At 38.3% G+C, this 288,358-nt stretch overlaps 1 long non-coding RNA gene across 1 annotated transcript; it reads right to left on the reverse strand.

The window, feature by feature from the left end:
• Positions 1-19,748: 19,748 nt before the first annotated feature.
• Positions 19,749-191,298, reverse strand: LOC112911447 (uncharacterized). The gene is made up of 4 exons (XR_011996213.1): positions 191,162-191,298; positions 51,704-51,863; positions 20,768-20,827; positions 19,749-20,660 (listed from the first exon to the last, which is right to left on the reverse strand). It is a non-coding gene; the product is annotated as an uncharacterized lncRNA (long non-coding RNA).
• Between the last annotated feature and the right edge of the window lie 97,060 nt (positions 191,299-288,358).

Consider the following 288,358-nt stretch of genomic DNA (forward strand, 5'->3'; position numbering starts at 1 on the left):
CATTCCATTGGGGAGCAGAGTTAAAACATGAAATTTGGGGGAACACAAACATTCAGACCATAGTAACACCAAAAAGGTTCCTAGGAATAAATTTAAACAGGGAGGCAAAATACTTAAAACTTAAAATAATAAAATGATGCTGAAAAAATTAAAGAAGACACAAACAAATGGAAAGATACCCCATCGTTGTGGATTGGAAGACTTCCAGTGTTAAGATACCAATACTTTCTAGAGCAATCTACAGATTCAATGCAATTCCTACCAAAACTCCAATGACTTTTTTTCAGATATAAGAAAATCCATGGATGAAACTAGAGAGTATAATGTTAGGTAAAATAAGTTAGCCAGAGAAAGGCAAATACAATATGATTTCACTCATATATAGAATTTAAGAAACAAAAATTATTGTAGGGGGAAAAAAAGAGAGGGTAAAACCAAGAAACAGACTCTGAATGACAGAGAACACACTGATGGCTACCAGAAGTGATGGTGGGTGGGTGGCGTGGGTGAAATAGGTGATGAGGATTAAGGAATGCGCTTGTTGTGACGCGCACCTGATATTGCATGGAAGTGTTGAATCACTAAATTGTACATCTGAAACTAACATTACAATGTATGTTAACTAACTGGAATTTATTATTTTTTTTGTTTTTGTTTTTTTTTAATTAATTTTTATTGGTGTTCAATTTACCAACATACAGAAAAACACCCAGTGCTCATCCCGTCAAGTGTCCACCTCAGTGCCCGTCACCCATTCCCCTCCAACACCCGCCCTCCTCCCCTTCCACCAACCCTAGTTTGTTTCCCTGAGTTAGGAGTCTTTATGTTCTGTCTCCCTTTCTGATATTTCCCAACTTTTCTTTTCCCTTCCTTTATATTCCCTTTCACTATTATTTATATTCCCCAAATGAATGAGAACATACACTGTTTGTCCTTCTCCGATTGACTTATTTCACTCAGCATAATACCCTCCAGTTCCATCCACGTTGAAGCAAATCGTGGGTATTTGTCGTTTCTAATTGCTGAGTAATATTCCATTGTATACATAGACCACATCTTCTTTATCCATCATCTTTCGATGGACACCGAGGCTCCTTCCACAGTTTGGCTATTGTGGCCATTGCTGATAGAAACATCGGGGTGCAGGTGTCCCGACGTTTCATTGCATCTGAATTTTTGGGGTAAATCCCCAACAGTGCAATTGCTTTGTCGTAGGGCAGGTCTATTTTTAACTCTTTGAGGAACCTCCACACAGTTTTCCAGAGTGGCTGCACCAGTTCACATTCCCACCAACAGTGTAAGAGGGTTCCCTTTTCTCCGCATCCTCTCCAACATTTGTGGTTTCCTGCCTTGTTAATTTTCCCCATTCTCACTGGTGTGAGGTGGTATCTCATTGTGGTTTTGATTTGTATTTCCCTGATGGCAAGTGACGCAGAGCATTTTCTCATGTGCATGTTGGCCATGTCCATGTCTTCCTCTGTGATTTCTCTTCATGTCTTTTGCCCATTTCATGATTGGATTGTTTGTTTCTTTGGTGTTGAGTTTAATAAGTTCTTTATAGATTTTGGAAACTAGCCCTTTATCTGATATGTCATTTGCAAATATCTTTTCCCATTCTGTAGGTTGTCTTTAGGTTTTGTTGACTGTATCCTTTGCTGTGCAAAAGCTTCTTATCTTGATGAAGTCCCAATAGCTCATTTTTGCTTTTCTTTCTTTTGCCTTTGTGGATGTATCTTGCAAGAAGTTACTGTGGCCGAGTTCAAAAAGGGTGTTGCCTGTGTTCTCTTCTATGATTTGGATGGACTCTTGTCTCACATTTAGATCTCTCATCCATTTTGAGTTTATCTTTGTGTATGGTGAAAGAGAGTGGTCCAGTTTCATTCTTCTGCATGTGGATGTCCAATTTTCCCAACACCATTTATTGAAGAGACTGTCTTTCTTCCAATGGATAGTCTTTCCTCCTTTATCGAATATTAGATGACCATACATTTCAGGGTCCACTTCTGGGTTCTCTATTCTGTTCCATTGATCTATGTGTCTGTTTTTGTGCCAGTACCACACTGTCTTGATGACCACAGCTTTGTAGTACAACCTGAAATCTGGCATTGTGATGCCCCCAGCTATGGTTTTCTTTTTTAAAATTCCCCTGGCTATTCGGGGTCTTTTCTGATTCCACACAAATCTTAAAATAATTTGTTCTAACTCTCTGAAGAAAGTCCATGGTATTTTGATAGGGATTGCATTAAACGTATAAATTGCCCTGGGTAACATTGACATTTTTACAATATTAATTCTGCCAATCCATGAGCATGGAATATTTTTCCATCTCTTTGTGTCTTCCTCAATTTCTTTCAGAAGTGTTCTATAGTTTTTAGTGTATAGATCTTTTACCTCTTTGGTTAGGTTTATTCCTAGGTATCTTATGCTTTTGGGTGCAGTTGTAAATGGGATTGACTCCTTAATTTCTCTTTCTTCAGTCTCATTGTTAGTGTATAGAAATGCCATTGATTTCTGGGCATTGATTTTGTATCCTGCCACACTACCAAATTGCTGTATGAGTTCTAGCAATCTTGGGGTGGAGGCTTTTGGGTTTTCTATGTAGAGTATCATGTCATCGGCGAAGAGGGAGAGTTTGACTTCTTCTTTGCCAATTTGAATGCCTTTAATGTCTTTTTGTTGTCTGATTGCTGAGGCGAGGACTTCCAGAACTATGTTGAACAGCAGTGGTGAGAGTGGACATCCCTGTCTTGTTCCTGATCTTAGGGGAAAGGCTCCCAGTGCTTCCCCATTGAGGATGATATTTGCTGTGGGCTTTTCGTAAATGGCTTTTAAGATGTCAAGGAAAGTTCCCTCTATCCCAACACTCTGAAGGGTTTTGATCAGGAATGGATGCTGTATTTTGTCAAATGCTTTCTCTGCATCTAATGAGAGTATCATATGGTTCTTGGTTTTTCTCTTGCTGATATGATGAATCACATTAATGGTTTTACGAGTGTTGAACCAGCCTTGTGTCCCGGGGATAAATCCTACTTGGTCATGGTGAATGATTTTCTTAATGTGTTGTTGGATCCTATTGGCTAGTATCTTGTTGAGAATTTTTGCATCCATGTTCATCAGGGATATTGGTCTGTAATTCTCCTTTTTGGTGGGGTCTTTGGTTTCAGAATTAAGGTGATGCTGGCCTCATAGAACGAATTTGGAAGTACTCCATCTCTTTCTATCTTTCCAAACAGCTTTAGTAGACTAGGTATGATTTCTTCTTTAAACGTTTGATAGAATTCCCCTGGGAAGCCATCTGGCCCTGGACTCTTGTGTCTTGGGAGGTTTTTGATGACTGCTTCAATTTCCTCCTTGGTTATTGGCCTGTTCAGGTTTTCTATTTCTTCCTGCTCCAGTTTTGGTAGTTTGTGGCTTTCCAGGAATGCGTCCATTTCTTCTAGATTTCCTAATTTATTGGCGTACAGCTGTTCATAATATGTTTTTAAAATCGTTTGTATTTCCTTGGTGTTGGTAGTGATCTCTCCTTTCTCATTCATGATTTTTTTAATTTGAGTCTTCTCTCTCTTCTTTTTAATAAGGTTGGCTAATGGTTTATTTATCTTATTAATTCTTTCAAAGAACCAACTCCTGGTTCTGTTGATCTGTTCCACAGTTCTTTTGGTCTCGATATCATTTAGTTCTGCTCGAATTTTAATTAACTGTCTTCTTCTGCTGGGGGTGGGGTCTATTTGTTGCTTTTTCTCTAGTTCCTTTATGTGTAAGGTGAGCTTTTGAATTTGAGTTCTTTCCAGTTTTTGAGTGGATGCTTGTATTGCGATGTATTTCCCCCTCAGGACTGCTTTTGCTGCATCCCAAAGATTTTGAACGGTTGTATCTTCATTCTCATTAGTTTCCATGAATCTTTTTAATTCTTCCTTAATTTCCTGGGTGACCTTTTCATCTTTTAGCAGGATGGTCCTTAACCTCCACATGTTTGTGGTCCTTCCAAACTTCTTGTTGTGATTAAGTTCTAATTTCAAGGCATTATGGTCTGAGAATATACAGGGGACTATCCCGATCTTTTGGTATCGGTTCAGACCCGATTTGTGACCCAGTATGTGGTCTATTCTGGAGAAAGTTCCATGTGCACTTGAGAAGAATGTGTATTCAGTTGAGTTTGGATGTAAAGTTCTGTAGATATCTGTGAAATCCATCTGGTCTAGTGTATCATTTAAAGCTCTCGTTTCTTTGGATATGTTGTGCTTAGAAGACCTATCTAGTATAGAGAGAGCTAGATTGAAGTCACCAAGTATAAGTGTATTATTATCAAAGTATTTCTTCAGTTTGGTTATTAATTGGTTTAAATATTTGGCAGCTCCCACATTCGGGGCATATATATTGAGGATTGTTAAGTCCTCTTGTTGGATAGATCCTTTGAGTATGAGATAGTGTCCCTCTTCATCTCTCACTATAGTCTTCGGGGTAAATTTTAATTTATCTGATATAAGGATGGCAACCCCTGCTTTCTTTTGAGGACCATTTGAATGGTAAATGGTTCTCCAACCTTTTATTTTCAGGTTGTAGGTGTCCTTCTGTCTAAAATGAGTCTCTTGTAGACAGCAAATAGATGGGTCCTGCTTTTTTATCCAGTCTGAAACCCTGCGCCTTTTGATGGGGTCATTAAGCCGGTTCACATTCAGAGTTACTATTGATAGATATGAGTTTAGTGTCATCATATCTATTCAGTCCTTGTTTTTGTGGATTGTTCCACTGAACTTCTTCTTCAAGGGGAATTTTAAGAGTCCCTCTTAAAATTTCTTGCAGAGCTGGTTTGGAGGTCACATATTCTTTCAGTTCCTGCCTGTCTTGGAAGCTCTTTATCTCTCCTTCCATTTTGAATGAAAGCCTTGCTGGATAAAGTATTCTTGGTTGCATGTTCTTTTCATTTAGGACCCTGAATATATCCTGCCAGCCCTTTCTGGCCTGCCAGGTCTCTGTGGAGAGGTCTGCTGTTACCCTAATATTCCTCCCCATAAAAGTCAGGGACTTTTTTTCTCTTGCTGCTTTAAGGATCTTCTCCTTATCTTTGGAATTTGCAAGCTTCACTATTAAATGTCGAGGTGTTCAACGGTTTTTATTGATTTTAGGGGGGGATCTCTCTATTTCCTAGATCTGAATGCCTGTTTCCCTTCCCAGATTCGGAAAGTTTTCAGCTAGGATTTGTTCAAATACATATTCTGGCCCTCTGTCCCTTTCGGCGCCCTCGGGAACCCCAATTAAACGTAGGTTTTTCTTCCTCAGGCTGTCATTTATTTCCCTTAATCTATCCTCATGGTCTTTTAATTGCCTGTCTCTTTTTTCCTCAGTTTCCCTCTTTGCCATCAACTTGTCTTCTATGTCACTCACTCGTTCTTCCACCTCGTTAAGCCTCGTCGTTAGGACTTCTAGCTTGGATTGCATCTCATTTAATTGATTTTTAATTTCTGCCTGATTGGATCTAAATTCTGCAGTCATGAAGTCTCTTGAGTCCTTTATGGTTTTTTCTAGAGCCACCAGTAGCTGTATAATAGTGCTTCTGAATTGGCTTTCTGACATTGAATTGTAATCCAGATTTTGTAACTCTGTGGGAGAGAGGGCTGTTTCTGATTCTTTTTTTTTTGAGGTGAGGTTTTCCTTCTAGTCATTTTGCTCAGTGCAGAGTGGCCAAAAACAAGTTGTGTTGGGAAAAGGAGAAAAAGAGAGAGAAGGAAAGAAAAGAGAAAAAGAAAAAAGAGAAAGAAGAAAAAAAGGGGGGAAAGAGAAGAAAAAGAGAAAGAAAAAGAAAGAAAGGAGAAAAAAAAGGGGGTGGGGTGGGGGAAGCAATCAGAAATCAAAAAGAAAGAAAGAAAAAAAAACACAAAAAAAATCCAAAAAACACGTGGGAGTATCTTCTGATTCTGTATACTTTAAATCCCTTGACTTCCCCTGGAACTTCTCCTTCTAGCTGGTCTTCTGGGGGAGGGGCCTGCTGTGCTGATTTTCAGGTGTTAGCACTTGGGGGAGCTGCTCTGCCCCTGCCTGGTGCAGGGCTCAGTGGGGGCTGTTCACCCCGTGAGGCCCCTGGAGGAACAACCGCAGTGGTGGCGGCAGCTCTGGAGCCCTGGAGTCAGCTCCCGCAGTAACTCCGGGGCTCTCCGTCTGCAGGGCCTGGAGGCTCCCGGGCGGGGCCGCTGATCTGCTCAGCTCCAGGCAGGAGCGTCCTTGCTGTCCTGGGCCCTCCCGGCCTCTGCCTGTCCCGGGGGGAGGCCGGATCCTGGGCTGTGTCCCGGCGCCCTGTGCTCCGGGGCCTGCGCTGTTGGATTCGCGCTCCCGCCCCGCAGCCCCCTCCGCGGAGCCGCCGCCCGAGCCCCTCCGAGCTGCTCCGGGTCCCGCCGAGCGCTGCAGCCCTTAGGGAGCTCGGCGCATCTCCGGGGCGCAGTTCCTCTGTTACTGTCCCAGGGAGCCCGAGGGCATCCCCGCCTTTCTGGGGATCCTGCTCCAATTCCCCGGGAGGCCTTTCCCCCGGGAAGGTCGGTGCAGCTCCTGCTCCTCCGGGACGGGGCTCTCCTGTCCTGGGGACACTCGCCCCGGCCTCAGCCCGGCTCCTCGCGGGGCCCCTCCCCCTTGGAGGCCTTTTGTTCCTTTATTTCTTTTTCCCCGTCTTCCTACCTTGATAGAGGCGCGAACTCTTCTCACTGTAGCGTTCCAGCTGGTCTCTCTTTAAATCTCAGGCCGAATTCGTAGATTTTCAGGATGACTGGATGGTTTTCTAGGTAATTTGTTGAGGACAGGTGACTTGGGGACCCTGCTCTTCCGCCATCTTGCCCCTCCCCCCACTAACTGGAATTTAAATAAAAACTTTTTAAAAATTTATATGGAATTTCAAGGGACCCCAAATGGCCAAAAGGATCTTGAAAAAGAAGAATAACATTGGAGGATGCACACTTCGTATTTCAAAACTTCAGTACAAAGTTAAAATACTAGCAAAAAGTGTGGTACTGGATTAAAAACAGACATATAGACCAACAGTATAGAATAGAGATCCCAGAAATGAATACATATGTGGTGAAGTGATTTTTGACAAGAGTGCCAAGATCATACAATGGAGAAAAGACAGTATTTTTAACAAATAGTGTTGGGAAAACTGGATACCTGCAGACAAAAAATGAAGTTGGACTTTAACTTGGTTTATATACAAAAAATTAACTCAAAATGGATTAATGACATAATGTAAGAGCTAAAAGAAAACATAGGGGAATAGCTTCATGGTATTGAATTTAGCAATAACCTCTTGAATATAACACTGAAAGCCCAGGCAACAAAATGAAAAATAGATTAATATCCTATGTAGAAAGAATTCTTACAACTCAATAACATCAATGATAAGCAACCTAATCTAAAAATGGGGAATGGATTTAAATAGGTATTTCTTCAAAGAAGATATATAGATGGCCAATAAGTGTATAAAAAGATGCTCAACATCACTAATCATCATGGAAATGCAAATCAAAAACACAATGAGATACTATTTCACACCCAGTAGGATGGTTATATAAAAACAAAAGAAACAGAAAATAACAAGTGTTGGTAAGAATATGGTGAAACTGGAACCCTCGTGTTACTGGTGGGAATATAAAATGGTGCAGACACTTTGGAAAACAATTTGCCAGTTCTTCAAAAAATTAAACATGCAGCTACCATATGACCCAATAATTCCACTTCTGGATAAGTTTAACTGAGAGAAATGAAAACATACATCCACACAAAAACTTTTATGCAGATATCCATAGTAATATTACTCAGAACAGTCATAAAATGGGAAAAAAACACAAGTGTGCATCAAGTAATGAATAGATCAAAAATGTATCATATTTATACAATATTATTTGATGATTAAAAAACGATTAGTTGACAAATGCTATGCCATAAATGAACTTTAAAAACATGCTATGTGAAAGAAACTAGACACAAAAGGCCACACATTGTATTATTCTAGTTATATATCATGTCCTGAATAAGCAAATCCACGGAGACAGAAAAAGTAGATTACATTTGCCAGAAGCTAGAGGGAGTGGGGAATGGGGTTTGACTACTAATAGAGAGATTCTTTCTTCTTTTAAGATTTTATTTATTTGAGAAAGAGAGAGGGAGCTAGCACACAAGCAGGAGGGAGGAGCAGAGGGAGGAGAAGCAGTCTCCCCACTGAGCAGGGACCCAATGTGGGGCCCCATCTCAGGACTCTGGGATCATGACCTGAGCCAAAGGCAGATGCTTAACTGACTGAGCCACCTGGGCACCCCCAGACTACTAATAAGTAGTTTCTTTTTGTGGTGATGAAGATGTTCTCAAATTAGTGGTGATGCTTGTACAATGTGGTAAATGTGAGAAAAATCACTTTAAAACTGTATACTGCATGAGTGCATTATATGCTGTGTCAATGACATCTTCACTTTAAAAATGTATAGAACTTAATAAAACCCAAATTAGATAAAGTTGGCTCAATTCAAAGGACATTTACATGCCAGCTATACTGGTGTTTGAGCTTTCTCAACCACACTCCCCAAAAGGTAAGAGTCATCAATTTAAAACAAACAAATAATAAGAAAATAAAAAAAAATAAATATAAAAAATAAAAAAAATTTTTTTTAAAAGGTAAGACTCAAGACTGTTGCTGATAACTGGGAGGGCCACCAGCAGGTGAAAGCCTGTACACAAAACAGGAAAGTACCTCACCCCATTGATAGTGGACAGGCTAGAATTTTCACCTAGGACTTACATTCATTGGAAGTAGGATGGTCCCAGACCAGTAAACCCAGAAATCTGTATTCACCTTCCCATTTTTGTTGGCTTTGATGGCAGCTTGGTGAGGGGATGGAGATAAAGAACCAAATCAAGAGAACAGTAATATATTCGTAAATAGTATTCTAGAAAGCTGAAACTTCTAATTCATGTATTCTTACATAGTTCTTGTCCAAGTGGACCCCACTTTAGTCCCACTGGATATGAGAGTAGAGCTCAGAAACTTACATTTTTAATAAATACCTCTGGTGATTTTTATTCAAACTTAGGATTGACCACCACTGAGTCTTTTTTCTACTAACTTTATATTTTGACAAATGCCAAGTCTATGAAAAGTTGAAAAATATATATAGCACAATGAATGCCCAAATACAGTATATATTTTAGATTAGATTCACTAATTGTTAACACTTTGCTAATTTTTTTCTATCTATTCTCTCTCTTAATCAGTTTGAGACTCAATTACACTTCAAATATGTCATCTTAAAACAAAGACATCTTTCCTTATAACCATAATTTAATTGTTACACCTGGGATATTTAACATTGATACACATATATCATCAGATATACAATCCATAGTTCTGTTTCTTCAGTTGTCCCAGCAATGTCCTTTAGAGCTTTCTGGGGTTTTGTATCCAGAATCCAGTAAAGTATCACACATTCCAATTAGTTGTCACATCCCTTTGTTCCCCTTCAATTTAGAGTAGTTCTCATCTTTTTTTGTCTTTCATGAACCTGACATCTTTGAAGAGTATAGGATAATCATTTTGAAGAATGTCCTTCAACTTGGATTTGCTTTATTGCTTCCTGATGACTAGACCTAGGTTAAACAGTTTTGTTAAGATAATGTGTATGTGTTTGTCCATTATTGGTAATGTTAGGTTTCATCATTTAGTGTGCTGTCCTCTAGATTTCTCTACTGTAAGGGTTTTTCTTTTGTAATTAAATAATCTGAGGGTGATACTTTAAAACTAACCACTTTTTCTTATAGATAAGTATTTTTAACCAGCTTGTTGTCTACTACAATTAACTCAACAATCATAGATCTCTGTGTAATTTCTAGTTATAATAGAAATCATTAAACTTGGAGTTTAATTGTAATATTTCCTTTGTATTTTGAACTCAAAGTCTAATATAGACATCGTTTCTTAATATGATTGCTTCCACATAATCAGAATTTGAGATATCAACACTTTTATCTCCTAAATAATTTCAGGTTTCCAAAAATTAGTGTTTGGCAGGAAATGTTTTCTACCCCACAGTTCTCTAAATCACCTTAATTTATTAAGTGTGATAAATGATGGGCTGGCTAATCTTTGTATTCTTAGTCCTTTTATAACTAGAAAGGCTGTTTTCTTCTGCTTCATAAATCCTATAGATGTTGAATAATTTTATAGGATGACTGATTTTTTTTTTTTTAGCAAATGAAAAGATAACACATTAAGCTATCTTTTAAGCATTGCTGAAATCAATTGTTGCTGTGGAATGCACTCTTACATTTTTTAAATACATTAAGGAGCATAATGTGACAAAAGGCAATATTTAGCATTGACTTTGAATATACCTTGTCTCATCCCTTTTTCGTATACGTAGATATTTGACTATTTAATCTTACATGTTATGATAAGATTATCTATTTGTCTATAATGGGTATTTTTGTCATTAAAAAAACATCCTATAAGTTTCTCACTTATTTTATTCAACCCTATGTCACTTGTCAATACCAGGTACCCCGAGAAATCTCAATTCTTAATGAAATTCTATTATTTAAGGAGTATTGGGATTTGTTTTCCTCCAAGAAGTATTAGCTTAGAAAATGCCTAAGTCTCTCTGAGGTCCTTGCCATTTGGTTGAGTTTCTTTCACCATGTTGATCTACTTAGTAAATGACTGGCTGGCAGTTGGGACACATTAACTGTCATTACCAGCCTTTGCCAAGCAGGAGTCCTGGGCCATTGCACTTGGCTGTGTCAGAGCCCAAGGAGCGTGCTGTTTCAAGGAGCCATCACTTGGTGGTGATTAGCACCATCCATTGGTCCCACGTCCATGGCTACCAGCTACATCAAAGTCCATTAGCATTTTGCTGCCCCATTTAAGTGGTAGTTGCTGATGAAGTTCAATATAACCACTATTTATTAATCACTACCTATAGCAAAGCACAATGTTAAGCATCGTTGGAGGTAATAAAGTGCAATCCCTTTCTTCAAGCAAATTACAAACCAGTAAGGAAACAGGATGATTTTTTAAAATAGCACTATTACATCTCAGAGTCTCAGAAATGCCAGAAAGGAAAAAAGAAAGGGCACAAAAGGCTATGAAAATTTGAAGAAAGGATGAGAAAATTATCCACTAAATTGAGAGGTAGGAGCTATCCCTTTAGGTGTTCTGAGAATATGGGATTTTCTAAGGACACAAGATGATAGGAAGCCTTCCGCTCTGAATTGCTGAGAGAATCATGACTTTTAAGCAGCAGAAAACACACCACAGTGGGGAGTTAGCCCCTCACCATATCAGGCATGTTATTTTTGTGGCTTTCCAAATCAAAATCATAAGATTTGGAGACAAACATTCATTCATTTCACTATTCAATACTTTTTATTAAATGGCAGCTGTAACTCAGAGCGTGCCCTAGGACCAGGTATTGTAACAGCTAAGAAGACCATCTAGTTGGGTGGTGCAGACAAAGCAACAATTTCACTGCAGTTGTCTGTGTGTGCAGGTGAGATGTGAGTTCAGAAGAGGAATACCTCACCCACTCTGGAGGTTTTGAGGAGAGAATCCCAGAAAGAGACATATCCAGACTTAAACCTAAAGCAGCAGTATTCCAGCCCAGAAAACAATAAACCCTTTCTGTCCCAAACACTGTACTCCTGTGTCACAAGACCATCCAACTGCAGATGTCTACCTTGAAAGAAAACTGTTTACCCTCTAGTAGGCACAATAACATAATCTTCACTTCGTATTATAATATTATTGATCCACAAGAATACAACATGCTGCTCAATTTAGAAGGCATTTATTTAGTACCATTTAGAGATATCAAATGCTCGTGCATATCAACCTTGGTTAAATACAGTACACTAGTGATGGCCAGCTGGTCAAACTATTATGGATTTTATTTTAAATAAAGAGAGAATGAAATTACTTATGATCATCACGATTTGTAGGGCATTTGTTTAGGAATGAATTATGGACTATTGGTAAGAGAAAAAGATCAGAGAGGTCTGAGCACTTAATAAATACTGCAGTAGTGATCTGATTTTCAGTCTGATTTAAGAACTGTAAAGACGGTCTGGGCTTTGCACGAGATGCAGCGGAAGCTCATTTTGGATGATCAGTGAAGTGAGGGAGGTTGAACATTCTCAGTGCAGCAGTTAAGTGATCTCGGCAGTACCAGAGAGAACCAAAGAGATTTGTTCTAGTTCAAGAAGTGAATGTTTGGAACTCCTTCTGTGGCACTCAGGGGGACATTTTTCTTCTTTGCTAATGTGAACTAAAAAAATAAATTCATCACATTTGCTGAGGTTTCTACACAAGATATAATTGAAAGGGGCCAGGCAAAATTTCATAAGGGCATCTGTGATGCTTGGTGTTTGAGAGCTCCTGTGTATCCGTATGAATTGCTCCCTTGCCCAACCCCATATGTGAAGTGGGGAGCACGATCAAATCTTTGTCCTGTTTCTCTGAGATCTTACTCTGTCATCAGCTCTTCACTCTCTCTTGTGTATCTTCAATCTCTTCCACTCCAGTGAAGCTTTCTCAACATTTAGACATTCTCACATCTTTGAAAAATTTTAAGTGTAATGGGGTATCTCCCAGCCATGCTTCTCCTGGCTTCTCCTTTTTGCTCTTCTTCTTTCATAGACACAATTTTTGACAAATAATCTAAACTGCCTTACCTTGTATCGGTCCCCAGTCTGGCTTCTGGTCCCACATTCTGTTCCATATGCTCAGAGACAGTGGTCACCAATGGCTAAAACTGATGGGCCCTTCTTGATGTTTGTCATTGACCTCTTTCTGGCATCTGACTTGTGACCACTCTTTTCTTCATAAATATCCTTCTTTAGCTTCTGAAATGTCTTCCCCATCTCAAGTTCTTTCTGAGATCACTATTTCCCTCATCTAATGTCCCTTAAATATTGCTGCCATTAATCTTCTATCAGTTTTTTTTCACAGCCTCAAATAACTTCTTTCCCCTGGGGAATCCCAAATCTATGTTATCAGCATAGGATCATCTCTTGAGTATCATGTTTCTAATGCCATCTACCTGTGCACCAGTTCCACCTGAATGTCACATAAGCACTTCAAAACCTATATGGATGAAACCGAAACTATCATCTTTCATTCCTGATTCTCTCTACTGCTTAAAATTGATCAGCTTGCCTTTGGGGACTATTTTTTGTCTATCATTAACCTTTCTGCAGGCATTTTTTTAAAAACTTACCTATTCTACTTACTAAACTATAAGTCCTATAGGGAAAAGAGCTCTACCTTATTTGTTTTTGAATCCTCAGCAATGAGTAGTGCCATATTATTTCAGAACTATAAAATGAATGAGTGAAGTGAAGTAAGGCCCACTGCATAGCTCTATTTTTTTTGCACTGAAAAGAAGCATATCAGATCAGAGTCCCAACACATGGTTGGAGGTGCTTTTTGGCATAACTGCTCAGTGAAGTATCTCTTTTATTTTTCCTGGCAGCTCTCGAAACACTGCCATGTGCCACAGTGTTCTCTTTCCCAAGCAGGTACAGAATGCAGTCCCAGGAGAACATATAAGGAAAGAAAATTGCCCATAAGAGTACAGCTATGAGGAATGAGTACATTTACAAAGGAAACGCAGAGCCATGCTCCAGGGAGAAGTACTAGGTCTTTCTTCTATTTTGATATTTAACATTCAGCAGACTGAAAGTATTCAGTCTGTAGTAATGGAAAACAGCCTTGAAAAATGTGAGAAGATTTTATCATTAAACCTTACAAATCATAAAAATCTCAAAGGAAATAAATTTAGTTGGAGAGGTAAAATTGCTATAGGGTAACATCAGGACTTTCAGCCTTCAAAAGTATATATGTGTCAGTATCCAAGGACCCCTTGGAGTTTCTAGCCCACATTAAAATAAAAAATTATGCAGAAGATTCTATGAAAACATAGAGGAGGGGCACCTCACTTGGTCTAAAGGAGTCAAGAGAGTTCTACATGAGGAAGTAAAACCTAAGAAGAGCTTTAAAAATTAACTTTCCAACTGGATATTTAAGCAGAAGGAAGCACTTGCACAAAGGCACAGTGGGGTAAGTCTGACATCTCACTTGGGGAACTATGCCAAGTTTGGCAAGACTGAAATGGGAGTGAGTGTATGGGAGGTGAGGATGGCTGTGGACATGTAGCAAGGAACAAAGCACGAACCTCTTGTCTACTGTGTTTGTAGTTTTGACAATCATGGTAGATGGGGAGCCATGGAAGTATTTTAAGTAGATAAGTGGCATAACCAGTTTTATATTTTAGAAAAATTCTGAAGCCAACATATTGGCTCCAGTGATGAATTTGAGGAATATGCCTAGAGACAGTATGACAAGCAGGAAGACCACTGCAATAACCAGATGAGAAACCACATTAGAAAAAGTCAAAGGAACTGATTCAATAATAATGCAGGAAGTTGAATTCTAGAACCTAGTGCATTGTGGAAAAAAAGAAGGGGTTTCAGATAACTTCCAGGGATCTAGTTTCATTCAGTCATTCAAAATATATATTGAGTACTATGTCCCGGGCTCTGTCTATACATAATAAACAAAACATAGCATTTCAGCTGAGATCTCAATGACAAAAAGTGCTAGCTGAGTAGAGCGGGCTAGGGGAATACTCTTTGAAGATGGACTAGCATGTGCAAAAGCCCAAAGGTAAGAAAGTATATCTTATTTATTGAGGAAGCTGCAAGAAAGACTGGGTGACATCATACTTTAAGAGAGGGACTATAGGATGATAAGGAGGCTTATTGGTGATAAGCCTAATTTCACACATGTTGAGATGGAGATGTCCATGGGACATCCAAATGGAAAGACTGGGTCCTGGAGCCATCCTCATTGTCTGGGCTGGATAGAGAAACAAATCTTAAAGATAATGCAGTAGATAAAGCTGTGAGGGTGGTAAGATTTCCCAGGTACAGGGCAGAGAATGAGAAGAGAGAGTACAAAGGATACAGTCCCAGGCAACACAACCATATTTAAGGGAGAGATGGAGGGAAAATGTCAAATGACACAGAATCAGGAGAAGAAAGAGGGGTCAAGGGAAATCTAGAAATCAAGAGGGTTTTCAGGAAAGGGGATTCGACAGTCCTAGATGCAGCGGAGTGCTCTAGTAAAATAATGACAGAAAACCACCTATTGGACTTAGTGTTTATGAGATCATCAGTAACCTTTGTCAAGAGCACTTTCAGTGGAGTGGGAGCCATACAAGCCGGTTAGGAGTGGCTGATAGGTGAGCAATTGAAATGGTGAGCATAGATTACACTTTCAAGTAGCTTGATTGTGAAGAACCAGAGAGATGGTAGCAACAAGATCACTGTATGGAATTGGGGGAACAAAATCGGTCAAATTTTTGTACTGAAGGGAGAGGCATAAACACTTTTATCAGCTGAGGGGACCAAGCCAAGAGAGACGGAAGGTAAAGAGATGCACAATGACTCAGAGGAGACAAGGAGAGGTGAGATATATGTTATGTGGAGGATTCAGCTTGAATTTCAACATAGCTGGTCCTCCAGAGTTGGAAAGGAGAGGCAAAGGGTGGATGAAAGAAGCAGATAAAAAGGTAGATGGAATCCTAAAGAGTTGAGGGAATAGTTTGATCATAAGGTCATTTTCTCAGGGAGGGAGGGGATGGGATGTGGAGGCAAAGGAGTGTCCTTATCCCTTTCCCCTCTCACCTTTCTAACTCCAACCATCACCAGACTGGGTACCTTTGTTTGGTCAAGATTCCAAATGAGTCACTTAGTAATCTGGGAATGGTCAAATGTTAGCTTGCCTGGAACACTGCAAGTAAACATAAAAGAATCCCTGAGGCTTCCAGAAGCTTAGTTTTTTGTTTTTGATAGGTAACATTTAATCCAAATAGAGAAATAAATATTTACATGGAAAAGGACAATGGGATTTTTTTTCTTCACTAGGTATTATAAATATTTGTATTTCATGCATGGTAATTATATCCCAAAACTATAGAAGTGATCACAATTACGTGCAAAACATCAAGGATTTGAGAGTATGATAATTGGTCTCCTCCAGAATGAAACAATGGTACAATTTTAATTTAAGTTATTATGGGTTTAAATGTGTAATAATTAATGGATAGTCTGTCAAGCACTCAATAAAATACCTTATAACTTGTATGAATCATAATACACGCTATTTTTTAATCTACTTTAAGTAATGATCTGAGGACAAATTGTTCAAAGAATTGGGTTTTACTTTTCATGTTTGTTTTCAAGGTGCCCGCATTTGTTGCCCCCAAATGAGCAATCTTTTGGTTGATCTCCAACTGCCTGGAAATTCAAATGGTTCTTCTGAAGACTTGACACTGCCTCTAGTATCACTTAATATTTTTATGAGCATCTTAACTACAAAACTGAGAGAATTAAGCAGTGAATGACACCAGGATGACCAGACTGCTGACATCCCAGAAGAACAGATAAAAATTACAAGTGACCGAGACCAATTACAGAAACGATCTACCCAAATCACAGAGAAGTTCAAGAGAAACTTCAATTAAAGTTATACACTCTAACCTGCTTTATTGCACCTCCTCTTTGTGAAGGAGAATGATAATCATCACTTTTAGGACTTATTGCCCATGTATTTATTTGTGGATGTTGCTCACAGTCAGAGTGGATAATAGCACACTACTGTGGAAAGCATGATCAAATATTCTGGTCAAAAATTTGAAGGGCACTCATTTATAGCAAAGCAAATAAGTAGGAAGATGGTTAAAATAGGATTAAATTTAGGGTGACTGGGTGGCTCAGTTGGTCAAGCAGCTGACTCTTGATTTCAACTCAGGTTACGATCTCAGGAATTGAGCCTTGCGATGGGCTCCATGCTCAGTGAGGAGTGGGCTTGAGAATTCTGTCTCCTTCTTCCTCTGCCCTTGTTCCCCAGCATGCTCTCCCTCTCTCCCTCTCTCTCAAATAAAAATAAATAAATAGATAAACAAACAAACAAATAAATAATACATCTTTAAAAAATAGGATTAAATTCAGCAAAGAGTGATAGAAAAATACTAGTAGCTCAAACAAAATAGTTTATTTCTCATTCAAATAGAATCTCGAAGTGAGTTGCCTGGTACTGGAATGGCAACTCTGTGATGATCAGAAACCCAGACTCCTCATGTCCTGCTGCTCCACCATCTTCAACACATACTTACCATTCCAGATGTCCACTCAACTTACACCACCAAGTCTGCATTCCAGCCAAAGAAAGAGAAAGGAACAGAATCACATGCCCTTCCTTTTACATTTTTTTGATGTGCTTGATTGATTAAATATATGTAACAAAATTTACCATTCTAACCATTTTATGTATACAGTTCAGTGGCATTAAGTATATTCACATTGTTCTGTAACCATCACCACCATCCATTAACATAACTTTTTCGTGTTCCCAAACGTTTCTACCCATTCCTTAGCCAATGACTCTCCACTCTCCCTTCTCCCCTCAGCCCTTGGTAACCCCTATTCTACATTCTGTCTCTATTCATTGGACTACTTTAGGTAACTCGTCTAAGTGGAGTCACACAATATCTGTCCTTTGGTGACTGGCTTCTTTTACTTGGCATAATGTTTTCAAGGTTCATCCATGTTGTAGAATGTGTTAGAATTTCCTTCTCCTTTAAAGCTGAATAATATTCCATTTTTATGTACATGTCACAATTTGTTTATCCATTCATTTATCAAAGAACAGTTGGGTTACTTCAATCTTTTGTCTACTATGAGTAATGCTGCTATAAACATGTGTAAAAAAATATGTGTTTGAGTCCTTGTTTTCAATTTCTTGGGCAATATATAATTATTACATATATCGTTATGTATGTTATATGTTATAGTATTATATATATTTGAGAATATGCATATTATTATATAGTATCTAGAAGTGGAATTGGAATTGTTAGGTCATATGATAATTCTATATCTAATTTTTTGAGAAATTGGCACATTGTTTTTCATGGTGGCTGTACCATTTTACATTCCCATCAGTGATGCACAAGATTTCCGATATTTTCACATCTTTGCTAACACTTGTTATTTTCTGTTTTCTTTATTTTTTAATAATAGCCATTCTAATACGTATGTTCTGGTATGTTATTCTGGTCTTAAATTGCATTTCCCTAATGATCAGTGATGTTAAACATCTTTTCATGTGCTTATTGGCCATTTATGTATCTCCTTTGGATAGATGTTTATTTTAGTCTTTTGCCTAGTTTTTTAAATTAGGTTCTTTATTTTCTGTTGTCATTAGTTGTTGGAAGTTCTTTATATATTCTGGATATTAATCAGTCTTTTAAAAATTTCTTAAAAGATTTTATTTATTTGAGATAAAAAGAGAGTGAAAGAGAGAGTATGAGCAGTGGGGGCAGAGGGAGAGGGAGAAGCAGGCTCCCCACTGAGCAGGGAGCCTGATGCGGGGCTTGATCCCAGGACCCTAGGATCATGACCTGGGTTGAAGGCAGACACTTAACTGACTGCACCATCCAGGTTCCCCAATCATTCTCTTTTTTAAAATGTTACTTTCTGGAAATCATGTAAGATATTTCTGTTTATATTTCTAGGGCTATAACTAGCATTAAGTAAGGCTGGTAAATGTAGCTATTTCAGGAGGCCATGTACCTAGCTAAAAATCAGGGGTTTTATCATTCTGGAAGAAGACAAGAACAGATGTGGTGAGTGAGTAGTCTCTGCTGAAAAATTTACATTCAGGGTTTCCTTTTAACTAGGGGCTTTGTCTACAGAACTATTTGATAAATAAGGGAATATTAGTGTCTTCCTTACAACCAATGTCTTAGACTGATTACCTATAACTTTGGGATTATCATGTTTTCCTTCTGAATTTTGCCCTCTGTTTATCTTAAAATATATTATATTCTTAATATATATTATATATTATATTATTATATACTATGTTGTTATATATTATGTACCAAATTATTATATTATATACTATATTATTATAATTGTATTATATATTTATGTTTTATATATTGTATATACATACAAAAACACATCCTATACCATATGTTATATATGAATGTCTATATTTTTTACATTATTCTTTTTATATTTTAAAACATTGTATAAATAGACAAATAAGGTCATCTAGTATAGGTCTCTTCTGCATTAATAACCTATTTATTATTCCTCTCAAGTTAATATATAGCTGATATTACTCTAAGCTTTAATTGAATTTTCTTTAATTCTATCTGAATCCCTAAATGTCCAGAACTTTTTAAAAGATTGCATTGAGGTGTAATTGACATATAACATGCCAGTTTCAGGTATACAACATTTGATATTTTTATAATTGCAAAATCATCCCCACAGTAAATGTTGCTAACATCTGTCATGATACATAGTAACAAAACTCTTTTTTCTTGTGATGAGGACTTTTAAGATTTAATCTTTTAGCAAATGTCATATATGCAATATAGAACTTTTTCCCATTGTGTCAGAGTCCCAAAGAATTTAGACATGCAGTGTCCAAACTTTTTGCAAAAGTATTTTTTCTCATGAGCTATTGCCTCCCTACCTTGCAATGACAAGGTATTCATGCAGCTTGGCCATTTGAGTAAAGAAGTAGCATGTTTACAAATAATACCACAAGATGCATATTTTGAACCATGAGTACTGGATCAGCATTCAGGAGACTGAAAAAAAAAGCTTAAGAATTTATCAATAGTAATAACCATTATTATTATTGATAAAGATTTTTCAAAATTTAATGTATTTACTATCTTTAACCCATCAATGAAGGAGTAATGCTAAGGGATCAGGGATGCCACTGACAAGGAACCTATGTTTACTCTACTCTGGCATGTTCAAGATATTTTTGAAAGGCCAGGTCTCTCCTGGGAAAGAGCTCAGCCCAAAGGAATAAGTTTGGTCTAGGGCAGTGTGGGTTTGTCTCCAAAGTAAATAGTGATTTTTTTTTAAGGTTTTATTTGCCCATTCATGAAAGACACAGAGAGAGAGATAGAGACACAGGCAGAGGGAGAAGCAGGCTCGCAACAGGGACCCCCATGCGGAACTTGATCCCAGGACCCCAGGATCACAAAGGCAGATGCTCAACCACTGAGCCACCCAGGTGCCCCAGAAAGAGTGATTCTTATGAGAACTTCCTGTTTTATCCTGGACTAATGTCTGAACTCTGGGATGATAAAGTACTACTAAGAAAATAAAAATAAAAAATAAAAATCTAAAGAGCCATTCACTAAAATAAGATGTTGGGTTAGAATGGCCTGACTGCCTACCTCTATCAGATCATGACCAGAGCCTTCTATTTGGGGTGACAGTTGGAACCAACTGAGGCAAAAAAAGGGACCCAGGGCCAGAGCAGTAGGTAGGACCATCCCACATGTGTGGCAGAGAAATCTCAGGAAGGGAGGAAAATGTTGAGCATTACATACAAGTTGAGGGCTAGCTCATCAGGGATCTTATGACACCAAAAATGCCCAAAAGGAGAAGGGGAAACAAATGAGGCTTGGGTCCTAGAATGATAGGTGTGGGGTCCAGAGATGCACCCTGATATTAGTCTCACTGTGGCGCACAGGCATCTCAAGCAGTATGGCCAAGGAGTCAGTGGCTCACAAGCAGGTGATCCCTCGGAAAGGGAGCTGGGGGAGAAGAGAGAAGAGAAATGAGTCACTTGCATTTGAATAAAGATCCTTTAAAGATGAAGATATTAATCCTATTTATTTTCAAAATTCAAATGGTGTTTTACCATGTGAAAACAGGACTTCGCTGGAGGATTTCACTCCTTTCGCAAATCTGAGCTGTCTGGCTAGAAAAGAACATGTGAACCATGTTTCATTTTACTGACCACAGGTTTAAGTCATTTATCAACGACAACAACAACAAAATATCTTGTAAAAAAAATTAAACTAGCAGAAACATATAAGCTGTCTTAAAATAGAAAACCTGGTGGCAGAAGTACCCTCAATTTCTTTGGCACAATGAACTAGACGCAGCATCTGTACAGTCTGTTCATACACTCTTTTCATAGATGGCTTGTGAAACCAACACTCAGACTCACATGAGAGCCTCAGGGGAAGCCAGATTTCACACCTCCAGCCTTCAAAGTTCTAACATAAGGCAGAAAATCTGATGTCATGTCATCTGTAAGAGACTTCGTGTAGAGAGAAGAGATGCCGGTCCCGGAATGTCCAATGCCTGCCAACAGGCTCTGCCTGGTGACATGTGTGTTCGTGAAAGAAAGAATGCCCAGTCATGAAGGTGTTCAGCCCTTTCAACAATGTATCTAAAGATAATGATAAAGAGGAAGGACAATCCCCCTGGCTCCATAACTAAACAAAGAACTTGCCTCCCCAGAGATTCATCCTACTTCGTAAACACTGTAAGGAGGCCACACTGTCTCGAGGAAGAGGACAATGAGAGTAGAGTCCCTGACACCATTATGCCGCCATATGTCAGGCACAGGGGGCCATAAAACTGAATGAGAGCAGTGTAAACCAGTGAGCAGAATCCCCTCCCGCCACTCCCATCCCCGATTTATGACCAACCTACTCTTCATTTTCAGCCAGTGAGGGCACTCACGTTCTTAATAAAATGCTTTGAAATCCTGACATAGGAAACACAAAATGTTATCGTTGTGAAAATCCATAAAGTTCTCAGTGCTTCACTAGAGATGTCAGCTAAACCACAGAAGAGAAAAAGTAACAGATTCCCCACCTTATTCGAAAATAAGCACATAAAAATATCTGGCCTCAGAAAAATGGCCTCTTTTGTAAACAGGTTTTCTGATCATAACATAGACCTCACCTGTAGTTACCTAAATGCAGCATGTTTCCCTCTGAGCGAATGCCTGAGCTCAGACAAGGTCAAGCACACTCCATCTCAGGAGGCATTAGCTCGTGACTCCTTTTTAACAGCAACACTTTGGAAGTGACTGATGTGCACACCCGGAGGTTCTTAATGGACCAGTTGCAATCACCACAATAGATGGCGTTTAAGGAGCTGTCTTTCATAGTTGCTGTGCAAATCATTTCTGTAAATGTGTGGGTTTATTGATTTGAATAAACCATCCCTTGATGTAAAGAAGGTAAGATCTGTGTTAGTCATCGAATATTTCAATACCAATAAAGCCACACTTTAGAAAATGTGTTCCCTTTCAGACCTATTACTTCTTGTTTTGTTTCTTTGGTTGGTTGGTTGGTTGGTTTTGTTTTAGCACTAAGTCCTTAAAACCTCTAACTATACATTAATACCATTTAGATAAAAGGTCTCAACATTTATTTGTTTTCATCTTCATAGCCTCCACTACAACACTTGGTATAGGGACACCTGGGTGGTTCAGTTGGTTAAGCATCCGACTCTTGATTTCAGCTCAGGTCATGACCTCAGAGTCATGAAATCCAGCCCTGCGTGGGGTTCTGAGCTGAGTGTAGAGCCTGCTTAAGACTCTCTCTCAAACAACAACAACAGCAACAACAACAAAAAACCAACCAAACAAACAAACAAAAGAAACCTCTCTCTCTCCCCCATCCTCTCTCTCAAATACAAAAACAAACAACAATGCTTGGTATATACCGGTGTGTTATATGAGGATTTATTGTGCTCCTGCATCCAACAGTTCATTATATATTCACTAACTAACCTGTTAGTAATGGAAATTAAGAAGAATGAATAGAAACAATCTGTGTCAGTTTAAAAGCTCATTTCAAGCTGAAGTGAAATAGTGCAGTTTCCACTATGGTATGATAATCACAGGAAAATATTAAAGGGGGTTACTGGGTAGATTATCTTTGCTTTTTATTCCTTTACAGTGTCTTCACATACAATAGTCAATAAATAATTTCTGGATGGATTTTGTCACACACACACTCAGTCAAAATATAAATTCCAAATTCAAGGAAATTCTTTTCTGTGAAAGACTGTGTATGTGGGGAAAACTCTTCATGTACCTCTGCCTTTTCAAGGGAAATCAGAGGCATTCAGTATGAAAGAAATGCCTTCTCATTTTACCTTTTTCACCCCCTCTCCTAATTATTGTAGCCTTTTTTTTTAATGGCTGCTCCTCTTCTTCTTTTCTTTGATTGCTCATCAGCAAAACTACCCATTTAATTAGGCATTTATATATATGTAATTTTTAAAAGATATTATGTATTCATCCTAGGTGGCACTTCATGGGGTGGTCCTAGGTGGCTGGGCAGGAAAAGATCAGTGTTTAAAACTTGGGCAGTAATAGTAATAGGCTATTAAGCAATTCTGCATAATTATCATAGTGTTTATTACCTATTTGTTATTTTTACTTTACTATAATTTCATACAAATAATCTCTGAGATGTGCCAGTGCCAGAATAACCTTATTACTAGGCATATAGTCCTCATATGGGAATGTTGTCACTTTGAATCTAAATTTTATTCAGAAGCTTCTATGAAGTATGTGGTGAATTTTCTGATTACGTAAAGGCACATGATGAATCAGAAGTTTAAGGTTCTCAGAAAAAAGAAGTTTAAGGTTCTCTGAATATAATATGAAAGGAGTTAACTTAGTGACAAATGGTTTCCTATAGTGAAGAGGGGTTGAGACCATTGCTTATGAATTTTAGCTGCTAGTTAACCAACTAATTAATCAAAAAAGGAAAAGTATGACTACTTGCTCTCTATAGTCGGTTTAATGAGAAGTTCCGAATAACTTAAGTGTTACAAATGACATAATAAAACTGAATTGATTTATTTGTTTTTAAACATAATATGTCTTTACCTGATGTACCAAATTTCATTTCTGTTTACATTTTTGGTCTAGGAATAGTCATTATACTTTATATTAAGTCTGTAAATTGAGTACCAAGTTATAGCATTATAAGTGTAACTTACTGGGCAGCCCCGGTGGCTCAGCAGTTTAGTGCCACCTTCAGCCCAAGGCCTGATCCCGGAGACCCGAGATCGAGTCCCACGTCAGGCTCCCTGCATGGAGCCTGCTTCTCCCTCTGCCTCTGTCTCTGCCCCCCTCTCTCTCTCTCTCTCTCTCTCTCTGTGTCTGTCATGAATAAATAAATAAAATAAAATAAACAAGTGTAACTTATTTAGGTAACAGACAAGAAAAAAAAAACCAGAAATCAGTTTTTATTATTTTTAAAAATCACCTAACAGCAAAAATTAAAATAATCATACACAGATATAAACACCTAGCTTGTAAATGCTGTTCCTCGAATTGTTTTAAATTCATGTGCAATTTCTAACTTCTTCATAAATCAGAAAGAACATATGCAAATATATCCAGTTTGGCATTTGCGAGAGAAAATCCCTTAGATGCAGAATTTCACTGGCTGCTCAGATAGGAAAGTCATTTTGGTTTTGCTTAAAAATTAACACATCCTCTCGCTGACATTTAAGACCAGTAATTGGCTGCAAAGTGCTCAGTGCTTTTAGATGAACTGTGGTATATATCTACCAAATCTATCTATATATAGATATTTATCTATAAATATACATATCTATCTATATATAGATATATCCATATATCTATATATAGTTAATATACATATATGTGTCTATATAAATATATATATTTATATTTATATACACACAGAGAAAGAGAGAGAGAAGGTAGTTCTTTACTACATCATCCTGTTGCTGCATACCTCATGCTACCTTGTTATTATATTGTGTGTCATAATATACTATTGTAAATGACTGCCTTTTTTCTCTCTTAAAAACTTTCTAAGATGGTAAAATTTGAACCAAACATCTCCAACTCCTAATAAAGCTAGTCACTGGAGAGCAAAAGGAGTGAAGACCCATGGAAGATTTCTCACACAGGTTTCACTATCTTTTCATTTTTGTAGATCATTATATCAAATGTTTATAGCAGCTATATGATATAGCCAGCCAAATTTTAGTTACAAATTATAAATATGAAAAGAATAAAAAGGAAAGAGAAAGACTGAGAGGAAAACACAGAATCCTAAAATATATACACTACTATGCAATATTTTTATTAACAATTAAATTCAGATTGTGGAACAGTTAGGGCAAACATCCAGATTATAAAAGAAGCAAGAAGCAGGTAGTAATTGGGGAACATAGCATGTTGTATTTTTTCTCTTATCTTCAAATTTTAACTCTATTATTCATCTCCCAAACACTTAGAAAGGATATCAGGCGTTGGTATGCGACGTGTTGGCATACAATGAGCAACTGCAATCCATCATCAGAACTTCGTGCTTCTATCCCAGAAACATGCTCCAGCTAAAGAATATTCAGCTTTAGTTTTAATGTAGTCATATATCAAGTATTTACTGAGTACCCACTATGTGTCAGTTTCTTAAATGTTCCACCTTCATATTACACTTACTGTGTTCCTTCTTACCCAAACACATGTAACAGTGCTACCCGGAATCTGTAACTACGAGAAACAGGTAATAGTGGTCAGTATTGGAAATTATTCCATTAACTCTCAGAGAGAGCTGACTACTTGTCAGAGTTGTAAGGATTTTTACTGGATACAAAAAAAAAAAAAAAAGAAGAAGAAGAATGACATAGCAATATTTGATTGCCTTGTTTGTAATTCTCTCTGAGTCAGAAAAATTATTTGTACTGAAAATATCTTTCAGTCTATATTAATATTTGGATTCAAGAATCTAAGGAAAATCATATGTTTGCTTACTTATTATTTATGTATATGAAAGGCTATTTTGAAACACTTCTGTTTAATGCATTGTGTTGACTACACATTTAGAAATAAACACAAAATCTGATTATTTGTAATGCCTATTTTTCAATTAAGAATGTTTTAAAAATTTGTAATTCAATGAGAGCTGAACTTAAGGACCATATTTTTAAATATATTTAGTGGAGCTATGATAATCCTTTTCCTCTACACTACTGCCTTTTAAATGGCAATCCTAATTGTAACAGCTTTTACTTTTCAACGAGGAAGTAAATTAATGAGAACCTCTCACTTTTTTCTGACCAGAGTATAATAGTTGAAGGAGTACTCTGGAGAACATAAAAATTACTGGGCTTATTCAAATTACAGTATTAGCTTTTAAAATATTAAATATTAATATTTAAATTATAAAACAAGATAGTTAATCTCTAGCCTTTTACCCTGGACAAAGCTATGTAGATGTTTTCAAAGAATTTAGAGCTCTCAAAGAATACTATTGCCCATAGTTCTGAAAGCATGGCACAAGAAAACCATATAGGTCGTTCACTCACTTTACTTATGCTTTGAATATTAAAAATCTACCTAAACAATAGAGAAACATGTCACACTATTTTTAGCCAAAGAACACAATCACCCATTCAGCAAATAAAACAAGAAATTGTATAACTGCTGTTTGAAGTATGAATTATTATAATTTTGGGAAGGCATTATGGCAATATGTACCAATGGTCCTAAAATATTTATATCCATTTTTAACTTGTACTTGCATTGCTATAAAACAATTTGAAATTTTCTAAAATCTTAATACATTAATATTAGGATTTTAATAATAGAATACCCTACTACTCATCAGAAACATGAAATTAAGGTCATGGTTGAGTAAACTATATTATGTGCATAGAGATAATATTACTAAGTCATTATAAGCATGTTTTGAAATTTTCTTTAAAATTTTATTAATGTTTAAAATTCATATAAAAATTCATAGAGCTTGGGGCACCTAGGTGGGGCTTAGTTGATTGAGTGTCTGCCTTCAGGTTGGGGCATGATCCTCAGGGTCCTGGGATCAAGCCCCATGTCAGGCTCTCAGCTCAGCGGGGAACCTGCTTCTCCCTCCCCTTCTCCCTCTGTGTTTTTTCTCTCTCTCTCTCAAATAAATAAAATCTTTAAAATAAATTCATATCCTGGATGAACTTTTACAAAATAAACACATATATCCATGCTCTTTAAATTAAAGAGAAAATTACTCTCACTCCAATGTGTAAAAAGTTTAAAAACCTAGGTTCTATTTGTCCTCAGAGCAACAGCATCAACATCACATGGGAATTTGCTAGATCCTGTAATTTGAAAATATTTAGATTCCCTCCTAGACCTACCCAACTAAAAGGCTCAGAGATAATAAAGCCCAGTAATCTGTGTTTTATCAAAGCCTGTAGGTGATTCTGAGGCACACTAAAATTTAAGAACTACTAATCTAGGGAATTTACTTTTTTTTTTTTTTTTTTGCATTTTACTTTAGAATGAGAAATGTGCTTATATGTATTACTTTAATGATGTAAAAATGGGCATAAAAATAATGTAAATATATATGACAACTGATGGTAGTGGCTATTGCTGGAGAGTAAAATAGGTGATTTTTATTTTTTTCTATATATGTTTTTGAATCATCCAGATTTCCTGAAAAGATTGTAAAACTTTGGGTATATTATTAAGCACATTTTGGTTTATTTTATTTTATTTTTAAAAGATTTATTTATTTTAGAGAGAGAGAACACATGTAGGGTAGGAGCAGAGTGAGAGAAAGTTAGTCAAGAGCAGACTCTGCACTGATGTGGAGCCCAGTGGGGCCCCATGTGGGGCTCCGCCTCAGGACCTCAGGATCATGACTTGAACCAAAACCAAGAGTCTGACACTTCACTGACTGTGCTACCCAGGCACTCCACATTTTATTTTTTTTAAAGTATGTTATCATCAGCTAAAACAGAGCGGCTTCTTATGATGGCACTGAACAGTTAAGTTGCCTGAACTATCATTTTAATTTCCATTCTGCATAGCAACATCTACGTGTGGAGTACAAAACCCTACCCCACTATTCTTTAAATATTTGGAAGAATAAAGGTAGACCATTACCCACTGAACACACTGATGGCTGCACAGATGGAAATAAATACAGCCTTGCATGAACATAGGAGGTAATCTTGAAATTGGAAGGCAAGTTAAATCCTCAAAGATTTCAAATTTACTAAGCCTTTTTATTTTAGGGAACATGACCTTTTCTAAAAGAAGCTTTTTAATTCCATCTCTCCCTAAAAGGCTAAAATAAATAGTTCTTTAACATAGCAAAATGGATCTTCCACGAGGAGAGATTAAAAGAGCAATTCAAGAGCTGCAAAACATGGAACCTAACTCTGATGATAATGAAGGAGTTATAGCAGCTGCTGCCAGTGCCCAGCCCAGATCCATCAGTCCTTATCCCTTCAGAAAGAAGGATTTCTACACACCAGTATTTGGGTTTTCCATGCCTGATGGCTTTTCCAATAGGTTGCTCTGTTCTGAGGCTCACGGATCAGCAGTACCAAGGAATTAACATTCTGAGGAGCAGTCCTCAACCAGTGACCAATGGTGTGAGAATATAAATACCTCAACTTCCTTGGCCCTTGAGTGGGGTAATTTTGAAGCACACATCTCAACAATTCTCAGAGATTTCCTGTGGGATTAAGCATGTCTCACACTATGTTAACATGGATACCTCATGGGCTGCTTCCCTCTCTGTTTCACTTTTCCTGTTTCCTTGCTGGTGTTTCTTGTACTTTCCAAATAAAAGACTTGATCTTGAGCCCTTGTCTCAATGTCTACTTCTTGGGCAATTCATACAAGTAAATGTGTTAATCTGCTTAATAAAGTAGAAGATGGAGTAGGTATTACTTATAATACATTTACTAAAATGCATTTTATTTTTTTATTTTTTTAATTTTTATTTACTTATGATAGTCACACAGAGAGAGAGAGTGAGAGGCAGAGACACAGGCTGAGAGAGAAGCAGTCTCCATGCACCGGGAGCCCGACGTGGGATTCGATCCCGGGTCTCCAGGATCACGCCCTGGGCCAAAGGCAGGCACCAAACAGCTGCGCCACCCAGGGATCCCTAAAATGCATTTTATAAGCCTTAGGGATTTACATCCATTGCCAAGATTGTAATTATCAACCTAAAGAAACCTTACTAACTAGCTCTTGCTTCTAGAAAATTTGAGCCTCCGTTTTCCTATGAAGATTTAAGCCATTATTAGTATTTGGGGGGATAGTAAAAATTATTTAACAATAGATATGACACAATTGCTTTAATAGTGATTGTAATAGAAGACATTATTATAGAAGTAGACTAACTCCTATTTGCCATACATTGATCATTTGGTGGCAGGTCTTAGGAGAGAGTCTGGAGCAATGGAGGGGTATTTGAGAGTCTCAGGCAAATGGATATTTAACAACCAGTTTAGGAAAATTCCAATATTTTAATAATCAGTAAAGCCCTATTAACATATTCAAAGAAAGATCTTGAATACCATATGTATGTCTTCTTTTTGTAATACAAACAATCTAGTTTCCAATGGGATGAACATAGTTAGCATATAAAATAACTGCCAAGAGGCACTCTTTCCTTGGGAATCAAATTTTCAAGGAAAACAAACATGAAGAATATGGATAATTTAAAAATATAACATAGAAATGCTTTCAATCCAGCAAAATGACTATCAACAAAGAATAAGTCCTCCTGGTGGTGTGAGTGCCACTCCTCAACATAAATGAATATAACATGCCTATTGAAATACAAAAGCCTTCTGATTGAAATGCCTCCTTATTTATACTCTGCTATAAACACACAAGGAATTCACCCTGTGTTGAGTACTGAATAAAAAGGTGAACAAAAATACCCAGTTGCTAAAAAGGTATTGTAATCTCCAAGTACCAGGAGGGAATTCAGAGGCTGGTAGTTGGTTAAGGCTGAAATATAACGTGAGTGGCCACTGTTGTCAAAATAATTTCCTACAAACTTGGGCAATTAACTAAAGCGTAAAAGATGACACTGCATGAAAAATATTGTTCCTACCACAGTTGTACAGAAAAGAAGAAAGAGGAAAAAAGAAAAAGGAAACTAGCAAGCAAACTCTGGCTTGAAAGATTCAGAATTTATAGTTTTCAACAATATTTTATGAGCCTCAAGAATACCTTCTTTATCTAGAGAGAGAAAGAAAAATCAAATTGAAATGAACTCTTCCTGAACTCAAGCAAACAAATAATGAAGCAAATGATTTCTGTATTAGATCTCAACACAGCTATTTAAAGTAAAATATTTCTGCATCTGACAGAAGTATCATTTCTAAACAAGAGGTTCTTGTCCCAGTCTCTGACCATACACCCTGAGAGTTTTCTGTTTTGACTAAACACATGGTACTATATAATAATCACAGCAGAGCACAATTAGCAACTTATCTTTTAGGCTTTAACTATAAACCATTCATTTAAACAATTTTTCCCCATTCAACCTCAGATATACAGTATTAGATGAATTATATCTCTGTGCTGTGACGCTGACATCATTGATCCATACATGCCTTGCTTTTATTAGTTACCCAATTCATGTTTTTTGAATAATATAACAAGCACCTATTAATTAACCACCTCAAAACAAAAGTTGCCATACTGAGCATAACTAACACCTAATTACATGGTTCCTCCATCAGCACATCTTTCTTGGCTCTACTATGCAAGATAGTCATCATCCAAAACTCTGTGTTCATAATTTCCTGGTTTTCCTTTAAAAATCATTTGTTGTGTCTGCATTTGTTAGTTTATTTTAGTTCTTTTTGAGGTTACTAAAAGGATAGCGTGCTACATATAATCTTTTAGGACTAATTTTTTACTATATTATATTGCTATGATTTTCTATGTTGTTGCTTGTTACTATAATCCATTCACTTTGATACTGTTGATAATATTCTGTTGTGTGAATATGCAGTTTATTTATCCATTCTTTCATTAATGGACATCTGAGTTGTTTTCCATTTTTACTATTAGAAATGGTACTGAGGGGATGCCTGGGTGGCTCAGAGGTTGAGCATCTGGCTTCATTTCAGGGTATGATCCCGGTATCCCAGGATCAAGTCCCATATTGGGCTCCTTGTATGGAGCCTGCTTCTCCATCTACCTATGTCTCTGCTTCTCTCTCTGTGTCTCTCATGAATAAATAAATAAAATCTTAAAAAAAAAAGAAATGGTACTGAGGATATTTTTGCACGTTTCCTTTGCAAAATGCAGAATTCTCTCTTCAATGGAGATTTCTCCTAACATGGAATTTGCTGAGACATGGTAAAATGAGTGTTCAACTTCAGAAGGTAATGCCCAAATTACATTCCCACCAACAATGTATAAGAAATCCCATGGAACTCTAGCCTCCTTGAAAAGTATCATTATGTGGAAATACTGACTACTTTGGTTTCTTAGTATGAAATACAAAATATGTGAGAATAAAATAGCCATACTAGTGAGATAGAAAAGTTTGCATTTAAGATAAGCCACATTAATTTATGGATCACAAAATCATAATGTAAATATAATTATAATGTCTAAATTTTTTAGATTGTTCTCTGTCCATTTCATTTCATTAGCCAAATAACTTATGAATATAAACTACATAAACTGTAAATTATCATACAAATGAAATAAACATTTAAAAAAACAAGATTTGTAAAAGTTCTCTATTTAGCAAGAGAAAATAGAGGAAAATATTAAGTGTGCAAGAAGAAATTCATAGTTTTAAAAGTACAAAAGAGTAGAAGTTTTCAGAGCCTAATTAGGAGGGTGAATGGTCTATGGCTCATAATTCACCAGGTAGCCTTCCCTAACTTGTTAGTAATGCTTTTGTAAAGAGAAAGAGTTTTTAAAAATACAAATAAAAATTACTGCTAAAAACATATCATTGCCTTGTCATATTACATATAAATTGAGGCTCGCTTCAGGCTGTACTGAGTGGCCACTCATGCTATCACTGCCTGAGGATGTGTAAGGAAGGCATCCTGGCCCTCCCCACAGTCTGCTGCCTTTCAGAATACGTGGAAGCCACCATCCCACAGCCCTTCCCCTTGCCATTACCAATGGAACTTCTCTTACTGAATCTTGTCAGAAAGTACGACTTTTGGAAAACCACCAAGGTAAGAAGTAGGAAGTCAATGACAGCATTATACATTCTGAACATAAAGAACTCTAGGTGATTTCTGTTGACATTGCTGAATGGTCAACCCACTTTTTCCTACATTTAGTGATCCCAAATATCAAAGACGTACTGATGAGGAAGGGGAAGATGCTATTTTTGACTTAGCAGGGCCACAGAAGATAAAGGCTATCTGGATCACAGAAATGATGTTGCCATGGATTATCTTCTCAGCTGTAGGTTTAAGAAGAGAATTGGACAGAGATTCAAGTAGACAAGGAAAATACAGACATTCAGTCTGTCAACAAATGGTGATTCTGGAGAGATGGCTCCTGATTAGAAAATGAAATGAAAGAAAAAGAAAAGAAAAGAAAAACATTAATAAGGCTTGAGGGGGAAATGTCACTGAACAAGGAAAGTTAAATCACCTTGTCTCTGAAATGCTCAGAAAAACTATGAAAAGTATTACAGATAATAAAACATTAGATATTTTTTGGCAGTCTCAATTGAATTCATGAATCACAAAATGAAAAAACAAACTGATGAAAAGCAAAACAAGAAAAACAGAATGGCATGCAAAGGGAGAGAGGTGAGATTGTGAAAGACTGCAGTTAATATTAAACATCAGATTAAAGATGCATTGGAGGGGCACCGGGGTGGCTCAGTGGTTAGGTGTCTGCCTTTGGCTCAGGTTGCGATCTGGGGTCCAGGGAGCCTGCTTCTCCCTCTGCCTATGTCTCTGCCTCTCTTTCTGTGTGTCTATCATGAATAAATAAATAAAAATTTTAAAAAAATAAAGACGCGTTAGAGGATTTAAAATGTGTCTTAATGATTGATGATGAGGCCCCCTAGAGCACAAGGGACCTACTACAAGGAAGATATTATAGTACATGGTAGTGAATGAAAAATAAGGACATAGAGAAATTAAATAATAAATAATTCCATCAATAAACTTGATAGTTTTAAAATTAAAAGTCTTAAGCTATTTCATAAAAATTAAGGAGTTATAGGTGGGAATAGTGGCAGATAGAAGATCCCAGTGAGTGAAAGAGTTTTCAAATACTAGTAGAAAAATTTGTCATTGACTGAAAGAAAAGAAAGGCAATCATTAATGAAACAGGAATGTAATAAAGAACTTCCTAATTTACGAGAGGAAAAATGAAATAAACTGAAATGTAATCAAAGTGACAAGAACAAAGAACGTTAAAAAGAGGGAAAATTAAGGGCAAATAGGAAAGTAAATAGAAGAATATTACAGCAAGAATCTTGGCCATTACATTAAATGTGAACTGACTGAATTCACTTCTGAAAGGACAGGTCCTCCAGATAGGTCAGAATCAAAGCACAGCTATATGCTATTTACCTGGAACTACTTAAAATGAAGTAATAAAGGAAGGTTGAGTATAAAAATGGATTAAAACATGGCAAGCAAATACAAACGAAAAGAGAAAACAGAGCAGGCATGGTTAATACCACACCAGGTGATGCTTTAGATTAAAGGCATAATATAGGATAAAGAGGAACACTGTAAGGATACAAAGTCATATATGAAGGAAATATCACAGACCTTAGTGCATGCATACCATGTATCATCACACCTAAATATATAAAGTGAGTACTATCAGAAATGCAAGGTAGACTTTATGCAATTGCAGTGTAGTATAATGCAAGGTTAAATGTTATAATTAGTCAAATGTCATAAATAAAAATTTTTGATTTAGTCAAATGTTATATATAAAATATTGTACACTGAATTAGATATGTAATATAAATAAAAAAAATAAGGACCTAGAAGAATTCATTAATATAATCAGGGAACATAGAACTTTACATCTAACAGAAAATGTATAGTTTTTGGTTGTTCATGGAACATTTACAGAACAATCCGTACTCTGGTCAGAGAGAAAATCATAACAATTGCTCAAAAGTTGATATTTCATAGGTCTCTATGTCTGATCATAGTCCAGTGAAATTAGAAATATATAAGAAAGTTGATCTGGAAAAATCCAGAAGTATATACTATTATTCATATATCATATATTTATTAAGTTTAATATAAGAAAATAGGTGGTATTTCAATTATGTAAAAAAGAATTATTTAGTAAATGGCACAATTGGCCATCTACCTAAAAGAAAATAAAACTGGAAAAAAAAATAAAAAAAGAAAATAAAACTGGAAGTCACATAGATGTAATTTCCAGATAAATGTGTTAATGCAAAACATAAAATAATAAAATTTGTACAAGAAAGTTTGAAGAGATTCTTACTTAGTTGTAAAATACAGAAAATTATAAAAGACAACATAGATACAGAGCAAAATATCAAAAGCCAAGTCAATAAATGATGTATTTTGAAAAAAATTGGTAAAGCAAATAGTCATAGGACTAATATTTAAATTTACAGAAGCATTACATCTCATGTTGACAAGGAAATAAACCAATGGAATATTGTAAACAATTCACAAACAAGCAGTCTTGATGGCCAAAAATATAGAGAAGCTCAGTCACAAATAGGAAAATACAAACTAAAAGGATTAGATATCTTTTTATAGCCAACCGAGTGGCAAAACTTAAAAGACTGAGAACATGTAAGTGAGAATGTGAGAAAATAATGTAGTGGGAATATGAAGTGCTTGCACTTTCTGGAAATCAATCTAGCAGCATTTCTTAAAATTAATAATTGGCATACTTTCTGACCAGCAGTCTCATTCTTGATAATGAATCTCCTGGAAAGAAAATCCTAAAGAATATGAAGCTATTCAAAAGAGAATTGTTAAATAATGCTGGCTTATCTGTAGGGAATAATATACAGCTATTAAAAAGAATGAAGTTAAGGTATAGTAATTCATCTTTGAGAAATTTCCAGGAAGTATTTTTTAAGCAAAAAAAAAAAAAAATACAGAAAAGTGTGCAATATACCTTTTTTTTTTTTTTAAAAGAAAATGAACAACAACAATGGAAACCCTGTACATGGAGGAAAGTACGAAAGGATGCATTCCAGGTGTTAAGATGTGTTATTGGATGGAGGCAGGGGCTGATGGATTAAATGCTTGAACCTTCCTTCTTTCATAGCTGGTGAACATAACAAAATAATGGATCAGTGATCCGGTTCAGTCACATTTTTTTTGACTGTCAAAATGTAGGTAATACACCTGCATACATTTAAAACAGACTACTCAAAACCAGTCACAGAGTTTCATTTATAAAACAGAGTATTTCATCCTCATGAGAAGACATTTCTTAAAAGACATAAGGATTTACTTTCAAAAGTCCTAGCACACCCTCTATTGGTCTGGAAAATTAAGTGGGGCAGGGAGTTTTTTGTTCTAGAGACTAAAAGTCCTGCAATTCTTTATTGTTTACTCTTTTTTTTTCCTCCCTCTGCCTCCTTGTCCTTTACTCTCCCTCAGGATGAAATTAATGGTCAGCTGCACCTGTCCATCTCACCCACTTGGTTAATTTAGAATTAAAATTCACTGATTCAGCAACACTGTGACTCCTGCAGTTCTAAAATGATAGCAATAATTCCAATTAAAAATCGAACTATTCCTGGATGTATTATCTAACCCATAAACCCCTTTTAGAAAGATAATTAATGCTTCTTCTTGTCTCTGAGTTTTCAGTATCTGTGTTAATAATAGCTTTGGTTTTAATCATTTATTCCTATTAAAGAGCAAAAATAGGCAGAAGGAAGAAAAAAATTTTGTTATTTGTATCTCTACAGTGAAATTGCTTGGAAAACTATCAAAGTTCCTTTAGACTATTTAGATTAGGGACAGTAGGTTTTCTGGGAAATGAATGTGAATCAACAGATAAAGTTGGGAAATTCACTATGAATGTTTTTTTTTACATTAGTCCAGTGAATTGAGGATATGTATTTGTAGATATGCCTGCAAATCCTTATGTATTTGTAAGAATATGAAAATGCATATGCTTCAAGTATACAAATCTCCAGAATGAGAACAAACTGACATTTTTTAGTAGCTCACAGCAGTACTAGGATCCCTTGAGTGAACATACCACTCAACAGAGTAGATCTTTATTTACAAGTATAGTCAGACAATAAATAGTATCTCAAGCTTCTTACAAAGGAAACAGGCTCCTCATGCTTCAAATATATTTACACCTAAGAATTAGGCTGTCCTTATTCGGGAAAGATTCTCGGTTCCCTTCTTGAAGGTAATTATTTTTATCCAGACTGAAACCAATTAATCAACAAGCTAGTTTTCTCTTTTCATATTTACTAATAAATCTTTGTCTATTTTCATATTGTTAATGATTTGCGTTATTTAGGATTATTTCTATCTCTTGTAAGAAACTATGGTTAGAGTTTATTTTCTTATTGTATTAATTCTTTGTCTTTTATTATGGAATTTTAAGCTATTTATTCTTATAATGCCTGATATGCCTAATCTTAACTCTGAAATTTTGTTTCTTGATTAAAGTTTTATTATTCCTTCATGTTTTCTTTATATTTTATCTTTTGTTACGTGGACTGTAGTTTCTGTTTGTTTTTAGAGATTTGCATTATTATCTACGGATTTTGAAATGAGGATACTCTTGGTTTTTAGAACTTCTGTGGGACACTTTAAGTTCCTTAGAAGTATGCATTTCTTGTTGTAGTTGTTCTCAAGTCAAGTATGAAACATTCTTTTGATACTGCCAATATAAACCTAGGTATTTAGGAAATATTTATATTCCTTTATAATAGTCTCTTATTTCTTTTATTATTATAATCTGGAATTTTTAGCATTTACAAGGACTACTTTTGGTATTCAACCTAATTTTACTTCTAACTGATTTAAGTGTCATTTCAAAATTATTCCTTCTAGGACTCTGAATTTTTACTTTGATCTTCTATCATTTGGCTACAGTGTGTTTTAGAGTAATTTTCCTGGAAAATTTCCTGAAAGAATGTCTGCCTTTTGTCTCTATCCCTAAAACTTCTGGGTATCGATTTCTTGTGGCACAATCCTTCTCTCCTAGCCCTGTGGCTCTAGAGTTCTACTTTCCCTTGATATCTCAAACTGCAGGGAAATATATAACTGATCTGGTTTTTGTTCCCTTGTAGGAACTTTTCTAGATGTTTTTACTACAAGATTTGATTTTCCTCATAACTGAAAAGGAAAAATCATACTGTGTGTTGAATGAAGCATGATTCTCTTTTTCCATTCTTTCCAGCTATAATATGAGCATTTCTGCATGTATATTTTAGGTCTCTTTTATTTAGAAATATTTTTCTTTCATTATATCTATTATTATTTCTTTTTTTCTTATTTCTCCTATTTCCAGTGGTTTTAAACATTCCAAAAGAATACAAAATAAACACAAATAGACAAATAGGGGGATATTCAGTTTAATCACAGAAGTTCATTTAGAATAATTTAATGCACAAATCCTGTTGTCAATATTAATATCTGTTTCATCCTCAGAACTGGTAGCCTAACTGCCACAGTATTAATATGTTCACTGTCTACATTCTTTCTGTCTAGACTCCAGGTTTGAGCTCAACCCTTTACTGGCTATTAACTAGCTTATATGGATGGTTTCTCCCTGGAAGCCCATGAATGCTCTCTGTATCTGGTGTCCTGGCTTTGGTCAGATCTATAAACAACTACTCTTTCTTTGTTTTGGACTTTAACTCCAGGTTAAGGATAGACCTTAACTCTAGCTCCAATATATCTTCATTATTTTGTCATATTCTTCAACTCTTTCTTATAAAATTAGTGTCCCCCAAACTCACGTCCATAGAAGAAAGGATCATACACAAAATATCTAGATAATTTAGAAGATCACTAATTCGTTATAAACTATGAAAAAAATGAGTAAACACAGAAAATACAGACATAAGACTGCCATAGGTCATGTTTCTTTAGTCTGATTGAATGCCAGGTTGTAAACTGTAAGTATACTGATATTTTTATAGGTGAAAGGTCGAAAAAAATACATAAAACCTTTCCAACTTTGTCAACCTTTCTTGTAATCATGAAGTGATAAAAGTTGAAGCTATATTGACAATCATATCTCTTTCTTCAGACACCAAAAGAGTACCTGCAAACTTTGGAACTGGATGAAGTACACCTTGCTCAATATCCTACCCTTAATCTACACACAATTCCATCAAAGCTCCAGGAGCTGTGGTGAGATACCAAGTAATACCATGTATTCATTGCTCTAGCGCCCCATTTCAACCATGCTATACGTGAAAACTTCAACCATGCTATACCTGAAAACAACAGTCAGCCTATTCTAGGGATTTTGTTTCCCCAAATACTCACCTTCACCTCCAAGTTGCTAATTTTGTAAACTCCTCAGGGATGGGCACTTTGTCTTCAGTATCTTCAATATAGCATTTGTTCAATAATAAGCAAATCATGAAAAAAGAAAAAGAAAGGGAAGGGAAGGGAAGGGAAGGAAAGGAAAGGAGAAAGAAGAATGGAAAAGGGAAAAGGAAAAGGAAAAGGAAAAGGAAAAGGAAAAGGAAAAGGAAAAGGAAAAGGAGGGGAGAGGAGGAAGAAAAGAAGAAATAGATGTTGGTCCAGATTCATATCCATCTTTATCCTATACCCATATTCACTATATCAAAAGTGAAATCCTTGGGTGAATTAAAGTTGAAACTATAGTGCAAAGTTCTTCTCACAAACATGTCTATAGCAGGTGCATACTCTCTTTTTGTAACTTTGCTTGGTTCCCTGGAGAAATTTCTCTCAAGAAACATACCTCTCTCAGATATATGAATAGACCTGGTGCCTCTTTCCTGAGCCAAGTAGAGGAGGCCCTGATGATTCTGGTTGCTGTCATCGCCCTCAAGACAATTGCTGTTCTATTTTAACCTCAGTCCTTCCAAGCACTTTGGAATCGGAGATAACCACAGAGTTCCCTGATGTATTGAAGACTGCCCAAATTCTTTCCCTTTTGTTCTTACTCCTTGGCTGACTGAGAACACTGTATCCAGCCTGTCTCCCTGTTTCCCCCATGAGATTTGAGATGACTTGTCGAAGAAAAACAACAGTGAAGAGAATAATTAATGATCCTTTGATGCCTGCCAGCTCTGAAGAGGTACTTACCTGTGGGCTTTCAAATGTTCCATAATTACTTGACAGTACCAACTGCTTGCTCATCTTGCCAAGTTTCCACATTTCCTTCAGATTACTATTGATGGTGTAAATACCTGCTAGGTTCCCACTGCACGATAGTTCAATCTATTCAGGTAATTCTTCTCCATTAAAATGATCATAATACATGCACAGTATGCTTCAGAAATATGTAATTATGGTGGTATTTCAAATACTTTCTCTGAGAGGTTTGAGATAACCATAGACATCCTATGAGATGCTTTTCTTTCTTCCACTTCAACACATAAAGAAATTTAGAAGACTTCTCTCTTGAACAGACTTCAGCTTTTCTTTCAAATAAATTCAGAACTCTTTCATCTCATTTTGCTAAAGGCTGGGTCACTGAGGAGGAAATAAGTTAGTCAGTGTTCTACTAAACTTGGCTACTACTTTCTGAAAGATGAATAATACAAAAATACATAAGAAAATAAATGGGGGCTCCACGGGGCTAAGTATGAATAGGCATAAAATATGTATGTCAAGGCCTTCTTGATTTCTTAGGAGTCCTTGATATGCCCTATGCTTCGCTCTAGACCTAACTAATAAGCACAGGTTAACACCAACAAAACGAGAGGTAAAGTATAGGATGGGGAGGCAGATCAAAAGAATAGAATTTCTAATCTCAAGTAATTACTATTTATTTGGGCAACGTAAAAGGCCATTCAGAGAAAATCACTATGAAATTTTGTTTCATTTTATTTGAAAAAAAGATTTCTTCCATAAACCTAATCATTTTCTCAGCTTTCCTATCAAAAGACAGAGCAAAAAGTTTGTATAAGAAAAAGGCATATTTTCCAAGATTAGTTGAAGCCAGGGAAAGTGGTGCAGTAGAAAATGCACTAACATGGACTTCAATAAACCACTTCAAATTTGGCTGTGGGTCACAGACAAGGTCCTGGTTAAGTCACAAGTGTTCTAGGAAGTTGGACTAGATAAACAAGAGGTGTATGAGCCTTGCTGGAGCCATGGGCTCTCCAAGAGTCTGAAAAAAGTTATAGGTCATTTCCCTCTACCCCATCAAAGCCACACAGACCTGCAATTAAACTTTCTATATTCAAGGATCACTGGCCCCTTGGATCTCTGAGTGTTCCATGAGCACCTACCCTCAGTAAGCATAAGGTCATTCCAGATCTCAAAGTTATTTTACATTTTTTAACATCTTGAGTCATTTTATTTTTTTAAGAATTTTATTTATTTATTCATGAGGGACAGAGAGAGAGAGAGAGAGAGAGGCAGAGACACAGGCAGAGGGAGAAGCAGGCTCCATGCAGGGAGCCTGATGTGGGACTCGAACCCGGGACTCCAGGATCATGCCCTGGGCTGAAGGCAGCACTAAAGCACTGAGCCACCTGGGCTGCCCATCTTAAGTCATTTTAAAGTCTAACAAGGAAAGTTACCTCTACATTATGTTTGCTTGCTGAATGGGTCAGTTGTTTCCCTCTGCTCTTGGATGCAGAATAAGCAGAAATATTATGCTTATAGATGCAGAATAAGATGACATCCCCAGCCCTAAATAGTATTATTGCAAAGTTTGCTACCTTCAAAAAAAAAGGCTGATTGTAATGAGTATAGTTCAATGCAGCACTTCCCCTCTCTGGGAAATGTGCTTTACAAAGCAAGTCCTTTGGAAGTGACACTAGATCACAATATGTATGAAGACAGTACTGCCCATCAGAAGACACTACCTATAGGTCTACAGCTATGTCAAATAAGCTGGACTGGGAGAATGATGATGGCCAACAGCCCTTACAAATCACCAAACCTTAGCACCTGCTAATAATTGGCACTTACTTCTTGTTGGAAAAATCTATGACCAGGGTGGGTGTTAAAAGATGCATCTGCCTTCCATCCCCTCTGACTTCCAAACGATATTATTATTTATAAGTAGATTAATGAAGTGATAGAATTCAGTTTCCTCTGACCCCAGAAGTGTCCAAGTTTCTAACCGTCTGAAACTGATATTTTTCTTTTTCCAAATGCTTCTGTTCATCGATAATTCATTTTTGCCCTTCTGAGACACTGATGAAATTCTAAGTTGCATGCAAATTCTGTATATATACTTGGAAAATGTGCATTTCTTGAGAGCAGAAACTAGATTCCAAATGACAAATAGTTTCCTCTCTATGTCAACTTCTATTGATTGGATTGAGTGAGGTTGCCCAGAGCACAGAGTTAGGAGGATTAAAACAGTTCCAAGGATGGAATTTTGTAATCAAGTAATACCTGTCCAAGTGCAGAAGGTCTTTTAAGGAGCCTAAAATGCACCAGCCTTTTTTCAGAACCTTTGGCAGAGCCACTGCTCACCCATAGTACATGAGCATTACAGAAAGCAATAGTAGTTGAGCAAATGGATGATGGATAATGCAAGGAAGGTAAAACAACATACCTAATATCTCCATTAAAATCTCTATTTCTTGGGATCCCTGGGTGGCGCAGCGGTTTGGCGCCTGCCTTTGGCCCAGGGCGCGATCCTGGAGACCTGGGATTGAATCCCACATCAGGCTCCCGGTGCATGGAGCCTGCTTCTCCCTCCGCCTGTGTCTCTGCCTCTCTCTCTCTCTGTGACTATCATAAATAAATAAAAAATTTAAAAAAAATTTAAAAAAAATCTCTATTTCTTTGCCCAATTACATTTAAGAAAATGCATAATATTTTGTCTATTATTTTTAAATATATTATCTATGAATTTCAATATACCTAGAACATTTGTAGAATACACAAAAAACACTTAGTGATTATTGCTTGGGAGTGAGGACACAACCTCACCACTCCACAGTTGGTGGAAGTCTTTTGTTAGGAACATAATTTCTGTAGGAGGGGCCTCACCACCTACATACTGCTTTAATAGAATATGGATTCTGAGAGAGTTAACGCTGATATCAAATGTAATCCCTAGACTTTGACCTCCTTGGCAAGAGGGGTATTTTGACATTTTAGGACCCTACCCACTTTCCAAACTAAAATACTTAGTGTAAGTTTGTTGAATGAATGAATGAGTGAATCAAGCAATCAATTAACCAATCAATGAAAATACCTTAGACATGGTTCCTAAATTATAACTATGGGCCACCTCAATCCAAATTTCTTTCTTGCTTCATGGCAATCAGGTAGACCAGAATTCATATTTTGTCTCTAGGCTTTGGGACAAATTCCTAAATTTTTTGAGTTTCAATCTCTCTATAGTGAAATAGGGATGAACTCCCTTTTGCACAGTTGTTGAGATTGCATTCCTCAGAGCACCTCCCTAGCTCAGAGCCTGGTGAAATGCAGGTACCACTATTGTTAATTTTTTATAAGTGCCATTTGATTCTTTCAAGGCTTCCTTTTTTCCCTCTCTTTATTTAAATGATGTGATAGGAATTTAACAACAATGAAATTCTGCTAAATGTTATTATTCAGCTCCTGCTGGGTGATAAACTGTCCCAGACTTGGATTGTACTCCCTTTGAGCACTTACAGAAGTGGATGACAATAATTTAAAAGACAACACAGCTGAGCTGATTAATCATTTAGTGCCCTACACTGAATCACATGTTTCCTTGGCTTCCCTAAGGTGCTTGTATATTTCCTAATACCCTTCGTGTGACACTTAATAATACAACACCATGTTTGCCCTTCAATAGGAAATCTCATTTAATTATCACATTTTGAGAGGGACAAAAATAAGAAAGTGAGGTTTTGGGAGTGAATGCCGTCCTCATATATATAAAGATCTAGTTTCCTATAATCCCTTATTATTTTGAACACAACATAAATCCTAAGTGACTTTTAGTTCCCATTTCTTTTTTACTTTAAAATATCACCCACATCATATTTTCTGGAATGACAGTCTTTTTCTGTCTTTACATGTTAACTGTTTTTTTTTTCTAAGTTTATCAAATTTTTAAAAGAAATACTGAGAAAAATGGCAACATTTGGTCTAATCATACCCATGTTGAACCAAATATTGCATGCCTTCTTAAGTTGTTTTTAAAGCCTAATAGTCTGAAGTCTAGACAGACATTTCAGTGATTAAGTAAACCATTCAATCAATTCCGTTTAAATAAATTAGATATGACTAACCCATTCTGATATCCCTAACTCAGCTTACTCCTTGTCCAAACATGGTAGGCACTAATAAATATTTATTGATTTGAGTTGTTCTTTGAAGTAAAGTGTACTTAGGCTGAAACTAGAGCAAGTGATTTTGATAATGCATGTGAATCGCCTAATAGCTCCTATTAAATCCTTTTCCAATTCATGTGCACCTTTCTCTGATTAGTGAGTTTCATTTATTCCTGTTATATTATTGAGCTTGGATTTAGATGCAGATTGGCAAATTGCTTTCCCAATATCTATGATCTATTTTGTGTTAATAACTACTCATTGGACTTTAAGTCATTTCCCTTTTGCCGTTGTTCTAAGCACCTTTCCACAGTGAACCAGTTTAACATATTATTTATAAATGACTTTAGAAAAAAAAAAACCCACACAAAGAAGAAATACTATGGATGCCAATGAGTGAATGCTTCATACCGGCAGGTGTGATTCATTAATAAGTGAGTTCACTTTGAAAGGGAGATCATTAATGTTTTCACTCCTATGAGACAATAACTCTGTAAGAATTAGATTTGATCAAATAATGATTAGATGAGTTGTAGGAGGATTCAGATTAACTGTGAAATTATTACTTCTGGGAATCTGATTTAGCACTTTTTAATTTTTAAATATGAGAGTCTGATATCTAGGAGATCAATAAGTCTAAGGAAAGAATAAGATTAAGATAACACCCAGTGTGTTCTTCTGTTAGCAAGGAAGAAGGTTTTTTATACACAACCATAATTATACAATTACTCGTTTATCAAAATAGCCACATGTTGGATTATTTCTCTTGACCCTTTATATTTGGAATTCAGTAAAGCCACCATGAAAGCACCAAGAGGGATATATTTCCATTACATAATCAACATTTAGTCATTGTAAACAAAACAAATTGTAAAAGGTTTTTTCTGTGTGACATAAATATAGAATTGCTATCCAAAAACTGAAGTTAGAGTTGGTTTTACAAAATTCAGTTCCAAAGGTAGAAAAATGTATAGTTGATGTACATGAAACTCAGATTAATTTTCTTACTTTCTCTTTCTGAAGAATTACAAAGAATAGCACATGTATCCTTATAGTATTCTCTGATAACTTTATGATCACATATAAACAATCAATATATCACTGAGACCCAGAATCCTATAATGCTCCTATAGCACTGCACTTAGATGCTGGCAACTGGAGCATTGCCCAGGGCCCCACATTTAAGGACCCCTCAGTACCTGGGGTCATCCAAGGCCAGCAGTGCCACCCAGGTGGGGTGCCCCAAGCCTGGACAAGGACCCACATTGTCCTCAGTCCTGATTTCTAGGATGCTCTCTGAGTGCTCTCCAAGAGCACCTCCATGCTTACCTCCATATATGCGCTGACCAGATGACCTATGATGTTCATGTCTATGGAGTCATCCTTTTGGCAGGCCCAGATTTCAGGGGACGCCAGAGCAAGCAACCAGATCACTCTGGTTCTCTGGCATTGTATTTTTTCACAGGATCATGAGATTGGCCCTCAGAACGGTGCTGACATGCTGATTTGAGGGAATCTAAACCATTTCAGACTTAAGATAAGACTTGAGCTATGGATATAGGCTCATGTGTGACTCTGGCCATCCATATTTGGAATTCAGCATTGCCTCTGGTCTTCCACACCTGGGGATATAATGTAGTGCCAGGCATTCCTGGATGCTCCCTGCTCCCAGGGCAGGCCCCACCCCATTCACAGCCTCCACACCAAGCTTCAGGCTCTCCTGTGGATAGATGCACTATTTCCTCCCAGGGCTCTTGAGGCTATTGTTCCACATACCAATATACATTGCCAATCTATGTACTCTCTTGTCTCTGATCCATGTGGTTGTTGCACTTCTCTACAGACTGTCCTAAGTGGTGCTAGCGAAGGGATGGACATTTCTTGCACAAATATAGGAGTCCTTCTTTTCTATCCATTATTTTATATCTTCAGCAATAAATCACTACACCTCATCAATGCCCATAATACACACATTTAATACTGCATGTTTTAGGTGGAACTCTCAATAGGCAGGGGCCTGGCCAAAAAAAAAAAAAAACTGTGCCCAAGGCCTCACATGCCCTAGCAGTGGCCAGTGGCCATGAGGTCCTAAATTTGGAAAAGATTTTTATCTATATCTTTATGCAATGCAAAAACTGTTAGCCAGTGTTTGTCAAGTCTCATCAGTGTCAAGTACACTGAGAGGAAACTTATCATAATCTCATAAATCAAGTAGTTATATTTGGGGTCAGTGTCTTAGTCAGCTGGGTCTGCTTTGACAAAATACCATAGACTGGGTGGCTTAAACAACAGACATTCATTTCTCACAGTTCTAGGGGCTGGGAAATCTGAGATCACGGTGCCAGCATGGTGGGGTTCTGGTGAGAACTCTCTTCCTGCCTTGCAGATGGCTTTTTTCTGTATCCTCACATGATTAGGGGAAGGGGACAGGGACAAAGAGATGGCATGCATGGGAGCAATCTCTCTGGTCTCTTCTTATAAGAACCCTGATCCTGTGATAAGGGCCTTATTTTTATCACCTCATCTAAACTTAATTAGTTCCCAAAGGCTCCATCTCTAATTACCATCATGTCAGGAATTAGGGCTTCAGCTTATAAATGTGGGGAGAGGGTTTAGAATTAAGTCCATAAAAGTTGGTTTTCAGTTATGAGAACTTTGTTCCTAACATTAAACCAGAACCTATCTTTGCATCACATCCTTATGTTGGGGAAGAACAATCTTCCTCTAGCCTCTTAATAGAAGTTTCCAAGGGCTTGCAAATTAAACGAACAAAGAGATCAGGCACATGATTTTTATCAGTACTTTGGTGCACAGGAGTTCACAGAAAAAAGTTGAAACTCAAAGAAGCAGTTGAACTTGGGGGGCATAAGGATCCTGTTAACAAAGGAAAGGGAGTTTGGACTTTAAGGGATGATAAACTGTGGAGAAATGACCAGGAAATAGTAGGGAGCTAACAAAGAGAAGGGTGTTCCAGTAAGGTCTCTTAATGCAAACTCAGCTGGCTATTGGCTTCTATGCTAAGAGTCTCTCTTTCCCTTCTGGTATGGGTGAGGGTATGGAGTATCTTCCTCAAAGGGAGTTTTGTGTCCTGCTTTTAAGCAGATAAGGGTAGAGAACTCTTCCTACATTTGTTGATTTTCATTTGCCTTCAGGTCAAAATAATCCTCATGCCAAAGTATCATATTTTAAGGTGGCTTATTCTGGTCCCCTTCACCTACCACGGTGGCCCCAGCTCTCACCGCAGGCACAGCTCAGGCTCACAGCTACCTGAGGCTTTTTTAAAAAGTTAGATGACTAGATTCATGCCTCAGGGATTTGGTTTGATTTGGTCTGAGTGGAACCAGAGGCAGATCTGTTTAGAAAGTTCTACTGGTGATCCTAACGTGCAGCGAAGCTCCAGCAATTCTGCATAAGAAGATCACAGTAGATGTATAGTAGATCATCTGAGGAACTTTAAAAAACACATCAATGCTGAGGACCTACCAAAAACTAATTAAATAGGAATTTCAAGAGATGAGGCCCCCAGATTGGTCATTGGGAATTTTATAAAATCTCAGACATCTCTCATCTGCAGTGAATGTTGAGAACTACCATTCTAGAGCAGTTTCAGCTGGTGCTTTTACCTCTATGTGGTAAAAACGCACAATCTCTTTCATCCGAATTGACGGATTCCTTTAAAACGGTAGACACAAACCTAATCAAAAATCCCATTAAATGCCAACATTTGTTACACTTGACCTATGAAATGTCATAGTTCTTGTATTGTTCAACCATAAATTCCAATGGATCTTAATTGTGTTGGTTCACTATTTGAGTGGACCTGCCCACAATCCCCTGAAAAGCAGAGTCTTCTTAATTTCATTGTCTCATGTATCCCTACACAGACCCCATAGGGGTCCAGAGATGCCTTCAGAACTGTGCCACAGGGAGATTTAGGATTATGCCAGGCAAGTTTCTGCAGCCCCTTCCCTGCCTGCCTTTACAAAGCAGGACCAGAACTGTAAAATCACCCTCCAGGAGTTGGGAGGCATACTGGCCTGGCTGCTAAGTGGAAAATGGGAGCTGGCCGACTTAGAAGAAACACAACCAAATCTCAGGCTGGTGTTTATCCAATCGATAAATGCCAAGGCTCTTGAATAACTGTTGTTTAAATTCATTTCTCAGTGGCAGAACAAAAGGAGCGTAATGAAAGCAACGCCGCTGTTAGAGGATCATTAGAGACAGTAAGGAGAGAGCAGGCTTTAAGATCATCACTCTCAGGGAGACAACATCCAGACCATCTTTTGGTTCACAATAATATAAGTAGGCAGTGCAGTGGGTAGGCAGGGCCATCTGTTTGTCTCTAGAAAGATTACGTAGAGGAGGACAATCAATAGCTTCATGGCAGAAAATCTCCCTGGTTTGTGCAACCCTTATTGCTGATTCTTTTGTCACTGATTTGGGTTTTGGTAATAGGAATCTTATCCAGTGCCTTTCAGTGTTAGTATTTTAGGAGCAGTTAAGCCAAGCAGAAAGGCCACAGATCAAGCCTATTGTCTGTTGGCAAAGGCTCCATTGAACCCTAATGAGCAAAGGAATCTAGCAAACAAAGAATCCTTAGTGCTTTGCTCAAATGAATCCTCTACCAGAGGCCAAGGGAGTCATTTTGATGATCTGAAAAGGCAGTGATTAGAAGGTGCATCTATTATGAACCAGAAAGAAAAAGAAAGGAAGAAGGAGCAGAAGGGAATAAGAATGAAAAAAAAATGTAAAAAAGAGTAAAGGATGAAACTTCTCCACCTGCACTGTTTACTCAAGAGTCTATTGGCAAAAATTTGAAAGATAGCCTAGAAACGTACTGTGGAGTGGCCCACAGTGTCCTCGTCTGCACGAATGCAGATTTGCTATTCATCTTCTCTAAGGAAGAGATGAGCGAGTGAGCATCCGTTTTCAACTAGACTTCACAGCACTCTTGACAAGTGAGAGAAGGAAGGGAATGTTCGACTTTGTCGTACAAATGGTTATCTTTTGATGCCTGTAACTTCTAGAAATCAAATGATCTTTTCTCTAAAATTGGAAGCATTCTCCCCCTCCACACACACACCTTTTTTTGTTTGTTTGAATTTGTAATCTCTGTTTTGGCTTTTCCCTTATTTCCTCCTCCAACCCCAGGGACCACGACTGGGACTGTTTGATGACATGTGTGCTTTCACTTTTGGAGTCAGGCTGCAGATAAAAACTGGGTGTTGTGATATTCCAAAATGATGAAGTAAAAGGCACTTAATCACTGAAATTCACTGAAGCCAATGTATGCATAATTCACTTCAACCTGGAGAAATGGAAGCTGACCATCATCGCCAGGAGATATTTGTCCATCCAGACACAGGTAACAAAACAAACACAAACCAGCAAAATAAACAACTACAGAAATAATCATCCACACCATCTACAGAGTGCTTACCATATGCCAGGAAAAAGACAAGCTTATTTAATATCTGCAGATATCCTGAAGGATAAAGCTATTTTTATCATTTTACAAGTGACAAAACTGAAGCTAAGAGAACTGAGGTGTTTGCTAAAAGTCACACAGCTACCAAGCCCAGAGATACCCTGGATAAGGCTTGCTGGTGGTAAGCTCCACTCCTGTAGCGTCTTCTCTCTTTGCTGCCAGGGTTTTTGCTTGATCACTCTCTTCTCCTTCCTACAGAGATGGCCTCCCAAACCTGTCCCTTCTGAAAGGCTGAGAAAAGGTCTGCCTATTGCTCCCAGGTTATGAAAAACTGAGGACTTCACTTAGACTAAAAAAAAAAAAAAAGAAATCTTATTCAGTTGAAATGTCTGGTTCCTTCTCATCTGATCCATTTATTTATTTTTATTTTTTGAGACTGTATTAATTTATTCATTAGAGATACAGAGAGAGAGGCAGAGACATAAGTAGAGGGAGAAGCAGGCTCCCTGCGGGAGCCCCATGAGGGACTCCTGGATCCCAGGACTCCTGGACCATGTCCTGAGCTGAAGGCAGATGCTCAACCACTGAGCCACCCAGGCATCCCTCATCTTATCCATTTAAAATAACTTCCTATAAAGATCTATGGAAAGAAAATGGCAATGAGTTAAAATGGCATGGTCATCTTAGAGCTAGCTTCACCATTCTTCTCAAGAGTTCTACGAAAGCCATGGCAAACTCACTTCTGCTTCAAGATCTGACCACATTGGTACAGCCTGGAAGAAGGACCACACTCAGAAATGTGAATCTCATGTAGCCTTCCTCAGGAAAATCATACATTAAGCAAACTTAAATGTCTGATCAGATGTTAGCAAGCAAGGAGTTTCACATTGCTGGACCTGTGACATAGGCAAAATCTTTGGTTCCTCTTTGATTTTACTCACTACTAGGGTTGCCAGATTAAGCAAACAGAAATACAGAATAGACAGTTGAATCTGAATTTTGGAAAAACGATGAACTATTTTCTATTATAGATAAGCTTAGATTTCAGATAAATAATACATAATTTTTAGTATGAATGCTTTTAATCTGTGTTGCCTGTGCAATATTTGGGGCATTCTTTAACTAAAAATTTTTTTTATTAATTTTTTTTATTTACTTATGATAGTCACACAGACAGAGAGAGAGGCAGAGACACAGGCAGAGGGAGAAGCAGGCTCCATGCACCGGGAGCCCGACGTGGGATTCGATCCCGGGTCTCCAGGATCGCGCCCTGGGCCAAAGGCAGGCGCCAAACCGCTGCGCCACCCAGGGATCCCTCTTTGACTAAAAAATTATATTAAGAAATTATATATTGTTTCTCTCAAATTTAAATTGAACTGGACATCCTATATTTTACCTGGCAGCTATAGGGCTCAGTATGATTATGGAACTGTTGGGCAGGCAGGGAGGACATTTGGGAAGTGACACGGGTACAGGTGCATCCTGCCCTGTGGTTACACCAGAGCTGCAATTATAACTCTGATGGGGTAGAAAATGACCTGGCTCAGCCCCAGAAAGCTCATTTGCATTGTGGCTTTGACCTCCCTTGCAAGGGATGGCTGCCATGACAATTCTGGTAAGGACTATACAGGGCTAAAAATCTCCCCTTCCTGTTCTGTAGAAGACCCTCAGATGACTGGAGGCAACCTCAGCCAAAGACTACCTTAGCTATGTCCCCAAACTCATACAAGCATAGAAGAAAAACAAACCTAACAACCCCTACCTCCTAATCCCTGATGCAGTTGCTTTCCCTGGCCTGCCCATTCTCCCACCTTGAGAGCATATTCCCACTTTAATAAAACCAGGCTGTGTGACTCACTGTACTTCTGTCCTTGAATTCTTTCTCATGATGCCCACTAGAACCTTCCAGTAACAGAATCTGGAATGAGCTACTTGTGTAAATAGACTTTTATTTGCCTTTAAACTAAAAAATAAAATTAAAACACACAGTACTAGGTACATATTTTTTTCTACAATCTATTCTGAATGCCATGTGAGAACACTGGAAGGCCTATCAACTGGTTTTGCATTTTCTTTGTAATTATATTGTGATTTCTTTGTCATTTGATAGGAATTTCATTGTATAAATTTTGGGAGAATATTCTTTAGATACATATTCATTCATTCTCTCAACACACATTTATTGAGTCCTAACAACATGCAAGGCCTTTAAGTGGTAGGATACGGACTCCAGCATGAATATGAGCCAAGGATTACCTTTAAGAAACCTATTGTTCAACCAAAAAATAAAATACAAAACCAAAATCATACTATAGGCAGTATTTAAAACAAAAACAAAAACACTTCTATCCAAAGAATGTAAGTGCCTAAGAATTCAGGGAGGAATGCATCACTTTTGCCTGAAGTTAGAGGCAGAGGCTGGTTGGCACAAATGGGCCTCCTACCCATGTTGAAAAAGGAGACAAGTTGCCATCAGAAACCAGTTCTTACAATCTGGCCACTTTAGCACTTACTCACTTTTGCTGCCTAATATTTCACATGAATGGCAAATTGGTACATTAATATTTTGAATATAAAATTATTTTTAAGATACAGAATGGCCAGGGCCTTCAGTGACCATTTAGTGGTCCTTCCTTGTTTTGCCTGGGTGGTTTGATTTTTAATGTCAAAGTAGTTAGCCTTAAGTACACATTAGTCAGCTTCATCATGTTCCATCATTTTGCCACAATCAACGAAAACTGTTTTTATAGTTGGGCCTTAACTCTATACCATTGTTTCTGCCTCACCTAGGAAAGCCTACTTATTTTCTCAAGACCTGTTTCTTGTTTTGTTGGTTTTTTATCCATGGAATGGAAAATATATATCTTATGTCTCCTATCTTCCTACCAGGACTAATAATGAATGCAGTGTCTGAAAGATGCTTCACTGACCCTGGGGATTCTCAAATACTGAGGGCCCAGCCCAGTCCAGCTGCTACGCATTCCTCAGACTAGTGTTAGTTATGAGGGGCTGTGGGCCAGACATTTTGACTCAAATGAAAGTGCCTTTCCCAATGCACAAAACTGCTGTTGTCTGCACTTTTGCTATGGGTCTTGAAGCTTTGGCTCCTCTTGCTTATTGGGTTTACAGTGTGTGAACCAGGGCTGCAGAGAGAAATTGCTGCTGTTCTCATTACCGTGTGTGTGGATTTGGGCTCCAGCTGAAGTCTTTGGTTCGTTGATTTCTGTACCAGAATCCATTTCCTTCTGCCCTCTTCAATTATTGCCACTTCTTTTTGTTTACACAGCTCTGAGAGACTCCAAAATATAGGTCATTAATTCTCTCGACATCCTTCCCTGATAGGAGAAAAAAAAGATTATTCCATGAATATCAAGAATAGACAGGCAATGTTCAAACATCTCTGTATTTATCCTTCATTTTAGCCAATCCCATCAATGCTTTAATACAAAACAAATCCCTGGACACTAAGAGCAGAGCTAACGGGCAGACTTTCACAGAAGAGAATTCAGAGAGGTCAACAGCTATTTACTTCAAAATATCATTTTCCTACCAAGGTCGAGCCATCTCAGGGGTCAATGGACTTTTACCGGGAAGCCTCTAGGGGACAATTTCAGTTATTCTGTTTTCCTCCATGTGACATTTTTCCTTATGGTCCATCAGGAATGAGTCATGGTCACATTTCACTATGAACTCAATTTCAACAAACATTTTTTTTTTTGCTTTGGTGTTATTACAGTTAAATTTTAAGTATTGTGCACAAAGCTACTGTCAGTATTTGCCTTCCAATTAACTGATAAAGCCCCTTGGAATTTCACTGTAACACATGAGAGACATTGGAGGGAAAACCTTGTTTGGAAGGCAAGTTTCACACGGTTGCTCAGTGACAGTTGGGATTACCTTGTGTTCCAACACAATTCCAACCGAGAAATCTTTGTCATGTTTAATTGACAGTTTAGTGTTATAATTATGTATTAAGCATATTTACTCCAGCCGAGCATTAAGGTAAGTAAATACTTAGCTTTGTCCCTTGTAAGAGTTAGGAAAAAAACATGCTAAATATCCCCTTATCTACTTACAGATAGGTTGTCTGCCTGTCTTCTGGGAAAGGCATCTAAAGTGTTATGTATGGGATCAATGTCACAGCACTGTGGCTTGCCACTTGGGATCCACCAAAGCAGGTCCTTTCTCTGCTTAAGAAACAGAGCCTGATCTTGATCCTAATGACATGGGTTTAGGATTACCTAATATGTTTAAATGCTCCTCTCCTGGTCTTCCATCTTCTGCATAATCCTATCCAATTCTTATCTCCTAAGGGTGCCACTCTTGCTTACAATGAGACAGAGTGTCTGTCTTACTGGAGATGTTTGCCTGAGAATTGTGAATTCTTCCTTGTAAAAGTTTGGGTTCTTTTTTTTTCTTTTTCCGACATTTATACTGTTAGAGAAAAAGAGAAGACAGAAAAGGATGACTGTGTGATTTTTCTCCCATTGTCTATCATCTCTCTATTTTTAAAACTACACCTTTTCTCCTGGGAAAAGGGAAAGTGCCTTCTTTGCATGGCTAAGTGTGGCTATGTAGAGGTCAGCCTTGAGTAGGAAGTTATAGCTTTTATAAAGTAGATGAGAGTCCCTGCAGTGCGCCAGTTTTTAATATTGCTTTTTTTCCTCTATCAAGATAAAAAAAAAGTTTCTTTATATTTGTGAGTGAATAGGGTTGCATTCTTATTCATGGGCTCCCATCTCAAAAACCTTTCAACTATCAGCACTGGGGTAGATTTTCATCTTTTGCTGTTGCTATATGGACAAAGTAAATAAAATGAGATAATGATGCTTAAGAACTGTGTAACGTTAAAAATCATTATGGTGCAATTATTATTACTGTTATCATCACCAAAGGAAAAAAAACACCCCATTAAGATGATGAGATTTTTAGTGCCTGAAAACACCACCAATGGGAAAGTCTAAGCTTTTCAAGAAGGAAATAAATGTAGAGATTGAGAGATTTGTAAAAGACACTCTAAATTCCCGTCTCCTTCCCTTCATTGTCTGCTTCTCCACACACAAACATTTGCACCAGTCACTAATGCTTACCATAATCCCAGGATTTGCTCTGCTGAAGCTCATCAAAATGCAAATACTATTGAGAAGGGTGACACTTTGCAGAAACCACCATCTATCAACTCAAATTAGTTTACAATATCTGGCTAGAAGAACTGTGAGTAAATGAGGCAGAGGGACTGACCTAATTGACTAGATACTCGGGAGAAAGGATGATGGGGGATCTGCAACCTAAGACACTGGGCAGTGATTCAGATACTACTGTGGGGGCATCTGGAGTCATAGCTAAATTCTGAGCCCAGAGTGAATAGTGAAAGGGACCAGAGGCAGGGTCAGGAGAAGAGCACCATGGGAAGTGAGTGAGTGAGTAAGTTATAAGGGACACTCACCGAAGCTTCCTTAGGACACTCTGGCCATGTCTCTCAGTTTCCAAGGATAGGCATGAACAGGCCAGTGGCAAAATGTGGGGCCATTTCTCTCACATTTATGAGACCACCTCGATGAATCAGCTAAGGTAAATCTTTATTTCTGCAAAAGTGCACTGTTAGGAAAATATTACTGTATATCATCTGGTGATCTAACTGTTAGATCTGGGAATTAATCAGTGAGAAACAATCACCTCTGAATGTCTTTGCTGCTGACTAAATAAATGTAAGATAAAATTAGTACAAATGGGTAACAAGAAATGATTTCCATATTTTACTGACAAGTAATGTTAGGAATCATTATCCTAATGGCTTATGAACTTTCTGTATTATCAAATGACATTCTGGAGTAATATTATGATCAGGAAAAGAATTTTTCATCCCTGCATGACATAAGCAAAGAGGTTCTGTACTGTTTTAAGCATACACACATACACACACACATGCATGCTCGTACACACACACACACACACACACACACACACACACATAAAGCTGAGAACAATTTCACTATCCCTCTGCCCAGAGAATCGCTGTTTTCTTTATTAGAACAAAGAGAAATGTAAGCTTACCAATGGACTACATATTCAGAAGACCCTGAAAAGCCACAGTCATCACTATAAAGTTTTTTCTTAGTAAGTTCCATTAAGGTGAGATATTTGCCTTTATGACTTAAAGAACTGTCTGTAAAAGATACTCTGAACGATGGCAGGGTAGGAGCCTGAAGACAAAAAGAGTGAAATGATACATTCCTCATCCAGGATAACCATCCTGCTAATAACAGGGCATAATTCAGTGCTGTAGATGGTAAGGTTATCAAATGGTAGAGTCTTTCCAAAGGAAGGGTGCAGCACTAAGGCAGAAAGTGGAACTGAGGAAAGTCAGAATAAATGTGACCCTCTGCCCTCCATCATCAGGATAACTTCTGAATATGTATCTCTGAGAGAGACCTAGAGTTTATAAGTGGGGCCTTCAGCTCCTCTAAAGTCTAAGTGGAGAGAACTGAGCCAGAACCCTCTCATTTGGGGCCAGAAGTAAGCTCAGGATGGTGGTGGATCAAAATGAGTATTTTGGAGAGAGATTGGCCGGATGAAAGAGAGAGCAACACCAACCCGAATGATTTTCAGGGAGGAGGTGTCTCAGTGGGTTAAGCATCCAACTCTTGATTTCAGCTCAGGTCACAATCTCAATGTCCTGAGATAGAGCCCATATGGGGCTCTGTGCTCAGTGCAGACTCTGCTTGAGATCTTCTCTCTCCTCCTTCTGCCCACCCCCAAATAAATAAATAAATAAAATCTTTTTACAAAGTGTTTCTTCCCCTAAATCCTGAGCCTGGGTAGGGGTGGCCTTGGCAGTAGGGGACGCTTGAGTGGGGTGGAGTGTCAACAAACATGATAATGTGGAAGCCCATGCCCCAAGGTCCCAGTGATAGAAAATAGACAGAGGAAATAAATAGGTAAGGATGTGACCCCCAATCTAATAAGAGAACCAAAATATTTTTGTTTTAGTGGAAGCACATAATGCATTGCTGAATCTTAGCAAATAGGAACTTAAAGTTTCAATAAAGAAATAGAAAACAAAGTAAGTCATTGACATAAAGGAATAGAATTATTTAGTTGATAAGCTCAATACATATAATATCCATCAAATAGAAATTATATGTTTTTATATATATCAAAGAAATATTTGTGAAAAAAAATGATCACATCCTGGTCTACAATGGAAACTTTAGCCAACATTTCATAACTGAGATATATTTTTTTCCTGGAACATAGGATCTGATTTTTTTAAAAAAAGTTAGGAAGTTAATCATTTTTAAGTGACTCAATGCATAGGAACTCCTGAAAATTAGTAAACAGTCTTGCAATTTACACTTAGAATAAAGAAGGCTCTACAAATGAGAAAGGGCTTTCCATAAGCATGTTTAAGTGGGCCCTTTCTCTTCACCTGCCTGTGAAAGCCATAGATCAGTGGGTAGTATCCTGTGGGGCCTGAAAGGCTCAAAAGGTGAACACATCTTCCAAGGGAACAGCCCTTGGGCCAATTATCTCAGGGCACAAAACCAGAAAAGCCCAGTACATTTGAGTCTGCAGGTACTCTGCATTTTTTATGGCATCAGGAATGTATGGAGATGCTTGTTTCCATTCTTAATTTTTATGTGTTCTTCCTTTGAATTGGTATCGGCTTTTTTTTTTTTAATATATGGAACATTGCCATGCTTTAATGGTACTTTGAGGAGCCAAGATATTTGAAGCCAGACTACAGACAAAGCACTGAAAGGGAGAATGGTCCTAACTCTATGAGATCTCCTTGACTATGAAGATGAGAGAAAGCCACTTGCTTATGAGTCAAGGAGCATGACACCACAGCCACACCTCCCCCCCCCCCCCCGCCTCCCCGCCGGAAGTTTACTTCCTGGGCCCCAAATCTTGGATGTTTCATCACGGGCCTAACAGTCTGTGCTCTTGTCTAAAGCTAGACAAGAACCTTCATGGAAAATCCTTTTCCTCAGTTCTTCACTTCTTCGCTTACTTTGAGTTTCTGAGGTGGCCACTGGCTCTTCTCAGGATTTCCTTGTTCCAGCCATCATTTCAAACATTGTTTCCATGGTCCCTTGCTTGCCAAGCCCATTTCTTGTTTTTTCCAATGTACCAAAGTATATATGGCCACTGTAGAGATGATTCTCCATTGTCTCTATGAAGTGTTCCAATACAGTCACTTGCCTCCTAGCACAGATTTCCAAGGGAAGCACTGTCCGCCCTATATGTATCACCTGAGTGGCTAAGATTGCAAGCTGGCAGAAGCCAGAGCAGCTGGACACCAGAAGGAGCTTCCCTCTACAATATGTTAAGAACAAGTCTGGATTAATAGAACTATTTCAAAAGCAATTTTTTCCCTCATTCTTATGGGGCTCCATGTTAAGGAATAAGGTACATTCCCCTGAGAGATGCAGAGTCCTAAAAAAACTTACTGGCATTATATTGATGGTTACCAAATGTTCACATCACTGTAGCCTAGAGATTCATAGCCTTAGATGCAATTCATTAAAAACTCAAGTCAGTTTGCATATGTCAGCAAAGAAAAATATTTCATTGATATGTTCTTAGTGTCTTCTTATTTGGTCAAATCTTATTTGGCACCATGATGGTGTAGCTGTATGTTATCCAAGATATAGTGTCTATGGTTAGCTCTGATAGAGCCAAAACTGGAAGAAAAATGAGTGACTTTCCACATGAAAATTTTTGAGGATTATTTGCATTAGTTAAGGCTGGATTTGTTAAACTGCTGGAACAAACCAAAATGCATAAATGTTCAAACCCAGTAAAAACTCATTTCTTGTTTACACAAAGCCCAAACTGGGGATTCCTAATTAGTGGGCACCTCTATTCCAGGTGATGATCCCCAGAGATGGGCGTCACCTTTCAAATTGTGGCTTCCAAGGCTGGAGAAACGATGGAAAATGACCCCTTTTCCAGCCAACCAGAAGAAGCAAAAGCATTGAGCATCTCTTGATGGAGGTAGCTGGGCGCTTGCCTGGTAGGGTGGCACCTGTTAACTATGTTTCTATTTCATTTACTACAAGTCAGTCACATGGCAACATGTGGGAACCAGAGAAATGCAACTAAGGTACATAGAGCTCAGGAAAGAAAGCAAGAAATGGGTTTAGCAAATATCCAGTGGTGGCAAATATCCCACTCTGGCTTTCCAAATTCATTTTGGCTACCACTTTCTTGAGAACTAAAACTATTTGTAAAAATCAGTGCAACCCACCACTAACTTGAAATGTATTCTGGAGGCAACACGGTCGCACTTAAATTGCCCCTAAGGTTGTACTTTATATTGAAGTATGTATTCTGAATCTTTTTCATGTATCTTTTTTTAAAGATTTATTTATTTATTTATTCATTATATATATATATAGAGAGAGAGAGAGAGAGAGAGACAGAGACAGAGACAGAGAGACAGAGAGACAGAGAGGCAGAGACACAGGCAGAGGGAGAAGCAGGCTCCATGCAGGGAGCCCCACATGGGACTGCATCCCAGGTCTCTAGGATCACACCCAGGGCTGAAGGCAGCGCTAAACCGCTGAGCCACCGGGGCTGCCCATCATGTATCCTTCTTAATTAGGTATCCTTCTCATAAGGTTTTGTCTCTCCTCTTTCTGCCCCAGGATGTGATTTTATTCTGGGCTGCGCCATCCTTCTCCCAAAGTGCACTCACTCTAAAGTTTACCCACGTGAGCTAGCTGGGACACAGGATAAGCTCCCTGCAATGTCTCCCTTAGCTAAGGGCTTTCTCTCACCAAATGCTCCACATCCTCCACTCGCCAAACCAAAATTGCTGCTTGCCCTTTCAGGAACCCAGGAGAAGGTGACGGATCAGATAGCTCCCCCGTTATCCTTGCGCGATCCAGATGCTGACACCAAAACCCTATCAGAGCATCAGCACAAACCGGGGATGCAGTGAGAGCCAGCCTGGCTGCCACTAGGCACCGCTTGATGTTCGTGGGGACTGACACGGAGAGAAATCCCCCTGTGGCAGCGCGGCAGAAATTTCACATCCACCCTGAAATCACTTGCGGAGCTATTTGCACGCTGCCACAAAAGTTTCCATCAGCAGAAAGGACGGCTGGAGTGTGGGTATGAAGATGCCACTTTAAGCTGTGTTTGCTAAGACCTACAAAAGGGGAGGCTCGCAAGTCCTCCCGGCAGTTCCCCTAAGGATCTTAATGAGGCACGTTGTTTGCAAAGAAGAAAGCTAATCCAAGAAGCGGAGCTTAGATGCCCAGGTGATTGGACGGGGCTTAGAAAAATTTAGATAGTTTGCGTGTGGAATGATGTTTCCGGGGTTGCAGTGTGATGTGCACCCAGACATTCCAGGGGTAGCTACAGCCCTGTGCATGGCCTTGGCAGTCTCTGTCACTGTCTGCCAGGTGAAGCCCGGGCACCCTGCCCCAGTCCCCTAGCTGGGCAGCCCCCAGCAAGTCAGCCGCGGAACCCTGCCACCAAGGAAAGGTGTGAAACTTCACAAGCCAGATCTCTCTGCTGTCCCCTTCCATTGGTTTACTTGTGATCATTCTGCATTCTAAGCCTCTCCTTGGACTCCAGCTCGCCTTGACCTGTTGGCACAGCCCACTGCTTCATTTCCTCATCCCCAAGCCCATCATCACATGTACCAATTTTTCAGTCCAATCTTCTGTTTCTGTTTCTTGCATAAAACCCAAACAACTATCCTACAGCCTGAGTAAAACTATGACGAGTAACTTTTGTTACTCGGTATTTCATAATTTAAATAGCTCCCTGTGTCTTTTCTCTCTAATTTCAACTCAGGGTATACTGGTCTTCCATCTTCTTTATTTTTCCTTAAGACTTAACCTGCCCTCTCACTTAGGAGGTAGCTAACTAACCTGGCAAAAAATATTTGCAAAAATGTGTTCATTTGGGTTATATGTAAATGTGCCCTATTCCCTAAGGAGTGAGTCTGCATAAAATAGAGATGTTTTGAGTAAAGTACTTTAACAAAGCAAGTAGGTCTAGGGTGGGAACACCTGGCATCTGATAGATTTGTAGGGGAGATGTTTGGGGAAAGATAAAATTTCTATTGTCTTTTAACACAATAAAGTGACTCTCCTCTACTTACATCTAGAGCCATCATTGTCTCATAATGTGTATATTTATAGTTTGTTTCAAATAAACTGAGAATATCTATTTTTTATTAAATGTACAGAGTATAAAAGTCTAGAGAGACAATATTTAATTTACTCTCTGCATGATTAAGAAATGCATGTGCACTCCTATGTGTCATGTTCTCAATTCATTTGGCTTACTCCATGGATATCAGTAGATTAAAATAGATGAATATTAACTAAATGATGAAGAAAAAATCTGAGTGTAGAGATGAAATTAGCAAAAACTATATCAGCATACATAAGCCATTAAAAAATAAGAGGTGAACTGTCTATAGGAATTGATAGAAGAGTCAGTAGAAAAATTCAAGGCAAGAACAGGCAGTATAGAATAGTTCTTTTTTTTCCCAGAACAGTCCTAAGTATACAAAGGCTGTATAAAATGCTAGCTAACAACAGTGGGATCCATTTATAACAGGGATGTAGGCCAATTTGCTGTAAACTCCAATAATCAAAATGCCTTCACGCTGGCGTACAATGAAAATTGATATGCATAATAATGACTATAAGTCACTGAAAGATCCCGGATGCCTCTGAATCACTAAAAATTTGATTGTGTTCAGTATAATTTTAGGGATAAGTGCATTTATTTCTGAATAAAGAGACTTAAAAAATATTTCCTTTCACAAGGAGCCATTTCACTAAGAATCGTAAAATTTTAGAGCTAGAAATTGTCCTGTTGCAGTACCAAAGTTGAGTTGTTAATTCAGTAGAAAACACTAAACCAGAGAGCAAAAGGTTGTCAAGAAGTTTGGGAAGTTTGAGGCTGACACCGCAGAGGTAGGGGTCAAGTGGACTGGAGCCTAGGGGAGGCATACCCAGCCTGTAACTCAGAACAACATGATTTGCCAAATTCCAGATAGGGCAAAGCCATCTAGTTAAACCCATGTGGTATGGATTGACAAAAATCCATGGATAAACCATCACAGTGTGGGGATTAAAAATAAGAAGGTATTCAGTAGTCTGATGTAATATCCTAAATATATTTTTTAGAATCTACAAAGGGTGTTAGTGGTCTGGTTGTCAAAATCAGCCATGTCACATCTGCCCTCCCCCTCTCCCCATTTTACCAATGGGGAAAACTAAAGCTTTTTTTTACTAAAAGTAAAATGAATCATCCAAGGCCCACAGCAGTTGGAAGGAGCAGAGCTATGACTTACATTCACATTCTTTGTTTGCTGTGCAATATTCTCTTTTATCTGAAAAGCAATCTCTAAAGGCAGAGGAGCCTGAGTGCTCAAACCATTCAGTGATTCACTTATTTTCCTTCCTGTACATGCAAGTAATCTGACAGTCTGGGGAGGAAACTCAAGTCAATCTAAAACTCTGCTGCCTCCTCCTTTTTTTTTTTTTTAATTCACTCTATAACACAAGATGTCTCAGACTGGATGGTTTATTATCCTTGGATTAATCTCCCTTCTGAAAGGAAAAGGGGAAAGTGTTCCTCATGGGATCCTAAATAACATCAACCCACTCACCCCTCCACTCCCCTGGCTCACTCAGGCAGAGCTAGTCCTAGTTCGTTATCCCTAAATTAATTTGAAAAACAAACAGGCATAGCTGAGTTTGTCATCCTCAATTCATTCTTAAAACTGTTATTTAGGATCTATTATGTAATGGAGTAAAAGATAAATAAGACATCATCTTGACCTCAAGGAGCTTAAAATTTGCAGATTATTCCTCCTTCAGATGAATCCAAGTAATGAAATTGTTCTAAATTACGTTTGTAAATAATCAACCTTTAAATCAGCCATACAACAATAGAAAAGTGGTTTGCTGTACTGCAGGGCATGTGGAGATGATACAGTCTTTCCGGCTTTGAATGTTTTTTCCAATTTCAGATAAGCCTTATTTTTTCTTCAAAGCAAAACAGTCGATTTCCTTGATATATTTGTACTAACTCAACGTTTTACTAAATATCTCATGCATATATTTAACCATACCTTATGTCTTACATTATACAACATAGATGGTGTGTTAAAGCAAAGTGTTTTTGAACTCTTAGCTCTTTGTTAATTATGAGAAAATAATCCTGTGGTTTAAAATGGTTAGTGCAAATATAATTGAGCTTGACTCTCCTTGAGAATGTCACTGTTTACCTGGTCTCAAGGTCATGATCTTCTCCCTGGCAACAGAGTCAGCTCAGCTATCTTTCCCCCTTCTTAGCTAGCCACCACCACCTGGGATTTCTCCTTGTGTTCTCTATTTTTTTATTCTCTAGTTCATAATTATAAATATGGAGATTGAAAACAACTGTCTCTTCATTTGCATTTTTTCCTTAAGTGTAACCATGATTTCACCATGCCCTTTTTTCTCTATCCAACAATTACTGTTTATTAGAAAGTGATGTGTGTATGCATCCTTGACTTTTCCTAACCTCAAAGTCATTGGAGAGATTTTTAAAAATTGTGTTTAACTTTTGGAATAATACATTCACAAGTATAAATCAACAAGTGCAAAATGGCCTAAAGTGAAGAGTCCTTCTCCCATTCTAGCTGTTCACATCCTCCTACTTCTCATTTGCTCTAGGGGTAGCTATTGTTCATCCACAGAATCATTTTGCATTAGGTGAGAAGATACAATGACATAGTCACATCCTTTCCCCTGACCCTGCCATCTTTACTCTGATTTTATCATGTAAATCACCCTGTTCTGCAACTTGTTTTTGTTGGGTTCTTTTTTTTTGGAGATATATATATATATATATACACACACACACACACACACACATTTTTAAGTACATATTGATAGGTTGTTTCTCATGTTTTTCTCTTTTTCTCAAATTCAAGTGTTTTGTGCAGGGGAATTGGAATAACTAAACATCCCATGCCTGCTCACAACTATAGACAAAATAAGCTCTAGTCCTCCAGCTTCATAAAGCATAGTTCATGTATTCTTAAACACAGTACTCAGTGCTCAAGGGTCAGGGAACTTACAAATACACATACACTTGAGATCAATGCACTGATGTTTTGTAGCTAATTTAGGTATGTAAAATATCAATGACTGACTCTTCACTCATCCACCAATGACAGGGAGATCCAACTTATCACTAAAACAGAATAATTGGATTGTCCCGCCATTTGACTGTTGCTTCTAAAGTGTGGACAAAATCAGTAGTATAATTGCCTTATAAAGTCCTAAACTCATAGACACCTTAAGAGTTGCTACTTGTTGATAGCTGATGAGTGTACCTGACATTGTACTGACGTCTTTGGAATGATTATCTCATTTAAAACCTCAAAAACATAAAATTAACATTTGGCTCTTACAGTCAACAAAAGTGAGGCCAAAGAGCATAACTAATGGATCAGAGTCCACAAAATTAACTGATACAACTAGTATTTGCATCTAGAGCCCTAATGCTTGATGTCCATGTTATATTGTCATGGTCTCCTTCACTATACTAACCAACTTTCTCTATTAACTTTCAATCCAGAGTCGCACCTACTACATTTTCTGAGCCCGGTGGGCCAAAGGCTACATTCTGCTTCACTGTTTACCAGTTATGTCACCTTGGAAAGGCTCTGAACCCCACACTAGGATAATGAAACGCCTCATTGACCTGATGCCTCAGAGGTTGTGTCCATTTTCTGTGGTGTTGCGCAGTATACTATTGTAAGCATCAAATGAGAGGATACACACAAAATTAGGGAAGCTCTGGGCACAAATAAATGCCAAATAACTGAGACTTTAGCAACAGTAGGAACAGCAGTCATATTTGACCTCCTAAAGGAACCATAGGAAGACCAGAATTTCAGGATATATATAAGACTGAATGTTCCTGAAATCCTTAGTGTGATGGCCTTAACTTTGGAGACATGGTGGGGGAGAGGGGGCATGAAAATACCAGAAGCTAGTATGGTCTCCTAAGAGCTAGTTTGGCTTGCAAGATATTAAATGTAAACAGCTATTGATTCATGGTAAGCATGGTATGCTCTGCAAAATGAAACAAAAAACCTGATGACAAAGTAGCTAAAACATTTCTACCCCAAATTCGACTCAACCCAGTTTTCCTTCTGGGAAAGAAGTAGAAACTGGAGGTTTTTTTAGATACTGAAAGTTCAATCTCAGTCCTTATCTCTGACCTGTGAGAGGTAATAGCACCTAAGGAGAAAGTCCTTTTAACACAAGGCTTGAGGCTTTCAAAATGATTGTTTAACAGCTTATTGAGATATGATTCATATATCATACAGTCTACCCATTTAAAGTGTACAATTTGATGATTTATAGTATATCCACAGAGTAGTGCAACCATCACCAGATCAACTTTCAAAGATTTTCATCATCCCATAAAGAAGCTCTGTACAAGTTAGCAGTCCCTCTCCAAGCTCCCCTTCTCTCCCCAGTCTCAGGCAATCCCCAATTTGTTTTCTGTCCCTACAGATTTGCTGACTTTGGACATTCCATATAAACGGAATCACCTATAATCTTTTATGAATTGTTTTCCTTTAGCATGTTTTTAAGATGCATTCACGTTGTAGCATGTATCAATACTTCACTTTTTACTACCAAATAATATTCCATTGTATACATAGGTCACTTTTTATCCATTCACAGTTGATAGATATTTAGGTTGCTTCCCCTTTTTGGCATTATAAATGATGCTATGAACATTCATGTACAAGTTTTTATGTGGATGTGCTTTCATTTTTCTTGGATACGTATCTAGGAGTGGAATTGCTGGGCCATATGGTAACTATGATTAACCTTTTGAAGACCTCCCACACTGTTTTCCAAAGTGGCTGCATCATCTTACATTCCTGTAACTTGAGCCACTTTTAAAACCTAATATCTCATGTTTGCTCTTTAAAAAACATATTAGTGGCTTTGCTTCAATCTGTCATTTCACATCTGTTAGAGGGACTGGCCAAGAAGTCAAGTTAAGCAATAAGTCTACTAAGAGAAAACCTACATTAGCACACACTAAATCACTGAAACACTTTAACATCTTGTCACTTTTTCTGTTGACAAGCCAGTCACAATTGTTGTCTAACCCCTCAGTTATAATCCATTCTTTCCTCCCTGAACCTTATCCAACAGAGTTCTTGGCGTGAAGAAACAATTCATGGAATCTGTGCATTAGTTCCCCCAGTGCTAGTCTTTGTATCAGCCTAACTGCTTTCCCGCTGCTTTTACAAATGTAACCGCTGGATTCACAGTTATAGTTTGACAAGAAAATGAACAGATGGTGCCAGACAACAAAATGAAACAAAAAAATAAAATTTTTGTGAAATCGTGTCTGACTATGCTATTTATCATCCAAGAAAAGAAAAAGTAAACAAAAGCAAAATTTAATCATAAGTATAGCTGTACATGTACCCTGTGCTTATAATTCAGAAAGCCCATAAAACTGTATCACCTAATGGCTAGGAAGATATGCTTGCTATCAATATGGCAATAAGGCAATACCGCTTATTTTTACCATGGATCACAATTTAAATATATAATTGAATATTTCCTTCCTACAATTCATGTTAGCAAGCTATAGACCTGTTTTACTATTTCTGGAATTACTCCCCTGGTGTTATCTTCAGAACTCACTCAGTACATTTAAAGCAATTCCACAAATATTTATTGGGTGCCAACCACCTGCAAGGCACTGTGCAAAGCATTCTTTTGAAAGAATTTTTAGAAGCTATCATTCTTTTCAATGTGCTCACTGGAGGCAAATATTTCTCCATGGATGGTGGATTTTATTTGGGGAATTGGTCAAAAGTTATTCCAAGTCAATTCTGATGGATGAGATGGGTAAGATCCATCAAGCACAATGACATTCTTAATGGTCAAAATTATGTGTGACTATAAATTTATGAGGCTGATTCTCTGGTGTGGTTCATTAACCAGATCTGAAGAAAATTGCAGAAGAGGAGTTCTAGTAATACTCAGGATAGTGAGGACAATGGTGAGGTGTGGGGGGCCAAAGTAACAATTTTGATGGATAGCCCTTGGGATGTATTAGTCCTGGCATGTTTTTAAAGCACACTCAGTGCTTATGGTCACACACTATATAGTGCCAAAAAATACTGGATCCAGTGAAAATTTAGCCATATCCATAGCCAGGATAATATCGTTTTCTAGTGCCTGTGCTTTCATCCTTGACAAAGCCAGAAGATCACTGATAGCACACATGACTTGTTTTTGCCACAGCCAGAAAGAAGCTAGGGCTTGAGTGTTACTTGTTCTTACAAAGGAACAGACCTAGAGAAAAATATTCTGACAGATGGGCCTTTTCAGTGCTCAGCTTTTAAACTTTCTTCAGGTGGCACTACTTGTAGAAGTGGTCACAGAAAGGGATTGTGGCTCTTATTTGTTACAAAACAGAATGACCTTAATAGAGCTTTAAAGGAATAAATCACAGTCGAGTGCTACATATTGACCATTTACAGCATTCTGCATCTTACTCAACTTCTTTGGACTACACTCAATCTGAAACCTTCTATTTTATAAACTAGCCCAAGAATTGTACAGAAGATGAATTAGTTCCTTAGGGCTTCAGTAACAAATTACCACAAATTGGGTGGCGAGAAAGAGGAACTTATGGTAGTAAAGTTCTGGAGGTCCAAAATCAAGATGTCAACAGGGTCAGTTCCTACTGGAGCCAAAGGAAGAGTCAGTCCTAGGTTTCTTTCCCAGTTTCTAGTGTTGCTGGAGATCCTTAGCACTCTTTGGCTTATAGATGCCTCATTCCAATCTCTACCTCCACCTGCACATGGTTTTCTTTCTGCTGCATCTGTGTTCAAATTTCCCTCTTATAAAAACACCTGTCACTGCTTTAAGGCCAGTATAGGCTTGGCTAAAATAAAAATTTACTGATCCTTATCTGCTACTCCATTAAGGTAGAGACTCTGACTACTAATTTCTTTGTCTGCTTCAACTTCTAGTAGAGGGACTTACACAGAATAGACATTTAATAATTATTACGTAATAGACAACTAGCAGTGAGATCTAAAAATGTTTTAAGCTCCATCATGGGAAAATGTGTTATTATAAGTTATCTTTTCATCTCTGAGTATTGAGAATAAAGGTGATAAAGGAGAGGTCACAGTTGCTCACAGAATTGACATCAACTCTAGAGAATGAGGAACTACATCTGGGATGCCTCACTTATTTCCCAGACTCGGATGCCATTAAAGGTCTTTAGATGCTTTGTTTCATCCTTCTGTGATAGCTGTGCTGGGGTGATGACATTTCATCTTGAATGTCTAGAGGCTTGTTAGCAGAGACCCTGTCACCGCCAGGGATCACAGCATTTTTGTGCTCAGTCCTTAGGGCACTGATCTTGGCTGTACAGCTGGACTCAGCAGTAGACACCACATGGTCTAACATGACAAGCAGCTGGATCTCCAGCCAACAGGCAGAGAGTTATTTCCTGAAATGAATGGCAGTTTGCAAAGCAGAGCAGGGGGTGGCTTTTTCCCCCCTATTCCACTAAAATCAGCTCAACTCTAGCAATCACTGGGACCCAAAGAGAACAAAAGCGAAAAAGGTAGCTTATTTTTGTGGCATACAGCTACTGTGTCTGTTTAGAGCAGGTGAAAATGAGCAGCCCAATCTGCCTAATTTATCTCTGCAAAATTGACCTGAGGTGGGATTGATTATAAAAGCAGAGAAAGAGAGGTAGGAAAGGTTAAACACCCATGTACACGACACAACTTTTTGCAAAGTATTTTTTGTACATGCTCTCTAGAAGCAAAATTATCAATTTAGCATAACTCTTTTAACCAACCATCTGTCTTTGTTACAGAATAATCCCTCTGTCCTCGAAAGCTGTAAATCAGAAGTGAGCAACAGAATGACTGCAAGCTTTCAACCAATGTTTGCTCTGAGACTTGAAACCATCAAAGAAATGGCAACTTCATTTCTAGTTGAAGTAAAAGTGTGCGTGCATCTCAATTTGAGTGGTGCTACTGGTAGTTATAGGGACATCACCTTTATTTCCGAAGAAAGTAAATCCACTAATAAGATTTTTTTGTTAAGTCAGTGACTTGCGGCACTTTAAGCCACAGTGGTGGGGAGAATTGGGGGGAGAGGAGCGCTGATGTATAGCATGCTTTAACTTTATGTCTGAGTGAATCTTTTCAAAAAATTGTTTTTCAAAAAGTATTTCAACTTTCATTTTCCTCACTACTAGTGAGAGTTGAATGAGCAAACATGTTGAGAGCATTATTTAAGTAAAATATTGTATATTGTAGAGTTCATTTATACAAAGCCATTCAAATTTGATGAACTGGGTCAAGAAGACAAGCAAATAGCACTTGAAATGTTTGCTTTATTGTTACAGACATACAGAAATTACTCATAGTCCTGAATCTTATGAGGCCTCTGATATTTTTTTTTAAAGATTTGAAATAGAGCTCACGAGTAAGCATGAGCAGGAGGGCAGAGAGGCAGAGGAAGAGGGAGAAGCAGACTCCCTGCTGAGCAGGAAGCCCAATACCTGCTCCAATCCCAGGACCCCAAGATCATGACCAAGCCAAAGGCAAATGCTTAGCTGACTGAACCACCCAGGTGCCCTGAGGTCTCTGATATTTAAAATGTCAAACAATACATGAAGCAAAGTAATTGTAATTCTAACCAAGATGGGGCAACCTGTGTGAACAACAGAATATTGGATTTGGATAAGTCTGTTTAATTATTGAAGGGTAGAGAGAAGCAGCAAATAGCAGAGATCTACCAGTAATAAAAAGTTGACCTAGTATCATTGAACTAGGTCTGGCCAGAGACTTCATGCTTTCATCAACTGAAGAAGAGGGACTCAAGCCATAATTACATTTTTACAGATTTTTAAACATAGTCTATTAAAAAAAAAAAGATTTTACTTATTCATGAGAGACATCAGACTCATTGAGAGACACAGAGAGAGAGGCAGAGACATAAGCTGAGGGAGAAGCAGGCTCCCCATGGGGAGCTCGATGTGGGACTTGATCTCAGGACCCCGGGATCACAATTTAAGTCAAAGGCAGATGATCAACCACTGAGCCACCCAGGTACCCTAAACATAGTCTATTTTAAGGTAAATTTAGAAAATAGAAGAACACTCACTGGTAACTAGTTTATTGAAACTGTTCCAAGGGGAAGTGTACAGACAAGGACCACACATTTTAGAAAGTGCAAAGAACATGAGTGTGTTGTATAATTAAAAACAAAAAACCCTCAGATTAAGTCAAAAGTCCAGATCATCGAAAAGACAACAAAACTGTTTAAAAGAAGATAAACTTTGGTAAATCTATTAAAAAAAAAGAAAAATATATTAATAGTATATAGGTAATATAAATAGGAATCTCTCTCTATATATAAAAGACAAATTAATGTAAAATATGCATATATCAATTTGAAATTCTAGGAAAAATGTCACTGCCTCCCAAAGTACATAATTGACCCAAGAATAGTTCATAAGCCTATAAATAATCTTTTAAAAATGATAGTCAAAGGCAGACAAGATGTACTTTTTTATAAAATTTATTCAATTAGATATTCTTAATTTTTTTAAAAAAGATTTTAAGTACTCTCTACACCCAATGTGAAGTTCCAATTTTCAACCCTGAGATTGACTCCCATGCTCCAATGACTAAGCTAGCCAGGTGCCCCAAAGGAAGATTCAGTCCTAAGAATGAGTCCAAATGATTTTGTGGGTAAGATCTTTAAAACCAATGAGAAAAAGATAGTTGTGATATGGAGAAGAGAAAAAGAGGAGAAACCTCCCAACTCATTTTAAAACCTAGCAGTATCTTGATCCTAAAATAAACAATTCAGGGATGCCTCGGTGGCTCAGTGGTTGAGCATCTGCCTTCTGCTCAGGGCATGATCCCAGTGTCCTGGGATCCAGTCCCACATCAGGCTCCCCATAGGGATCCTGCTTCTCCCCCTCTGCCTACGTTTCTGCCTCTCTGTGTCTTTCATGAATAAATAAAATAAAATATTTTCTTAAAAATTCAGAAGCATGTGAAGGGTAAATAAACACAGATACAAAACACACCCCCACACACAGTCGAATAACTTCCAAGTAGAATATAGAAATATATATAAAGAATAACATAAGAGTGAAAAAACATTTTCAACATTAAGGCATGCAAATATGTAAATCAACATATAAAATTATGTATACTAAAAAATGTTAATTACTAAAGGCATGCAAAAAAGGATTCTATAAAGTTCATTACTCATTCTTTTTTTTTAAACAATTTTTATTTATTTATGATAGTCACACAGAGAGAGAGAGAGAGAGGCAGAGAGAGAAGCAGGCTCCATGCACCAGGAACCCGACGTGGGATTCGATCCCGGGTCTCCAGGATCGCGCCCTGGGCCAAAGGCAGGCGCTAAACCGCTGCGCCACCCAGGGATCCCCCTCATTCTTAATAGAATTTTAGAAAATTAGGAATAGAAGAAAACTTCCCTAACCTGAAAGACTAGTTGCCAAAAACAAAATGCATGATTTTTAATAAAATATTAGAAATCTTATCATTGTCAAGCACAAGATATTTTGGTTGTTATCACTACTATTCATACGTGTTAGAGGAGAGCCTTGCCAAAGCAATGATAGAAATAAGTGTGGGATAAAGAGAGATAAAACTAATACTAATTGAGATTCTAAGAGTTTCTACCTAAATATATAATTGAAAATCACACACGACCAACAGAGAAAATAAAGCTCACCTAAAGTGCAGTAATAACCAATTAGAAAATGCAATCAGAAGGAAAAGAAAATCTCATTTAGAGTGCAATAAAATCATAAAACATCTAGGAATTAACTTAATAAATGGCAACTTACTTGGTGACTATTTAAAAAGTTTACTATAAAACAAAATGACAAATAGGGTCTGTGGAGTCAATATTTCCATTTTTCCCTAAGAGGTGGTACAAATTTATATCCCCCTCCCTCCTCTAGTAGTACATAGGAAGGCTGACTTTTTCTCTGGCATTTACTATTGCCTTAATGGTTTTAATTGGCATTTCCTTGATGACTAATGAAGTCGAATTTCTAACTTTTGTATTTAGGCCTATACTTCATCTGGAACTGACTTTTCTACATAGAATGAGCTAGAATTCAATATTTTCTACTAAACATATACCATATCGGCCCAGAAACATTAAAAAAATTCTACTGTAATGTCACCCTGCCTGAAAATTGGTTTACCATATATGTGTGAGTCTATTTCTGGACTTTATGTTCTACTGGTCCACTTGTTTATCCTTGAGCCAATTTTACACTCTTTTGTGATAACCCTATAGTAAGGCTTGAGATTTAATAGTGTAAGTCTTCCAACTGTATTCAAGACTGTCCTTACTCCTTGAGGACCTTTTAATTTTTATATGCACTTAAAATGGATTGTCCATTAAAAAAAAAGCCTCTGGAATCTTGAGATTACATTTAATGACAAATTGTAAGAAATTGTTATCTTCAATATATTGAGTCTTTTAATATATTAAGGTCTTATTTCTCTAAAGTTTTAAAGTTTTGCTGATTTATTCCTAGGTACTTAATATTTTTGATGCTATTATAAATATGTTTTTCTATTTTTAATTTTTTGTTGCTTTGTATGGTAATACTGGCCTTGTGTCTAAGGGTTTTACTAAATTCACTTATTAATTCTAATGGTATATACAATATTTTGAATTTTCTGCATAAACAATTATGGGTTTTAAGTCTTTTTCTCTCCAATTGTTATCTTTTATTTTCTTGCCCAAATGCACTAGCAATGCTGAACTGAAGTGATTGGCAATCTCTGCTTTGTTCACAACTTAAGGGGCAAACTTTCCATACTTCATTATTTAAATTTGAGGGTAGCTATAGGATTTTTATCATATTAGAGAAGTTCTCTTCCATTCCTTAACTGATTTTCTAAGTTTCAGTCATAAATATTAGATTTTATTAGACACCTGTTATGATGTTTATTTACTCAGCAATGCACTATAGTGATGATTTTTCAAATATTAAGCCCAATTTGTGTTTCTGGATTTAACCCAAGTTGGTGATCATTTTTAAAAATCATTAGATTCAGTGGTTTTCCTAATATTTTAAAGTTTTTATATCTATGTTCATAAGAAAAACTGCCATGTAATTTTTGCTAGTATCAGTTATGCTAACTTCACAAAGTAAGTTGGGAGTGTATCTCTTTTCTATTCTCAGGATGATTTATGTAGTTTATTTTTATTGTTTAATTCTTTGGAAAGAATAACTGCTTATATCCTTGGAACCCAAAGATTTTCATTATGGAAAAGTTTTAAATTATGGATCCTATTTTTTTAAAAAAAAAATGGTATAGGACAACTAAGATTTTCTATTTCTTTTTGTTTTGGTTTTATGGAATTGTAATTTTCAGCACATTTTTCTAATTCATCTAGTTTTCAAATTTATGGGTCAGATGTTTATATTTATCACAGTGTTCTAGCTAAGCTATGATTAATTTTTATCTGACAAAAATATGACAAAAGTGGATAAGATCTTACTTAGACTTGGTAAGTTAGTACAGCCTAATGACCCAAGTCCAACAAATGTTTCTGCCTTAAGTATGCCTGCTGCCTTCATGTATCACCAACAAAACAATGAATCAATGTGATACCACCATCAGAACAAACAAGAATGAATAAGTCAGTCAGATACAAATATTTATAGCATATATGGGCACAGCTTCTTTGGTTAATACTTCCTTATTTATCCTGCTTTTATATATTTTGGTGCAATAGGATTCTATTCTTTCATTAAAGTACTATACCCTTCCCAGCATAACAAGAATTCTTATAAGTTTCAATCCTACACAGTGAATTCAGAGCCTAGTGTCTGCAGATTAAGCTGTTGAATTGGTGAAAGATTCCTATTCGGTATCAATAGAACTGAATTTAAGGAGACAAAATCAATTCACAAGCAATTCTGAGTTTTGATAAGTATCCAAGTGTTCAGCTCTTGAAAGGAATTGTACTCGTATGCATGCCTAAAATCTTTAACCAGGATGAAAATAGTTATATTCAATAACTCATTTTTTCTGCAGTAACTGTAAATTTAAAAGGTGATCTAGACAGTTTGGTTTATATTTTACATTGGTCTAAAATTATTTCTCAATGCCCTTTCTCCTAATTTTAGCACTATATATTCATCAAAGCCAAAGTTAGTTTTAAGTTGACTGTTTGGGATAACAATTAGAGATCTTTTTCAGAGATATACCTTATTTGAAAATGGAAGGAAAAAAATACAAAAGCATCCTTAAAACCAATTCTTATATAGGCGTAAATGGAAATGGCTCTTTTTAAAATTGAAGTCCTGTATGGTAGCCTTATTTTTTCATCAAATTAACATATCTTTTTTTTCAAATTAACATATCTTGATGTGAATTATATCTCAATAAAGCTGTTAGAAAACAAATGTTTTGGCATTTGAATGTGTAATATGTCCTAGAAAGAAAAAGTTTTCATGACTAAAAAATATGGGAATATTTCTAATTCAAATATACTGCCTGTGTTTTTATCTTTCATTTAAGGGGTAAGATTCTAGCCATTTTGTTCACTTTTTTCTAGTTCCTGAAGCGGTTATAAATATGTAGTTACCTCCCAAATTGCAATAACAAATAGAATTACCAAGAAATCATGACACTGAAAAGCAAGCTTCTCATTCTATTATGGATCATGAGCCAGAGTGCATAAAATAGCCTTAGCCATGGATCATGGAGCCAGAGTGCATAAAATAGCCTCTGGCCTCCACATTGCTTTTCAAAATCATTTCACCTCTGCCCTCCTTGGGAGGTTCAGGGCAGGGGTGGAGGTGGGGGCTTCCTCTGAGGAACAAGTTTCATAACTACATCACCTTCTGCCTTTAGTCATTGTCATCAGAGGCCCTTCCAATTATAGGTCAATAATCTCATCCCCCTTAAATTCATCAAGGATTTGGGGACCCATCTCATCCCATTCCTGTATCTTGGAGTTATTTTCTATTTTCTCAGTCAATGCAAATAATTTCACATTACTATGAGAATTTAAAATCTTATAATATTTGCATCATCTTTTAAAGGTGCTAAACTTTATTCACATCCATCTAATCTGACTTTCCTAATAATAGCCTCTTTCCTCCCACCATCCCCTGCCTTTTTTTTTTTTTTAAAAAAAAGAAGGAATCAGCTGGGAGAAAACTTTTTTCCATGGTTCCACAGCTTGGGCACTGACCTAGCTGCATATGGACCTAGATCTGGCTGAGTTCAGGAGCTTTATCTGTTTCATATACTATGAATTGTTAGCATTAAAATTCTTCAAAAATGATGCTACAGAACTGAGTAACAACTTACTTATAGGTCTCCTTGGTCCTGACATTTGATTTGATTTCTCCTGTCATGGTTTTCTCACTCTATTTGCTTTTGCGAATGAGAGAGGGTCATCTATCCATGTTTAAAATGGTGTACCTTTGAGCATTTTCAGATATAGTGTGCTATCACAGGTTCACAGATAAAGGGCAGCCATTTAGTGCAGATAAACCTTGGACTGTCCATTTATTATGCAAATATTTATTAAGTATTTACAATGTATGTCTACAGAATCTTGAAGCTATACTATGACTAAAACATAACCTTTGCCTTAGAGAAATTTATTTTGAAGTGTATAGACTGCATTCTCTTTAAGACATAAAAATGTCAAAACGTCAAGTCCTTTAATCATACATCTATAGTATCTCTTTCAACACCCAGCCCATAAAGTAGACATTTGTTATTACATTAATGAATTAATGCAGTTCTAAAGTATGGTCCAGGAGCCCAATGGGGTCCCTGAGTCCCTTTCTAGGGGTAAAACTTTTAGTACTAAAACATTTTTTTTTGCCTGTGTTCTTCTTAGAGATGTTCAACAGAGTATTCCAAAAATTACATGATCTATCATGTCATTGCTGATAACTAATGAAATGTGTATTTATGCATGCATGCATTTTTAAAAAGGCTCTTGCACGTCTAACACTGTAAATGTTGATACATAATATAAACAAAAGTTTTTCAGGGTCCTGAAGATATTTGAAAATGCAAAGATTATTGAGACCAAAAAGTATAGCAGTTGCTGACTGAATTAATAAAGATCTTTCAAATCCAAGAAATGTGTTTGCCATTTCAGGATGAGAAAGAGGTGATAGAGCAACAGAATGTTTATCTTTTTTAAATTAATATATATATTTTGAAATATGCTGTATTAGTTCCAGGTATATAACATGTGTTCTGTATATATTGCAAAATGATCACTATAATCCATCACCACACATACCTACCTAACTTTTTTTCCTTGTGGTGAGAACGTTTAAGATCTACTCTCCCAAAAACTTTCAAACGGACAATTAGAAAGTGTGTACCTTCTAACTGCAATCAGTTAAAAGTCTCTTACACTGTGGGCTCAAATGTTTAACTATACCTCATTTCCCTCATCCCAATTCTTCTTTTATCAGGATAAAGTGTTTTGAATAGGTGGTTCTGCTTCTGATGTGATCCATATGGTATTAGTACTTTGTGATATATTGTGACACCAATAAATATGAATTACTCTTGCACTTCTGTCCTCTACTCTAGTGTTTTAGGTTAATAAAATTATTTCTAGGCAGAGTGGCAAAATGTTTGGGTTTCAAATAGCTCTCACCTAACAGTATTCTGATTAGAAAGCTAAAATTAAATAAAGCTCAGCCAGCATTTTCAGGGCCTATAGGAAGGCTTTCAAACAATATGATTTTGCTTAGCATATTTCAAATCAAAGAGACCCATCAAACTGAATACATTTGAAAAACACCAAGAGGTGTTTGTCAAATGCATCCGTGCAGTACCTTGATAAAATCACTGTCAGTTTTTCCATCTACATAGTTTTTCTTGGTTATTTGCAGGTAAAAAATAAATAAATAAATTCCTCTTGGACATAGGTGACTCTTTGTTGTCCAGTGGCAACAGACTGTAGTTGTAGGTTCATCCTCCAATAGGGGTTCTGCTTTCATTCAAATTTGTTTTTCCCAAATATTACTATATTCTAATTTTTAAGATAAAGATACACCTGGAGATCTCAAGTTTTCATTTGGTTTGTGTATCTTCAAAATGAGTTTTGTCTCATTCAAGAAGTTTTAAAAAATTCTAAAGAAGTATTATACACCTTTTGGTCAATTCTTAAATTTTGATCCTATTCTAGGAAATAGAATTTTCAGGTTTTCAGAAATTTGAAACTTTACATATTATGAATTACATGAGGTAGGAAGGGTTTTTAATGTGATTGAATATATGAAAATTAAGCAGATAAATTGATAGAGATTTCTGATACCCATTCAGCAAACAAGTTGTAAGGTTTGTCAGGTTTATGATGAAGTGACTGAGAAAATATTTTCTGAAATTCTATACGAATAAAAAAGAATATGTGTTAGTAAGTCCTCAGGAGGAAATACACAAATACGTGACACATCTTTAAAATATTCTTGCATTCAAAACTGAACTAACTCTTGCTCAGGAGGTGAAGATGAAGCAAATAAGAAAAACCTTCCAAACAAACAAACAAAAAAAGGATGAAGGTTAACTTATACATTCTGGAGGCTGGTTTTGCACCAAAAATTATCTATCATATCAGGGCTGATTAAGAACAGGTCTCGTATCAGAGCGATCCCTTGGGTCCCACTCTGGGGTAAACCTGAACTTGCCAAAGATCACTACCAAGCATGTTCACAAAAATATGTTTGTCAAAAAATGTAGCCTTTGAGAATCTTTGTTTTTAAAAAAAGCATTTCACATTCAGATGAGCTTGGGAACTACTGGACACTGGGAGTTAGTAAGAATGCTGTATATTAGTCTATCAAGGACTCTGAAAATACTTCCAGTGAAGAATTATGATTTTATGAAACCCTGCATGTCTCTAAATTTATACTCCCACAGAGCCCTCTTCCATGTAATTTCTATGAAAGATTCCTGGAATTCATGTTCTGTGGAACACATTTTTAAAAATATTGACCTAAGATAAGACACAGCCTCTTGGGCCTACTCCCAACTGGGAAGGATGCAGGTGACTCCCCAAGGTAATACTCAATGCAGCTCTGGGAGTGCCCTTCATCTCATTCTATTCCTCCTTCCTCTGCCTGCCTTGCCGAGGCCCCACAGCAAATACCCATATAATTCCCTTGATCTCAATAATGTCACTATAGCCATTTCTGCCTTGAGTTTTTTGTACAATTGTTACATTTTATATGAAAGTAATATGTGTAGTAACTCACTACTTAGGTGAAACTAGTAAGAAACCATATCATTTTAAACCTAGAAAGAACCTAACTCATAAACTAGGAAAGTTAAACCCAGCAGCTTTGTCACTTGCCCAAAGTCATACAACCAATTAAACATTTAATGGGGAAGAAGAATTTAATAGAAAGTTCTCGCCAGCAGTGGGCTGTATCTGGATCAGATTATGCTACACTAAAGTAGAAAGCCAATTCCAACCCTGACTGGTCTTGGTTCCAAAATGGGCAAGAAAAAAATGTCAACTATGGCAGAAAACAAAGATCATGTGCAACAGACAAAAAGCCCATAACCCAAGCTGCCCTGCTGTGTATCATCTTGTGGATGTAGTAGCAAAGAATATCATTGAAGTCTTTAGGCCAACATTACAACATATGAGGGTTGACACTGGCATTACTCAAATGCCAAGTGAATTGCTTGCCATGGGCATTCTGGTACTGCCTCAAGTTTTCTTATGTGACTGACAGAAAAGGAATTGCCTGTGAATTCATTAATTCATTTCCTTGTGACCTCAGGGTGAAGAGTTTCCACATCTGCTGGTTGTTATACTAGATGCTCAGTTTTAATGTGTATTCCCCACTTAGAATTTTATCAGTTGCTTTCTATCAAAAATGTCATCACGTCCTTCTTTTGTTAAGAACTAATTTTGTTAAGAACTAATTTTAAAACACTCCATTTATTTCAGTGTCATAAAAATCAAAGTTTAACTAAACTGAAATGAAGATAGGCCTTATCTCCAACATTTCCCTCCGTTAGATGTTCTAGCACTTTTACATTTATATCATTATGACTAACAATAAAATTCCATAAACACTTCTTTCTCATTTGGCTCCCTTTGGCTACTTACCATTTGCTCATTCCAGATGATGATCATTATCGTGATCATTATTATCATCTTCAACAAATAAGCATTGAGAGCCCGCGGGGTGCATGCCACTAGAGGAAGACTGTTTCATTACAACATGGAAATCACATGGTGTAACAGATGAAGCCCAGAGTGGGATTTTGAAAAACACAAGCTTTGTTTATGGTCCTGCCCATGATGTGTTGCCTGGAATTGCTCCAAACATGTAATTTCTTGAGGCCCTCGTTTCTACTTCTCTGAAATGTAAATAATGCTCATGTCTGCCTCTCATCTATCCCTATGATTTTATGGGAAATCACACAACAAAGTATAAAGCTTTAGAAAGAGACAGTCACTATATCATGAAAAGATAGTGTAGGATTATCTTTTTTGCTCTAATCCTCAACTACTATTCACATTTTAACAGCCTTTCTTTCATTTCCACTCCAGGCCACAAGATCTAGGTCTTTCAATGCCAATATTATAAATAAATAAATAAATAAATAAATAAATAAATAAATAAATAAATAAATAAAAAGTGGAAAGTCCAGCCAAACAGCTGGGGCTTAGGGCACGTGTGTTGAAACATTACTCTTCTGAAAGCCTTGTTTTCCTCTTGAAATGACTGGCTGGTTGACTAAACTAAGTTCACTGCTTGTTTTGGCAACATAAAGCCTTAAAAATGGTTGAGAATAATACAACCATATAGATGGGATCATTTTCCTTTTTCAAAAAAAAAAAAAAACCCCAAAATAAAAAACTGTGGTTGTTTAATACGTCTTATGAGGTGCCTAAATAAACTTAATCAATCCAATATCTTTTAAATATTCAATCAGTTAAAGTGTTGAAGTGTTGATTGAATCATTTATATTATAACTTGTTTTATTCCCTTTCCAGCAGTCTCTGTCCATCCCTTCCAGATTCTTTGGGATTACCTCTCATTCTTTCCCCTTCTTTAAGGAGCGCTTTCCTAAAAATCAAACCTTTAACGCCCTCCCCAGGTACTTCTTACCTCCTGGCCTACCTCAGGATTAGCCATGGGCAAGGACCAAACAAGCTGAAGGAAGGAGAGGGCCTGCCCCACAACTACTCCCCCTCATCTCCCCTAAATGTCTAAGGGTAATTCTGGTCCCTGTAATTCTCAAACTTCTGCCACACTGCTTCATCCTCTATCATCACCCCATTTTACTGGGCATCTCAGAGCCTATTTTGCCTTGATTCTCTCACAAAATGTTTAGGATAGACATACACAAGGTATGCTGTCACATACACCCTTATTTCAGCCCACTGCACAGAGCCCTACTGTGAACACAACTGCCTAGGCTCCATGTTTGTTGCCTTTTGACTCTAGATGTAAAAGGAAACGCTTTGCAGCCTTTGTCTCACTTAAATTCCTGAGTATCTGATGCTCGGCCTGGACCACTCCTTCCTTGAAATTTTCTCCCAATTGCCCCTTTTTGCACAACTTTTCCCCCTCTGACCAATCGTTTTCCACATCCCGTTTCTCTCTTCCTCTCCTCTCTCTTCTCTATTGGTGTTCCCTAAATAGAGTCACTTTGTAACTTACCCTATAATCTCACCCTGTGAGTAGTTACTCAAGATCTCTATGTTCTGTCACTTCTTGGAAGCCCCAGACTTATGTAAGCAGGTGCCTTGTCACTATCAACCATTTATATGTCTGGGAGGAGGGAAAGTCACTGAAGAGACATTTTCCCTACTGCAGGAAGGATAACCAGAGTGTTGCTCTTAGTTATATGAATGAAGGACAAGCAGCACTGTTTGCCCTGGGGGGTGTAACAGCCCCTTTTGGGAAAGTTTTAGTTCTATTTGTGCAGTTTAACAAACTTCTGCCCATTTTAATGTGTGTGCTTAAAGGATGGGTTGGTCCATTTGCAAAAGTATCACAGGGGTTTTCTAGCAGAAAGAAGGCTAAGGCCTCCAATACATTCCCTGCAATGCTGCAAATGGGAAAGTGAGCTGGGCTGGCCCAGGTCAAGATTCTGTGTCAAAAGGAAGAAACAAGGGGGCAGGCAAGATGTCTGAGGAATAGGGTCCCCAAGTCACCTGTCCCCACCAACTTACTTAGATAACTTTCAAATCATCCTGAAAATCTATGAATTTGACCTGAGATTTAAAGAGAGGACAGCTGGAACACTACAGAGAGAAGAGTTTGAGCTTCTAACAAGTACAACTCGTTTTTAACCACTCTGCACTGAGCAAAATGACTAGTATGAAGAACTCACCAAAAAAGAAAGAATCAGAAACAGTACTCTCTGCCACAGAGTTACAGAATTTGGATTACAATTCGATATCAGAAAGCCAACTCAGAAGCACAATTATAAAGCTACTGGTGGCTCTGGAAAAAAGTATAAAGGATTCAAGAGACTTCATGACTGCAGAATTTAGATCTAATCAGGCCAAAATTAATTAATTATGCAATCCAAACTGGAGGTCCTAATGACGAGATTTAATGAGGTAGAAGAAAGAGTGAGTAACATAGAAGACAAGTTGATGGCAAGGAAGGAAGCTGAGGAAAAAAGAAAAACAATTAAAAGACCATGAGGAAAGGTGAAAGGAAATAAATGACAGCCTCAGAAGGAAAAAAAAAATCTACATTTAATTGAGGTTGAGAGGGCGCCGAGAGGGACAGAGGACTAGAAAGCATATTTGAACAAATCATAGCTAAGAACTTCCCTAATTTGGGGAGGGAAACAGGCATTCAGATCCAGGAGATAGAGAGGCCCCCCCCCCAAATCAATAAAAACTGTTCAATACCTCAACATTTAATAGTGAAACTTGCAAATTCCAAAGATAAAGAGAAAATCTTTAAAGCATCAAGAGACAAGAGATCTCTAACTTATATGGGGAGAACTATTAGATTAACAGCAGACCTCTCCACAGAGATGTGGGAAGCCAGAAAGGGTTGGCAGGATATATTCAGGGTCCTAAATGAGAAGAACATGCAGCCAAGAATACTTTATCCAGCAAGGCTCTCATTCAGAATAGAAGGAGAGACAAAGAGCTTCCAGGATAGGCAGAAACTGAAAGAATATGTGACCACCAAACCAGCTCTGCAAGAAATATTAAGGGGAACTCTGTAAAAGAAAGAGGATGACCAAAGAAATAATCCACAAAAACAGGAACTGAATAGGTATTATGATGACACTAAATTCATATCTTTCAATAGTAACTCTGAACGTGAATGGGCTTAATGATCCCATCAAAAGACACAGGGTTTCAGACTGGATAAAAAAGCAAGACCCATCTATTTGCTGTCTACAAGAGACTCATTTGAGACCTAAGGACACCTACAGCCTGAAAATGAAAGGTTGGAGAACCATTTACCATTCAAATGGTCCTCAAAAGGAAGCAGGGGTAGCAATCCTCATATCAGATAAAGTTTATCCCAAAGACTGTAGTAAGAGATGAAGAGGGACACTACATCATACTTAAAGGATCTATCCAACAAGAGGACCTAACAATCATAAATGTTTATGCCCCTAATGTGGGAGTTGCCAAGTATATCAATCAATTAATAACCAAAGTAAAGACATACTTAGATAATAATACACGAATACTGGGAGACTTCAACACAGTGCTTTCTGCAAATGACAGATCTTCTAAGCATAACATCTCCAAAGAAAGAAGAGCTTTAAGTGATACACTGGACCAGATGGATTTCACAGATATTTACAGAACTTTACATCCAAATGCAACTAAATACATAGTCTTCTCAAGTGTACACAGAACTTTCTCCAAAATAGACCACATACTGGGTCACAAATCAGGTCTCAACTGATACCAAAAGATTGGGATTGTACCCTGCATATTTTCAGACCATAATGCTTTGAAACTTGAACTCAATCATAAGAAGAAATTTGGAAGAAACTCAAACACATGGAAGTTAAAGAGCATCCCACCAAAAGATGAAAGGGTCAACCCGGAAATTAGAGAAGAATTAAAAAGATTCATGGAAACTAATGAGAATGAAGATACAGCCATTCAAAATATTTGGGATACAGCAAAAGCAGTCCTAAGAGGGAAATACATTGCAATACAAGCATCCCTCAAAAAATTGGAGAAAACTCAAATACACAAGCTAACCTTGCACCTAAAGGAACTGGAGAAAGAATAGCAAATAAAACCTACACCCAGCAGAAGAAGAGAGTTAATAAATATTTGAGCAGAACTCAATGAAACAAAGATCAGAAGAACTGTAGAACAGATCAACAAAACCAGGAGTTGCTTCTTTGAAAGAATTAATAAGATAGATAAACCATTAGCCAGTCTTATTAAAAAAAAAACAAAAAAGACTAATTAATAAAAAAAAACAAATGAAAAAGGAGAAATCATCACCAATACCAAGGAAATACAAACAATTTTAAAAACATATGAGCAGCTCTAAGCCAATAAATTAGGCAATCTAGAAGAAATGGACACATTTCTGGAAAACCACAAACTACCAAAACTGGAACAAGAAGAATTAGAAAACCTGAATAGGCCAATAACCAGGGAGGAAATTGAAGCCATCATCAAAAACCTCCCACGACACAAAAGTCCAGGGCCAGATGGCTTCCCAGGGGAATTCTATCAAACGTTTAGAGAAGAAACAATACATATTATACCAAAGCTGTTCTGAAAGATAGAAAAGGATGGAAAACTTCCAAACTTGATTTATGAGGTCAGCATCACTTTAATTCCAAAACCAGACAAAGACCCTACCAAAAAAGAAAATTATAGAATAATATCCCTGATGAACACAGATGCAAAGATTCTCAACAAGATACTAGCCAGTAGGATCCAACAGTACATTAAGAAGATTATTCACCATGACCAAGTAGGATTTATCCCCGGGATGCAATACTGGCTCAACACTCATAAAGCAATCAACATGATAGATCATATCAACAAGAGAAAAAACAAGAACCATATAATCCTCTCCATAGATGCAGAGAAAGCATTTGACAAAATACAGCATCCATTCCTGATCAAAACTCTTCAGAGTGTAGGTATAGAGGGAATATTCCTCAACATCTTAAAAGCCATCTACGAAAAGCCCACAGCAAATATCATTCTCATTGGGGAAATACTGGGAGCCTTTCCCTAAGATCAGGAACACGAAAGGGATGTCCACTATCACTACTGCTATTCAAGATAGTACTAGAAATCCTAGCCTCAGCAACAGGCAACAAAAAGAAATAAAAGGCATTCAAATTGGCAAAGAAGAAGTCAAACTCTCCCTCTTTGCAGATGACATGATACTGTACATAGAAAACCCAAAGACTCCACCCCAAGACTGCTAGAACTCATACAGCAATTTGGCAGTGTTGCAGGATACAAAATCAATGCCTAGAAGTCAGTGGCATTTCTATACACTAACAATGAGACTGAATAAAGAGAAATTAAGGAGTCAATCCTTTTAAAGTTGCACCCAAAAGCATAAGATACCTAGGAATAAACCTAACCAAAGAGGTAAAGGATCTATACCCTAAAAACTACAGAACACTTCTGAAAGAAATGGAGGAAGACACAAAGAGATGGAAAAATATTCCATGCTCATGGATTAGAGGAATTAATATTGTGAAAATGTCTATGCTACCGAGGGCAATGTACACATTTAATGTAATCCCTATCAAAATACCATAGACTTTCTTCAGAGAGTTGGAACAAGTCATCTTAAGATTTGTGTGGATTAAGAAAAGACCCCAAATAGCCAGAGGAATATTGAAAAAGAAAACCGGAGTTGGGGGCATCACAACGCCAGATTTCAAGTTGTACTACAAAGCTGTGGTCATCAAGACAGTGTGGTACTGGCACAAAAACAGACACATAAGCAATGGAACAGAATAGAGAATCCAGAAATGGGCCTTCAACTTTATGGTAAACTAATATTCGATAAAGCAGGAAAGACTATCCACTGGAAAAAAGACAGTCTTTTCAATAAATGGTTTTGGGAAAATTGGACAGCCACATGCAGAAGACTGAAACTAGACCATTTTCTTACACCAGACACAAAGATAAACTCAAAGTGGATGACAGATCTAAATGTGAGACAAAAATCCATCAAAATCCTACAGGAGAAGACAAGCAACACCCTTTTTGAACTTGGCCACAGCAACATCTTGCAGGATACATCCATGAAGGCAAGGAAAACAAAAGCAAAAATGAACTATTGGGACTTCATCAAGATAAAAGGCTTCTGCACAGCAAAAGAAACACTCAACAAAACTAAAATACAACCTACAGAATGGGAGAAAATATTTGCAAATGACATATCAGATAAAGGGCTAGTATCCAAGATTTATAAGGAACTTATTAAACTCAACAGCAAAGAAACAAACAATCTAATCATGAAATGGGCAAAAGACATGAACAGAAATTTCACCAAAGAAGACATAGACATGGCCAACAAGCACATGAGAAAATGTTCCGAATCACTGGCCATCAGGGAAATACATATCAAAACCACAATGAGATACCACCTCACACCAGTGAGAATGGGGAATATTAACAAGACATTAAATGACAAATGTTAGAGACGATGTGGAGAAAGGGGAACCCTCTTGCACTGTTGGTGGGAATGTGAACTGGTGCAGCCACTCTGGAAAACTGTGTGGAGGTTCCTCAAAGAGTTCAAAATAGATCTGCCCTATGGCCCAGCAATTGTACTGCTGGGGATTTACCCCAAACATACAGATGCCGTGAAATGGCAGGATACCTGCACCCCAATGTTTATAGCAGCAATGTCCACAATAGCCACACTGTGGAAGGAACCTCGGTGTCCATCGAAGAAGCTGTTGTCTATGTATACAATGGAATATTACTCAGCCATTAGAAATGACAAATACCCAACCTTTGCTTTGATGTCGATGGAACTGGAGGGTATTAAGCTGAGTGAACTAAGTCAATCGGAGAAGAACAAACATTATATGGTCTCATTCATTTGGGGAATATAAAAGACAGTGAAAGGGAATAAAATAAAGGGGAAAAGAGAGAAAATGAGTGGGAAATATCAGTGAGGGAGACAGAACATGAGAGACCCCACACTCTGGGAAAGGAACAAGGGGTAGTGGAAGGGGAGGTGGGCGCGGGCATGGGGTGACTGGGTGACAGGCACTGAGGGGAATACTGGACGAGATGAACACTGGGTATTATGCTATATGTTGGCAAATTGAACTCCAATAAAAAATACACAAAAATTAAAATAAAATATACAATGTAAGCAGGTCATAAAAAAAGAAAGAAACACTTCTGGAATAACACTTCTATTGGTGTGTATCTTAATTCAGGCATCTACAACAAATATCACAGGCTGAATAGCTTGAGAACATGCACTTAATTTTTCACAGTTCTGGAGGTTGGAAATCCAAGATCAGGATGTTAGCAGACCCAGTGGCTGTTGAACTTCCTGGCTTTCAGATAGCTACCTTCTCCTTGTACCCTCACATGGCAGAAAGCAAAAAAAAGTTCCCATGTCTCCTTTTTTTATAAGGGCATTAATCCAATCATGAGTGCACTACCCTCATGACCTACTCTAACCCAAATTACTTCCCAAAGGCCCCATATCCAAATACTATCATAGTGGGGGTGAGGATTTCAATATATGAATTTGCATGGGGCAGGGGTGAACACCAACAGTCCATAACAGGTTAGAAGAATACATAAGCAATGAACCCGCTTCTGCCCTGAATCATCACTGAAGATAATGTAGATGATGATCTAGTTTCCAGAACTTAGGCCAACCCAGCATTCCTAGGCAGGGAGAAAGGTGAAAGGAGGGAAGGGGATCAGAATGCATCCTCAAGGAGGGGACTACAGGAACAGTGGGAACATGCTATATCTATCACCATAAGGGCTCCGGCCTGTCATGAACTACTGTTGACTGAGTATCTTCTGGAAGAGGTCATCCCCCTTTAAGGAATCCATAGCATGGGGTCAGGAGTTGCTCTAGCACCTGCAAGTCATTGTAAAGAGGGGAACCTAGGAGTAGGTTACTCCGTCACAGCTCTTCAGAGCTAAAACTCAACCCATGGGTACACACTTTCCCATTCTAAGCCGCATGTCCTCACCATCACAGAACATCTTCACTGGATAAAGACCTATTTCAGCACAGACAATGCCCCACTCCTCAGACAGTGCTCTTTGCAGGAATTAGGAGAAGGATGTTAAGAAGAGACTTATCTTCCCATCTACCCATACTTAAGTTAAATTTGGACACCAGTAACTAAGAACACAGGTATTACTAGACATTAGGGAGGGAAAGGAGAAGCTTAAAGATAAATTTCACTTCCTGCTAATGAATGTGTGAGTTCTAGCATTACTACTCTGAAGCTATAATTACAACCTGCACAGTACAACCAGACTGTCCAGATGCATTTTGGGCCCATGATACCTATACGCTGAGGTCACCTAGATGACTGAGAGGTAGCACTTGTAACTGAAACTCAAAACATCCCTAATGGAATTCCTCTTTCCTCCCAAATATCTTCTCCCTCCAAGTATCAATAGATCAGATACTCAGGTGCAACCTGGAAATATCATTAGCTCCTCCTTTTATCCTTACCCCCATTTAAGTTTTGCCATCAGTCCCCTTCTCCCTTTAAACTGAGGGAACCTAGACCTCCTATGTCATTCTTATGTGTCTTATGTGTCTTATGTGTCGTCCCTGTCTTCACAATTAAACCCAGATAATTGAGTATGACAATATCCCTTCCATCCTGGTCCTTCCCTAACTCTTCTGATATCCTTCATCTCTACTCTTCTCCTCCTGTAAATAGGGAGAGATTTGTCTTCGACACAGGGTTTTATATCTCTGAGTCACTGTTCACATCGTTCCCCAAGGCTTGGAATGCTCTTATTTCACTTCTCCAAAGACTAATCCCTACTCGTTCTTGGAAGGCCAATTTACCTCCTTCCTCCAGCAGGAAGACTTTCTATTACTCCTTCCCCTCTAAGGATAGGTGAGGTTGCCTCTCAGACCTCCCATCATGCCCAAAACACTTAACTTACAACAGAATAACAGTTTGATTATCATCTCTCACTTGACCTCAGTTTGCTAAAGACAGGACTCAGTTTGCTAAAGACATTCTATTGTCTCTGCATTTCCAGCCCTAAGTGGTACCTAACTGCTATTTGTTGAATGAACAAATAAATGAATGAATGGGAAAAGAGAAGGCTGAGGAAATCCATGCATTGCCAGTCTGGTCCTAATCTATTATTAACAAACCTCAAAAGGCTTGTACAATTGAGGGATGAGAGGAGCTCTGAGTCTGTGCACAGTTCTGCTTAGAGCAGGAGAGGAAAGATTCAATTGGAAATAATCAATGAAAACCACAACTTTGTTGTTCAATCCAAGTATAACACCCAGGCTACATCAGTGTGATTTGCCTAGGAGATCCAGAAAAGATTAGGTAAAGAGGAGAAACGATACAGGTACCAGGTACTTTTTCAGTTGCTAAGTACTAATTCCCATCCATTGGCTAAAAATTGCAAAGCTCATTAAGGCAACTTGGTTGAAGACAGTCAAAAAGCAAAAGGCACTGATAGATTAAATAAAGAGGAAACATCGAGATTGTATTACATCCATATTTTCTATGGCTCAGCTCCATTGGAAGTCTTCTACTTACTAGGCCAGACAGAATAAATAATAATTCATTAATCATAATCCTACATGAGACCTCATTTAGGGGCCACATATTTTCATTTATACATTAACAGTAATAGCAAGTATTTCACTATACACCTTTTCTTTTACTTTGACAATATTTATGATCCTATGTTTCTTATTTTCCATTTATCCTCACAGTTTTAGCCAAATATTTAGTATTTGAATTCTGAAAAAAGAGCCTACTAGATTTTAATGTATTGTAAAAACAATATTAATTATCATTCAAAGTCACTTCATGCCATCTACTCATTTTCATTCCTCCTTGCATTCTCAGTCCTTCTAAATTGCGTAAACACATACTTTTCATCATTTATTTTTTGTTCTGTGAGATACTCTATTGATTTTTATCAACATTGAAGCTCAAAGACAAGTTAAGGGCAGCTGCCAAGGTTGGAAATATTTTTCTTAATGAATTCAGGGGATCTTGAAACTCAAGGTCACTTCTTGAGATAATCTAAATATTTCTAGGATTTTAAACTACAAAGGAAAACAAAACAAAACAAAACAACAACTCACCTGTAAGTTGGGTTGGGATGGTTCATCCTAAGTCCATCTACAATTCATTCTTGGCTCTGCACAGGTCTGCTTGGGCCCTACTTATAGAATTTTTATCAAGAGATCAGTGGTGTTTTTCCATTCACATACCTCAGGGACATCTAAGCTTCAAGAACTGACCCACATGATGGGACTGGAATAAATGTTTTAAGTTTGCAGACAATTGTAATATGTGGGAAGCATTTAGTTCTGTGTACTATGTCTCAGAATCCAAGCTATTATAAATCCCAAAAAGAGTTCCTCCACAGATTTAATCACAAGCATAGTAAAAGAACACAACCTGCCCTTCAAGTGTAACATAACTATATCTTAAGGAAATGAAAGGGGACTTTAGTACTAATAGAGGTGATAGGACACCAAAAGCACCCACCTATGCATTCATTTTGTAAACATTTAATGAACACCTCTATAGACTACGCTGTTTATTTAGGACTTGGAAATGAAAAATTGCCAAGACATGTTTCCTGACACAAAGAATATAAAATTTCATAAAGGAGAATAAATGAAGTTGAATAAGTATAAGAGCAGGATAAAACAATCAGATCAAAAAGCAAAACGGTGAAAATCACTGTATTAGGCGTATCAAAGGTTTCCCAAAGAAAACTCTGCGCCAGGCCCCAAAGTGGTTTGCAGGCATTGACCCATTTAGTCCTTATAGTTCTGCATGAGGGAAATTACTGTTATCATCCTGTTTTATACATGAGGAAACTGAACCTCAGAGAGTGAAAGAACTAAAAGCAAGGTCACAAAGCTAGTGAACAGGGAGCCAATGTTCAAACCAAGGCAATCTGATGTAACACTGTCCTAGTAATGGCGATGCAACAATGCTTCTTGATGTTTATAACTGACAAAGGATTCTGATTTAAAATAAGCTAGGAACTTCTACAATCCAGCAAGAGGCAGGCACCCCAAATGGAAAAACAGGTGAACTGTATGACCAACAATTTCTCATCAGTTTAACTTGGGATAGCAAAAGAACATTCAAAGAGATATTCAATTCAATCTGATAGCATTGAATACAATTGAGACCACATATATCCAACTAGATCATTCTATTTCTTTTTTTTAAGATTTTATTTATTTATTCATGAGAGACAGAGAGAGAGAGAGAGAGGCAGAGACATAGGCAGAGGGAGAACCAGGCTCCCTGTGGGGAGCCTCATGTGGGGCTCTATCCCAGGACCCTGGGATCATGACCTGGGCCAAAGGCAGACGCTCAACTACTGAGCCACCCACATGCCCCAATCATCCTGTTTCTATGAAAATAATTACACATGGCCTGCAGACACATGTAAATATATAAGTAAAAGTGTGGAGAAGAGTTCAAAGAACATATTAAATGCACAGAATATTTAGATAGTTAGGACAGTCTTAAGTGATAAGTTCTCATTCTTAAATATGATACTATGACAGCTAGCACTTATTAGTACTTAGTACTTTCCAGGCATTTCCAAGGACTATTAACTCACGAAAATGAGTTAGGCACTATTGTTACCCTAATTCTACAAATGAAAAAAAACTGAGTCATAGAAGGACAAATAGGTTTCTCCCAATCATACAAATTTTAAATCTTGAATATGGGATTTTAATCTAGCACTAACTATATAATCAAAGTTCTTAATATATTATTAGTGATTATATTATATTGTATCCCCCAAACCAGTGACATGTTAGGAGTCAGGAAGAAAGAATACTCAGAAGTGAAAATGAGACATTTCAGAATCCAGATCTCCAGATCCTGGAGACCCAGGATCGAATCCCACGTCGGGCTCCCGGTGCACGGAGCCTGCTTCTCCCTCTGCCTATGTCTCTGCCCCCCTCTCTCTCTCTGTGTGTGTGACTATCATAAATAAATTAAAAAAAAAAAAAAGGACAGTCCAAGGCTTAAGTAGACACTGTATATCCACAGACACTTGAAAAATCACCATGACAAAGATAGTGATAGTTCTGTCTTTGATAGTTCTTCTGCTTCTACTGACCTCTTCTGTAGAATAAGTTAAATTCAACTCTGAAACAAAGGATTTGAGTTTGAGTTTCTACCCTATGCCACTAACTGTTAAATACTTCTATGTATGTTATCACATTTAATGTTAAACTTTGGAGGTAGGTATTATGAGCCTCATTTTAGAAATGAAAACTAAAACACAGGGAGGCTAAGTACCCTCCCACTGTCATAAACTGTGGAACTGTGACACAAAGTCTTCTAATTTCAATACCAATGGTCTTTTCATTGCATCATCTCTAAAATGGGTCAAATGGTCCTCCCACCTCATGAACTATTTAGATCAGTGTTCCTATCTCTAGCTAGTAATGTATCAATTAATCTCTTCAGTCTAATTATAATATATGAGTAAGAGGCATCAGTGATCACATAAAGAATTGCATTCTAAACCTTATAATTTTTACTCTTAGTTTTTCCACACAAAGTATCTTGATCAACATTTATTGGTGCCTAGTTAAGGTTGGAAGAGTTTCCAATTTATACATGGAATCTTTCATTCTTTTAAAATATTAAATTTATTTTTACAATAACTGACTTTTCATTTATTCTTGTTTCTACTCCCCAACTGGTCTAAGTGGGCTTTTAAACACAGTGGCACATACTCCAATACTTCACCCTTCATTTCTGGTTCCTTCCTTTCTACCAGAAACTGTCTTCCAAATCTGAACAAATATAGACTTTCTTTCTCTCTTTCTCCAGCATTACTCTAACTTGACATACAGAGTGAGTATTTTTTATTATACATGAAGGAAAGAGGAAAATAGATGGCTGAAACTATTTCTCCATATTTATCAAAGCCCACTAGAGTTTTTGCCAGCTGTGTGAGTACAACACAATTAAAAAGGGATTTTGAAATTAGACAAACCTGAGCGTGAATCTCAGACCTGCCATTTATAATCCATGTGACATTGGGCAGATAATTCTCCAAGTTTGGTTTTTACAACTTTAAAATAATGTAAATGATACCTTCCTTTGTAGGTAATTTTAAGGATTCTGAAAATATATACATCTGAAAACTGGCTGAACAGCTCCTCCAAAATAACAAGACACACACAGAAATGGGGAGGAGAGGCATAGATGTAATATTACCAGAAACCCCATCTCCAGGACAGTGAGCCATAATCAAGAAGGATCTCACATAGCAAGAGGTTCCTGAGAAATAGGGACTGGTGTTCTTACAATAGGAACCATAACCCTTGGCACTTGCACGAGAGAAACAAGACCCTTACAACATCTAGCTTTGGAAAAACAACGAGGCTTATGTCCAAGAGATCCAAAGGGCTGTAGGTATTGGAGATCCCACTCTTAATGTACCTGCAAGCTAACTTAACTCAGGACTCAGTACAAAAGCAGTAGTTTGAAAAGTGCCTGGACTATTTGTAAAGGAGATCCATTTGCTAATCTTAAAGAATCTGCTAGAGGTTCAGGAACCTATTGGGACTCTCTAGATAGAGCTAGTGGTGCCATTTCTGCACTCCAAAATTAACCTTGCTACCACTGGCACAACACACAATTCCTGTACTCTCCAGCTGCTCTGCTAGAGCCAGCAGGTTCCCAGTTACACAATAACACCTTATATCTGTCACAATGGCTATCATCAAAAAGCCAAGAAATAACAGGGATTGGTGAGGGTGTGGAGAAAAAGGGAACCCTTGTGCATTGTTAGTGGGAATATAATGTGAATATAAATTGATACAACTGCTATGAAAAACAGTATGGAGGTTCCTCAAAAAAATTAAAAATAGAACTACTGTATGGTCCAGGTGTATACCCAGTTTTCTAGGTATTTGTCTGAAGAAAATGAATACACTGATTCAAAAAGACATGTATCACTATGTTCATTTTTTTATTAAAAGATTTTATTTTTTTATTCATGAGAGACACAGAGAGAAGCAAAGACACAGGCAGAGGAAGAAGCAGGCTCCATGCAGGAAGCCCGATGTGGGACTTGATCCCGAGACCCCAAGATCATGCCCTGGGCCAAAGGCAGATGCTCAACCACTGAGCCACCCAGGCGTCCCATGCTATGTTAATTGAAACATTATTTACAATGGCTAAGATATGGAAGCGATCTAAATGTCCATTGATCGATGAATGGATAGAGAGGTGGAGTATGTATATGCACACACATACATATAATGGAATTTTAGCTATTAGAAGAATGAAATCTTGCCATTTGCAAAAACAAAGATGGGCCTAGAGAGTATTAGACTAAGTCAGAAAGACAAATACCAGAGGTCTTCACTTACACACCAAATCTAAAAAAGCAAAACAAAACAAAACAAAAAATAAAAAATGAACAGAGCAGAAACAGATTCCTACAGAGAGCCAGAGGTAACCAGAGGAGAGGTGAAGTTAAGAGACACAATCTTCCAGTTATAAAATAAGACGTGAGAATGTTATGTACACCATAAAGAATACAGTTAATTTTTTAACAACTCTGTTGACAGATGGTAGACTGTGACTATTTCATAATATACTGAATCATTATGTTGTACACCTGAAAAAAATGTTGTAGGTCAAGTATACTTCAGGAAAATTTTTAAATGGATCAAAAAAGTTTTTTGTAAGAATGCTTACTACTATGGAAAGATGACTAATTGCTATCCAACATCCTTCTCCCCTTTAAAAAAAAATAAATTGGCTAATGTTGCCCAGGTAGAAAACTAAGCTTTGCATCTCAGTGCATCTAGTATGTTCCAGACATTAAGCTGTAAGCTGGAGTCATGCCTTTCTGATGCTTAGTATCTGGATATCTGGATGTAATGCCTAGAGGTTCAGCAGCCATCCTGAAATATGAAGTAACCTTGAGTGACACAGCATAAAGGTGGAAAAATACCAGGTCCTTGATTATTTCTTAGAGGCACAGACTAGTTATCCCTGGGATGTCTACTTCTAAAATGCTTCTACACAGAAGAAAAATTTCTATCTTGTTTAAGTTACCATTTTTGAAAGGAGTAGTCATGGACACCTGGATGGCTCAGCGGTTGAGCCTCTGCCTTTGGCCCAGGATGTGATAGAGTCCCACGTCAGGCTCCCTGCAAGGAGCCTGCTTCTCCCTCTGCCTATGTCTCTGCGTCTCTCTGTGTCTCTCATTAATAAATAAATGAAATCTTAAAAAAAAAAAAAGAAAAGGGTAGTCACTCTAGGACACTCTATTGCAAGTAAGTGAATACAATTTCTAAATAATACAACTGTTCTTAGAATATACAGACTTATTTTTTAAATCCTTATCACTTAAAAATAATTAAGTAGAATTAGCACTAACACTCTCATGTGAAAATCTCTTACAAGCTCTTATCCTCTCATGGCTTGCTAGCAAGCTGCATAATGCCCCTCTAAAAGATATTCATGTCCTAATCTCTGGAACCCATAAATATTATTTCATGGGTGGGGAGGAGTCTGTGCTTAGCATATCTTAACAGCTTGAGAATTTCATAAGGTATGTAATTTTTTTTAAATTTTTATTTATTTATGATAGTCACAGAATGAGAGAGAGAGAGAGAGGCAGAGACATAGGCAGAGGGAGAAGCAGGCTCCATGCACTGGGAGCCCGACGTGGGATTCAATCCCGGGTCTCCAGGATCATGCCCTGGGCCAAAGGCAGGCGCTAAACCACTGTGCCACCCAGGGATCCCAGATATGTAAAGATCTTGAGATGGGTAGGTAGCTTTATTCTTGATTATCTGGGTGGGCCCTGAATATTCACAAATGTCTTTATAAAAGGAGAGGCAGAGTGAGACCTGACATACAAAGAGGAAATGGCAATGTGATTACATAGGCAGAGACCACAGTGACGTGGCCCCAAGCCACAGAATGCTGGCAGCCACAGAAGCTGGTAGAGGCAAGGCAGCACTCTCTACTTTAGCCTCTGTAGGGAAAATAGCCCTGGCAACAACTTGATTTCAGCTCAGTGATATGGATTTCAGGCTTGGATTCTAGAACTGGGAAGAAAATAAATTTGCCATTTTAAGTCACCAAAAACAAAAACAAAACACACACAGGTGATATGCTCTTTGATATTGGTCTTGATAAGAGTTTTTTGGATCAAACTCTAAAAGCAAAGGCAACAAGAGCAAAAAAATAAAAGGTAACTTCTACGTCAAACTGAAGAGCTCCTGCACAGCAAAAGAAATCAACAATAAAATTAAAAAGCAACCTACTGAATGGGAAAAGATATTTACAAACCATATACCTAATGAGGGGCTACTATCCAAAATATATAAACATTTCATACAACTCAGTAGCAAAAAGAAAAAATCCAAATAAAATGGGCAGAAGTTCTGAAAACATCCGAAGATGACATCCAGATGGCCAATAGACACATGAAAAGATGCTCAGCATCACTCATCACCAGAAAAATGCAAATCAAAACCACCACAAGATACCACCTTACACCTGTTAGGATGTCTAGAATCAATCAATCAATAAATAAATAAATAAAAACAAGTGATGGTGAGAATGTGGGGAAAAGGGAACCCTCGTATATTGTTGTGGGAATGTAAATTGGTGCAGCCACTATGGGAAATAGTATGGATGTTCCTCAAAAAAAAAAAAAAAAAAAAAAGGAAAATAAAGCTACCATATGATCCAGCAATTCCACTTCTGGGTATTTACCCAAAGAAAATTAAAACACTAATTTGAAAAGATATCTACACCCCTATGTTGACTACAGCATTTGTAACAGCCAAGATGTGGAAACAATCTGTGTTCATCGATGGAAGAGTGAATAAAGATGTAGTGTATACATAAAGGGATACTACTAGCCACAAAAAAATCTCACCATTGGCAATATATATATATACACACACCCCTATATATATGCCTAACATAGTTGGCTAGCACATAAATCCTCGATGAATGACCATCATAACCATGGCTGACATTGGACAAGTTACTGTGACCCTTTCTTATAACAAGTCCAGCGAGTTAAGAACTGTGCCAAGCCTCAAACATATTTTTAATAAACAAGCATTTTTATTTATGTACTTATTTTTGAGAGTGTACAAGCACATGTGCAAGTGGGGATAGGAGGGTGGGGAAGGAAGGAAGACAATCTCAAGCAAGCTCCATGCCCAGGGTCTTGATCTCGAGACCCTGAGAGATCATGCCTTGAGCTGAAATCAAGGGTTGAACGCTTAACAGACTGAGCTACCCAGGCACCTCTGGAACATAATCTTTTAAATTTGCCAATGCTCCGTTCCCTTTGGTGTCTTCCCAGTCTTTCCTGCTTGCTTCTAGCATTTCAAGTCTGTCTTTTTCTGTTTTCTATTGTGTAAAATACACAAGTATTTTTATTCCATCGATGAGCAGGGGTTTTTTTTGTTTGTTTGTTTGTTTGTTTGTTTTTGTTTTTGTTTTTTGGTAGTGTCCACAACATCTATTGACCTATTTGGAATCTGAACTATATTCCAATAACCGCAGAGCTTGCTTACTTGCACTGTCACATAGGAACATGCACATGGTATTTGGAGGTTAAAAAAATTTCTTAGGGGTTTATTTTTAGCTCATTGCCTCACAACCTTGGGTTCTTCATGCTTTACGTAATTAGTTTATCATAAGAATGGTAATGCTGAAAAAAATTTCTTTTGAGCAAAGCAGCAGCTGAAAAATTGTTGCGAGAAGTTGCAGCAGTAATAAGACTATTGCTGAGCATGGATTTATTAGAAAGTAAAATAAACATCATGCTGCATGCAGACTTCATCTTCATTAAACATTCATACTGGAAATGCTTACCTTGTCTACAGCCAAGATGTTATCCTTTGCAGAAGGGGGAAAAATGGAATCTCTAAGCCAATGTACTGCAAGCGTTCCAGGACTTTGGGAAAGCAGTGTTATGTAAAATCTTCAAATATGTTAGTGTAAGCAGTTTGGCCTTCAAATGATTTCTACCACCTTGGGGCAGGGCATGATGGTGAGGAAGGGATCTCAGAAGAGAATGGATGGACTTGCATTCTACCCTGCAGAGAAATGTAAATAAAATTCAAGAGGCCTTTACGCCACTGCCATCATGGTATGTGAGTCACTTGGCTTAATATGTTAAGAGGATTAGCACTAAAGCTGCGTGAACTTTGAAATAGCCCAATGAAGCTTATGTGCTTTCCAGTTTAAATTGGTCCTCAGCAAGACCTCTCTGATCATCAGGAATTTGGCAGCCTGGGTTTCTATCACATTCTCCAAAGCAAGGTCGAGCCCCCTGGGTGTCAACACTGTAGCCTCCCTTTTTATTTGAGGTAGAGATGGAGAGAGGGCTAGAAGGGGAAGGGGCAGGGATCACCAAGGAGGTCACGGTGAAAGCCAAGATCCAAATTACTGCTTCATGCTTTCCCAAAGATCACACAGTTTAACCAAATTAAATTAAAAAAACTACCACCCAGCTGTTGAATCTTGCTTATGGCTTAAAGGGTCAAAAGGAAAGCCCTTTCTGTACCCATTTAAGCTAGAGGGGGCTTCAGGGAGCAATGCATGAATCTTCCTTACAGAAATAAAGGCATCGTACCATGTTGTTCATGTGGAAAACACATTTGGTTGGAGGCGGGGTGGTGGTGGCGGGGGCAGGAGGACTCGCAGTAAAATGGCTCTTTCCTTAATAAAATCCCTAAAATGTCTACTTTTATACAGCAACTTAGCAAGCATGCAGCTGATCAACTAACTACAGAAGCATGCTGCAGATTCTTCACATTGCAAATGGATTACTACACATGACCAATAATGCTGAATGCCCACATATAAAGGCACATGCATGTGTCTCGGCATTCAGTGTGCCTATGTGTATTTGCATAGCTGTGGGAGCAGCCTAAAACACACACTCCCAGCAAACATAGGCTAAAAAAGAAAAAACCCTCCTTTAAGGCATGCCACCTCCAGATAAATTTCATGGGGCCTTTTGCTGAGGATGCCAATGGTTTTGGAATGAGTTTAAATGAAATGCATCATTCAGGAAGCAGCTGGGGAACCTGTTCCGTGGCTCTCCAGGGTGTCCTTTGAAGCTCCTGCTTCTGCTTCAAGGATATCAAATGACAGGAACACTTCTTTGTCTCCAGAAGTGGTAAAAAAAAAAAAAAAAAAAAAAAAATGGGAGGACTGTTTAGACACTTGAGCCAGTGCTGTGTCACCATCACAAAAGGCAGTAGCTGAGAATAGCAGTCAGTCCAGCAAAAGGAATTTTAAAGAAATCAGTACAGCTTGCCTTTTGAGAAGGCTTCTAGAGTCAGAGGTGGTTGCTTTCCACAAAGTGAATATGATCTAGATCGTGTTCAGGTGCAAAGTAAGAGAGGAATAAAAAGGCAAATGTTACTTGATAGCTTTGTAGTATTAATATGGAGACAGCAAGGCTCTGTGTTTATATTTCCTTCTGACTTTTGCCACAGCAATGGACTTGTGTAATAACTCTGTCATGTTCTCTTTCTCTCATACTGTGTCCACTGGTACTAAGTGAATTCATGAAGAAACCCGGAGCTGCTTTGACAAAATAGAAAATTAGTTATAGAAGCAATGAATTTTTTAGCAGAAAATATATTGTATTTTTAACAAGCCATGACTTCTCAGCTGAATGTGACATAATGCAGGATCAGTTGTATGGGCTCAAATGCTTGCACTCATCACAGATGTATTTTCATTTATAATTATGTCATGCAAAGAGCATTGCTAAGGTCCCATTCCAGACAGACTGGAACACCCACCACGCCATACAACATAACTGTAATTGTTAACACCTTTGGGGACTTTCCTGCAAAGCTTTAAAAAAAAAAACTGACAAAGAGATCAAATGTGTATAATATTGCTTAAGGGTTACTGGAACTCTCTGCAAACTCCTTAAAATGGAATTCTAAAAAAAAGAAAAATAAAACAAAATTGTCAATTTATATAGCTATTAAAATTTGTTTTCCACATTTTGCTAGATTTTAGTTAGAACTTAAGAGCTTAAGAAAGTAGGCTGACTGAACAGGCAATTTTGAGTTTTTGGCATAGGGTACAATACCAAATCTGTCTTTTGATATTAACTCTCACTCTATGTTGCTTACGACCTGACTTAAAATGCTTAAAAGATCCAAGACGGCTGTCTTCTCTTTTACTTCAGCTTATAGCCTTGGCTTAGGTCCAACATTCTTGTTCAAGGTTAGGAGGAAAGAGAGTTTCATGAAACCATTAACTCTGAAAGAGTACATATATAAATAGACAATAGCCGGACCATATGTAAAAATGGAACTTTCCCTAACTAGCCAAAGCTATTTAAGAGAGTTTCTTCTTGAGAAGAACAAAGATGCAGGTATCATCAACCCCTCATTTTGAGATATACTACAAAGCTATGATAAAAAAACAGTATGGTACTGGCAAAAAATAGACACAGATCAATAGAATAGAATAAAGAGCCCGGAAATAAATCCACATTTACACAGCCAATCTATGACAAAGGAGGCAAGAATATCCAATGGGGAAAAGATAATCTCTTCAATAAAGGGTGCTAGGAAAACTGGACAGCTACATGCAAAAGAATGAAACTGGAGCACTGTCTTACACCGTACACACAAATAAGCTCCAAATGGATTGCTGGCCTAACTGTAAGACTTGAAACCATAAAATATAGGCAGTAATATTTCAGACTCAGGCCTTAGCAACATTTTTCTGGATATAGCTCCTCAGGCAAGGGAAACTAAAGCAAAAAGAAACTACTGTTATTACATCAAACTAAACAACTTTTGCATAGTGAAGGAGACCATCAACAAAACTAAAAGGCAACCTATGGAATGAAGAAGACACTTGTAAATGATATTTCCAATAACAAGTTAATATCCAAAGTATATACAGAGCTCCTATAACAGCAGAGAAAAAATAATGCGATTTTAAACATGAGCAGATGACCCAAATAGACTTTCCAAAGATCTACAGATGGCCAATAGACACATGAAAAGATGTTCAACATCACTAATCATCAGGGAAATACAAATCAAAACCATAAAGAGATACCATTCTCATATCTATAGGAATGGCTAATATAAAAAGACAAAACAAAAACAAAAACAAAAAACAAAAACAAGTGTTGGCAAGGATATAAAGAAAAGGGAAGCCTCTTACACTGTTAGTGCAGCCACTGTGGCAGAGTATGGAAGTTTCTCAAATATTTAAAAATGGAAATACCATATAACCCAGTATTCCATTTTGTATCCACCCAAAGAAAATGAAAACGCTGATTCAAAAAGATATATGCACCGTATGTTTATCACAGCATTATTTACAATACAAATTTTTATTTTTATAGAAGCAACCTAAATGCCAACTGATAGATGAATGGATAGAGGATATGTGGGGTGTGTGTGTGTGTGTGTGTGTGTGTGTATGTGTGTGTGTGTGTAGAACAGAATATTAGCTACAAAAAAAGAACAAAATCTTGCAATTCTTGTCAACATGGCTGGACCTGGAGGGTATCCTATTAAACAAAAGAAGTCAGAGAAAGGCAAAAACCATTATGACTGCATTTTTATGTGAAATCGAAATAAAACAAAACAAAATAGAATCTAATGCAGAGAACTGCCAGTTACCAGAAAGATGCAGGGGGGATGGGAGGAGGGCAGAGAGATAAACTTCCAGTTATAAAATGTCAGAAAGACAACAAATACAGTACAGGGAATAGAGTCAATACTGTAATAATGTTGTAGGATGACAGTAAATGCATTTATCATGAGCATTGCATAATATATACAATTGTCGATCCACCATGTCATATGCCTGAAACTAATACAACATCATATGTCAACCATACTTCAATTAAGAGAATATAAAAATAGAACTCTGACCCATGACCAGCAATCTATCCAGGAAATATCCTTCTTATTTATGATCATCAGCTCAGGAAACCGTCTATGTAGATCAGACTTGTCGGAAGTTAGACTGCTATTTCTAGGAATAGCTCCGGGTGACTAACTTTTGTATCCATCACCCCCAAATGGCCAGGACTTGATGAATCCCTGGCCACTCCTAACCACACATAGGATACCTACTCTTAGCCTGTCAACAGAACATTTTTCTTTGCAATTTCTTGATTTTAGAGAATAGCCATACTGTTATGGTTTGTACATTTGAGAAAGAGAAAATCCTATGTTTAGGATCCAAACAATGAATCTGCATCCAGTCAGGAAAAGAGAAACAACTCCATGCATTTATAATAGACGAACCTTGAGGAAAGACCTTGGTTATAGAGGAGTTGGCCTTGAAGGTGAAAAGAGGGGTAGTAGAAGAGTCAAAGACATAGTGTTTGTTAATCCAGGGTCAAGAAGGCACCACCTTCCTGAACTGGATCCAAGGAGTCTACACAGACTGGTACTTTGATGAAACAACATCACTCCTAGGTAGAAAAATGAGAGCTGTGCTCCTATTTTGCTAAAGTCGCCAGCAACAATTCTAGAGTCCATGTCCACTGGTAACCACCTTGGCCATGGCTATCCCTACCAGAGGCATTCCAATATAGGTTTTCCTCTTCCCACTTTACAATCTCCCACCAGGACCTTTCACTGGGAGGGCATACCAAGAGGACAGGTGGCAACGGTGGCTTGGGAGATGGAGTCTGCCATCTTCCAACGCTAGGGTAAAGAGAAAAGCAAGTGTGGAGCTGACAAAATGGAACTGTCGATACTGTCCAGCACAGATAAACAGGTTTGGACCTAGGCTGGATCATAAATCTAAATCAGAAGAATATTCTAACTAATTAAACCTGCTCTTTAAAAAACAAAGACAAAACAAACAAAAAAAGCCACTACTCATATTAGATTGTCATGATCCTGAATGTTCCTATGAGGAAATGAATGACAGAAAGCTAGGCCCCATCCTCTCCACTTCTAATGCTGGGGGATGGGAGGGCAAGGAGAGACCATGTTAAAGGAGGAACTTTGCCAGAGTTCTGAGCCCTGATTAGAGCTGACAGTTACAGTTGGGAGCCATACTCCTCTCATGCATATGAAGCTCTGACCCCCCCACCCTGTTTTTGACCCACCCTAGATCTGGAAAGAGAATCTCTATAGCTCTCTACAAGAGCTCTCCACAGCACATCCATGGGAAGATGCATTCCTCCAGAGAATCAGGGCCAGAATTTGTAGAATTAGATTCTGGGGCCATCAGCAGAAGATAATGGGAATGAAAAAAACGGATCTCTTTTTGGATTCCATTTATTTCATTCAGCCAGTTTTTCCTGGGTGCTGACCACTCATGCAGGCACTACTTCAAGAACAGGGAGTACAGGTGACAAGAAATCCCCACCCTCATGGAGAGTATACATTCTAGGAGGGAAAAGGGAGCCGACAGTATAATCAAAAGGTGGTATTCTAAAAGAGCAGGAAGGGGCAGAGAGCACAGCAGCAGACTCTGCCATTTAAGGTCAGTGGATGGGAAGAGCTTTATTGGAGAGATAGTAGTTCAGCAAACTCGTCAAGAAAGTGAGCTAGGAAGTCATGTGAACACCAAGGGAAGATCTACCTGGCCAAGTGCAAATTCAAAACGCCCAGGGGCAAAATATGGTTAGGGTGTTTAGCAAACAGTTTCTTCGTGTGGCCAGAAGAGAGAAGTAGCAGTGAAGTCAGAAAGAATGAAGGTCACATCACAGGCATCCCTGAAGGCCATTTTAATGCATAGCTCTTCCTCATGAGCTGGGAAGGTACTGGAGGATTTAGCACAGGAGGAGGACAGGATCACCAGGGAAGCTTATAGAAGCAGGTGGAGGGGGCGGAAGTCTGGGGATGCAGTTGGTGACTGTAGAGACAGGGAGGCCAGTTCAGGTGCCCTTGCGGTATTCCAGATGAGAGATGCCCTGAAGTGGTGGTAGTAGAGGTGTTGCTAAGTAGCTTGTTCACATAAATAGAAATAGGAAATTACACAAGTGAGCCAGAATTATATCTGCAACACTCCACTGAAAAACCTATTATAAATATATCCTCTTGTGATGCTAGGTTAGCAGTATCATCTTTAGACCTACATATTATACCAAAATTCACTTTATATTTGCAGTCTCTATGCCCCAACTGCTTCATTTTGGCTGAAAATGTGTTACTCTTAGATAATAATAAGACAAATAACTAAATGCATTTCACATAGCACACCTATCCTTTTACTTGCTTATGGTGCACTTTCCAAATGAGGACCCTTTTTAACAGAAAATGACTTTGTGAATACTTACATTCAGGTGTATTTTTAGCACCCACAGATGAAAATACATAATGACAAAAAGGTACTATAAAATCAGTAATGCTTGAAAATGCCATATTTTATAAGTACAACAGCATCTCCATTCAACTGAAAAGTAATTGCAGGTGTATGCACCAAATCAAATACTTATAATTCACTGACCACATGTGGGGTGCATAGAGTCTCAAAGACCCTTCGTCATTGTCATGGAAATAGCCTCTGTAGAAAGTGAAATCCAAGTCAGGCAGCTTTGTAATACATCAAATTCAATCAGAAAGTCATTTGAATATGAAGATCAGTTGTTACAGGAGACAGATAGGAAAAGCAAGAATTTAGAAATCCCGAACTGATTAACAAAAGCTAGGCACCATGGTTTACATGGGTGGAGGCTGTAGAATTTTTCTCGAAAAGCACAGAATGAGCTCTCCTCATACCTAAGGTGGTGGGCGAAGGTGATCCATCCCTTTGGGAAGTTGTGGGTTCTGTGGTGTAATGATTATGAAAGGAAGCTCACCTTACATGCTACCAGTTCCAGGTCACAAGTGGAACCAAAATCTTTGGTCAATTAGCAACCTTCTGCAGCTAAAGAGGTAATTTAAAACTTGGCAGGCAAAAATCACAATGGTTTCCTCAGAGGATAAATTCTTTACAGAGAAATTAACTAAATCATACCTCCTGGCACTCATACTTTTCATGTTAGATTTAGAAATAACCTATATATGGAAGTATTTCAGGTATGGAGAACACATAAGAGGATTTGACATAGTAAGTTGTTCTAATGCAGACGTCTTGGGATGTTGATGGAAAATCTACGGGATTTATTTAGACTTGTAAGTTAACCTGAAATCTTTTAAATTTACATAGAATACTGAAACATTTAAAGTGCCTCTCAAAACCTTGCCAAGCACAAGAATCACCTGGAGAGTTTGCTAAAACACAGCTGGGGGGCCAATCCCTAGTTTTTTATTCAGTAGATCTAGAGTGGAACTGAGAATTTACATTTCCAATTCACATTCTCAGGGGATACTGATGCTGGCCCAGGGACCACACCTTGAGGAACACTGATTTATAGATCCGAAGATTCACCTGATTCATAAGGTAAGTCTATTAGACACAAAAATGACTTAAGAACTTTGGAAAGCTTGTTAAATCAGATTACTTTAAAAAGGAAAGATTGCATTTATAAATGCAGCTTAAGATATTTAAAGGAGGTTAATGATCGGAGTTTGTAAGTGATACCAAACATTAGTAGACTGAAAAATGTACCAGTGTTATATACAGAATGTTAAGATTTGTAAGTTTAAGGAAAAATTTGGGTTTTGGATGACCAACTTTATTAAGCTGAATATTACATGCAAAACCAAAGTCCCCTCTGAATAATCTTGGTACACAAAACTCACTAGACCTAAAAACTCAGCGATGACAGTTGTTACTCATTTTCCCAGGGCTTTCAAGCCCACAGACTGGGAATCTTTGTCATGAAGGACTGGCTAAATGTGCACCCTTTCTCTCAACCATTTGATGCCTCTTCAAATGGTCTTACTCCTCTGCTCAGAGAGTCAGGGCTTGCTTTAAAGACAGTGGACTGAACAAAGAGTCCACATCTTGATCGACTTTGTCTGCCACAGGAATGAATCTCCTGCAAGCGCTCTGGGAGCTTTTCTTTCCAGCTCCCCTGCTAACTGTCATTGTCTTCATGTACTGTCAGAGGACACCACAGAAAGAAGAATGGCATGTCAAGATCAATCTTCCTCCAGAGACACTCCTTGAAATAATGTTGAATAGCTGTGCTTTTGGAAATCTTTACTTCTGAGACCAATTATCTCCCCGCTACAATGTATTCAGCCTTCACCAGCTTGGCTTCTGGACCCAGCTGTTGTGTGTAAGGCCAGATGTACTTTGAATCACAGATGTGATCATTTAAATTAACTAAATTTTCTATGTTTTTAAAGAGGGACATTTATTAACCTTTGGGGAATACAATCTTTTGGTTGATTTGGCAGGTTAGGAAGCACCTAAAGCTACCCTGTCTAGTTCAAGAGAAACTGAAGTCAGTGAAGGTCCTAGATTTCCATAGGATTCCACACTCCATTTGGAAGCCAACTCTGTTGACCACGAAATGTCAGTTGCTTGAGGCCACGTCCACCCCTGTGGTATCTATCCTTAGAGTCTAGATATAGTTGGGTTACCAAAACAATCCTCTTATTTTCTGGGGACCTTAATTTTTAGATCTAATCTTAGGTGAAATTTTACAGAAAGCTGTCACAGAAAAAAATCTATAGTCAATTTCCTTTGGGCCTCAGAACACAATAGAACGTGCAACTAGTCTTAGACAAATGCACCATTTTACTAGTCGTGCCATCATGGTAGACATGGGCTAGAATAACAGATTTTGTAATGAAATGCTTTGAATTCTGGCTTTGCCTTGCCTAAAGTCTGTTTACTTATTTTTATAAAAGGAAAAACCTACACTTAGTGTCTGGGACATAAAAGGTGCCTGATGAATGTTAGCTATGATTTTTTTTAACTTTATCAGAAAATAGTTAATCCCTTTGATGGAATTGTACATGGTCATTAGAAAGTGTTATGTAAAACTACATAATGTTACATCTAAAATGATAAAACTATTAGATTTTAAATGCAAATGATTTTAAAAACCAGGGACAAAACAAAAAGCCATCAAATTAATAATAAATTGTTGTGGAACTATGGCCTTTTAAAAGTTATCCTTCCCACTTTTCTATATTTGGGGGATAATTTAATCAAATGAGCAAATTCAACACAGAAATGTAAAAACTGTGAATGAAATCACACTGGCCTATCAAACTCCATTACAAACTACCAATTGCTACTGCTCTGGTTAGGAGTCAGACAGGTAGTCAGGGCCAAGGTCTCCAACAAGAAAATATAAAGTCAGGATGGCTAAGGTAAAACAGCACTGGCATCCTGTTTTGCAGCTTAGACAGGACCACATTAGCATTCTCCTTTGTAGCCTTTGCAGAAATGACTTCTGCAAAACATTCTAAAATAAGACAATAACCACAAGCCATTTGTCTCTATCACAGGCAAGGGGCAGTTAAGACATAAGCCCCCAGACATCAGCCAAAAAAGACCATCAGCATGTAGACAATCACCTAATAGGTCGACAGATATGCGATCAAAGCCCTGATGGGCAGACTCTTCACACCCTGATGGCTCAAGATAGTTCTTCTGCAAAAGAGCTCATAAAAACTCTTAGACTTCGAAATTCCAAGGACAACCCTCTCGGGGCCCCCACCCTCTCTGAGAGCTTTATACTATTGCTCAATAAACTTTGCTTTGCTGCCCACCACTCTTTGATCTACCTCTTCATTCTTCTAAGGAGCATGACCATGGAACCATGGGCACTGAAAGCAGAGATTTCCTGCCACACTATGGTCACAGTCATATCCTGTAACCGCCCCCCCCCCCCACACCTCCCCATATTCACCCCCTGCTTGAGCACTTCACACTGAAAGAGAAGCTCTTCATTTCTGGGGGTGCTTTCCTCTTGGCCTGTACAAAAAAAGTGTCGTTCTGTTGACAAGTCTAACTATTTCAATAAGCTCTAACTGAAAAGAAAAAGTAGCAACTTTATACTAAGAGGATTAAAATTAAATACTGTTTAGAAACTTTTTTTCCTTTTCAACTTTCTTCTGCTGTGCTCGGATTGCTCATCTGAATGTCTAATTAGGAAGTTTCATCTTTCCTGGGTTTTCATTGAGCATTGTTACTCCGCAGGCAAGAATTTTCATTTTTAAATTTTCATGACATCAACATAATCCTGTATCATAAAATAGAGTGCGGAAAAAAACTGAGCTACTTGGGGGTTAGTTGTGCATTATGGGTAGTAATTTGCAAATACCTTGCCTTGAACCGCAGAACTGGATCTGTAATGAACAAACCCCTGCAAAGTAGTGCTGGCAGTGAGTCCTTTCTGGAACACTCTGTCTGGATACCACGGGGTAAAAAGTGTAAGTCTTACAAGAATCACCACCTCGTTCAGTGGGAACACTTTTACTGACATCCATTTAAACCTAGAAATATGGTGAAATCTAAATATGGAAAATGTGCAATTTCGCCCATCTTTATTCAGCTCCATCATTCCAAGAATTGTGCCTGCATTCTAGTCTGCAGTGAACAACAGCACAGCAAAGATGACAAGTTGTGTGGCTCTAACGGTCAACCGCTCCCAGTGTTGTTTCACCTCTGATAATGATAGCTGGGGAGGTGCTTCTGAATATTTATCTTGCCCCCCTCCCACCACCATGGCAGGAGCCTGCAAGTATTAGGAGTGTCCCCACTGACATGCCAAGGTTTCATTCAAAAGAAAGAAGCATCCTTGTGAAAGAAAACTGTATAATTTAGAAAACAGTTTAATTAGGCTCAAAATGTTCTTTTGCAGGGGTAATGGTTTTAGAATCCATCAGCTCCTCTCATTTACTCAAGCCTCAGGTTATACTCATGATAGGAGACATCCAGCCTAGAGAGTTTTCCATCTCTTCACTGACCCAGAGAGTAAAAGGTGGGCTCTGTTTAAAAAAGCAGCAGTCTCTCCCAGAACGAGGGCTTCTGTGACTATTTCCCAAGGAAATCTTGGCAGTTAATAGACTTACAACCATATCACAGGTAAACTCGTTTTAATCAGATCACCTGGGTATCATGGCCCAGCCTACCTCAAAGTCCCCAAACTCTGCCTCCCACCAACTCCTAAGAATTTCAGGAGGCATTTACCAATCTAGGTATACAGAGCATCCTGCAGACTTTTGAACTGAATTCTGTGAAGAGTAAGAATCCTGGCTTATACAGCTCTTTCCCTGTTCACAGCAGCCCATTGAAATGTGTCACTGTGCAAAAATAAATATTGATACTGTGCTCTGAGTAAATAGGAGAAGCCTGAAAGCAGTTGGTGATGCTTGATTGTTCTGGTTGCTTCTTCCTCTCTTCCAGAAAGGAGCCTGAAGGGAGGGAGGGAGGGGTGGGTGTGGTCAATGCAAGATATCAATACCACTTTTACATATTAATCCCGTAATTCTACTTAGATATTACATAAATATTAGTTTATTAAACTATCATAAAACTTCTTCCTTCTCTTTAAGCCTGTTTCATAGCATACTGCAGCAAACATAAAATTTTAAAAATACTATAAAAAATGTGGGTTCAAAGTCTAGTCTACATCATCTCTAATAAGAAACTAGCTTCAAGATATTGAACAGCCGAAAGTGCAGAGGTGACCACAGATGATAAAAGGATATTTAAGTTTAAAATTTCTTCATTCTATGGACCCAAAGGATCTGGACTTAAAGTTTCAGTAAGTGGAATTTTTTAATATTACCTTTCTTTTCAGAATCTAATTTATAGAGACAAAACTGATAACCCAAAAATATAAGTTTGACAGACAGTCATGATAATTCTTTTATAGAAAGACAGGAGCCCAAAGAGTCAGTGAAAACGGTAACCAGCAGAAAGGGTAGACTAGGGTGGTGAGTATGCCTGACATAGAAACCAAAACGGAGGGAGGCGCAGACACCATGCCTTTGCTAACTAATGTCTCAGCCACAAAGGCTGTGGACAGAGAGCAGGGACACATCTCCAGGTGTGTGCAGGAGGCTGGCCATCTTTCAAGAGTGTTAACAAAAGGCTGACTCAAGGGTCAGGAGGGCTGTCCTGGAGCAGTGGGGAGGTCAGGAAAGGTAAAGGAGCTTACTGGGTTCAGCAAAGTCTCCATGCCAATTCTGTGCTTAGGTCTTCCTTCTTCTGGGCAGGTAAACATGGACATGGACAGCTGATGCCATGACCCCACCAAAGCCAAGGTGGTACATAAAGATGGCCAGGGTCGGGGGCAAAGGTAGAAGAAGCATGGGGAAAGAGTGGGGTGACAAAGCGTGAAGAGTGGAGGCAACGTCACCTTCTCCTCCGTGGAGAAGAGGGACAAGAATGCCTAGACCAGAAAACTGCTCGATGAAATTCTAGTCTTTCCTTGGAAGGAGTGAATATGGAGTTCATCTTACATTCTTCCCTAAGTATCACTGCCCTTCTCCTACAAGGTTCCTTCTGCTAGGGGGAGCGGTGTGGAATCAGTGATGGGGACTCGTGGTTTCAGGGAATTAACTCCAAGGTCCTGAACAAGGGTTCCTGGTTATCTAGCCATAGCACTTTTGCATCAAAATATTTTGAGTTCCATAAGGCTGCTCCTCAATACCACGTGTTGCTATCACCCAGGCATCTGGACTTTGACTACATTTCTCAGGGTCTCAATTCTCTAGTGCATTAAGTGATAGAAATGAGCTTAGGTGATCACCTGCTCACACTCTTCCCACCCTCTTTTTAGGAACTAGTCACAAAGACAATCCATGTCTTTGTTTGTGGTTGGATTGTGGTTTTTAGTGTTGCTTGGTTTTCTTGTGTTCACAACTGGTTGATTTAATAAAGACCATAGAATATATTTATGAAACTTTCCATTTACTAATATACTAGAATCTGGTTTTGCTATTCAAATAAACTTTAATGTAATGAAGAGGATCATACCATAAAAATTTTAAACAAGCTGTTTGAACACTCTTGGTCTGTATGTGCCTAATAACCACAAAATAAGCAGAGCAGAAATCAACAGAAACACTAGGAAAGATTAATAAGATTTTGACATACCTCTCTCAAAAATGGAGTGCAAAAATAGTTTTATAAAAAAATTAAAATATGAATATAAAATTCCAAATGGTCAGGCATCCAAATATAAACATAAAACTCCACAAGTAGTAGGAAAAAAATTGATGAATTCCTTATATAAAACTAAGAGTAAGGAGAGCTTCCTGCAATTTTCTAGCAATTTGATTACATAAAAACTATAAAGTAAGCTTTGCATGGCCAAGAGAACTCAACATAAGTTAAAATACTGACAAAAAATATTTTGTAATATATCTACAAAGGGTTATAAAGAACTTCTAGACATTAACAAAAACGCTAGCAAGCCAATAGGAAAAAATAGGCAAAGGTTATAAATAAAATGTGAACGACCCTTAGTCAAAGGAAAATATGCTCAAATTCATTCAGAAAATTATAAATTACACTGAGGTACCATTTCTCACATATACTGTCAAATATTCACAAGTAGAGCAACTTATTCTCTCTTGCCAATGTGTCATGAAACAGGTACTTTCCTATCTTGCTAAAGGGGAATTCAAAATGGCACAACTCTTATGTTTAGTAATACTAAATATACACATCCCTTCTGATCCAGCAGTCAGTTCTACTTTTGGAATTCTCTTCCAAAGATACACTGACAAAAAATAAATGGTATTTAAAGAAAGCTAGTAGTTGTGCAATGATTTATAATCGCAAAATGCAAAACGCAACCTAATGTCCAGCAATGAAGAATTGGGTTGGATAAACCACGGTTCATCCATACTGTAGAATGAGTATATCTGTAAAAGGAGATAAAGAAAATCTAATATAGATATGAAATTATCTTCAGGATGTATTCGTAAGAGACAATATCAGAAAGCACTGCGTGAAACAACTTTTAAGAAAATTTGGAGATATACAAATATATTTTCTCAAAAGGAAACAGAAGAATAAGCCAAAAATCTAATAATAATGACCAACCTACGCAAGCTGCAAGAATATGAAGAGGAGAGTCAGAAATGAGAATTTATCTTTAGTAGTGAATGTAAGGTAGCCACGCATCCAGGCTTTACCTAGGACTGAGTGGTTTCCTGAGACACAAGATGTTCAGTGCTAAAACTGAGAAAGTCTTAGGCAAACCAGGACATTGTAATCATGTAAATTTTAGGGCAAATAATAAGTGCAAATGCATCAATTTTATTATTTTGAAACTATTATATGGCAAGACAGAAATAATTATATTAATGTTATAAGCCAAAAAAGACTCAGCGTCATTAAAGGAAAGCACTAGTAAGCTATACAGTTGAAAAAGTAAAAACAAAAAACAAGTAAATGTGGATTGAATGGAATTTCTGGGAACACAGTGGCAGCAGCGATGGCATTTCTTAATCTTCCAGAATGTACTCAGAAAAATGGACAGAGCAGCTAGAAATGCAAAACCAAAACTGCATCGGCAGAAAAATTAAATGATGAAGTATCCCCACAATCCTGAAAATAGAAGGGCCTATAGACAAAACATGGTATCAGCATCTGTGCAGGAGACAGATGAGGAAAGCCACATGATATCTACTGGACCTGAAAATGGAAGAAGCCCTAAACGATCGATAGATATTTACTGGAAAGTGTGACAAGTCAAAATAAAATTGGGAAGCTTTTGAACACGAACAGGTAATTATAAGGTGTGTGTCTGAAAGAGCTGGAGCTCTGGGAAGAGGAACTCAGAGAACTAAGCAAACAAAGCCCCCCCCCCCCTTCCTCCTAGACTTGGGGTGGTGGGGGAGGAGGATAGGTTCCACATTTTTAAAGTCAGAATTCGTAGAAGGATAAAAGAAGGTACAAATAAAAGTAGGAAAGAAGAGGTACACTATCTCAGAGAGCAGATGGTCGTATTTATTGATTTTTGAATGTAAACATCTGACAAAGATTTTAAAAAAAAGTTTATATCTGTGAAGGTTAGAAAAGCTAACTTGACCCACCCTGTCCTCCTATTTTAGTATATGTGCTGCCAAAGCGAGCACCTACCCTGTCCTCCTAAAAGTTCAGTAAATTGAATATCAGACAAGTGTGAGCAATTAACAGAACTGTATCAAAATTCCACAGGATGAAACAAAACCACAGAGCAAGGAGTAGGACACTTTCCCTACAAATATTGAAAGTATTTCAATAAGTAGAGCCTTTAAACAGATGAAAATTGTAACCAACTATTTCCAACCAGCTAAAGGAATTTTGTGATTTAAAAATTAAAGAACACCACAAGTTAGGATTTAAAAAATCAGATATGGGGTGAGAATTAAGAAAAGAATTAGAAATAAAAAGTATTTCAGAAATAAAGCCTGAACTAGAATGTATGCAAAAGCAAACAGATAATGATTTAAGTAGAAGGCAAAAACAAAATGTACAGCGAAAACAAAAGGATAAAAAGTATTTGAAAGAGTGGCAAATACAATTGATAGAGTGTAAGAAGAGCCGACACATATATGAAGGGGTTGCTAGAGAGGAAATCCAAATGGTGGAACAGAATATGAAAATTAAGAAATCTTACCCCCACTCCAAAATAAAAGACATAAGACATAAAAGACATGTCCTATTACAAGGACATGCTGAGTATCTTGGAAAAACATCCCAGAATGACACATTCTGAAATATTACCTAATGTTAGTGGAACTTAAAGACAAATTTTTTTTTTTTTTTAAAGACAAATATTAAAAAAAAAAAAAAACTTGGGGCCCACAGGCAATAAAACCAAGTTGCTTATTAGGGGAAAAGATAGGCAGAAAGTATTGTTGCTTTTAATTTTTTAGTAACATTTTATGCCAGAATGTAATGGAGTAATAAATATAAGATATTGAAGAAAAACAATGTGATGTCAGGAATTTATATGCACCCAGCCTGGATTTCAAGTGTAAAGTGACAAGAACACATTTGTCAACATATAAGAACTCTGGGAATATCGTTCCCATGAGCCCTTTCTGAGGGCTGACCTGAGCTTCAGATGACCAAAGCGGATGAAGAAACTTGGACATAAGGACTAGTATGTCATCTCAGGGATGCAGTTGGTTTCACACGCTCCTTTAGAGTACCTTGCCCTCAGAGGTCTAAGCCCCAAATCCCTGGGGCTCCTCTTCTAAAATCCAGAATTCTTGAGCCCCTGTCTTTTCATTTCCATGATCTGTCATTCTCCAGGTAAACTCAGCACCTTGCTTTAGATAATACATATGCAACCAATTTCCCAGGCTAAAGCAAATTTAGTAGGACTATTACTATAAATACATTTTAAAGCAAAATACTTTGAAGTAGCATTAATATACATTTTATTTTTTTTAATATTTTTTTAATTTTTATTTATTTATGATAGTCACACAGAGAGAGAGAGAGGCAGAGACACAGGCAGAGGGAGAAGCAGGCTCCATGCACCGGGAGCCTGACGTGGGATTCGATCCCGGGTCTCCAGGATCGCGCCCTGGGACAAAGATATATACATTTTAAAGGAAAATATATTTCCTTGTTTTGTCCATCGGAAAAGCCAAGAAGCAATGATACCCCAGTAGCAATGAATACAGACATCACTCAGGCTTCTGAAGTCCATTTGTCATTATAAAGGACAAGTGCCCTTGGGAAAGTTCCTTATTCTAGGTCTTGGAAAGGAAATATACAAAATAAGCACGAGAGATCTTAATAGGCCAGAAAGTAAGGAAACTATCAAAGACTAAAGGGGATCACATGAGCCAACATGCAAGAGCCTTCACTGGCCAAAAGCGGAGACAATTTGAGCAAAGGAAAAATGAATGTGTCAAAGCACATCAAATGCATTCCTAAAATCCCTATATTTAGAGTGGTACTTAAAATCCACGAAATGGGACGCCTGGGTGGCTCAGTGGTTGAGTAATCTGCCTTTGGCTCAGAGCATGATTCCGGGGTCCTGGGATAGAGTTCCGCATCGGGCTCCCCACAGGGAGCCTGCTTCTCCTTCTGCCTGTGTGTCTTCTTCTGTGGGTCTCTCACGAATAAATAAATCTTTAAAAAAAAAAAAACATGAAATTACAAGGAAACTGAAAATTTAAAAACACACTGGTTATCCTAGGAAGTTGTTAGAGCACCAGCTTACTCTGAAAGCTGATAAAGAAAAAGATTTGTCTTTCTGTACAAACAGTATGTAACGAGGTTGGTGAGGGAATGCTCTTCAAAATGCACAAAGAGGGGTGCCTGGGTGGCTGAGTGGTTGAGCAGCTGCCTTTGGCTCAGGTAGTGATCCTAGGGTCCTGGGATCAAGTCCTACATTGGGCTCCCCGCAGGGAGCCTGCTTCTCCTTCTGCCTATGTCTCTGCCTCTGTGTTTCTCATGAATGAACAAATAAAATCTTTACCAAAAAAAAAAAAGAAAAATGCACAGAGAATTACAGATTTAGAAAGTCCCCATTTGGGCAGCCCGGGTGGCTCAGTGGTTTAATACCACCTTCAGTCCAGGGCATGATCCTGGAGAGCCAGGATCGAGTCCCATGTCGGGCTCCCTGCATGGAGTCTGCTTCTCCCTCTGCCTGCTTCTCCCTCTGCCTGTGTCTCTGCCTCTCTCTCTCTGTGTCTCTCATGAATAAATAAATAAAATCTCTTAAAAAAAAAAGAAAGAAAGAAAGAAAGTCACCATTTTGACTTTAATGAAGTCAAACTATAATGAAGCAAGACAATTGTCATAAACATTAAAACTATCAGGTGGGGATCCCTGGGTGGCACAGCAGTTTGGCGCCTGCCTTTGGCCCAGGGCGCGATCCTGGAGACCCGGGATCGAATCCCACGTCGGGCTCCTGGTGCATGGAGCCTGCTTCTCCCTCTGCCTGTGTCTCTGCCTCTCTCTCTCTCTCTGTGTGTGACTATCATAAATAAAAATAAAATAAAATAAAACTATCAGGTGAGAGGATCCCTGGGTGGCTCAGTGGTTTGGTGCCTGCCTTTGACCCAGGGCGCGATCCTGGAGTCCTGGGATCGAGTCCCCCGTTGGGCTCCCCGCATGGAGCCTGCTTCTCCCTCTGCCTGTGTCTCTGCCTCTCTCTCTCTCCCTCCGTGTCTCTCATGAATGAATGAATGAATGAATGAATGAATGAATGAATGAATAAATAAATAAATAAATAAATAAGTAAATCTTTAAAAAAAAGAATAGCATATAATTAGTTTTAAAAAAATAAAACTATCAGGTGAACAGGTGATTGACAATTTGATAAGACGCAAATTAATGGAGCAAGAGGAATGAACAAATTGACCTTGGCCTCACCGAAAGGGGAGCTGGAGCTTCCAGCCTATGTTTTAACGCCTGAACACAGTAGGAAAGCCATAGTACCACCTGTGAAGAATTCTCACCAAAACAAAAACTGAGTATGAATAGAATTCTCCGGATCAGCCTGCCAACCTTCAGAAAACAGAGAATAAATAAGCTAGAGGGCCCTTGAAGAAAGCCATCTAAATGGAGTCCCCAGGAAAGATGGGCTGGTTTCTTTAACAAGTCAAAGGAATGAGAAAAGGAAGTGAAGGAGAACGTGAGAGAGAGGCTAACGTGGCAAGTAAAAGCAACCCATGGATCTTGTTTGGATCTTAATTCAAATATATAACCATGGGAAAGACACATACCTCTGCCAGTGGGCCAAGAGTTTCAGAGCTTTTAGGTCTTTTCTTCCCCCACTTTAGGAAGTAGAACACACTGGCCCCCATGTGTGATACAGGCTAGAATTTTATTTCTCACAATACACTTCTGAAATCTTCACCCCTGTAGATTTTATTCATCTGGGGCTACCCAACATCTTTGACTACCTTCCTTATCCTTCATTGATTTGTCACATCCAAAGTCCCTCCTGCCCAAGGTACAAAAGGAAAACTCACCTCTCTAGATTCTGTAGTGAGGACTGTAACAAGGAGACAGGCACGTGCCTCGATGTTGGAAACGAGAGACAGGAAGAACTGTCATGGGAATGGGACGAAGTGTTCTAGCAAACACAGTCACAGAGGCCCCGGGAGCAGTGGCAGTTCTGGAATTTCTGGCAGAACTTGAGGAATCTGAGGCTCACAGGCGCTAATTGGCAGCAATGCCCTATAGTGGGCTGGGTGTTATACCTGGCTGCAGAGCTTCAGATGGCAGCTTGCTGGACCTCCTGGAAATTCTTTTTCTGCAAATACTGCTTTTTAAGGTGCAAATACTGTTTGCAGCCAAGACCCCTGAGTGTCATCTACCCAGAGCCTCTGCTATTTCCCTGGGCGGGGTGGGGACGTGGGGGAGGATTTTTAAATTTTAATTTTTAATTTAATTTTTAAATTTTCTTTTTTTGGTAGGAGACCGTTCTCACCAGCTTAGTCACCTCCCCACACTGTTGAGAGTTCCTTATGTAATATGTACAACCTCAACTGTAGGAGCAAAGTCACATGGTGTCATAAAGAGGAAGGGGGGCAGGGGTAATGAGCAGGGATGCAGTTTCTAGTGTATTAATACATCCATCTGGTACCTTGGGTTTTGTCGTTGTTGTGTTTAGATTTTTTTTTTTTTTTGAGAGAGAGAGAGGGCATGCAGGAGCAGGGGGAGAAGGAGGGACAGAGGGAAGGGCAGAGGGAGAAGCAGACACCCCACTGAGCAGGGATCCCAATGCTGGGCTCAATCCCAGGTCCCTGAGATCATGACCTGAGCTGAAGTCAGACACTTAAGCAACGGAGCCACCCAGGCGTCCCTATACTGACACCTTGTTGCATCAGCATATACACTCTCTTCAGTTGCTCCTTATAGATCTTAAAACTATCTTCTTTCTTCAAAAAACAGTTCTGACTCTCCTTCCATTTGTAAGTATTAAGAATCACGTGATTGTCCAGGCCTCTTATGGATGACTATGCAGTGTGCCAGTTCTTTCAGTCACCAGGGAGGCAGCACGGCATACTGTGTAGGCACAACAGGGAGAGGCTGCTGGGGAATCCAAGAGCATGCAGCTCTTCGACTGAATCATCCTGTGAATGCGGAGATACTACATCAACTCTCCAGCTTGTTTTTTAGTTAGAAAACAGTAATAGTAACCTCTTAAATTTGTGAAATTGATCCATTTGGTCTGTTACATGATGACAGCTTGATGAATATCAGCTTTTATCATCGTCATCGTTGTCGATAGTACCAGTAATCGGAGTCGTGGAAATCAAAAGTCTGTATAGTGTCCATGAATTTTAACCCTGCAAGGGTGGATGTAAAAAACAAAAATTACTTTCTTGTTTGCTTAAATTAAATGTCCTATGTTTAAAGAAACCATCTCACTATGATGGCATCAGGTGCACTGTCCTTACCGATGATGCTACCTCTCCCATCTCAGGGCTGCTCTCACTTCCTGCGGTACATCCATAGTCCAGAACAGATGTGGAGGGGCCTTGTCTTTTCTTATTTTACACCCCCTAAGTCAGTGCTCTTATAGAAAGGTGGCTCCATCTAATGTCCATGCCAATTTCCCTCACCTCCCCAGAATGCAAATTTTAGTGCTCTGTGCCTACCACCATCATCCTTATTACAGCACCCATCACCTGCTTCTCGGGGCACATCATATGGAGCCTAGGTAATGGAGTGCTGGTTTTTAGCTACTCCTGGAACCCAGAAACCTCTTTCTCCTTCCTAGTATTTAAGAGAATGGCTCAGATCTTCCTGAAACTTAGCAGCTTTCATCACCCTTCTATTGGAACAATCACTCATGACCTGACCCAAGTGGCCCTTTAGACACTGTTCTTTCTCATTTCAGAATGTGCTATGGGAAATGAGATACAGGAAGGAGGCTTTTCTTTTCCTTTGTAATTATCCAGTTTCACTGTGAAGTGAGCTAATAAGAGACTATGGTAAGTGAGGAAGATAGAGCTGAACAGAGCAGACACGAGAACATAAGAAGAGACGGTGGGCAAGAAGCCAGCAGAGAACCTCTGGTAGACGCAAGGGACAGCTTTGAGGAGGCCATCCCACACAGTCACTTTAAAATCTGTTTTATTTGTTCTGTTTGGGCTAACATTCAATGAGAGACTGGACGCCGAAGTCTCAAATACAAGTAATTACCCCACTGTCTCTATGCTCTGACTTCATCTTGCGTCTGCTGCTCCAACCACTTTAACTCTCTTTCTCACATCTATCTGATCAAAGAGAAATACGAAATGAAACCAGGATGAGCACAATCCTTCACAACCAGACATTCTGGGCATCAGAGACCTAAATAAATTGGCCAGCTCACTTTCCCCCTCCCCTCCAAAAAGAGTCTGACAGGGAATAAAAAGGATCCTACAACTTCTGTCAAGGCTCTCTATTGAACCCTCACTCAAAGCAAACAAAAAATGAAGGTAGCTGCATAAATGAGGAATGTGAGAAAGCACGTGAAGAAAAAGAAAAATAGCATGAAGCACTGCTAATGTTTCTACATCCACCACTGCTCTTTTCTACTGATATATATTGAAGCAATTAGCAACTCTGGAAACACAGACAGGAAGAAGCCAGCATTTCTAGTCATCTCTGTCAACAGTCAATAAGCACCAAAATGATTAGTGAGAAGTGCTTAGAGAGGCCCAGAGAAAAAATGTTAAGAGATGTTGCCACTCATGATGGGTTGAAGTTGCAGAAAACGAGGTTGGGATTTTATTGAATGCAGAGTCAGAGGGCCTAGGCCATCACTGAACCTCGAAGAGATGTTTGACTAAGACGTCTGGGACACAAATAACGCTTCTAATGATGTACAAATGGGAAAGAGATGTTCTAATTGCTCCCAGCAGATTCCAAGTCACCTCTGCCAACATAAGGGCTCTATTAGATCAGTGAAGGTCCCCAATGAAACTCCCAACTATCCCAGGGAGTGGGAAGTCAGAAGGAAATATCCAAAGCTCAGCAGATAAGATTGCTTTTGAAAGACTCACCTGTAGTATCTGACAAGCATGAGTTTACAACATCTGGGCAGGTAGCTGAAGCAAGGAGAGACAAGGAGCATGGCTGATCCATGTATCCCGACCACACTTATTTATGATCATAAAAGGAAAACCTCTGGAAACTCCTAGAAAACTCATGGTAGGGGAACTTTGCATAGAACTAGTATGGTACTGGGTAGCAGCAAGACTTGATTAAATACGAGTTATAAATAACTGCATAAGAGTAGTATCTACCTCACAGGTATTTTATGATTTAATGTGCACTAGCTGAATGTGAACTGTTGCTAGCATCAGTGGGTTGCAGCCAACGTTACCAAGCCAGGTATTCCAGACTTTGAGGACAAAGCACTGAGGCTTTCTTTCTGAAACATGGTCTTTGCAATAAAGGCTAATAAATGCACTGAGGTTCCAAGATGCTTTGAAAAATACAAGTTTTGCTCCAACTTCATTTGTAAGGATTGTATTGTTACATCACTGTAGGAAAGAGTCTCAGATCCTTTCTTGAAACTCAACATTAATGGCTGGCTCAGGGAAAAGCAACATATGAAAATAAACTCACTAGCTTCTCCCTCCTTCCAAAATTCACTTTGCCTCCAGTATACCTTATCTCCATATCAAAATAGTAACTGAGCTGTCATCTTTGGCTCCTTTTCCCCTTAATCCTAGACATCCAGTTAACCACTTAGACCTCCCATTCTTAGCTCTTCAAGATTTCTCAAATCCATACACTCCATTCCTAATACCATCACCCTAATTTAGGCCACTATGCTTTCTTCCTTAGAATACTTCAACAGCTAGGGCAGCCGGGGTAGCTCAGCGGTTTAGTGCAGGCTTCAGCCCAGGGTGTGATCCTGGAGACCTGGGATTGAGTCCTACGTCGGGCTACCTGCATGGAGCCTGCTTCTCCCTCTGCCTGTGTCTGAGCCTCTCTCTCTCTCTCTCTCTCTCTCTCTCTCTGTGTCTCTGAATAAATAAATAAAATCTTTTTTTTTAAAAAAAAAAGAAAGAATATTTCAACAGCTCAAAGGTCTTCAACTCAAAATGTCATTATGCAGCATGTGTGACCTTACATAAGTCCCTGCTTATCTCCTTCACTTCACATCTTCACATTATATTCCTCAAAAACCTTGAACACTCTTGCAGAACTATGAAAGTACCATTCTTTCTCATCTTCGAATCACTGCTTGTATAACTTTTAGCCTCTCACTTACCTTTCTCCATTTTCCTAACACTAATTTCTATTTGTTTTCCAGAGTTTGGTTTCTATGTCACATCCTCAGAGCAGCTTGTCCCTATGCCCCTAATTCCTAACTTTACTAAGCCTACTCCAGTTTATTACTTAAACTCTGGATTGCCCTTGTCTGTTTCCTGACCAAACTAGACCAGTGGTTCTTAAAGTGTGATCCGTGTACCCATTGGGATCTCCTGAGATCCTTTCACAGTGTCCACAAAATCAAAACTATTTTCATAGAAATATGCAGATTTTATTTGCCTTACTCCCTATGTTGACATATGCACTGATGGATAAAAAGTCCTAGTACCTTAGCTCAAACCAAACTTTACCAGTAACCATATATTCTTCACTGCCACATATAATGAAAGCAATGACAGTTTCACTTAAGAATTCCCTGATTCATATATCCCCGGGTGGCACAGCGGTTTGGTGCCTGCCTTTGGCCCAGGGCGCGATCCTGGAGACCCCGGATCGAATCCCACGTCAGGCTCCCCGTGCATGGAGCCTGCTTCTCCCTCTACCTGTGTCTCTGCTTCTCTCTCTGTGTGTGTCTCTCATGAATAAATAAATAAAACCTTTAAAAAAAGAATTCCCTGATTAAGCAGTATATTATTTCGATTAAATCTCAGATGGAGTATCTTTTCCATAGGCATCTTTTTCATAGTTTCTGTGATGAAGTGAGAAGCACAAAGTATCAAAATTGTACCAAAAGATGATCACTGTCTTAGGGAAAAGCACCTACACAATAGTGGAACTAGGTGTTTTCTTTTTCATAGTGTTCTACTTTCACTCGAACAAAATTGAAAAACAAACTACTTGAGTATTTGACAAATAGCTTATTGAAAATGTACAGTGAGCCTATCAGTCAGATCAAGGGAAAAAATTAAAAGTATTTGTTAATGATAAAATTCACACTTATACATCATCATGAACTTGAGTTTCCCCATAAAGATTTTTCTAGGGTGACTGGGTGGCAAAGTTGCTTAAGCATCTGACTTCAGCTCATGTCATGATCCCAGGGTCTTGGAGCCAGCCTTGTAATGGGTTCCCTGCTCAGCGGGAAGCCTGCTTCTCCTTTCCTCTCTCCCCCATTCTCTCTTCCTTCTCTCCCTCTGCTGCCCACTCCGTCTCTGTTCTTCCCCACTCTCTCAAATAAATAAAATCTTTAAAAACTATATTTTTCTGATACAATCAGTGCTGATATTAACAAATATGAGTTTTTGATAAGGTGTAATGAAATGTATTAACATTTGGAAAATCTGCATAACTAAGCCAGTATTTTCCAATTGACCAATGCATAGTAAAATATTCATTGAAAGTATAAAATAAACCAATGGAGCTTAATAGAGTATGAAATGTTCATTTATATGGTTTCAAAATCCACATTGCAGCTAACATTTAGAGAACTATCATTTGTTGCATTTTGGTGTAGCATTAAAGATCTACAACTATCTGAAAAGCAATTAAAATACTCATCCTTTTTCCAGCTACTTATTATCTTATATTTGAACCAAAATAAGATTATAATAGATTGCACACAAAAACAGATAGGAGAATTAAACTATCTTCTATTATAAAGCCAGGAATTAAAAACATATGCAAAAATGTTAATGTCATTTGGTTCATTTTTGTCAAAAAAAAACTATTTTTTTTCATTAAGGATGTTATTTATGTAGACGTGATGAGTTTTTAGTGTTTTAAATGAACATTTTAAATATTTTACTTTCTAATATGAAAAATATCAATATAATTAATATGAAGAAAAGTTAATTGGGGTATTCAATTTTTGAGACTGTAAAGTGTCAAATCCTAAACAGATCTAAGATCTACATCTCTAGACCATAATCTCTTTGCCACCAGTCCGATTACCATATCTCTGGCTCCCAGCCCCAGTATCAAGCTCACAAAAAGCATTAAATAAATATATTTCAAAGAAATGAAATATAGATGGGGCACTGCTCAGCAGAGAAGAAATGTGTGAAATTCAGAGCAAGGCTTGCCACTTCCCCTGAGGGCAGCTGTGCAAGAAAACAGGCACACCTAAATCCACAAGGGTCTGCTCTTCTCTACCCTAAAGTCAGACCGGCCCAGGGATGCATCCCTAGTTCTGAAATAACTCACTCAAGAGTATCAGGAGATCCTGAAGAGGTTTTGTAAGAGCCACAGAGGCAATTCAGTGTTAGACTACAACTAAAGTCAAAGTTAGATTATTTTGTTTATTGGATGGAATGTAAAAAGGAAACCCAGTAATGCTCATCAGGGAAGGAGTCCTACAAAGTAGTTGGCCAACTGCTCTTTGTTTTCATGAAGGCAGAACAATAGAAAGCAACTTAACCTGAAGCCTGGGGGATTTAGAGGCAAAAAGAACTTGGTCTTGAGGGTTATTAAGCATTATAATGGGCTTGTTAGAAATGCCTGGGAGCTTTGGATTGACTGGAGAGCTCTTCTGCTGAAGGAATGGAAGCAAAATAAATGTTCTCCTATTGTCTCACTTGGTTATATTAATTCCAAGAAATAGAGGCTCAGTATTTAGAAAAAATATTCTATTTCAATTTAAGAAGTGAAGAAATACAGAAGCCATCGTAAAAGTCTTTCCATTATTCCTCTGTAACCATTATGGCTCACTGTGGACAAATAAAATGTAAAGGGCCAAATGCAAGGCTATGTTTACAGAAATTCAACTCCCATCACTAACCAAGTTCCTGCCTGGTATGTATTCAATCGTGTCCCCCACCCCAAATTCCTCTACTGAAGCTCTAACTCATAGTACCTGGGAATGTAACCTTATTTGGAAATAAGGTCACTGCAGGTATCATTCAAGTTAGGAAGAAGTCAGACTGGAGTGGGGTTGGGGGGGCCGGGGGCGGGGGCAGGGGAGAGCGGGGCGGGGGGCTGTTATTCAACATGACGGGTGTCCTTTAAAAAGGGAGAATATGGCCATAGATAAGGACAGAAAATAATGTATACACATAGGGAGAACGCCGTGTGAAGTTGAGGCAAAGATTAGGACGATGCTTCTACAACCTCCAAAGATGGCAATGAGCTGCCACTTACATCTCGATCTCTAGCATCTAGCCACCCAGAGAGAAGCTGAAGCTGAATTTCTAGGTTTAAACCATTCAGTTTGGGGGATATTATGAACCAATACGCTGCCTCTGATGACAAGGAGATTTTAGAATGATGGGTGAGAGGAAGTACGTTTGGGGTTCTAAATGATGCAGTAGGGTGAGATGCCTAGAACTATTCCCCACTGGGCACCAATCTGTAGCTTGCTTGGCAAAAGCTTTAGGAGCACAGATCAGAGCAGCATCAATAAAGAGAAATGCAAAGGCATATCCTTCTCTAGACTCACAGTCTATGCAACTTAATAGTTATAAATGGTGCTGATTGAGAGAAATAGTGAGAATTACACGAGTCAAATTGTAAGTGATATAGCTATGCCTATTTTCCACTTGTTGTCAAGCTCCCTAAAGCTCAGTTCAGCCAGAGCTGTTAGTACTTGAAAGAATCAAAAATAATGTCCAAGTACATAGAAGAACATTGGTCTTGACTGCTAGGTTAGTTGACTGAAAAGCTAACTCAGTGATGTAAGCTTCCATTTCTTTTCAGGAATGAGTACTGAATATTTACTTGAGTTTCTCTATTTCCCTTGATGATATGTATTCAAGCCCCTGGAACCGAATGGAACCCCTTCCAACTTTTACCTCTTACTCTCACTCCGTAAAAATGAAAGCAAGTATCTCAGTATGTTCAGTGTGAGAAAGCTGCCTACATACTAATTAGTTGCAACTTGGTTCTTTTTTGTCCTTCTACATTTAAATTTTGTTTCTATTTTCAAATTCAGCTTCCCTGAATTGTTGCTGTCAAGCCTTGCCTAAGCAGAAAGCAGATTCTTGGGAGATGAGAGAAAATAGCAAGGAATTGAGGAAGATGTTGGCTTTGGTTGTTGAAAGACGGAGCCGATTATCTCATTACCCCAGTTTCCGGCCCACTGGCCTGTGGAACAAGAATGCTCTTGGGTCACTCTCAGTTCTGGGGCACTGGCTGGGCTCCATGCTCCACCCCTCCAGCTGCTGAGCTCATTCTTACTCCTGAGATCCTCTTTCATCTACAGAGATATTGCACAGGTAGGGAGTATTTTCAAGTCAATAGCATGCTATCCTCTCTATTTATTTTGTAACGACTAATTCCTCCGTAAAGTCAAAAGGAAAAGTTCTTTGATCCAAAAGGATAAAACTTCCCTTCACCAATCATTCTTCATCTACTTCACTGTAATTACAGATTATTTATCCAGATCTCACCTCCCTAGCAGCTTGCAGCTAAGATGTCCATTGCTAACAAATGAGGTGCCATAGAGGTGAATTTGTCATTATTGTAGGTCATTAGTTCTGTGTGTATTTAAACCCATCTTTTCCACAATAGCTGTGTTTGCTATAAATGCTGGGTCTTGAAGACTTGGGAATTTGGACTTTATGATAAAGGAAGTCATCCATGTTTACTGATGCTTTCCCCAACTATGCATATGCAAGACAAATCTCAAAGGGACAAATGATAATGAAAAAACTAAAACATAATGGTGAGTGGTTAAGACTGAAAAAGGTACTAAAAGGAGAGTTTTCAATAGAAGGTTGAATTATGGCTATACAAAAGCTAGAGGGTCTTCCTGCATTGCCATTTCACAGATACAGCTTCATTTATTCCTATGAACGGCTACCACCCGTCTGAATGGGGAGGTAAACAAATGGGTATGGGACATAGCACTGCCTTAATCATGAAGACCCCTGCAAGGAACGTTTGTATCCTTATTCCCTCTGATTTCCTGCTAAGAAAATGTAGCAGTGCTGCCCTCTAATGGTTGTCACCTTGCAGGTTTAAAGTTGCCAGGACAGAGCTGTTGAACTACCACCCTATGGGTCATCCTCAGATGTGCAATGGGGAAGACAGATTGTAAACCAGACTCACATCGTCATAGTCATATTGTTTAAATCAGCACTAGAGTTGTCACTTTTCTGCATCTGTGTTTGATTTGAAAATTGATGGAGTCTCAGAAGCCAATACTACATACTCCTTCATTAATAGATATGGAACACTAGGGATCCTTCCTTAGAAATAATACAATGTATCCTTATTGAAAAAAAAATTATCAGGAAGCAAGACTTGGGGTTTGCAGTAGTGTCCTTTAAGTGTACAGATTATCTGCCACATTCACATCTCTCTGTATTTCTCTCTTAAAGGTGTAAATTCATTGACCCAACTCTTAACCTGTTTTGGTAATTTCCCTCATGTCAGATTACATACTGCTATTCACAAATATGATGTTACTCTATCAAAAGTTAAAGCCATAATCTTCCCTCCAAGGTTCAAAGTCTGTGCTTTGGCTTCCTAGATCTGTGTTTTTTTGTTTTTGTTTTTTAAGACTTACTTAGTTACTTAATTTATTTATTTATGAGAGACACAGAGAGAGAGGAGGAGACCTACGCAGAGGGAGAAACAGGCTCCCTGAGGGGAGCCTGATGCAGGACTTGATCCCTGGACCCCAGGATCATGATCTGAGCCAAAGGCAGACGCTCAACCACTGAGCCACCCAGGCGCCCCACAGATCTATGTTTAATGGGTTCCAAAGACAAGAAAAGTGGAGAAAATATTATGACGTGGATGAGTTTGGCACACTCTTCAGCCTAAGATCCTAACCTTCTAATACCCCTGAAGTTTGGCAAAGGAAAGAATCAGCATATAATTATGGGCAAGTGAAAACAGGAAGGCTTCTTCCACACAGCCCAGGGAAGACCTGCATCTCAACTAGCTGATCAAGTCACATAAATATTAATAACACTGTTTAAAGTGGCATGTGGTTTTGTTGGCCACGCCTGAGTCAAAGCAGCTTCTATAGGCCAGCTGCTAGTTGCTGTCTCTGAGATCCATTTATAAATAATTGAAGTATTTAGTGTGAAATTACCACCCTGTATATAAAAGATCATTGTGCAAGTGCCCATCAGATGGGGAATCCCAAATTAGTGTTAGGCTGGAGAAGATGGGGGAGACCACATTACCAGGGTATACACATGTGCGGGCAGGTGCGCAGATCAGACCCTCTTGCTGCTGGAATTATTCCTTCTCCCAGTGAGTAGTATGGGTCAGAGCACCAGCTTCAACCCAAAATTCGACTTTTTTTGTAGCTGGAAAAACCAGATTACAGTAACAGAAAATTGAGAAAGAAAAGGAAAATGTGAATGCGATAGCATTGCTATGGCATCAAAGAAGTGTGTTTTGAATAAGGAAAAACTCAACTTGCACTGCAAATAATGTTCTCAGTAACAATATTTTTCTGAGAGAGAGAGAATGAGAATGTGTGTGCAGAGGAGGGGGAGAAAGAGAGAGAATCTCAAGCAGGCTCTACACCTGGCACAGAGCCCCACAGAGGGCTCAATCCCACAACCCTGAGATCATGACCTGAACTGAAATCAAGAGCCAGGCATTTAACTGACTGAGACACCCAGGCATTCCTCAGTAGGGATATTCTGAGGCACAAAGGAGGAGACACTGTAGGTAGCAGGAGGAAGAAGTGTTAGAATTTTATCAATTCCAGAAATAACATTTTAGGGAGAGGGAATTGACATGGTACAGCAGTTTTTCTTAATAATTTTACTCTAGGATATGAACACGAGTATGTGTATGGTTGACAAATGCCAAATCCAGACTGAGGTTTCATTTTACAAATTGTAAAATATCCTCCCCCTTTTATCTCCCCCAAACAGATCACAGTAATTCCAGGGGGAATTTTAAGCCTGAATTTATTAAATAGCTCCTTACAAATATTTTTTAAAGATGTTGATGAAAGTAATTTTAAGAGTTTGGTATAAGAAAAAAATTTGTTTAAAGATTTGAGAGAGAGAGAGAGCAGGAGCATGCACGAGGTCGGGGAGTGGGGGTGGGGTGGAAGGGAGAGAGAATCTGGAACAGACTCCGTACTGAGCATGGAGTCCAATGCAGGCTCAATCTCAGAACCCTGAAATCATGACCTGAGCTAAAATTAAGAGTCAGAGACTGAACAAACTGCCCACCAAGGTGCCCCAAGAAATTTTTAATTTTTTTTTTTTTTTATTTATGATAGTCACAGAGAGAGAGAGAGAGGCAGAGACATAGGCGGAGGGAGAAGCAGGCTCCATGCACCGGGAGCCTGATGTGGGATTCGATCCCGGGTCTCCAGGATCGCGCCCTGGGCCAAAGGCAGGCGCCAAACCACTGCGCCACCCAGGGATCCCCCCAAGAAATTTTTAAAAATTATATCTCACTCTTCTAAAATGTCCTGAGAGAACTCATTCAACCTAATACTGCTTCAGAAGTACCTGTGTTACCAGAAATTATTTGAGAATCTTCCCTGTTTAAAGGATGGTGCTAGAATCTGCAGAGGGTTCAAAGACTCATAAGGCAGGGTCTTGGTCCTTGAAAAACTTATAGCATATAGAAATGTTCTAGCATAATAAATCCAGGTTTCTATATTGATTTCTGGATCATATCTAATTCAAAAGATTTCTAGACAATTCTCTCCTACAGAGTCTACTCAATTCCTGCTGAATCATAAATATGGGAAATGTGGTAGAGATTTTTGATATAAAATATTCCTGGGGTGCCTGGGTGGCTCAGTCAGTTAAGCATATGCCTTCTTCCGAGGTCATGATCCCAGAATCCTGGATCAAGCCCCACATTGGGCTCCCTGCTCAGTGAGGAGTCTAATGCTCCCTTGGCACCTCACCCCTCTCATGCTCTCTCACTCTCTCTCAAATAAATGAAATTTATATATTCCTATAAAGAGAGAAACCACTAACAAATACTGAACTCCAGTGGCTTTACACCAAGATTATATGTGATCAACTTGGAAGACCTGTCCATAGTTTCTCAGAATAAGCAAGAAATTCTGAGGAAGAAATTAAGTTCAGTTGTTCCATTAAGCCTCCACCAGAGTGCTGTCAAAAGAGACTTCTAACTGGAAGAGGCCCAGAGAGAAGTGAAAATGAGGACAATAGCCCAAAGAGTATTTCTGGTATATTCCAGAAGCTGTATTACCTGAAACTTCTGAAAGAGGCTGCTGCAGAGACAGCTGTTATAACTAAGCCCATCTCCTCTGCATCATCAGCCCACATACTTTGAGTTGTGCTCAGTTATGGAGCTAAACATTTGTGCTACACAGCCTTTCTGTCAGCACCTGCGACCAGACTGTTTAGCTGACACATTTCTAGGTTTCTGCACGTCCCCATGTCCTGTAGAAAACCATGGGGGTGGCACACACACACTCTTCTTTCAAATTCAGCTTCCCTAGGGAATAGGAGCTGCATCTTTGGTGCCATAACGTGGGAGGTGAGGGTGTTCTTATCCTCACAGGCAGCTGTTCTGTACTTAGATAAATGTTATATTTGTCAAGGGTGTTGGCAGTGTAGAAAGAGAGACCTGGAAAATGATAGGCAGCAAATCCAGACAATAGAGTATTTTCTGTCCACTGCTTCATTTACTTCATTAATCCTGGAAGGTTGCCCTGAGATCTTCCATTAGTGTTTTCACCATTTACTGTCCCCTTTATTTCATTCCTTACTCCTGAAAACCCACTCTGAGTTCCTATATCCACTGATACTATAGAGATCACAACATATCATAGCAAAAGATTCTTCTGACAGAATTGTTTCAAGACCTGTGGATAGCCCCATGTGCATTAATTAGTACACAGAATCCAGCTACCCCACTACCCCATCATCCAACACATCCTTTTCTCCATGTACACCAGCTTGAACCATGGCCTCTCAAAGAATATGGAGCCAGATGAGATCCAAATAGCTCTGCACATGGATTCTCATGGGTCCAGAAAACGCCCTGCAGCCTGAAAAAGATTTTCAGAATACCATGCTGTAGATTTAATGACCACGTCCACTCCTCTTTCTTTACATGCTGCATGCTTCAAGAGGGAAGATTTCCCAAATAAAGGATGATCATCCCAGCTTTGGGGAGCCAAGAAACCAAGACATCACGAAGTATTCTCATGTGGCCCTTGCAAATCTCCATGTCCCTTTTAAATATCTGCAGCTTATGAGGGATGAGTGAATATCTGGAGAACAATTCTGAAAGGGCCAATGAGCCATATGCTATGGAACTGGATATCAGCATCTCTCTTAAATTTTCTTTCTGCTCAACTGATATTCATGGATTTTAATATGTTTGGCTTTGCACTACCTTGTGAGATCTTTGAGAACAGGAAATAGGTCTTCCTCCTTTCTATGGATTTAACACCTAGCATAATACTTTGGAACACAGTAGCTTCTATCTAAGTGTTTACTGAATTTCCCATATCAGATTCTTGCACATAATCATAGGGTTATGATAACATATCTGGAGGATTTATCCCTTCACTGTAACTGAAAAACAATACTCAAAGTAGTGTTATAAACAAAGTGAAATTTTCATGTATAAATAGGTACATGAACTACAATCAGCCAAAAGGACCCATTTTCAGTTAGAAAGTGACTTTAAACCCTGAAATAAAAGATTAAGCCCCACATGATAATCAGACCTTTATTTTTATGTTGCCTGATATTTATACCATTTGAATTAGCAAACTTACTTTAAGAGTATAGGAGAGGATATTTTTATTGTTTGTGTTAATGAAAAGTGAAGATCTACAACTTTTTGAAAAAAGTTTTTTTAAAGATTTGAGATTTTGTGATTCCACTCAAGCAAGCATGAGTGGAACAGAGAGAGGGAGAGGGAGAGAACCTCAAGCAGACTCCTCACTGAGTGCAGACCCTGAGGAGAGGTTCTATCTCACACTACAACCTAAGACCACCACCTGAGTTGAAATCGAGAGTAGACACTTAACTGACTGAACCACCCAGGTGCTCCTGAGAAACAATCTTAAAGGAATTTTGAATGAGATGATCTAATTCCACAATGTGTAGGTGCAATATACCTTGGCTCTGAAATTCACAAAATAATTATATTACATATCATGAGTGATCTAGGCCCTCAGGAAGAACACATAGCATCTGCATATATATATAACCTCAGCCTCAAGAGCATCTTAAGAATTCAAAATATAAAGTCTTGAAAATAGGCTAGAGGGATTCTGGGTGGCTCAGTGGTTGAGCATCTTTCTTCGGCTCAGGTCATGATCCTGAGGACCCGGGATCAGATCCCACATCAGGCTCTCTCCGCAGGGAGCCTGCTGCTTCTGCCTATGTCTCTGCCTCTCTGTGTGTGTGTCTCGTGAATAAATGGATGAAGCCTTTAAAAAAAAAAGAAAGAAAATAGGCTAGATATGTGTTTGTTAAGAATACAGTGAAACAGGGATCCCTGGGTGGCGCAGCGGTTTGGCGCCTGCCTTTGGCCCAGGGCGCGATCCTGGAGACCCGGGATCGAATCCCACATGGGGCTCCCGGTACATGGAGCCTGCTTCTCCCTCTGCCTGTGTCTCTGCCTCTCTCTCTCTCTCTCTCTCTCTCTGTGACTATCATAAATATATAAAAAGTTAAAAAAGAAAAAAGAATACAGTGAAACACATGACTGCTTTAAAACCCTTTAACAATAAAACTCATAGAAGAATTCCAATCAAACTAAATAAGCTATTGACCTTGAAAATATTTTGTCAACATCAGAGCATTACAAGTCTATATTATTAATGTCTAAGATCTTTGGACAAACCTCTTTCAATCATTTTAAGCTACCTAACCCTACAAAATACCCACTGTGCAAAAATAAGCAAATTTAAATTTTCAGAACCAGTTTCCTCATCTATAAATAAAAAGTAATAATACATACATCTAAGTATTGATATATGATTTAAATGAGATTATATGATCAACATGTCAGGAACATCAATAAACAATTTACAATAAATCTGTGTTCTCCCGTTATGCCTTCTCCATACGGACATTAAGTTAAATGTCACAACAAGCTGGGAGAATAAAGACTGCACAGAAAACAAGAGATTCAGGATCCCTGGGTGGCTCAGATGGTTAAGTGTCTACCTTTGGCACAGGTCATGATTCCAGGATCCTGGGATCAAGCCCCAAGTCGGGTTCCCTACTCAGCAGAGAGCCAGCATCTCCCTCTCTCTCTGCTGCTCCCCCTTGCTTGTGCTCACTCTCTCTCTCTGTCAAATAAACAAAATCTTACAAAAAGAGAAGAAAATAAAGAGATCCAAAAGGAGCAAGGGGATAAGGGAACAAGGGGATAAAGAACCAGGAACACTAAATAATCAGGTTAATGCAAAGGTTAAGAGGAAGAGATAGAACATGATAGGACATTTTTCTTTTTACTTATGTAATGTCTGGTTGTCTCATGGTAGCTAAGATGAAAGCTTTGCTAATTTGTACTGAATGCCTACAAACCAAACTGTCCCTCTGTCCATTTGTGCAAATCAGTTTAAATTTTCCTCCCTAAAACACATCTATGGCTGAGATAAAGCAATAAATATGTCAGTTCAATAATCCTAACAAGGGGAAAAACAAATATAAGAACAATGCTTCTGGCTTCAATATGACTAGACTTCCCAGGGCAAGCCTGGGAACTTAAAACAATTGAGAAATGACAGTCTCAGCCTACCCAATCTACATAAATGAATTGTGTTGGCTTAGTCAGTTTCTTCAACTTCTTTATGCATCAAACAAAAGATAAAGGCTAATATTTGGGAGACAGGACAGTTGAGTTGATCTAAATTGCTTGATCTGACTTGTATTTAGTTTGTACTCTTCAACCATATCTAAAGAAGGAAAACATAATTTATTTTATTTATTTTATTTTATTTTATTTATTTTATTTTATTTTGGGAAGACATAATTTAATTCAACAGGCATTTAATCCCTGTAAGGCACTGTGTTAGGTTTTAAGACAAGTAAACATATTATGGAAAAAATTTACTCATCTTTTTAAATACTTGTAGTCCATACTAACTCAAAGTCTAATCTGATCCCTCGCTTGAGATTTGGGGGTTAGAATCTCAGTCGATTAAGTCCATATTGAGAAGCAATAGAATTTTAAAACAGCTTCTAACATGCAAAAGAAACAGGTTCTGCAGCCCAGATAATTTAAGGGTAATTATTTTTTTTAGTTACATAAAGCGACATTTTCAGACCTCTAATTGCTCCAAATTTATCTGCTAAAGAGTCATTATGATCCATTTTTAACCCCTCTCTGACATAAAGAACTAATGCTATAATTGAACTGTGTCATCATTGATCTCAATTCACAACCATTAGAAAAGCTGGGTTTTGCCTGGTTTCATTGCAATTGTACCATTTTCCTCCTAATCACCCTCATGCCTGCAGATATGCACTGTGTAGCCCAGAGTTGTTTAAAGCCCAGCCAGATGCAGTGAATGACACCCATAGCCTAGTAGACTATTACTTGCAATTTTCCCATGTGCAGAATAAGAAAAAAAGTACAGACATCTCTATTTTTAAAGCTCATTTTCCCTTTCATTCTTTTTGGCCCCAAAGGTCTTTTATAGTAACTTAATTTAGTTTGCTTACTCATATTTGTAATAGAGATAAGAGAATCAAAGGATTTTAGGTCTGTCCCATCACTGATGCTAAATATGTCCAACTAAGTCTCACTCTGAAGGGATAGGAAACCCATATAAGAAATTACATAAAAGAAAATGTACAGAGCAATTATGCTTAAGCCTTTGAATTGGAGCTATGCATTAAAACCACTCCAATACTCTCTAACATTTGCTGTTATCTTCAGCCCTAACCACAAAATGAACAAAAATATCTAATTCAGTGGGCATTTAGTTGATCAAATTGTTGGATGCTACTGCTTAATTTAGGAAGTCATGTTTTTGTTGTTGAGCACAGGTATATGTTTTATCATGACGTCTGTAAAACTTAACACTTAAATCTAAAGTTTTGCTTTGTTTTTAAAGTTCAGAAGCTGCTAAAGCACCAATACAATCCTTCCTTCTACCATAAAAATGATTTCACAGACAGAGAGCCTCTGCTCCAAAACCAGGGACCTAGCAATGAAAAGAGCAGATGGGAGGATCAGGAACACTGGCTTCTGACCTCAGCTCCCCCAGCTACTGGCCTATGCTTCCCTTACTCTAAGTGTCAATGTTTTCATTGTAAAAGAGGGAGCTGAAATAAATTGGGTTTAAGTCCCTTCTGACTCTAAGATATTTAATAAAGAACTACATGGAATCATCATTAGTTTATTGTGAACACAGCATCAAGGGAAAACAAGGACGGGGACTAGTTAAAAGTGATAAACACTGTTTTCATTCAGCAGTAGTTTTTGTGATAGAGAAAACCAGTGTAACCAGAGCTCAAGTCCATTGAAACAGAAGGCAGGAGACTTTCTAAACACGGCAATCAAAGGTCTTAACAGGTAGAGGGGTTCATCCCTATGACCAGACCATCTGTGTTTGCTAATTAGAACTTCCCCAGAGAAGAAATAAACTTCTCATATCTTTATGCCAGCAGGTATAATGGTGCAAGTTGGAGCAGGGTGCCATCACAGCTTATTACCAGCCCTTCCTCAGGAACTGGGAAACAGTGAGCACTCTCTCTCCAAAGAGGTTGCTTCCAGGTCCTTAAGGAGACAGTTTTAGATGGCAGAAGAGTTATGGCTCAAAGAATAGGAAAAAATTTATAATTGTAGGCATTCTAAGGGGGACTAGAGATAAGCAGTGACACAGTCTTAAACTGCTAGAAGCTATGCTAGAGTTTGGACAGAGACAGATTGTCAGTAAGCAGTGGACCAGTTCAGGACGTTCATAACCATCTGATGTCTTGGAGAAGACGAAAGCTCAGTGAGAGTATGGTCTACTGACGTACAGAACCACATTTTTAGAAGGTACAAAGTCTGTTCATGTAAGTTTTTGGTTCTGCCATATATATGGACACTTAAAAAAAAGTTGGCCCAAAAATATCTTAGTCAATGGCTCCATCTAGCTTTATTATAGCACTGCCTTGAGTCATTTAAATACATATGTATAACTGCATTTCTCTTAAATTCATTAACAGTTGAAGTTTAGCCAATTATAATACTATCTGCCCTCCAGAAAAATGAATCAAGGATCGTACTCAGAAAGGCCACAATGGAGAATGACAAGCCCATTTAATTTATATCAAGAATCTGAATTCTTCCCATTTTTTTATTACCTTTTCTAAAATAAGGTATTTCAAACAAAGATCTTGAGAGGGCATTTCTCTGTACAGTCTTATTTAGCTTTCATGAAAAATTTAAATGTGAGTTTTTGTAAATGCAAATGAAAATATTAAAGGTGCTCAATATATTCATAGAGCAGATTGATATTTTTTCCTGCAATAATGCTAATGTGCTGTGCCCTCTGCAGCAGTACCATAATTAAACCTGTTGGCATTTCCATTTTAAACTTAGTCATAAAAAATCCCTCTGAGCAATAATGCGCCATTTCAATACTCAAACCAGCAGTTTCTACTGTTTAGGAACAATATTTGAGAAAGTTTTAGCAGGGGGTCAAGTTCTAATAAGGTAAAACATTTAGCAGAATTTTTTTCTTTATTTCACCCTAGATGCTTGTTTGCCCTCTGAAAACTAATTTAAATCTAAATGTGTGATGTTTATAAATAGGACAGACATGCAGCTGGTGAACTGCATTCAAGCTCCCATTGAAAGAAAAAACATAGTTTGTCATACTGGTGTATCCAGTTTTGTCAGAGCTGGAGTTTAAGTGAATTGAGAGGGTGGTGTTCAAGAAAGTTAAATTACAGGTAAAAATTAAAAATGAAAGTATTTAGAATGAGAAAAACAATCACAACCAATAAAGTTTGAAAGGCTGACAAATACAACACATATGGTGTACCTGGGTGGCTCAGTCAGTTAAGTATCTGACTCTTGATTTCGGCTCAGGTCAGGATCTTTTTTTAAAGATTTTTTTTTTTTTTTAATTTATTTGACAGAGAAAGAGCACAAGCAGGGGGAGCTGCAACAGGAGAAGGAAAAAGTAGGCTCCCCACTGAGCAGGAAGTCTGATATGGGGCTCAATCCCAGGACCTGGGATCATGGCCTGAGCCAAAGGCAGATGCTTTGAGCCACCCAGGGCCCTCCGGTTGTGATCTCAGGAGCCACAGAGTCTGTTTGAGATTTTTCTCCCTCTCTTTGGCTCCTCCCCCAGCTCATGCCCAGGCATATAAACACTCTCAAATCTTAAAAAAGAAAGAAAAAAAAAAGAAAGAAAGAAAGAAAGAAAGAAAGAAAGAAAGAAAGAAAGAAGAAAAGAAAAGAAAAAAAGAAAAGAAAGAAAAGAAAGAAAGAAGAAAAGAAAAGAAAAAAAGAAAAGAAAGAAAAGAAAAAGAAAAAAGAAAAGAAAAAAAGAAAGAAAAGAAAGAAAAGAAAAGAAAAGAAAAGAAAAGAAAAAAAGAAAAGAAAAGAAAAGAAAAGAAAAGAAAAGAAAAGGAAAGGAAAGGAAAGGAAAGGAAAGGAAAGGAAAGAAAAGAAAAGAAAAATAGGGCAGCCGGGGTGGCTCAGCGGTTTACCACCGCCTTCAGCCCAGGGCGTGGTCCTGGAGACCCAGGATCAAGTCCACATTGTGCTCCTTGCATGGGGCCTGCTTCTCTCTCTGCCTGTGTCACTGCCTCTCGTTCTGTAAGTCTCTCATGAATAAGTAAATAAAATCTTTAAAAAAAATACTACAACTATAAAATCCAGAATTACCACAAGATGTGCTTATAAATTAGTTTCATCCCCATTAATACTTTTCTTTCTTAACCATTTTGGCTGTATACTCTTTAATCAACTGCATCATAGCACAGATTTGATAATATTTATTATGGAGTGAAAGTATTTTCTCTACCATTAGAGTTGGCAAACTTTTATAGAAAAGGCCAGAGAGTATTTTAGGCTTTGCAACATACGGTCTCTCAAATTGAATAGTTTTTCAATTCTGTTGCTGTAGCACAAAATCAGTGACAGACAACATAAATGAATGAGCAGGACTGTGTTCCAATAAAAATTTTTGAATCCTATGTAATTTTCACAAAGGAGTAAGATTCTTCCCCTTCCCCATATTCTAAAAATGTAAAAATTATTCAGTTCATGGACCATACAAAAACCATAGACCATGGTTTGCTAATCTTTGTTCTACTTCAATTGACCTAAGTCTGTTTATTATTGATAACTTTTAATAGCTACTTTGAGTCTCTCAGATCATTAATGTATATTTTAAGATAGCTATAGCTATTGAATCTGAAAAACTTCCTTTTATATAAAAGCATTAATTTTTTTCTCTGCTGTGACTAATTTTAAGTGTTCTTTGAATTGATACTAACCAGTTTGTCATTGATAACCTCAATGCAAACCTCAATGTATGAGTTTAAGTATCTTTGTTATGGTATTTTACATTAAGTCACCAAGAAATTTTAATATTTTCCTTAAGTGTTTATGCCATTCACTCATAGGATTCAATCTAAGAACCTATTCACCACTTCTATTAAGAATTTATCACTCCCTCTTAATTGCTTTTGCTATGCTCTGAAAAAATTTTGGTTATAATTATATGCTTAATGTTAGCATAATTTCTTTTGATTTCATCATTCACTTTAATCACTTTAGTTCATATTTCTGCATTTTTTAAATCTGAAATTTCTCTCAGTTCCTTAAAAATCACTTTAAAGAAGACAAAAGGGACTCATCATATATATCTCCCAATCGATTCCAATCTTTCATGTTTTATGGAAACATTCCAAATAATCTTCTCAAGTCACTCAATAATGTCTTTTTGTGCCAAGATGCCAGGTCAGTTGGCATGATGGACAGCAAAAGTATGCCAGGAAGCCATGGCTATGCCTGAACAGTTAGCACTCCCTGAACTGTACATAGAATTGAATGAAAACCACACCAATATGTCCCAAACTCAACACAATATATTTCCAACTTGATTATACTTTAGCCAGATGCCAAAAGTATCTGTAGCCACTCCGATAACCAAATAATGTAAGGGAAATAGGTAATGGAAGGGAGAGAGTTTGTAAAGACAAATTTTACCAATTACATTATCACGCTAAGACCTGGGTAGAGCTCCTCTCCTGGCCTTGAGCTTGTCTTCATTAGTCTCCTGGTCAATTCACCTATGGTTCCCAAGAAGTCTGTCATGCAGCTACCTAATAAGCAGTCTCCTGCAGTACCACCCACCACATTCTCTTGACCATTCCACAGATGGCCAAAGTTAGACATTAACTCTGTAGTATTCCAGACGGCTAATGAGAACACATGTAGTTCAGCTTACAATTACAAAACAAATTTTTAAACACAAGAAGTATAATCAATAGTTTTGAAAAAGAATAGATTTGAAAAGTCATTTGCTGAGATCTATATGTGATATGTATGCTTGGGACATTTCATTTGACAAAGCTCAGTAGAAAATGTATATCACAATCACACATAATTACTGATTCTAACTTAATTATGTGATTGTACATATTTATTTACTCTAGGAACTAAACAAATATAGAGTAATTAAACAGCATAACAAAAGGCTAAATTTTCAAAGGAAAACAAGAAACTCACAAAGACTCCTGCATGTAAAAGAACATTAAAAAGGTCAATTACAAGCTTACAAAAGCAGACTATTCTGATTTAAAAGATAATTACAGTCAGCTCATTGTCTTTCTCTACTATACTAGACATTCTTTTCACTCCTGAAAATGGAGGAGAGTTTTGGGTTTGAGTATCTCCACAGCTTAGAAAGCAACCACATAACCATGCTCCTAAAGATCTCCATAAATCCCCCCTGTGTAAATGGAATCATTTGAGGGTTAATTAATCTGCTGCTCAAACCTCTCTTTGTCCTTTCTCCTGAGTTCTTTTAGCCTTAGGGCCCTCATAAAATACATTTCTGGTCCTAAATCTGCAAGCTTTTGAATGTCTATTGTTTTCCTAATATAAAGCTAATAGCTTTTTTTCAGTATTGTGATTATCCATGTAAAGGATAATTAACTCCAAGAAATTACTATTTTTTAAAAGACTTAGACACTATGGCAACAGTACAGGTACACTGAAGTGTATTTTACATCCTATTAAGCTAAATACCATATTTAATTTTAAAATACATGACCACAGGTCTGCCTGGCTTTGAAAAATATAAGAACACACAGATAATTTGGAATAGAAATATTACTCACATTACACAGAAAGTAGTTCACTAATTTTTGGTATTTCTAAATTATAAGCTAGCCTGTGACATTTAAAATATGGTTTACTTTAAAAACTATACACAGAATAATGAAACTGTCTCTCTCTTCTTCATGCCTTTATCAATCATCTTTATACAAACCTCTACCCTGTAGCAGTTAAGTCATGTTCCTAAGACTGACATTAATTGAAAGACCAAAATAATAATATTCTCATGAATAAGTATTATGGGGGAGATAATTACCTATCATAATTATGTTAAAGAGTTAATTTCTATGTGTAATTCTATTACTAAGTAACAATTTACAAACACTGTAGAGCTTTGGGGAATATGTTTGGAGAAAATGCTTAATTAGGCAATGGTGTGAATTTTGACATATTTCTTCATGGTTCATAGAATACTCTTGCTGACACAGATCAACAGTTTGATGAAGAGAAAATCTTATTCTTTCAATATTAAAAACAGTCTTATAGGGTCACAATATGGTGAGAAACAAAAAAAAATTTGATTTAATAAATGTCATCTTACTCAGTAAACCAAAATTAATAGCACCAAAAAATAAATTCACACTAAAATATACCACTCACAAAATATGATGGATAAGAACAACTTCGAATCTAAGAAGTTCCCCACATTAGTCAGGAATAAGCTTGGGGCATAAACATGTTGCTTCAGGGAGTCTGAGGCAGTTCACCCACCGCTTCACTGACTGTCAATATTGGCACTTACTGTGCTGTGACATTCCAACCAGAGAGTGTACTAAAGCTATGGACTCATTAGACAGGCCCTACAAAGGCCACCAAATAGAACTTGTGCTAAAGAGTTTACTTTCTTTGTTTTTCTGCACAATTCTAACAAAGACATTAATGTAAATCACTCGCTCACATTGGATTTTTCAAGCTTCTTATAGGTTAAATCCTAAAAGGTATCAATTTAAATATTGACACTGACAATTAGACTGCTTCAAGTTTAATAGTTTAGTTACTTCCTTATATTCCAATATTTAACAATTTCCTATTCCCAGGCATAGGTACACGTGTGAGGTCCATTCCTGGACCACTGGGAGTTCTACGCCACCAGAGCAATAGCAACAAAAACTGGTTTGTCTTCTCAGTCACCCACACTGGCCAAGAGGCCATGTTGTAATCAGGTTCAATCACAGTATTGCTGTAAAATGTGGACTCTCACAGCACGTATTCTCACAAATTTCTCACTAATGGACCATTATGTTCGAAAAGGAAGAGGTATTCAGAAAGTTTTGTGACTCAAATTTAATTTGGTCTCAGAATCAGAGCTGTTCAAAAGTGAGTACATCCCCATGAACTAGAAACCCTTGTTAGTCTTCCCCACGAAACAACTTAATTGCCCAACTTAATTGTTTTCATCAGACTATCACACCAGAAATATCAAGGGAACAGGTCAAATAATTGCTCTTCCGAGCATCCCAAAACTGCCTCGTCAACAATTTTCAGGGTGCTAAGCTGGCAGGACATTTGTTAATACTGATGAAATGAGGTTACAGGAAACATAGAAACAAGACCCATGTGCCACATTAAAAAAGAAAGCAAAGGATGGCCATGTTTTTGCCTAGTTAGTTCTTTAACCAACCAATGGTGTGACTTAAAAGGCTCTAGGCTCTAATAATCTCCCCCCACCAATACTTTTCGATTTGATTCTTTAATATGGATTGATAGTTAATGTGTTTATTCACATCTTATATAAAATTGAGAAAATATCTTTGAAAAGCTTATTCTTTTTTCTAGTAGCATATATCCTAAAAACCATGTACAGTTGACCCTTGAACATAGGTTTCAACTGCAAGAGCCCACATGTATGTAGGATTTGTTTTCCCTCAATAAATATAGTACAATGCTGTAATTCTCTTATAATTTTAACATTTTTTCTAGCTTTATTGTGATAATATAGCATATAAGACATAAAACATACTAAATGTGTTAATCATCTGTTTACATTATAGGTAGGGCTTCTGGTCAACAGTAGGTGATCAGTAAAGTTGCTGTGGAGTCAAAAATTATGCATGGATTTTTAGGGATGCCAGGGTGGCTCAGTCGGCCAACTCTTGGTTTTGACTCAGGTCATGATCTCAGGGTCCTGGGATCAAGCTCTGCATTGGGCTCTGCACTCAGCAGGGAGTCTGCTTGGGATTCTCCCTCCCTCTCTGCACCTGCTCACTCACTCTAAACCTTAAAGGAAAAAAAAAATTATACATCAATTTTCAACTGGTGGGTGGTTAGCACTCCCAACCCCCTGGTTGCTCCAGGGTCTACTGTAGTTGCTACTCATATGTAGCTTTACCACAATTCTCTTTTCAAATGCAATATTATCTCTGTTTGGGGTTGTAATTTGTAAGTCACCTTGGAAGAAGAAATCCCTACAAACCTGTAGTTCATTCTTTTGTTCAGCTGCCAAACCTCCATACAGATGCCCATCCCAGTTAGAATAAATTATTGGAATTCATGTTTAGGGTTCCCAAATATCTTATATAATCAGGTGAAGACCCCTAAGTACTATGATGAATAGTTTCATCACTATCATAGGCAGCTGAGTGAATCCATGATGGAAATAGGTGATGGATTATGTTTTATAAATTTAAAATAGTAAGAAGGTTTTAAGTACACAGTCAAGAGTCCATTCTAAAGCCGTAGGACAAGCATGATGACTTTTATGTAGGGACATGGGGAGACCTATGAAAAATATTACCCTGGCTTAGTATATTTATTAAAAATGTAGAATTCAATCTTTCACTTCTAAGAATAATAAGCTTCTTTCATTCAAAATTACTCAAATAAGTCATTTAAAAAAATTCTTGAAAAATAACTTGCTTTCAAGAGTCATTTTATCTTCTATCATCACCAGATGATAGAACCAACAGAGGTCTTGACTAGAAGTCTTGATTGGGCTTTGTTGGGAAGGATTCTTCCCCTCTCCCTACCAGATTAGACAGTTATAATTCCTAGTTAGAGGCCAGAGGCCTACTGTTCCATCATCTTTTTCTTTACACCACAAACCATGTTCATCCACCCAACCCTCTTAATTTGCTCAGAGTATAAAAATACCGGATCTCACATTCAGTTGTAGGTTTAGTATATTCTAATCTATCCAGTACTGCAATGCTTATCCTATGTATTTTAGATGACTGGGGCAAGGATGGTGTGATTTTTCTTCTTGGTTCAGCACCTGATCACTTGGGCCACTCAGTGCACTGACACCAAGTGACATAGGATGCTTCTGTTGATGTAAATGTTCCAAGAAGAGCAATGTACAAAGCACGGCTATAAAGTAGGTCTCAAAGAAAGGGTTGGGTCCTGGGAATCTGTATTTAACACACCCCATGTGATTCTGATGCTGGTTATTGGGAACCAGGTGTTCAGAAATACTGTCATTAAGAAGTCACATCCAAGCATCAGCATCATGGTTTTCTATGCAAACTTTGAACATTGCTTTTGCCATAGTGAGCTTGAGGTTTTTTCCCTTCTAAAAGGGATTTAGCAACTTGTCCTTTGGGAGATTTTCACGAAGCAATGTCCTAGAATTTTAAGTTTGTGTTGCTGAACAGAATCAAAGAAAAGCTCCCTATGATTCAAAATGCATGGCAGTGAAATACAGGGGTACTCTGCTAGGTGATTTACATATATTTTCTGGTTTAATCAAAGGGTTACATGCTTTCTTTGACATGGGTCTTCAAGAATGATTTTGTGGCAGACTATGCACCAATTGACAAGGATACAGCAGTGAACACAACATACAAAATCCCTCTCATCACTGAATTTATCTAGTGAGAAACAAAAATAGACATATATCATACATGAAATGGGACAAAGTCCCAGAGACAAAATAACTTGGGAGAAGGGAAAAGACAAATGGGTAGGTTACAGAGTGGTCAGGGCAAGGCTCTCAGAAAAGATGCCCTAGGAAAAAGGAAGTGAGGGACATGATTGGATTAGATTCTTGATTTATGTTGAAAATCTGGCCAATAGGCTATACCAATAATTCAACTGCAGGAGAGAAAGGAAAATTAAGGATGACTCCAGAGGCTTTGTTTCTGAACAGAAACAATGAAGTTCCCATTTATTGACAATATAAAGGATGGCATTATTATACTTGAATTCTTTCTTAAAGATTAGGAAATATAGGTTCCCATTGATTATGAACTTGCCACAGGTAACAGCTTGTACTGTGGTGGAGGTGGCTTTGAATGGAGTCTGTCAAACTCTGGAGCCTACATAATCATAAAAGCAGCTGTAGGACACCCCCCCTCTCCCCGCCCTGCAGTATGCTGGCTTTGAACATAGCCTAAAATCTAAGAATGATCTAGATGGAGAGAGAACTGGATCACTCTATCTGTGCATAGTTTTGAGAGCACTACCCTACCAATCTATTGATACCACACTGCACACTCCCTAAACAGAGCAAAGGGACCTCCTGTTCCCTTGGCTTGACATTTCAAAGATTCCTGCTGCTCATTTTTATCTATATATAGGCAGGTCCAGCCCCAGGCAGGTGCAGGATGCAGAACAAATCTCAGTGCCTGTTCACTATACCACCACCCTCTGGCATATGGTATGTGGGTGGAATTAGGTTAAAAAGAACATCAAGGACAACCTTGAAGGCAAAATGAAATCATCACCAAAAGGAAACAAGCGGTAGAATAAAGAGGGAATGCTAGATGATAAAGACAGTGTTGGAGTGCTGATTATATGTATAAGGAATCTGCAGCTGACCATCTGTCCATTGTTTTTTCAAAGTTTCTACGTAGACAATTAAGTTTCAGGCTGGGGAGAAGAAAGGGAAAAAGCATGTACTGATGATCTGCTATGAGCCACACACTGAAATAGGTCCTTTTATATACATTTTCACAACACCATGTGGCATTGTCTGTATGATGCCATTTTTTTTTATACATGAGGTCACTGGGGTGGAGATTTAACTCTGTTATACAGATCAGTCTGTAACTTCCATGAGGGCAGGACTATCCCTGCCATGTTCATACTGCACCCCCAATCCCTAGTGCCTAATGGCCTGGAATTCTGGGGATATAGAATCTTGAGTCAATGTTTTTTTTTTTTTTTTTTAAGTAGCCTCCACACCCAGTGTGGAGCACAAGGTAGGGCTTGAACTCAGGACCCTGAGATCAAGACCTGAGCTGAGATCAAGAGTCTGATGCTTGACTAAGCCACCCAGGTGTCCCAGTGCTTCCCTTTATTTCCATTTCTGGCCATTGAAAGAAGAAGGTCAAAACAAAGACAAAACAAAACAACAAAACAAAGAGGAAGGTTTTAGGATTCCCAAGGCTGCTTCCGCTATGCAAGCAGCTGTGTTTATGAGCTTGGGGAAGCAGAGCCAGCCAGCAGGAACACCCTCCAGCAGTGATGTTTACCATCTGAAGGGCAGCTAAGGATGGAAAAACTGGGAGAGGTGGGCAGGCATTCCTGGATAACTATAGTTCGCCTACTCTCAATTTCAACAGGAAAAGGGAGACTGCTTTTAAGCAGATAGTTGTATCTGCTCCACAAAACACTTCTCAGAAGTCTGTCATCCCCCCAGGGGTTCTGGTTCTGGAGTTTCAGTTCTGGAGCACTGCCTCCACCACCAAGGCTTTTCAGCAGCTGGTAGAGCCACTTCCTGTTCCCTGCCACCTGCTTCTGAGTCATTGGTCTTTACATTTCTGAAGTACACCCAAGCCCCCCCCCCCCAAAGGCCTAAATTCATTTGTTCCAGTACCATTTATTCTGAGCAGACACACTGATTAAAAATACAGAAGGTAGCATTTACAGGACACAAGTTGTGCAAAAGTCTATCCCTGGATACAACAATTTTGTAAATGGAACTTTTTCTTCTGTATTTACATTCCTACCCAAGTAATTTGAGATGGATTTTTTTTTCCCCTGCACTAAAAAATAAAGACCTGGGTCCACCTGTGTTAACAAAAATTGCCCTTTATCATGGATTCAAAATAAACTCAGGCAAAATCCAGCAGCTGTACCCAGTTGCTACCTGGCTGGAAACAACTCCAATAATTTTCAACTTTAGAACAGTAATTCAAAGCACCAAAACTTATAATTATCTAAATATTCAAGTTCGACAGAGTAATGATCCTCCCATTAGGCAATAGCATTTCTGATTTATCTACAAAAAAATGTACAACCCAACATATTTCAAAATTTTTGAGTAGGACTTAACTCATAGTTGTGAATGATTCGTCCTTGGTATATTTGTGATACCACTCCTATCTTCATACAGTGTTTAGTATTAGCAGGAGAGAAAATAGGACTGCTTCTGTTGCTGGTAGCATTTGTTCCACTCTGCTCCCGAAAAGCAGGTTTCCCTGCCCACCACCCCAAACCCATGTCTCTTGGCCATACCCTCTTCCTCCCCCATTACAACATATCCTTGTTTTTTAATTTTAACTTTTAATAAGGGAGCAATTTTCAAATCCTAAGTATAAGAAACTAGTAGGAGGCAATGTGTTTGGTATTCCGCTCAATAGATTGTAGGGAAGGGCAAGATGTGCTTAGAAAGGAGAGAATACCCAATGCCATTTCCTTCTTTTATTCCTTCATCCTACAGAAAAAGAGGCCCTGTTTTGCTGCATCCTTCACACCCTGAACAGAAAGATAAAAATAGCACCAACCATTACCCGCAGAGACTTAAAAACAGTGACTTGGTTATAACAAATCACTACCAATCACATCAAAGGCACTTGTACTACACAACTGGTGAATCCATTGAATCCATGTACATCTGCTTGTGTATTTGTCATGTACAATATTTGTAATATTTTGCTATTCAGTTTAAATACCTGTATGCATGTGAAGTAAAAAGATATCTATATAATTTAAGATTTTATTTATTCATGAGGGACACAAAGAGAAGCAGAGGCATAGGCAGAGGGAGAAGCAGGCTCCCTGTGGGGAGCCCAATATGGTACTCAAGCCCAGGACCCCAGGCAGATGCTCAACCACTGAGCCACCTCAGGTGTCCCAATATCTAATAATTCAGGCCAGGTTAAGCCATTATATCTTCAAGTAAGCTCTTTAGGCTTCTGGTTTTCACTTGACATTGTTTTGGTTTGGGCTTGAAATATCTTCTTGGCACGTATACATGCAGAAAGTCTGGGATTTCATGGGATTTCACAGAATCATTTCTGAATCCATTTTTGGTAAATGGTTGGCAAAAGATCAAAGAAGGGATCTTCCACCAAGTGATGGAAAGGAGAACTGGGGGCTCTCCAGGCTGAGTGCCTTCCCCCCTGTCTTCCTTTAACCTTTCTTCTCACTGGGACCCAGAACTTTTATACATAAAGTTTTCTAAGTATCAACACAGACCTACTGAATAAGCAGCTCTAAAAGTGAGGCTTAGGCCCCTAGGTTTTTTTTTTTAAATCCTTTTTAGATGATTTTGAAGTGGAGGAAGGTTTAGGACAAGACCTGTTTGCCAGTAAGTCCCCATCTGTTACATCCCTTATTCTGAAAGCAGATAATTGCTATCATTTATTTATTTATTAATAATGCATAAGGTTTCTTTAGCTAAGGCCCAACTAGAAATTCTAGGCTGAGAGGCATGTGTATGTGCGCACACACACACATGCGCACACATGCACATACCATGGTTCTTTGGTTCCTTGTGCTGATTATTTGGGGTTATTTATCTGTGCAAAGTAACATCCTGCCTTGGTTAACCCTTCTTTACTTAACTCTGGTGTCAACACACTACCAAAGTCTGGCATATTTCCAATCCAGCATCCCCAGAAGCAACTAGCTCTCCTTTCCCCAAACATGAGGATCCTTGTTTCTCCATCCAAAAATGTTTCCATTTAGCCTTATGAATTATTGATACCCCCTACCATTAAAGAACAGATGCTTCAGGTTCCATGTTTCCTTCTGCATTATATAATAAATCAAGCATTGTGCTATATTTTTATGCCCTTTACAATTATTCTTCTTGGAATACATTGTATTATTTGACCAGAATTGGGCTGTGATTATAGGAAATCATGGGAATATGCCATGCTCAGCAGCCTTTTCAGGGAACCCCTTCTATCCACACCACTCTATATGCCTGCATGTCTTCTTCCAACTCCCTTTAACACTTCACAGGCACAGAATGCCGGCCCCTAAAGTCTCTCACTTTGACAATATACTACACTTGTGGTACCACAAAAAAAAAAAAAAAAAATGTAACACTGATGTTCCCAATAAATGTTAACACCAACTCTTCCTGAATGGAAAGAGTGAAAGTAACATGTTCGAGAGCACCTGCATGAAACACATGCTTTCTGGGAGAAAATGTGAAAATTAGATATGGAAAATCCTTGAGATAAGTTTTCACAACAGTTAAAGATGAGATGGTGAAGAAGCAGAGTCATTCACATTAAACAAAAGAACAGAATAGTTGCCTTTGTCAGAAAGAAACACTTCCCCATTAGAATTACAGCCTGTAGCCACTCTTCATTCAGAGCTCTGCAAACCCGGTCCATTGAGAGATGGTTCCAAGGAAGTTACCTTTTGGCAGAACACAGGGACTGAAGATATGCAAGAAACACTCCTACCTAATTTTCCTCAACAGCCATGGATTGTTCCCTATTAAACTGGCCAAACACATCTCTTTTACTTCTTGGAGAATTGAGAAGAATATCAACCTGTTGTGTACACAGTTTGCAAAAGAGGACAAAGTTCAAGAACCGGTCTGTTGCGATAGCACATGCTGTGGGCCTAATGTTAGGGCCCAAAGTTTTCTCAGCCTTTAAGCATTCCTATTTGCCTTGGAGGAAATGCAATCATGAGTTTCTGAGTGGTGGTGGTAGCAATAATGACATGTATGTACATGCATGCACATGGAGAAGGGCAGTGCATGCTGTTTTATTTTACACTATAAATAAGTTTGTGTGTTTCACAGTACTGCTTAAGAATTACCAAAAAAAAAAAAAAGATAACATGGTCTCCTGTTCCTGTGAGAACAAAGATCAGAATCTGAATTCATTCAGACCCAGACTTCCATGCATTTTAGAACAATTAATGAAGTTAATGCATCAATTTATTTAAGTGCATTGAAATAACCTTTATGTCTTGTTTCAGTATTGCCAGACTGAAAAACTAGGTTCTACAGTCAAAATTTATGAAACACCTGCAAATTACTTTTCAGGATTCAGACATTACACTAGAAGTTGATTGGTTGAGACTCAGAAGCAAGCATCCAAAAAAAAAAAAAAAAAAAAGAGAGAGAGAGAGAGATGAAGATAGTATTTAATGAATAGAAAAGGAAAGTAAGTGTTTTCATGGTCTCTTCTTTCTTCCTTCCACTAACCCCTACTAACCTCTCCAATCAGAATATCACCAGCACAACCTTTAGCTGCCCCTCAAACTTCAAGCCTTGATATAAATCATAAAGACTAAATATTTTCTTCTGAAATAATTATTTGAATTCAATTTCCTGATTAAGAATAGTCTGAGTCATGCTTAACCAAAGAGCCCATACAAATTGAGGAGACTGAAGATTAATACTTTTACCTTTAGTGTCTAGCTTATCTAATATACATTTTTTTTTCCTAAAATACATTCTAGGACTATTCGTTTCTAAGTCTCTGGATTAAAGGCATATAAAGTCCAACTGGAATTGATGTTGGTAGCAATTCATTTTCCCTCTAGATAAAATGAGTATTTCAACTTAAGAAACCAACATCTAAAAAAGGAGTTGGCATTCTTTTTGCAAACATGTTGCCAAAGTTTGGTAAGGCTTAAAATTTATCCATCTATGTATCATTTGGTGAAAAATAAGTTATTGCAATAAAATGCATTGTTAATCCAAACTGGTCAACACGAAAGACTAAAGATTTAATGAATACCTTCCTACTGTATTTGGTTTTAAGAAAACTAAATGTAGTATCATAAAAACCTTTCAGTGGGGAAAATGGTTTACAAATGATCATGTGATTCGTAACATCCAGCATAACACTGCCTCATATGGCACAGAGAGGATTTTAACTAATAAAGGAAATATATTTTAAAAGTTATTTGAAAACTCCAAAGAAAATTGATCCGATTTTCTAGTGCCTTAAGTTATATACCAAATTGCTTGGGGGGTGGGAGCATTACAGCTCTGCCTCAATTTCCTTAAAGAAAAAAAAAAAAAAATCAAACTTTCTATTCAGGAGTTAAAACTATTTTCTTACAATCGTAGAGCATTGTAGCTGAAAAGAATCTCATGGGACTTTTCCAACCTCTTAATATTTACAGGTAAGAAAACTAGGGGCCAGATAATTTAAGTGGCTTGTGGTCATCTTCATTGCTAGCTTTTTAGAGATAGGTTAGATCAAATCTTCTTAGAGATAGGTTAGATTCAAGTCTTCTAAGCTTTGTAGTACAGATTTGCTTCACTCAGCGGTCAACCACAAAGGTTAGAATCTTCAACTGGAAAGTGAATAGTCATAGTCAACTACTTCCAGCCCCCATGGTTACACAAGGAAAGGAGTTCAACAAACACTGCCGGCCTTTGCTCCCAGTTTGGAGAAGGAATTACAATGCCATTTCTCTTACTTTCTCCACACATCATGAGCTGCCATTGTCAGCAGAAGCAGGCAAAGAAAGTGAAACACTTAACCTGTGTTTTTTCTGAAGACAGATAATCTAGGAATTCAGGAATCTTGTTTGTTCCAACAAAAGATTTGTCCGAAAAAAAATTGCTAACTGCTATCCTTAAGAGGACTTTTGTTTGGTATTATGTTGGTGAGGCTTAACACAATGTAAGGGAACATTGGCCCAGCAGCCATGAAGTGAGGTATTGAGACACATGAAGTTGCGAGATCAGAGAGGGGACACAGGCAGTTAATTATTCTGCTCCCCTCTTCTTTAAGGAAAAGAGCCTCCAGACTTAAAGAAAAATGAACCAGAATTTTGATATATTTGTAGTGAGACAAAATCTAGTTACTCTAAATAGAGTGAATTATCTTGCCAAGTATTGAACCATCCTGTAAGTTCAATCAAGAACCATTTGTGGTCATCTATGTGCAATCAGGGGAGAAAGAAATTTGAATAGACTAAAGATGCAAAAATTCTTGGCTCAAGTTTCAAAAACATAACTTCTAGAAATCATACACTGTTCACATTGACTCCAATCCCTGATAAAATTCTATAATGGATTCATCTAGTTGATTTCAAGAACTGAGCAAGCTAACAATTCACTAAAAATATTAAAGGGATTTTGTTTACTTGTTTTGAATCATGCGTCAGGAAAAACTATAGAGGAAACCATGATTCTGCCATAGTCTGACTCTCATGATACACTCGAGGCCACCACAGAGAAATGTGGCTTGGATAGTAGTAGTGTTGGAGTCTGTTCAACTATACAGAATCTTTCAGAAGCAGTTAGCAACCCAGAAAAAAAGGCGGGGGGTGGGGGGGGAAGAAACCTACACTCCATATCATGATCTACAATGTCCTACAGAGCCGGGCCCACCTACTTCTCTCCTGGTTCACTAAGCTTCAGTCATGCTAGTGACTTTCTGTTCTTAACCAAGCTCATTCCTTCCTGTTTGCATCTGCTATTTCCTTCTGCTGGAATGTTCTCGCAGCTCTTTGAATACCTGACTCCTTGTCAAACTGAAGGCATTAGTTAGATGCCACCTATTCAGAAACTCCCTCTAAATTCGATGGCCACCTACCCAACTCTGTCATTTTCTACCCTGTTTCCTACCACACTATTTTCCATCTCCTCCATGAAAATTTCAGCTTCGTAAAGCTAAGACCTTGTTCATTTATTCACCAAGCCTCCACAGGGCTTAGTACAACACCTAACACATACTAGGCTTCCATGAGCACTGAATAAATTAGTAAACTAATGAAATACAAGCCTATATTGCGACATCATAGCTTCTGTCTGGCATTTTAGAATACAGTATTTTTATCAATGTCTTATTTTGAGGTATAGAAGGCCGGGGTCTTTATTTGTTGTATTTTTCCCATTATACCAGGTAAATACACTACATGCTGAAATAAGAATTCAAAGGGCCCTGAGGGAGTAAGAGGACAAACTTATGCAAGGAAAAGACAAAGCAAAGGTACATGAAACATTTGTACCTAGAATCAAAGGAATTGTGTGTGCCAGCATAGGACAGGGCAACTTGGTTTGTTATCAGGATTTGTAAGAAGTACCTTGAGTCTTAGTTCATCGCAATTTTGTTATGTACCAACAGCATGACGTATTAAAAAAACACTGGAGACTTGAAATCAAAAGTGGTCACTTGCAGACCAAATTATATACTTGTTCAATTCTAGACATTAACATTTTAGAAAACAGGAAAAAAAAAAAAAAAAACTAGGGCACCTGAGTGGCTCAGCCGTTGAGCATCTGCCTTCCGCTCAGGGCATGATTCCGGGATCCGGGATTGAGTCCCATATCCGGCTCCTTGCAGGGAGCCTGCTTCTCCCTCTGCTTGTGTCTCTGCCCACCGCACCCCCCCCCCCCATCTCTCATGAGTAAATAAAATCTTTAAAAAAAAACTAGACGTAGTTGAAAGAGAAAAATGATTATGAGTATAGGGGCCAAGGACAGGCTGCCTCAACATGGGCCACTTTGACAGGAAGATTATTTTTGACTTAAAAGAAATCAAAACACAGCAGATGCAAGAAAAGCTCTGTTACCTCCTCCACAACTGCCTAAAAGAATTTAGATAGAAGAACCTGCTCCAGGGAAAGAACTTTCAGCATAGAGAACTACATTATGATGTGAACTATGTATGATAGACAGGTAGGAACCTAGCAAGACCACTGTAATCCAAGTCCTCTGTCTTGTTTTTGAAAGGCCTAGCAAATATATACCAAAAATTTACTTTTTCATCTTTCTAGAAATTGCATTCTTTCCCCTCAAAGTCCCAAACCCCTATACCCACATTACCATTCATGGTTTTTTCCCAGTTTGATATTTATTTTTTAAAGATGTGCGGGGCAGAGTGGGGCAACACACTGAGCAAACATAGGGGTGGTAGGGGGAGGCAAAGGGAGACAGAATCTCAAGTAGATTCCATGCCTTGCATGGAGCCCTTCGTGGGGCTGGACCCATGATCTTGAAATCATGACCTGAACAGAAATCTGGAGTCAGACATTCAACCGACTGAGCCTCTCAGGTGCCCCAGTTTGCATTTTTCTTTCCTACCATTGATTACTAACAAGGTTATGACCTAGCAGAAAAAATTAAGTAAAATCTCAAGATTTAAAACCAAGAAAAGCTAAATCACATACTTTGACCAGATCCTGGAATATTTCCCAAATAAACAATTATCACATTCCATATTTCAGAAAAAAAAGACATTAAGGATTCATGCCATTAATTTACAAACATATCTAGTATGAATTCATGAGTTTGATCTATTTTTCAATGAGACTGCCTCTCTTAAAATGCTCTTTTTCCCCCCCAAATGTTTAAATAATTATAATACCCTTATTTCTTAAGCAGTTGAGGGTCTTACTATTAAAAATGCAGCAAATCCAGATTCAAAGTATATAGTCATTATAACTAGTCATCACCACTTGTTCTCCACTGAAAATGTCAAATTCTTCCCTGGGTCCTCCTTCCAGTGGCTCCTATGGACCACAGAGGTTGTTAACCTCTAGATGCTCTATCCCAACATAGCTCTATTCAAAGTTCTGTGAAAGGCACAGAGCCCTAAGGCAGTAAAAATCCCATTTTTAAGATTTTTTTTTTATTTGCAAGCATGGGCATACGGTAGAGGGAGAGGGAGAAGTAGGCTTCTCGATAAGGAGGGAGACCAATGCAGGACTCAGTCCTAGGACCTGGGGATCATGACCTAAGTTGAAGGCAGATGCTTAACTGACTGAGCCACCCAGGCACCTCTAGCCTCCTTCATTTTAAAAGGACATACCTCATTTTATCAGTCTTTGGAATGTTTATGTCTATGTGGATTCCACGTACATAATCTTTATTTTCTCCTGTTTGTCTTACGTCAATTTGATTCTTAGTCCAGCTAGAAGGATCTTGAAGGGCAGGAAATTCTTTTTCTCTTACAAGAGGCGTGGAAACTACCCTCATGATAAATGAATCTGAAGCTGTTGCAAGTAGCCTCAAGTAGAAATTTTCTGATATTTTATAGTCTCAAAATATGTTAGATTATTCCATAAAAGAGTGAATTCCTTGTCAATAGATTTCTGCTTCATGATTAGCAGTTAGGCTACAGTGGAGAAATTCCCACAAACCAAGCTTATTTGGTTAATGACGAATGATTTACAGAATTATAGCTGAGCTTCTATACTCCCTAGTTTTAATCTGCAAATAATTTTAGTATTTAATTATATGTTGGTGGACCATGAAGACCTCCACTGGATGGCTCAACAGATTTAGAATAGCTTTGTTGAAATGTTCCTCAAGGCTGCCTTTTCACTCCACTCACTAGGCTACTCTAGTTAGGTCTACTTCTCAGGGATGCTGGTAGATATATTCTTCTCCATCATGAGAAAAGCATATCTCCATTCTAAATGTTCATTATCGTTTATATATTTCAGTGTCATGCAGTTTTGATTAGCATGAGTCAGCCTTTCCAAGTCTATGAAGTGCTGAACATAGTAGGGAGGGAGACCATGGGCTATAGTAATAACACAACATAATAGTACCTCGGGTAGAAAGCCATCTGGCCCTCATATGTCCACACTATTACTCCCTCCTTAAGTTCCATCATTCTGTACTGACTCCATACTTCAGCTATTTAGCCTAGAGAGAGTATAAAGAGATGTTTGATTTCTGGGTATGAATAAGAACCACTGACTAGAAGGATAATTAAGAAACCTACAGGTTAGAAGGTAAGTCAGAGTGCTACAGGGCATACAAGCTGATATGGAAAGGAAATGTTCCAAGATCAAAGGAAAAGATAGCTTTAAACAACTGGGTTATTTTAACCTCAAAAGCAAAGAAACAGGACTCTTTCATAGGGACAGGACTGAGAATGAATAAGGTTAGTCTGAAGTTTGCCACTTGGAGAAAACCTATGTGATGATCCGTAGGCCTGAAATAAGTCTACTTTCACTAAAGATTCAGTGGAAAGGACTTCAGAGGAAAACTCCTAAGTGACACAGACATTCAAGAAAAGGCTGCTAGATCAGATTCATGCATTTAACTAGGAAGATGACAATGAAGCAGTATTCACTTGTGCACATTTTTGGAAGTATAAAAACTCCTGCTTTTCTTCCAGAAAAGTGGAAGGAGAAGCTATTCCAAGGCTGGCTTGAGTTAGAACTCAATGAAATGCATCAAATATACAATGGAACATTCAAAAATCAATGGAATCTTCCTCTCCTTGGCTGTGAAGGGGCTCTTGAATCATTTTTTTCCAAATACCATGTGACCCAGGGTATCAGCAGTCCACAGACAGTGGACACATCTCCTTGCATTTCTTTATGCTTACTTTGTGTTTGGGAATGACACTGACATAGCACAGACTTTATAAATGATACATAAAATGAAATGTTCTTGACCAGTGCACAAAGAGAATATCATTATGGACTGTTCTGTGATTCTTGTCACTGTATATTCAACTCACAGCTGTGAAAAACCCATGCTCTGAGTTCTTAACCAATAATTGTCCCTCAACCTACTTAAGTCAGTTGCTTATGTTCTAAAGTATATTAGCTATCTTGGCTCCTTTCATTCCTTAAATATCTACCTCAAGATGAGCCATGACCTGAGAAATAAGTTATGCCCACATACACAAATATTCTTGTTGATTTCATTAAGAAGGAAACATTTCATTTCTTTCAATAAAAGCTTTTGAAATCTGGATAGGAAAAGAATGAGGCAAAGAGAAAGAACAAAGTAATGCCATTTGGCTTTCTGGTTGGTATATATGGTAGGTACACTGAAGTTCTTACTTGCCTGGTGACTTCAGGGCAAGCATCCAGCTACTTCCTCAGGCTTAATTAAATCTGCAGCTGACCTGCAAAGAAAGGGATGTATGTTTGCCATCTAGAGATAAAAAAAGGAGGCCCAGAAGATTTGTGACCAATATCAGATATTCTAACAAGTTGGTGCTAGAGACAGAAATTAAAAATTGTCATATCAAGTTCTCCCAGCCACTAGATTTTAGCCTTCAGATGATATAGCAGCTGACCAATGATCAGTGACATTTTTCCTACACATGTATATATGTTCCAAGTGACAAAAAAATAGATTTTTAAGTATTTGACAAATAAGCACATTTTGTGTGTTTCAAAACATTTAAGCATACAAAGCATTGCTTTGTATCATGAATAAAAACTATGAAGTCCAATTACAGGATCTGAGCTGTTGGCAGTGCTTGTAACAGAAGAATTAAGGATGTGCCCAATAGCCTATTCAAATGAGGATACATGAGCCTTTTTTCTTACCACTAACTTTTGAGAACAGCTATTTGTAAGACATCTAGGACCTAATTATTTAGGTAAACAAGGGTGGCCATTTGCTTAAGGAAAGAAAAAAATCCATTCACTCAGTAGCTATGCCACTTCATCACTTACACCTTTTTCTAGCAGTTTGTGTATTGCCTGGCTATAACAAAGAGCTGGAACTAAGAATCAATGAAATAGTAAGAATCCGTTTTCAATCCCACAAAGCAACCCAGGGCAAACTTTAAGACAAATACAACCTACTGTGTGAAAAAGATTAATTCCCAGACAGAAGTAATGAGAAAGAAAAGCTAGGAATCTCATTTATAGAAACCACACTCACCTCTTCTGAAAAGGCACCCACTGAGCAGTCATGGGCATAGCTCTCCAGCCTGTCAAAAGAAGGATTGGGGGCAACCCGGGTGGCTCAGTGGTTTAGTGCCACCTTTGGCCCAGGATCGAGTCCCATGTCGAGCTCCCTGAATGGAGCCTGCTTCTTCCTCTGTCTGTGTCTCTGTTTCTCTCTCTCTCTCTCTCTCTCTCTCTGTGTCTCTCATGAATAAATAAATAAAATCTTAAAAAAAAAAAAAAGAAGAAGAAGAAGAAGAAGGATTGGGCAACCTTCCTGGATCTGAAGGATCCTAACAGAGACCTTGGTAGTGGATTCAAAGACAATGAGTGGTGGTCACATGGCTATAGGTCCTCAACCAGGCTACTTATCTTAAGATTCATGGACTTCATACCAAGGGCTTAGAATTCTGCTCAGTGACTGAATTCACAACCTGACATGGTTCTGTGTTGTCATTAACCCACCAGAATAGCTCAACTCACGTGTTAGCTTCTGTCATCTTCAATTTAAGGATATCTAGCATGTGCCAGATGTTTAAAGCATGAAAATCATGGGTGGATTTAAGAGAACTTAATTTTGAGGTTTAAAGAAAACCGGGGATATCTGTGGAAACATGTTTGTTCTCTTTTAATCATTTTAACAAATGAGAGGTTTATGGCAATTTGGTAAACCTAACACACATGGCTGGAGTTAAAATACATTCCTCCCTTATTTTAATTCAATTCAGAGTAGCCCACAAGACCCTAAAATTCTTATTATAGGCATTCTATAATTGGGTGTTTTTATATGGTATGGGAACTGAGGAGGATCAAGAATTTTTCCTTAGCATAAAGACTCATTTTGCCCTGCATGCTAAAATGTTCTTTTCCTCATTTCCCTTAGGTAGATTTGCAATGGTGTTTTAACATCTGAAACTGCCATCCATGAATTTGAATTTCTGCATCATTAAATGGGCAACAAGCTAGTGCTAGTGGATGAAAATATGAGCTGGAAGAGAACACCACCATATGGAATGATGATCACATAATGAACCAAGCAACCCAAGAACTGAATTAGTCAGGCTACTTAGAAACACAAAACAAGGTTATAGCACTCTTTTGAAATTACTACACTCACAAATGATAAAGAATATTACTTTCCAATCTTGATATCATCACCTCAGCCCAGTAAGTCTTATAATGTCTCCAAATTATTCCAAAGGATGTAGGCAGTTCTCACAAACTTCAGAGAAAACTATAGAAATATTTTAACCCTTCCTTTTCAATAAAACATTAGGCTGGGGATCCCTGGGTGGCGCAGCGGTTTGGCGCCTGCCTTTGGCCCAGGGCGCGATCCTGGAGACCCGGGATCGAATCCCACATCGGGCTCCCGGTGCATGGAGCCTGCTTCTCCCTCTGCCTGTGTCTCTGCCTCTCTCTCTCTCTCTGTGACTATCATAAATAAATAAAAATTAAAAAAAAAACGAAAACAAAAAAAAACATTAGGCTGTATTTTGACTATTGCACAAAGATGTACAGTTTTTTAAGGTGTAACTTACATACAATATCCTATTAGTTTTAGGTAACAATATTTTTAAATATTTGTGGTTTTGAGAGCACATGTGCATGCATGCATGAATGGGGGAGGACCAGAGGGAGAAGGAGAGAAAGAGAGAGAGAGAGGGGGTGGGGGGAGAGAGAGAGAGAATCTTAAGCAGGCTCCACATGCAGTGAAGAACCCAGTACCGGGCTTGATCTCACAACCCTGACATCATGACTTGAGCTGAAATCAAGAGTTGGCCACTTAACCAACTGACCCACCCAGGCACCCCTATGTGGCAATATTTTTAAGTTGAAAGCTCTAACCTTGTGCAAGTCATAGCTGGGGTTTACATAACCAAATTTATTATTAACAGCAAGTGTTTCCTTAAAACAAGTCTTAGAATGAGGATATTGAGGGTAACAAATAATGCTGTCTCCTATTTGATCTTTACTCAAGGGACTTTGATACTCTACAGTTTGATAAACTACTCTGATTATGGCTTGAATTATAAGTGGTTGGATACACTTACACTTCAATACTACATACATATGTAATATATTGCAGTAATAACCAACATGTTAAACTAGCAGTAATGATTTAGATTGTCCACAATATCTAAACAACTCCCAGGAAATAATAGGTGTTAAGAGTCTTTGAAGACACCTTAACCATTTTGGTCACCAGAAGGTCTTGAATAAAACCCTCCAAATATATAGACATTTCGGCATAGTTAAAAGCAGTAAGCTATGTGGTGCGTGGGATTTCTACATAAAATATCTAATTTAATCTTCATGAAAATCTTGTCAGTTATGTAAAATGTAAATAATAAAACCTAAGTTTAAAGGATTTGCCCTAGATCACATAGTTAATATAGAAGCAAAGCCAGCCTCGAAGAATAGTAAAACTTGAGTAGCATTTACTGTGTATCAAGCATTGCTCTCAGAATTTGACGGATTCATTTAATTTAATCTTCAGAAGGGTAGACAGAGGCCTAAGGTCACATGATTAGCAGTTGGTAGTATGGCTTCAGAGTCTGTGCTCATCACCACCACCCTGTCCTAGCTCTGGGAGTTTCTGGATAAATAAAAAATACTAAGGCCTAATATTTTGGGATTCTGGCCTAGTGTTGGACAGTATAAATAGCCAAATACAAATAGAGCAGCAATAAAGATTGAATTACCAAATGCTCTGTAAGTAAAAATAAAATCTTAAGATACCAAAATTCTTATTTCTAGGTCATTCTCTTGACTTCCTTTAAAAACATAGCTGTCTTGCTTCAAATCACCTAAAAATTTTTTTCAGAAAATAGCAATATGTCTCTAAGAAACTCCTAAAGATTGTAATGCACTAGAACAGTCCATCACCACATAGAAGTTTGGTCAAAACCAATGAAAAGAGATAAAGCTCATAAAATCAGTTTGACGTAAAACACCCTATATATCTGCTCTTGAGGATTCTGCTGTTAAGGATGAGAGGTAGGACAGCAATACACATGTAACAAGAACTAGATAATTAGCGATTTCAAAGTTGTTTCATTAGAAAAAAAAAAGCTTTAACGACTTCATGCACTTTTTTTATATTCACACCTTAGATTTTGTGTCAAAAATACTATCAAGATGACCTTTTAATGCACTTGTGCCAATATCTTTACCAATATCTTTAGAAAAGATTTGTGGATAGTTCTTATAAAATGCAAGTAGGTACTTCATCACCGTAGGTGTAAAATGTAGTATAGTTGTATGTAAATATTAAATATTTGAGATGGACAGGTAAGACCAGTGTATTAGGCATGATCTTTGTCAAGGGAGTTGGAATTTCAAATTCAACATGGCAGTAAGTCATATAGGATACTTTATGAGATGTGTTTAGAGAAAAGCTGAATTTAAAAAGGCAATAAGCAATTAACTTTCTATCACAGAATGTCAATAATTTGTAAAAATGTTTTTTTTTTAAAATAGCATTGTGTTCTTGAAAGTGGATTTTAAGGAAATCTCAATGACAATCATTGAAATATGTGATCAAAAGGCCCTATGTGAGTCTTCTCCAGTCTTCGTATTCACAGAAAATTTAGAAAACACTAAATTCCTTCAATATGTTGTAAAATTAATGGAATAGCAGCCACAATTTATCGCCATCTTGAGCTTGACAGATCAAGAGCCACAAAGCATGTGCTCAGAGTCTCCTAAAAGCAAAATAAAGATTAGACAAAGTGTAGACATTCTAGATTATGAGACCTGAAAATGAAAACTACAAAGTTTAACTAACATTACACTACCATACTACCATGCATGTTGACTATTCACTGTGGGGAGTTGAGGGGATGGACTTTTCAATTCAACCAGTTTGACCTAGAATCTGAACATTATAATTTCTATTAGGGCTCTTATGGAACAACATTTTTTCTAAATTATTACTTTAATTTAAAGTGTTTTGGAGAGTGAGCCAGCCCAATGTGATAGTTTAAAAAAAAAAAAAAAAAAGGAAGGTAAGGATAGTTACTTTCTCTGTGTGGTTGTCTAAATGTCTAATATGAACTCCAATACACAATAGGCATTATGTGTGAATTGTATCCACCTAAAAAATGTTTAAGTTCTAACCCCCAGCATCTCAGAATTATTTGAAGATAGGGTCATTGTCAATGTGAATGGTTAAGATGTGGTCATATTGGAGTAGGGTGGGTCCCTAATCCAGTAGGAATGGTGCCCTCATGAGCTGCCCATACGAAGATGGACACAAGGAAAATGCCATGTGACAAGAAAGGCAGAGATTGGGGTTCTGCAGCTGCCCATCAAAGAATGCCAAAACTTGGCAAAAAAACCCATCAGAAGCCAGGAAGAGAAATGAAAGAATTATCTGCCAATATCTTGATTTTGGGCTTGTAGCTTCCAGAACTGTGAAGCAGGTTTTGTTTTAAGTGCCCCGACTTGTGGTATTTTATTACAGGAGTCATGCAACACAAATACAAGCATCACATAAATTGCATACTTCTCCCTTCCTAGATCCCTCTGTTTTTGCAGAGGGTATGGTAGAAGGAGTTTGAAAACCTGAGTTTGAATCCTAATGCCTATTTACTAGTGGACTTTAGGAAACTCATTTAACTTCTGAGCTGCAGATTACTCCTGTTGGAAATGAAAATCATCTTACATAAAGTTCCTAATATTGAATGTGATGATAGATCTAAAGTGCCTGGCACATAGTAGGCATTGATTGTCAACTCTAGTTTCTCCCTCCTCCATATAAAGTTGTTATAAAGATTAAAGGAGACTAAAGTGCTTCTACTGTAGGCACTATTTTCCATTTCATTACTCTAAAATCACCTACAACCTGGACATGCCATGAGAGATTCAAAAGAGACTCATATGAGAGCAAGTGGAGATCTCAGGAGCCTAGCAAGAGAACCTGGAATGGTTTAGAATGTAGTTTTGTGAGATTGGAGTCCCTGCCCTAAGCTACAAGTTCTCCATAAAATATATAAATCCCTTCAGAGTTCTAAAAATACCCAAACATCAGACTGGGCAGTCTTGCATGTGGTCTATGGTCCCTCTAGAACTTGCCCTGAGTCCGTGGACAAGGGAAGCATTAAACTTGAGTGAGTAGTCACATCCTACTGGAAAGAAAGCTACAGAAAGAAAGGGCAAAACTCTTATTGGCTCTATTTGCTGCTTCAATGAAGACAAAGTTAGGGCCTGGGATTAGCAGTAATTATTAATGAACAAGATCAATACCAAGGTTCAGAGGAAAACCAGGATCTGGCCCTGGAGAGAGGGTAGTCACAGTCCCAAGAGCACCACCAGGAAACTTTCTATCCAGACCATGGCATACTGCTCAGGAACAAACAGGAATTAACCATTGATACATGCATTCACTATGGAAAACAGTATACACATCCTCAAGAAATTAGGTAGGACTACCATATCACCCAGCAATTCCCCTTCTGGGTGTTTAATCAAAGAAACATGAATACAAAAAGATAGCTTTACTTCCATGCTCAGAACATAATTTATAGTAGCTAAGACATGACACAACTGAAGTGTTCACTGGTGAATGAATGAATCAAGAAAACATGGTGTATATATACAAAGGAGTATCACTCAGCTATAAGAAAGGAAATCCTGTTGTTTGTGACAGCATGGACAGATCCTGAGGGTATTATCCTAAGTTAATAAGTCAGACAGGGAAAGACAAACACCCTATGATCTCATTTATGTGTGGACTCTGCAAACACAGAAACAAAACCTCATCGATAAGAGAAGACATTGGTGGTTGCCAGAGGCAGGGAGTGAGGAGGATGAACAAAAAGGGTGAAGGGTGAAGAGGTACAAGCTTTCAGCTATAAAAAAAGTCCTGAGAATAAAATATACAACATGACTATAAGAATACTGTATTGTATATTTGAAAGTTGCAGAAAGCAAATCTTAAATTCTCATAAGAAAACAACATTTGTAGCAGTGTGGTGACAGATGTCAGACACCATGGTGATCATATCAATATATACATATAACAAGTCATTATGCCGTATACCTGAAACTAGTATTTTATGTCAATTATATCTCTGAAAAAATGGTATCTACCATTTGGAGGATTCTTCAAGGCATTATGCCAAGTGAAAAATGCTAGTCTCAAAATGTCACATACCATATGATTGTACTTGGATCACAGTCTTGAAAAGTCTACGGTGACAGATAACCAATCAGAGGATACAACAGGGTTAAATTAAGAGTGGGAGAAGACAAAGGGGTAGCACAGGGAGGTTTTGTTTTTGGTTTTTAAGTAGTAGAGCTATACTGTATCCTAATTGTAGTGGTGGTTATATGAATATACACACGTATAAAAATTCATAGAACTGCACATAAGACAATTTTACTGTGTTAATTTTAAAATAAAGTTTTTAAAAACTTCAGGCACCGCCAGGGCTTGAAGGGACCCCAGAAGGCACAAAGGCCGATTATTGATTGTACTCTACTGGGGCCTTAGCCCACATCTTGAATAAGCCTCGGCCCTCTGCAAAAGGGAAAGAGGGAAAAAAGATGACTTCCATGTAAGAGAAAGGCTCTTGGGGAAGAGAGAATGGAGGTGGGGGGAAAAACATCCAGGAACGTGAGCAAATGTTCCCGCAACTTAAGGAGGCAGTCATCAGGATCCCAGGCCTTGACTTTCCCTACTCAAGTGCTTTACAGCAGAAGAAAGCACACTTCTTCCCCCACACAGAGGAAGAGTGACTCTGTGCCAAGTCACTCCCTTCTCTAGTCCTCTCAGCTAACTTAGCCAAAGAAGAAAGCTAAGCCATCAAATAGAGTGCTAGCTGCACACCCCAAAGTACACATCTCTGGGATCTATTTTTAAGAGTTCTTTTCTCTGTTGCTATTCTGAGGAGAAAGATGACCCAAGAACAGCCAATTCCAAGAACATACTTGGATTTCTGCCTTCCAGTTATGGTGTCAACGACTGGCTTGGGGGTATGATTTCTAGGTCTTTGTAGAGGCGTAGAAGTCCCACTCAAGAGGGAAATCCTTCATACACCATGGACCACCTGAAGATGGCTCCTAGAGAGCAGGGTGTAAATGATGCCTCATAAAGAGCAGAGAATAGCAATAGCCAAGAAATGCCCAGCCACAGCCACATTAGCCACAGGAAACTATCCCTGCAGCCTCCCCAGAGGAGGGTGAAGAGGGGCAGTGACCCAGCAGACCACTCCCTTTCATGCTGCGTGGGGATCCCCCAGGGCTATGGATCAACCCTGAACTGGCTGGGGGCCAGGGAAAACACCCGAGTTTTAGGTTTGTCCAGATTTTCATAAAATGAATAGGCTGCCATTCCCAGACACCAAAGGACAAAAGACCCAGCGAACAGAACTTGGTTTAAAGCAATGATTGAATAAAAATAAAACCTTTTCGTGTTTGCACCCCACAGAGTGCAGAACCACTTCACTGAACACAAAGGTATAGATCCTGAGCCGAGCTACTGAATAATGCAGTGGCCAATCTCCAGTAATGAGGAGCAGTGTTTCTGCAGTCCAGCTGGGCACGGGTGAGGCAAGGAAACTGGCGGGAGATGGGGCAGGCGGAGGCTCAGAGGAGAGACTGGGAAATATGGCCATTATTCTGAAAGTAACGAGCTGCTTCGAAAGCTACTGAAGGTAGTGTAGTGACTTGACATTTTAAGAAGCCACGTCTGACAGCGGGCTCCACCACAGACCCGATGGAAGCACTGCCTGGGAGGAACACGAGGCAGGAAGGCTGAATCCAATTTGAGTCACCTATTCCTTCACTGCTCCCCCAATGACGCCTCTGTGGAGGGATGCCAAGGACAAAATGGAATCCAGAAAGAAAATGAATGGGGTTGCCTCAGTAGGGATGATGAACAGGTGGGAGGCGTGGAGGATTTTCAATAATTTGACCCTGAACTTTCATTCCTCTGATTAGTAGTAGTGCAGTCAGAATTGCTATCAGAAAAATTACTGGAGTTCCTCCTGCTAGGGAGGCAAACAGCTCCCCTGCAAAGCAAAATAGATGGAGTTAGATTCAGATAAGTAAATGCTGGGCATATGTAGCTTAAGCTATATATTGTCCAGGCCATAAGAGACTAAAGAAAAAAATGGTCTTTCAAACTCAAAGCCCAGCTCCCTTCATCGGAACAGAGCTGCCAGTGTTTTGAAAATCAAAGCCTTAGTATTAAAACAGACACCTTGTCTAGGATATCACCTCCCTCCACTTGAGCAAATATTTCTAGAACCTAATACAGTGGTGGACCACTGCATGAAAGCATGGGGAAGGGGTGCTGACTGTATGTAATTCTTAGACAAACAGCTATGGATGCTGAGGAACTAAACAGAGTTTGGAGATGAATATCAGGATGAGGGTGGGAAGAGACAAGCTAGGGCTTACAATCAACTAGATTAAAAAAGCATTAAAAAAACAAAAACAAAACAAAACAGAAAAACAGAGTTCCAAATTTTGAGAAGGACTGCATGGGGAAATGGTCGTTACGTTAGCAGAAGGAGGGAGGCTGAGAGAAGAGTGCTTGATCTTAAACATGCTAGAACAAGAGTGCCTGCACTGCAGAACATTCACAAATCCTAGGAACAAAGAGGCTGGAGCCCAAGAGAGGGAGCGCACCTCCTCCTCATCTGTCCCCTTATTGCAGCAAGGCTGGAGGTTCTGTGTTCCTGTGCCAAGAGGAGAAACAGAGCTCTAGCTTTCACACACACAGTGGCTGCAAGAAATAGAAGACAGATCTGACTCCCCAAGGCCTGGCAAGGTCTCCATGTGCTAGAGCGAAGACCCAGCATTAAGTAAATACTGAACTAATAGCTAAGGACTACAACGCAGACACTGTGAAGTTTGTGACAAGCAGTAATGAAAATGTCAGATGCCACATGGTTGAGGAACTTGGTGCATAAGAAACACATGTTATTTAACAATCTGCCACTGGGTGAACAAAAACCAGCTGAAATCAAGCTAGAGGCAGCCAAGAACACACCGAGGAAGTCATTACAGAGCAAGACCAAATTAGCAGAGCTGCAATTCTTATTCTGCCAGAAGGCCAGAGCAGGGCAAGGGTGGAGCCTGCTGGGAACTGGTACTAAGGGTGGGGGGCAGTGACATTTAAGCTAGTTAGATTGAATAACAAGGCAAAAAACAAAGAGGGAATCATCCCTCTCCTAGAAGGCACTGGTCTCTGGGCTCATACTTTGTGATCATTTTGATTGATCAGCTATTCTCTCTAGATCTTCCATAAATAGGGACAATAACCTCCTAAAACAGCAGTTTCCCAAGTGCCTTTAAGAGAGTGTATCAGCATCTCTTAGAGGAAAATATGCAAACTCCAACAGGGGTAGAGCCAAACACTCCAAACCTTAAGCAGACCTGCGAAGCACCTGAAACCACATACCCACTGTGTAGGAAAAGCAGGTTCAAGCAGCTGTACAGATTTAAACTAGGCAAAGCACATGCGCACACAAGGAGAAAAGGGACTAATTCAGCAGAAGACGATGTATGCTGATCCCAAACCATATTGTGATAAATTTCAAGTTTAATGACCATTTATTTAACCTCCATTTTCTCACCTATAAAATGGGGGTAATAAGCCCTCACTTATAGGACTATTGTAAGAATTGCATAAAAATAAAATTTTGACCACAAGACTAATTGAATGTATTGAATCTAATATTAGAGAGAAGGGTGAGGATTTTCATCTGTAACTGGTTGTATAACCTGAACAATTCAACAGTTCCATGCTCTACTTTTCTCATCTAAAAATGGATCTGATAGGAGTGACTTGTTTTTAGGTCTAAATAGGATTAAGTTAGGAAACAAGAGTAACACAATAGTTCCAGGCACACAGTACAAAACGTAAGTTTTGTCGTTTTAATCAGAAGTAGCTCAAAGAAGTTCCCTAAAAGTGCCTTACCTAAGTTACTAACAGCCGCGGCGGTGGGGGGTTGGATTGTGATTGGGTTATGAGTCAACTGCGGAATTAGCAAATTTGAACATCAAGCCATCCAATCACCTTCATGGGTCTTTTTTTTCTATCTGTGATTGAATGTTGGGCAATGGGCAGTTTTTGAGTGCCACCCTCCAAGCAGGTACTATTGTAAATGCAGAGATGTAACCAGGGCTACTATTCAGGCAGGATGCCCAGATATAGACCTGCTGATTCTTGAAATGCTGAGGGGATTTTACCAGCTGATTCCTAAGAACTCCAGCTCCCTAGGTACCTCCTTTCCTTGGGCCCCCAAGAGTGGCTCATTACCCAGCAGAAAGGGTTGTCTGTAGGTAAAGGATAGTTGTTTAGAGAGAAAAAAAAAAAAAAAAAAAAAAAACAAGGGACAACCCTGACTCTCATACACCTGGAATACTAAACATCAAAGATTTAACTAATGCATGAGGGACCTGAAGAAGTGGTCACTAATACCTCAAAAGGAGAATAAAAAGACCAGTCCGGACAGAGATACAAAGCCCATCAGGAATGTTGAAACCTCTGCTTAAGGGATGCAAAACTGGATTCTTCCATGATGGAGAGGGAATCAATTGAAACTCCAAGGCACAAAACTACCTCCATGTTTATAGACAAGAATTATTTGCACTAGAACAAGTACAAGTTAGCTTCTGTGGATATAGTTATATTTAGTAATTGCTGTAGAGTTGTAAAATAACTCAAAGACAATAAAAGAACAAGCTCCGTTGAATCATATCATTGTGAACATTCTAAATAATGCATTGCTTTCCACTGAAGATACCTGGTCTTCTTCTGGCCCAATTAAGTCTTTTCAATTTTTTGGTATAGTCTTCCTCCTTTGATCAAGAATAATCCTGAAGAAAAATCATCCTTGTAAAGCTGCTCTCATTTGATTGATTTGGCCTCATTTGCATAGGTGCAGCACGAGGCTTTCTCAAGTTTGCTTTGGAAAGTTAGAGCTCTATAGTATCGAACGATCACAAAACAAGCTGGTACAAAGTTCTGGGGTACTTTTAAGATTTCTTTATTTTAGAGAGAGAGCTTGAGCAAGAACAAGTGGGGATAGAGGCAGAGGGAGAGGAAGAATTTCAAGCAGACTCTGCTGAGCAGGAAGCCCGATGTGGGGCTCAATCCCACCACCCTGAGATCATGACCTGAACCAAAAATTAAGAGTCTTAGTTCAACCAACTAAGCCACCCAGCGGTGCCCCTGGCGGAGGTTTTCATAAGGAATTTCAGGTTGCACTTTAACATTTCTAGTATTTACTATGCCAAGGCTAGAATCCAAGTCAAAAAAACTCATCAAGTTTAATCTGCAGTACCTATAAGTGTTGGTGAATCCCTGTCTCAGAGCCCCTGGCTTCCTTTCTAGGAGGTGGCTGGTCTTCCTCCCCCTCTGTAAAGACTGGACCCACTCAAGCCAGCTTCCAGGTCAATCTTCCCTGAGCAGCTTTCATAGGCATCTCCTCATAAGAAAGCCTAAATAAAAAAAGTCCACTTTATATCCCTTAAAAGTGACCATCCTACCTGATGAAATTACAATTCTCAATTAAAACATTCCAGGTCAGACTTCTTTTGTACCCAGTTTTCCAATCATCTCCCAGTACTAAGGAAATGTTCTTATTGGATATATGTAAGTTATACTGTTAAACAGTAAAGAAATTTAGTAAGAGTTTCGCATTTCCAGTGGAGGTAAGGAACACAGGCTTAGTGAGAATCAGACATCATTTGAAAGTGATATGTTAACAATGGAAGGGTCTGCTAACTTGTTATTGGTTCTAGATAGATTAAGAATAAGAAGAACTTGCTTACATATCTAACATTTTTTTTTAAAAAGTCAATATTCTAAACAAATATTCATAATAAAAATGCCCTCATCAGTTCCTCAGTCCTATGTAATTAAGTCATGTTCTGCTAAATCTTGAGCTAGCAGACGCAGGAAGCCGTCTGCTTAGTGACTAAAGAAAGCTTGAAAATCCTGACTCAGCCCACTGGCAGGCAATGCCATCTGCACACAAGACTCTACTCTTAGAAGAGTCAATAGTTTGAAGTACTTGGAACACGAAGGCAGCTTTGTTAAAAAAGGAACTCTGCTCACTCAGGTGAGGATCCATAAACCAGAATCTGTAGATGAAAGATGTAACACAGGTGAGGTTATTACCTTAATTTCCAAGAAATCTGAGGAGAGCTCAGAATAAAGTGACCAGGAAACGTGATGATGTGCCAGACATGACACAAAGCCATCTCAATGTTTTTAGGCAAAATGTTTCCAAGGGTAATAAGTGAGTCTATTTTCTGATGTTACACCTGATTTATAAATACATAAATTTTTATAGAGGAAATCTCGTGTTATAATGTACAATAATCCTGAGATATTATATAAAGAAATTTTTATAGAACTACGGGTAAGTCTGATGTACATCTCCAATTTAGAAGCCCTGGCCTTGAAGATGCTAGATTCAAACTAAAGCAGATTATCAAAAAGACGAGAGAACAAGCATTGGGGAAGTGGAGATAAGGGAACCCGTGGGCATGGTTGATGGGAATGTAGACTGGTGTGGCCACTATGGAAAACAATATGGAGGTTCCTCAAAAAATTAAAACTAGAATGACTATAATTCCACTTCTGGGTATGTAGCCAAAGGAAATGAAATCATCATCTCAGATCTGCACTCCCGTGTTCATTATAGTATTATTCACAACAGCCAAGACATGGAAACAGATGTGTTCATCAATGGGTGAATGAACAAATAAATGTTCAGCCATAAGAAAGAAAGAAAGAAAGAAAGAAAGAAAGAAAGAAAGAAAGAATCCTTCAGTTTGCTACAACATGGAAGGACTTTGAGAGCATTATGCCACGTGAGATAAGCTAGAGAAAGACAAATAATATATGATCTCACTTATATGTGGTATCTTAAAAACACCTGAACATGGAATGGTGGTTGTCTAGAGGTTGAGGCGGTAGGGCAAATATGGAGACATTGATCAAAGGTATAAACTTCAACTTACAGGTTCCAGAGATCTATTGCACAGCAGGAAGACTATAGTTAATACTACATTATATACTTCAAAGTTCCTAGGGTTATAAATCTTAAATGCTCTCACTATAAAACAGTGATGGGAGGGATGGATGTGTTTATTTCATTGTGGTAATCATTGTGTAATATATATGTATCAAATCATCACATTGTTTACCTAAATTCACAATGCATATCTCAATTATGTTTCTATAAGGCTTGGGAGAAGGGGAAAACAAGCTTGTTCCAAGTAAACATTTAAATAACTGAAGCTGACTGGCCACACTGTTTTTGCCTAATATTAGCAGGCAAGCTACCACCAGAATTCTAATCAATAGGAACCTATTATGGACCATGAGGGCATTGAACAATCTCTAGGAATTTCCCATGAAAATATATAATTTCTGAAATATTTATATTAATACATGTTATGTATTCAAATGTAACCTAGGGAAATCTGGCATGTCTTCTGATTTGGTAACTCATTATACAAACCTAATTATTTCTAGCATTACTTTATAGAAATAAATCATTGTAATTTTCTAGAGCTCTTCTGGGAAATCTCAAATATAGCTTCAGGTATAAAAGATACCCTGAAAGGTCTTTTTTCTATATTAAGAATTTGACTTTTTGAAGGCAAAAATAAAGAGGAAATTTGGATGTCTGATTAATATAGGACCTTATACAGATACTTGAAGTACTTGTTAACCTATTTAATCAAAGTAACAATAAAGTATTTGAAAGTAAACATAAAAAAATAAAATAAATAAAAGTAAACGTAAAGATGTGATGACTAGAAAGAACCTCAGTTCCTTTATGACGGGGGAAGCTGTTTCATTAGGTGTTTTTTCTTAAATCATCCCAGGAGCTCTACAACTATTTAAGGATAATTTTTAAGAAAAAAAGTAAGGTGACTCCTCCCACATACATAAAACACACACCCTGTCAAAGATGGTATTTAATTAATGAATTGAGGGAATCAGAAAAGGTGTTATAACCAGTTCAAAGGAGAATTCAAAGATCAAATATATAAGCCCATGAGATACGTGAAAATGTATTCACTTAATAGGTACAACATTGGCTTCTTCAGTGGGGGGAGAAAAGGCATCCAGACAGTATATTTTGCATTTCTACAGATATTTGCATTACTCTAAGTTTCCTGCAGTTTCTCTCTAGAGTTGCAGGATAGCTCAAAGAAGATGAAAGATCCAAACTCCATAGAATCAGCTAGCCTTGAAGAACAAGGTGCTCTATACAACACATGGTGATTCACTGAAGACGTTCAGTGGTCACTCAGAAGTCCCTCCTGGTTTCTCCTTCACTTTGCCATATAGCAAGGGACCCCTAGGGCTGTATTTAATCAGCTGGCCAGGCTCATTAATATTTACTATCACTTGTTAAGTATTTGTGTACACAGACCATTTCTGTCTTTGATAAGCTTTTAGTGTAATGGTAAAGTCAAGCCAAGTAACAGAACAGAGATAAGCACAGGTACTTGTACGAAGCAGTGCCTAAACTGAACTCCAAGGAAAGAAAAAGCCCTCTGGATTGATAAGGGTTAGCAGAGAGATGGGCAGGATGGACAAGAAAGAAACATGAAACAGAGGGCTCTAGACAAATGGTTTGAGCCATACCTGGATGCAAATTAGACAATGGTGAGTCCGTGGAACTGCAAGTTCATTCAGGCTTTGGAGTGGAAAAAAAGAAATGTTTACTACCATCCTTGACTTGGCATAGGAATAAACCCCTGGGTAGCAGTGGTACCCTCTCTGCTTCAGAGGATTTTAAGGAAAACACATAGCAAACATACAACAGGCAAAGTGTGTGAGCAAGGTATTGTAAATAATTCTCTTCCAATTCTAAAAATGGCTTGCAGCCATTCTAAATATTGCCTAGGAATTATTTATAATGCCTGATATAACATTCTGGGATAACATAAGCACACAATTGAGGGTTTGTTAAAATTTAATCCCAATTTAAAAGCTAAGCAGAGAGGACTAAGACCAGAGTAGGCAAAGGATTTTCATCAGCAGCATATTATTCAAATTGAACAAAACCTTCAAACTCCAAATTCAGATGACCATTTCCCAGAGAGGTAAATGCTTAAGTTGGCAGACGTAGCTCTTTGGATTGGTTTTGCCATATTCAACACAGGACCGGATTTTCAGTCTTAGTGAGAAGGGTTATTGATTTAACTGCCACTTACTGGCACATGGGTCACCATCCTAACTCTAAAATTATACCTAGAAATGTAAGATTATAACCAGAGCTGCAAGGTGGCTTCTACAGTGAAAAATTCTTCATAAAAACGGCAGCTACCATTTACTACATACCAGGCACTTTAAGATTAAATGAGTAATGTTTTTAACACAACCCTAGGATATATAGGAAGTTATTGTGCCCATTTTACATGTGAATAAACTAAGAACCATGGAGATTAAGTAACTTGCATAAATTTCTCATGTTACAACATATTACAACTTAAGAGGAGCTCAGATCCTGAGCTACATGGTCAATCCTAAAGCCCATGGTCTTTAAAACGTAGAACCTCTAGAGAAAAACTAAGTTCCCCCAAGGACTTTTAAATAATGACATGTATTAACAGTATCGGAGTTTATTAAAGGGGACTTTGTTATCTGCCAAGTAAGATTCTGGACCATACCCAGACCTATACTTTCTCACTGGTAGGGCCTTGGACAAGAACAAAAAGTCCATATGCCTTCTGCCTAAATACTAAAAAGAATAAGTCAATCTAACAAGCTATTAGATATGCTCTATACTTCTGCCTTGATAAATATACTTTAGAAGGCCTGGAAGGCCAACTTCACATTTAGAAGACCTCAGCTCATAGCATGGCACTCTATCTCTCCCCACCTCCCCTCCACATATACTCTTTCAAGCCCTGGCTCTACCCCACACTGCAAGGGGCCTGGCATGCACATTTGTGGTCACCCACCTGACATGTTCAAACACTATTCACAACCCCCCCCCCCCCCATAGCTGTCCCTTGGCTATTGAGTGGTGAGGTCTGCTCTGGGGTCTAGAATTTAGTAAACAGTTCTACACAGATCCTGAAGCAAGCTCAGGTCCCTTCAGGTAGAGGATTCTGGGAACCCATGCATGGTATGGAACATACTATTTAAAGGACAATCTTTGAAACCCTGTTGGTCCTTGAACTGTTACAGTGTGCACCAAGTCACTATAGAAAGCAAGCATTTGGGGCAGCCCCGGTGGCCCAGCGGTTTGGCGCCGCCTGCAGCCTGGGGTGTGATCCTGGAGACCCGGGATCAAGTCCCACATCAGGCTCCCTGTGTGGAGCCTGCTTCTCCCTCTGCCTGTGTTTCTGCCTCTCTCTCTCTGTGTCTATGACTAAATAAATAAAAATCTTAAAAAAAAAAAAAAAGAAAGAAAGCATTTAATGCCTTTCACAGAAATTGACATTGTTGTAATATCTAAGTACAGGATTTTGTATTTTACAGAAGTATTGGTCATTCATCAACAGGAAATTTCTTAAAAAGGCAGGGAAGGTAGTTCTTACCCACAAATGGATAGAAAAGCTTTGTCTTTCTGCCTAGGAGACAAGGGGCCCAGTGTAGACACCCCTCTGGCCTAGAGCCTCACCTTCTATAGGGAGGGCACAGACTGGGAAAGCCTCCAGAAAAGGCCCTCTAAAAGCACTGGCTTCTACAGGATTTCTCTTACCCAAGTATAAGGCAGTTCTGACAACACCACCTCTTCTATTTTTTCTTAATCTTAGTTTAACGATCTACATATCTTTGGGGCCTTGTGCTCTGAGGAAGCTGCTAGAATGGTGAAAGCAAGCTCTGCTGTGAAGTGTGTAGGCTTTGGGGATCCCAGATGACAATAAGCAGATGCATAGCTAATAAGTGGCTAAGGGAAACTGCTAAGCCTCCAGAACTCCTGCTACCAGCATTCTACTGATTAGCTCCAGCAGGAAAATCAGGTCAAAGCCAATAAAATTCAGCTCCTATTAATTCAGGACTACTTTGACAGTTCAATGGAAAGATTTTAGATCTCCTGTATTTTTTCTTACCCCAAACCTCAATTCCTGCTGAAGACACATTCCCTAGGCCTGTTTTTCTCTGCCTGTTGATAAAGGGATTTTAAAGTCAAAGGAAGAAATTTGAGGTCTGTTTCAAAGAAAATGAATTTTTCGGAGTAAAATAGATCTCAAAATACTATTTGCAATCATCTTGATATTATATTGCCTAAAGGTTCTGGCCAGGAAGAAATTGTTTTTAAAATGACTTGGGATAAGGAATAAGATTTGCTACTGTGTTTTCTTTTTCACTTCATAATTTTGTTTACTCTTTAATATGTATATCTTCCCCTCTTTGCCCACCCCTCCTTTTGCATTCCCCACACTATATAACACACCCACACAAGTAAACCAACAGCTGATGAGAAAGAACTGTAAGAGCTCCATTTTTAAGCATGATGAAGTATTAATTTAGCAAATGTTTATCTCTGATACAGACCACAGAATAAAAGATTATACTTTTCAAATAAATGCCTTGCTACAATTGTTTTTATGAAAATGCCCAACTTAACTCTCGTACCATTTCTGACCATTTTCTCTTCAAACAAAATTTGATTGGTTAAGTTTTATGTAGGCAAGGAGAAAAGAAGGTAAAATGATAGAAATCTAAATTTCTTAAAAGGGATTCCACTCAATCTCCCCCACAGCACGCACACCTCTTGTGACAAATCGACCCTCTTTCCTTTGAGTCTGGGATTTTGTTCCACAGCAAAGATCACTATCAACTTTACATGGAGGTTAAATTAAAGATTGTAAACCAACAAGGGCTTTCAATATCATACTTAAGATTACGTAAATAGTGTTCAGTAACACCAATACCCTAGTGAGATACAAGGTCCCTTAAGTACATGTACGATTTTAACCCTGGAATAGTCTGTCAACAATAACCCTTTTTTGCTCAAACAGTGACTTGATCTCTGGAGGCATGAAATGATTTAGACCTATTTTCTTGAGCCTTTCTTGGTATTAACTTATTTTAAAGTGGGCATCTTTCCCCTCTCCTGGACAAGTGATTATAACCTTTAATGGGCATAACAATCACTTAAGATAGTTTGTAGAATGCATATTCCCAGGCCTCACCCCCTAGAGATGGATTCAGTAGGCCTGAGATCTTCCCGGGAATCCTTTTTTTTTTTTTTTTTTTTAAACAAGTATCCCAGGTGATTCCAACACAGTTGTTTCATGGAACAGCCTTTGAGAAACTAGGCTAGGCTAGAATCTAGGCTACTAGAATCTTGAATGTTCTAGGTACTGAATGGGTCAAACAGTGCTTCCTGGCAATCACTTTATTTGATGACCAAGGTATCACGGTGGGGGAGGAAAGTGAGCCTTCACAAATTCACAAACTGCTAAATATTGAATAATAACATAACCCAAGTGGCCAAAGTAAATTCAAACCCATAGTCAAAGAATTTTGTAAAAGTTGCCAAATTTTAGAAATAAAGATGGTCATTTCAACCCTATTGTTTAACAGGCTCACCTAAGGAATATTTAATTATATAAGGGAAAGCATCTGCTATTTGATGCTTAATTACAATGCACCTAGGCATTGTAAAGTTATACATAAACTTAAAAAGTCTCTATTCATAAGGAAAGAGAATCGCAAAAGTTAGAGTGCTGTTGTCCTATAAGGTATTAACCAGGTTTGCATCTATGAGCCAATTTATACCAATATTCTTTTATCTGACTGATTACATATAAATCTCCACTCTTCAAATTCTCTCTTGAGTCTATCTCACCATCTGACTAGTTCTTTCATTAAGCAATGGACGGAATCAAAATATTGACATGTATTCATTTGTAGGGGAGTCAGGTTTTTATTTCGAGAATTGTGCTTCTGCAGCTTTAGAGGTTCTATGGAGATGCACAAATGCACTTGCCTGCCAAAGCCAATTAAACTCTGTTGGTCAAAGAATACAATTTGTGTTGCTTCAGCCCAGGCACATGTTTTCTTGGTGTCCAGAGTGAATTTCAAGCAGCAGGAGACGCTTGCTGACTTGGTTTCTCTTTTTTTAGTCTCCTGCCTGTATTTTTGTTCTGCTTCTGGTTTGGCTACAGTTGGTTCTGACTAGTTTATGCATAGCCAATAAATTATTTCCCACTGGTAACAGCAGTAGGGATCTGGTTTTATGGCTTGACAGTGTGGTTATCTCTATCAAGATGATAGACATCTGCTCGGTCAGGAGAGAAAGAACTTTTTGTCTATCCCTTGATGTTTTCATGGCAATTAAGAAAATATTTTGCACACATTCAATAGGAAAACTGCTCTTAGAGAAACTAGTGACTGTGTTTCTGTTTACTTAGATTTGTGGCTCAGATAGTATAAGTATGTATCTGTCTACTATTGAGAAAAAGCTTTAACTTCTCACTGTATAAATTTGAAGTATTGCCCTGCCTCTGAGGGGTATTAATGAATTAAAGGACAAAAACTTCAAGCCAGTTTTATATTAATTTATGGAGATTAATAACTGTTATGTAAGTGGAACATTCCTAAGATTTCTCTGGAAAATAAACTGAATTTTAAATGTGATAGCCTTTTAAGACAAAACAAGTAAACTGCTTGCCCAGAAGAATGGTTACATAAGATTTCAAGTTCACATAATCAAGATGAACCATTGGATAAATAAGACTGGTTTGATAAGTCTTTGATAGTCTGGGTTAAGAAAACAGGAATATATTTTTTCTGTGATTAGATTATAGTTCAGTATTATAAAAGAATACACTTTTAAGGATTTGATTTTGTTTTTATGAATTTCCAAAAACTTCTTACACTGGCTTATTGATCAAATAAGCTAATACTACTCCTATGTTATTAAGATTATGAAAAACATAAGGGACCAGTTTGGGGCTGCCTTAACAGCAAAGAAACCAAACCCTACCCACAACAGGCAAAGAAAGCAATTGCAGACAACTGGGCTAAAGGCAAATGTGGTTCAGCAATACAGGTATTCAGCAATACCTGAAGCACTAGAGTCTGGGGGAACAGAAAACACTGCACTGCAAGCACTACAAGACCTCTTCTTCACAAGGCCACTACTTTCCAGATCAGGAGATTTCACCAACCCTCCAAAATGAGAAAGCAGGGCTATGTCCCAAATGAAAGAACAGGACAAAATCAAAACCAAACAGCTAAATGAAAGAGATAAGCAATATGCCGGGCACAGAATTCGAAGTAATGGTCATAAAAATACTCACTGGGATGGAGAAAAGAGTGGAGGATCTTGTGAGATCTTCCACAAAGATATAAACTATAAAAAAGAACCAATCAGACATGAAAAAAAACCCGCAAAACTGAAATTTAAGATACACTAGAGGACATCAAGAGCAAAAGCAGAGGAGTTAGAGGAAGCAGAACAGATCAACAACCTGGAAGATAGCAACAGAAAGCAACCAAGCTGAAGAAAAGAAAGAAATGAGAATAGATTAAGGAACTGAGTGACACCATTGACCATAGTAACATTCGCATTATAGGTTTCTCAGAAGGACAAGAAAGAAAATTTGAAAGAACTAACTGAATACTTCCCTAATCTGGGGAAAGAAACAGACTTCTAAATCCGGAAGGCACAGAAAGCCCCCAACAAAACCAACCTAAGGAAGTCTATACCAAGGGGCATAGTAACTAAAATGGCAAAAAGTAGTGATACAGAGAATTTTGGAAGCTGCAACAGTACCTGCAAGTGAAACCTCGTAAGGCTATGCTGATTTTTCAGCAAAAGCTTTGAATAGATGCCACTCTTTACTCAGTGTGAAGTGCTGAAAGGGAAAAATCTGCAGTCAAGACTGCTCTGTCCAGAAAGGCTATCATTCAGAATAGGAGAGAGTTTTCTAGACAATTTATTTTTTTAAAGATTTATTTATTTATTCATTCATGAGAGGCACAGTGAGAGAGAAAGAGAGAGAGAGAGAGAGGCAGAGACATAGACAGAGGGAGAAGTAGGCTCCCTGCAGGAAGCACATGAGAAAATGCTCCGCATCACTTGCCATCAGGGAAATACAAATCAAAACCACAATGAGATACCACCTCACACCAGTGAGAATGGGGAAAATTAACAAAGCAGGAAACCACAAATGTTGGAGGGGATGTGGAGAAAGGGGAACCCTCTTGCACTGTTGGTGGGAATGTGAACTGGTACAGCCACTCTGGAAAACTGTGTGGAGGTTCCTCAAAGAGTTAAAAATAGATCTGCCCTACGACCCAGACCCAGCAATTGCACTGCTGGGGTCTCCCCCAAAGATACAGATGCAGTGAAATGCTGGGACACCTGCACCCCGATGTTTCTAGCAACAGTGTCCACCAATAGCCAAACTGTGGAAGGAGCTGCGGTGTCCATCGAAAGATGAATGGATAAAGAAGGTGTGGTCTATACACACATTCCTATACAATGGAATATTCCTCAGCCATTAGAAATGACAAATACCCACCATTTGCTTCGACGTGGATAGAACTGGAGGGTATTATGCTGAGTGAAATAAGTCAATCGGAGAAGGATAAACATTATATGGTCTCATTCATTTGGGGAATATAAAAAATAATGAAAGGGAATAAAGGGGAAAGGAGAAAAAATGAGTGGGAAATATCAGAAAGGGAGACGGAACATGAGAAACTCCTAACTCTGGGAAATGAACAAGGGGTGGTAGAAAGGGAGGTGGGTGGGGGGTGGGGGTGACTGGGTGACAGGCACCGAGGGGGGCACTTGATGGGATGAGCACTGGGTGTTATGCTATATGTTGGCAAATTGATCTCCAGTTAAGAAAAAAAAAAAAAGGAAGCCCAATGTGGAACTCGATCCGGGGATTCTGGGATCATGCTCTGAGCCAAAGGCAGACGCTCAACCGCTGAGTCACTCAGGAGTCCCAACAAACAGAATTTAAAGGAATTCACCACTAAGTCAGCCTTACAAGGAAGGTTAAAGGAAATTCTTTGAGTAGAAAGGAAAGGTCACCATCAGGAATAAGAAAATTAGAAAAGGGGGAAAATTTCATAGGTACATACAAACATAATAGAAGCAGACCAATCACTTATAAAAACCAGTACAGATGTTAAAGCACAGAAGCAGGAAAATGAATTATGTCTATAAAAATCAGTCAAGGGAACAAAATAAAAGGATGTAAAGTGGGATATATACATAAAACATGGGAAGGGTGAGCAAAAAGTTTTTTAAAAGCTTATGTTCTGTAGAGAATCAGCTTAAACAATTTTCTAGATCCCTCAATTAACTAAATCTTAGGTTGATTTTAGATGGCTTATTCGATAATCTTCAGATACCAGGGTAATTTCTAGGTAAAATGAACACTGAAATCCAAGCACAAACTTAATAAACCTAACATTTGCTTCTTTAAGATGTTCCAGAGTGATTATAATTTTGAATGTTAATAAACATGCTTATTCTTGCCACTGTAAAAATGTATAAAATTGGATATCTGTGGCTATTGGGACTGAGCTTTGCTAGTTTGCTAAATTGTGATAAGTTATTATCAATTACCTACCTCTCCACAAAATGGAATTTTGTAAGAGTTCTATGGGAAATTGAAATTATACCAGGAGCACAAACATCAGAGAATTATAACTGTGTGTGCAAGGTAATGGGATAGGGTTGTTTTTTCCAGGAAAATAAGTATGGTTCTCCAGAATATGAAACACAGTGGAGAACAAAATTTGAGTCTGTATACCAAATTGAGTTTGTATACAAAATTTGAGTTTGTCGTTGTTTTTAGGGAACTGAATTTTACCTTGATTTATAATATTGGAGTCTTAAGAGGAATGAAATGTTAATTTATGATTTTGAGAGAGAGCATGCATGTAAGCACACAGCAGGGGGAGGGGCAGAGGAAGAGGGAAAAGCAGACTCCCAGCCAAGCAGGGATCCCGAACTGGGACTTGATCCCGGGATACCTGGATCATGACCTGAGACAAAGGCAAACACTTACCCGGCTGAGCCACCCAGGCATCCCTGAAAAGTTAATTTCAACAAAGTTTGCTTAGTTTTGATGGGGTTATTCATGTTATCTTGTAAAAGAGCTTGAGAACCCTTTACTGCCAAATACTGTATTAATGCAAATTAGAACTTGGCTTTTCTTGCTATTAAAATGGCAAGTAATCTTGACATATTTAATCTTCATAGGTAGTAAAATGGTTCCTCTTTACCTCTGTATAATATGTCCAAATACAAGTCTACTCACTAGGATAATTTTCTGTGCTTTTTACTACTTTATCAAGTCTTTTTTTTTTTTTTTTTTAAGACTACATCTGTTCACTTGTGAAAGTGCTAAGGTCAGAGATGGGGTTGCACATGAACAGACAGACGTTGAGACTGTTGGCATGCAGGGATCAATACCTGTGAAGAGAGTATGTTAGAAGCAGAGGAGGGCACAAGGAGAAATCCCACAGACACAAGCAGGAATTGGGGACGCAAGACCCCCAGCACTTCAACCAACCCCACAGGGAGTTCTGGAACGTGGCTCATCACAATATCCAACGTTAGGCCAAAGTGGCCAGGCTTTCTACCTGGGATCACTGGATATGGGCCATCCTTGAAAAGAATGTGCTTGGACTAGGCAACAGAATGCTTGAGGCTGCATGCTGACACATGGACAACAATGCTCTCCCTGAACAGCAACCTGAACAGCTCATCCTCATGTCCACCACAATTCTCTGCAGTCACATACCCTCTCCTATGCTCATTTTCAAATACCGTTATTATATTCAATAGGTGGCCAAGTACTTTATCTCAGGAAACCAAGGATCCCCTCTTAAGAAGGTAAGAAAGCTCTTAAAAGGGCACCTCGGTGGCTTAGTGGTTGAGTAAATCTGTCTTTGGCTCAGTTTGTGATCCCGGGAACCTGAGATCAAGTCCTGCATCAGGCTCCGTACAGGGATCCTGCTTCTCCCTCTACTTATGTCTCTACCTCTCTCTGTGTCTCTCATTAATAAATAAAATCTTTAAAAAAAAAAAAAAAGCAAGCTCTTGGCACAACTCCTGATTTTGCCTTCGAGGGCAGAATCTGTTTAGAAGGACAAATTTCAATGTATTTGTTATGTAAAGCTAACTGAGATTTCTCATTTAGCCTCTGGATAAATCAAATATATATACATTTTTGCCTTATTCAAAGGGGAATGACTATAAAAGATAGGGCATATTTGGTATGTTCTTTTTCAGCTCAACACAATTGTAAGAACGGTATTTTAAGTTAGGTGACAGGGTAAGTGTATTGATTAAATATTCATAAAAGTGTTTAAGATTATACCCTCCTACAGTGTTTCTTAAAGCTGGTCCCCAGATCAGCAGCATCAGCATTACCTGGGACCTTGTTAGAAATGCAGATTCTAGAGCCCCACTCAGAGCTATCAAATGAGAAATTCTTAGGGTGGAACCCAGCAATCTGATAAGGTTTGAAAATTATTGTTTTACAGAGCTCATTGAGACGCCCTAGACTATTTGTTATAACACCCATTATAAATTCCTACCCTCAGGAGAAACCGGAAAGATTTACAGATTTCATTGCAATAAAGAATTTTATACTCCTTTGTTTTTAGGTTATCAGTTACTTAAGTTAATCATAGCAGTTAGCCCCATTATCAAACAGAGTTCAGTCCAACCCTGATTCTTGCCTGAAAACGAAGCTACAGGCATGATTTTGTATTTTCAACACAGAAAGACGGTCTCAGCAACTCATGGCAAGGTCCATTTCAGAATTTAAGGCAAAAACTCACAGATCAGGCCTTGGAGCTTTTGGGTGGGTGACATCACTTAGACAATTCATTATTCCTGAAAACCATCAGGATTTGCAAAACTATTCTAAAAGCAGACAAGCTCATGAAAAAGTTTATATCAGACTAAATGAACCAGTGAGAAATTTCGCTGTAGCCATTCTAATGTATTTAGTATTTTTAGTGTCTTATTTTTTAATCAGTATAGGAGAAAATTCTTTAAAAAAAAAACTCTCAAATTAGTAGAGCATGCTTCTGTGGATTAAAATTAACCATTTGGTAAACCTCTTGTTAACCTCAGAATTCAGATGCTGTTACAGAATCTCCTTACTTTTAATGAAAATATGGCTATTTGCCTCTCATTTTAAGGAAGACATGGTAATATACATTTATTCAAGGATTCTGTCCTTAGGATACAACTAACAAATGGTGTCACTAAGATCATATATCTAGCCTATCCTATCTGTAAAGGATTCCTATTTGATATTGTATAACAAGCTTACCAATAAAAATCATACTTGATGTATGGAGCCAATGGCTATCAAATCCTTCTAGGAAAACTGCTATGGAGCTTGTTCTATTATTTAGGTTACAGTGATAAGAAAGGCCACTTTCCAGGAGTCAGTAGCTTTTTAAATTTTGGGACTATCTAGGAGATAACATTTCACCCCAACCTATAAGCACTGCTAGTAAAATCTCATAAAGGGAGATTCTTGACCTTGCTTTCCAAGACTCAAAACAGAGGCTTTTAAAAGTCCAGGCCAAGGGCAGCCCAGGTGGCTCAGCGGTTTAGCGCCGCCTTCAACCCACGGCGTGATCCTGGAGATACGGAATCGAGTTCCGCGTCGGGCTCCCTGCATGGAGCTGCTTCTCCCTCTGCCTGTGTCTCTGCCTCTCTCTCTCTCTCTGTCTCTCGTGAATAAATAAATACAATCTTTAAAAAAAAAAAAGTCCAAGCCAAGGTTCTTTTAAAAAACTAAAATAGTTATTTTTTTTCATTACTTTACAACAGACTGCATGCTGCAAGAGTTGTAAACACATATAAGACCAAGACCTTATTACTAATAAACTTTAGAGATTATGTAGGAATGGGAAAGCAGTGGAAAAAAATTCAAAATCTGGAAATAAAATCTTGATAGCAGATATCTTTTCAGTGTCATTGTTTAAGGATTCTATAAATATCTAGGAGAACGCATCTATATAGGACTTTATTATTTAACATTTAATCAGAATACTGATATGTTGAAATTGCATGATGTGTAAATTTGTTGAGTAAGAGTGCTCACCTTTGTAAACCACTAGCTACTTTTTAAATCTATTCATACAAATTTCAGCAATGCTGGACCGCCTTGACTAGAGAAGTCTATTTTTCAAATTCTCCTTTGAATCAGCTTTAGTAGGTAGGTTATTGGTTTTCTCATTAATGAGTTGAATAGAATCTTTGACATGTGCTCATTTTACATTTGCCAAAAAAAAAAAAGGTTTTTTACTTTTGAAAATCTTGCGTGATACTTGGGATCAGGTAGGTTTTGGAATTTAGAAGTCAGGTTTTAGAAGGTGCAGAAATGTATATTTTATATGTATTTTTATATTCTAGATATAGATAACTCCCCAGCAGTATGTGGGACAGCACCCCATAAGCAAACATCTTAGTATGTCTTCAGTGAAACATATTTGTGCTTCATAGGGTGGAAGATTATAAAGGTTACATAAAAATTACATGAAGATTATAAAAAGATTATTTCAGGTTTGATTCTACCAATGAAAAATCTCAGGACAGGTCAGAATGCTACCAAATGAATTATGAGAGATTTGTCAGTTTTCAGCACTTGTTGGATTTTGGTAGGCAATTAAGGGATTGCCTGCAATTTCTATTACCATCTCAAACTACATTTATCCAGTTTCAGGGGACTCATGTCAAAGATAATAAGAAAAAGAGGAAGTGTGAAGCCTTAGAAACCATTTATAATTTAATATCCTAGAATGCAATCCAATATGAGTCATTTCTTTGAGTAATAGTCAGAAAATGTAACATTCTCAAAATAATGGCTAGTGCTTCACGATCCATGTTGAAAAAGACTTCATAATCAAGAACCCCAGTAATCAAATAGCAAACAAGACTGAAAACATGAAAGGTATAAATCAAATTTTCTGAAGTTTAAAATAGGTAACTTTTCCTATAGCAATATTTCACTGCAAATATAAACCTTACATAAAATGAGTATTTTTCAGTTTTTAAGCGAAATGCTTCAAAGCAACACATTCAGAAATACTAAATGCCAATTTATTAATAGCAAGATGAAAAGGGCTTTGTCAAGATGTGAGAAATATACTCTTCAATGAAGAAGTATGATCTCTACACTGGGGATTAAAAATTAGAGACCAAGTTAAAATATGTATAAGTCTACAAAAACAGGAGTAGAACATAAGAGGAAGTTTTACTACAAAGAACTCTATTGTACCTTATATCTCAACTTTTTCATAATTTATGTAATAGTTTGAATATTGAAGACTTTGATTTAAATTTCAAAATACTAATTAAAAGTTCCTTAACTTTCTTCCCAGCAGGTGTGTGTGTGTATGTGTGTGTGTGTGTGTGTGTGTGTGTGTGTGTTTTAAGGAAAGGATCAAGAGGAAGACAGAGACTTTTGGCTTTTTAAAATGATATTTAGGATTATTCCCTTATTTCTTCCCTTCTTGTTCCGCAAATTTACCAGAAGGACAAAATGATCTAGAAAGAAAAGATGAGAGGGGAGCTCCAGGCAAACTAGAGAGCTGGGGTCAAACACCCCACAGTGTAAGTGGTTCTCCTTTTGTTGCCAGATTGATCCACACACCTGAATGTCCTGGTACCATCTGAAGGAAAACTGGAAGACTGGCATTTCGGTCCCAGTTACTGAGCCCCCTGCCAGGATGGAGCCACCTCACTCATCTCTGCTAGACTGAGCAAACTGATCTTGGCACATGGGCCTTACTCGGTAACACAGGCCATTCTCCATACTCTCTCAGTCCACAAGGGAAGTTTAACATCCTTAATGGACTCTGTTCTGCCACTGTCTTAAGTATTTGTAAAAATGAGCTGTGTATCTTGTATTATCCATCACCTAAACATACTCTCTAACAAATATGCTCCCACTGTATAATTTTCACACCTAACAATCCACACTCCAACAGTATTACTAGAACTCCTGAAACAGGATTTGGTTTGGAAATGCAAAGGGAGGAAAAAAAGCCTTTGCTGATTCAAAGTTCTCCCTACATGCCATCACTCTCAAAACATCCTATTAAAAAATAGGACAGCCCGAATCATTTTTAACACTGAGGAATATTTATCAAATGCTTAATGAAGGATTTATTTGAAAAGCTATACACCGAAACTTTCAATATGGTGAGAAAATTTTATAAACCATTAATAATCCTTCATATCTGATAATTTAGGAGCTAGCTGTTCTTTATGTGTTACAATTCACCTTTCCTCTAGAAACAGATCTGTGGTTTAATTTACATTTTGTATTTAATACGTGTACACTCTTTGGGATCGCTGGGTGGCACAGCGGTTTGGCGCCTGCCTTTGGTCCAGGGCACGATCCTGGAGACCCGGGATTGAGTCCCATGTCGGGCTCCCGGTGCATGGAGCCTGCTTCTCCGTCTGCCTGTGTCTCTGCCTCTCTCTCTCTCTCTCTGTGTGACTATCATAAATAATAAATAAAAATTAAAAAAAATATGTGTACACTCTTAATACATTTAAAATACATTATTCTCAGTCTTTAAATCAAGTATTTGTCCAGGATACTTTCTCTGCTGTCATCCGCCTGTTCAAATTTTCCATACACTATTCATGTATTAGCTTTCTTTAAGGACAACCCCTTGTGATATTCCCTCTACAGGTTTTCCTTCAACACAAGGCTTAGCATGTAATTATTTTGTTCATGTATGTTCATTACTCCGGCTAGATTATAAGTGTAACCCCCAACTGGCCTCTAGATCAGTAGGCTACTTACTAGGGAAGAAGGGAAAAGGGAAATAAGGCTTGATAAAATACTAAGGAGTCAATGATTTTGCACAGTGAAGGAGGTGGTCAAGGTTTATCAATTGGGAGCTTCTCTTCAGATGCCTAAGAATAAGGTGAACTCCACAGAACTTCCCAAAACTGTAGCACTTACAAGACGGACAAGAGGGAGACCAGAGCATGACAGCATCATTCCCCTGAGGGAGTATACATCATAAAAGAATCCAACACCTTCAGCCCAAGTCCACACACACACACACATCTATGAATCATCAGAAAAGAGAGATCACTAAAACTAAAATATCAACTTTGTACCTGAAGTATGAATTGTAGAATCATCAGACTAAGGAGTCTGAGAAATCTGTACAATTGGGATAGCCTGATGCCCACAAACTGCTGTTTTCATGCAATCAGTATGGGTGAAGAACAGAGATTCCCAAAAAGGGCAGCAAGCTGGAACCAGGATAACAAGCCAGGAGAATCCAGTCAGGTCCTGGACAAGACACTGGCCTGGACTGCAAGGAGCTCATTCATTCATTTGAAGACAGCTGGAAATTAGTATTGGAATCATGCTGCGTATTTTCTAGTTACTATGTCTCTAAGACAAGTGGCAGGTATACCTGTGGTAATTTCAGTACCTGTGTGTCACATCTCCCAGCCATCCCAACAGAGCCTCACCACCACCCTTCCTTCGGTATAGTCTCTTCCTGTTACATCTAGGGAGGGGGGAAAAAAGGAAGAGTGCTGCACAGGTACTCCAAGTCCACTCACGTTCTCTCACTTCTGATTTCAACAGATGCCTTACTACAGCCCTAGCTTCCTGCCATCCCATAGGAATGCTCTGCTACCAGGCAAAGATTTTGCTGCTCACGTACTTCACCTACCCCCTCAGAAGGTCAATGCTGACTGAGGTCCACAGCCAAGTAGTTATTTTGCCTCCCATACAACTAGCTTTTGCCCACACTTCTGCAGCAACTGTTCATTGCCTTGACTTGTCAGATGGCTCTCTGCTCAGTTTTCCATTGGATGTATGTGGCAGATTGCTTGTAAGAAAAGTAAGGACCTCTTTTCACCCTTCCCTTCCCTTCCCTTCCCTTCCCTTCCCTTCCCTTCCCTTCCCTTCCCTTCCCTTCCCTTCCCTTCCCTTTTCATTAAAAAGTAGAATCTATTTCCCTGTCCCTTGAATCTGGGTTGGACTTGCAACTTGCTTTGGCAAACAGCATGTAGCAGAGGTGACATGTGCCTTACCTACTTTGGCCTCTTAGACCTCCACAGCCCCAAGAGAAAAAGCCCAGCTAGCTTGCCCTAGAGTGCCGGACCACATGAACCAGTCACCGCTTTCAGCCTAGGTGACAGAAAGCCAACTCTCAAGGAATTGAGAGGCAAGGAATCCTAAGTGGCCTGCAGCTCTTCCCACAGACACAGGATGCAGCCATCCAGTTGGGGCCAGCCTCAAGTGCTGACCCACAGAGTACAGGTCACATACTTGGTTATTTTAAGTCATTAAATTTGGGGTTGGTTTGTTACACGGTAATTAACAGAATATGCTATTGCATACCCATGGTAAGCTGCCCACATAGCAAGTAGCTCTAGATCAGTTAACACTTTATATGGCAGACCTATTTGAGCCTTCTATATAGTAGGATATATCCTTATGTATTAGAATATTAAAAGTGTTTCATTACAATACTGTATTATTTTACTAGGCTATTATATTGAAGTATATTACATTATTATAGATCCTTTTTCAGAGCACACAGATATTCCAGGGGAAGCTACATCCATGGTGGGGATAAAATGGGAAGGAGGGTATTACACTTTATGCTGCTCAGTCCATTCCCCTTGCTAAACTTTATTCTCCCTCCTGATTTTTCTCCAAATTACTCCTGTCTGGCATTCACTTAGTTTCCAGATCTTTCACGTGTATCTTTATGTGCTTTTAGCATTTAGGAGGCCTACAGATATAAGTACCTAAATTGGCTATCGTGAGCAAGAAAATTTATTCTCTCATATACCAAGAAATCCAGATGTTGAGTTCCAGATTTGCTTAGTTCAGCAGCTCTAAAATAGCACCAGGAGTTTATCTTTCCACACTACTGTTTAAGACATCAGCTTGGCCCTCAGAATAGCTCTCTCCTGGGCACCAAATTGTTGCCATGAATATAGATCTCAGGTCTACAATGGTGACATCTCTTCTTAAGTAGGTCTTTTTAAGAGTCAGAAGGGGTTTCCCAGAAGTCCACCTGGAGAATCCCTCTCAGATCCTATTGGCTAGAATTGCATCACAAGCCTTTTTCTAAACCAGTCATTGGCAACTGTAATGGCATAAGCAAGATTGGCTCCAGTAAGCATGAACTGCTTTAACAGTGTTTACTGGAATACTTAACCCCTATGTAGGAATGATCATTTTTATCATGTTCAGAGGCTCTATGTAATTTGGCATATTTGGCCTAAGAGCCCACTTTCTGCTCACTTGAGGACTCTGGGAACAAAATTTTTCCTAAGTCTTTGCATCCACACAGTCAATATTCCCTATTATGTGTGGTTTCAGATAAGCACTACTGTGTGATTGGAATCAGAGGTGCCCACAATTGTACTCCCTGGTTCCACTTTCAACTCAAATTAAGCTCAGATTTGGTCCCTGGACCAGTAGCATCAGCATCCACCTGGAATTTTTTTGGCCCCATCCCAGATTAGTGCATCAGAAAAACTGATAAGACCCAGCTGTGTTTGATTTAATAAGTTTTTTAAGTCATTCAGATGCTTCCTAATAGTGAGAACCACTGTACTCTGTTTTAGCAATGTGACTTTGGAGAAGACATTCTTGGCCTCAGACTCTCCATCTTTAAAATGGGGTCATAAGATCTCTTCAAGTGTTATTGCAAAAATTAAGAAACTATATGTAAAATACTTAGTGCAATGACTGACAGACATATTAAGTATGGTGTTGGCACATATGAACATAATAAATGTTAGCATATCTTCACATATAGCTATGTATTCTTAAGATATATATATATAGCTATAAGGGTATATAAATACATGAAATGGATTATTAAACTTTTTAAATGCATAATCTGTTATTTTGTTGATTTTCTAGATTTTTAGTTTTATTCTTAATATAGTACATAGGTCAAAAATATAAAAACCTTACAAAATAGCAGCTCCTTGGTTGTATTACCACCACTTAAGTATGTTTTAGCTAACTTATTTTTGTATTATTAAACACGTGGACTTTATTTGTTAATTTATCAATTTTAGACATTCCTATCATGAGGATGAAGATTTCATTTTCTTATATCACCTCCAGTTCCTAATGCTTTACTGTTTGACTCTTATTGCCATATTTAGCAAATATTCTTTATACTACTAGGACTCTAAATATAGGGGGTTTGAGGAGCTTTTTTTTTTTAACCAATTTACCATGACGATGTTTGTTGCTCTTTTGGAGGTAACAATTGCTTGTATTCAAACAGCTCAGGAAAATTCTTCTCAGTAATACTTCCTACACAAATACATCAGGTAAACTATCTGTTCCATTCTTCCCTAGAGAACATTCTCCTGGAGTTTGAATTGGTTGCAGAGATTTCCCCACCACATTCTTACTTTATGTTGGAGGACCTCTTTCCTGACCCCCAGCTCATCTTCACTTGGTGCCATACATTCTGGTGGTGTACATCTTTCAGGAACTTCCGGAGAAGGGGTTCAACATAGGTTAAGATTTTGAGTTCTTGCACATTCAAAAGTTTTCATTTGGACATTTGAGGGTCCACTTGATTGTGATTAGAATCTCAGGTTAAAAAGCATTTTTCATCAGAATTACAAGGTCTCTCCCTAGCACTTTCTACCTTCTAGGGTTCAATGCCATGTTTTTCCCCCCAATTCACTATAATTTTCTGTAAGTTTTAATCTTCAGGGTGTTATTACTGAATAATAGATCTTCATAGACCTCTTTATTCACTGTAGCAGGCACTCTGAGGGCCCTTCACTCTTGGGAAGTTTTCTATCATTTCTTTGATAACTTTCTCTCCTCTAGTTTTTGTTCTCTTTATGGACTATTAGATATCAGATGCTCTGGTACCTAGAGGTCTCATTTCTATCCCATTATGTCCCCCCCCCTTTTTTTTTTGCTATTTCAGCGTTTTTCTCTATTTTTTTTTTAATTAAGATCACAAGTTTGTCTTTCAGATTAAAAAAAAAAAAATGTTCTCTGCACTGCTTCTACCTCCAATTTTCTCCTGTTTGTTTTGGTTGGTTTTCATGTTAGAGGCGTTCTTCAAATAGCTTATTGTCCTTTGATAGCCTTACATAATTTAGAATGAGGCATTAAATAAAATGCAGTTTTGGTGTTTGACCAGTTTTTGAGACTTTAGATTTTACTTGTAGGATAATCAGAATGAGAACTGGATAATTCTTTGCAGACCTTCCAACAAGTGTCATTACCTGTTTCATATGGTTTCTTAGGTGGTGGGAAAACAGCTTCCCATTTTCTGCCCAGGCATACAAGTTCCAAAAAATCAGATGACACATGGAACTAATGTAACATTGTGTATCAACTATACTTCAGTTAAGATGGCACCCCCTCCCCAATTAGATGAAAAGAGCTGGAAAGGCTGCCATTCAGTTATGTAAATTTATACCTAATCTCCAACTGTTCCTTCAGGGCAAAAACATCAAGAAGATAGCCCATTACACAGAAACGTGACCAATATTCTATAGTGACCTACATTTCACAAGCTACTTTATAATTTGGATACATCTTTGGTTTCCCTTATGCATCTAATAGCACCTGTTAATGTACTGAACAGTGTTCTCCCAAATTTCATATGTTGAAGTCCTAAACCCAAGTACCACAGAATGGGATATTTGGAGATAGGGCCTTTAAAGAGTTAAGGAAAGAGGAGGCCTTTAGGGTAAGCCTTGATCCAATCTGTTTTTATAAGAGGAAATCAGCACAAAGGAGAAACATCAGGAATTCTGTACAAATGAAAAGTCACTTAAGGACACAGGGAGAAAGTGGCCATCTGCAAGCCAAAGGGAAAAGCCTCGGAAGAAACCAATCCCGTCAATGCCTTGATCTTGACTTCCAGCCTCTAAAGCTATGAGAAAATAATTTCATTCACCCAGTCCATAGTATTTGGTTATGGCAACCCTGGCAAGCTATTCCACTACCCACCTATACTAAGTTACTAATCAGTATTCATTACTGAATAACTGATTTGACTAACTGATGCCCTGTCCATATGCTCTTATCTACTACTAGGGGGTCATCTATGAGATGTTCACATATATACTAGTAACTTCCCTCATTCCTGGAAGCCAAGGGAGTATGGAGGGCAGGCCATAGTTCACACTCCTGGGGCCACACTCCATCAACAAGGGCCAGCTTCCTCCCCACTAATGGGACAATTCCAACATGTGCCTCTCAGCTTCCCAGCAGAGCTGAGCACCTTTTGCCCACTACAGTCCCACTGTTGGATCTTAAAGCTGAAGGATTACATGGGGAGAAATCCAAAGGAAAAAATGCAACACCAATTATTTCAAAATACATTATCCTTTATTTCTACTACGTTAATAAAAATTTGATTTGCTGCTGCTCCTGCCTTTTCTTACAGGTGTCATCTGTAAAGGGCTACTCTCAAATCAGACTCAAGTCACATAGAAGGTTTGCATAAGGGATTGAAAAGGAGAATTAGAAATATATTCATTTTATTATACTGTAAAATATTAAAGTTTCTACTATCTTATGTTATTAGATTTAGAAATTTGAATTTTATCAGCATAAGACATTTTGTTATACCAGTGACTCATGTCTGTTGAGGTGGCTGTGGAATGCCATTCCTCTAATATTTAGAACATGAAGTCTCAGAGTGGTATTTCATGGTGTTTTCCCCTCTACGATCAGCAAGGACTTCCATAAAACTACAGATTACAGAGAGGGCACTACTCAGGAAAGTTTGACAACAAGAAGACCTAAAGTTCAAAGGAAATAAACAGCATCATGATGCTGATTTTAATTCCACTTAGGCTGAATCTATAATCTCCTTCAGTCTAGAATATCTCGCCCCTGATAATTCACTCTTTTCATACCTAGTATCTTAGCTTCCATTGCCTCCAAAGCAGATTGGATTCAAGTAGTTATTTGGGAAGCTAGAAGTAGCCCAGTAGAAGGAGAAAATGGATAAACCAAAGCTTCCAAAGATGAGATTTTCCAAATGAGACCAAATTTAATTTAAAGAGTTTAAATGAGAAGAGACCAAGATGTCTAACAGGTTAAGATTACACCACACATGTGTATCCACTAGTAGAAAAAAATAACCAAGAGCAAGGTTTTTCACATCACTAATTGTGGTCTGAGAACAGCAGAAGTCTAAAATGGTGAAGGCAGGAAGAGAATTTGAGTGGTCCAAGGGCAGGCTTGGTGCCTTGTGTTTAATACTATACATCCCATGCCTATAACAGTGCCTGGATATAGGAGTCAACAGGGAAGATCTACAGGAGGAAGGATTCAACAAAATAAGGAGAGCCTCAGGGTTCCCAAAAGCCTCATTTCATTAGGAAGTTAAAAATTAAAAACAAGATCTTTCTGAAACTCTGACAAACAAGGCAAGAACAAATTGGCAATATATCCAGTGGAAGCAGTCCTCCTAAAAAGGCCACGGGTTTGTAAATGCATATAAGAATATTTCTGGGGCAGCCCCGGTGGCTCAGTGGTTTACCGCCACCTGCAGCCCGGGGTGTGATCCTGGAGACCCGGGATCGAGTCCCACGTCGGGCTCCCTGCATGGCGCCTGCTTCTCCCTCTGCCTGTGTCTCTGTGCCTCTTTCTCTCTGAATAAATAAATAAATAATATTTTAAAAAATAATAAAGAATATTTCTGAATAGAGAAGAAGGGCAAGGGATCCCCCACTCTGAAATGTGAAAAAAAATGTGAAAATATCAAGTATTACCAAAGAAAAACTTATTTTTAATAATATTTGGAAGCTAAGTCTTTTAGTCTACTATGGCCCCACTTGCTAAAATTATAACATTAACAGGTTATTATTATGTGCAATTAGTAGCATGAGTAGGCATGTATACAAAGGAGATAGAAGTCCTATATTTGGATAACATATATTATACAAAAATCTGAACATTCAAAATGACTGGAATCTTAGAACCTTAAGGACCCACTCCCAGAGTCTGAATGCCCAGGTTTGGAACCCAGCTCCACAAGGCATTAGTTAAATAACCTAGAGCAATGCTCCATTTTCTCATCTGTAGAATGGGAATAATACCCCCTAACTACCAGGTTATCATTAGGGTAAGAGGAGATTCCTGGAAAGCATAGTAAATGTCTGACACATGGAATTATGGGGCAGTGTCTCCCCTTCAGCACAGGGACTTTCCCTAGTTAAGATCCAATTCAGTCTCAGCTGATAATTTAGCCTTTGGGGCTGGTCACTGTGCAAAGTGCTTTGCATGTATTCACCAATTCTAATATGTATTACCTATCAAAACACCTAACGAGCCATTATTTTCTTTGGCAGCCCACATTGAACAAAGAACTCAAGCACTATCATTAGTTTTTAGGTTTTTTTTTAAATAGGAGTTGCCATTTTCAGGTTTCTCAAACATAGTTTTGAAATGGTTACTTTTCTTTAACTGATGCGCAGCCAAATAGATTGAGTCATGATTAATTTCACGTTCTTGGTCTTGAACCATCATTGTAGCTAACTTGGGTCTGTTTTCCATCGGAAGTCTGTCTTCCAAAATATTAAATACCATTTGCAACTTCGGGTTGAACAATCCTAACAGCAAAATTGAAACGCAGGGTTTGCTATCCATAACCTCCTTCCAGTTAACCTATAAGCCAATTATTTAAAAATGGTCCTAGACTTTAAACTTACCTGGCTGACAAGTCATCTGATGTAATTTTTATGCTCAAAGATTTTATCTACAAAATGCATAAAGCTGAGCCCGGGTGGCTCAGCGGTTTAGCGCCTGCCTTTGGCCCAGGGCGTGATCCTGGAGACCCCGGATGGAGTCCCACGTCGGGCTCCCGGTGCATGGAGCCTGCTTCTCCCTCTGCCTCTCTGTCTCTCATGAGTAAATAATTCTTTTTTAAAAAAGTGGGTAAAGTCTTACAGTATCGTAAGGATTAAATGCAAACTCACTGAAAATACTGAGTGCCTTACACTCTGCTAGTAGTAGGCGCTCCAATAGTTTCCCTTTCCCTCATTCAATTAATAGTGGCGTTTGCTTTGCCTGCTGCCCACCCCCCCCCCCCTACTATGTCCTGATACTTCAGGTCACAGTGCCATTGCAGAAACAGAAAGGCGTCATTGGCTTTTAGCTCCGTACTTCAAAAGGATCAGCGTGTTACTCCTGCTTAAGCAACAATTCCCAGCGTCCAGGCAACGGAGAGCGACCCCCCCCCCCCCAGGACGCGGCGCGCTCCCCAGACACCTGCCGGCTGCGCGCTCCTGCACCTGCCGCGGGCCAGGCCCACGCGAGTCCCGCCGCTTGGCTGACCCGGTGACGCCCGCAGGCTGCCCCGCGCCCCTCTCCCCTCCGGCCCGCCCGCGTGAGCTCAGCGCTCACCTTCCCCGCAGGGGTGAAAAGGGCCCTTCTTGGGGCCGGGATCCAGCTCAGGAGCGCGCGGGGCGCTTGGAGAATGGGAAGGGCCGCAAGCTCGCTCCCGCTTTACCCTCCCGCGGTTCTGACTCAGGAGGCGCCCCCCGGGGGTGGGGTGGGGGGGGGCTGAGCAATCAGCAAGGCCCGAGCCCCGCGCCCTGGTGGTCATTCGGTGTCAGGGGTGGCCTGGGCAGCGCGGTGCATGGTACGAAGGCCGTTGTGCTGTGCAGGGAGCATTGAGAACCAGGGCTCCACACGGGCCTGCTCCGAAGTCACCCCCCAACCTACAGGGTGGACAGATCCTCATTCCCATTGGGGCTCCTGCTCCTTCTAATGCTCCTCTTTCTTTTTCTTTGGCTCCCCCCCCCCCCCCCCCCCCCCCCCCCCGCAGACTCCAGGAACCTGCCAGGTCTCAGCAGTTTCTTAGGAGCCTTAATGGGGGCAAGGGTTGGACCGCGCTCTTGCTGCTCAGCACCCCTCATTAACCCCTCTCCCACGCTCAGATCCCCCTCTGGCTCGCTGCTGAGACAGGGAGGTCTCGTACAGGCAGTTAAACAATTCGACTCCACGGAGAGAAAGCAAGATCGGTCCAGCTGGTCGCGTCCGATAGAAGTGTAAAAATAGAACCATTTTCTAAATGACTTTCTTTTCTTACAACTGTTAGTTTTGGCAACGTGCACTCCACAAACACCTCAATGCTTTTTTTTTCACCAAAACATAACAACTGAAAATATCACCCAAAGATATTTCTTCCCCGGGGCCAGTTTCCAAGGCCTACTAGGCCACGCTTTTAAAATATTATTTATAGATCAGTGGATGAAATAAGAGTCATGGACACTCTATTCTTTATTCACATTCTCCCAAAGACATTGTATGTTTTTCAAGAAATATCTGAGAAATAAAATGAAATGGTATAGTATTTTTTTTTTTTCCAAAGAGAAATGATTTGGTAAACAGCATTATCTTGAAAGTGACTAGTTCTTTTTAATGCTTATCATGCTTTCCTTGTATTCAGTTTAAATGTCACACATCACCATCTATAGGTGGGCTATTGTCAGTGACCTTTATATTATGTTGAAAAAGCACCAGGAATTTCTTTTTTTTTCCCTGTATTTTCAAAGAAATGGGGGAGGGACCTTCAACCCCACTCTTTCGCTGCCAGAAACGTGTGTGGAGCTCAGTGTTCCCTGTTGTATGACATCACAGTCGTCACAATAAATATTGATGACAACTTCAACAGAATACTGTGGATCCCTTCCGCTAACCTCCAAATGTATGAGGGGGTGGGGGGCTCTTCTTAGGTTTTGTATGCACTTCTGCCTCTGCACAAGATGTAACCTTAACCTAGGCTCCCATGGATTCATAAATAATGCAAGAGAAGCATTTATGCCAGAACATAAATTTGAGTCCTAAAGTGCTTTTTGAAAAATGTATATATATATATGGAGAGTTGGCCCTGACTAGCAATAGAAAATGTTACACAATTAAATGCTAATGATTCAAGCTGGGTGCTTATGTTTTGGATTACTTGCTAAATAGGGTTAGCATTTAAATGGTCAGTTTTGAAGTTAACAAACAGCCATTAAGATGCATCGGGGGAGTTCTCGGGTTTTCTGCAGCTATTGTTTTAATCTGGCTGCCTACAGACTCACCAAAACTGCAGAAATGGGATTTACATTAGTGAAGGCTATTTTTGTTAGTGGGAGGGACGAAACCTTTTCTTCAAAATAAAAAAATAAAAGGGATGGTCTGGAGAGCCTAACATGTGGGAAAAACTAAATCTTCCAGCCAGACTCGCCAGCTTGGAGATTTGCATTGTCATTCCCTCCTTGCCCTCGAAGGCTTCCATGCAAATGTTGTAGTTCCCAAGCATTTGCCTTGCACGTTGCTCACGGCATCTCGGCCCCTCTCAAAGGATTCCGTGGAGACTGAGCCAACTGTCTATAAGATTCATTATTGTAGACTTTCTGGGGTTAATACCCAAAAATCCTCTCCCGTGGCGGTACAAGTCAGAGGAGGAACGGAGGGGAAAATCACATGAAAATTCCTAAAGGCATTGTCTGCTGAAAAGAGGGCAATAATTAAGAGATAATGTGAAAGGGGAGAGAACATTCTCACAGGATAATGGTCTCCTGCTGCTAAAAGAATGCCAACGCAAAGCCAGCACCATTTATGGAAAATAAATGTCATGGCGAGGGAGGTTAAGACATTTACTTTCAAATCAGAAGAGCCAGTCCCTTGGCAGAGTCTTGTTATTCCAAATTATCAAAGCTGATTGAATTGTTTTATCCAATAGCTGATCGTGCAGAAGAGAGCTGCTCACTATGTCATTAGGGCTGCAGAATTAGAGGCCCTCTGTTAGATGATGGATGGATAGGTAGATAGATAGATAGATAGATAGATAGATAGATAGATAGATAGATAGAACACTGGTTCTGTCTTGAGCTGGTTAAGAGAGGTGCAAGTACAGCATAATTTTTAACAAGTTCTCCACCAGGCTGTGCTCAGAGTGATTCCAACTGCTTAGCATCAGCATGCATTCTATAAAAGCTTTCTAAGAGCAATGCCCTTTCCTTTGCTAAATGAGAATAAAATTGCTCCAGAGGTGCAGACTGAAGGATAAAGGATCTGAGTAAGGATAGGGAGGAGGCAGTCTTTATAGTGGAAATATTTTAGGGCAAGCAGGGGCCTTTCAGTACCCTCAAATCACACTCATGACTAATTGCAGAGCTGTAGTTCACTGAGTGAATTCTAAAGGAATTCCCAGATTATTTCAAATGCCTACAGATGAGACTCAGACTGCAACATGGTTAGGTGTTTTTGGCTATCCATGGAATGGCACATCAATTTATTGCTCAAAAAGAACACACTAATACAATCATTTTTTTCATACAAACAATGCACAAGTTTTATTTAGTCATGTCAAAGAAGCATAGCCAGTATCACTTGTTCTGCACTTGTGTGATATTATATGATCAAATTCACCATAAATGAAGTTGAAAAGGTATATAAAGACTATATAGTTAAAGATATAAAGTTATATAAAGCTATAAAGTTATATGAAATATTTGGTAAATGTCTATATAGAGATTTTATGTCAGATGTCTCTGGACACATAAATATGAACAAGGTACATTCAAGGTATTTGTAACCCAGGGAAAGGAGGAAAACTACCTATTTTTATCAAAAATAAAGGAAGTGTGGTAATCCAAAAGAAAGAAATACTAAGAAAACCCAGGAGGCATCAATCAATTCTAGTTAGTACAATTGTGGACAGCTTCCAGAGAGGCATGTGGCTGCCAGGAACATGACTAAATCAGAACCCCAGGTAGCTTCCCACATCACTCAGGGTAAAAGCCAAAGTCCTTCCTGTGACCTAGAAGGTCCTACACTGATATGCTACCATTGTTTTCTGGTTCACTCAAGATATACCGACCACTTCCCTGCTGTTGCCTCGGGGCCTTTACACCTGCTGTTCCCCCTGCTTCAAATACACTTTCCCAAATAGACTCATCTCCATGACTTCCTTCATCACTCAAATGTTCCCCTTCTCAGTAGGGCCTTTCTTGGCCACCATTCTTGACACCGGAATTTCTCTTTGCACCTCTCCCCCACCAACACTCCGATTCTGCACTCTTTTCTTCTCTTTACCATTTACCAGATTCTGTAGTATTATATATTTTGCTTATTTTCTGCTCCCCTCAAGAGTGTAAGCGTTATAGAGGAGACAGAAATGTTTTTATGCTTTGCTCAGAAGGTCCATAGTAGGCATTCTTATTTGAATTCTTACATGAATACCTTCATTGTTTTCATGTTTCATGGGAGGATTTTATTGTAGGAACTCTAACTCTATACCTGGTAATGTAATGCTTTTTCTGTCAAATGTCCCCTTGGAACATGATGGAATGTCTTTAAACAATATGGTTTCTCTGAATTATTCCATCAGACCAAAATAGAAACTATCTCCTAACACAAACAAATCATTGCATTTTCCATCTGAAAAACAAAGGTGTTCATGATAATCGTAATTTGAGTAATATCAACCATTTAAGCAGTGCATACTATGTGCAAGGCACATTAATTGATCAATAGTTAAGTAATTACTTACAGAGTTTTTAATATATGCCAGTCCCTGGAAGTATATAGTGAATAAGAAATACAAATTATTTTGTTTCTCTCTAAAGTCCCTCCATAATCTGGTCCACCTATGTATTCAATTGCCAAATATGTCTTGAGCACCTACTATGTGCCAGGTATAGTACAATAAATCTTCCCTTTCCTACAATATTTTCTTCCACGTTGCAAAGTGAACCTTCAAAAGCTAGCCTTCTCATGTTCTTTTAAGTATCCATGACATATTCATTCCCGCAGCTGTTCGCGCTCTCCTTCCTGGCAATTCTTCTCTGTACTTGCTCTTTGCCGCTCCTGGGTGGTGTCCCAGTTTCACACGGTCTGGTCTCTTTTCTTTAGCCACCTTCATCCTGAGTTCACTTTAGCCCTTAACACATCCTCTTGCATGCCACCTTGTCACTCTTCCTCTGAACTTGACTTCACATCAGAATTACCTGGAAACACTTTTTTAAGTAACAGTTAAATACTCTAGGAAATGACCCAAAAATCACTGATTTAGACCCAAAGTTGAAAACAAATCCCTTTATTCAAACAATAAAACTAAATTTAGGAGGGATGCTAGTATCATTTGCTTTACATTATAATATTGAGTGTAACAGGAGGGGAACCATTCAACAAAGTGGCAATTTTCATCTTGAATAATTGTTGCCCACCAGTTTAGACAAAACCCTGGGAATATAAGCTAAAACTATGTCAAATGTCTGCTAGAGTCTTCATTCCTTATTTGTACTACAAGATAATGAACTATGTGATACATGAGTACCAACTCACCCATTTCATTCATAGTTCCATGATGTGGGGATGGCAAAAATGTTAAAATGAAGTTAAAGACATACAATAAATAAGGAATTTTAGCTGTAATTTGCTGCCTTTCCTCCAGTGTGGCAAGTTTTTCATGAAAATAATCAAAGCTTGGGGTATTTATGAACTTTAACTCTTAATTTTTATAACTGTCATAAGGATTTCTGGATGAATAAATGTCTTTTCTGTTAAAAGTGTTTTTCTTTGTCTCCTCTTCAATTTCTTTCATAAGTCTTATATAGTTTTATCAAATTCAACTCAACATACCAAAAGACAAATATCCCAGTTTAGAAATAGGCAGACATTTTTCCAAAAAAACCATCCAGATGGATAACAGACACATGAAAATATGCTCAACATCACTCATTATCAGGGAAATACAAATCAAAACCATGATGAGATATTTTCTCACACCTGTCAAAATGGCTAAAATTAACAACACAGGCAACAACAGGTGCTGGTGAAGTCGTGGACAAAGGGGAACCCTCTTGCATTGTTGGTGGGAATGCAAACTGGTACAGCCACTCTGGAGAATAGTATGGAGGTTCTCAAAATGTTTAAAGCAGAACTACCCTGTATACCCACAACTGCACTACGAGGTATTTACCCAAAGGATACAAAAATACAGATTTGAAGGAATTCATGCTCTCCGATGTTTTAGCAGCATAATCAACAATAGCCAAACTACCGAGAAAGCCCAAATGTCCATCAACTGGTGAATGGATAAAGAAGATGTGGCATACATATACAATGGAATATTACTCAGCCATCAAAAAGAATGAAATCTTGCCATTTTCGATGACACAGATGGAGCTAGGGTATGTTATACTAAGTATGATGATGATGATGATGATGATAATGATAATAATAATAATAAAAGTTAGGAGAGAAAAAATAAAAAAATAAAGCTATTATTTTATAGGCAAAAAATGTTTTAGAACAATTGGAAGGTTCAGGTTATTTTTTAAGTAATCATTATTATATTTTTTAAGATTTATTTATTTATTCATGACAGAGAGAGAGAGAGAGAGAGAGAGAGAGAGAGAGGCAGAGGAAGAAGCAGGCTCTGTGCAGGGAGCCTGACGTGGGACTTGATCCCAGGTCTCCCGGATCACACCCCGGGCTGAAGGCGGCGCTAAACTGCTGGGCCACTGGGGCTGCCCAATCATTTTTTTAAAGTATTTTTTGAGGTGCCTGGGTGGCTCAGTCAGCTAAGCATCTGACTTCTGCTCAGGTCATGATCCCAGGGTCCAGGAATCAAACCCCACATCAGGTTGCCTGCTTAGTGGGGAGCCTGCTTCTCCTTCTCCCTCTGCTTGCTGCTCCTCCTGCTTGTGCTCATGTTCTCTCTCTCTCTCTCTCTCTCAAATAAATAAACAAAATATTTTTTAAAAAATAAGTATTTTTCTTTGAACAGAGGAAGTTCTAAATTACCAAGTCCAGCTATATTTTTATTTTTTTATTTTTGTAAAAGATTTTATTTATTTATGAGAGAAAGAGAGAGAGAGAGAGAGCACAAGATGGGGGAGCAGCAGAGGGAGATGGAGAAGCAGGCTCCCTGCCAAGCAAGGTGTCAGCAGAGAGCCTGATTCAGGGCTCCATCCCAGGACCCGGGGATCACAACCTCAGCCGAAGGCAGATGCTTAACCAATTGAGCCCCCCAGGTTCCCCAGCTATATTCTTATAAACCATCCTGTAATGGACTGACTGAGGAGAAGGAAGAGGAAAGGTCAGGCAGGTTGGCAGTTTTAAAGGTTGACATTACTACCAGAACGTGGTGTAGGAAATCCCGATGCTAATCAAAATCCTTTGTTCTAACTGAATCTGCCTTATGATCCTATCGTGAAGCTTCAAAGACCTTATGAGAATGTACTCGAATTTAAAAGTTACTCAAAACGGTTTATTCTCTTATTTTCTGTTCACCATCTCTCCACTTGACCGGCAACTTTTCCCCTTAACATTGCCCACTTATGGAATTGTTACCGAGAAAATTTTATACATCTGAGAGATCCTTTGTATTTAGAATATGGTTAGGCATTCAGAAATATTCTAAAATAATACATTAGTACAACAAATTTTGATTTTAAAATTTCTAACTGATTTACTCCACAGTAACATGAAATAAAATCTATTTGTACTTTTTTATCCATCCAACTGCAAGAAGGGATGTAACTGAAGTGTTCTAATATATAATTTTTGTGCCATCATTCCTTCACACTCCAGGGGCAGATCATGAATCCCCAGTAAGCTTCCCTGAAAGTTGATACTCACTCTACTATCTCCAAAACAAAAACAATGGGAAATTAGATATAAACTGACATTCCCACTTGGCTATCTATCTTACGGTGTCTTCAATGCATTGATTCTTTTAGCAACAGAAAAATCACAAAACATTTATCTTATGAGCTCTAACACATGGTCAATTTATTCCTGATGTGGAAATATTGAGGAGATCTGACATTACAACCTGAAATTTCTCCTATTAAGAAAGAATATATGAAAATCATACTGTTTGTGTGCATATAAGGATGTCTAAATGTTCTATTCAAAGCTCTTACTGAAATGAAAGGATTATCTTAGAAAAAATGGCTTCTGAATCTGTACAGCTTTCCCCTCTCAGTTAGGTTTTAAAGTCTAAACTCCAAAAGTCCGGTCACTCTCAAATACCCACATCACTGTCTTTGTCACACTGCCTGACATTTCTGGTACCAGCATCATACCATAGGGACCTTTCGAAAACTTGATCATTTTTACTTGTTTTAGGCATTGCTAAGTTCTTGGGTGCTGTTGTCTATTAAAATAGTAAGGAACATGCTAGAATTATTTTGTCTGATTAACCCAGTATCACTAAGTCTCATAAGAGAAAGTATGATTCTGAAGGAATAAAGTCCAAAAGTCAAGCAATTACATCCAGGGTGGGAGAACAGGCAACGGAGAAGTTAAGTTGTCTGTGAAAGGCCCCTTCATGATGGGTGGCACATGGCAGGGCAGAAACAGTCCCACAAAGTTGAGGTAGAAAATAGACTCTTCAAATTTTGCCCAGGCATGAATATCTCTGCTCACCTGACAAACAGTAGTTGGGCACCCAATTATATGCTGTGAGCTTCTACTCTCTTTGCATTTTATTTAAAATACTTCAGCTTGCATGAAGGCAAATACTGACCTAGAAAACAGGCATTCATAAATTCTGCCTTCGTGTTGGAAAAACCATCATGTAGATAGCCACTGCTACTCAAGAGCTTTGAAGATTTTTTGAAAAAAAAAATTAAGCAATATTCTGCATGCAGCAAATTGATAAGATGGCATCTCATTATATGAAATTAGTTTCTACCTAAAGAGACCTCCTGGTCCTTGTGCCTGTTATCTTTAAGGCTGCCCCTCCTGCTACCACCCACTGAATGCGACCCTAGAGACATCCCAGGCCCACTATCCTGGAGCCCATCCTTGGTCTCTCACAAACCACATCTAAGCCCATGTCAAGTTCAAATTTTCCTTTCCTCTTTTTTTTTTTCTCCCATTCATCACTCAACTAATATTTATGCAGTGCTTACAGGGGGCCTGTCACTCCAGAACCCTGGGATATGGCAGTGAGCAAAACAGACCAAAGTCTTTATTCACCCTCTAACTGGGGGGAGAAGACAAACAAATAAGTTCTGTGTGGTAATTGGCGGTGATGAAGAGGGTAGGTTGCACAGGGTTTGGGGGCAAAGGGGATTCAGATTAGGGGAATGAGGCATGACATGAGGTTCTCACTTCTCGTGGTGAGTGATGGAAACAGGGATAGGGAGCATAATGAGGTGATCATGCTTTCGAAGCAAAGACTACTGGAAGGCTGGAAGGGAGAAATGTAATCCAAGCAGTTTGGTACTACAAATTGGAGCCTCTTCTCTCCTCTTGCAAACAATGCCACCGACACAAAGGAGGGGACAGGCAAGTGGCCTTCTTATCTGGAGTCAGGGAGCTAGAGGATTCCCTCCTGCCTCCTTTGTTCATTGACAGACTCTTTCCTAAATTCCTCTGTGGATTCTTATCCAGATCATTGTCATCTAGATATATTAAAATAGAAAATTTCTTCCATAAGATCCCCAAAGAAATTACTAAAAATACACCTGCGACATTTTCACACAAAGAAAGCACAAATGCTAAAATCCTGATGGCTTGCATCCTCCCAAGGAAATTAAATAATACCCAAGACTAACTTTGCTTTTTTTTTTTTTTCATTCATTTCCAAGTGGGAAAGAAGAAAAAGGACCAATTACTTCTGTTCCTGGCATACTCTGATTAAACTGTGTGTTTCTAACTAGAAGCTACCTACTCGAATAGAGAAAAAAAAATGTGTTTCGTTTTCAAAACATAACCGACAGCACAAAATTATAACCAAGACCCAGTGAACAGTGGCAGGAAAGGAGCTGACTGGGTTCGTCAACAAAGGAAAAGTATCCTTAATAATGTGATTACTGGCCGCCACACACTTCAGTTAGGGACTTTTCTACATGAATGACTCTGTGGACCCTGGGGAGGCAGCATTTGGAGGGAGCTCGGCCTTGGACATTGACTAACTGATTTTCTGGCTATAAGTAAGAACAAGCTTCTATCCTGAGGAGAGTAATGACTGTGGCTGAACACAGAGGACAAACCCAGTGGAGTGGACATGAATGCTTTTTCCAAGTAGGCACACAGCAGGCTGTCTATATTGAGTGTTGTCATGTATCTCTGTACTGGTTGGAAGTTGCATGGTGAGGAGGGGTGGGGGGCAACATGGAACCCTCCTTTTTCTACTCACCAAGCCACATGCTCTAGTGAGGGGTCACATCCTTCATCCACTGGGGAAGACACTTTTGTCTTGACGTTGTATAGGCTCATATGTGTGTGAATGTGAGTGTGTGTGTTGGTGGGGGGTCCACTTTGTACTCTCTGCCATATGTTCAAACTCTTCCTTTCTATTGGATATTTCTACTCAGCCAGGAAGCAGTCTGTAAAGTATACACATATTGAAAACTTAACCCTTTTTAAAATTAATTCCTCAAGCCACTGTTTCTGTCTTTAATTCTTCTTCATTTACTGTCTCCAATGCATACTCATTCTCAACAGCCCACAGTCTGCATCCAGACATTGTGCTCACATACCCCGCTCTTCCTCTGGTTCCAAATCCACCACCATGTCAACTGTCTTCTCTTTCTGCAACATCACATGGCTGATCAACATCCTTTCCCCTAAATCTCTCCTTTGGCACTCTTCTTCCTGTTTGTGTTTTCCTAGAATTGCTTCTTCCCTGACCTTACCTCCACTCTTCCTTTCTGGGTTCAGCCCTGGAGTTTTTTTTTTGGCCCTCTATTTTCCAGGAAAACATACTTGCTATCACCCCTTCCATGCCCATCTCTAAGCAGAGGACTTCCAAATAGCTGTGCAGAGTTCTGACTTTTCTCTTGAGCTCCAATCCCAAATATTTCATTGCATGCCAGACCAACTGGCAAAATCAAATAGATTCAGCTTGCAGATGAGCCTCGCGAAGGCACTTTTCTCCAACTGGACTAAGAGCCAGAGCAGCTACCACCTCACTCCCTTTTGGAGGACTCTGCAGAAAAGAAAATGAAAGAGGGAGATGAGAAAGGAGAGGCCAGGGAAGGAAAGCGAAAGACAGAGTAGCCCAAGTGGGCTTCAGCCTCTGCTTGACCCTCAAAGGGTGGATTCCTAGTAGCAGCTCAAGTAAACCTAAAAGGTCATCACTCCATCCCATCTTTAAATTAATCTCTCTTGATATCTTGTTTACATCTCCATTCGTTCACTTTTGATTTGTCTGAGTTCAAAACATTGACACTAGTTCCTTTCCATTTTTACCTCTCCAGTATTTTTTCTATTTTGTATCTTTTCTCCATCCTCACAGCCTTCCCCTTTGTTCTGGTTCCCGTTGCATCCCACCCAGGCTGTGACAGTGGTGTTACCTGAACAGTCCCCCACCTCAAAACTCTGCTCCCATATTGCATTCTCGGAGGCCAAACCTTACTCCAAATAGTCCCTGGTTATATGGGTATATTTTAATGAAAGACACAAATTCTGAAAAGTCTCAGGACAAATAATTAAGGCCACAATGGTTGAAAATAATACAATGAAGATCAAACATTCTGACTGGTAGGCAATTTTGTTAAGTAAGGTCAAGCTCTGTTTCTGTGAGCTGGCGCCAACAGGAAAGTATTAAACATATTCTTCTTTTATTCTTTTTATTCAATAGTATACTTCTCTTGGCTGTAAGAAAGGACCACTTGTTAATATTATATATAATTTATGTTTAAAAATATAGTTGTGAATATTTGTTTGTGATCTAGGAGAGAAATATTGGAAAAAAGCCCATCAGCGGGAAACGATTTTATATACTGGAGGAGTGAAAAGTGTACCAACTAAAGAAAGTCTTCAGTAAGTCAAGAGAACATGCTATTCTGTAAAGTTAGGCAAGACTTGATGTGAGAAAAGAAATACAGGAAGGAGTATGTGTACATGTGTGAATGTGTGTCTATGTGGGTGTGTCCCAAGCTAAACAGAAAAACTCTGTTTCCCCAAAGTGACCAACTTTGGGTGGGAGGAGACCAAACTTAGAACACTAAACAGGAATTCTGGAACCTAAGAAGTCAATGTTAAGACTAGTCTTCCTAACTGACAATACTGGACACTATAAATATATGCTTCACTATTTACCATGGTCCAGCTATAATGGCTGATGCTGAAGTATTGAAGAGTGACCTGAAAGGAAAAGGATCACAGGGATCAGTCCTGAAGACTCCTAGAACTTTCACATTCTCTTAGAGTCACCACAGCCTCGTTTAGATAGGATATAAGGTGAATGGTCCCCTTGGGGTTGTGTAAAGTGACCTGTTAATGAAGATTTGCTATCATTGGTCATTTCCCCAATCCCACATTCCCTACCCCCTGAAAGAACCAGGAGATCCCACCAAAATAAACTATTATAAAAACAGAAGCTTCCTACTGGTAAGAGAGATGCAGGGCATCTGTCTCTAGTGTTGTGCATATTTTACCATATGTTTTGATGATATGGTGATCTAATATCACCTTCTTTTTCTCACCATCTCTCTGCCTCCTTAGCCTATTGGTTCATAGCCTTTCCTTTGTCTCCTACTCTGCACCCTACACCACCACACTATACCATCATCTCCTGAAGGCAACTACTGTCTTATTTATCTTTATATCTGCATGTGTATAATAATATGTAAGTGAATCAATAAATCAAGAGCAAATGTATCCCAAAGCAATGGCTCTCAAATAATGAGGTTAAAATATCAAAACGTAGTACTTAATTGGATATAAGAAACCTTATCTGTCTTAAAAATATTGCTGTAAAATGCATTTCTTTTGGCAAATTCCCAAATTATAAGTTTCAGAATTAATTAGGAAAAGATCTACACCTAACTGCATTCATTTCTTTCTACCAAATGACACCTAGATGGCTCCTGCGTATACTTAGCTCACTTTTCCACAATTTCTTTCTTGCTTTTTAAACCTAGCCTTTAAAAAGAAAAAAGAAAAAAAAAAGATTTTATCAATTTATTTATTTGGAGAGAGAGAGCATGAACAAGGGGAGGGGAAGAGAAAGAGAATCCCAAGCAGACTCCATGCAGAGCACAGAGCCCACCAAAGGGCTCAGTCTCACAACCCTGAGATCCTGACCTGAGCCGAATTAAGAGTCAGATGCTTAACCAACTGAGCCATGCAGGCACGCCTGAACTCAGCCTTTAGACATTGCCCCCAAATGTACCACAATGGCATATTGATTATTTTGAAATAAAGCTACTTGGGAAATAGCCAGTGCAAGGACCCTTAGACTCTCCTCTATCCCTCTGAAGGCAAGAGACAAATCTCCTATATGAAAAATGCCCTCCCCATATTAAGAAGTAAAAGACATCCTTAACACCAGAGATAAGGGACTTTAAGGTCAAAAGAACTGTGGAAAATAAACTTTGTTATTTTTTACTACCCTACTACCTCAGCCCACTTGGAATTCTTTACTAATTAAAGCTCCTGTTTTCTTTGTCCTGGAAATTCCTCCTGAATTTACTGTCTTTGTCTAAAATGTATAAAAACTGCCTGTCTTGGTCATTTCTTTGGGTCTCAATTTCATAACTGGACCTCCGTGCACAGGTAATAAAACTTTGGGCCTTTTATTCTTGTTAATCTGTTTTACGTGAATTGGGTTCTCAGTGCAGTTGGAATATCTGGAACGATAGAGGTAGAATTTTCCCCTCCAACAACATCTTCCAATTCCTCTAGTGCTCCGTGGTCTCATGGGCCTTTTGTGACTCCACATGTGATGCTTACTCTTCCCAGAAATTGGACCTTTTCACATCGTTATCATTCAGGTCTCTACTCAGAGGTGATGTCCTCAGGGAGGCCATTTCTGACACTCAGGTTTGATTAAGTCTCTGATGCCCTTTTCCTGCAAGTAGGCTACAGAAGTCCCCCCGATTCGTGGTTTTTGCTTTCCCTGTTCAGTTACCCACAGTCAAACACAGGTCTGGAAGCACATGATCCTCCTTCTGACATATCATCAGGTCAATAGCAGTCTAACTCTAGGTCACAGTGCCTACGTGGTTCACCTCACTTCATCTCCTCACACAGGCATTTTATCACCTCACATCCTTACAAGAAAAAGAGTGAGCGCAGTCCAATAATATATTTTGTTACTGTACTTAGTTATAATTGCTCTATTTTATTATTAGTTATTATTAATCTCTTACTGCACCTAATTTATAAGTTAAACTTCATCCTAGGCATGTATATATAGGAAAAAACAGTATACATAGGGTTTGGTACTATCTGCAGTTACAGGCATCCCCTGGGGTATCTTGAAATGTATCCCCCTGTAGATAAGGGAGGGGATACTATACTTACACATCCTGCATTGTCTAAAGCTATTTAACTACATAACCACACAGTGCTTTATGAAGAAGATATGTTTCCCAAAAAAGTTGTCTAAAAATGGAATCCTATTTTCCAAGTGAAGAGCATTGTCATTTCAAGGATTACATTCTTTTTTCATTTTTATTGAACCTCAATTGGCAGTAGCTCTTCACACTTTATGTTTCTGTGCTCCAGAATCTTTCTCTCAATTCATTAATTATACATAAACCAAGCTTAAAAGTATAGGAGGAATATCTATTTAAATAAATATTTAAGTGACTCCTTTTATTTTAGTGAATGACATGTTATTTAACCTTTGTGTAATAATTCTTGCTAAACAGCCCACACATATCTGGGATGCAATGTGCCCTTTCACTGAGAATGTTCAATCAACGTTTCCTTCTTACAATGATGACATTCAAATTCAGTTTTCCCTTTTTAATTTTCTTTTTCACTCTTACATTGCCAATATTGGAATTGCCACTAACAGATTTTTCAGGAGCGAGGATGAAATGATGTGTGAGAGGGAAAAAAAAATGTATGTGATAGGGAAGTTTGACAAAGTGTTTTAACTAAGCAGAAGCTGAAATTAGAAGCTGGTTACATGAGACATAGCTAAGAAGACATGACATTAAATATGCAGTGACACGATGAAACCCTGTTCAAATAGTAGATCAGCACAAGTAAAGGTGTAGAGGTTATAGTTAAGCATTTTTACCATGAAAAATAAAATTAAAATTAAAACATCAGAAACTTTCTTAGTTTGAACCAGCATAATACATTCACAGTTGGAAGAAGGGGCAGGTAAATGGGGACTTACACAGCCCCAGCACGAGCTCCGTGTGTGGGTAAAAAGCAAGATAAACCATGAGAGCAAACTTGTATTTTCATATCTATTTCTAAATCCAATGATCAACAGCATTTTACTACCCATATTAAAGAAGATTCGTTCATTCACCTCTAAACTCTACCATTTCCTTGGAGAAATAAAAAGTAGTCATGATACATTTTTGTAGCTACAAGCAAGAGGAGAATATGACTAAAGAATTTATTTTCATGATAGGTGATGAGGAAAATAGGTGTATTTCATTTGGGGAGGAATAAACAACTCACCTCAAAATACAGGTAAGTGCAAAAGTCATTTTGGTAGACCATGTGGAATGAAGTTGGATGAAGAGAAGAACCCATTAAAAGGCAACCTTTAGCCTCCTACTGGGTACTGATTTATCATCAGTGCAAAGGGAGAAGTGCTATTTGGATTCCTAGCACTACTTACTGAGTCTCCCCAGGAGATTCTGCATCTACTCTCCAGGAACTGGCTTGTTCTGCACTTCCTTTATTTACGAGAGCCAATGAGATTGTTCTCAAACTGATATGACTGCAGGGTTCCTAAGTCCCTTGGCACACAACACTCAGATGTGTCTTTTTCACCAAAGACATGATCAGCTCATCTGGTGGCTTCTATCTGTGTCTATGCCCTGGAGGACGTAGTGAGCCAAGGTGTTATGATTCTCCTAGCACTTACATAATTTAGTTTGAACTGATAGGATGGCAAGAAACTCAAGACAGAGTCTCACCACAGCCCATGACTTTGTCTACAGGATGATATCACTAGCTATAAATTGGAAAAGTTAAGTTGGTTTGTATTTGATGGTTACGCAACCAATTGGTACAACTGATCATTGTCACTAAAATGCATGATTTCTCCAATGGCCTCACCATGGCACTTATCTAAATCAGGAGGTTTCAATGAAAGCCTGAAAGTAGCTGCCTGGCTGATGATTGTACTAATGTGCAGTGCCTCTATCCTGTGCTGACTGGCTGACATCTGGAAAAAACTGATGAAACAATTTCAAAGGCCAAAGCAGAAGAAAAACTCTAAGCATCCTCAGAAAGACAGGGTCAATACCAAGTAACTAAACACAAATGATGCAAGCGATGTTATTTTTTAGAACTCCTAAAATCCACAAATAAGAGTTATGCATTATTCTTATCTGGGCCTTTCCATTCTGTTGATCACAGCATGGCTTTGAAAAAGCAGAGATTCTTGTTTACTACCTGAGCAGGATTTGAATCTACTACATGGTCTGGGAAATCTGGAAAATGTGGGTCTGACTTTCTGATACATGCTGGATGCTCTCCAAATAACCTCTATATGGAAAGGCTTTCTTGGTTGTCTTCAGATACCAGAAGGTAGCCTGACATGCAGCCAGCCATTTGCTTCTGAGTCACACATGCATAGGAGAATCATGGGCCACTAGCCTGTTCCCAAGGATATAGCAAGGACCTGTGTCTCAGCTCTGAAATCTCTTCTAGAGTAGTATAGAAACCTACTAGAATCAGACCTACATAAGCCATATCCATAAGAGATTCTTGGCTCAAACTAAATACAAACCAGATTCAAAGGCACTAGAGGCAGCATACAAAGTTAGCTGATCTAATTCAGATCCAACCTAAATATACGGTTATTGTTGGAAACATGCCTATTATATTTCACATCTTCACATAAATTTGTGAGGCTGCTCCTATTGTTTCCAGGTTAAAGAAGGGGCTGAGAAAAGTTCAGCTCACTCAGAAAGGTGGAGGGTGCAGAGGTGAGACGCCAACCCAGAGCTGTCTGCCTCTAGAGATTTGTTTTCCCATTAAGAGCTGTTGTTCCTCTCGTGAAGGGGAATTGTCAAAGAAGCCTGGTAGAGTAAGCGTGGCCATGGTAATGGAAGCACTAAGTACTGTGCTTGTCACCATTGCTCAAACTCATTCTCCACCCCACCTCTAGGGGTGATGGTGCTCCATTTTTATTTTTTTTAAATCAGCATCTAAAAAAAAAATTGAATCCCCCTACCCCCCCCCCCCAAAAAAAACAAAAAACAAACAGAAAGGAGATCTTCCTGAATCTGTGAATAAGTCACTGCCAATTTTGTCACTCTGATTCCATCACTAAATCTCTCCTCTCAATACCCTAATTAGTAAAAGGAAATAAATTATCTCCTCTCCTCCTCTCTTACTGTCAGGGAAGGAGCCACAAAAGGAACTCAGCATCCTTGTTTCTCTGACTAAATGTTTTATCCACAAAACCATATTATGTTTACATGCTTGAGTTAAAACTAGGGCAGGAGGGGGAGAAAAAGGAGGAAGGGCAGGAGGAATGTGGAAAAAGCAGCTCACTCTCTCTATTCTCAAGAAAAGGGAACAATGACATCAATTCATTGGAGGTAAAATGTTGAAAGTCCAAGAACTATGGCATTGACAGTTTAACTCTGCTCCCGGCTCTAATTTGTCTGCCGTTGGCCATTTAGCACAGAGATTTCACCAGAAAACATGAACCAGGATGGAGGGCGGGGGTGCAGAACTATGAGAGATCCATACAACCCAAAACATTCAATTACATTCTTTATTTCTGGCTCATGGAAAGGAACTGGCTGGGTGTGCTGATTACCCTGAGATTTGCTAAGCCTGATGCCAGGAGCAATATGAATTTATTCCTAAGTCACCCTCCCAAACAAATCTGGAAGTTTCTACTTCATTCTTCCCATCCTAGAGAAACTGAGCACATATTGTGCCCACAGAGAAGTCATTCTAGCAAGTTTCCATCAGTGGGTATAACTATACAGTGGGTGTAACAATCTGAAATTTGAGAAACACAGCAGTCAGGGGCACCTGGGTGGCTCAGTTTGTTAAGCGTCTGCATTCGCCTCAGGTGGTGATCCTGGGGGTCCTGGGATTGAGCCTTGAGTTGGGCTCCCGGCTCAGTGGGGAGCCTTCTCCCTCTGCCTCTCATGCTAATATGTGCATTCACATGTACTCTCTGTCTCTGACTCAAATAAATAAATAAATACATTAAAAAAAAAAAAAAAAACCCAACCCAGTACCCAAACTAATAATGGGTGGACAGCACAGGATTTTTTTTTTAACTCTCAATTTGCTCACCTGTAAATGAGAATTTTAATATTCCTCTTATAAAACCAGAGGAGAAGGGCACCTGGGTGGCTCAGTCAGTTAACCTCTGACCCTTAGTTTTGGCTCAGGTCATGATCTTAGGGTTGTGGGATCAAGCCCTGTGTCAGGCTCTGTGTGAAGCATGGAGTCTGCTTGTCCCTTTCCCCCTGCTCCTACTCTCACTCCTTCTCAAATAAATAAATAAATAAAGTCTTAAGAAATAATAATAATAACCTGAGGAGAATCTAATGAAACTATGTGTAGATCTCCAGCATGAAGTGATTGTTCCTCTGCCTTCTTGACAATCTCCAATCTGGTGGCAGCATCCAGATTATAGGTTCTAGGACATTAACATTTGAATTATCCTCACTTTAATAGCTCCTGTGAAAAGTGGAGCCAGAGGCAGCCACAGTATCCCATTTTGCACAACTCTGCTCCTTGTGCTTGCCATTCCTGCTCCAGAGACTCCTCACTCTCCCCTTCTCTCCCTATCCCTGATGTCAAATCTGTTTTCTTTTCTTTTTTTTTAAAGATTATTTATTTATTCATTCATAAAGAGACAGAGAGAGAGAGAGAGAGAGGCAGAGACACAGGCAGAGGGAGAAGCAGGCTCCATGCAGGGAACCCGACGTGGGACTCGATCCTGGGTCTCCAGGATCATGCCCTGGGCTGCAGGCCACGCTAAACTGCTGAGCCACCGGGGCTGCCCTCAAATCTGTTTTCATACATTTTTTGACCACCCTTAAATCATAGAATCAGGAAACTTAAAAGCAGAAAGAAATCTAACAATGTAGGACACATGGGTGGTTCAGTGGGTGAGCATCTGCCTTTGGCTCAGGTTGTGATCCTGGGGTCCTGGGATTGAGTCCCACATCAGGCTCCCCGCAGGGAGCCTGCTTCTCCCTCTGCCTGTGTCTCTGCCTCTCTCTCTTTGTGTCTCTCATGAATAAATAAGTAAAATCTTTAAAAATAAAATCTAACAATGTAATTGAAGTTTTCTCTCCCCTGGCATTTGATTCCCACTATGAATCCTAAGAATAACATTCTTGCAAGCAGAGTTGTGGTATTAGCCACTGGAGCAATGAGAAGCTTGTGGTTTTATCTTTGGAAGGAATGGTGGTAAGAAAAGGTGGGGAGCAAGGGGCCTTGACATTTCTATGCTCACTCATCATTTCCTTAAAGTTGTCATTGGATTGGCTCCATATTGTAAGTAATAACTTATTTTAACTAAAACATGCCAAAACCCTTAACATCATAGATATAGATAGGTCCTAAAGGACCCTAACTCCCCTCCCACCCCAATCACCTCATTGAAACAGATCTTGTTGGGGTTACCAGAGAGCTCCACATTAGTAAGGGTTGTCATCTTACCTTATGTCCATAATTCTGAACACTACCTCTTTTCTGAAATTCTCTCCTCACTACGTTTTCATGACTCAACAATCTTGGCTTTTCTCATGCCTCTCTGGATGCCACTGTCCTGCCAGCCATTAAATATTATGGTTTTTCAATGCTATTTTTTTCTTGATTCTTTCCCAAGAAGTATCATCCACATGTACTTCTGTGACCACTTATATCCAAAAAAGTTTAAATTTATGCCTACAGCTCAGATCTTTCCTCTGATGCCCAGTCTCTCAGATCCAACTGCTCATCTTCTGGCTTTGCTTGGATATCTTAAAGACCACAAACCCCCAATGCCCACTTGAACTCATAACCTTTTCTGAGTTGGTCAGGGCTTTCTAGAGAAACAGAGCCTACAGAATATATGTAGACATACAGAAAGAAATCTATCGTGAAGGATTGGCTCATGTAATTATGAAGCTGAGAAGTTCCATGCTCTTTTCTACAAGCTGGAGGCCTAGGAAAACTGGTGGTATAATTCCAGTTCAAACCGGAAGGCCTGAGAACCAGGAGTACTAATGTCCTACATTAGGAGAAGATGGATGTCGCCGTTCAAGCAGAGAGGGAAAAACTTACTTGTCCTCAGTTTGCTGTTTTTGTTGTTGTTCTAGTCAGGCCTTCAGTGTGTTAGATGACACCCATTCACAATAATGAGAGCAATCATCTTCACTCAGTCTACAAATTCAAATGTGACTCTCTTCCAGAAACAGCCTCGCAGACACCCCCAGAAATGTTTTACCAGCTATCTGGACATCCCTTAGTCCAGTCAAGCTGATACATAAAATTATCCATCACATTCCCCAAGAAATACGGTGGCTTTACTGTCACAGGTATCCCTAATCATTCCTAAAAAGAACTTTCTTGATACTTCAGTCTCATTACCTTCACTCACCATATCCTAAGAGTAGTCAAGTCCTATAGATTTTTTCTTCCAAATAACTCTTTTATTTCTCCTGGATTTTAGTGCCATGACTTTGGACTATAGCAATCAATAGTTTTCTATCCAGTTTCATTATAGCTACTCTTGGCTCCCTCCAACTCATTCTCCATGATAAAGCCAAAGTGATATGCTAAAAGGCAAGCATGATCCTGTTATTTCTTACTTAAAACACTGCATTGGCTCCCCACTGCCCTTAGAATAAAGATCGTTGTGTTTAACAACCTTCAAAGTTGAGAATTCTCTGCTCCTGTCTACTGCTCTAGCTCTGTCTTCACTGGCACCAGCCACAGTCACTATGCTGTTCCTAAACAACACTGTGTTCAATCCCACCACAGAACTTTTGTTTATATGTCCCTCCTCTGTGTAGTAAACTCTCATTATCTGTCCACCCCCTTCACCTCTTCTATTCATGTCTTAGGGGTGACATAATAAATTACCACAAACATGGTGGCTTACAATAGATGAAACCTATTATCCTGCAGTTGGAGTCCAGAGATCTAAGGTCAAGGTGATGGTAAGGCCTTCTGGAGCATCCAAAGGAGAATTCTTGGCTGCTTCTAACTTCTGGTGGTTCCAGGAAATCCTTGGCCATCTTTACCTAATGGCTTCATAACCCCAAACTCTGCCTCTCATCTCCATTTTGCCTGGCCTTTCACCTCCATTTTCTGTGTTTTTCCTATTTCTGTGTCTTCTTGTCTTCTTACAGCATCAATTCTTATTGAATTTAGGGCTCATCTGGTGAATCCAGGATGATCTCATTTCATGATCCTTAACAAAGTTACATCTGCAAAGACTTTTTTGTAATAAGATTATGTTCACCCCTAGTACCTGTGACATATCTTTTGGGGAGCCACAGTTGGACCTATTAGAGCTACATACCAGAGTTATCTTTCAAATATCAGCTCAAGAATCATTGGCATCAGAGCAGCTCTCCTTCTCTGAGTAAACCTTCACAGTAACACATAACTCTCCTCTGCTAGAGGAGCACAACCGAGCTTCCTCCTCCATAACCACACATGGGTACACAACACCATGTACATACACACATTCACTGAAACATCTGTGTTCAGGCAGCTAAGCCCAGTCCCAGTAGAATTCCGGAGAATTTGAATCCCATCTCCCAACCCACATATACATACCCACAACTCTAGATCTGTGTAATTGCTTGCTTCGGGGCTGGGGTGCCTGAGAGGGGATAATCCTGGTATCCATAGAGTCTGTGACTGGGTATGTATATGCCTCAGCCAGAACTGTTACCCACTTGGATTATTAATAAGTTAGACTAGATCCCATGCAGCCCCCAAAATAGTTCTGTTTATATAATAAAATTCTAACTTAAATTTTGTTTTTATTTGGCAAATGGTGCCTTGTCTTAATATACACTAAGGCATGATATAAGCAAACTGTCAGTGGTACCACCCAAATATGTCCACTTCTCCCCATCACTTGATCCAGATGTCTTCAGCCCTTGCCTAAATTGCTTTACCACCTACTAGTTTCTCAATTTCTATGTTTGCCTCTTTAAAAAAAAAAAATTATTTATTCATGAGAGACACACACAGAGAGAGGCAGGCTCTATGCAGGGAACCCAATCCTGGAGTCCCAGGATCATGCCCTGAGCTGAAGGCAGATGCTCAACCACTGAGCCACCCAGGTGTCCCTCTACACTTGCTTCTTTATAATCATTTATTCTGCATACGACATTTATAAGGATCTTTTCTTTTTCAAATCAGGTCACTTGAAACTCATGTCATCCCCTTGTTTACAATACCTCAACAGATTTCTACCAGACTTAGAATATTTTTCAAGCATTTTACTAGTCTAGTCCCTATACTGTTTGAGCCCACTACATCGTACTACTCCCCCATCACTTCATTCCAGCTGTAGTGCCACTTCTTTCCATTGCTTAAAAATATTAAATGTGTTCCCATTTTAGAGTCTTTCCAGAAACTGTTGTCCTTTCTGCAATGCTGCTTCTCTGGGACCTTATATAAGCTATCTCCTTATTATTTACGTCTAAGATAAAAAGACCAGTCCTGTCTTATCTAAAATAAATCTCCTCAAATCACTATCACAGCATCTTATTTTATTTTCTTCATAGCAATCGTCTTAGCTCAGGCTACTAGAACAAAATACTGAAACTGGGTGGTTTGTAAACAACAAATACTTATTTCTCATAGTTCCAGAGAGACCTGCTTGCTCACAGATGGCCATATTGTCTCTGTAACCTCATGTGGCAGAAGGATAAAAGAGAGCATTCTGGGGGCTCTTTAATAAGGCACTAATCCTCTTCGGGAGGGTTTCACTCTCGTGACTGAAGCACCTCCCAAGGGCCGCACCTCTTAATACCGGGACATTGGGCATTAGACTTCAACATATAAATTCTGAGGGGACACGAATATTCAATGCATAGCAATTACGACTAACTTAATGCATCTTGTCTCATTATTTATTTCCTATCCCCCCTCAGGAAAATGTAAGCTTCATGAGACAGAATTGATCCACATAAACATTTAGTGAATAAATAAATGTTTGACTCCACTAATGCTGCTGTATACACGTCTTACAGACTTAGACAAACAGTACACCAGCAGCCAAGATTGACCCGTAAGGGTGTTCATCTACCACTTCTCTCAAAGTTTTTTTTTTTCTCTCTCTCTTCCTGTTTTTCCTTTCTTTACCCAGCAGTGAAAGCTCTCCCCAAGAACTCAAGTCATTTGGAGGCTTGGGTTCATGTCCTCCATTCTGTGACAGCCTTGAAGCTATTTTATTGTTGTTACTCTAAACATCTGCCAAAGTCCAGGGCAATGACATCACCTCCCCCTTTCCCTTATGGCAAAGGCATAATGGTATAATGAAATTCACCCTACCAGTCCCTCTCTGCTGGAAAAAGTTCTTCTATGGTGTACTTCAAGCAAGATTCATACCTTTTAATCCCTTAATTCCCATCTATAGATTAATCTCATGCCTCCTTCCAATGCAGAAAAGACTATGCTTTACTTATCTTTGCGTATCAGATATACTGTAGAAATGAGCATGTAGTAGATATTCCACAACATTTATTTTTTTTTTTTAAAAAAGAATATGTTTCAAAATGATTAAACTAAAGGAGAGAGACTAAAAAGAAAAACAAGTCCCTCCCCCAGGGGGAAAAGAACTCTCGTAGATGGAATGAGATTTACTGAATCAAAATATATATAACAAGTTAGACAGAAAAAACCATCCACAAGATCAAAATCATCTCCCAAAGGATGTAATGAATGTTTCCATATTTGAGTCACTTCAAACTATACTGAGCAATCTAAAACATGTAATTATTACGTCCTGTAAAAATAAAGAGCTGTGTTCCAAGGAAAGATGCTGAGCTCCTGATTTGAATCTAAGATGGACCAGCATCCACTGCATTTTAATCTCCTCAGTTTCCACATCTGATAACACTTACCTGGCTCCCAAAGCTGTCAGGAAGCTAATGAGCTTGTGTCTGCAATGCACATGAAGACCTTTACATGAAAGGTGTTACAGAAGGCCAAGAAATTCATCCTGGCATTTGTTCCAATTGGAAATTTTCTTCAATTATTGTGGAAAAAAATTCCATAAATGACTCACCAGGTTTTGACCCTGAGTAAATTTTAAAATCAAAAGATCTTTTAGTTTTAAAATGTAAATCTAATTATAGATAAAGGTTCTAGAAAATTCTACAGCACTGTATAAGGCAAAGGGGCTCTGGTAACGGCCAACCTTAGACACAGACAGATATTATTTCTAGTTTCTGTGGAAGGAAGATCTGCTGTTTATTCTCTGCAATGGTTTGCAGGCAAAGGGGCCAGTGCTTTCATTATAGTGTAATCATCACCAGCTATTCTACAGAATCCATGAAAGACACTTCAAGAAACACTTAGTCTTAGAGTCCAAAGCAGATGCACTTGGTTAACTCTGTCATTTTATTATCCACTCTATTTGACTGATAGGAACCAATCTTATCATTAAAAGAATATTATTATGAGGAAGTTTTTCCAAGTCTTCTTAGATTTCACATTGGAAAAAAAAATAATGCTGTCATTTTATCTTCTTCTGAGTCTATTTCTCTGGGAAGAACAAAGCCATAAATCATTTAAGCATATGTACAGAAAGAACAGAGCTCTGTTACAATTGAAATTTTAAAAAAAAGTTTTTTTTTAAAAAAAGAATTAGCTCCTTTTCTCTTTGTATTATATAAAAGAAGATACAAAAATTGTTTTTGAAACTCTTTCTTTTTTTTTTAAGATTTTATTTATTTATTCATGAGAGACATAGAGAGGGAGAGAGAGAAGAAGAGGGAGAAGCACGGTCCATGCAGGAAGCCCGATGTGGAACTCGATCCTGGTACTCCATGATCATGCCCTGGGCTGAAGGTAGGTGCTAAACCACTGAGCCACCCAGGCATCCCTGAAACTTTTTCAGAGAATATATTTTTCCACAGAAGAGCATGCTTACATAACATTTGTATTAGTGATAAAAAGGCAGGGGTGAGATAATGCAAAAAGGCTGAATGAAGGCCTAGAATCCAAAACCTTGGATTCTATGTCGGCCACACCCCAAACATGAGATTTTGGTCATTATAATGTCCCTTAGTTGTCCCATCTGTTTAAAGGAGAATATATATGGGTTATTAATTTAAAAGGATTGTTATGAAGATTAAATAAGGTAATGCACTTAACAGCATTTGAAAAGTGTAATTTATAATATTTCTAAACTGAATATCATAGGTAGCATTATATGGCTAACATCTTGATCATGTCATTGAATAATTGTTATTACTGTAATAGAAAAATTTTATCTAATTTCTGCCTTCTTTAGGAACATGTGAACTACAATAACCCCATCCTATCTTACTTTTCTTGTTCAATATTTTAAATTTCTTATTTTTGACCCTAAATTTTATATTATTATTGTTTTACTTAGTTAATATTGGGTTTAGGTTAACCTAAAGTTTATCAAATTATTTGACCAAGATTCCATTTTATGTCTCAGACCTTCCCTCAGAATTATTTTCTCTCCTAATTCACATAGTCTCCAGAGCAAGGCTTCTCTAATCAGAGCCACATATCATCACTGGGAGAGCTTGAGCTACACTGTGGCATTTCTAACTCAAGGGTTTAGGGTGGAGCCGGAACAGCTGAATTTCTCTCATATTCACAGGTGATGCTGAAGCTGCTGGTGCCCACTCTTTGAGAATCATTAGAATACTCTGAGTGAGAGTTGGTCATGAACTCTGCTTCTGCTTGTCTGGAAAATGACTTAATTTGTCTTTTCCTCTTGAAGGGTCATGGCTGCATGACAATTCCAATAGGTGGTGGACAGGACTTTTTTTTCTTTTTCTCTCCACATTGAAAAATATTATTCCACATTCACTGGTACTGTTGAGAATTCTAACATTAATTTCATCATTGGTTGTTTTTTTGTTGTTTCATAGGTAAACTTTTTTTCCTCTGGCTGATTTTAAGATCTTCCCTTTGTTTAATAATAGGCAGTTTTCCAAGGTAAGATTTTTGTCCCTCTGTTCCTTCCTTCCTTCTTTGGCTCTGGTTTCCTTAATCTGTGAGTTCATGTCTTTCATTTGGTCTGGAACATTCTCTATTGTTATCTTTTCAAATATTGCTTCATATTCAAATATTGCTGTTCTTATTCTTGCTATTCAGGTTTTTTTTAAATAAAGATTTATCTATTTATTTGAGAGAGAGAGAGAGAGAGATAGAGAGAGCGGGGGGACAGGCAGAGGGAAAGGGAGAGAATTTCAGGCACACTTCCTGCCAAATGCAGACCCCCACTTGGGGCTCAATTTTGACCCTGAGATCATGACCCAAGCTGAAATCAAGAGTCAGTCACTCAACGGACTGAGCCACCCAAGCATCCCTTAGAGATATTTTCTATCTCTGTCTCACTGGGCCACATTTTTCAAATCTATCTGCTAGTCCCTTGCTCCTCAAAGTGTGGGCATCACCTGAGAACTTATTAGAAATGCAGTCTTTTGAGTCCCACCCCAGACCTAGTGAATTGGGATCTGAATTTAACAAATTCCCTAGGTCATTGCCTGGTACATTGAAGGTTGAAAAGCACAGCTCTGATTCATTCAGCCTCTTTCTTTATGTGTGTCTAATATGCTGCTAGTCTCATTTATTAATATATTATCATTGTATGAGTGTATTGTTTAATTTATAGACTTTTGTTCATTATTTTTCCAACTTTTTTGATAATATTTATCGTGAGTTTCTCCTTTGTTTTTTCACTCCCTCTTGATTTTTTAAATGTTCTTAAAATTCTATGTATTTTATAATGATTCTATCACCTAAAGTCCTTGTGGAGGCACAATGGCTCGATTACTTGTGTGTTCAATACTTTGGACTATGAATTTATATTTGACTGATGAGACTCTAGATTTGGAGGACACCGGATTGAGAGATTGTCCTTTCAGTATGAATCTGGATTCCACTAAGTGCCGTTGGACATGACAATTGAAGTCCACTTGAAATTACTTTCTTGTCTCAAGATTTTTCATAACAACAAAATAGGGTTATTTAATCTCCAAATTTGTGTGAAGAGCTCATGCCTGATTATAAATGCATTGGGACAGACAAGTGTCTCTGTCATGTGCATTAGCCAGGAGGCGATTTTTTCTCACCAACCCCTCCCTATGTGGCCCGTGAGGGTCCTAGCTTTCCGCAATATCTCATTTCTAACTCTGTTCACTGCAAAGGTCCAAAACCTTGTCACTTGGCCACACCAGCTGGCAATGCCAAAGGCTTCAGGTCCTCATGCAGATAAATATGCTCAGAGCATCTGCAGCTTTGCTTGTCATTCTGGTCTTTAGCTCACTTAGTTTTTGTCCAGAAATTTATCTTAATTTCTCCTGAGCTCAGAGGGAAAAGAGGAGAGGAAAAAGTGAGAGATAAAGGGAAAGAAGAGTAAGGGGAGTGGGATAGAAGAGGAGAAAGGGAATGTGGCAGGGAGGTAAAGGTGAGGAGGGGACGAAATGTTGAAAGAAGGAGGAGGATATATTCATCCAACATCAGTTATTTCAAAACAGACAGGATTTTCCACTTTTACCATATTGCCAAACACTCTACAGGAACCCTACATTACACAAAATTTATTTCTATCCTTAGACCACATGCTCTTTCACCTTTGGGCCTTTGTTCATGTCCGTCTGGAACAATCTGCCCTGTTTCATTTCCCTAGCTTCCTTTTGCCTGGTTTTTGAATGCTTTCAGGCATAAGTAAGAAAGTACTCAAAGAACAATGGTTTAATCGATATGTTGATTTAATTAGCTCACCTGGCAGTCTCCTCCCCCCACCCCCACTAGACAGCTGGAGTGCCTCTGGTCACAAGACCTCACACCAACATCACAAGCCAGAAGGAGAAGCAGAGGCGAACATTTTCTCCTCCTTTTTTTTGGCCCTACCAGCACACACCCCTTTCTGTCTTCTCTATCAGAACATTCCCACCATATGTCCCTGGCTTCAGGAAAATGACGATGTGGCCCAGTGAGCATGGATAATTGTGACTAACACTAATCAAGTATACAGTCTTACCTTCTCCAATTTCAGAGCATCTCCATCCACGAACTGGGCAAAAACATGAGATTTATTTAGAAAGGCACATTCTCAAGGAGGGAACATATCTTTCTCCCTTTCGAAGCCAATTCAGGTCTTCAGTAAATTGTTAGTACCCCAAAATATGTCAGTTCACCTGTCACATTCTCTATTCATAGCATGAAATTAGGTTTCCTTGTAACTTGCTTTTAGGACCTTATTCTTACCTTATTGGAGCACCCCTCATACTTGACACTATTTGTGTGATGTCTGCCTTCCCTGCTGTATTGTAAACTCTATGAGGGTAAAGGTCCTGGCTATTTTTATTCAATACTTAATCCACAAAATAAATACCAAACATATCTGTTGGGAAAAAAATGGAACAACAATAAAAGGCAAATATAATGGGTGTCTACCCACCATTTTATTCCCAAACTCTCCTCTGAGAATCAGACCTAAATATACAGTAGTCTACAAGACATCTGCATTCTGGGATCCTAATATAGTCCTTAGAGTGCAGTACAATTTTATGATGGGGTTAGCTTCTAAAGTAAGCACAGAAGCCATAATCTAATACAGACAAAAGCGTCCATAGGAATACATAAAGTGCAGTGATGCTCAGAGACGTGGTCTCTCAAGTAGACCAACACAGCACCTAAGGCTTACTATGAAACTTCTTATATAACAGGTATAAAAACCAATAATTGTTGATTGAATATATCAAGTTATAGGTTTGGATGTGGTCAGGTCAGCAGGGCACACCAGAGAAAAATTGTGTTGCCCAAAAGGAAGCATTCCAAATCCCTCATGCCTTCTAATCAGGCCTGTCTAGAAATAGCTGTCATCAAACCTAAAATGCTGATTTAAATTCTAATTATGCATTTACTAAACCCAACAATGCAACATGGATATTTCTTGTTTTTTCTTTGGACCTAAACGATACATTCTCCATTAAACAATTAGAGATGCAAACCACTGAAGCAAAACTGCTTCCAGGCAAACAAATACTTGAGGACAACCTGTCAATTTTGGAGACTTGTACTTAACTATGAATGTTGCCTTCTATTACTGGAAACCACTTGAGGATCTTCTAAAGTGGTCACTTAAGAAGAGGGCATTTCCTCTTAGAAACAACTCTGTGATCCCTAACATCTCAAGGTTCTCTTGAAAGACTTTGACCAAGCCCCTAGTGTTTTACTGGTTATGGCACAGAGAGCAGAACATATGGCAAAACACTTGTGACCTGACCCTGGAAGCAGGGATGTCAGGAAGAGCACAATATATTTGTCCAAAATAACTGAGTTACCCTGATTTTCTTTCCATTGTGACTCATGGGATTTTTATTCAATAGATTTAAGTGCCAGCACTCTTCCAGGCACTGGGTCTAGGGAGACAAAGAGAACAAATAGGTACAAGAGTGAATTATTCTCTAGGGGAGAAGAAAAAAAATATCTTTGCAGGATATGCACAGAGATCTGCACATGCAAACATAGTAGCCAAAAAGAGGCAACTACCCCATACCAGCAGCATGAAAGAATTTTTCATTTCTTTCCCTGTTTCTACATTCATCTTACAATATTTCTTCCATAAAATGTCTAGAAGGTCTATCCTCAAACACAGATAAGAGGTGAATGACGACCATTTTCGGACCCACCATGTAAGGACGCTGTGGTTGTGCACTGCACAAAGGTGGCCATTCCCACCATGGACATATCCAGATGCGGACAGGTAAGGAGGCTGAGTCCTAACTGCATTCGGGGCTGTCTCAAGTCACTTCTTTCCTGTGCTTCTACTGGAGAAGCCTAATTCCTTTCTTCCAGTTAGACTCAAAATGGAATATGCTTCCTTCACCTGGAAGTAAGCCCATTCCCCCTCCTCAGCCCCTCGCGCTGCGCGTGTCCTGCTGAGGCTGGTGGGTGGCTAGCGACTCCTGGGTTTGTGTGGGTGGGCACGTACATAGGCACATGCGTGTGTCCAGCTAATATCATTGTGAGGCCCAGGAAAACTCTCCAAGCACAGACAGATTCAGGTTATGCTAATTTCTTAATCCTTATAGACCAAGAAACTACTTGTAATTCTCAAATAGGTACTAGCAGCTGCCATCAGCCAGCTTCACTTTCACATAAAACCAAAGGAGAAAACACACAGCTTGCCTTGGCCTTGTATAAGCTCCTTGACAAAAGATGATGACAAGATGGCAGAGAATTCCGGCATCTGACCAGCACTGCCTTTTATGCTGTCCCCACGCAAACCCCTTTGATCTGCAGCTGCAGCTGCTCCTTCCAGGGCTCGGCATGGCACTGAGGAATTCCTGGTCAGCCAGAACTTTCACTCTTGGGAAGCCGTGTCCTTCCTGATTGCAGCCTGCCAGGCTGGCTCAGCAGCTTCTGCGGCTTCCCAGCTGCCCACAGCTCTACTGGAGGCCCCGCTGCCCCACGCCTTTCGGGCCGGCCTCTCCGCCTGCTTGCCACTGCTCCGGGGCCAGGCACTGCAAAGCAAGAAGCCACAAGGCCTCTTTTGCATATTGCATATTTCTTCTTCTTCTTCTTCTTCTTCTTCTTCTTCTTCTTCTTCTTCTTCTTTTTTTTTTTTTTATCCCTCTGGGTGTGTGTGTGTGTGTGTGTGTGTGTGTGTGTGTGTGAGACACTGGCACAGGTGAAAATGTAGTTTTGTTTTATAAGCACCTTTTGGGAATCCATGATTTCTGTCCCCCAAGGGACCTGTCTTGACTCAAAAGTCTTAAAACACCAACAATGGAGACAACAGTGTGTAATTTTATGAATCCCTCCGAAGCACAGAATAAAAGATCAGGAACGGAAAGAACTTTGTCACCTGAAGCAAGAAGCATTGTCATGACTCAGAGGACTGCCTCAACCTTGTCCTGACCCTGGATCCTCAATGATCAGAAATCCCAAGGCAGGCAGTTGTGCAGCAGCGGGGACACCGGAGAAAGGAGACTAGCGTGATCCATGACCTGGATTTGGAAGACCTTAAGCCACCTTGCTTCTCTGGTTTCAGGGTGGCTGCTGCTGCCTGAGCCGCCTGCAAGAGCAAAAGTATTTGAAAAACTATCCCTTTAAGGTACAATTGATTTAGCCATAAATAAATCCTGGAGGGAACGGTCTGCTCTTTGCCAGGATGGCCAGCGCGCACGATGTGCATGCTCTTCCACCCAGCGATATTTGATAGGCCCCAGCGTTGGCTGGAAAATGTAATTTGCTCAGTGAAGCGTGCCCATCCCTTCCCCCTGATTACTTCCTGCTCCTTTAACAAATGCACCAGCCCCTTGCCGCTCAGTATCCGTCGGGGCTTATCTTACACTGATAGCAAATATTTATCAGATCAGTGATTATTTTTGTTACAAAGAAAATGCACAGGCCACGTTGCTTCGATTACAGAAATTATATCTGCACCCCCCCCCCCCAGGTAATTCTTAATTGAGTAATTAGAAATCGAGACTTTCCTGAATGCAAAGGATGTGTTACTCTCCTTCTGTGAACCGCTTTTCTTGATAGTTCTACAACCCGTGAAGGTTAATCTATATCAGTGAAGTTTCAACTGGAAAGGAAATTTGTGCTCATCGGTGTTATCACTCTGGTGAGTCTGGTTTCCATCAAGAGCTTTAAAATGAACAGCCGCTGGGTTTTCTATAAACACCAAACTGGGGATGCCTGGGTGATCAGCGGTTGAGCATCTGCCTTTGGCCCAGGGTGTGATTCCAGAGTCCCCGGATCAAGTCCCACATCAGGCTCCCAGCTTCGAGCCTGCTTCTTCCTCTTCCCATGTCTCTGCCTCTGTGTGTGTGTCATGAATAAATAAATAAAATCTTTTTTTAAAAAACCCCCAAAATAAAAATGCATTGATGGGAAATATCTTGGAGTGAGTCAGGGATGGGTCAGGGACAGAAGTGTGATTCTGTTGCCACCAGTTCGCCACTGTTCTTTCAATTGCTGCTCCTACCTTAGATTCCAGTTCTGAAGGTTTGTATCCCATAGGCAAGGGGAATGGCTATTCTTAACTCCACAGGAGTGGAGCACATTTGGGTTCCTTCAAATAGATAACAAGTGCAAATAAATATAATTTCTCTAGATTCAAATGTAATCTTTGCTGTATATTAAGAGCATGATGAACACAATTCTTTACTGCTCAACCCGAGAACCAAGTATTTCTGCAAGGCCCTAGGAAAATGTAAATAATATATAATGGCCCGTGAAGAGCACTTGTTTTTGGAAAATAGTGAGAAGAAAAGATACAAACTGTGACATAAATTGCCTCCATCAAATCCTCAGAAATTCCATGCATCAGAGTAGACCGTTTCTGCTACTATCTTCTGCTAAGGAATATTGTGAGAAACAACTTTAGACAGGACTTGAGCAGTGAAGGGGACTGTTTGTGAGAACGTGTAAGGTGGAAGGAGCCTGATCTGAATCTCTGGATATTAACATTACTCCCTGCTCTCCTCACAGCCATAAGTGCCACTTTCAGCAAATTTCCCCCTACTTCCGTAGTAAAGTCTTTAACTATTAAAAAAAATGTATTCATTTGCTAAGGCAACTATAACAAAGTACCACAAACTGGGAGACTTAGCACAAATGTATCATCTCCCGTCCTAGAAACTAGAAGTCTGAAGTGAAGATGTCAGTAGGGCTGATCCTTCCTGAAAACTGTGAGGGAAGGTTCTCTTTCAGGCCTTTCCCCTTGGCTTGTAGATGACTGTCCTCTCCTTGTGTCTGCACATCATTTCCCTCTATGCATGTTTGTGTCCAAACTTCCTCTTCTTTAAAAAAAATTTAAAAAAAAATTTTTTTTTTTAGTTATTTGAGAGAGAGAGAGTATGAGAGAGCAAGAGCAGTGGGGAGGGGCAGAAGGAGGAGGAGAAGCAGACTCCCTGCTGAGCAGGGAGCCAAATGCTAGGCTGGATCCCAGAACCCTGGGATCATGACCTGAGCTGAAGGCAGACACTTAACCCACTGAGCCACTCAGGTGCCCCCAAACGCCTCTTTTTATAAGGACATCAGTCATGCTGTATCAAGACCCCACGTAATGACCACATGTTAACTTACTGCATTTGTAACACTATTTCCAAATAAATCACATTCTGAGATACTGGGGGCCAGGGTTTCAACATATAAAATTGGGGGGGGGTTTGCAATTCAATCCATAATATCAGATTGGTAAACATCTCTAAATTCTGGCTTAGGTCCAAAATTACATGGATTTTTCTCTTAATAATTCAGAAAAAAGAAAAACACCTCACAATTGTTTTTTGAAGCCAAAAATGAGAGGTGGGTCAGATGAAATGTTATTAATTAATTCCTTATAGTCATGAAATTATCCACGTAATGCCTCTACTCTTTGCTGCTCTCTAAAGTGCCAGCAGATTCACTCTCCAGTCGGTCAGAACTGCCCCTTTGAGGGATGCGGGAACTGCTGTGAAATGTTCCACAGTCCTGGTCTTTCTCTGCCACCCCATGCCTGAGTCAGAGCCTGCCTCCAGAGACCAGGGACTTCGTTTTACTTTACTTATTTTTTACTAACTTTGAGTCGTTTTCCTAGATGTTTTTAATTGTCTATGTGGTTTTTTTCTTGAACTCCCAGAAACTCAAGAGCAGGCCTTATAAAGCATACAGGAGATGGTTGAACCCGATCTGGTGATTGACAGTACACTTTCTAGTAAAACTAATTGTTTTACTCAGAGACTGAGTGCAGTACAAGCTTTGGTAACTTCCATGAATTACACTGGGTGTGAAGTATTCAAAATCTAATACACAGATATAAGCTCTAGGTTCTTAGTGGTTGATGTGGTCAGATGGGGAGAGGTAGGAGATGGTTTCCTAAGTGGGCAGAGGCATTGGTCAGGAAAAGCTGTTAGGGTTAACTAAGACTTGACCTTTTGTTCATGTCCCTTCCAACCAAAAATGTATCTGTCATAGATGTGGCAAAGCATGCTATTTTTTAAAATTTATTTTTTTATTCATTGGAGACACAGAGACAGAGACATAGGCAGAGGGAGAAGCAGGCTCCCTACAGGGAGCCTGATGTGGGACTCGATCTCAGGACCCCAGGATCATGATCTAAGCCAAAGGCAGATGCTCAACAACTGAGCCACCCAGGTGCCCCACAAAGCATGCTATTTTGAAAAGTGTTTGGTATTAGTAAAAACATTTATCTTTAAATGAAATTTGGTAGTATATCCAACTCCATCAAAGAGAAAAATAAGGCTTCTTACTAGAGACTGAACCAGAGCCTCAAAATCATCAACTGATCTTCATTCTGTTCTGAGTCCACTGAGAAGATCTTAGTAGGGAAAGATGAACACAACTGTGAGTACTTTGAATGTTCACTTTTCTTCAACACTGGGAAATAGCTTTTATTCAGTCTGATAGAAAAGCTACAGTGTCCCAGCAAGAATTGGATATTTATTTTATTTTTGGGTGAGAAATCAAGTACCAAGACATTTCATTACAGCCACAGCCCTAGACTCATTCTTAACATGAATTCTCCGATTGGATTTTTTCTGAGCACAAGGTCCCAGTGCCTTTTTCCACACACACTGGATGGATGGGCACTCTTTCCTCCAAGAGAAAATGCCTCAAAGTGTTTTCAGTGATTCCTGGTCTGAAGATGGCTATTACCCAGCCACAGTTTGATAGCATCTGAGAAAGAATTTGAGTTCATGTCAGATTAGGGAGTAACTTTTAAATCCACAAGGATTGCTACTGTAGAGTGGAACCCAACCGGTGATAAGTAAATCCTGCAGTGCAGAAGAGACCGAAAGCATAGGAAAGGAGATGATAGAATTATGTTTCCCACCTGAGATAGAACTTACAACTATGTGACTACAACATGTAGAATCTTCTTTAAAAGAATACATGGATTGGGGAGCCTGTGTGGCTCAGTCAATTAAGCTTCTGCCTTAGTCTCAGGTCATGATTCCAGGATCCTGGGATTGAGTCCTACATAGGGCTCCCAGTTCCGAGGGGAGCCTGCTTCTCCCTCTCCCTCTGCTACTCTCTCTCTCTAAAATAAATAAATAAAATATTGAGAAAAAAAAAGAATACATGGATTTACACTTATTGCTTAGTACTAATGACTGAATTCTAAAGATGGGTAGGTTAAAATTGGAAAGAAGGATATATTAATATATATTACAGTCATTTATGAAATCATCTCTGAATGCAGATAAGTCAATTTTTTATTTAGCCCATCTAAAGCTCCAGAAAGATAATCTTCCAGGTATTTCTCAAAACCAAAATATAAAATAATCATGGTAAAAAAAAATCCTACCCATCATTTTATAAATGAAGCAATCATAATGCTTCATAATTTAATAAATACACTACAGGAGCATTGAATTTTGTACTTAAAAAGACATTAGGGTCCTCTATTCCTCTTCTGTTATTTTATAGGAAATCCAGGATGAGTTACTTTACATTTTTAAATTGAAGTACAACATACTTACACAAAAGTCTTCAGAAAAATGAATTATTAATCTTTAAATAGGGAGAAATTACTTTAAAATAAATTCCAGTTTTCTCTTCAAGTCAAGAATATTGTTTAAATAAATCCTTGTTTTAAAAAATTTTAGAAGTAGAAGTTAGGATAGAGGTTACTTTGGGACAGAATAAAGGAGTAGGGATACTGGTAATCTTATAATACTTTAGATTAACTTTACATATTTTTGAATTTTGTATAAATCAGTTAATATGTATGTCTTTTTGTCTGGATTGTTTCACTCAACATTATATTTATAAGATTTATTTATGTTGTTACACTTAGCAATGATTCATTTATACTAATTGCTGTATAGTATCTTATTGCAGGATTGATTTATTTATTTGTCCTATTCTATGGTGGTTAAACATTGCGTTGTTTCCCATTTGTAACTACTTAAAAGAATTCTAGAGATAAAAAGATGAATTTTTGTGCACGTATTTTTGCACATATGTACATACTTCTATTGAACATATGCTTAAGATTAGAATTGCTGGGCAGCCCGGGTGGCTCAGCGGTTTAGCGCTGCCTTCAGCATGCCCAGGGCCTAATCCTGGAGATCGGGATCGAGTCCCATGTCGGGCTCCCTGCATGGAGCCTGCTTCTCCCTCTGCCTGTGTCTCTGCCTCTCTCTCTCTCTCTCTGTCTCTCATGAATAATTAAATAAAATCCTTAAAACAAACTAACAAACAAACAAACAAACAAAAGATTAGAATTGTTGAAATGTGGGGAATTAATACATTCAATTTTAGTATAAAATGCCAATTTTCCACCAATAATGTATAAGAGCTCTGTTTGTTCTAAATCTTCACCAAAACTTAAGGAATGCAGCTAAAGTTATATTTAGAGGTACATTTATAGTAACTTATGCATTAATAAGAAAGAAAATAGGTTGAAAATTAATCATCTAAATATCCATTTTATGGAGTAATTTAAATTATATATTAATCACAAAGAATATAGAATGATAGATATAAGTAATAAGAAGAGAGAGTCATGAAAGAGAAAAACTATATAGCAGAGGGAATCAACATATTAAAAATTTTCAAAACCAATTAAGAAAAGAGACAGGTCCACTATACCAGAAATGAAAAGGGGTCCTCACAATAAATTCTATATGTATTAAAAAGATAATATGGGGGCTCCTGGGTGGCACAATCAGTTAAGCAGCACACTTGTGGTTTCGGCTCAGATTATGATCTCAGGGTGGTGAGATCAAGCCCCAAGCCAGGCTCCATGCTCAGCGAGGAATCTCCTTAAGATTCTTTCTCCCTTTCCCCTTCTCCCTCCCTCTCTCTCTCTCTCTCTCTCAAATACATAAATAAATCTTTTTTTTAAAAAAATGATAATATGAAGATGTTATGAACAACTTTATGCCAATATCTTAAAAATCACCAATGTAATGTAAGAATTCTTAGAAAGATGCAACTTACTAAAGTGGACACAAAGAAATAGAAAATGTCAATATCTATTTTCTATCTACTTGCTGATAACCCAAATTATAATATAGTGCGTCAAACCCTATACAGTTAGGTCATTAGATAACCAGGTTTAAAGTGTAAATTCCTTCAATGCTCTAATACCCATGTCCAATAACCACATAAAAGGCAGTATAAAATAGTATAGAGTTGCATGAGCTCAGGCTTTAGAATGTCTAAGTACTTACCTTGGGTACACTAGACAACTGAGTCACACTAAACAATTACTTTAGCCTTTCTAAATTTCAGTTTTCCCTACTGTAAATGGATAAAATAATAGTTCATACTCTCTAGAAATACTGTGACTAAATGAGATGAAAAGTTCTCAGAACACTGCCTGTGTATTCAAATAATAAATAATACATTAAAAATGATTGAGAAACATAAGACCTATCCTTTCTCATGAGTCAGTTTTAGATAATGTCATACCATCTATACCCCCATCAGTAAATGTGATATTTATTAATATTTTTGGTTTTTGTAGGTCTTAGTAAATATCACATTGATATTAGTAAATATTATATTTATTCTAATAAACAAAGTCCCTAACGTAGAGATTCCACACACATTATTAGTATAGAATACAGTATGTCATATTTTCATGGTTTTTAAAGTTTCCTGTTGGTCTAAAATTATCTATCTTGTGGGTACCTGGATGGCTCAGTGGGTTGATTTTGGCTCAAATCATCTCAGGATCCTAGGATGGAGCCCCACATTGGGCTCCAAGCTCAGCGTGGAGTCTGCTCATTCCTCTCCCTCTGTTCCTTCTCCTTCTCTCTCTCTCTCTCTCTCAAATAAATAAGTAAATAAGTAAGTAAATAAATAAATAAATAAAATCTTTAATAAATAATTTTTTAAAAAATAAAATCTTCTACCTTCACTAGCAAATTTTGTATCTCTAAGCTGATGTCTTAAAAAATATGTTTTTCTCTTAGATTTCACTGTGACTTCCTTAGATCTCTACTAAAGCATTTTTAAAAATATTTTATTTATTCATGAGAGACACAGGAAGAGAGAGGCAGAGACACAGGCAGAGGGAGAAGCAGGCTCCATGCAGGGAGCCTGATGTGGGACTCAATCCCGGAACTCTAGGATCACACCCTGAGCTGAAGGCAGATGCTCAACCGCTGTGCCACGTAGGTGTCCATTCTACTAAGGCATTAAGCAAACGCTAGCTCATATGTCATTACTTCTGAAATCTTCCATTAATTGGGGTGTGAGTACCCCAAGAATGGAGCAGTGGCCCTAAAAAACCATGCTACTTTTCTACTTTCTTTCTGTTTGGTTTTAGAAGGGAATTATTTCTATAAGTAAATGTACTATGTCTGCCTTAGGCAAGTTTGCAGAGAGAAATGAATAATTTTGAGAATGTGATAAACATTGCAAATATAAACTCCAACCATATGAATTCATAGGCCAAATATGTTGTACTATTCTCTCGATCCTTGAAAACTACTAGACAGATAGCCAAAATGGTCTTTAACGCATTCATGACATATAGATGATTCCTAAAGTCTATGATCTTCAGTAGAAAATGTTAGCACACCCAAGGGGAAATTCTAACTTGGGGGAAAAAAACCTCAAAAATGCAAATACAATCTGTGATCTTGCATTAATGAGCAGATGATTTTTAATGTGCTAAGAACCTCTTAAAATTTACTGAGGCTTTAAATTCACACATAATTACAATAAAAAACATACCTGTGTTAACTTCCTAATTAGTGATGGGATGTATCAAAATCATAGATATAAAATAATACGTGTGTACATTCTTTAGAAAAAATAGCAATTTGGTGTTCTTAAAGGGATATTATCAGTGCCAACCTTGTGACACTCAAAAAAAATTCAATATTAGTTTCCAAATGATCACTCTATTATTTTCCTCTATCAAGAAAAATATCTAAGAATTATGATATTATTTTTAATATACACAGTGAATGCCACAACTTTTCCTTCGGATACTCATAATTCTATTTCATGATGCTCTTAACATAATCTTGGCAGTAGAAGAATCTTCCAGGTGCACCTGCAGAGAGCAGATGGCTTTGAGCAGCTCTGCTTGGGGGTAGGTCTTGGCTCCCTGCATGTACTCACCCTTTCCTGGGAGCAAAGCACCAGGTGTTGCAAAAGCTCCGTTTATATTCCATACACACCTCATGCTCTTTTGCTTCCAAACTTTCACCAAACTATTCCTCCATCATTTTGTATTGATAGAGTTTGGTTATTCTTTAGATGAATTAAGTGATCCTGAGAATAGCTGGGGGCAGGGATGACTGAGAATTTGTCAGTCAACTAACGGACGGCACTTAGCTGGTATGGGAAAAGAGGAATCGCCACCAGCTTCTCCCATAACTCAAAGGGGTGTGAGAGAAGTCATAAAGCGGAACATATTAAAGAAAAAATACCCAGCTTACTATTTCCTGTTATTCTTTTCCTACGAGCCAAGTTCATACACATTAATAACATGACCAGTGGATGCTTTGAAAAAGGATATGAATGCGTTCCTCCCACAAGGAGATAGATTGTAAGCAAACTTTGGAAAAATAGTACCCTAATTTTCTCAACAATACGAAAATGAAAATGGCTTATACCTCTATCTGTTAAAGTACTAAAACTTGACGGTAATCATACCCAATCCCGTTAGGTATTCAATGCATTGCTAGTAGCAGTGTAAGCTAACATAACTATGGTAGAGAGTAGAGAATACATCTTAAGTTTTTAAATTATGTTTCTACCATTTTGGTTGAATTCCAACTTGTTGGAATGTAAGAAATTACAAGAGAAAGGTTATACCAATGGGCATCAAGATAGTCAGTGCAAGTTATTATAGTAACATCACATTGGAAAAATAAAAACCTTTACGTTCAATAAGAAAATAGTTAAATCCATTGCAGACCATCAACTTTATGTTGTTGAAGCAATTCATTAACATAATAGATCAATGTGGAAATATATTTATTATATAATATCTCATACCATAAAATATCTCTATTTTGATTATTAATTAAATTATAATCATTAATTTAATTATGCAAAATTATTAATTAAAGCATGGGTAAATGAAAGCAGTTTGGATGTTAGAGAAATGTGATTGTTTTTCTTTCTTTTACTATGACTTTTGTTGTAATGTTGTTTAGTGTTTTCAAGTTCATGATACTAATATCCTTTCCTCACAAAGCCAGAATCTAACCTACAACAGCTCAACTTAGTCAAATTCTGTCTGATTGTCACCAGAAGTCAACAGTGTAACCACAACAGCAGATATAGTGAGGAGTGCAATTCTTTCAGGAATCCTCCCTCTCCCAAACTACCCATGATTTCAGTAACAATTTCCTGTTAGAATGCTATCCTTGGTAGTTAAAACGAAATAAAATAACTCAGGCAATATGCACAATTTAAAACTCAATTTGGCTTAGCTTCTTGGGAAGGTTCACTATGGCCTTTCTTATTGACTCTGGCAACTTCCCAGATTTCAAAGTATCATTAAAAACTATAAGGAAAAAAAACTATGCATGTCAGGCATAACTTTGTCAAAATTAAGCTGAAAGCCCATCTGGTTCTGTTGTCTTATTAAATTTGTCACATTTTATAGGTAGTTGAGTTTTGTTTCTAATAATCAACCTGTCCAAAGGATGACAAGAATTACTTCATTGTGTAAGTAAGCTGCTACAGTTGGTTACCTCAACATGACATCCTCTCCCTGAGGATTTCATTGCTTATATAAATTTCTAAATTTTTATTTTGAAGATCCAGTTTTTAAATCCCCAGTGGCCCTTCAAGGATTCAGTTTATCTTTACCACCATCCTGTTTCAGCTGCCATTACTTCTCACCTTGCGTTTCAAACAACCTCCCAATCATCTTACATAAACTACTTCCCACTTCAGTCTGTGCTCACTTTGGAGCCAGAGTGACATTTTCAAAACCCAATTTGGATCATATCACCATCACCACAACCCCTATCTTCTATTTTTCCCTACACCTGGCCTCTTAAGATGCCTCAACGTCCTTCTATTAATATGGCGCCTGATCTCACCCTTACCTACCCCTTCTGCTTATCTTATGCCATCCTTTCACTGTTCTTGGTGCTTTGTTCACATTCTTTCATTTTTCCCAGCAATTGTGTCATCTCCTTCCCTACCTTGGCCAACTCACCCAACATCCTAGCTCTTGTTCCTTGTACTTATGTTTTGCCTGAGTGTCCATTCACATGCTATCCCTCATCTGAGTGAGCTCTGCTCACATTCAGATCTCAGTTCAAGGAAGCTTTTCCTGGCTCTCCAGCCTAAGTCAGATCCACAACTGAACTCACAGTCAGCATCCTTATCTTTTTCCTCATGCTTATCACCAGTTTATGTATTTGTGTACTTATGTAATTAATGTCTTAATCTCCACTATCCTTGAAGCTCCAGTGGAGCAGTGACCACATTAGATGTTCTTATCATTAGTTCCTCAGCACTCAGTGGAGTTCTCATAAAATGAATACTCAGTGAGTGAATGAATGAATGAATGGATGGATGCCAAGAGTACATTATTATGCTTTTTCTCTGTTCCTTTAACTTCCAAGTTTTTCCCTCCCTAAAGCCAACAACATATTCTTTTTATGTACCTAACACAGATTTTGGGGATTGCCCTGATGTTATTTTAACTGGTATAGATTGACATTATTTGTCAACATGGAATGTTTGAAATAGGGTGGCCCTCAAAAAAAAAACTTTGATGAGCAACAGAAATGTCTAAATACCTGGTTAGCAGGGCACCTGCGAGGCTCAGGTGGTTAAGTGTCTGACTTCAGCTCAGATCATGATCTCAGGGTCCTGGGATCAAGCCTGCTGGGACTCCTCACTCTGACCTTCCCCTTGCACATTCTCTCTCTCTCTCTCTCTCTCTCTCTCTCACACACACACACACACACACACACACACATAAATAAATAAAATCTTAAATAAATAAATAAATAAATACCTGGCTAGCAAGGCAAACATGGGCAGGTGTAAAATGTAAACATCTCACCTCACTGTATTTCACCTATATGAGAGAAGTGGTCTAAACACCAGAAATAACCCTCATCTTTGCCTCCTACTTTGCAAGCTCTCTTCAGACACCAGAACCACATGCCTGGGAAACACGGGTGAAATAAGCACAATCTCTGCCCTCAAGGAGCTCCTTGCCTCCCATAGCTCTACACACCCCCATAGCATGGAGAACTCTTCTAAAATTGGTAGTCTTGCCATCTGACATTTCAAACAGAAGGCTCTTTCTCTGCTTCTATATTCTAACAGAAGTGTATTCAGTTTTGCAAATAGACTGATTACCATTGTTTCCATGATAAGACTTCTAAAAATATCTTTAAGGGCTCAATAATTGTCTGTTGAAGACATTGAATAAGTTATCTAGCTAGTCATCCATCCTCTCTCCATCCCTTCCTTCATCTTTCCATCCCTTCATCCATCCATCCATCCATCCATCCATCCATCCATCCATGTTTTATAGCAACTTTAAAGCAAAATGTTATTATCATTTTCTTTCACCCTCTGTAGCTGACCTGGAGATGCTTCACAAAGGATAGGAGTGTGCAACTGCAGTGGAAGACAGATGTCTCTCAACTTTCACCTAGGTCCACTTACGGTTGTGAGAAATATACAGCACAGATCAGAACATCTCAGCTGAAGACCTGCTGCTAATAGCCTTCAGAAAATGCAAGATACCTTGAAATACAGGAAAAGAGATTGGCAACTTCTGACTAGAAGCAAATAGCAACAAGAGGCTAAGCCAATAAACCAGGCGTGAACTAGATCAAGGATCTGAGAGCCCAGGACTGAAAAATTCAACCGAGCAATGCTTCTTCAGCTGTAAAATGGAACAATAATTGTGCCTTCTTCAAGGTTTTCCATTAATCTTTGAAAACTGCTTTAATCTGATATTAAAAAGGTGTAACGGAAGAAAAAAATTGTGTGATGTGTGGGTGTGGGTATGTGTTGGTTATTTTCAATAAACATCCAGTCACAGCTTTTTGAGAAAATAGAAATTCAAAGGGAATTTATTTTCAAAGCTTATTTTAAAAGTGAGAAGAGGTTTGCATGATTATGTTTTTCATATAACATTCCTTGAGCTATTTATCAAGGCACAGAATTGAAGAAACATGATAACAGCTGGTACCGGCTAGGAATTACTGTACTTAATTAAAAATTAGATGTAGATACTGGCAGCTTTAGTTTCACAAGATACCTGTCCTACCCACTGAGGGGAATTTAAATTCCACTTAGTACAATCAGTACATCAATACATAGAAGTATGTTGTAAGGAGATACTCTGTGGGGAGATAGAAGACCATCCATAGCCAGCTAGGAAAACAGATGCAAAATTGTAATTATTTTTATTTAGATTATTTAAGTTGTGTTGGTTTTGGCTGTCAAAAATAAGTGTTCATTTTTATATTCAGAGAATTAAGAAAAGAACAGGAAATATATAAGACTGATTCCTAGAGCTACCACAGTACTGGAAACCATTGTTGAAATGATATTGCATTTCCTTCCAATGTTATGTGTGCATATATATATTTAAATTCTTTGTGTAAAATTATGATTATGTTTATATTATATATTCAGTTTGAGGTACGGGTTAAATTTAGATTTGGGTTTATGGATAGATTCAAGGTCAAGGTCATTGCTAGAAAAAGTTTATCCTATAGTTGTAAATATTTTTATGAAGCATGCTTTTTTTTTTTTATTTTTTTTTTTTTTTTTTTTATTTATGATAGTCACAGAGAGAGAGAGAGAGGCAGAGACACAGGCGGAGGGAGAAGCAGGCTCCACGCACCGGGAGCCTGATGTGGGACTCGATCCCGGGTCTCCAGGATCGCGCCCTGGGCCAAAGGCAGGCGCCAAACCGCTGCGCCACCCAGGGATCCCTGAAGCATGCTTTTAATAGCCATGCAATATTTAATGATATAGTTATTATATTTTCAATCATTCCCCCATTGTAGATATTTCAATGATTTTGGTGTCTATTTGTTTTTGTTTGTTTTTCTCTTGTGCATTGTTAGGTATCTCTAATTAGTAAGACAAATCTCTGAAAGTAAACTTCTGGAATCAAAATGTTTAATTACCATGGTTTTTTATGTATATTACAAAGTTGTTTAAAAAAACATATCAAAGTATCCATTTCTTCACAAACTTAATATAATTAAATATTAAAAACTTATTTCTCTACCAAATTCATGAAAGAACATAAAATTTTATTATTGTAATGTGTATTTTTATTATATAATAAGGTTGCATAGTTTTGTATGTATATTTTTGAAATTTTTTTCATAAATGATTGCTTATTTTTAAATAGGGATGTTAGTGTTTGTATTTATCTATAAACACACTACATATCAAATATATACATGATAACTTTTTAAATATTTCCCCAATTTTGATTTCTATTTTAATTTTGTTCAGAGTGCCTTTTGACATTCATTCATGAAGTAACTACTGAGGGCTTGCAAAGGATTGCATACAGTTCTGAGCCCTGTGATATAGGAATGAATAATAAAAATTCTGGACCTTTGTGAAACTCGAAGAAAATAATTAAAGATCCCATCCTTCATAAAGTTTGTATTCTAGTTGAGGGGGAACACAACAAATAGATAGAAATTTATATTTTATTAGAAGGTGGTAATACCATGGATCCAAGTGATACAGAGGACATAAAAGATGTTAGTGATGAAGGTTGCAATTTTCAGTAGGGTTCAGGAGGGATGACACTTGAGCAAAAACTTGAAAGAGGTGTGAGGCTAGCCAGGCAGAAGAAATAGCAAGTGCGAAGTTGACAAGTGAGATATTCCAGTTATGTTTAAGGAAATGTAAAGGAAATACTAGCATGGGCTAGAATCGATCGAGTTTGGGATGCTGTAAGAGAGATATGGGAACCTCAATCATGAAAAGCCTGGTGCACCATTGTTAGACTTTGGCATTCACTTTGAATGAGAAATGGATCATTGGGGAATTCTATGTATGTAAGTGCATTTGACTTATGGGCTTATTCTGAGTATCATATTGAGAATAAGTGGAAGCAGGTACTCTAGTCAGGAGGCTACTGTAATAATCCAAACAAGAGATAGAACAGGGTATTAGGAATATAGCATAGTCAGACTCAAGATATACACTGAGGAAGACTTGACAAGATTTACTCAAGTAAGTTTCTGGAAGGTGCAAATGAGTCAATGATGATTCTAAGAATTTTGGCCTGAGCAACTAGCAGGATGGAATGTTCATGAAGATGATCAGTAATCATTTGGAAAAAAGCAACTTTAAGAGAGAACTCAGAGTTAGTGATACTCATTTGGGAGTCATCACACATGATTAATTCACGAATCCAGGAAATGAGATTGAGATCGCTTAAAGGAGTGACTATAGATATTAAAGATAGGAGAAATAAAGTTTAAGTTCTGGAGAATACCAAATGGAAGAATTAAAGTGGCCGTTTGGGAAGAGGAAAGCTAGAAGATTGCTCACATATGGAGAAAGAATTCAAAGAAGAGAGAAAATCAATGGGGTCAAATACTAGTGATTGTTTGGGTAAGATGGAGACTGAGATTCATACGTGCCGTGCATATAGCAACATGGAAACTGTGGATCACCTTGATAAGAAGAGTTTGGATGACATCCTTTTCAAACAGGCTTGAGAGAAAAATAGGAGCAAAGTAGTTAGAGATGGCAAGTAAAGACAATGCTTGGGTTGAGCTTGCTTGGGTTGAGTGGTAGCTAGAGGGAAGGTGAATAAGAGCGGGATTTATTTTAGATAGAGTAACAGGGCTTGTTTATATGTTGATGAGAAAGACCTAGAGAGAGGGAAAAGATTCAAACTAGAGAAGATATAATGCAGCAAAGTACTGAGTTCCAAAGAGACTTGGGATCTACTAGACCAATGGAAGGTTTGACTTTAGGCAAGAATATAGATGATTTATCCATAGGGACATGAGGGAAGATAGAAGATAAAGACATGGATGCTGGTAGATGGGTAGATATACTGGTAAAAACTTAAAAGTTTCCTTCTGATTGGCTTCTGTTTTCTTACTAAATCGGAAGGCAAGTTCATCAGCTGAAAGTGACACATGCTTTGTTTTTTATAAGGGCAAATCTGTTGAGCCTTCTTTTTTGGTGATTTCTTCTACTGCTTTTCAGTTTAGGAGGCCTCTCCCACACTGAAGTTAGTTTAAAAATCTCCATATTTTCTTCAGTGTTTTTAAGTTTATACTTTCATTATTTTTTAAAATTTTTAGGGAAAAATCATCAAATAAACTAGCTTATCTAAATAAGACATCAAGTCTAGAATCCATATATTAATAATTGGTAAATTATACTATTTAACTATTTATGAACAGTAAAAATTTACTATAAACCAGGTTAGAAGACCAACCTAAAATTAATGCTGGGTCAGCAGGGCTGCATTTGTGACTAATAAAATGTGACAATGTTCCAGTTTTAATCCTAGGCCTCAAGTGTCCTTACATGCTTCCCTCTGTCTTCTGGAATTTGGCACCTACCATGTGAACAACTCTAGGTTAGCTTCTTAGAAGATGGGAGACCACTTGGAAGAGAACTCAGTTGCTCTGAGGCTCAAGACACATGAGAGAGCCCATCCTCCACAGCCTTCAGCCATGAGAGTAGGCCCAGCAAAGATAAGAAAAACCACCCACTTGAGCCCAGTCTAAGTCATTAATCTGTAGACCTGTGAGATAAATAAATGGTTATTGCTATTTTAAGCCACTGAAGTTTGGTGGGCTTTTTATGCAGACATAGCTAACTCATACACTTGTTGTAAGTATTTCTAAATGTCATGAGATGGTAGAAAGGGCTTATATTGCATCCCCTCTGGTCCCCAGGAAGAGTTAACTCTATAATACTAATAGCAATTAGTGGCTTAAACTGATGTTAATTTTAAGGGCAAATGTGAGCTTACCCTAACCTTTCCCAAATTGTCCTCATCCAAGCATGAGTCCTACTAGATACTCACAAAAAGAGGCATCACCGAGGTGAAATTATTTTAAGAAAGGGTGCATACCACATTCTACTATCAGAGCTTCACAATGTACATTAGCACACACATTAGCACAGCCTCTAAGAAGTTGTAAGTTCATGATCTGAATCCTAGTAACTATTCAATAAATGTTCATCATTGTCATCATTATCATCATCACTGTCATCATCCTTTTTTAAAAGATTTATTTATTTATTTTAGAGAGAGATAGAGTACAAGCAGGGGACTTGTAGAGAGAGAGGGAGACAAGCAGACTCCCTGCTGGGTGTGGACCCTGACTCAGAGCTTGATCCCCAGCCCCTGAAATCATGACCTGAGTTGAAACCAAGAGTCAGACTCTCAAATGACTGAGCCACTCAGGCACCCCATCATCATCATCCTTATTATTTGCTAGATACAAATTAAGTTTCTCTATTCAGGACCTTGAAACTTTATACTTCATTGATCTACCTCTCAGATTCTTCCAGCCAGTTGGCTTTTAATGTTAGTCTACATTAAAAAAATAATTTTAAAATAATTTCATAAAGTTCTAAAACTTTTGATTTTGGAAATTTCATATGTTAAAATAAAAATATGGACCTTTACTGGAAGGATGTGAGGTAGTTATACAACACAAATTTCTCAAAAGTGAGTTCTAAGTAGGAAGATGCAATTTCTATTAATAGTCTGTGGAATTGGAGTTTTGTAAGACACTTTGGGATTCACTACTCTGAGGTGATGATGGCTAAATGGAAAATGTCACAGGTGAAATACTCTTTGCTCTTTTAAAGACTGCACAAGTAAAAGGCAGATAAAAGTTAATTATCTTACTTCCCACTAAAGAAATAAAGAACCATGAAACAAAGTTTTCAAAGAACTCTGGAAAGTCCCCTTGAAAATCCAGTTGTGATGAATGCTGGTGGTCATGCATTGTAGTAATGAATCCTCATAGGGCAAAGAGAAGGAGAGCACATTCTCAGAGTTCAATTTGATCTATAAAAGCAATGACCTTTCTTGAAACAAATGATAACAAAAACAACTCTCATTTCATGTCTTATCATTAAATATTTCTCATTTGTTAAATTCTTCCTTTTTGGCATTTAATTCTCATTGATTACTCGGTGTTTTATGTTTTTTCCTGCTTTTTGCCTTGATAATCAATTGTTATGAATCCATTCATTTTTATCTAACAGCCATTTTCTTATTTGATGTAAGCACCAGTCTTTACTGATTAATAGACATAAAAAATGGCCTAGATTTTATCCTTTGCATATTTCCACCATCTAAGTTGTGAGAGCTCAGAATGAAGCAAACTTAACATATCTGCATAATAACAGTTCAACCTACTTAGATATGATCTCCAATCAATGCAAGTCATAGGGATTGTGAAATAAATTTATTCCACATGTTAGCTTAAACCCTTATTCTAGAAAATAACCTTTTTGTTGACTTCAATTTTATTTGCTAGGGCTCTTGTCACATAGTACCCTAGACCAATACATAACAGAAAATTTACACAACAAAATTTATTTTCTCACAATTCTGGAGGCTGGAAGCCCAAGATTAAGCTGTTGGCAAAGTGAGTTCTTCTGCGGCTTTGTTCCTTGGGTTACAGATGATCATCTTTGTCCTCTGTCTCCACATGGTCTTCCTTCCATACATGTCTGTGTCTAAATGTCCTCTTCATATAAAGACACCAAACATATTGGACTGGGGCCTAATTTAGTCACTTCTTTAAGACCCTATCTCCAAATACAACCACATTCTGAGCTACTGGGGGTTAGGACTTAAACACATGGATTTTGAGGGGACACAACTCAGCACAACATAGCTTCCTTCCTACTCTTCCCCCTTAGCCATGTGGTGTAAACACTTGATCATTAAAACAGGGATAATAAAACGTTTAGAACAAAACTGGGAGCACAAGAAAGACTCAGTAGGTATCAGCTGAGACTATCACAGGCCATCTATTATTATATTATGAATCTGTGAAACCAAGAGTCAAACATGATTATCAAGGGTAGAGAATGAACTGGAGAAAATGAGGCCAAGATTAAAAACACAATGCTAGTCTCTAGCCTAGCAGTTAACAGAACAACTTCTAGAGTCAGATTAAAATACAGCCCTGCCACTTATAAGCCATACAACTCCATTAATTGCTTAGCATTTTCTATTGCTCATAAATCCATATTGCTCATAGGTTTTTGAAAGGATTAAATGAGATAATGTGAGGAGAGCACCACGGAGGTCCTTGACATGTTATGGTGCTGGACAACCAGTAGCTGTTGTCATTATGAACCACCTCCAGGGTAATAAAGAGTTCATCCTAGTTCCACCTTACTCTCACTTGCTTTGTATTTAGTCCAAAGATGTGGATGTGAATATTTATTCAACCAAACACTGTTTTATATCCTTTTCACTTAGGAAAAGGTATGAGAACTCTTTAAATACACTGTAAAGAGTTCTTAGGTTTAATTAAGGCTCAGTCTCCAGCTCTGCAGACCATTTCTTAGCTTAGGCACACAATTACTAAAAGTCTAGCAAGAAACCAAAAAAAATAAAAAATAAAAAATAAATCAGTCTATCCATGGGTACTGGGCAAGCTCAGTCGGATAGCGTGTGTCTCTTCATCCCGGGGTCATGAGTTTGAGCCCCATAATGAGTGTAGAGATGACATAAACAAATAAAGAAACAAATAAATAAGTAAATATTTTTAAAAAATCAATTGATCCAAGTTTGTCTCACAAAATAATGAATTAATCCCTAAACAAGTTTTCCAAACAATTCTGTATATTAGATAGCAGAGAAGCATATAAAGTAATCAAATAATTTTGATTTTGAAATGTTGTAACTATTGATAAAAATATTTATAATTTATATTTAAACTAGTTTGTTAATATCTATGATCAAAGCAAAACATAAGGATAAAATAAATTTTTCACATATGATAAATTTTGATTTAAATAAAATTGTCTTTATAAAGTATCTTAGAATCCCTTTATTTCATTTCATAATATAAAGAGACTAAAGGAAAAAAAATATTTCTGAGCTGCTATAAAGAAAACTACTACTAGGTTATCTACCAAAATAGAGAGAATTACATCTAAGTATATATTTTGGATATTTCATTTGCCTCTCGATTTCTAAACACAATAATACCATTTGCTTTTACCTAACTTCTATTGAATTGACATGATATTATGATAAGTAAAACTCACTCTAAAGGCAATACTATAATTCTCAGAAATGTGAAATCATTTTCACAAAGAATCTTTTCTTTGTGCTTCAGCACCTTTAAAAAGCTTCAATCTGCAATTTACTCATCTTTTTAATAGTAGAGACTTGGGGGAATGAATGGAAATAATTGTGTGCCTAGTGAAAAAAATTGGTCAAGAGGTATTGAGTTGTGTTTTATTTACTTAGTTATATACACAATTTCCTTTACCAAAACTTCTCTGGACAAATGGGGGAATTAGAATGGCTACCCAGCACATTTTCTATGAACTTCTCAATTCTGCTTAGCATTACTTAGAGATTTGTCGTGAAACTATATCTATTGCTCTAGTTTAATTAGTGTTCTACAGAGTAAGGAGAGTGCAATGAAAGAGATGACTCCAAAGTAATATGTTAAATTTCTATCTCTATCAGAATATTTGTTGTTTTCAAGATCAAAAATACCATTCTTTGTTAGGAAAAAGAAGAATTTCATGTATCCTTTCTAAAAATAAAGAAAAGTATTCATAGCCCCTTAAATGAAGACTGTCTCTAATCATATCTACTTAAATGAGCCTTACTGAATACAGCAATGTCAGCATGTTATCTTGTAAAGAAAGATAAAATTATGCATCCTACTTACTGAATTATTTATAATGTTGAATTTATCCAACATTTGCTTTTGATTTAAGGGTCATAATCAGAAATGCATTTGCTAATTCACAAGAATAAAAATGGAAGAATTAGCCAACACTCTCCAATATCTGTATCAGCCATTGCTCTACGTACACTAGGGTCTATTTCAAACAAAGTATGTTTTTCAGAAAAACTTTGGAAAATGAAAAGAGTAGCTTTGAGTTTTTAATGCAGAATGTTAAAGAAGAAATGATGCTTTGAGGACACCAAAGAATGGAACAAAATCCTTTCAAGTGCAAACAATCACATTTCAGAAACATACTTGCAACTCCAGAGTTCACCAGAAGGGCTAATCAGAATTTTATACTGGATTTCAATTTATACACTTAAAATGAATATTAGAGTGTTTCTCAAGGTGGCCAAAGACATTCTTTTCATTTCTGGCACTGAAGTTGGTTTAACTAAAAGAATAAAAGAGTAAGATGACCGTGCCAAAGGAAAAAAAATAAAAAGACAAGTAGTCTGAAACAACAACAAATCAGCAAAATAACTTTCTCTTGAAAATGCAGTTTTCCATAAAAATCTTAGCAGTCATGGGACTTTACTTCACCTCTCTATTCCTGTAATTGTATGTGCAAAATGGTTCTTCTGTTTAAAGAGTAATATCTGACTAATTTAAGCCAAAAAAGAGGGGAGTAATTGGGAGCAACAGGGACTCAATGAGTCAAAAGAAGAGGAAACAGGCCTCAGGGAAGCTGGGTGCTCGGGTAGCTGTGATCTCAACAGCAAGAACCAGAGACCACCCTGCAGACTCCCAGCATGAGAATCTTCAACTTCTTTCCTCTCTCTCTCCTTCCTTCTTTCCTTCCTTGCTCCCTTCCTTCCTTCCTTCTTTCTAATTGGGCACAGAGAAATGCTATATAAAATCTAAATTTAATGAGGAACAGTGGAATGTGATAAAAAAAACATTTCAAGGAGGTAAGGTTTACAGTTTCTACATCTGACTCAGTTGATAATTGGTTGTGGGATGAGAACAAATCTCTTAACCTTCCTAAGCTTCAGTTTTCTCCCTTCTAAATAGAAAGGACTGTTTAAAACAACAATCCACAAATGTACCCCTCCACACACCTATGCAGTTCTGTGCCAAGCCATGTCTCAGAATGTCCTGCATGGCATTGGTGGCAGGCTGGTCTTTTAAAATTATGCAAATCCTCTACTACCCTTCAGAGCCCCTCTCTGTGTTCCCTTCTGAAGAATCCCTTCACTAGTCACCACCCTCCATGTTCCCAATGGAGTGTGTCACTTTTTCCAGGGGCCATGGAGCAAAGTGAGGGCTGGAAACCACTGGTCTGGAGCACCTCAAAAGTCTCTTCTAGCTCTGACGATTCTTTTTTTTTTTTTAATTTGTGAAAGATGCAGAGAGAAAGGAAGAGACATAAACCATAAACAGAGAAGCAGACTGCCTGTGGAAAGCCCGATGTGGGACTCGATCCTGGGACCCAGGATCACACCCTGAGGCAAAGGCAGATGCTCAGCAACTGAGCCACCCAGGCATCCCTCTGACAGCAATTCTAAGTAGGTTCAAATTGGTCACATCCTTTCATTTCTCAGCATGAATCAAGGATTCTTCTCACTCCAAAAGAAGAAGATATGCCAAAGATGTATGACTAGGTTATTTTACTAAGGGGTGTAGCTTTTAAAGAGGAAATGACTAGTCCATGTCTGGGACAACTCCTTTGAAAGTTGCTTTCCTCACATAGCTTGCTGTTCTTCCCTCTATCGCTCCTATGTAGCCAGGATAGTAGGAGCCTTCTCTATTGGAAAGTGGAGTGAAAACAAAGAAGGGGCCAGAAGAATGAAGGCAGGAGCTAGATTTCTCCTCTCTGCTCTTAACAAAGTGGATGTTTGTACTGCATCCACGGGGAAATGTAGCTCAGCAGAGGAAGGGCCCAGCCAGAGATTTAGGGATGAAGCTCAGGCAGGTATAAATTATGCATCATTCTGGTGTGGATTTTCTGCACATACTCCTTGAGAACATAAGGGGCACACTAGTAGTTAAACTGAGTCAAGAATTGAGCATCCCAAATAATCTAGGGAACAAGATTTAAAAATGGAATATTAGGGACACTGAGGTGGCTCAGTGGTTGAGAGTCTGCCTTTGGCTCTGTTACCATCCTGGGGTCCTGGGATTGAGTTCTGCATCTGGCTCCACACAGGGAGCCTGCTTCTCTCTCTGCCCATGTCTCTGCCTCTGTGTCTTTCATGAATAAACAAAATAAAATTTTCTTAAGAAATGGAACACTATTAGATGGTTCTGATTTTTAACTACCAGGATCATGGCTAATTAAAAGTAAAAATATTTAAATCATGAGAAAGCGATTGCATCATTTGGATTCCCTGACAATATTCAGGTATTACGATTCTTTATAAAAAAAAGCCTACAGTGGATAAAAGAATTTAGGGTGTTTTTTTCTCATAGATGATATATAAACATGCCACCAAATCTTCCATAAAAATGGGACTATTTAATAACGGCAAACTATTTGCTGTTTATTACTTATTCTAATTTTTATTCACTGCTAGTTCTAGAATTATAGAAGCAATTATGCTTGCAATTGAGGCTGTATTTTCAGCAAAGATCTGTCTGGAGAAAAAAGTGAGTTTGTTTGGCAAATACCAGCTTATTTTAAAAACTACCACTTAGGAAATAGTTGGTGTATTTGGTCTGTGTTAAGTATGTTTTTCCTCCAAAATAATTTGTGCTGATAATCAATTAAGTTCAAACAACATTTACATAGCACCTACTGGATGAGGTATGGCCATCAAGATATGTTGATTATCTTGAAGGAATTTAGAATATGGCAAGAGAAACTGAGTTAAAATTAAGATATGTATCATATATTTTAAGATAGGAGTATGGATAAATATTTTGAAGTCACTCTAATGCTGGTGATGGCCTCTCATAAGCATAAAATGTAATATTTTAATGTGAAAGTTAAGTCGTTTGCATGACAGAAACAGTTGTCTTTCATCTAGCTCATACGTATTTCCAATCACTTCCTCTTATTTCAATGTACAACCCAGAAATAATAATTTCTAAAGATGGTCCATGTTCACTCATGCCTCTATTCATACCTGGTTGTTCGTTTGCTTCTGTTTCCTGGCTAGACTCTCAGAGCCTTGCAGGGAGGCTTTAGGGCCCTCCTAGTTCCCTCGCACCTGCATGAAGCTGGGCATTTCATTGGCATCTATCTGTAAAGAGAGATGAAATTGAACCATGTGAATGTTTTATTCTCCATGAGATCTCGCAAGCAGAAATTATTGCTTCTCTTTAGTGCTCTTGCAATACTTTGTTCTTTCTACCACTTTATTCTTTCTTCTCTTTGTCACATAACCATGGAAGGCTAAGGTGGGTGTTTGTTTTCTCCTGTCTCCTTTCACCCTCTCCTTGTACTGTGCTTCCCACATGCAGGGGTCAAATACATTAATTAAACTCATAAATAGAAGAAGGGCAGATCAAACACCACAGCCGATAACGTCAATGGATGGCCTTTTAACTTTCCTAATTGTCATTTTTTAGTACTCCCAAGATTTCAGACACTCTCTTTATTTGATGCCATGAAGTATCAAGTCTCATGTTCAGGAATGCCAAGGTTTACTTCTGAAGAAAAGCAGCAAAAGTTAAAAAAAAAAAAAGTTAAAAAGTTAAAAAAAGTTAAAAATAGTCAATTATTTTAAAAACCGAACGATAAAGGTATAAAAGGAATATTTTTTGAGCACTTCTTAATCAAGGGGTTTTCTCAGAAATGCATTCATCAGGATTATACTTTCTAGAACTTATTTGTTGCTGTGAAGATGATTGCAGGCCTGAGTGGTGGTGAGTAAAGCATCACCAGATGCCTCCCTGCAGGCCAGTAAGCGTGCCTGATGTCATCAACCACCACTTCCCCATCCCTCCTGTTCCAGATGGCTCACGGAGAAGCCAGTTCCTATTGAAGTTCATCGCAATGCCACCCCTGTCCTATAAGCTAAACTACAGAGGACCATTAAACTGTCAGAGTTTCTCCAGGAATTACACAAGACAAATACCCCAAACTGACTAGATTCCAGATACCCTCCCCTCGTGCAGTTGTAGGTTATATAGGAAAATAAATGTACCAATTATACTAGAAATAAATAGATATATGTTGTACCAGAAAGAGGTATATTTAATTTTCACGAGTTTCATGAGTTGAAGTTAGAAGCCAGCATATTCAAACGTGAGAAGCTGGAGTAGTGTCTAATCTAACCTGCATCTAATCTAATCCATGCTGCAGGTGACTACAGAGCCCAAGTCTACCCTGGTATTGAATAGCTAAAGGGAAGGGGAAACCAAGCATTGGTGGGGGTCCGGGACTGTGGTTAGGAGATGGGGGCAACAAGCTAAATTGGTAGATAAGAAGGCAAAGAAATTCTTTACATTGATATGTTACAGAAAATCACTTTTGCTTTGAAGAAGTTGTTGAGTATTTTCTTCTGATTGCTCCCATTTTCCAGCACCGAAATCACCACATCTTAAAATGAACAATGAACAGAAGGATTCGAATGTCACCTCTTGCTTTCAATGGTGTTTTTTTCCTTTCCTTTTTTTTTTTTTAGAGAAAATATTTTATTTATTTATTTGACAGAGAAAGAGAGATTGAGAGAGCACAAGCAGGGGGAAGCAGCAGAGGGGAGGGAGAGGCAGGCTCCCCACTGAGCAAGGAGCCCAAAGCAGGGCTCAATCCCAGGACCCTGGGATCATGACCTGAGTCAAAGGCAGGTGTTCAAATGACTGAACCACCCAGATGTCCCTCAATAGTGTTTTTTTTCAATCAAACAAACATAAAAATTATAATTAGCTAGCTTTTTGTGATAGGTTTTCTTAAAGGTGGTTTTTATCCAATACTTAACTGACCTTAAAACATTTGAAACTTTGCTAATTGGTGAGCACTCCAGATACTTCCCTCCAGATTCTAACCTTAGCACTCTATTTGGGTGATGACCAAACCTAGGAATGCCAAAGAATATCTAGGCCTTCCTTTTTGAAAGACTTGATAATAGCAAGCCAGAGGCCTGCCTCATCTTTTTGTTGTTGTCATTTGCTTGTTTTTTTTATTGATTTTTATATGTGTATGTGGTTTTATCCAGTATCTGACACTATAACAAGTACTTGGATGCAAAGGCTTAGTTATATGTCTTTCCTCTGAGTAGCTCACGAATTACCCAATACCAAAACTCAAGTTGTGATTTGGTTGACAAAAGCATATTTTAAAAGTCTGTCTTCTTCTATTTGGAAAAATGTCAGGCTGAACTACTGGACTTTACAATGATTATGTGCTCTCCAATAAGTCGCTTATGGCTTCTCTTTTGAAGACATTGTGATTAAATTAAGGAGAAAACGTTTACTATTCATCTATTTTTCAGTGTGGAGGAAAGACTCATTAGTTCATAGCTATCTTATGCTTTGAACATTCCAGTAAACAAGAAATATTTTGTTCATCACTTATCATTGCCCATATTAGAATGTCCACATAATTTTGACATTTAAAATAAGCCATTCTGGGGTTGAAATCAAGCCGTAAACATCTAGTAGTGTATCCTGAAGCAAGTTCTGCTGGTTTATCTTGAAGCAAAGACAGTTCAGCTGATCACAGAAGCATAACTTTAAAACTTAGTGAATTTCACCAAAGACTTTCTCTCTCAAATTCACTTTTGAGCCTAAAACTAAGCAAGATAAATTGTATACCCAAAAGTGTTATTCTGAGATAATTATTAGGGAATGAAAAATAGAGGTTAGCTAGCCATGGCCTCAGCAACAACACTGCCCCTGCCCCTTAAATTAGATTTTCAGCAAGATCTGCTACTGCTCTTCAGGGCTTTGCCTTGGTTCATCATGTGCCATAGAATTGTGGCAGAACAAGCAAATTAGATCAGCTCAGGGGGATTGTGATTCTGTTTCAAATTTGCTAAGAATTCAGACTATAAAGAGTGTTAAATAGTAGATCATACCTTGATCCTAAATTTGATTTCTTTAACATACTCTATTTCATTTTGCTTTAGAGGCAGTGTTGCATCTATGGAGTAGTTCTTGGGGAATTAGGAATTGGGTCAAATAAGAATCACCTGGGGAGTTTTTAAAGCATATAAATACTCATACTTCTGTTTCAACCTTCCATTCCAATTCTCTAACTTTCTCCACCCCAGATGTGTGTGATCTGAAAAAAAAAATCAATGGATATTTTTGATACTGAGTTCCTTCCAATATCACAAATTATAGGGATCCCTGGGTGGCGCAGCGGTTTGGCGCCTGCCTTTGGCCCAGGGCGCGATCCCGGAGACCCGGGATCAAATCCCACGTCGGGCTCCCGGAGCATGGAGCCTGCTTCTCCCTCTACCTGTGTCTCTGCCTCTTTCTCTCTCTGTGACTATCATAAAAAAAAAAAAATTATGGGGATTGCTGGGGTGGGCTTTATGCTGCCAAATTTGGAGCTGAAATAACATGGGGTTATTCATCCAACAAAAAATAACAAGGAAGGGAAATCTTTTTACCTCCGGTTATAGAAGAGGACTGTAGAGGGATGTGGGACATAAAGAATCAGGGTTGCTGTGTCCCAGGTTTCCTGGTGTCCATACCAGAATTCACACCTCTACAGTTAGCCTAGAAGTTGGTACAAAGTGCCTTTGAGGATGGGAAGTCTCATTCACTTCCCATATATATTAATTATTGTTCTCTGAAGCTACATTCAAGAAAAAACAGCATAATAAATATTGTTATTCATAAAGCTTTTCTTCATGCTTTTATATCACTGGATTCTTTTCTGTTAGAAAATGGGAAAAATGTGAGCAAGGGTGAAAATATTCTAGTGTCCTTGAGAGACCAGTTATTAAAAGTGAGAAGGACCTGGAAAGTGGGGAAGCCTGAAATACCTATTTGAAACCCAGAGGAAATCACGGAGAATCAGAATTTGGCATTTGATTTTATTTATTTAACTTTTTGAACTCACGATGATGACTCTTTCACTGATATTTTTATAACACCCATCTCTCTGACTCCATTTAGTGATGAGAAATGGCAAAGGCACAAGGAGAAAATGGGACCCTGAAGACAAAGAAAGAAAGGAAAGAAAAGGTGAGGATGGAAGTGCCCTCCAGACAATGACCACCAGGAACTCATCTACTGTTGAACAAGTTGAATGGCTTGAATGCAAAAAAGGAAAATTCACACCATGGGAGAGGGGAGTGGCAAAGGACATTTCAATAAGACAGAGCTAGGAAGGACTGGGGTTTGTATTACATGTGATTTAGAGGTTTGAAGGACTCGGGTCTTTGTTCTGAATTGGATACTCTCAGGAAGTGGCACTAATATCACAATTGGACAACTTAATAAATCTTTTCTAGAAAGAGAGAAAACTAGACCAAGGGTAAAGTTGTAAATAAGGAACTCCTTATGACTTTTAAGTCAGCCAGTCATTCATAGTAGCCAGGATGGGGCAATGTTAGGTCATTTTTGATGTACGGTTACTCTTCATGTGTTTGTCTATATTCATACATGATTATGGACTGATTTTTTTTTGTCTTGACCCATCATGGTCAGAGTGGCTTTGTCTGATCTTAGCGTTCTGTGTAATAGCTTATACTAGATAGGAGAAGTCCTAGTTGTAAGTGCCAGGCTGGCTCTTACACACCCAGGAATGCCCTTCTCTCATTTGCTACTCTGCTTGTCTTCATTTGTCACAAGGAGACACTCAGTCATGGAAAGCATGAATTCCTTGTCCAGAGTCATAATGTTATGAGGTTATAGAACTGGCCAGTCTGCCTTCAAAGTCTAGATCCTAAAGCACAGTATTATGCTTCCACCAACAGACAAATAAATATTTCTGTTCCCACAATCAGCTTCAAAATTTTGAAGTGGTTAGTGGTTAATTATCATCCAAGGGCCATGCTCTCTTCCCTGATGCTCTTCTGAGCTTCACTATTGCTAAAGCATTTTTACAATTTATACCCTCTCCACAGTCTCTAAAAAAGAGGAAGACCAATTTGGATGATTCCACTATATAAAAAGTAGCCTAAAAAGTATGGTTACCGGATTTAATGCACACACATATACACACACATGCACAAATATAGGATGTGTAGTTAAATTTGAATTTCAGATAAACAACAAATGATTTTTCAGGATAAGTACATTCCATGTAGTATTTGGGGAATACCTTTCCAGGATATGGTATTCACTATCTGAAATTCAAATTTAACAAGTGTCCCATATTTTAACTGCCAATCCTACCCTAAAAGTTTAGTGAAAATTTAATATTTTCAACCATGGAATCAATTTCCTTTTGCCATCTTGCTGTCCATGAGGAAAATGAATGATGTACTTACTCCTTGGAGGCTGAACATTCTACTATACTTATTTCTGCATTTCATCAGCTAGCATGGATAGTCTATACACATTTTTTTAACTAAAGAAACTGCAGTCTAAAGTCTTCACACATACATACAACAACACAGCCATTTGATGGCTAAAGACAAACACAAAATGTTACAAACACAATAAATTACCAAAAAAAAAAAAATACCCAGCATTATATTCTTTTAAGATTAAAGATGTGCTGTTCCTCATGCATTCAGTAGTCTTTTATGGTACCTCAACTATGTGCCAGGTTCTATCAGGCACTAGGGGTATGAAGAGAATCCCATAGTTTAATGAAAGCTAATGTAAAAAGAGGAGAGATTAGCTCATCTAGTAGGCATTTCTGATCCTCTTGTCTTTATTTGACTTACACATCCTTTAATAGAGCATCTACGCTTTGGCTTTGGGAAACAAATATGCTTTAGCTGTTTGTTTGGGAGAACATGTAATTAATTTTCTTGTTGGCCTCTACTAGACTCATGTGAATGTCTGCACTATTGGCTGCTGCCTGCTATGGGAGTTTGGTATGAATTTAGCAAGCAAGCTTTTTTTCTGAGAATTACTGTAACTCATACAGACCTGAATCATAGCCTGGGCATATTAAGTATTTTGATTTCTGTAGCACTAGAATCATTTACTATACCAAAGAATACTTTAAGGTTTGATTATCACAGGATAGACTAATCATTTTAACAATGAGAAAGTATGTGATCTGAAATAATTTGTTAGAAAAGAGAATAGCTGTGCTTGGTAATAATCTCATTAGCAACTTTATGCCAAAACAAAAGCTAGAATCCACTGTTAAAGGGAACAAAAGAGAAAAATAAGCTTAAATATAACCCACTAATTATTTTCCCAGAAAGCACTAACTGAATGTAGTAAGGTGTATAACTCAGATTTATTTTCCTAGTTTATGGCACATATGTGCAGCATCATCCTGTGAGTGCTGAATAATATTTGACTGCCTGGAACATCTTTGATTAATTAAAGAACAAGAACTTGCAACAGTTGCATTTCATGGAGTTCAAAGAGTACTTAAAAGATTCTCTGGAGCAGCAGAAGCACCTGAGGTAATGATAAGAAATACAGTAGAGGAAATTACAGTCCATGGTGAGAAACTCAGTTGAAAGTGACCAGCGTCATACACTGTATTTGGCACGTGGAAAAAAGAACAGTAACTACTGAATGAACGGTATGATGGCAAAGAACAGTTCATGGAGATGCCTCAGTGTTGCATAAGCAGGGATGCAATGTGATGAAAAAAGTTGAGATTGATTTGCTCAAAATATCTGCAGGTTTGTTCTTAGATCCTAAAGGAGATCTATACTCACCATTACTTCAAGAGGAAAGGAAAGACTACCCAAGGACATGGTTACTATTCTGTGTTGCGGCACAATCAGACCTCTGTCCTCATTTTCTAACATCATTTGCCCATCTAATTAGCTTGGAAGTGTTGCATGGCCCCTCCCAGGGATGTTTACAAACATGGTCACCCCTAGTAGGTACTGCTATCTCTTTTTGTTTGTTTGTTTGTTTTGTTTTGTTTTTTTTAAGATTTTATTTATTTATTCTTGAGGGACACAGAGAGAGAGGCAGAGACACAGGCACAGGAAGAAGCAGACTTCCTGCAGGGAGCCCTATGTGGGACTCAATCCCGGAACCCCGGGATCACTACCTGAGCAGAAGGCAGACGCTCAACCACTGAGACACCCAGGCGTCCTTATTTTGAAAGATTCACATATTTTTAGGTTTAAGGGCCTTACGACTGTGATTTTGGATCATTTTATGAACAAACTATGCCAGGATTATAAGTGTGGTGAAGTTGAATAGTCACAGCTTCCCAATAGGGTTGAGTCACATGGAGGACCTAGAGATAGAGATGTCATCATTTGTTGTGGCTTTCTGACCAATAACCCAGTGGAATACCTGCCCAAGTGCTTCCTTGTCCAATCATGCATCCTCATGCAGCAGAACGCTTGAGCTCTTCTCTTGGCTCAAACTTTACTAGAATTCAAAGTATAGAAGTGCTCTATTAATACTCAGTGTGTCCTCTCATGATTTTATCATTATTTTCCCATTATTTGTCAGGCCTTTGTCTCACAATAATTGTAAAGCAGGTTGTAAAAGCAATTCCAGTTTGCAATATAATAAATTGAGGTGCAGAAAATAGAAGTGAAGACTGTAATTTATTCGTCAGGCATTGTGCTTGATGTGTAAATACATTCTATAATTTAATAGTCACAACAATCAAGGAAGTTGGGAATTATACCCACTTTCAAGGTGAAGAAACTCAATCCTACAAAAGACTGCGTATCACAGTTGGAGATTATACTTCAAAATTATTACAAACTGTGGCCCAAATAAAATTGCTCTCTTCAATTCTATTTGAGATCGTAACTTTGTCAGATACTGTTTTGTTTTGTTCTTGTTGGTGGTGTTCAGTTCGTTCATCTGATCTATGCTAAGGTATATACCTGTGTTACATATTTAAGTATGTCCGAGTCCAGAACCCCATGAAAATTGTCTGAGTCCAGAACCCCATGAAAACAAATCTAAGAAATATGTCATGAATCAATTTGCTTTACCAAAATGCAGTAGAAGTATACTTCCTGGAAAAATTCCAACAGTTTGACATCACATTTGTAAGTCCAGGGACATTTCTAGTGTCTTTAGCCTTAGGTTTTAAGGTCTGCACCATTGGTAAGAGATTGGAAAGAGAAAGATAAAACCGAATGACATTAAATTGCAGCCAGCCTTGGGGACACAGTTCACTTATTCACACAACAATGCTGTAGAATCCCTTGAGAAAGCTTACAATTCCTCCTTTTCTCCTTGGAGGAACTTCTCTCTCCATCAGTGTGATTTCTTGATTGAATCCAGTACTCTGTCCATCCCCTTTCTCTGCCTTGCTCTGTTAAAACAAGGAAGGAAAACAATCTTTCATTCACTCTCCTCTGTGATCATCGCCGTGAAGATGGGTCTACTCTGAGCAGGCCGCTAGAAGCAGGGCAAGTGGGCCTCTGGATTCGCCATCTGTATAACGGCCCACTGCCCCCTAAAGAGGAATTTTACAAAACCAATTTTGGAGGAATCATCTTGCCCTTTACCCCTTTTGTCTGAATGGGGTAAATCAATTTTAGTGAAATCATTTCAGTTAACGTTTTATAGATAACTTGCTTTGTCCCATAGATGTGAATCTTGCCAGGTCAACCCCTAAATGCTTTGGAGGTGCTCAGGCTGTCAAAACAAACTGCTTAAAATAATTTGCCCCTCCAGGGTTACACAGAGTCGAGGACTATGCTTAGACTGGATTTCCTCATTCCTACACCAATATTCTATCCTCTCTCACTGCCTATTTTTTTTCCTAATAAAATTGTTGTAACTAATTACTGGATTAGGAAACCGAAAACCATATGAAAACATCCCTAATGGCAACAAAGGTTAAAGGGGGAAGAAGCAGGATGCATTTGTGTGCTGATTACCGTTGAAGGACAAAAGTCTTTTTGAAAATCGTGTTCTTCTCTAGCAATAAGCTCTCATAATAGATCTCCACCCGCAGAGATTAAAAGGCTTCAGGGCTGTACAAATAACAATAATCAGACCAGAAACTGTTAAAAGCATAAGACAGATAAACCCAATGAGAAGCCTTCGAAGGGAAGCAGATAAGCATCGCATCAGAGGGAAAATGTCAGTGAAGCTATTTTGCTCTAGAAGCTTTTTTGCTCTCTCTTAGAGAGAGGAGAAAGCGCTGATTAGAAACTGAAAATTTGTGTGCATTTTAAAAAGAAAGAGGAGTGTCCCTGGAGGCATATCTTGCCTGGTAGGCTCTTGTCCCTGGGAGTTTGGGGGCTTACTTTGCGTGTAACCCTGTGCCAAGGTAGCTCGCCCTGATCTTTTTTGAAAAGTTGAGACTCCGAAATATCCGTCAGTCAGGTATAAAAGTAAATGTTAAACATATGAAAATTTTTTTTAATTTTTAAATTTTTTTAAAGATTTTACTTATTCATGAGAGACACTGAGAGAGAGAGAGATACAGAGACAGAGACACAGGGAGAGGGAGAAGCAGACTCCATGCAGGGAGCCCGACGTGGGACTCAATCCCAGAACTCTAGGATCACACCCTGGGCCAAAGGCAGACGCTCAACCACTGAGCCACCCAGATGTCCCAGAAAAAAAATTTAAATAAGGGAAAAACATACGGTTGAAGCACATTCGGATTCAGTCGGGTGGTAGAGCAACAACAGATAAAATGCCAATTTATTTCACATTGCCTCACCCAGGTCGTAGAGATCATCAAGCATAAAGAGAATGGCAAAGCCATGGATTTCTGCTCAGTAATCCACCTGTCCCAGGACCTGGCCACAGCTGGGCCTCCCCTTTTAGATCACTTCCCAAGAGTCTTGATTGTATCAGAAAGATACAAAATGATTGCCTGATGTAGGTAAATGGTTTTCTGCCAAGACATCAGCACTCGCTTTTAATACTTCTCTGAGCAACTAACTCCATTTCTTTTGCCTTCTTTATTGAGGTGTAATTTACATACCATACAACTCACCTATTTTAATTGGATAACTCAATGGTGCCTAATAAACTGGTAGAGTTGTGTAACCATCACTGTAAGGTTTCCTCTTTGTCTATGATTTTCTGCAGTTAGAATATAATCTGCCAAGGTGTGTGTTATTAGATATTCATGCTCCTGGATTTTTTTTTTTAAGATTTTATTTATTTAATCAGGAGGGACACACAGAGAGTCAGAGACACAGGCAGAGGGAGAAGCAGGCTCCCTGCGGGGAGCCTGATGCAGGACGCCATCCCAGGACCCTGGGATCACGACCTGATCCAAAGGCAGATGCTCAACCACTGGGCCACCTAGATGCCCCTTCCCTTTTTTTCTATTTCAAATTCCTCATTTATTTTGACATTCACTTGGGTGTGTCTCCAAGTTATCAAACATGCAGGATAGGATATTGGTAGTAGAAGCAGTGAAGTGGAGGTGGATCCTGGATCTCTGGTTTCCTGCTGCCATTAATATTGAAAAGGTCTTGGCCATTATTACTCAGAAAGTTTCTTCCACTCCATTCTCTCCTGCCTCTGATAATCCAGTGTGGGGAGTGGTGCTCCTTTTGCTCTTGAATCACAGTTCTTGCACGTTCAACTCTGGTTTTGCTTCTTTTGATTTGCTCTTTCTCTTTGCATTTTCAGTTTGGGAAGATTCTCTTGACCACCCTTCAAGCTCACTGGTTCTTTCTTTGGCTGCGTCAAGTTTACTGATGAGTCCTTAGAAGGACTTCTTCCTTTCAGTTACTATGGTTTTGATTTCTAGAATTTCCTTTTGATTCTTCCAGTTTGTCTCCTCTATCACCGATTTGTACTAGTATGTTGTGTTCCTTTTCTCTTGTAGACTTTGATATGTTAATTGTAGTTATTTTAAATTCCCTGTCTGATAACTCCAACATCTGTGTCATATTTCAGTCTAATTCTGATTGCTTTGTTTCAAACTGTTTTTATTTGAGGGGGGCAGTGTTTTTATTTTATTTGCTTATTTGCTTGTTTTTTGCCTTGTCACTTTATGTTGAAAGCAAAATATATCGATAGTGTTAATACAAGAAGAGATAAATAGGCATTTAGTGTGAAGATTTATGGTAATCAGCCTAAATCCTCTGTGTTTAATGTCTTCTGTATCTATATATGCCAGAGGCTTTAAACTCCTCTACTGTCATTTGTGTCTCAATATCTTGACTTTAAACTTCCCTAAGTGTTCCTCTACAGAAAGAATCTGTGTTCTATGATTCTTTCAGTTGTCATGCTCTGTTATTATACTGGAATCCTTTTGGAGCGACAATAAGAGGTGTGGGAGTGGGAAAGCATTCTGCAACCTATGCTTAAATCCTAGTCTTTTAGTGGGTCTGCAACTTGGGGTTGTGAACCTCACAAGTTTTTCTTCAGCATTATAACTTTTCTTTCACATCCCCCACTCCCTTTTCTGACCACAGCATTTCCAATACATTTCCTTGAAACCTTGACCTCTTGTTCACTAAGTTTTTCTCTCTCAGGTAAGAAGGAAGGCTAAAGGATGCTGGAATAAGAGGAATGAGAGTTCCCCAATTTGGTAAGACTCTCCTCCTCTGGTTCATAAGCTTTTCTATGGAGATGGTTCTGGGCATATTTCACAGAGATGACTGTATTAGTCTGCTTGGGCTGCCATAACAAAATACCATACACTGAGTGGCTTACACAACAGATATTATTTCTCACAGTTCAGAGACTGGGAAATCCAACTTCAAGCTGCTGGCCAATTCACTTCCCTAGCAAGATCCCTCTTTGTGGCTTGTAATCATTTGCCTTCTCGCTGCGTTCCACATGACAGAGAGAAAGAGACAGACAGAGAGTGGAAGCAAGCTGTCTGGTGTTTTTTTTAAGGGTGCTGATCCCATCATGGGGCCCTGACCTTCATGACCTCATCTAATCCTAATTTCTTCCCAAAGGCCCCATTTCCAACACCATTACACTGGGGCTGAGGACTTTAGTATATGAAATGGAGGGGACAGGACACACATAATTCAGCCCATAGCAGTTATTCTTTTTCTCTCCCTGTGAGAAATATGAAGTATTTTTCTCAGATCTTTACCGTGAAAATCTGGTGGGATTTCTTGAGTTAATGCCTATGAAATTATGGGGTCTCCCTAACACTATCGTCCTAGGAGTTTCTCACTGTCATGCTACTACCCATTCAATGTGATGATTAATTTTATGTATCCACTTATCTAGGCCACAGTGCCCAGTTTTCTGTTCAAAAATCTGCTAGATGTTGTTGTGAAGATATTTTTTAGATGTGATTAACATTTTAAAAAAATTTTTAAAGATGTATTTATTTACTTTAGAGCAGGGGAGGGCAAAGGGAGAGAATCTTCAAGCAGACTCACACTGAGGATGAAGACTTAACACGTGGCTCCATCTCAAGATTCATGAGATCATGACCTGAGCCAAAACCAAGTCAGACATTTGAGGGACAGAGCCACCCAGGTGCCTCTAGATGTGATTAACATTTAAAGTAGTAGACATTGAGTAAAGCAGATTACCATCCACAGTATGGGTGGACCTCATCCAATCAGTTAAGGCCTTAAGAGTCAGAAGTCTACTGACGAGAAAGAGAAAGGAATTCTGTCTCTAGATTACCTTCAGATTAAAAAATAGGACATCAATTTTCACCTGAATTTCCAGACTGCTAGACAGCCCTACAAATTTCAACTTTTGTGAGCTATTGTTATGTCCTTTGTAAACTCCTTTGTTATTGCTGACTGGTATTCCATTGTATGAGCATAACACCGTTTATTTACTCATTTGCCCATTCATGGATATTTAGGTTAATTCTAGTTTGGGGCAAATTATTAATACGGCTGCTATAAACATTTGTATTGAACATAAATCCTCTCTGGTAAATAACCAGTAGTGGAATTGAAAAGTCATAAGACAAATATATAATTTAACCTTGTAGGAAACTGTCAAACCATTTTTCAAAGTGGCTATATCATTTTTAATCCCCACCAGTAATGTATAAGAGTTCCAATTGTTCTGTATCCTTGTCAATATTTGGTATTGTCAGTATTGTTTATTTTAGCTATTAAAATAGATATGTAATGGTATCACATTGTAACCTTAATTTGTGTTTTCACAATGACTGACAATATTGGACTCTCTTCCATGTGCTTATTTCCCAATCTTTTTGGCCAACTGTCTTTTCAAGTCCTTTTCTCAGTTTTGATTGTTTGTTTTCTTATTGTTAAGTTTAACAGTTATTTATATATTCTGAATACAAGCTCTTTGTTGAATATGTAATTTGGAAATACTGTATTCTAATTTGTAACTTGTTTTTTTTTTGTTCTGTATAGACCCTATAAAATTTACTCATTAAACAATATGCTCCTAACTTAAAGACAGACATATAGACCAATGGAGTAGAACAGACTCCAGAAAGGAACCCTCAGATACACAGTCAAAATTTTTTTGACAAGAGTGCAAAGAACATTCAATGGAGAAAGGGCCATCTTTTCAATAAATAGTGCTGTGAAAGCTCTATACGAAGGTAAGAAATGAAGTTGGACTCTTACCTAATACCATATACAAAAATCAACTCAAAATGGATCAAAGACCTAAATATAAATGCTAAAAATACAAAACTCTTAGAAGAAAATGTAGGACAAAAGGTTCATGGCATTGAATTTGACAATGATTTTCTGGATATGACACCAAAGGCATAGGCAAGAACTACAACAAAAATTGAACCTCATGAAAATCTAAAATTCTGTGCACCGAAAGACATTATCAATGCAATAAAAAGGAAATTCACGGGATCCCTGGGTGGCGCAGCGGGTTTAGCGCCTGCCTTTGGCCCAGGGCGCGATCCTGGAGACCCGGGATCGAATCCCACGTCGGGCTCCCGGTGCATGGAGCCTGCTTCTCCCTCTGCCTGTGTCTCTGCCTCTCTCTCTCTCTCTCACTGTGTGCCTATCATAAATAAATAAAAATTAAAAAAAAAAAAGGAAATTCACAGAATGGGAGAAAGTATTTGAAGATCATGTATCTGGTAAGGGATTAATATCCAGAATATGTAGAGAACTCCTAAAATATAACAACCAGGAACAACGCAGTTCAAAAATGAGGCAAAGAACTTGAATAGATATTTCTCCAAAGAAGATCTCCAAATGGCTAATAAGTACATGAAGAGATGTTCAACATCACTAATCATTGGGAAAATGCAAATCAAAACTGCAGTGAGATTCCAATTCATACCCATCAGGATGGCTTCTATCAGAACAAACAAACAAACCAGAAAATAACTAGTGTTAGTGAGGATGTAGAGTAATTGAAACCCTGCTGCACTGCTGGTGAGAATGTCAAATGGTACAGTGGCTGTGGAAAGCAGTGTGGCAGTTTCTCAAAAATCAAAAGTAAAGCTATCATATGATCCAACAATTTCACTTCTGGATATAGACCCCCCCCAAAATTAAAAGCAGGGTCTTAGAGAGAGGTTTTTCACACCCATGATCAGACTAGAATTTTTCATAGTAGCTAAAGCATGAACACGACCCTTATCCATTGACAGATAAATAGATAAGCAAAATGTAATATATACATAAAATGGAATATTGTTCAGTCTTAAAAAGAAGGAGATTTTGACATATGCTACAACGTAGTGAACCTTGAGGCCACTATACTACATAAAACAAGCTGGTCACAATGACAAATAGTATGATTTCACTTATATGAGGTACTGGGAATAGTAAAAAGTCATGGACAGAAAGTAGAATAGTGGTTGCTAGGGGCTGAAAGGAGGGAGGAATGGGAAGTTTAATTGGTATAGAGTTTCAGTTTTATAAAATGCAAAGAATTCTGGGTATAGATGATGGTGATGGCTGCACATTATATTTAATACCATTTAATTGTACACTTAAAAATAGTTAAGATGGTAAATTTTATGTTATGTGTATTTTATTACAATAAAAAAGAAAACAATAACTAGAAAATTCTATGTGATTAAAAATTAACAAGCACTCTTTTTAAAACTGCTGGAAATCGCAGCCCGGGTGGCTCAGCAGTTTAGCACCGCCTTCAGCCCGAGGTGTGATCCTGGAGACTGGGGATCGAGTCCCACGTCTGGCTCCCTGTATGGAGCCTGCTTCTCCCTCTGCCTGTGTCTCTGCCTCTCTCTTTCTCTCTGTCTCTCTGTGTCTCTCATGAATAAATAAGCAAAAAAATCTTAAAAAAAAAAAACAGACAAAAAAACTGATGGAAATCTTAACTGAAATAGCTTCCTTGGAAATGAAGTTGGTGTTATGTAGTTAGGCTGAAAATGTTTATATCCTATGTTCCCACAGTTCCACTTATAGATATATACTCTAGAAAAAATCTTGCATGTGTGTAATAAAAGGCATACTATAAATTGTTCAAAACAGTAGAGGTTGTAACAATAAAAAAATAAAAAGAATCTAAATGCCCACCAAAAGTAGAGTGGATAAACCGTAGCATGTTTTATAATGGAATACTACACAAACGTGATAAATAACTGAGTTATACTTCTACAAAACAAAGGCAAAAGATGAATAAAAGTTGATATGATACTAATATTCATATGAAAATAACAAATATGTAAGAGTAGCCAGAAAAATACTAAGAAAGTAAGAAGTAAGAAAGTAAGAAGTTTTACTAAGAAAGTAAAACTATGAGGAAGACTACCTCACCAGATATTGAAACATATTAGAGATTCTGTAATTACCAGTTCAGCATATTTCCACTGCACCACTCTGCTTGCTGCTAAAGAGTCTACAATTAAACCCTTATATAGCACCAGTACATGACTACATAGATTGATGTAATAAAACATACAGCCCTGAAATAGAATCAAGTACGTGTACAAATTCAGTATATGGTAAAGATGGCATCTCATCACTAGGATAAGATTGACTTTATAATAATTGGTGCCAAGATAAACATTTAGGTACTTGGGGAAAAAATACAAGTAGCCCTATATCTCACATCATTCACAAAAATAAACTCCAAATGGTTTAGGTATCTACATGTAAAAAATCAAACCATAGAAGTAGAAGAAGAAAACAGGGATAAGTTATTCTTTTTTTTTTTAAGATTTTATTTTTTGAGAGACATAGGGAGAAAGGCAGAAACATAGGCAGAGGGAGAAGCAGGCTCGCTGCGAGGAGCCTGATGCAGGCAGAGCTCCATCCCAGGTCCTGCTCAGGTCTTGATCCCCGGGATCAAGCAGATGCTCAACTAGTGAGCCATACAGGCGTCCCCATGGGTAAGTCATTCTTTAACTTCAGAGTAGATGGAGGCTTTCCAATTACAACTCAAGATATAGAGGCAGTAAAAGAAAACATTAAACTTGAAATTTCATGGGGCACAAAGTATCAGAAATAAAGACAAAATACAATTGCAGAAATAAGAGAAAATATTTGAAAAATATACTTCAAAGAGCTAAATGTTTAATTTATATATATAAAACTTTTAAAATTTGAGGGACAAAGGATCAAATGTCTCCAAAAAAAAAAAAAAAAGACCCCAGTAAAGCAATTCACACACAGAGAAAAAGAAATAAAACAATCCTGAAACATATGGGAAAACATTCAAATTTAATCATAATGATATATGTAAATTAATAAATGCCATGTTAGATCCTGGATTGGAACCTGGAACAGAAAAAGCACTGGTGTAAAATACAGTGAGATTCAAAAAGGTCTGTAGTTAATAGCATTTTTCCAATGTTAGCTTCCTGGCTTTGATCATCAGCCACTGCAAGACAATAACTTTAGGGGAAGCTGGATGAAGAATATACAGTACAGGGATTCTCTGTGCCATTTTTGTAATAGTTCAGTAAGTCTAAAATCATTTCTTTAAAAAAAACAATATATTTAGGGTTACAACATTTTCAGTAACACTACTACAAATCATAAGGGGATGGTAAGAATAAAATATAGACTAGAGGTTACATCTGAAGGTGACATATGGAAAACAGATTGAGGAGGCGCACTCAGGGTAATATAATTATTCAAGGGTAATTATAATATTACTGTTCTTAGAATAGGTGTGACTACGGGAGCTCACTGTAACATGAGTATTTTATACCTTTTACATATTTGATAATTCCTTTGAATCCATGCAATATATTTAATAAATACTACAGATGATCCTAGCAGAAGAATAAAGAGTTTACACCGCAAAGACACTTTTTGTCACAATTTGAAATTGCATTGCATTAAAGCAGAATATTCCTTAAAAGGCCTTTCAATGTTAAAATTTGAAGTGTTAGGTTTGCTTGCTCCTCCATCTGTAGGTCCCCAATGTGAGCTGGCTTGCATTTAAGGATAGTAAAATCTTGGCAACAATGCAGTTGAGTTCTGAGTATGGTATCAGTGGAGAAAGGGAAACAGTTGGAATATTTGCCTTTGGATACAATTTTAAGAAGAACAAATGGAAGATAGTACTTATTGGCACATACTGAGAAAAATCCCCCTGCAGTGAGTCTCAAGATACCCAATTAAGATAAAATTAAATCATGCAAATATTGATCCAGCTAAATTTGCCAGGGGTAAGTCTTATTATCAAATTTCTTTATATCAAGTAGCAAGGAACTATAGAAAAGACAAAGACATTTTATATATTTTTTTAAATCAGGGGAACAGTAATAATAGAGAAAAACATTTCATTACACCTTTATTACTTGCACTGATTATTGACTTGTTGTTTTGCTCATTATGACCACTTGCATTTAAAGCGTCAGACTCTTTCTCGGGCATTTAGCACTATCACAGGTAATGCTCTACCCTCAAAGAGCAAACAATTTTGTTTGAATAAGATGCATGCATTTTAGGTAATTTGAGCAGAGCTAAATGCATAAAATGGACAGCAGCCTACTCATGAGCACAACAATGGCCCAGACACTCTGAATATCCTTGGAAAGTGTCTATTAGTAATTTCATTGATCAAAGTAATTGGATCCGCTTTCATCACAGATTGAAATCACTTTCAGGGAAACTCCATCCAGTTGTTGTAGAAAAATATGTATTTAATACCACAAGTGTGCTCGAATGAATGCAAGTCTGAATTTCCTTAGTAAGGTTTTTTTTTTTTTTTTGCCTTAAAGATATAGTTTCTAAAAACTTTACAATAAAAAAAAAAAAAATCCCTCCAATAAGATACGGACATTTGGCCATAAATTTCCTTAAAATTGTCTTCATTGTTTAGGTTGTTATTCCACATTGTTAGCCATAATCTAATAGATATGTCTGATAAGGAAAGTGACTGATTTATTTCGAGTCTGCAATTTTACATGTCTATGTGAGCACAGACCACATCAAAGCAGCCACCTTGGAGGTCATATTTACCATTGATGCTGACCCTTGACCAAAACATTTCTGGAGTCCCTCTCGGAATTGCTCTCAGAGTTAGGATACGTTCCAGGGAATCCTCAATAGAGAATCTTAATCCTTTGACAATGGGATTCGGAATTCAGGATAGGAAATAAAATGGGTGATAAATCCTGTCTGTGGAATTCTGGGCTCAAAGTGAGGCATGATTGCATTCAGACGGATTTTACACAAATGACACCTTCATTAAAATGAGTACATACGCTTCCAAAGCACGTACTGTGAAGAACAATATTCCTTTGTTTGCAATAGTTATGGTATTGACATTTAAATAGGGGGTTGGTTCTGCTTTGCTGTCCTAAACGTTGGAGGAGAGTTGCACACATCTCTGACAAGCCATTCTGTTTCTGCTGAGCGAGGTCTCCTGCCTAGAAGTCACATCAACACCATCATTATGGGGTTCTGCCCTGAGTTCCTCTGTCTTCTAGAATGTGTGTGGGGGGCGGGGCACAGGCTGTTGTAGCTTCTCTTTTCCTTCTTCACAGAGCCCACAGCCTGAAGGAAGCCGCAAAGGAAGGCCAGGCCCTTTCAAAGAGTTGGAGTGAATGACAATAAAAGCCACGGGGTTACCAAACCCCCCAAACCTACCAATTTGTTGAAATTTGATCAAAATGAAATCGAAAACAAGTTCACTAAAGGAAGACAAAACAAGTTCACTAAAGGAAGGCGTACAGCAGAGAGACATGCGGGGAGCAAAGCAAGGGATATTTTCACCTACAGGCACTAATTACATGCAGAGACCTCCATTTCTGCAGAAAATAGTTGGCAGCCAATTTTCCTCACCCCCCTCCCCTCCTCTCCTAACTGCAGCTTGCCTCCCACTATCTCCCCCACCCCACCCTGCAACCTCCGCCTCCTGCCTGGCTGTCCATCCTAAGGGCCCAGGGCCCCCACAGAGCTTAGGGCAACTGATGGCTGCTTCTGATTTTGTTTCCTCTCCCCCTCTTTTCTAAAGATAAGACAAGGCCAGTTTCTCTCCTCCAGCTCTTCACATGGCTTCCTCATTACAGGGGGGAGGTGAAGTGCGCAAGTTCGAATCTCTGCCTAACTCCTTAATAGCTGTAAGATCTACCTCACAAATGCCTTATGAAGATTGAATGAGTTCCTGCCCCTAAAGCATCAAAAGCCAGAACGAGCCCTCCGTGGATAGTTAGGATCGTTGCTATTCAAGCTGACTTCACTGCGCTCAGCAAATGCAACCTCCCTGCGCCACCGTACAGGGCGCTCGCGGCGCACATATTTCAGGGCCCAACCCTTTGGGCTGGCTGGCTAGCGCTCAGGCCTGTGAGGAGAATTGTCACCTTATAAGACTTTTATCTGGAACAGCCTTTATCTCTTTCACTGTGGGGATTTTCCCCAGGCTCTTTTGTCCTCTATTTCAGAGCTTATTTTGCCTCCCTTTTGTGCTACATTTGCTTCAGGGGGGTAGGTTTGCTATAAGGGGGTAGAGTTGCCCTATTTACAAGGGAAGCTATCACCATGGTAACTTGGTATTTTGATACAGGCATGAAACAAATTCTGAGGGGGAAAATAGATCCCTTATTTTTCAACTTTGGCATGTAGATGTATGGGAATCAAAATTCTTGCCCAACGTTATATAGCTGGTTCAAATGTCAAAGCAAAGAAACAAGTTTTGTTGATAGTTTAAATAAGTATTGAGCCACCACAGCATGCTATCAATTGAGCTGAACATTCTCACAATTAATTTCTGCCTCTTAGGCACTGACGCTTGAAGGCAACATGGCATATACTACTTTGGTGAACTCATTCTCTGAGTGAAAAAAAAAAATTGGTACCCATGGTCAGACAAAGAGCTGCTGTGTTCACTCAAATTGCAAAAGGCATTGTGAAAGATGTCTTTCGGAGTTGCTGGGATATTTTGATTGTTTATTGAGAGGGAACAAGAGAGAGAATTTGAAAAATCAGCCTGTTCCTCCGGGTCAGAGGAACACTGTTGCAGCATATACGACGTCGACACTGTATATGGCCTGGGGAGTAGGCTGCTGTTGATTACGGAACACCAGCTGTGTGCCAGGCTCCCTACTATGAGTTGCTAACATAGATTAGTGAATCGTTACTCCTGCCTTTGGCACTCATCTGGTGAGGAAACAAATAATTCCAATACAATGTGATATCTCTGCAAAGATAGCTACAGAATGCTATGAGAGAAGGAAAGAAGGCCTCCTAGAGATGAATTGTTTTTTAAGATTTTATTTATTTATTCGTGAGAGACACACAGAGAGAGAGACAGAGACACAGGCAGAGGGAGAAGCAGGCTCCATGCAGGGAGCCCGATGCGGGACTTGATCCCAGGATCATGACCTGAGCCAAGGGCAGACGCTCAACCACTGAGCCACCCAGGCGTCCCTAGAGATGAATTTTGAACTGTTTTGAAGGATGGGCAGCTGGTGAAATCAGGCGCTGGAGACACTGGTGTGTAGCATCTCTCCAAATGATGAACTTCCTTTTTACTCCCTGTGCCAAACAAGGGCGAGCCTCATGGCTACCTTGGCAGATTCCGATAACCCGGGTGCTCCTCGGAGCAGCCTTGCTGACAGACCCCATGTGAATTCCCATGCGGAGTTATTTGCAGTTTGCCAAATGTGCTGTGTTTTCTCTGCCCTTTGCTCATTTGGTTCCATCTGTCCAAAATCTCCCGGTTGCACCATGTCTCCTCCTCACCCCACCCCGCATGCATGCTTCCAGATATCAACTTTTGTTGTCCTTCAGGCCTTGGCTTTGAGGTCTTCCCCTCAGATAACTTGCTGATGTCCAGAGAGTGTGCTGGCCCTCCAATCTGCTTCTGCAGGGTTCTCTACTTCCTTTATATTGGTGCTCATCAAAGCGCCTGGTCACTGTCTGTTTTCTGGCCTGCCTCTTGCAATTTCACTCAGTCCTTTTGCTCCCTTTGACGTTGCGAGCTATCACTGGCAACTCTAGATGCTACTCCCTTTTGTGTTTCCAGAGACTAAATTAATTTTTATTAAATTAGATGCACAAATGAATAAAGGGAGGCATTGTCTATTCTATGGAAAGAAACAACCTTGTCTCATAATGATGTTTCCTGGATTTGTTAGAGAGGGTCTTCTTGCAAGGTATTTTGATTTTTTTGGTCATTCACTTATTGAATTCTGAGAGTTAAAAGTTTTGTATACAAGTTCTTTGTAGATTTTTTGACAGTATCTTCACCAAGGCTCAAGTTTGCCTATTCGTTTTCTATACAGTGTGTTTTGATGAGCAGAAGGCTTTAGTTTTGAAGAAGCCCTCTATTTAAGGGGGCTAAATTCTTAAAAAGAATTTATCTTTTTTTTTTTCTTTTACGGTTATTATTTTCTGTATCTAAGAAGACTTTACATTAGGAAAGTTTCCTTCAGGGCAGCCCGGGTGGCTCAGCGGTTTAGCGCCGCCTTCAGCCCAGGGCCTGATCTTGGAGACCAGGGATGGAGTCCCATATTGGGCTCCCTGCGTGGAGCCTGTCTCTCTCTCTCTCTCTCTTTCTCTTTGTGTCTCTCATGAATAAATAAATAAAATCTTTTAAAAAAAGGAAAGTTTCCTTCAATTCCTAGTTTGCTTATAATTTTTTAAACACATGAATGAGTATTGAATTTTAGAATTTTGTTCTTTTTCTGCATCTATCGAGGTGACTGTATGATTATTCTCTTTTGTTCTAATAATGTAGTCAATTACATTGATTGATTTTCAAATCTTAAACCAATTTGGGGATTTATCCTAAGTTTTCATGGAGTATCATCCTTTTAATATACTGGAGACTTGTCTGAAGCATGTTTGATGGTCAGGACTGATATCAGTCTGTAGTTAGTATTCTTATAATGTCTTTGCAAGGTTTTGGAATCAGGATTATGTTGGCTTCAGAAAAGGAGTTTCAAAGTATTCAGTCTTCTATTTTCCGAAATAGTCGTGCCATGGTTGTATTGTTTCTTAAGTGTTTGTTTGTTGGAAATTGCAGGTGGGGGTCCGTGGGTGACACAGTTGGTTAAGTATCTGTCTGACTCTTGGTTTCAGTCAGGTCATGATCTCAGGGTCATGGGATCAAGCCTTGTGTTGGGCTCTTAGCTCAGCAAGGAGTCTGTTAAAATTTCTCTCTCCCTCTCCCTCTACCCCTCCCCATGCTTGCTTGCTCTCTCTCTCTTTCAAATAAATAAATAAATCTTTTAAAAAAATCACAGGTGAAGGCATCTAGATATGACATATTCAGTGACGGAAGGTTTTTTATTATGAATTTTAAGATTTTATTTATTTATTCATGACAGAGAGAGAGAGAGGCAGAGACACAGGCAGAGGGAGAAGCAGGCTCCATGCAGGGAGCCTGATGTGGAACTAGATCCCAGGACTCCAGGATCACACTGTGGGCCGGAGGCAGGCACTAAATTACTGAGCCACCCAGGGATCCCCTAGTTTTCTTGATAAATAAAAGGATATACAATTTTTCCTTTTACTTTATGCTAGTATTGATAAGTACCATTTTCAAATAATCTTTTTCATCTAAATTATCAAGTATTGTACATAAAGTTTATAATTGTATTTTCTTCTTATTTTTTTAAGTCTGTAAAATCTATAGTAGTATCACACTACTGGTTAATCTTATGGTTGATTTGGCTGGGCCACAAGATGTACATTTATTTGGTCAAATATTATTCTGGGTTCTTTTGTGAGGGTGCTTCCAAAACATAATTTTGGGTGATATTAACATTAAAATCAATGGTTTTTGAGTAAAACTGAGTTTCATAATGTTGGTGGGCCTCATCTAGTCAGTTGAAGGCTTGACTAAAACCAATAACGAGGGTTTCCTGAGCAAAAGAGAATTCTCCAGCAGATGATTTTGGATTTCATCTACAGTATCAACTCTTCATGCATCTATAGCAAACTGCATTTGGAATTGAACTAGAACATTGGCTTTCCTGACTCTCCAGCCTGCCACCCCAGTCTGCACATTTTGTACTTGCCAGTCTCCATAATTGCACGAACCATTTCCTCATAACAAACAAACAAGATAAATATCCTGTTGGTTCTGTTTCTCTGTAGAATTCTTACTAATACAACTCCTTTCATTCCTGATATTGGTTGATATTGGTAGTTATTTTCTTATTAATCAGTCATGCTAAATGCTTGTCAAGTTGTTGATCCTTTCAGAGAGCCAAATTTTGGCTTTATTTACTGTTTTTGTATTCTGTATTTTATATTGTGTCTTTTTCCTCTCCCATTAATTTCTGTCTTCCTTTTATTTTTTCCTTTCTTCTGCTTACTTTGGGTTTAATTTGTGCAACTTTTCACTAAGGTGAAAATGTAAATAATTTCAAACTTTCTTCTTTTGTAATATAAACATTAAAAGCTATTCATTTCTTCCTAAACACTGTTTCAGTTGCCTGCCACAAATTTTGACAAGTATTTTCATTATCTTTTAGTTTGTTGTAATGTCTAATTTCTCTCATAATTTCTTTGACACATGGGTTATTTAGAGGTTTGTTGTTTAATTTCCAAAATTTTGGAGTTTTAAAATATCGTATTTACTTCTGCTTTAGTTTTCTTGTGGCCAGAACTCCCAATCTGTAATGTTTTAATCTTTTGACATTTATTGAGACTTGTTTTATGATCCATCATATGGTTTTACCTTGTTGAAAATTTCATGTATACTTTTAAGGAATATGTATTGGATAGTTGTTACTATTCCATAAATGTCAATTAGGTCAGATCATTTAATTGTGTTATGTAATTCTTTTATACCATTACTGGATCTTTTGTATATTTCTTTTGTTATTGAGAGAGGAGTGTTAAAATCTGTCTTTCACTATTGCTTTATCTATTCCTCTTTATCTATTCCTCCAATTTTTGCTGTTGTATTTTGCAGTTGTGTAGCTAGGTACATATGTATTTAAGATATTTTGTCTTCTTGATAAATTAACCATTTCATCATACTCAAATCTTCCTCTTTGTCCTTTGCTATGAAGTACAGAACCCAAAGCTGGGCTTGATCCCAGAACCCTGAGATCCTGACCTGAGCCAAAATGAAGAGTCAGATGCTCAACCAACTGAGCCACCCAGGCTCTCCTAAGTCTATATTTAAAGTGCATCTCTTCTATACAGCCAAAATTGGGGTCTCTCTTTTTTTCTGACATTCACTGCCCTTTAAACAAAGGATTTGTTCCACTTATAGTCAATGTTACTGTTGACCTGATTTTGTCTACCATTGTGGTATCTGCTTTTTATTTATCTCATCTGTAGGTGATTTATCTTTGTCTCCTTCTCTTTCGAGTCAATAAATATTTTTATTAGTATGCCATTTAATTTCTCTATTGTTTTTTCAGGAGTTACTCTAGCAATTATGCTATGTATCTTCAAATGATCATTCTTACAGTTAATATTGTACTAGTTCATCTAAAAGGTAAGAACATTGCAACTGTATATTTTAATTTATCAACCTCATTTTTTGCCCTAACCTTTTCATATATATTAAGTCTAAACATACTGTAAACTCCATTGTTGTAACATTTCAATTATCTTTTAAGAAAATAGTGTTTCTTTATGCTAGGAGAAGAAAAATATAAACTCTTCTTCATTCACCTAAATGTATTATCTCCAGTGCTCTTCATTTTGCCCAGGAGATCTGAGTTGCCATAGGTGCTTTTCCTATAGCCTGAAGAACTCCCTTTAGCATATATTGTAGTGCAGGTTGGATGGAAAAGAATAGGCTCATATTTGTTTGTCTTAAAATGGTAACCTTTACTTTTGAAGAATATTTAAATTAGATATAGAATTTTGTTAGGTTTTATTTTTTGGCAGTTTGAAGAATGTTGTTCCATTGTCTTTTGGTGTCATTTTTTTCTGAAGGAAAGAAAACCTGACCATAATTTATATCTTTGTACACAAAGCATCATTTTTCTCTAGTTTTTTTCCAAAATTTTTCTCAGTAGGCCTCTACAGGAGGCTTAGAGGAACAGTGAAGTGACACACTATATATATCCCACCACTTATAGAGACACTTTTAAAGACAAATATTTAATTGTGAATTTGATGTGATATTGACACCTACTTGACCTGCTAGTGAAAGAGAAAGAAACTCTTCTAAAAAAAGAAAGAAAGAAAGAAAGAAAGAAAGAAAGAAAGAAAGAAAGAAGAAAGAAATGAAAAGAAAAAGAAAGAGAAAAAGAAAAAAGCATTCAAAGACTTCAAATGTTTTTGTTATATATTCTTTGGGAAGAGTTATGTAATATGTTATCTCTTTCTGATATGAGGAGAAGGAACAATCACCTGGAAAGTGATCACTTTCAAGCTCTTTTTCATGAAGTAGTATAACTATCAAAATAGTAAAAACCAACATTTGTTGACTTGTTGCTATACATTTAAGGTATTGTTCAAAGCACTTCATCTGTATTAATTCATTTAATGTTGAAAACAACACTATGAAATAGAGATAATTATTAATATTTCTGCTTTCTGGTTGAGGAAATTGAGACATAGAAACAAGCTGAAGATTTTTTTTATAAAATCTTTATAAAAAAAAGATTTATTAGTTAAAATCAAAGATTTTATTTTATTTTTATAACCAAAAACCTGAACCTGACCTGTAGGTAAAGAGAATAATCTATCTTCCCATACTTATTTTTGGTGCTTGCATTTTACCCACTCCTTGCTCCTTTAATAACTTATGTTTGCTTTTCATGTTCTTCACTTGATATGATTTTAATAGTGGTAAGTTACCTAAAATCTAATTTTCTTTATACTTAAAAATACTCTCCAATTCTGGCAAACATTCACATTTCCCCATCACTACAGTGAGTGTCCGTTTTGTCTTTTTAATTTTCAGACTTCCTGTAACTAATACTGCTTTAACTTTAAGAAATAATCCTTTACTATTACAAGAAGCAATAGGCAATTTCTGTCCCTGGAACAACAATCCTCAAACTATTTTCAATTGTCTGTCCTCCATGTTGAATTATGTGTAATGATACACTGATGTGATTTGATATCCAGTAAGGATTGATTTGACACTCCCAATCTCTCAATCTCATTTCTTCTAAGTCCTTGGGTCCTAACACCTTCTGAGTGAGGATGATGATAGATTTTGTTTTGTTTTGTTTTCATATCACTGGGTACTTAAATTTTGAAGTTTGCTTTTTTATAAAAGATATAATAAAAAAGTTTTGCAGCCTTATAAGATACTCTACCAGAATACAAAAGGCAGTGGGATGCCATCCCTTAAGAGCAATGAAGTAATAACTTAGGAACATTTCAACATGGGGCATCATCTTTGTTCTAGTATTAAAAACTAGTAAAAGTAGCTCCACATCTTATGGGGAGCTTTAGTATACATTTAAATCAGTATTTTTAGTTCAATCTGCAAAGAGCTGGCACTTACTGAGAAACATGGAAATGGCAACCAATAAAAGGAAAATGGTTTCCTTCTCTGAGATGCCTAGATGAGAAAATATTATTAACAATAATGGAGGTTAGTCATTCACATTGAGAGGGCACTATGCACATAAGTGCTCTTGAAGCAACATGTCAAATTTGCCTGTTTCTAAAGTTCTGATTTATGTAGTGCCTTATCTACTGTGTAATAATATCAGTCTCTGAAGTGTATCCCATAATTATACTGGCAATAACCATTTCTCTTTGTTTATAAAAATAACAGTGAGTGAGCAGCAGAAATGTAATTTCCTGGAACGAAGATCTAGGAATTGATAACATCTTTTTAAATCTCTTTCTACCATTTTCAAACCCCAGTTCAAGAGGTCAAGATTTCTGTTCATAATAATTTCTAAACTATGTTGCCCCATAAAGTAATGGAATTAGCAATGACTGAAAATCACAGATAGATTATTGAATAGCATTTGATGAGTGTGTGAAACTATTAAAATAAAAGGACACCTCAATTATTTAGTGTAATTTATGGAACAAGACAATCTATCTGATATTTGCTGGTTTTGGGAGGTTTGATCCATTTCTGCTAGATGCATGAACCAGCACACTTACCTTGTCTCATTGAATCACTTTGTGTTTTTTAAAATATTAGCATTAACGAACCACCAGGCTTGAATTTAGAAATAAAAATATTTATTGCATGGCCGATAGTCTTTGGAAAGTATTATAAAAACAGAAGTATAAAGTTTCCACCAAGTTCCATAGGTGGAAAAGAATAATTTTCCCCATAAAAAATGATTTGAATTATTTGAAATATAAATTTTAATTCAAAATCTGATGCCAAAAAAAGGTTTGAAAAACAACTGCATAATTTAGAATTTATATAATCTTATTTTAAGAGATGATAAAAATGCAAATATGAAATTGCCTTTGGCTCTCTTCACTAACAGAATAAATCCTAGTTGAATCATCTATCCCCTTTTATACATATTTATATTTTTGCCGTAGCCTGAAAACTCAGAGGTAAAAAGTAAAGGCCTTTAGAGGTGTGTAGGAATGCAATTGGTAAACAGATTAAAAGTCATGATAGTTGGCAATGTGCCTTCTTCTAGTCCCTTTTTCTCACTGCTTGTGCTAATCTCCATATGTGCTTCTGTCTCAGGGTGGGCACTACCTTGTTTTTCCCCAAATGAACAAGAATCAAATTGAAATTTCATTTTAATCTGCTTATTGTAAGAAATTAATGCCACCTGCCTGACATGCAGAATGACATGCTTTTGGGTAAACTGTTAACATAATATATGGCCTTCCTCTCTTCACATGGTGTAGTTATTTTGGGAGGTTATTGTATAAGAGATAGCAGGCTTATTAGAAATTTTTTTCCTACTGTCTCTTTATGAAGATTGATTGATATTATATACACAAGGAAAACATGTAAATGAAATTTACTTTTCCTTTCCCAAGAAATTTTTGGCCAGACTCTTTGGGGATTATGAACCAGTCAACCATCCTTGATTTGAGACCTCCTGGGCCTGTTTATATTTCTTTGGACTTCTTTGATTTTTACTAAAAGAAAATTGTTCTAAGGAAAGTCAAATTTAGTGCTGGGGTGTCCTTTGGAACCCACAGGTGGCAGTGGGCTGGTGGTAAAGAACATCTAAGAAGGAGGCACTGTACTGTAATACCCACTTAGTTTGAAGGCACAAGATGCCTTGATCTGAACTTTCAAATTGCTTATGTAAAATTTTGACACATTAGAGAGATAGATATGTATAGTATTGGCCAATCAGTTACATTCATTGATTTTTAATATTTATCAATGATCAATCAGGTATCATTCAAATAAACCTAGGAGGGGAAAGCTAGAATTTGCTTTGGTTTGTAACTAGGCAGGCCTATATAGAATCCAACTACAGAGATGTGAGCAATATTTGCCCATTTGGAATCATATTTGTTAACAAATCCTATATTTGCTCCCTTTTTATTTTAAAAATAAATGGCACTAGACAACAATATTGCAGAAAATGCAAGCACATAGGGTCATATGTAGTTGTAATTCTAAAACATTAATTGTTGATCCTGGCATTCTCTGATGTAATACGGCTGATACACATGAGGTCAAAAGGCACAGATGGTAGACAAATTGCTGAGATCATGGGTATTGTTGAAGCCAAGGTCAAAGGTATAAGTTCTATGTGGGCCATGATTTCTGTAGAGGGAAAATGAAAAGCCTGCATCTCAAACCTCATTTATTCTTATTATTAACACATACCATTAAACAGGAGAGAAACTGGTGATACTAAAGAGATTTCTTAACCAAAATACATTTCCTCTTTATTGTGTCTAATGTCAACTTCATATATAAAGAGGGCTTTTTACTTATTCAAAAGAGTATATTAGTTGAAGAGTGAATCCAGGAAATTTATATACTCTGGCTTTTTTTTTTTAATTTATGATAGTCACACACAGAGAAAGAGAGAGAGAGAGGCAGAGACATAGGCAGAAGGAGAAGCAGGCTCCATGCAACGGGAGCCCGACGTGGGATTCGATTCCGAGTCTCCAGGATCGCGCCCTGGGCCAAAGGCAGGCGCCAAACTGCTGCGCCACCCAGGGATCCCTATACTCTGGTTTTTATGGAAATAGATTCTCTTTACTTTATTAATCTAAAAACGAAAGGTACAAGCACATTGTGAACTAGCAATTGTGAAGCCATTTCCATGGCTTAAATAAATCATAATGTATATCATTCCTGAAATCTATAACTTTTCATGAATACTGTGATTTTACTACAATACCAGCTATTTGTTTGAACCTATTTAATTCCAGCTCTTAGGTTAGAAAAAGATGAGGGGGAAGAAAAGAGATAGAGAAATAAATATTTATAACCTTAGAAGAAAATACATGACTTGGGGCCCATCATCGGGCTATGAGGAGTTAAACATCTCATAACTTTAATCTATTTTGGATGCCCAAAGTCATTAACTTTTAAAACTAGCTGACGAGTTTCAAGGAAAGTAAGCTAGGAGTGTTTGGGAACTACACAACCTAGTATTATGCCTGTGTATATTTCCTTCGAAATTTGAAGTTATTCTCAACTAAGGTTTCCAAACCCAGGTAAAAATTTCCCAGAACTTCCTGACTGATGATACAGTGTATTAGCAAGCACTGGTAATTTTAGGTAGCTTTGGTTGAAGAGCTTGACCTATTTGGGATCCATGAGTAGATTAAAGGAGAGAATATTGTCCATTAATAAACGCAGTTAAAGTATTTCTCACACAATTGTGAAAGGATGAGGTGAAGACGGACCTGCCTACACTTTTCATTTCATAAACATATAATAAGGTAAAATATACCGCAAATGACTATGATGTCTCTTTTATTACAATTTTATTTTACTTAGAGCAAGTGGGGGCAAAGCACACACAGATGTATATTCTGAGACTGTTTCTTTTCCTGGTTCTGTCTGTGTCCATTCTGGGTCTGGTTTATGCTGCTGTCTGTGTCCATGTCCATCAAGCAAGTCAGTAGGTTGCGTCAGTTAACTCCCCATCACCTTCTGACATGATTCTAAGAGCAATCTGAGTGCCATTTATGCTTTGATGTTCAGATTTCCTTTCAAGGCAGTGAAGGTTCCATTACGGCAACTAGGAGGAATAGGTTTCTTTTTCTACTAGAATCAGAGTGGTCTATTGTCTCTTTGATACTGTTGGATTTTCTTTCAGGGACCCTTTCCAATTTTAGTATGATATCTCTTTCTACCCTAAAAATCAGTTATTTTTTAACCGAACATGTCCCTTAAAGGGCCATGCCACAATTTTAATAATCCCATTGTTAGATAAAACATAAACATGGAAAGTGCTACACCACCCTATAAACATTTAAAGCGCAGTGAAATGGTCACAAAACTGTGCTTTCTTTGGTCTTCGCCACAGAACTTTATGCTAAACCATTATCTTTTATTTCTTTCATTTTTTTCCTAGCTTTATTGAGATATGGTTAACATGTAACATCGTGCAAGCTTGAAGTGTTGATTCAATATGCTTATATATCGCAGAATGATTACCACAAAATTGTTAGATAACACTTCTATCATGTCACATAATCACTATTTCTTTTTAGGGGTGAAAATATTTAAGATCTACTCTCTTAGTGACTCCCAAATATATACTACCACTACTACTAATACAATGTTATTAACTATAATCACCATATTGTGCCTTACATCCCCATAACTAATTAATTTTATAACTGGAAATTTGTACACTTTGACCCAAATTTCCCATTTCTCCAAACTCCTAGGTTGTATGTTTCTGCTATTCAATTTTGGCATATAATTGTTCACGGTCGTCTCTTACTATCTTTTGTAATCCTGTGTTATCAGTTGTAATATCTCCTCTTTCATTCCTGATTTTACTTTTAATTTTTTTGAGTCTTCTCTCTTACTTAGTCTCTAAAGATTTTTCAATTTTGTTTATCTTTTCAAATAACCAACTCGGGTCTGTTGGTATTTTCTATTATTCTTTTGGTCTCTATTTCATTTATTCCTGCTCTGAACTTTGTTATTGCCTTCCTTCTGCTAAGCTTGTTCTTAATTTGTACTTCTTTTTCTAGTTTCTTGAGGTGTAAAGTTAAGACATTTATTTGAGATTTGTCTTTTTTCTGATTGTAGGCATTTATCACTATAAGCTTTCTGCTGGGATCTGCTTTTGAAGCATTCCGTAGGTTTTGGTATGTTGTGTTTTCACTTATGTTTGTTCCAAGTTCTTTTTGATTTCCCTTTTGATTTCTTCTTTGACCCATTGGTTGTTCAGGAGTGTATTGTTTAATTGCCATGTATTTGTGAATTTTGCAGCTTTCCTCTGGGTATTGATTTCCAGTTTCATACCACTCTGGTCAAAAAAGATTGTTGGTATCTTTTCAATTTTCTTAAATTTGCTAACACTCGTTTGTGCCTATCATATGATCCATCCTGTAGAATGTTCCATTTGTGCTTGAAAAGAGTGTGTATTCTGTTGCTGTTGGATGAAACATTCTGTAGGTGTCTATCAGGTCCATTTGATCTAAAGTACCTTTCAAGTCCAATGTTTTCTTGGTGATTTTCCATCTAGGTGATCTATCCATTGTTGAAAGTGCGGTATTGAAGTCCTTTGTTAATATTATATTATTGTATATTTTTCCTTTCAGATCTGTTAGTATTTGCCTAATATACTCAGGTACTCCGATTGGGTGATATAGATTTATGATTTTTTTCTTGATGAATGGACTCCTTTTATTATATAAGGATGTTCTTTGTCTCTTATTACTGTTTTTGGCTGAAAGTACATTTTGTGTGCTATGACCATCCTTGTTCTCTTTCAGTTTCCACTTTTATGGAACATATTTTTCCATCCCTTAATATTCAGCCTTTGTATATCAGGAAAGATGATGTGCATCTCTTGTAGGCAGCATATAGTTGGGTCTTGTTTTCTGATCCATCCAGCTACTCTACTCTTTTTGATTGGAGAATTCTATCCATTTACATGTAGAGTAGTTTTGATAGGTAAGGATATCAACTTATCAATTGTTTTCTGGTTCCCTGTTCCTCGCTTCCTCTCTTGCTGTCTTCCTCTGTGAGTTGATGACTTACAGATTGGTAGCTTTGGTTCCCCTGTCTTTATCTTTTGTAAAACTACTCTAATTTTTTGTTTTGTGATTACCATGAGGCTTACATAAAACATCTTTTTTTTAAATAAATTTATTTTTATTGGTGTTCAATTTACCAACATACAGAATAACACCCAGTGCTCATCCCGTCAAGTGCCCCCCCCAGTGCCTGTCACCCATTCACCCCCAACCCCCGCCCTCCTCCCCTTCCACCACCTCTAGTTCGTTTCCCAAAGTTAGGAGTCTTTATGTTCTGTCTCCCTTTCTGATATTTCCCACACATTTCTTCTCCCTTCCCTTCTATTCCCTTTCACTATTATTTATATTCCCCAAATGAATGAGAACATATGTTTGTCCTTCTCCAATTGACTTACTTCACTCAGCATAATACCCTCCAGTTCCATCCACGATGAAGCAAATGGTGGGTATTTGTCGTTTCTGTTGGCTGAGTAATATTCCACTGTATACATAAACCACATCTTCTTTATCCATTCATCTTTCAATGGACACCGAGGCTCCTTCCACAGTTTGGCTATTGTGGACATTGCTGCTAGAAACATCGTGGTGCAGGTGTTCCGGTGTTTCATTGCATCCGTATCTTTGGGGTAAATCCCCAACAGCGCAATTGCTGGGTTGTAGGGCAGGTCTATTTTTAATTCTTTGAGGAACCTCCACACAGTTTTCCAGAGTGGCTGCACCAGTTCACATTCCCACCAACAGTGTAAGAGGGTTCCCTTTTCTCCACATCCTTTCCAACATTTGTGGTTTCCTGCCTTGTTAATTTTCCCCATTCTCACTGGTGTGAGGTGGTATCTCATTGTGGTTTTGATTTGTATTTCCCTGATGGCAAGTGATGCAGAGAATTTTCTCATGTGCATGTTGGCCATGTCCATGTCTTCCTCTGTGAGATTTCTCTTCATGTCTTTTGCCCATTTCATGATTGGATTGTTTCTTTGCTGTTGAGTTTAATAAGTTCTTTATAGATCTTGGAAACTAGCCCTTTATCTGATACGTCATTTGCAAATATCTTTTCCCATTCTGTATGTTGTCTTTGAGTTTTGTTGACTGTATCCTTTGCTGTGCAAAAACTTCTTATCTTGATGAAGTCCCAATCGTTCATTTTTGCTTTTGTTTCTTTTGCCTTCATGGATGTATCTTGCAAGAAGATACTGTGGCTGAGTTCAAAAAGGGTGCTGCCTGTGTTCTTCTCTAGGATTTTGATGGAATCTTGTCTCACATTTAGATCTCTCATCCATTTTGAGTTTATCTTTGTGTATGGTGAAAGAGAGTGGTCCAGTTTCATTCTTCTGCATGTGGATGTCCAATTTTCCCAACACCATTTATTGAAGAGGCTGTTTTTCTTCCAGTGGATAGTCTTTCTTCCTTTATCGAATATTAGTTGACCATAAAGTTGAGGGTCCACTTCTGGGTTCTCTATTCTGTTCCATTGATCTATGTGTCTGTTTTTGTGCCAGTACCACACTGTCTTGATGACCACAGCTTTGTAGTACAACCTGAAATCTGGCATTGTGAAGCCCCCAGATTTGGTTTCCTTTTTTAAAATTCCCCTGGCTATTCGGGGTCTTTTCTGATTCCACACAAATCTTAAAATAATTTGTTCTAACTCTCTGAAGAAAGTCCATGGTATTTTGATAGGGATTGCATTAAATGTGTAAATTGCCCTTGGTAACATTAACATTTTCACAATATTAATTCTGCCAATCCATGAGCATGGAATCTTTTTCCATCTCTTTGTGTCTTCCTCAATTTCTTTCAGAAGTGTTCTATAGTTTTTAGGGTATAGATCCTTTACCTCTTTGGTTAGGTTTATTCCTAGGTATCTTATGCTTTTGGGTGCAATTGTAACTGGGATTGACTCCTTAATTTCTCTTTCTTCAGTCTCATTGTTAGTGTATAGAAATGCCACTGATTTCTGGGCATTGATTTTGTATCCTGCCATGCTACCAAATTGCTGTATGAGTTCTAGCAATCTTGGAGTGGAGGCTTTTGGGTTTTCTATGTAGAGTATCATGTCATCGGCGGAGAGGGAGAGTTTGACTTCTTCTTTGCCAATTTGAATGCCTTTAATGTTTTTTTGTTGTCTGATTGCTGAGGCTAGGACTTCCAATACTATGTTGAATAGCAGTGGTGAGAGTGGACATCCCTGTCTTGTTCCTGATCATAGGGGAAAGGCTCCCAGTGTTTCCCCATAAGAATGATATTTGCTGTGGGATTTTCATAGATGGCTTTTAAGATGTTGAGGAATGTTCCCTCTATCCCTACACTCTGAAGAGTTTTGATCAGGAATGGATGCTGTATTTTGTCAAATGCTTTCTCTGCATCTAATGAGAGGATCATATGGTTCTTGGTTTTTCTCTTGCTGATATGATGAATCATATTTATTGTTTTATGAGTGTTGAACCAGCCTTGTGTCCCGGGGATAAATCCTACTTGGTTATGGTGAATAATTTTCTTAATGTACTGTTGGATCCTATTGGCTAGTATCTTGTTAAGAATTTTTGCATCCATGTTCATCAGGGATATTGGTCTGTAATTCTCCTTTTTGGTGGGGTCTTTGTCTGATTTTGGAATTTAGGTGATGCTGGCCTCATAGAACGAATTTGGAAGTACTCCATCTCTTTCTATCTTTCCAAACAGCTTTAGTAGAATAGGTATGATTTCTTCTTTAAACGTTTGATAGAATTCTCCTGGGAAGCCATCTGGCTCTGGACTCTTGTGTCTTGGGAGGTTTTGGATGACTGCTTCAATTTCCTCCCTGGTTATTGGCCTGTTCAGGTTTTCTATTTCTTCCTGTCCCACTTTTGGTAGTTTGTGGCTTTCCAGGAATGCGTCCATTTCTTCTAGATTGCCTAATTTATTGGCGTACAGCTGTTCATAATATGTTTTTAAAATCGTTTGTATTTCCTTGGTGTTGGTAGTGATCTCTCCTTTCTCATTCATGATTTTATTAATTGGAGTCTTCTCTCTCTTCTTTTTAATAGGCTGGCTAATGGTTTATCTATCTTATTAATTCTTTCAAAGAACCAACTCCTGGTTCTGTTGATCTGTTCCACAGTTCTTCTGGTCTCGATTTCGTTGAGTTCTGCTCGAATCTTTATTAATGCTCTTCTTCTGCTGGGTGTAGGATCTATTTACTGTTTTTTCTCTAGCTCCTTTATATGTAAGGTTAGCTTTTGTATTTGAGTTCTTTCCAGTTTTTGAATAGATGCTTGTATTGTGATTTATTTCCACCTTAGGACTGCTTTTGCTGCATCCCAAAGACTTTGAACAGTTGTATCTTTCTCATTTGTTTCCATGAATCTTTTAAATTCTTCCTTAATTTCCTGGTTGTACATAAAACATCTTATAGACATAACAGTCTATTTCATGCAGCCGACAGTAGTTTAACTTTGATCACATACAAAACCTCTACCTTTTCTTCCCCCTCCTTTTATTTTTTATGTCCTGATTTATCCCTTTTTATATTGCTTATTCATTGACAAATTATTATAGCCATGGCTATTTTTAACACTCTTGTCCTTTAACTTTTATGGTAGAGTTCAATTGTTTAATACTCCACTAATAACAATATTTTTCTGAAGTTGACTATATACTTACATTTACTGGTGTGTTGTATATTTTCATATGTTTTCATGTTACTAAGCTGTAACTTTTCATTTCAACTTTAGGAGTGCCTTTCAGCTTTTCATGTGAGATAGCTCTAGTAGTCATAAAATCCTCCAGCTTTTTTTTTTTTTTTTTTTTTGCCTGGGAAAGTATCTATCCTTCATTTTTGAAGGAAAGCTTTACTGTGTAGAGTACTCTTGGTTGGCAATTTTTTCCTTTCAGTATTTGGATATATCATTCCATTCACTTCTGACTAGTAAGAGTTCTGCTGATAAATTCACTTTATGGAAGTTCTCCTATACGTTACAGGCATTTTTTTTTCTATTGTTGCTTTTAAGATTTTCTGTCTTTGATTTTGACAGCTTTATTATACTGTGTCTTGGAAGAGATCTCTTTAAATTGATTTTGTTTGGTGACATATGAGCTTCATGAACTTGGATATCTGAATCTCTCTCCAGACTTGGGAAGTTGTCCACTATTATATCTTTAAGTTTCTGCCCTCTTCTCTCTCTCTTCTTCTGGTGCTCCAATAACTCACAAAATGGTTCTCTTGATGGTTCTATCTGGAGCTCAGTTTGGCTTTCTTCACTCTTTTTCATTCTTTTCTCCTTGTTCTCCTTTGACTGGATAATTTTAAGTGCCTGTCTTTACACGGATTCTTTCTTCTATCTCATCAAAGCCTAATGTTACTGCTTTCTATTACCTTTCTTTTTCATTTGATTCATTGTGTTCTTCAGCACTACAATTTGTTTGGCTGCTTTTTATGGTTTCTGTCTTTTGGTTAAACTTCTTTTCTTTGTGTGTTGTTTTGCTGATTTCATTGACTTGTCTTTCTGCTTGTGGCTCATTGAGTTTCCTTAAAGGGGCTATTTCGAATTCTTTGTCAGGTCAATCACAGATCTCCCTATCTTTGGATTCAATTACTGGAAGATTATTGTGATTCTTCTGTGATACCATGAACCTTGATTATTCGTGTTCCTTGAAGATTTGAGTTGCTGTCCTCACATTTGAAGTAGTAGTCATCTCTCCAGTCTTTACTAACTGCCTTCAGAAGACAGACATCTTCTAGCCCTGCTAGAAATTTGGATGCTATTGCAGACCTTCCATGAGTACACTTGCTCCATGTTTCTAGTTCTTTCTTGTGGTAGAATTCTTGAGCTTGATGGCTTTCTCTGGATCCTGCAATATTCCAGGCTGAGTGCTGACAGTTTCCCTTAGGTTTTTTCCAAACGTGATGCTAAAAATCAATATTGTGATCTCTCAGTGGCTTGCAGGTCAGCTTTCTCTTCATGCTTACTAGCAGTTTGCCAAAGCCCCCTCTTGCCCTGCCATTAGAAGCCCTCACAGAGAGCCAGCCACAAGGTGGTGGTGATGGTGGGGATGTGGGTGAGAAACACTGAGCCAGTTGGGGGATGTTGAAAGGTCAGTTGTTGCCAGTAACTTACAGGCAGGTTGCTTGATGGAGTCTGCAATGCAGATAATAGAATCCACATCCTTTGGAATGCTCCCTGGGAAAGAGTTCCTACCTGCTGCTCTCCTGGCCTCTTTCTGCCACCCCCCCCCCCCCCAGTTGATTAGCTCATGATTCAGTACTCTGGATGGGGTGAGTGAACAGTAAACCCTTTTGCCGGCAACCTGCACAGACATGTAAGCTGGGGAAGTTCACTCACACACTCACTCTCCCTCACAGAAGAAATCATGGTTAGGAATATTTCTCTCAGCTCTAAGCTGGGCTGCAATGAGAAAGTATGATGTAGGTAAAGTCAGGCTATTTCTTTTACCCACTGCAATGCTTCCAAACTTGTGTGTGTGTTTGTTTGTTTGTTTGTTTTTTTCTAGTGGTGTGATGGAACTTCTCCTCTGGAAACCTGGACTTCCAAAAGGCCCTCTCACCTGTGAGTGACTGTTTAAGACAGTATTGTAGAAGAGCTCCCAGACCATGGTAGGGAAGTGCTGAAGTTGATTTATAGGCCACTACAGTGTCTGTAGTTAGGACCAAGATCTGTCTACTTATTACTGAACGTGTAGGCGATAAAAACTTTCAAGTCCTTTGGCATATGGTGCTGGATCCCAAAGCTCCCACAAAGGCACTCTGTCTATAGATGGATGCCAAATTTTTGTTGGTAGTAGGGAGAGGGTTTACAAGAGATATTTTATGCTGCCACAATGCTCTGTTTTTTTTTTTAATTTTATGATAGTCTATTTTATTTTTGGTTGTAAGAGTCTAGAACAGTCATATCTACATTGAAAACAAGTTAACCTTTGTGCTAAACCTGTGGAATTCAGTGGCCAATTGGATTAGTGTCCCCAAATCCCAAATACTGTCCACATAGGTGGATTACAATGTTGCCTTGGGCTTTAGGGTATTGTTCTTCAGTTCTCAGTAAGGATTTCAGCATTCAGCTTTTTGTGGCTTTCTCTTTCTTCTTCTTCAGTAGACAGCAAGAAGGAAAGACTAAGCACCTAGTGGTTATATCTGTTTGGTTGGTTTGCAGCAGCAGCATTTTGACATTATGCTATTTCAAAATGCACTTTTATTCTATTACCTAGACTAAAGGCAATGACTGTTGTCCCAATTGCCAGGCTGGAAACCTGGTAAATCTAGTAAATTCTATGTTGACTAGTCTTTTTCTCTCTCCATCAACTACCAACAATCATTTCCTTGGTTTTGTTGATTTTATTTGCTCTATGAACTCATTCATTCGAACCATATTGAAGCACCTCTTAAATTTATTTAATCTATCCATCTTTTTTCCAGGCTCACAGACCAAGCATCTGTGACTTCGTCATCTCTCATGAGGACTCCTGCAGTGGATATCTAACTTGTCTCCCTCCTGTAGCCCTAGCCCTCTGTAATGCATTCGTTCTATGCTGGGCTAAATGTTAGCATATGAAAAGGTGAGGAAATAATTGAGATGACTTCATAGTTAACTTTTCAAAACAGCATTGAAATAACATGAGCAATATCAGAGCATGGTCAGATTTCTGCACACTTAATTTTATAATTTTTAAAAAAGATTTTAGTTATTTATTCATGAGAGATACAGAGAGAGAGAGAGAGAGAGAGAGAGTGGCAGAGACACAGGCAGAGGGAGAAGCAGGCTCTATGCAGGGAGCCCAATGTGGAACTCGATCCCGGGTCTCCAGGATCATGCCCTGGGCCGAAGGCAGGCACTAAACCACTGAGCCCACCCAGGGATCCCCTTATAATGTTGTTTTTACATTTTACATATGGCAGAATCACTACAATATTTTCAGTACATAGGAACTCTGAAGATTTTATTTGGGCCCTGTAGAGTCTATGGAGCTACTGGTGTGACCACTCAAAAAAACAAATCTAGCAAATCTAGTGGTATCTGTCCTTCATTTCAAGTCCTCCCACAGCTTTCTATAACCCAAGGCATAAAATTCTGAATTCTTTAGCTACACAGGGCTGAGCTTTGTTTGAACCCAGCCTCACTTTGAGTAAGCCTAATTCCTTACCACTCCACCCTATTTAGCAGTTGTGTCAAATGACCTGACCATTCCTAAACTGTGCCTTGTAATCACATCTTGATGTTTTTGATTATGTTGTTCTTTTCTAGAAAGTTCTTTTTCTCCTCCTTTGGGCTTAAGAAAATTATCCTTCCTCACTCATATTAAGTATTGCCATGATGAAGAGATAATTCAAAATGGAGCTATATATTCCTTTTGATAGTTCAGTGAAATAGGGCTCATTTCTGCTATGCATTTACCACCTTCGGTATTGGCTGGTCATGTGACTTATCTTATTAGACCAGGAGGTCCTTGAGGTTAGACCACAAGTCTTAATCCAAGACTTATGCTTGGCATGGTGTTCATCACAGTACAGACACTCAACCTACATTCATTAATCAATGGCTATGTACCTTTCTAGGTTAAAGGATAAAGTAGAATGTGCTTCCTTAACACCTTGCTTTTTTGTGTGTGTGTGTTTTTTTTTCCTTGCACTACAGGATTTGTCTCTTAAGGATTAAAAAAAAAATTTTTATTCCCCATTTAAAGTAATAAATTTAACAAAACTTGTTTAAGAGACTTCAATTTGAACTCTGATCTATATGAACGACTCTATAATTCAGCTGCACTGTGGATGCAACTATAATATTGTCAGAAAATAGATAATCTAGGGAAGGTCAGGTATTTTTTGTTTATGTCTTTAACTTCACTTTGTCTTGATCATGGAAAAACTGAGCTGAAGTTATAGGCTCAGTTTATGGGCTTATTCATAATGAACTACTGCTGTGATAATTACCAGTTGGGGTTAAAAGATCAAAATTAATATTCATATACATTTACAACTACAGAGTCTTTTCTATACATTTTCTTTTTTGCTTCTCAGGATAGCCCTTTAAATTCAGTGCATAGCAGTCATCGTTATTATGACCATGGCACAGATAAGGATGCAGGTGTGGCCAGAGTCTACATGCATATGTGGTCATATCATCACTAATTGTCATTCTTGGGTACTAACTCAGGGCTTCTAACTTCAAAATTGTTCTCTTTCCACTAAACTATATATCTTTCCTGATTCCAAGAATCTGGCTACTTGCAAACCCCTTTTCATAAGCACGGCAGTCTATTTCTCACTCATTCTTCTTTAGATTATGTTTTTCTTTCTTACCTCCTCTTCTCCTATTTTGAACTGAAGTAGTTATTTCTGCTTAGCCTCAAAAAAACTTGAGATAGGAGGCTGACATATTCACTTTATGCAAAGTAATAAAACACTCAATTTTTAAAGATACTCTGTTTGAAAGGAAACCTTTATTAATGCCAATTTAATATGAAGAAAAAGTACAAGCTGAATAGTTGTATTCATTTGAATTCAAAATACAGAGTAAATTTTATGTTGGGATAGCTAACATCCTCAAATTCCACATTTTATTTCTCTTTGCTGGGAACATTAACAGCACTGAAATTATAAAGTCATCTTTCAAATATGTTAAAAGGCTGATATCTTACCAGAGCATGCAAAACTTATAAGTGAAGTCTGAAATTTTGCTTTATTAGGGATAAAACCAGTTTTTATGGATACTTATTATAATTAAAATAAAAACTTTAAGGAATATGTAGTGGTTAAAAATAATGGGATTTTAGTATTAGATATGTCTGAGTTTTCCTTCAAACTCCTTCAAATTCACTATGCCATTTTAGGTAACTTATTTTCTTGAACATTAGTTTACTCAACTGTAAGACAGATTGATTTTTGGATCAAGTAAGATAATTTATAGCACATTAATAAATGTAAGATGTGCAAAATGAATTATTGTTATCACATGACATTAGACTAATTTATCTCTTTGCTATTTTTAATACGTATTTTTAGGTTTTTATTCAATAGTCATTGATATGTATCCCTGGATAACATGAAAGAAAAATCTACACACTCATCTGATCTGATTTTCTCTCAAAATTCTGTTCATTATTTATTAAAAATACCTATGGTATGCACAACACAATAGTAGGATTAGTAGGGAGTCACAGGTGTAGGAACTACATTTTAAGCTTTCTTGACAAATTGAACTAATAGCTGAGTACTTTGGTTAATCAAGAAAATGTAGAATCCAGATAGTCAAGTCAGAAAAACATCTGCTGTAATGGAGAGTTGCAGCTTGCATTTATTTTGAAAACATCAATTTTTTTAACCTTCTTTAAAAGTAGAGACACATTTGGAAAATCATACATGGTATTCGTAAATTGGATATATATAATTTGACAATATAGTCAATGTTTATAGACCACATTTATCCTCACATATTTGCATCTTGATAAATTTTATAACAGATCATTCTTATCTCTGACACCAACGTTCTTAAGGTGATAGAAAGTTGTAATAGCAGAATGAGATGAATCAATCTTTGATTGTCTTTTCCCAATTGAAAGCAGTTTTTCAAAGCTCTGAGGTTACAGTTAAGTTTAAATTCGTTTTAGAAGATGCTACTTAATATATTTAAGTGGGAATTAATTATATGCTACCTCTTTTTACTCAGCAGATTATACTTTATTACTGTCTAGATTTTTTTATCTTGAGAAACCAACCTGTAGTCTTTTTTAAATTATTCCTAATTAGAACTAAACAGCACAGTGTAATACCATATTTAAACTACTATATGTATAATCTAATAGAATTAGGGCATGCCCACCAATTAATTGGTCTCCTAATGTGTAAGTACATGCAAATTTTACTAAATTAGGATATTTGAAGGAAAGCAAAGACACTTTTAACAAAAAATTAAAATACTCAGGGGTCATAATTACAATCTAGATAGAGGGAATTTTTTTTTAAGATTTTATTTATTTATTCATGAGCAACACAGAGAGAGAGACAGAGAGAGGCAGAGACACAGGCAGAGGGAGAAGCAGGCTCCATGAAGGGAGCCCGACGTGGGACTTGATCCCAGGTCTCCAGGATCTGCAGGCGGGCCCAAACCGCTGCGCCACCAGGGCTGCCCTAGAAGGAACTTTTTAATTTAATTTAATTTTTTGAGAGAGAGTGCATACACATGAGGGGGGGGAGGTGCAAAGGGAGAGGAGAGAGAGAATCTCAAGCAGGCTCCACACTCAGCATGGAGCCCAACAAGGGGCTCAATATCATGACCTGAGCTGAAATCAGTAGTCAGTTGCTTAATTGACTGAGCTACCTAGGCATCCATCTAGATAGAAAGAACTCCTTTAAATTGTAGAAACATGTGCCTAGATGTTTACACAAAGAATGTTTGTGGGTTTTGGGGATCAGATTAATTTTCTATTTTGTGTTTTCAGGAGTACATTCTGGATTTCCCACTTTTTTTTTTTTTTTTTTTTTGGACTTCCTTTCCTTCCAGTTTGGCTGCGTATTAAGACCTTGTGACTTTCCCTCCATTTTCTTTCTGGTAGCCACCAGAGAAAGCATACAAGCCTTTCATATATGAATTAATTGCTGTGGACAAAAGTCGGGAGAGGGAAAAACAAAACAAAACACCTGTAATTTTAGCTATCTCCTGGGGTCTCAGTGTCCTTGAAAACTCCATTACTTCTGTTTCAGTCTGCCACCTCCACTGCGCTAACATTTCTGCTGACTCTTTACCTGATTTCCACAACACTCAAGAAACACACAATATGATAAAAAAGAAAACTAAATCCTCAAACTTTTATACATGCTTTTTATTTGGAAATGGAGGAGGTGATTTATTTGCAATAGTGCCAATAACTAGAAATAGAATATCAAGTGTCCCTGATATTAAACTTTTTCCCTATGTTATTTAACTGTATATCTTCTTCCACCTTTACTTCTATACTCTATCCTCCCTCTACTCCCCCTGCCACCCCACTCCTGTCATTTCTTTTTTTAAAAAAGATTTTATTTGTTCATGAGAGATACAGAGAGAGAGAAAGAGAGAGAGAGAGAGAGAGAGAGAGAGAGAGAGGGAGGCAGAGACACAGGCAGAGGGAGAAGTAGGCTCCATGCAGGGAGCCGGACATGGGACTTGATCCCGGGTCTCCAGGAACACACTCTGGGCTGAAGGCAGTGCTAAACCGCCGAGCCACCAGGGCTGCCACCACTCCTGTCATTTCAAAAGCGGTACTCTTTATTCACCTCTTTCTTGTCCTCAGTCTCGCTCCCAAGAAGTTATATTCTTAAA

This window comes from Vulpes vulpes, chromosome 13, assembly GCF_048418805.1.
Source record: "Vulpes vulpes isolate BD-2025 chromosome 13, VulVul3, whole genome shotgun sequence".
Taxonomy (NCBI): domain Eukaryota; kingdom Metazoa; phylum Chordata; class Mammalia; order Carnivora; family Canidae; genus Vulpes; species Vulpes vulpes.